General features: G+C 41.8%; 8 protein-coding genes across 10 annotated transcripts; 3 read left to right on the top strand and 5 right to left on the bottom strand.

The window, feature by feature from the left end:
- Positions 1-55,785: 55,785 nt before the first annotated feature.
- WTIP (WT1 interacting protein) lies at positions 55,786-135,194 on the bottom strand (the record flags this gene model as incomplete). The annotated part of the gene is made up of 8 exons (XM_084269884.1): positions 133,365-135,194; positions 103,382-103,483; positions 75,930-75,997; positions 63,933-63,995; positions 61,448-61,578; positions 60,330-60,381; positions 58,452-58,520; positions 55,786-55,938 (listed from the first exon to the last, which is right to left on the bottom strand). Exons 1-8 carry the CDS (start codon positions 134,848-134,850, stop codon positions 55,786-55,788), a joined length of 2,124 nt encoding a protein of 707 aa, XP_084126010.1. The 5' UTR covers positions 134,851-135,194.
- Positions 135,195-143,978: 8,784 nt separating this feature from the next.
- On the bottom strand, positions 143,979-161,051 carry UBA2 (ubiquitin like modifier activating enzyme 2; the record flags this gene model as incomplete). Its single annotated transcript, XM_084269949.1, has 17 exons — positions 143,979-145,051; positions 146,431-146,570; positions 147,298-147,403; positions 148,016-148,112; positions 149,083-149,238; positions 149,688-149,800; positions 149,898-149,991; positions 151,074-151,234; positions 151,734-151,833; positions 152,709-152,830; positions 154,082-154,149; positions 154,762-154,883; positions 155,040-155,140; positions 155,608-155,672; positions 156,804-156,874; positions 157,132-157,215; positions 160,908-161,051. The coding sequence occupies 17 exons, from the start codon at positions 161,049-161,051 to the stop codon at positions 144,870-144,872; spliced, it is 1,926 nt and encodes a 641-aa protein (XP_084126075.1). The 3' UTR covers positions 143,979-144,869.
- Positions 161,052-162,340: 1,289 nt separating this feature from the next.
- PDCD2L (programmed cell death 2 like) lies at positions 162,341-168,073 on the bottom strand. Of its 2 annotated transcripts, XM_084269958.1 has the most exons (8): positions 167,951-168,073; positions 167,660-167,823; positions 167,483-167,552; positions 166,304-166,423; positions 166,020-166,147; positions 164,779-164,892; positions 163,004-163,152; positions 162,341-162,482 (listed from the first exon to the last, which is right to left on the bottom strand). In XM_084269958.1, exons 1-8 carry the CDS (start codon positions 168,062-168,064, stop codon positions 162,352-162,354), a joined length of 990 nt encoding a protein of 329 aa, XP_084126084.1. In that variant the 5' UTR covers positions 168,065-168,073; the 3' UTR covers positions 162,341-162,351. The 2 variants fall into 2 exon arrangements, with proteins under 2 accessions (XP_084126084.1, XP_084126083.1); XM_084269957.1 differs by having other exon boundaries at positions 166,020-166,423.
- A 3,931-nt stretch (positions 168,074-172,004) lies between these two features.
- Positions 172,005-180,994, bottom strand: LOC311196662 (fatty acyl-CoA hydrolase precursor, medium chain-like; the record flags this gene model as incomplete). 2 transcript variants are annotated; one of them, XM_084270263.1, is made up of 14 exons in its annotated part: positions 172,005-172,744; positions 173,156-173,228; positions 173,532-173,663; positions 173,869-174,016; positions 174,997-175,083; positions 175,168-175,308; positions 175,824-175,874; positions 175,998-176,102; positions 176,981-177,082; positions 177,960-178,113; positions 178,444-178,577; positions 178,994-179,135; positions 179,968-180,172; positions 180,922-180,994. In XM_084270263.1, the coding sequence occupies 14 exons, from the start codon at positions 180,992-180,994 to the stop codon at positions 172,570-172,572; spliced, it is 1,722 nt and encodes a 573-aa protein (XP_084126389.1). In that variant the 3' UTR covers positions 172,005-172,569. The 2 variants fall into 2 exon arrangements, with proteins under 2 accessions (XP_084126389.1, XP_084126390.1); XM_084270264.1 differs by having other exon boundaries at positions 173,869-173,980.
- Positions 180,995-183,955: 2,961 nt separating this feature from the next.
- CES2 (carboxylesterase 2) lies at positions 183,956-194,666 on the bottom strand (the record flags this gene model as incomplete). Its single annotated transcript, XM_084270266.1, has 13 exons — positions 183,956-184,484; positions 184,623-184,695; positions 186,310-186,459; positions 187,079-187,226; positions 188,527-188,607; positions 189,443-189,583; positions 190,102-190,200; positions 191,302-191,403; positions 191,657-191,810; positions 192,843-192,976; positions 193,231-193,369; positions 193,792-193,996; positions 194,591-194,666. 13 exons carry the CDS (start codon positions 194,664-194,666, stop codon positions 184,295-184,297), a joined length of 1,692 nt encoding a protein of 563 aa, XP_084126392.1. The 3' UTR covers positions 183,956-184,294.
- Positions 194,667-196,792: 2,126 nt separating this feature from the next.
- Positions 196,793-198,878, top strand: CIAO2B (cytosolic iron-sulfur assembly component 2B). The gene is made up of 5 exons (XM_084269881.1): positions 196,793-196,986; positions 197,097-197,174; positions 197,588-197,713; positions 198,089-198,134; positions 198,670-198,878. The coding sequence occupies exons 1-5, from the start codon at positions 196,843-196,845 to the stop codon at positions 198,765-198,767; spliced, it is 492 nt and encodes a 163-aa protein (XP_084126007.1). The 5' UTR covers positions 196,793-196,842; the 3' UTR covers positions 198,768-198,878.
- A 16,587-nt stretch (positions 198,879-215,465) lies between these two features.
- On the top strand, positions 215,466-218,444 carry RRAD (RRAD, Ras related glycolysis inhibitor and calcium channel regulator; the record flags this gene model as incomplete). Its single annotated transcript, XM_084270283.1, has 4 exons — positions 215,466-215,820; positions 216,052-216,125; positions 216,669-216,873; positions 218,167-218,444. The coding sequence occupies 4 exons, from the start codon at positions 215,466-215,468 to the stop codon at positions 218,442-218,444; spliced, it is 912 nt and encodes a 303-aa protein (XP_084126409.1).
- Positions 218,445-218,463: 19 nt separating this feature from the next.
- On the top strand, positions 218,464-251,430 carry CDH16 (cadherin 16; the record flags this gene model as incomplete). Its single annotated transcript, XM_084270044.1, is given in 8 exon segments — positions 218,464-218,576; positions 242,274-242,322; positions 242,326-242,386; positions 242,389-242,412; positions 245,833-246,002; positions 249,860-249,970; positions 249,976-250,018; positions 251,288-251,430. Coding segments are annotated over 8 exon segments (714 nt in total).
- Between the last annotated feature and the right edge of the window lie 17,239 nt (positions 251,431-268,669).

Genomic DNA, 268,669 nt, shown 5'->3' with positions numbered 1-268,669 from the left:
AGTCAGCAGTTCCTGCAAGAACAAAAACTGATTTTGTCATAAGTAGCACTCCACTAATGAAAAGGTCCATCCTAGTTAGTTCTAATGAGGAAAGTGTAATGGGCATGGATGAGCTCCCTGATGAAATTATATTGTTGTGCTACAAGAGCGAAAGAAAGGTAGCCATGTGCCTAAAGTAAGCAGAAACTTGTTGGGATCCATGAGCTGGAACAACATACCTGATCCTCAGCCCAGTGGTTAGCCACAAAACATCCATTTCTCTTGAAGACCTCAGGAAATACGGTGTGGGGATGCTTCTTTCAGTGTAAGTAGTTAAATTGGTAATATATGTATATAAAATACCATCTTTACGCTTCCAATGCTAATTTGACTAGTCATACTTTTTCAAAGTCAGAAATCGTTTAATGTATTTTAAGAGTCCCTGAGACAGTAACTATTCAAGGGAAAATTTAATATTTTTTAAGAAAATTGTGTTTAATTCATATTGTATTCCCACTAGATATGCACTTAATATAGACTGTGGGTGTGATACTAGAGGAGGAGTATGTTTGTGCTGTAATTGTTAAAAAAGACTGGCTCTCAAAACAATGATTATGGTGAAGACATCTTTGCATTCTGTTGTTTAAAGTGAATTTGGCAGGAAGAGATCCCCTTTGGCCCAGTTCACAGTGATCTGATCTTTTGGGGTTGTTCTAATTTCCAAACTATCCAGGACTAAATGCAGAGTTCCTCCAGCCTCAATTATAACATTTTGAGCTTAGACTGCTTGAATGAGGATAAAATTAATAAAATTCCTAAGCATACGAAGAGCTTCAGTTGAACATGCTGCTGTTCCGGAGGAGCAAGAGCACTTACAGATCTGCAGCATCAGTGCTGAAGCAGCCAGGCCATGAGTCTGGATAGATTGGTCAAGTAAAAAGAAGATATTTTTGTCTCATTCATTCATTTTTTATCTTTACATTCTTTCAGGCAAAGTACTGATACTTATAAGCTCTTAAATATTCTGCTTTGGCAATTTCTGCTGTTATTTTTTGTTAAAAGAAAATGGATTTGGGGGAGTTAGGTAGATAAGTTCAGCGTATGATAGAGATAGTGTGGAGTGTTGAAGTTTTGCACAAATCTGGTTTTGTGGAGATTCATTAGGATGTTGACAGGGTGTGCGCCTTGTCAACTTTTAGGTAGATAAAAGTGAACTAACTTACAGGCTATGTTAACAGCACTATTTTAGGGGCTACAGAGTGTGACAAATAAAAAGCAGTTTGGCTTCTAGAGTTAAGCATTAAGCAACTTGGATTATTAATAAAAATTAGGTGAGAAGAGTGTGCTTTTAACTGCTGTCTCACTCAAACTTGAATGCTAGTAACTGTATTGCTCTGCCCTCTTTCACAGAGGCCTTTCAAGTTTTTGTTAGTTTTGTGGCATATGGGGCTTGTCAAAATAGATCAGATAAAAAGTAGTCCCAGAGCTAAACATTTCCAGGGGGCTGGTAACATCCAGATAACTTCATTGTGCCCCCAAGTTTTCTTCCCTGTGTTCTTTCTCATTTTGAGCTTTCTGACAGAAGAAAATTAGGAAACTCTGAAGTTCTCATGCAACAAAACAAAACAAGATTCCCAAACCTGCTGAATATATTTGGAATTTCAAAAAGTGCACTGTCAAAAATTTTGTAGTCAGGTTGTTAAGAGTCATGGTATCTGGTTTCACAAGTAGACACATTGCTCAGTATTTCTCCAAACTCTGTATTTTTTAAGTTTATACAGTGCTTCCTCCAAGGAAATACTCTGAGCCCAGGCTTGTGGACCAATGAGTCCCATGTGGAGAAGACACCCAGTGTGGCTGTCTGTACAATTGGGGCTGAATGAGGGCTGTATCAGACTGTGAGAAATGAAAGTAGCTGGGGAATGGGCGATCTTTGCAGTCTTGCATGGTGGATTCAGCCAAAGTAAGAGCTAGATGTCAAGAAACTCGCTAAGAAGTTGGCTTGGAACCATGCATCTGGAGCACTTTCAAGTATGTGGCAATTCCTAGGAAGGCTGAGCTCTGCCTTTTATCATTAACAGCAGCCACAGGGGACAATATCTGGTAAAAAGATCCCTCACACACAGGATAAAAGCATAGCATATCATTCATTGCTGGATAGATTTTGAGTGCTAGTAAACTAAAAAAAAATTATGTCTAATCAGTTAATGAGTTTGACAAGCCTAAACCTTGAATATGAGTTTTCCTAAAGATTTCCATTTACAGTTCTATTTATTATAATTTTTGCAAGAACTCCTAGTTTAACTAAAGGAATTTGGATTTTACTGAAAAGACTTGTCTCTCAGTTCATAACTAGGATTTCATAGACCAGTGAAAATGTCTCACTGACTTCAATAGGCATTAGTCTGGGCCTTGCATTATTAACTGCAGTCATGAAGTGCTTCTGGTGACCTGTATTGTTTAGCAAAGATATTTTTTACTATTTCAGCCTGGCTACAGGTACACTCCTCCACGGAGTGAGAGTTAAAAACAAGCCTCCCCACTAAAAGGTAGATTCCTCTGCCAAGTAACTTAGAGAGTATTTCTAATCTAGTTTCATAACTCTTTGCAGAGGTGAGCAGTATGCAACAATAAAAAGCACCAATTTTATGTGGAACATGTACCTTAGGGTCTAAATTAAAGTTATAAAGGAGGAATGATGCTGACTAATTGACATGGTGGAAGAGGTCCTAGAGCAATGCTCTTCCTAGCTAAAAACATCTTGCTGTTGAGTAAGTGTAAGATGGAACAAAAGTAACATGGTGATGTCCTTCAAATTGATGGTACCTTTAATAAGAAAATATATATATGTATATATAAATATAGGGTTTGAAATATACATATGGGTTTTGCATATATAAAAACACATTAAACTTGTTTTCCACTTTAAAGCCTCAGAGATCTTCATCCTGGGAGATACTGACATTCCCTTCATATTGGGTGGATTTACCACAAGGAAAGCTAGAGGAAACTTAAAAGTGTCCGGTTTTATTTAAAACCTTGGTGGTCTTTAACGGCTGCCCCACAGTTCCAGCCTGGTACAAACTTAAACAGAGCTCTTTGTTGCTCTTGAATGTGACATAATCCTTTCATCTGGCATGCTGAATGAAGTATGCACATGGCTTTTTTGCTACCCCTGCTGGGCTGCCTTGTTACACCTTCAGAGCAAACCACCCCCCAGTAAAAAAGCTTGGACTCTGTCACCCACCCTAATGCCAATAAACAACAGATAACTATGGCATCTTTTGGCTTTAAAATGCTGCCCCTCGTTAAACTTGTGTGTTGAGGAAGGAAATGGCTCCCCACATCATTGTTTCTTGCCGATACTGATACAGAGTACATTTTTTTGTTGTTTGCATGTTTGCTAATTTGAAGCTCTTTGAAGAATCCTACAGGGAGATCAAAGACAAAAGATTAGAACGTTTTTAATAAAGTGAAGAAGGATCAGGTTAGATCAAAGGGACAAGCTGACAGGAAATAAGTAGGTGCCGTTGTTGGCTGACACTTGCATGCTGTAGGGTGATTTCTGTGTTAATGTGAGGTCAGAAGGAGGATTGCTTTACATCTTATTGTCTCCAGACTTTGCTGACTGGGTGTGTCTTTGTACTTCGCTTTAATCTCAAAAATTAAAACCCATAAAGTCACAGTTTGGCTCAGCCATATGATTTTTCTAGTTATTTAGCTTTGATTTTTGAAATAAAATTTGTAATGCACCAGCAGGGCGTGGAGGTAATTAATTGGCCTGCAAGGGGATTCGGCTACAGGAATATTCATTATCAGAGGCACTGGGCCTCAATCACCCCCAGTGCAATTTTGCTGACTTTAAGGGAATTATATTTTACCCCACTGTCTCAAGAGGAAATGTGTTTTCTTTATATATACTGAAGCTTGTGTGCTTACAAGTTGTACCACTGTAATTAAAACACTACAATGAAATTAATATATCCTCTTCACTTTGGATGCAGTTTTATTGGTACGGAGCTGCTAATTGGATAGTTTATTTCTCTGAGAGATTAGAGTGACCACACTAACTGAAACAGGCTCACTGTTTTCCTTGCAGTCTTTGGCACATAGATTGTGGTGGATGCATGTAGTCTTTGGCATCCTGGCATACATCTATCAGAAGTAAGGTGCTTTTTTCTCAAAAAAAAGAAGTTAAATTGAGAGCAATCACAGGAAAACCAGCCAATTTCTTTGACAGGTGATTTTTGTAGGTGCACAGTTCTTGATCTCCCTGTGTATCTTCACAGGTGAAGAAAACAAACAAATGCTCAAGAGATTTATGTGACTTTGTCTCAATTAGCAGGAAACCTCCTTGGCCTGAAAGGAATTTTCAGGCAAAGATACAGGATTGAGCCCAAAGAAACAATACTTGTTCTGTTCCACAAACAAAAGGCTAGTAGCATTAGGTTTCTGCTCTACACAAGTATGCATGCAGTTCCTCCTTCAGCGCTGGGGGTAATGCAGAATGGCGCTCCGATGGTTAGGTAAGTTATTTGACACGGTGCAAGGGACAACTGCCTCTATCCAGTCACATTAAACCAAATTAGCAGGTTTTGGTATGGCCTTAACGGAAAGAGCTATGCTCAGACTCTTCCTTATTACTACACCAGAGGTAATAATCATACTTAGATAAATGTGGTTTTATCCTATTTTGTTATTTTTGTCTTGCAGTTATTTAAATGAGTGATGACTCCACAAAACCAAAGGAAGGTATTGAGTAAAGTCAAATTACCTAAATCTAGTGGGGAGAGTAAAACAAATGGGAAGAGGAAAGTTCCTGAGATCAGCAGGGTGTTAGAAACAGCACTGGGTTTGACTAACATGCACCAGTGGGAAAAAGCATTTCTTCTCACTGCCTGTGCTGTGGCTGACCAAAGTTGCTCGCTCAGTGCACGGGCTCTAAGCCAAAACTTCACATACTGTACTGCTGTTTGCTGCTAGTACACATGCCTTATCTAGGGTTCCTGATAAAAGCCGCATGGCAGATTGTATGAAGGGCCGCTGTTCTGGATGCAGTCAGGGTCACTTCATGATGCGGTGAGGATTCAGTTTCAGGAGAGCTGACCCTGGGGGTGCAGTGCTGTTAAACCAACAGCTGAGAACAGCATATGGGAAGGAGACAACCTGATTTGATTTTGAACATTGACTCATTTTCTGTATTTGGTCACATTCCATTGAGCCTCCTGGGCTGCCGGTCTGTTACTTTTCATGATTGGTAGGCTCTAATTAAAATTCCTTCTGAGTCAGAAAAATGCATAATTCAGAAAAAAGACTGAAGGCTCCTCAAATACTCCAAGTGTTTCTATGTGACCACTGTGACAGCACATCTAGAGATCTACCTCTGCAATCGCTTGGTCACTGTTGACACCCTTGCTAGATTTGACTTCACTTGGCAAATATGCCCTGATAATGCTTCTCTAAGCTTTCAGATGTAGAAGTGACAGGTCATTCTTCCTGAGATTTATCTGTCTAGTTAAAACACTTGAATTTTTGTCTAAATTTTAGACATGGCATGGAACTGTTCTACAATAAATATAGTCACTGCAGAAAGGCATACGCTGTTTGGAAAACTGAGTAGCAGAAGAACAGGGAGTTGGGGTATTTCAATGGCAGACGGAACTGTCTGAGTCCTTCTGAAGTTGGGAGGATACTAATGACTCTAGTTGGACAGAGGTTCCTGTGATAGAGAAGTGCAGGAAAAATAGGCCACATCCAAAACAGGAAAATCTGAAGTTGTAAATTGATTTAAATTTTTCTCATTTTCCAATATATATAATACAAACTGTGGGCATTGTGGGAGTTGTAATAGGACTAGAGTGTAACAGCAATTCAAGGTACTGAAAGCAGTCAAACAGTATGAAACAGAATGAAAGAAAAAGAGAATCCTTTAATGGGCTTTGCAGAATGAAGATTAACAATTCGGGTGAGGTGTAAAGGGGGGAATGGAGGCTGTTGACAAAGTGTTATGGTAACAGAAAGTTCAGTGATGAAACACAGAATTCTCTGAGGGATTCATAAATCAGCTTTAGTCTACAAGATATGCTGGTTCCTAAATCAGCAGGAATCTGGTACCTAAATAGCTTTGCAGTCTAGTCCCAGATGCTTTACTTTGGACTTTCTGCTTCCCTCTAGGCTTCACATCATTTTAAATTTAACATGGCACTTGTTTCCTTTTAGTGTATTTAATATATTTATAAAACAAAGACTCTTAAAGGATAGCTTGGGATTTTTCAGAGTTCTGAAATTCTAAGTGTTTTACTATAAAGTAGAAAGCATTAAGAAAAGGTTGAAAAATGATAGCGTCAAGCAGAGACCAGGTAACTTTGGGAGGTTTGATTTATCCTATGCTTGAAGCTTGAATAGGTCTTTTCATCACTCATTAAGTGTGGGGCTCCAGTGGTAGCGTACTAAGAACAAATAATTATGATCCAACCACAGATAGAGCCCTTTCCTCATTGCTTGGTACATCAGAAGGACAACGCTGGCAGTCCTGTGCAGACAGAGACCAGACAGACACTGGCAGGGTGGGTGCAGCAGGAGCTAGGTGGAAACCTGTCCCTGCATAGCTGGGCCACCCCCACTCCCCACTGCTGGAAGGAAATTTTGAACGCTAATTAACGAGAAACATCAGATCTGAGAATCTACAAGGTTTTCAAGGAAAAAGCGGACTTGGTAAAACTTAAGGTTTTACATGTAGCTTGTGATAGTGCTCCAAAGCCTTGTACCAATGAGCCCCAGCCAATAGTACGTGTATATAATGTCTATAATGTCTCTATAATGTCAGAGCTTTCAGACTGTACAATAACCATATTAAGCACTTGTTATATCTAATTATTTTAAAAACCTTCATCATAGATTCAAATTATAACATTTGGTCCAAATGACATACGAAACTGAAGGAATCACTGGATGACAAAATGTGCTTATTGGCTTCCATTTGATGGTTAATTTGTCCCCCAAGATAGTTTGTGGGGAAATAGCTGAGAAGCATTTAAAATCAGTGAAGTACAGCAAGCAGCATGATGTAGCCTTTGTTTAACAGTGTATCATGGTGTCTAGGACTGAAACTGCTGTACTAGAAAGTAACCTGAACTGAAAAATGAATTTAGGGAAGAAAGAATATTATTATTTGATGTAGAATTTTTGAGAGAATGATTTGAGGAGAATTTCATTGAATTTCCTTACTCCAGTGATCAGCTACAATTCTGTATCTTTTCAAGAAGATACAGCTTCCAGAAGCAAAAAAATAACTTTCATAGCCCCAAAATCAAACATTGGGTCTTTCAGGACTGACCATTAATCCTTCCTGCAAAATCTTGGGATGCTCAAATGAAAAAAAAAAAATCAGGTTTCAGCTCACAAATATTAAACGTCAGTGTTGTATTCGAGTCATCTGGTCCTTGGTTTGCTCAGGGGGTTCAGGACTGTTCTCTGTGTTAATCTGTAGTATTAATCTGAGATAGACAGAAGTATCTTACTTCCAAACATCAGCAACCTTTACTGGTGTTAGTGAGGAGGCAACTTCTACACCCAACTTTGGGAAAGCACGGATGGGCATGGCAGGCATGGACAGCCCTGCCTTGCAGTAGGTATCCTGGTGCTTTCAAGCTGTGGGAGGACACAGTGTTGCTGTAGAAGGGAGTGCAGCTGTGCCAGGTCCTGTCTGCAGGTGCCATGTCTCTTGTAATGCAGCCATGGTAATCATTAGCTGTGAAGCAGCCAAATAATCTTATGTCACACCAAAATGAAGGTTATAATAAGGCTATAGAGGTTGACAGAATTCCAGGTAATGACCAAAATTGTAAGCCAGAGGGAGGGAGGCCACTGCATTAAGACATTTGAGGGGCACTGGCTGTATTTTATTTTTTCCCTGTGGTTTGAACTCAGACTGGCGTCATGCTGTGCGGTTGCTGCTTTTATCATCTTGCCCTTTCTCTCTCAATCAGGTGTTTATCTTCAAGTGTCAATATAGTTCAAAGTATATTTAAGCCCCAGTATTAACTCTAGACTCAAAATAGTGCAGTAATGTCACTGGTATAAATGAAGGCTTTACAAAGACAAGAGATATTACTGGTTTAGTGCTGGCAGTTCCCTGTTCTGAATCAGATTTTGTATTTCTGCAGAAGCAAACTATTAAATGCATGCAATTTCTGTCCTTCCCAATTACATTTCTTGTCAAGCTGTGCTATGTAACTTAATCTAATTTTACTAAGCTTGTCATGTTAGCAAGAACACTAACGTTAACAACACTAACTGCTTGATTTTCACGTTCTTGATCCTGCAATCTCACCTCTTGATCCTGCAGTCTCTACCAAAAAGATTTTGGGTTGGCATAGAGCCCACTAGTTTAAATGCATTTCTTTGTGTGCAGAAGTAGAAGTTGCCCAATCAATAGTTTGATTGGGCAAATCAGTTCCATGGTCACAGGCTGTATTTGCTAGGACTGGAATAGGAAGCATGTCTGTTCAAATCTGTCAGATCTTTAACAAACCTTGCCTTGCCCGCTAGCCAGCCGACTGCATTTTGACTCTAATAAAAATACACTCCATCTCTCCATGGGAGATTTTTTCTCTAAAAAAAAGGTTTTTTAAATCTCTGTTATACAATTTTTTCCTTATCTGTATTTACATAAGTCCTTTATTAGCTGTATTTGATGTCATTGTCATTTTCTAATTTAAAATTATCTGTAATAGCTTTGTGGGACTGGGAGGGACGACAATTCCCTTAGCAAATCAAGAGTTATTCTTTGGCATTCTTACACTTCTCCCTCAAAAGTAAAACATTAACAGCAGGTGAAATGAGGCATGTTGCCTAATATGTTAATTTATAGAGACAGATAATCATTAACTTTAAAGCTCTTGAGAATGATTCAGGATTATAGAAAACAAATTATTTTATCTTTTTGGCATATTTCTCTATTTTAACAAGTATGTAAGTGAATTTTGGATGGGATTTGAAAAATAGATGCACCAATCTCAATATTGTAAAAGTGTATAGGGATCTAACAAAATGCAAGATTTCACTCTTTAGGATATGCTTGCAGAAATATTCAAACCATTTTCTCCAGAAATCTTTTATGTAAAACCTTAGTATTTTCAATTTGGGAAAAAAAAATGGAGTTTGTCCCACTATTTGGTGTTTTTAAAACTATACAATTCTTACCTAACATATTTTTAAGACTTTGAATTTTTTATCTGTCACTTATACCAGAAAATACATCGAAGAATATTTGAAACACAGTAAAATCCCAAAGTTTTAGTGGGTCTCCTCAAGGAGACTAGAAATACTGGAATAAATAGTGCATAGCCTACAAAGGAGTAGGATGTTTCTCCTTGTTGTACACCTGATATTAGCATTAAATGCATTTGGATAGATGAAACTGCCACAAACCCTCTGAGGAGAAGTGAGGGGCACAAAGCCGAGCAGCTCTGAATTTGGCCTCTGACAGGGAAACTTGCCCCTCCATGACCGGTGTCAGTGGTGAAGACCAGACAGGGCATGATGAGTACATGGCAGTGTCCACAAGGTCCTGCTGACTTGGTGACATATAGACACTGTCCCAAGCTGGCCATGGTCCTATGTAGGAAACATTTTCTGTGGGACAGTGAAAACGGAGAAGCACAAAGTTGGAGAAATGGTTGGGTTTTAGCAGGCATTTCTTCAGCACACCCTATTTTTTGCTTTTCCTAAGTTTTGAATCTAACCGATCAGAGAAGCTGTAGCCAATGAAGAGCAGGATCTCCAAAATCACCAGCAATCTTTGACAGGTCTCACCTTGAGGAAAGGGAGTAGTTCCAAAGGATGGTGTTGTGCAAGGTTTTTTTTGGGGTGGGAGGAGGAGCGAGAAGGAACTTGTTTATAGCCTAGCTACAGGCTTAACTTTCTCTTCCTAAAGTTCACAGAAAACTCACAAGTATTTTCAGTTTAGAGCTTTGTCTTCACATTGAGGGAAAAGAAGCAATTTTGGGAAGGCACCAAAGGGTTTTGCAAAATCAAACAAGGCAACACAAGCCCAGAGCTCTCCAGCTTCTGCCAGCATGCTGATACTTGTGTCTGCCGTTGCCTACAGCTTGGTATTTCAGAGAAAATCTGATTTTTGCAGGGATAGCTGCTGATCTTCTCAGGCTTAACAGCATCATATGGAAGATGCTGATATATGTTCCTCTAATTATGCATCTTCCTCTTCAGCTTTGCTTTCAGGGATTAAGGTGGTAAGCACATGATATTTGGTTAAAGGAGTGTAGGCTGATGCTTATTTTGGCAGAATGAATGTGACAATGATGCTATATGGACTTAAAACAGAATCAAAGCTTTCCTTAAATCAAAATGGACAAAAAAATCAGAAAATCATATGCAAATGTGAGATCCAAAATAACATTTTGAGGTGAAGCCTAAGCTGTAGGGTTTGCATATCTGGAATTTGGAGTACCTGCTGAAATATAGGAAACATCCTATATTTGTGCACTCAATATGCTCTTCTTTTTACATGGAAATTAGTGGGTTTTCCTATGTCTGAAGCCTGCAGGTGTAATTATCTCTGGTTTCCAAGAGAAAACCTATCCTTACAGCTGGAGAGTCTTGTATCTTGTTCATACATTCTGAAAGGATAAAGTAACATTTATGGTTTTTACAAGGAAAGGTACGGCTGTCTCTGTATACTGTGGAACAAAGGATTTGTTGCTTTTTTGCCTCTAATAAGTTTATAGACAATTCACATAATTACTTGTACTCTGCCTTTCCTGTCTTTTTGTAAAATATCACTTTTTGCAGATATGTGTAACATTTGTTCAGTGTGCAGAAGGCAGATCAGAGAGAGGAAAACTGACCATGAGACACTGAATGTTTTAGTTGCTCTCTGTAGCTGGGTTACTACGAAAGGAGAGATTATCTTGACATGTGCTGGTTTTTAAATAGTAGTAGGTGTTTCTTAAAAGGCAATGGGCATATGATGTTAAATTGGAATTGGACTAAAGCAAACACAGGCTTTCTCCTTTGACAAGCCTACAGTCTCATTAGGGCAAATTACCCTGTACTGAGCTCCCTGTTTCTATGATTAGATGGTTATTTGGATCCAACCTAATTAGTTTAAAGCTGGCTTGGGTATCTCTACACAACACTGTTATTTCTGTACTGCTCTGGAGACATAGTCTAAAGTCTTCATTTGAAATCTATTAAAGTCAAAGCAGCTCTTTCTGTTGGCTGAATGGGCTTTGCATCAGGCTGAAAACACGTCAAGAGTACAGTACAGAAAACAGAGAGAGCCCAGCAACACGGTCCAGGCCTGGCATGTCTATTGGGCTATAGTGCTGCTGGGAGGGTGCTGGGAATGCAGACATGGGGTAGCTGAGAGGCCAGGGCAGGGAGCTGGTGAAGGGGGCTGTGTAATGGAAGAGCACAATGAGGAGAGGGGGAGAATTCAGAGGCTCACAGATTTTGTATGGAGGAGGGTAGAAGGGCAGTTTGGCACAGGCGAAGCAGAACCAGGTTGAAAAGCACTCAGCCATCATTTCCAGGACAGGCGGGCAAGCAAAGGCAGGGGTGACAGCATATTGTAAATGGCGCTACAGAGAGCAGACAAGGTAGAAGCCTGGTGGGGGAGTATACAGTTCATCCCATCTGGTGGTAAATATGAAAGTCTTCCCTTTCCCAGTGCATGAAATGATTTCTGCAGCCAACATGCTCTTTAAAGAAATCCAACCTGACAGGAGTAGGGGAGCAGCAGGTGAGCCTCGGGGGCTGGAACAGACAGTTGCTCTTCAGACTGGTGGAGACATGAACATGCTAAGGGGTGATACACTTTAAAAAAAAATCTGAAAAAGCATAGCAAGCATATTTTAGGGCAAGGTGGAATGTTTGCTCAATTAACTAGTCAAAACAGGATTTCTTTGTATTTCTCACAGTGCTGCAAGGGGAACTCCCTTCATGAGAATCTAATTCTTGCCTGTATGTTCATTACTCAACATATGCCATCTTCAGGAGCTTTACTGGCATTAGCTGATCGCACTTTCTGTTGCAGAGTAAAGGAGCTCTATTTTCTCCTGACTTGACTGGATGTAGAAACTATAGGGGCAAAATTAGACAGTCTGCTCAAAGCTTTCAAAGGACTTGCTATCACAGTGAACATCACAGTTCTGTTCTGCTGAGGTAGGTAGAACCACAAGATTAGAAAAAATCACCTTTTAATCAAGCCTTGCATGCTGTCACCATGTCATAGTTATGTCTGGAAGCCCAGAATGGTCTTCACAACACCCACTCTGCATGCTTCTACAAACCGCAGGTTGCAAAACACACCCTATAGCAAACATGAAACTATTAATCTCATGTAAAAGATCAAAAGCTTCAAACTGCCATGTTACACTGGAAGAGATCTGGAGCAAGTAAGAGCTTCATTCTGCTTTTAGATCCTCACATTAACATAGAACTTGTTAAGTGACATTCCCAGATTATCTGGAAAGCAAACTATGCACTACAGTACACAAGAAGACAAAACAATTATTGTCATGTTCTTTAACAATCTGATCTGAATTGAAAGTTTTCCTGGTTTTCCCTAACCCTGTACATCAAAAATGTTTAATAACATAAAGAGGAAAAAAGCATAAATTTTCCTTCTTACACCAAAAGTCCTTCAAAGTCAAATATATGTCAAAGGAAGAAATATATATAGTTTCCTAGCCTATTTTAGTCGTACAGGACAAATATGATGCAACAAGCACAATGTCTATAAGATTAAAACAGTATTTTCAAATGAGAATGAGAACAAACTAATCAAACAAATGGACTGGCCTCCCTCAGCCTCTCACTTGGTTTCTTGGATTGGCACTTGACATTGTCTCATAAATATTTTCTAAATCTTCTCCCCTTTTCTGTTTCCTTCTTGAATTAAGGATATCAGAATCATGGCATGTTTTTCAGAGTTTATACCAACTGAGTATGCAGCAGGATCATCTAATCTCTGCTTTTATCCCACTTAGCAACCTGGGGATTGGGTAAATTCTTTTGGCTATAGTGTTTCCTGGGGGACTAAGGTTGATTCCTGTTTCCTCTGCAGTTTTCAGGCTAAATGCAAACTTACCTCTGACTATTTGCAGTGCACACAGTTTATCAAGCAATTGCTTTGTCTGATATTTTTGCCCTGCTCTTATTACCATTTACAATTCTCAAACAGTTGTGTCACCTGTGGATTTAATATCCAAGCAGTTAATATTTTTTTTTCTAGTTTAGGTAAAGAAGCTCAGTGTCAAGAACCAACACTGTGTGGCACTATTAAAAATACAGTCATTTAAATGAGTCTCCATTTACAATTGTATTTGTGAAGTGGCTAAGAGGACTGAAGTCCAGGAAGGTTAGTGGCAGTGGCTGTACTGCTGCAGTCACACCATTGCTGGCTGCCAGTTTGTCTCTTTGCTGCTCACCCATGTAAACATCGTCCTGCTTGTTACCAGCTGCATTACCAAATGTGTTGCTTTGTGTGGTAAGGGCTTAGGCTTTATCCTCCATCCAACAGTGGGATGAGAACAAAGACCTACTCTCTGTGAGGCTGACCCATCTCCATGGCCTCTCACATGAGATAAGGCCAAGATAACCAGCCTAGTGCAAGTGCACTTTTGCTCAGTGCTTGGGATAGCTTGAATCACCTGTTTCACTGCTGATTCCCCAGCACTGGTAATGGACTGCTGCAGGCTGTTTGCAGGGTCCTTAAAAGGCAGGTGCAGTGACCTTCCCCAGCCAGGTCACTCAGCCTGTCTTGTCAGTGTATAAATAGCACATTGCTGAAGACACAAGTCTCCTCAGTGCCCAGAGAGTAACTGATGAATGCAGTACATATGTTTTGCTTATCACCTTAAACATGCAATACACCTCAAGAGGAGAAATACTGGTTTCCTCCAGAGGTCCATGCCACATAATGCAGATCTGGGCTGCACAGCTGAAGGGATTTATTCTGGACTATTCACTGACTCACTGTAGAGAAGAGTATCTCTTGCATTAGGTGCAGGGTCAAGACCAGGAAAGCCTAGATACCCCAGACTTTAGGGAGGGGCCTGTTGTGTGACCAGATTAGATTATTATTCTGCTGCAGTCTCTGATAATCCATTTAAACCTTTTATACCGTGTTTACCCTTGTGTTTCCATATGCTGTAGAGTTAAAAGTAGACAGAAAAAATAATGCAATACTGCTACAATGAGACCAGTATCTAAAAATGGACATGTTACCTTGTTCTGTTGAAGCCTGTACTCTTCAGAACTGAGGCTATAGCTACATTCCTGCTGTACTACAATGAACAAGATGCCTACAGGGTAGAAGACTAAGCTAGTGTGGATGTTGAGACTGAAGGCTGACCTGTACAGTTACATACTCATCATAGTCCTCAGATCTGAGGCCATATATTTTTTATATGGTTGTATTTTATGTGTAGACCTGACACATCTCTAAAACAACTTAAGCTACTGCTGACTAGACTCAAATCCAGATTGTTATTGATGCCATATGAAGCTGAGGCTGAATGGTGGATGCTGACTGACAAGGTGATAGCATTGTCACTGCAGTGACTACATGTTAGTAAAGAAACAGAAATGTTTTTGGTGTCATTTTTGTCTGCAGAAAGCCCAAACTGCCCAGTATAACTCAGTAGCTGGCCTGGGATGTGCAGAACCCCTTGCTTGTCTTGTTTTTTGGTGTGGTTTACTTTTCCAACCATGCAGTTTTTGACTTTGTATTAATGCAAGCGTGGGTGCTTTTGCCACCAGCAAGTGAATAAAATGGAGTATGATAACAGAGAGCCTGGAGCAGGCTGACAGGTAAGTGTTCTCCTTCCCTTGTACAGCAGAAAACAAAATGTGTTTCTGCAGCCAAAGTCTGATTTTGAGTGCTTGCAGAGTGCATGAATAGAAAGGTGGATGTTATGGTATGAGTTGAAGTCAAGCTAGGGGATTGCTGGAGAATTTCTCTGGGAGTGGTGGAAAGAATATAGGGGTCAGGGATTAGCAAACTACAGCTGGGTGGGTGGGTGTGCACAGCATGGGAAGAGAAGGTAGGGGATACAGAAAGTGGTTCTGGGCAGAAGCAGAGAAAGAGAGGATTTCTTGAGGCACAGGCCTGACCAAAAAGATGAACTTGGAAATGTGTAAGGTAAGTGTCTGTAGATATGTATGTCAGAGGACCAAGTTTTAGACATGTTTCCTTTAAATAAGGATAGTGGCACCACAGAAATATCTGATCTCCATTTTCAGCCTCTTACTCTTGAATGGTGCAGCCTGGTACTGAGTGGTTAAAGACAGACCAGGAAAAAATTTTTGTAGATCAAAATTTCTTTAGGCAGCACAGACATCTTAGAAAGTAAATAACTGAGCAAATGAGGTTTGGGGTTTTTTTGTTGGTTTGTAGGAGTATTTTTCTTGGGGTTTTTGTTGTTGTTTGAGGGGGGGGTGGTGAGAAAAACTTCTGGAAGTGGCAATGATTTTGGTTTTTCTAATCTCACGAATAAGCGTTGTTTGTCCTCTCTACTCCACCTAAACACACCTCATGCATGCAGGTATGTAATCTGTTTTAGCTTTCATTCATTCATTCAGAAGTGAGAGAAGTTCCCAAAGTCCATTATCTATAACATAGGAAATGGGTAAGCCTTTCTTATGCACTTGTTCTTTCATTGTTAAAGCCACCTTTCTAGTAAGGCTGTCTGAAGACATAAACCCCCTTATTTATGGTCTTTGTTTTGGCTGCACTCGAGTATTCCAATGTTTAGATATAATTTCACTAAGGGAACCAGCAGCTTATAGTTATGGCCACTTGACATTTTCTCTTTGTGCTGCCCAAGAAATATGAACTAATGGACTAACCTGAGCTTGAAGATTTTTTTACTTGTTTTAATATATTTCTGTTTCTTTCTGACTCACATTCCTTTTGACGCTGCCCTGGCTACCTTTATAAACATCTGAACTGTTGCTCTGTTTTCAGATACAAAGAACAATAGCACCTCAAGCACAGTGAAAATACCAAATATTGATCTGTCCCTTGAATGCCAGAAAAGCTCAGCAGGAGGTACACAAAATATTTCTGAAAAATGATAGCTTATCACCTGCAGACCTGGCAATTGCTGTCTATTATTACAAAGACTTGCTGGGGGGTTCCAGTGACCTCCAGCCTTCAGCTATTTGTGTTTCTTCCAAGGCAAGGGAAAAAATCTCAACCCTCTCCACAATGTTTGCATACACCTCATTTCCTGTGTGTTTCACCTAAGTTTATGGAGGTGCAGTGAAATATATCAGCTGCAGTGATGCAGCAACAGCATCAAATTTTCACAGGAGCAATGGAATCTGATGCATGAGCTGCTTTCAGATTAAAGATTTGGCTGGTTTGTATACATCTTGCAAATACTCCTTATAACTTAATCAAGTGGGGTGGGTTTTGGAGAGGTGACTTGCTATATAATGTTGCTGGATTCCTGTTTAAAACCAAGCTGCACCTGAATGCTAATTTGCACAGTGTGCTCTGATGTGCTAATTATTTCCCTGTTAAAAACATGCTTGCATTACCCTGGGGATACCAGAAATGTTAATGCTGCTTTTCCAGTCAAATCTTGCTCCACAGGGGGCAATGTGGGTTTCTGTTTCCTCTCCCTGGCTTGTAGTGTGGCAGTGATGATGCACTTCTGAGAAAGGCACTGGCAGGTTCTCAGGCCACCACAGGAAGCTCAAGGAGCTGGAAGAGTCACTGTAAGCTCCAGAATCATCCTTTTTTGAGAAATAGAGACTTCTATTTGGGCTTTTGCTTTTTCTCTTGGACGGTTCATGTGTGATGCTGGGATCCCATTTCCCCAGTTCTTGGGGCTCTGACCCCGGTGTCTCCCAGAGTGAGCATGGATATGGGCTAATGCTCCCTAATCTGACAATTAACAGTATAGATTTTAAATGACTAATGATCATTTGAACACAGAGGTTTTAGTGGAAGTTGAGTGCAAAAAGTGATCTATGAATGGTGAATCTGCCATGTAATGAAGTGTACTTGGGAATGCCCGTGCCAGGCAGCCCTCTAGGACCGTTCTCGCAGGACCCAAATCTGAAATGAAGTGTCCCTCTGTGTTGTGGAAACGGGTGGTACAACACTGAGGTGGCAGTGCTGCTCCGTGGCATCACATGGGTTTTCTATCATGCCTTTGTTTTTTTGTTGTGCCCATGAGGTAATAGTGAATAGTAGTATCTCTCAGTTCCTCTTTTTACCTTCATAAAGCTGGGTGATAACTGTGGTAACAGCTTGCCAGACATTAAATTAATCTGGAATAGCTAACCTGAAGTTTTGTATGAGTACGTGGTGCCTTTAATACAGAATTAGGTATCTTGTGTTCCTTGTAAAATGTCACATGAGTTACTATTACAGCTCAAGTTTTGTCATGTTGTTCTAGTTTGGGTTACTTAGTCCACTTCAGTATACTTAAAACTCATGTCTTGTGTTCTCAGGACTTTGCTAACATTTCACTCAAATCATTAGTCCAAATCAGCAACCTCCATCAAACATGGGGTTGCATTCATCCCTACTGCGCTCCACAAAAAAATGGATGCTATACCAAAGCTGAGCTTATCCCAATATGGTCAGAGTCTGCCACTGAGAAAAGGGGTTTGTGGGGGTTTTTGAAAATTGGGGCATAGAGTGTAGTTTGAACAGCTGCTGAAGTGCCTCTGACTTTCCCTACTGCCATTTTCTAAACTTAAAATTAAAAACCAAACAAACTGATGCCTGGAGCTTCAGATCTCTCTCTCTTTCTTTTTTTTCTTTTTCTCAGCACAAAAATTACGTTTTCCATTGTGGTTACTAACCCCTGAAATAATTTCTTCCTTTTAGATTTATTATAACTTCTTTTCCTCTGCTATGGAAAGATGACCAGTCCTCGGGTAAATTGCTGTGAAAATTAAAATTTAATTTTTCTTTTTTACAATAGAGGGAGCTCTAAAGAAACTTATCTTTCCACAGAAAGAGTAAACATACTGCATCTTCAAGGTGCCTGAGGAAACAGCAACATGTCCCTTATGATGGGTATATGTGTATGCTTATTCCTGTTTCTAAGTGGAGCCAGGCCAGCCCTGAGTTCTCTACCACAGGCAAGTTGTTGTCAATCGCTGTGTGGAGGCTAATCAGTAGTTTTTGCTGGATGGGAATTGCTCTGGAAAATGAGTTTTACAGTACTTCTCTGAGAGTGCCTGGGAGCTCTGCTCCTGGCATTGCTGTACCAGGGAGCTAGGTGCTCCTCAGTAAAGAGTGGCTGTCAGGATGGGTGCTTTCTATGAGTGAGTGCTGGACCTGCAACTGTAACAGAAAGATTGGTTCACATTGAATGATTAGAAATCATGCCCTGTGAGGCTGGTATTGATGAGTGGACTAGTCAGCAATGCTGAGGTGCTGTGGAAAAGCAGATGAGTAGGGTGGTTATGATGCCAGCTGGAACATGGGATCACTATCCCTGTGGCTTTGAGTGTCTTACTTAGCCATCCTCTTTCCTGTGTACAAAATGGCTATCAAAGGGCTTTCATACTTTAAAGGTAAAAATGTATTAGAAAAAATAACATTTCTTAAAATATTTGTTTTACTGTTACAATGCAAATATGCATTTGGCTACATTGTTAATGCTTTTCCCAATAAGTTATTTCCCCAAACACACAGGGAAATAGATTTGAGAAAAATTACACAAGCCATCCAGCCTTGCTTACAGCATCAACTTATAGAAGCGGGGTGTTGTTTATAGACTTGTTATACCTTGTTTTTGTAAGATCATTTTTGCTGTATCCCTTGAGCCAGGGCTTTTTATTAGCAATCACATATTTGTTATCTTTCAGAGGCTCTTGTACTAAAATGAAATTACTTTTTCTAAATTAAAAAAAAAAAAACAAACCCTGCAACTCCTGCCCCAATTTGAAGTACTCTTTAAAGCATTTAAAGTATAACATGGTGTAGCAATCTGTACATCCTGCTGACTTGTTCATACTAGAAATCTTTTTTAGAAGTTAAAAGGCAAACAAAGACTATACATTAAATTTTTGTTCTTCTAAGTCTTCAGCTTTAGGTTAGTGTGATGCTTATTTTCTGGTGTGGGGGTTTTTTCCCAGTCTGCCAGCTCTTGGCTCAGCAGATATTGATGGTAAATGTTTGTCAGCTGGAAGGTGAAGGTGATCATACATCAACATAAAGAATTTCAGGTGTAACCATTTTAATTTTCTAGTTTGAGCCTGTGCAGTTCTGCAGCATTTTAAAATATGGTCTGCTTTGATTACTGAACCACATGATTAAAGAATGCAAACTTCTACACAGTTCAACTGAGTTTGTTTTCTCCCCCCCAATGGTGATTATAGAAGGCCTTTATTGTTTTCTTCAAGTCAGGCTCTATGCAAGCAAAGTTCAGACTTCAGACATAACCATATTAACAAAAACACTTGCTAGTAGAGATTGTTTTTTTCTGGAAAACCAATACAAACTAGGTTGATTCAAAGACAAACAGTGGAGTTTTTTTACTCAGGATAAACTGCATGTATTCCTAGACATTTTGTCCATTGTATCTGTACATGCAAAGAGCAGGAATGGGTCTTGTTTTGGGAAGAGATATTTCCTGAGCGCTTGCTTCGAAGTTTTGTGAGTGTGATGTACAGTGGCAGCTCCAGAGCCGACACTTCACAGGGCAGAAACAGTAGGAAAGCCTTCTCTCTGATCTTTATCTGGCTAGCTGTAATTATAAAAGCTTAGTTTGAGAGAAAGCTTGTATCACCACTACTTGAAGTCTGTTTGAATTGTCTTAGGTAATTCAATGCATTTTGTCCTTAAAGTCTTAGAGGGCTCTTTAGTTCTCAGGCCCAATCAGAAACATCAAAACTTTTACTGAAGAGAGGATGTAGTTAAACAACATAAAATAAGCACTGTAAGTGGGACAATTGGGAAAAGAGCAAACCCTCACCTTGGTACAGTCATCCAGGCAGGAGGAGGAGAAACGTGAATCTGTGTGGTGGGTTCAGGGGAGAAGGGCTGGCACAGCCTCTGTGCTGATCTCTCCATCCCCTGCACCGCTTGCAGGAAAGCTCTAACAGCAAGATGTAGCAATGGGGTAATTTCAGACTCCCCAGTTTATCCTGAGGAGAGGCTTAGCCAGGAGAGGTTTTTGACTGTCAGCTAATAAGCTGTTGTGACTGTGACACATGACAGCCACTACATATTTTAGATTCACTACTTTATTGTGCTCATTTTAATAACTCAGAGCAGTTAAGGGAGCAGCAGTATAAAAGTTTTCATGAAAGGATAACTTGAAATGGGTCTACAGACCATCTGTCTGACTGTGCAACACTGATGTCTGTCCTGGAGCAGTGCGCTCTGTATGCATTCCTTTGTATCATTTATAGTAACTTCAGTTCTCACAGCCACAGACCTATTAGCAAGCTTGCAGATAATATTTAAAAAAACACATAATAATAAATCCCAGTTGGCAAGGAATCTCTTCTCTTAACCTTTTAAACTATTTCTCTTCAAGACCACAACAATGTACAGCTTTGCAGAAATGTCAGGTTTGAACAAAGTCTGTGTTCTTTGAAGAAAAACCCTCCTTCAATACTAGAAAATAGGAGTAGGCAGAAATCTCTTCCAGGTAGCGTGTTTCAAACTTTAATTTGCTGCCAAGGGCAAACGGAGTCACCAGGTCAGTGCTCATTTTGGCTGGTTGGCATCACCTGAGCATCCTCTTGCTTTCTCACAGCTGTGCTCAGCCAGGGCCTGCCTGGGGGCTATGCTGGAGGAGGTGTTCTGCTCACTTAGCCTCACTCAAGAAGAAAACCTGGTTTGTTCTCCATGTTGCTTTTATTCTAGTAGATATTTGAGAATTTGGTTGTGTTTTTCATAAAAGCCAAGCAGGTAACTGCAGGCTTTCTCAGGTACCGCAATGTATTTGCGAAGCATAGGCCCTTGCAAGTAGTTGTTATACAGGAGAATACAATTAAATTTTGCACATGTGAACTAGGTGTTTTGGTTTGGTTTTTTTTTTTTAAATCAGGCTGATATTAAGAATATGCCTGTCATATTTAAATATGGCTGCTGTCTTTATTTTTTAAATGTGAGTAGTTAATCCTATTTATGTTTGCCCATGGTACCCATGAACGTCAGTTGTCCAATTCTTGCTTTGACGAATTTTCCATTAACATGAACATATGCCTAATTTAATGTGTACAGATAAGAATCCTTCAGTGTAAATGACAAACTCACATTTGTATGTTGCACCACTCACACTGTTTTCAAACAATCATCCAGTAGATAGGCAATACAAGCAAAACCTATCCTGCTTAATACATTTTCATACTGAAAGTCTATGCAACACAGAAGGAAGTTGTTTGAGAAGTACAGTTGTAATGATTATGGGACCAGGTGAGAAGGATAAGAGGGCTCTGCAACACTAGGCTTGCTTCTCTGCTCCAGGAGGTGGCTGTTAAAAATTAGGCATGACAGAGGGTCTGTAATCTCTTCCCTGACTATGGGCAAGGCCACCTTTGATAGGGGACAGCTGTGTAACTTTGGATCAGATTGATGTGAAAAAAAGCTGTGAGAAGGCTTGTTGGGGGCTTTCTTCCTTTGTTCAAGAGTCACATTTAAGCTTGATTCCCTGGGTGAGCTACACTGTGCCTGTACTTGGCCATGTGCCTTCCTGACCCTGATCTTGCTTTGGCTTCCTGGTTTGACCTTGCCTTATCACTGTAACCTTGCTGGTTACAAGAGCTAATGGCACCTAAATGGTTTTTATTCCTCTGTGTGAAGTGCAGGACTGTGGCTGACACTGGTTAATGCCACCGGACCTGCTCTGTTTGCTCATAGCCTGAGAGACTGCATGGCTTGCTTAGCCCCTGGCTCACAGCTTGCCTCCTTGGGCAGGGGTCTTACGGCTTCCAGGTATGTTTGTTTTTGGCTTGGGTTTTTTTTTGGGGGGCAGGGGGGGCTGCTTGGTTGCTTTGGTTTTTCTTCTCTGTTGAGAATAAATTGCTGCCCTGTTGGTTTTGAATGTCTGTGAGAATGGATGAGTTTGCTTGGGAGGGTGGGTTGTATATATCTATGAAGAGAAGTTATTCTGTTGGAACATTAATTTGATCATTAAAAAAATTAATTGTACTGTTCTTGTTCATGGATAGTGCTTTATGTGAAGATGGTAACTGTTGTGTGTTTTAGTGATGTTAAAAAAATAAAAACAAGGTGTCTGTAACTGATGATTACACTAAATTCTTCAGACAGGAGTCTGGATCTGTCTGGATCTAAGAAAGGGAGACTACATCGTATATTATCACTTCTGGTGACTTAGTGGCTTGAAAATCAGAGCTGAAAAAGGAGAAATAGGCACTAGTAAATATTTCTACTGCAGGTTTCCGAACAGAAATTTTGCACTTAGTAGATGGCTTTCTATCATGCCTAGAGCACATCATCTTCAGCTGTGCAAGTCACGGGAGGCCTTCACCAGGTTCATGTCTGCAAAGTACCTGATTGCATAAAGCATGGTAAAATATTAAGATTATGGTTGATTCCTCTGCTTTTTCCCTGGCAGCTTAGGGAATTTGGATCTGGGGTCTTGAACTAACCTTCTGGAGGACTTTGAGAGCTTCTTGAGTGCTGCTGTGCCACACTCATGGCTGTGGACATCAGTCCAGCCTGGGTGCAGCCGTCTCCTGCACCAGGCTGTACCTTGCCTGTAGAAACACTCCTGTTATGTGGATGCAAAGCAGCTAGCACAATGGGGACAGTCACAGGACCGAAGGAAATAACTACAGTGTGCATAATAACTACTAGTAATAGATTCACTGTATTGGAGGCTGCTCTTAATTTTCAGCTTTAACAGGTCATTATTAAAGGACCAGACATGTTTTAGAAAGGGTGAGTGTAAACATTACTTCATCTCTTTGCTATGAGTACTCTGTGGAGCTCAGCTCCCCCTTCTCTTTATTTTTTCCTTTTCCTTAAGAGAAGAGGAATGTTTTCTTTTTGTGAATAGGTGTAAAGTACTAGCTTGTGCCAAGATGCCTGGTATTTGGCCTCCTCACATGCTTGCAGGACATGGGTTGCATGTAAAGCAGAAGTGTGGAGACTTCAGACAATGGATATTGGGGAGTAACTGAAAGATTAAAAAGAAATCTGAGGCATTGCAGGGAGACAAATTATAATGAAACTAAAGGCAAGGGAAGGTATGAGGGCAAAACTTTGTAGCACAAGAGAAGCATTCCTTTTTTTTTTTTTTTTTTTTTCTTCTAGAGACAAACACAACCAGGCAGCTTTTCTTTATTTCTTGGCAAGTTTGTACTCTTTCAGTATAACAGGGGCATTGCAGTGGAGGAGTTTGGTAAGAATTTAGGTGTATAAAAAAATACATCTATATTAGTAATGTACACTGACTTTCTCTCTCCTCTTCATCCGTCTCTTCCCCTTGTTTAATTCTCTGCAGGCAGAATGATTGAGGAAAAGAGCTAATAGCACCTAAATGGTTTTTATTCCTCTGTATGAATCACCTCGCTTGGATTTTTATTTGAAATGCAGAGAAAGTTTTTAAATAGCCTATACCAGTTTGAAATTTCACATTAAGCAAGTGAACAAAATCTCCTCTGTTTTGTGGCTTAATTCAATAAATAGACGTTCCAGTTTGCCCGTTGCCCTGTGATGTACTGCGTTCCTTGATCAGGCTGAACAACTACTGCCTGGCAAGAGTTCAGGTTAGCTGGATCTCGTGCATCACACCCTCCTGGAACAGAAGCAGGAGGCAGGACTTAGGTCAGTGCCCTCGCTGTGGGTTAGAGCAGTTGGAGCCTTGCTCTGGAGAAACAGTAATCCACCCCCCTCGATTCATTTGGTGGAAGGGTGCCTGGTTGCTGAAGGACTTGAGGCAACTGGACCTGATACTGGCCCCACTGCAGAAAATGAGGTGGTTTTAATTGCATCATTGCACACAGCCACGTAGGCTAAGGCTGGACTTTTGTGAAGTAGAACAGGATGATGTATTCTGTGCTGAATGGCTGTCATGAAGTAATGTATAGCCCTAACATGGTCTCCTAATAATGCAGAATGGGGAAGGCTTACCCAGTGGCTTAAAAGCTCTCAAAAATAATCAGAACTTGAAAGATAATTGAAGGTCCATATTCATCTATGCACAGATGAAATATTTGCCTGTCTCTGACACTACAAATTTACTTCAAGATTTATCTGACTTGCCAATTCCTAAATAGAAAAAGAGTTTCAGAAATCTTGAAATCTGTAATAATTCCTTAATAAAATTTTCCCCCCACAAATTACCCTTTAGCAGACCTTTCCAGGAAAATAAAAAAGCTTTTCCTTAAGAAGAACCTAACTTTAGGAACACTTAATGATTGCTTAAAATACCTCAATTTAAAAGGTCTTTTTTTTTTTATTGAACCTACTTTTACACCATTTCTTAGGAAGAATGCATAGTGACATGTCATATCAGATTCCATTGTATTGGGAATATTTTAAATAAAATAGTACAAATGTAAACATATAAAAATGGCTAACATGAGTTAATGTTTACAATTTTTTTGTATAGAAATTATTAAACTTCTAAAACCCCAGGAGAATTTGACAAAATAACAATATCCCTAACCTCAATACCTTAAAAAAAATTATCTAAACTACTGTAATGTAATAACATGTTATACTATACTAGTGACACTTTGTGTTACAAGAAAAACCTAACGCAGCACAGAAATCCCAAATTTTCACTCAGAAATTTTCATTGAAAGTTTGAAAATTTATTTCTGTTTACTACTGTGAACAACTGTCAAGATTTTATTTTAAATTAGAAGTAATACCTGCCTTATGAGAAGGTTTAGAGAAGAGTCTGGGAAGACCTTATTGCAGCCTTTCAGTACTTACAGGGGACAGGTTTTAGTAGGGCCAGTAGTGTTAAGACAAGTGGTAATAGCTTTAAACTAAAAGAGAGTAGATTCAGACTAGATATAAGTCAGAAATTTCTTATGATGAGCATGGTGAAACACTGGAACAGGTTGCCCAGGGAGGTGGTAGGTGCCCCAACTCTGGATAGGGGCTTTGAGCAACCTTATCTAGTTGAAGATGTCCCTACTCATTGCAGGGGCATTGGACTAGATAACTTCTAAAGGTCCCTTCCAACCCAAACCGTTCTATGATAACAGCAATTATTTTTGGAAGCTGGAATGAGTCTTCCAAAAGATCCACAACCCTTATTTTGGATTTGTCTTTTACATATCAATGTCTTTTGAGAGAGAAAATGGGGACTGGCTGGTGTCCAGGTGTCACTGAGATATGTTGGTTTTGATTTGGTTTCTTGTGGGTTTTTTAATATGCAGTCAGTAATGACAGGCAGACCAGAACATACTTCTAAGCTCATGAAGATTTATTAGGTTGCTGCTGTTTCTCATTCATTTCATTAACCCTGCTGGGCAGATGATCCAGGTCACGTGAGGCAGGGGGTGAGCTTCCTCCCTCGTGGTATTTGGGCAATATCTACCCCGGCCAAAAGGAGAGGAACAAGTTATCTTCAGGAAGTGCTTTGCCAAGGTGCTTCACTTTGGAAAAGCTGCCTGTGGCCTCATGTGCCAATGCCCCGTCTTCATCCTAACTATGCAAGGAAGCATCTGTGTGTATCAGCCTGCTGAGATTGACATCTGCTGGTGGGAGTGTCCTAGAAATCATTTCTTCAGAGATCATGTGGAAGGCTACTCAGCAAAAAACAGCTTGATTATAGTGGGCTGACACAGTGTCAGGAAGTGGAGGTCACAGCTCACTGCCTTGATGGAGTTCTGTGAAGATACTGCTGCTCAGGAGATATGAGGACAAGCTATAAAGATGGTGTCTAATGCTTGCTAAAGTGGGTCTGAAAATGATGTTGTGCTTAATCTGTGTTTCAAGACTCTGCTTTTTTAAATGCCTCTTTGTAAACCTGTATTTGCTACTTTGTAAATACCAAGTACAGCAAAAGCCAGTGTTCTGAGCATCACTGATGAGATCTTATTTCAAGTCATTTGTATGGTGTGCCATGAGCAAATTTTGCCAGATTATTAATGACAAATACTACTGGGAAATTAGGCCTGATAACAGTGTGAAGATACAACAGGACTTTATTTGAAAGCTCCACACACTAGAACTCATTTAAATTAATTTTCATATTTGTATTGACAATAAGGAAATTCAAGTATAAGAATGAGATATTAAAATTGTACTTGGTAGAATGGATGGTATGTCTGAACAAACAGATCAGCTTCAGGTTCTTTTCTGAAAGACTTGGAATTGGAGAAGCTATAACTTCTGTAATATCACCCCTTCCTCTCCTGTGGAGTCCTTCAGCAGCTGCTCTGTGGGGCTTCACATTCTGCAAAGGAAAATGTGATCAGATCATGAGGGCAACATTTGTGTGCCAAAACTGACATTTAGATATGCTGTCCTTGCAAGTGTCATGCAAACATAAGTAATGTTACATGTTAGGTTTAGGTGATTCTTTTTCATATCAAGTTCCATCGTTAATATCACTGAATGCTGAAGGATGACCCATTTAGTCCAGGAGGAGAATGGAATACTCGCCATCTGTTTCCCAGAAAACTTCTTTCCAGTTCCTCATCTCCACACATCTGGAGAATCTGGACTGACTTTCAGTGCCTGGTGCACAATAGGCCCTTAGGTGTTTACAAGGGAAGAGATGTCACCCTCAGTAGTGATGTGTGCTAACGCTGATATCTTTGTGAATATTCACTGTTAAGATTCTGCAGTTTCAGTCAGATGGCAAATTTGGGGAATACCATTATGTAGAATAACTTGTGGCTGTAAGATGTCATTGTGTCTTTGATGGGATGAAGTATGGGAAACCAGATGAGGGTGTACAACCTCCAGAACTCTAAAAGTAGCAATAGGAACTGCTTAGCAGTTGGACCAACTGAAATGTTGATGACTATAGGCTGTGATGACAAGGACAGGGGAAGGGAGAAAGAGTGAAATTAATAAAACTGTATTGTCAGTACATCTCCAAAGAAACATTGAAAAGTTGGGGAAAAAAAGGATAGAGATCTGTATTTCAGGTTTCCACCTACGTCCAGGAACTGAAAGTAGCCTGACACATAGTAGAGCTCTTCAAATGCCTGTTTGAATGCAGGCTTCTTGTGAGATATGTAGCAATATCAAAGCTGTGGAGTGGTGTATGGCATTCATTTCAATGGCTGGCAAGCTGAATGATGGTAAAGAAATGTGTACTGTTCAACCTTTGTACTTAGGAAGCAATGTAAAGGCTGTGTCAAAGCTGAGAGCTAAAACCATAGGTGGGAAGCACAGAATTCAATTTGGACTGGCGCTCTGTGCTTCCATGTTCCTTTTAGTGCATAATCTGCTGGTTCAATACGTACAAACTGGACACTTCTTCTATAGCTGTGGGTTTGACAAGATCTAGCACAGGTATTGGTTTGGGTTGGTTGGTTGGTTTTTTTAGACTTCCATGGCATTATTAAGCATTTTGTTAAATAAATCATGCCAGAAACAGACATTACTTTGTCAGTCCCCCTGTAGCTTCTGAATTTTGGGTCAACTTCTAACCAAATTTGGTGGTTCTTAAAGCGATGTGAAAATAGTTGGGGAGAAAGTTGAAAGGAACTTTGAGGATTTCTGAGGGGAAAATGTGTGTGTATCAGAGAATTCTCCAAGGACTTCAAACTTGAGACGCAAGATCCATCAGAAATAATACTTGATTTTGCTGCTTAAAGAACTATTTGTCTTAACATCTTAACAAAATCTTTAAAATGTTGCAATTAAATAGAATTGTCTCTATAAGATTGAGGCTATTAGTTCTTTGTGCTGCCAATGTTTATGTGCAAAGCTAGTCTTGGCCGATCACTAGGCTCATTAATTTCTTCAAAGCTATTCCCTATTAAGCCTGTGCATAAGAGATTGCAAGATCAGGCCTTTGCTGAAACTACATAAATACTGGAAAGAGCTCTTTAAATTCTGGAAAGAGCAACTGGAATGAAATGTCTTTGGCAATGGTGTATCATGTCCTCCAGGATTATTTTTTTTTAATGAAAAGGGGAAAATTGTAACATTCGGCTTGCTCATGATATAGAAAACTGAGTGGAGGTTCTTTTCACGTGGACTTACTTACCCTTTGCTCCAGCATAGTATAGTTGCAAAAACCAAACTTTGGACAAATTAGATAAAGAAATTTTATTTCATGAATCATGGTGGTAGGAAAATGCCTGCAAAGTGCAACTCTGTTTACACAGTTTTTGAAAAAAATTATAAATATTCTAAGGCTATTTACACAAGGGAATGGGAGCTGAATCCAGTGTTGGTGTCGTGGGTTTTTTTAAAGCAACACAGTTGATTATATAAAAATATATGAAAAAGTACCCCATTGATGTCAGTGGTACTATTTCTTCAGACTTAAAATTAGCATTGAACAGTCTGTTCTGGGAGCCCACGGGTTTAGTACAACTCTTTCCCCCCTCCCTTTCCCCCCCACTGCAGTCAGCCCTGGATTGACTAGCATTGCTCTCCTTGCTTCAAGTACTGTAGCTGTTCAGTCAGGAATGTAGAACTGAAATGAACACAGCGAGGAGGAATTATTCGGGTTGTTTACAAATTTAGATTTGCATGAGGGAGCGGAGATGTTGACAGTTATACTTTAAGAATCAAGCTACCGCAGCTGGATAAACATTTATGGGATATCTCAAAGCCTCTCTCTCTTCCCCTCCCCCACGGCAGAGAATGAACCAAATGCAAGTCCAAGCTAATCTGAAAAATAATAGAACAGCTTTCAACAAAACCTATTTATCTATGAGGTCAAAAAGCCCCAGCCTAGTTACACTCCTAGACAGGCTCTTCTTGACAACATCGTCATACTATCTAGGAGGCCAGGAGTTGTAGTGTTACAGACCACCCAGAATTATTGCTCCCACAAGGCAATGATAATGGTGGTATGATTTCACTGCCTACAGACTTAAACTAACCTTTTAATAGCTTGAGTAGCCATGGGAAACGTACTGCATTGTTGCGTTTTATGGATCGCTTTTCCTAGATGCCTTTTAGTCACCAATAAAACCATGTTGGTTGATTGAAGAACTAAAGAAAAATTGTAAGAAAAAAAAAAAGTTGGTATCCATGTGAAGTGCTTAACCAAAGCTAGCTGTGATTAATAAATAGGTTTTATCTTTTGGGGCTTTAGTATGTTTGACATATCAGAATTCTGTCAAACTCCTTATAGAGGCAGAATATCTGATGCTTCTTGCAGTAACAAGATAACAGCCTGTCCTCTGGAATGAGAATGTGAATGCGCCCCAAATGCAAAGGACTCTGAATTTTCAGAATCTGTAGACAAGACTTCTAGGGCCTTTGGGTGCATCAGGAATATAAGTGAGCACAGTCTACAGGAAATAACTGCTTGTGAAAGCTTTACTGTTGTGTTGGAAAATGATTGTAGAAATAACTTCCCATAAATCCATTCGAATTGCTGAATGATCTTCAAGTTGATGGACAATCCCATAGGCAGGTCTGTTTAAAGGAAAAAAAGAAAACCCAAAAAACACAAATCCCAAACAGCCTTGAGGCTGGTTTTGCAGAGGTTGGATTTCTATTCTTGCTTTATCTCAAGTCAAAAGATACTGTGCTGTAGGTTTGAACATGAGCAGATTTGGCTTAAGAAATGAGCAGCTCTCGTGGGGAAATGTTTGTACACATGGAGTTATAGTTGTATGAATGCTGATTTACATGTTCAAGTACCTGTTTGCATAAGAAAGCATATTTGGGTCCAGCTGTTCATAAATACCGCAAGGTGCATGTAAATCTCCTTTTCTTCATTACTGTTTGAAGTAGAATGCTACCCTCTGACTATAGCTGAAACATAATATGACATAGCTGAAACATAATATGACACTACCTAAGCTCCCCCACCCCCCCAAATCCAACAAGATAACTATGAATTATGGAAAATATCATGTTGCTTTTCTGATGTTCTCAAAGGTCTTTTGCAACCTATATTATTCTACAGTTCTATGATATCTAAAAATAGCTTGTAGATAAAGTTGTCTTTTTATTACAATTGTGCAGATGTGAATTGTGCTACATGGTAGGTTGACATAAATCTTTTTATATCATGTTCCACCATGGATAATTAATAGCAAATACTTTAATCAATGTGCTTTCTCTTTTTCTGGATGGTTGTGGTGTTTGTGTTTCTCAGGGGTTGTTTTAAAGATGGTTATGGTTGATGTTTGGGGTTTTTTTTTTTTTTAGTGTATTAGGATGTAGTGACTAATGTCTGTATGTTTTGGGTGGGTTTTAAATGAGCATTTTTGTTGTTTTATTGGACATATTTTAAATTCTGAAGTCACATCTAGTACCAAATAGGAATGGTGCCATCATTGTCTTCTCAAGAAGTTCCCAAACTCGCGACTATCTCTTTGATCTGTAATTTAGCATAAGCACAAATATTAGCAAAAATATCAGATTAAACTCAATTTCTGTAAGGCTTCAATAGGTTCTCCATGGCCACAGCTGGTATTGTGATTGTTAGTGTATGAACTCTTGCCTTAAAATCTGTTTCCCAGTGATTATTAGCTCTGGTGTCTCAAAAAGCACATGTAGAGCAGGAGGCAGGGAGTGCTCTGATATTTGCCTCTCAGCTCCTTCAAGTGACTGATACCAAGAAATCTCAGATTTCAAAACCATTCATCACCTTCAGTGGTTATAAAGGTGAATATCAGGTATATAATTTTCGGGTTGAGCTAACCTCTTGAAGATAGAGAGGAAGAAAAATGTTAGCTGTGTATTCTCAATAATGCTTCTATATAGCTAGAAACAGGTTTCATTTATACTAGAATACTGTAAACTAAAGCTGTCTCTGCAGTCAGTGTGATCCACTTTGAAAGCACCAGCTCTTCTTGCTTACCATCTTTCTATATATAAACATTGTAAAGGAAACAGATGTTTGTGTGACTCTTTTAGCTATATCATATTAGTCATAGATTTCTGAGGAGATTTTTTCTGTTTGTTTTGTAAACCACAGAGAAATATTCCCACTCCTTTTGTTGTTGATTCCATGTGCAGCATGCCAGGAGAATGAGGTGTCACAGAAGTGTCTCTTCACATCTGAGTAGATGCATTTCACAGCCAGAAGAGCATGGGGTGTGTGGTGTGCCATTCTCAGCAGCCTGAGTCATGTAGCCCACAAACAGGGCTCCTCTGCTCCATTGATTTAGTAGCATGTGGCCCTTGTAATGTCTATAAAGTCATGGTGTTTCTCCAAAGAAGGATAGTTTGAGCTGTGATGCACTTTCTGGTCTGATCTTTAGAGAGAACTGTAAATTGTTCCCTTTTCTTTTTCTGGATGAAGAGGGCCTTTTGTTGAAGAAAGGACCACTTGCTTGGTTTTGTTTGAAAACTGACCCAGGTGCTTATTGTTGAGAGAGGGCAGGCTGTGATACTTTGCCACTTATGTCCACAGTGGTGTGATTCCCCAGGATCAGTTGGGTCACCACCACTGGAGGCATTTGAAAGATGTGCAGACGTGGTGCTTAGGGACGTGATTTAGTGGCGGACTTCACAGTGCTGGGTTAATGGTTGGACTTGATCTTAAAGGTCTTTTCCAACTGAAATGATTCTGTGATCATACAGGGCATCATCTCCAGTCTCTTTTCTTTTTGACCTTCCTCATCTTGTCCAAGTTTTGAGCAAATTGTCCCACTTTGCTCACCTTGGCACAGCCACTGGGTGAAGGCACCTGGAACATCACCTATTTCCTATGAAGTCTTAGACCTATCCTCACCAACTTTCACAATCCAGTTGATTATCCATGTGCAATTTGGGCATATCCAGTACAGCTGAATCCAACAAACAATCTGAGTTATTCCTCTGTGTTGTATTATCTACTGTGATGTGTCTCTGGGAAGCCTTAAGAAGTGTGTTTCTTTTCCAGGTACCAGTGGCATTGTTCTAGATGTGGGTATTCTCTTCCAAGGGAAGAGACTGAGTTGCCCATTCCCCAGAACACCAAGTAAATGTCATTGTCTGAGGTCTAGTAATTTGAATGCAGTTATTGCTTAGAGTGTGCAATGGTGTGTCTTGAGATATGAAACAAAACCCTTTAAGGCCTGTACTAGAAAGGCTAGTAGAAATATTCAAGGACATGAGAGGAGTAATTACTGGGATATCCCCCCCTTTTGTTTTCTCTGGATCCGCTTAGGGTTTATCACCTTTTTCCCATAAGGTTAGAATGGGGCATAACTAGTAGAAAAAACAGTTGTTCCAAAGGAAGTTTCAGTTCTAAACTTGCAAAAAGATGTTTATCTGCAATCCTAGGAATATCTTTGATAAATTCAGTCAATTTTTCTTTTTTTTTTTTTAAATTACTGTATTCCCATTGCACTGACCAAGAAATATAATCCATGTTTTTGAGGTCTATGTAATGCTTTGCTGAAAACCCTTTTTTTTTACGTAGGAGTTACTCAGGTGGGAATTTGTGATTAAAGCCCACAATGGAGAGGGGAATCCTGCCTTTTGTCTTGAATACCAACTAGGAAGTAGCTATTGCTTTGCCTCTTGCACATGATGGTTCCCACCCCTGCAAGAGCAGCTTATTTCTCATACCTCGTGGTCATACAAACACGATGTGTCTAAGTGGATTTTGGGTTGGTCAGTTTGTTTGTTTCTAATGGGGATGATAGAACCCTTTGTTACAGTTACCTGCTGCTGTTGCTTTCTCATTTTTCAAACCAGCCTGCAGCCAGTAGCCTACCTACCTTGGAGACAAATCTCATCTCTGAGGTCGCAGGAGCTTCTAAGGACCAGAGTGGGCTTCTCTCTGCAGTTGTCATAAATAATGTCAAGAAACATGCTGATGTGTGAGACCACATGATACTGCAGTATACATGTGGTGTTCTTTTTGTGAAGCAAAAGCAATATATCCCCAAGGAAGGGAATGTGGTGCACAGCTGCAGGTATTCAAGGATAGGATAGAATAGAATCTTCAAGGTTTCATCATCTTGTCCAAGACAGTAAAGTCCAAACCACAGGTTCATAGAACATACAGTTGATATTACCAGACACTTGAATATTCAAGTCCAATTCATGTGAACCATAAGATCTCTATATTTTAGAAGTGAGATCTTGGACATTAAACCACTGTGCGAATGTAACTCTATGAAGGATTTATTTCTTTAAAAGAAAAAGGTACATCTAGTGTTGTGAACTATTTTAGCACTTCTCCCTTTGTGCAAACCTGGTTTTGTCTTGGAAAGGAGAGCTGTTTTTATCTCCAGAAATCTGCAATTTATCTTGTAACTGTAAGAGATGCAAGCACAGATCTCACTGACTTTAAAGTCAGATGAAAGTGTCCAAAATACTTGCAATGTAATGTTCTCCTAGGAAACAGCTTTCAAAATTTCACCTAATGATGGAAAACAATCTCTCTTGCCAACAGGCTCCCTACATATTTAACAGGATTTTAGTTTAAAAAGTGTATTTCCTACTTAATAGCAGAACAGCTGCATTTTGAATACAAGGTGATTTCATGTTTTGCTATTTGGAAAAAATGTATTCAAACACTCCTGCAGTAAATGTAACCATTTGTTATGTTTCTCTGTTTGCCAAATGTAATATTATTTCATTACTAAGATTTGTGTTGTGGTGATTTTAACAGTTTGTCTCAGTTGTATCAATACCTGAGGAATGGCCAAGTAAATGAGAAATTTGCATAAGAGACTGTTAAAGGATCATCTAGTTGGAAGGTGCAAGTTAATATAATCTTAAGAAGTGTATTTTAGGAAAAATATGGAGACAGTGTATTATTTTTTAAAAAACACAATATATTTTAATTAATTAATACAATATTCATTGTACTAAATGCACAGTGGGTCTGTGTTAGGCAGTGTCCTTTGTGTGAGGAATACATTTAATGCACTGATCCAAAGGTTACTGCTAGCTCATTTTGGGATCCATAGTAAAAGGCTCTTTCTAACCATAAAACTAAGATTTTTGTCTCAGTTTTGCTTGTGCATGTGGATTTTTATCTAGTGACTCGCCATGTTCAGCAACACGCAAATTTGCTGGTCTCCTAAGTATTATAAATATTCTGCTCTGTGCTTTTGTATCCAAGACAATCACTTTCACACAGGACAATTCAAAGTGATGTGACTACAGGGAATAAGGAGAGAAGATAAATGCTAAGATTAGAGATTGTCAGACTATTTCGGGCTGAATGAAATGGAATCAAAATGTACCACTACTGGAACATCTCTGGGACAAGTGTGGGGGGGGTGTAAGCACTGGGAAAAGAAAGGTTGCACTTGGGACAAGCGTCTGCTATATCTGAGACAGGATAGAGGCTTTGACTTCAAGTCGCTAGTCTGGCAAGTTGAGTCTTGAACAAGGGGATCCCATGTCCCATTGAAGTCCCCAGCATCTACTGTTGTGTGTGTTTTGATGGCCATTCCTGTTTGTTGAGAGGAATTGTGCTAAAATATTTATGCTTTGTAAGACTTCTGTTCCTTATGATGTGTGGCATTAGGGAGAAAGAAAAAAGGAGTACAAGATACAGATCTTTACAGTTGCTACAGAAAAGCCTTGTCCTTATCTGTTCTCATTATGATTGAGTCAAGCTACTCACTACATCTGGAGCTGGCTATATTCTTTGAGCATGATCTCTGGGAGTGAACAGTGCTTAGCTGCTCTTTCAGAGCTTCTGGTTGGAGTGATCTTGGTCATCCCTCTCTCTGTACAAGTGCATTTTGGACCTGCAAGCCTTGTGCTCCTTCCAGTCTGTGCCACTGGAAATGTCAAGGCAGAGAGTCTGTTCTGCGTTGTTGTCGTTTTGAGGAAATGAATGAGATCGGGATTACTTGAGCAGACTGGTTTCCAAAAGAGTGAACCTAAATAACAATAGCAACAAATTTTGTGCTGTAGAAAACCTTGTGATTTGTCTCAACTGTGCCTTGCAGGACTTTGTCAGCTGTCCATAACTGAGGTACAGGAACAATAACAAGAAAGTACTAATGACTAACTGAAACTCACAACTGCTGAAGATAAGCGGCTCAGAAGTTCTTGCCGCAGGCACTCTTTTATTATTTGCTTATATTTTTCATTCACTGAGATGAATGACTTGTAATGCTTTTAAATTGTACCTCCCTTGCAAGGCAGAGTAAATGTGCATTACCCAACCAAATATTGACTATGGTTTTAAGTGAGGTAATACTATGTTTTGCAGGTTATTGTGGTGTCATTTGGCTGCAGTGAGGCACTACTCTCTAAATCCTAGCACTGAGGAACGGAGCAGCAGGAATATGCTGGTGTCCAAGGCCAGCAGTTCTGTGAAAAGCTAGGTCAAGGCTTTGTCACGTACAGAAACTTGTTTTGAGTCACACTTAGAAAATTTGCTGATAATATTCTAGCTTTATTGATTTATACCAGAAATCCCTCCTCCTTAAGTATCAGCTGTGTGATTCTCGCACATGGTATGTGAGAGTCTTCGCTAATGGGGAAGATCTTGACCTTGGTTTATCTCCACACAAAGTTTGCTTGCTGAAGTACAATCCTTACATCAACTTGATTGGCTGTCTTCTTTTAACCTCATCTATGTTCTTAGGAGAGAAGAAATGTCCAGTGCAAAACATCCACCCGGTTATCTCACAAGCATTGCTGGGAATTCTATCATGGAAATTATAGTCCTTGTGTTTGAATTTTGTGAGGAAAAATCACATAGACCTTGTGTTGTAGTTAATTCATTCAGAAACCATCCTTTAGTTATGTTTACTAAGTAGAAGTTCTCTGTTAGACAGAGTTGGATTTATATAAGTACTAAATATTATATGTTTACACATTCACAAGTTTTTTTCCTCCCTCACCACAGACATCTGTTTCTAAATCTTTCTCTGGTGTCCATCACCACAGAGTCAAAACAGCTTACAGACGTCAACAAATTATTCCTTGTGATACCACTGGGAGATAGCTATAGCTGTTTCAGCCCTGTGGATGGGTTACTGAGGGTTACTGAGGATTAAGCAGCTTGTTCCAAGACAGACAGTGAGAGAAGGCAGGAGCAGAAGTGTTAAGTGTTGTCCTTGCACCCACTCTTCAGTGTTGCATGAATGTGCTATCCCTTCAGCTGACAGGAACCTACTTTTGTGTATGACACTGCCTCCCTTCAAAACTTTAAACTGTGTTGGCAGGCCAGACATCCGTGGTATCCGCAAAAAAGCTTGGAAACAAATGTCTCTGCACTTTGAGCCTTACTCATTTTGGAAATCTCAACTTTGGCAACTTGTTCTGTACAGAATTAGAGAGAAGTTCAAGTTTCAAAATGCGGTTCTCATCTTTTTTTGTCATTTTGTTGACTCTTGAGCTCTGAGGTTTGTATGTAGCCATAATAAGATTGCAGAGAAGTCTTTTCAGTAAGTGTGCAGGCCTTGGCAAGATGTCCTGCAACATTATGTGAGGTTTTTCCGTAAGACAAAGAGCTGTTACTGCTCTTCAGATAATACTTAGCTTCGTCCTAAGAATTGCTCTTATTTTGTCTGTTCAATTTCTTGCAGAATATCAATTTTATATGCTTACTTGTCAAGCTGCAGTGTTTTTTGGGTTCTGTGAGAAAAAAATTGCCATGCATTCTTTTTTCCAGTGTAACTAACGGTGTAGGCTGTTCATCTACTCAGTTTCTTAGATGAATTACAAATGATGCTGTATCTGAGATGATCAGTTCTTTCCTGATGATAGCACTAAGTTACCTGTGTTTTGCTTTGTAAGAAGTATGTGTTTAATGTTCCCTGGATAACTCTATAGACAAAAGAGTTTTATTGTTGCCTGCATTCCAGCAGATCTTTGCTTTTACAGTGGGAAATATAAGGGCTTAGCTTCTCCAAGTTGAAATTAGCAGCTCTGCTTCTGCTCAAAAATTATTTATCCCTTTGCAAATGCTTGCTAAGTGATGCTTTGATGTGTGGACAGGGTGTCTTTGTGACTTCTCTTCTCTTCTTCTTTCTAGACTCTTCCCTCTTACATTTTGTTATTGCTGTTGTTGTTTTGGTTTTTAACTTCATAAAGCCATCTGCACTTGTTTAAATTTGTAGAGTGATGCTTCAAAAGGTCAAGCACGAAGAAACAATAAAAAAGAACATGTGGGGTGAAAGTGTAGTTTGAAATTACTGATTGTACCTTTCCACTTTGTCTCTGGGCTTTCCCACTCACTCATGGAGTATTGAGTTATATTTTGATACACACCAACATTACTTCACAGAGAAATCTGATGAGTACATACAGCCTGTACCTGCACCCTTAGAGACAGCCAGGTGTGAGATGTAGGAGATTCTTCCAGGATGTAACCAGAGTGTTTGGCTGTACTACCAGGAATGTCCCATTTCCAAAATGTCATAGTAGAGAATGTAAGCTGGTTTAGTGGTATTATTGTATTGCTGTTCCTCAAGCAAAGCAAGAACAAAGTGAATACATAGTTCAGGTCAGCAGAGGTTTGCATTTGGATAGACGCAATGTTCATCGTTACTGACTTGGCTGATGAGGCGAGCTGTGGTGCTCACTGGTTACCTACAGGAGGGACAACATGCAAATATCTGAAGGGAAAAGAAGAACTGGGGTTTGGAGAAGCATCCCTGTAAAAGATCAGATGATGACAGTTGTTAGGAGGAAGCCTCAGGAAAAGCCAGGTGTACAAGCAGCACTGGTGCAGGCTGGTCTGGCTGTCAGAATTTGTCACCGGTGTGACACGTTATTGCCACAGACATGGTTACAGGTCTGAGCCCCTCCTGAGGATAGTCAAACGTGCTAGGAGAGGTGCAAGCAGGCTTCCTTCGTAGCAGTCATCTGACACATCTCAGTGCATCTCTTGCAGAAATGTATCTGTGGCTAGCTCAAGGCTGTTTGATGTGACTCAAGTGTGTATATGGCAAAGTGGTAGCAAACAAAATATCTAGACATAAAATAGGCAGGCACCTGAGCACAAATTCTTAAAAGTCATAAAATCTCATCTGGAGTTTAACTTAGCAACTGAAGTCTTTTTATATGCAACTGGCTTCTTAAGCATAGTCAGTATTCTTACGGGTTACATTTTCAAGCATTTATAGATCTCTATACATTTGAATTCCTTTTCCCTCCCTTGTATCATTTCAGAGCTTGAGGCTATAGCAAAAGATAAATGTGGAGGGGGTAGCATTTGAGCCTAAGCTTTATTTACTTTGTTTACTTCACAAGCCTTATGAAGCATTCACAAGTATGAAAAGACTTTGTCAATAATTGGCAGGAGGGGCATGGGAAAACAGGCCTTCTGATGTATTTCAGTCCTCCAGTATTGCAAAAAATACCCTCAAAAGTAATCTGGAGGTACGAGGTTTACTGTTTCCCCTTTGCATGCCACCACTGCTGCTCTGGAGACTTTTAAAAGCCCTGAGTGGCATTCAAGGTAGATGTGACATTGTGCAGGGAGTCTTGGATGGTAGGCTCTCACAGGCCCATGTAAGTAAACTTTCTGGGGGCAGCTGTTCTGTGTCACAGCTGCCACATAGTTGTTTAACTGGAGGCAGCAGTAAGGGGAGGGAGATAGTGCTGAACAGAGGTGCTCACTGATGGTCCTGTGGAGAGTTTCACCCTTGTTCAGTGAGTAAGGAGAGCTTGACAAATACAAAGGGAATAGTGATCACAGTACTCATTCATTAATTCAGGACTCTGCTTGTTTTGCATCACTGTACTTTGCTGTGGCACTTTCTTTTAGGTATAAATGGCAAACTCCAGTGTTGGCTGTTTCTGAACACCATTGCCTTGCCAACCCCTGCCGTGTGGAGGATGACTGTCAGGCTTTGGCGCTCAGAAATCGTGGTGGTTCTGGTTGCTCATGGCATGATTCATAAGCCTTAAGCTGATACTTTAGGCCTCATACCCTTTTTTGGAGAAAGCAGCTTTTGGAGGAAACACAAAATCCTCTGCTGCATCAGCTTCACTGTCAATATCAGTGATAAGGTGCCATTTAAGAAATCTCTGATAACGTAGTTCTCTGTTTCATGGAGATCATACATAAGCAAAGAACAAGAAAGCATACAAGTATTTTTACTGGTAAATTTGACTGAAGTTTAACAGATTTGTTGGAAAAAATTTTCTTCCTTCAAAGCATAAAAATGGGGTTGCTGCTGTGCTGTGGTCATACTGAGGGGCTTTGCTGGCATTACATGTATAAACGAAGGTTTGGGATGAATTTTACTCTTTGGGGTTGGCATTGCTGTTTCTTATTTTTCAGTACACTGTGTAGACTAAATAATGACACAGAATAGGTAATAGACTGTCTGTCTCTTTATTACAAGTGAACAGCAGAGTTGTAGGAGCTTTTTTGGTTTTGGCCAAAAGGAACATTTGTCTTTAATGTTGAGCATGAAAAATTACACTTCAGCAAATCCTTTAATATTTACTAGTTTGAGAAACCAGGCAAACTGAAACACCCCTCCACACACACCATCCCAAAGAAGTCAACTGGCCATGAATTGAATTTGTATTTGGTTGTCACTAATACAAATCTGGTGCTTTACATGGTGCAGGAGAACTAACCTTCCAAAAGCCATTCTAAGAATGTCTCCCATTCGAGGCAGACCTGAATTGCTTGTGGGTTTACTTTTTATGTAACCTTATCCAAGAAATTGACATTTGGGGTTTCCCCCCTGAAATAACTGTTCAAAATACACTGGAAAATGCTGCAGTTGCCCTGGGAGAGCACTTGTGAGTGTCACTCCCTGCTAACCAGGGAGAGCACCGGTGCCAGCGCTTTCATTTAAACACCATAGCATTTAATATTTCTCTGATGTCCTTCTGATCCTGTCTCTTGAGAAACTGAATGAAGCAAAACGATTGCTGTAAGCACAGAAGACGTTCAGTGATGTTCTGAAGTGCACGTTTCTGGCAGCAGGAAGCTTTCTCTGGTTAGCTGTCTGGGAACTCTACAAATCGGTCCCATCTGAATCCATTTTGTGAACTTTACTTGAGTCTGCACCTACCTCCTGGAGACAGTCAGAAAGAGAGAAGCTATAGATATGTTATCCATTTGCTAATGCTTCCTTAGAGCTGAAAGGAAACAGCAGCATTTTAAAGGTCTGATTACAACACCTTGGGTGGCAAAACATTGTGTTACTTGCTGGAAGAGAGCAGTCAGTGAGTCAGTTGTGCTTTTTGTTGTGTTTTTCCACTCCCCAGACTACAGGGATATGTTTCTTCTGAACGAAGCATAATTTTCTCCAGGTTATTTTTGCTGAGAAGAGAGCACAAATACTCTAATGATGGAGACTGACTCACCAAGGCAGATTCCTGGCACCGCTGTACTTGTTATGCACCGAAGCCGATACTGGAATAAAGAGGGCAGCAGCGAGTCACGATCGTGTAGGAAACGGCTGGAGGAAACTCGGTGGGCAGGTAACGCAGCAGAAAGCGCTTTGGAAAGACTCGAGTTTTGAAATGTGCTAAAAACACCCTGCCAGTGATCAGAAAGTACGTGTTTGCTGGTGAAATGTAGGCCACAGCAACAATTCTTGCAAAATTATCAAAATGTTTGTCCATAAAAGATTAAGGCTTCTTTAGTACTAGTGGTACTACAGTACTAGAGGTGGTCCTGTTAGATTCAGCTAGATTCAGGGTAGATGCAGGACAGGTTCACTGCTGACCATGGCAGCCCACACTTGCTGTATTATTTGACTGTTACAGGAAGATTGCAGGTTGTTTGGTTTTTAGGTTTCTCTAGTCCCAGGTACAACTTGTTTCATGTCAGCGGCCACTTACTGCAGGAACTGAATGCTCTGTAATGATGAGAACAGATTGAAAGGCTTGTTTATTTCTTGGTGACAGCTTTCAGTCAGCCAAAACAACCCAGAAAACCAAAAACCAGGCGGAGTGAATCTGGGTTTTGGTCTTTGGATGCAGATGGTAGTTCTGCTGGCTTCAGTCCGAGTAAGTACAGAGGTGTAAACCTGTGAGAAATCAGGAACTTGTGTTCTTCTCATATCCAGCATTTTGGGAGACATCTCCTGACCCACTGTGTCCTATGGACTTTATTAAAACATACATGCACATAGGTAATTATACATATAAACACATGCACTTTCTCTAAAACATGAATGCTTTCTCTCTGATTCTTTTTGAAGTCATCATTTCAAGTCTGGCAGTGACATGAAGGTAGAACATCTGGGGTTTTTTTATGAAATCTATCATCTGCTTTTTAATACCTGTTGCTAGTGGGAATATCTTAAAATCTTTCTGTGTTGTTCTAAGTCATGAGCATTTCCAAATGCAATTCATGCATTTTCTCAAACACGAGTGATGCCTTTGAGAGGCCAGTGTTACTTTGCAAATGCAGAGGGCATCTGTGCACCAGCAAGGCATTTTTTACTAACAAAGAATTATTTATTTGCAAATAAGGTGTTGGATTTTATCATCTACTTTTTTCTTTTTTTTTTTATGGCACGAACGTTTTGCTAAAAAGGTTTGAGGGAGCCTGATGTTTTACAAGAAGTAAGGGTGACAGTCTGTACAGTGCCACCCATCTTCACAGCATTTTACAACAGTACCTTTTGTTCCTTCCCCTGCTCGCTCCTGGTTAAGTCCCCTGATAAAAGCCTGGTTTTATCTGGGAAGGTACCAATACCTATAGCATCTCTTTCACACCTCAGCTAGAGTTGTTCACATGGCAGCTTTAAAAGCCTCTGGGTTTATCAGTGGAAAAAAATGCTTGGAAAGGAGAGATTTAGTACTTAAATTAGTTCTATCAGCACTGGGGATTTTTTTTGGTATTTTTTTGGCTGGGGCTCGTTCTCACAGAACTTCAAGCTGGATTATTTGTCTTAAACTTCCTGACTGAATTCCAAACAAGTCATCTTTCCCCACAACACTGACCTTTAGTACAAGGCCAGAATAATTTTAATTTGCTTCAAGTTTCCCTTATAAGCAAGAGAACAAGAAACCATATCCCTCTAAGACCTGGTTAGCTAGCTGCATGGCAAAATATTTTTGAATTCCAAGGGGAAAAAACTGAATAAAGTTGGATATTCCAAACTGAAATCCAAAGGGCATGGTTTCTGAGCAGGGTTAGCTCAGTCATCTTCCAGACAACCAGTCTAAAATCTACGGAAAAATAATGACTTTGAAGAAAGGTATTAAGTAACTAACCTGGTTTTAATCAGGGTTATGCCCTAATGAAGGCATTGCAAGGCATGTTCCAGACTCCTGTTGGCTGTTTCTGGGTATGGTGGGAGCAGAGCTGATGACTTGGGCAGCTGTGGTTCCCCGAATATGTCAGACCACCACCTTGTCTCCCACCAGTTCAAAAATCTGTTTGCTGTGCAGTGAATGGGAACCAGGCAATTGATCTTGCTGAATGCAAACCTTTTTTGGGTTGTTTTTTTTTTTCTTTCTTGGCTGGATTATTTTTCACCCAGTTTGGTTCCCTGGTCTGCTCCACTGCACAGCTGCATAACTGCCTGTGGCACCACACAAGAGGAGGTGGTGTGACTGTAGGAGAAAGTGACTTGGAAGACATGTGCTACTTTTTGTATTTTATGGCCATGATAGCAGGAGGACAGGCAGTCCCAGTCCTGCAATGGCAAGGCATTGCTGAGAAATGAGAGACGTTTGACTGAAACAAACCTTGGTAGTTCCTTGTTAGGAAGAGAAGAGAGCAACATGTTTGGCGAGCCTGAGTTGGGAGGGCTGGCAGTCAGGTAGGCAGCTCTGGTACCTCAAAAGTAACTGCCAGGACAGTCAGTCACCGAGGTGGAGAAGTGGTTGATTTTTTTGTTGTGTTCCAGCACTAGGTGGCTGTATGGAGTTCTGCACACAAGTATTTGAAGCGCTGGGGAACGGGCAAAATTTGCAGATGGGAGAGTCTCTGCCTTTTCACACCTCTTCCTCGGTATCACTTTCTTTTCTTTTTTTTTTAATGGTAGAAAATGAAATAATAAAGGCATTTTATTTTTATAACCTTGTCACTGACTGCAGGCACCTTTATCTCTGTGGAGCCCACCACAGACTGGACTGTGATTGCTGCAGTTGGCTGGTGTTACTACTGCTTCTTTTTGCTTAGGGGCTTAGATTTAAGCCTTAAAGGAAGAGTGTGCTTCAGATATCAGTTTGGAACATCCAACTTTATTGTTATTTTTTTCCCCTTAGAATTAAAAAAAAAAAAAGTTTTGCCATGCAGCCAGCTAACCAGGGCTTAGAGGGATATGGCTTCTTGTGTTCTCTCTCTCTCTTTCTCTCTCTTGTTATATCTCTCTCTTGTTATACCTCTTTCTCACCCTCTCCCCCTGCCCGCCCTCATTTCCCCCCCCCCCCCCCCCCCCCCCGCCCCACTTTCTGTGTAAGAGAGTGTGGCGTGATCTTTCCAAATTCTTGTGCTGCTTGGAGCCCATTTGGTGTTTGCTCCATGTGGGGCATGAGGACAGTTAGGCAGTTGGTAGGTCCCTGACTTGTGGTGATACTCAAGTGCCCTGATGGGGTGTAGAGCTGTGCTAAGCTTTGCTAAAGAACTTGCAGACTGACCAGGCTTAGAGAGGATTAAGTTATCCTAAGACCTTACTGTGCCTCCCCATGGGCTGAGTGGCTTTGCCACAGCCAACAAACCACCTCAGGGGCCGTGCTCAGCTGTTGTCTTTTCATGAAGCCCAGCCCTTTTAAGCAATTTGTCTCCAACTGAAAGAAAAGTGATAGTTTTCATCCCCCCCTTGCAGTACTGTCTTCGTTTCTTGCTGTTCTCAGCCATGATCTAGTCTATGCATTTCCCTGCTCAGGACACCCTTCACATAAGCAAAGAACAAGACCAAAAACTAGGATTCTTCTTAAAAGGGAATAGAACATCCCAGTGTAGTGGCTTGTTCAGTCCTATGTGCATAAAGCCTGGTGCAGCCAGGCAGTGGTGATACTTGGTAGCTCTGATTATTTCTTTGGTGTTAAAGCAGTAAAGGAACTGCTCATAACCAGGATCCTTTTTTTGTTTGAGCTTTATCTTCTGAATATTTTATAATGATCAGAGCTACTATAATTTTCTTCTTTTCCAGAGCTCACTGGACTGTAATTCATGCAACTCCACACTCAAAAATGCGATGACATAAAACATTTATTTTGCATTCTTGTGGCAGCACATCCAGTCTGAAGATGATATGTATTTTTCAGGGAAGAGGCCTAGCTGAGGATTAAAGAGCTTGAGGTGCCCAAAGCTGCTGTGAATGCAAAAGGTGGGACATCTAATGAATTAGCTGATTTGCTAAAATGAAAAAGTTCATTAAACCATGAAGTCTAGGGACTGGGCAATACATTAGGTCTGCATTGTGCTGGGTACTGTACTTTGATAGTAAAGGTTGTTTCAGGCCCCCAAAAGTGGTTTTGCTTTAAACTCTGCTTCTTGTAAGTTTAAAGATGTCACTTTGCAGCCGTGTTTCGTGCCTGCTTCCTCTGAATGCTCTTGAATGAAGATCCCCAGGACAGAAGAGTAATGTGCAGGGATATTTGTGCCCAAGTTTTTGCACACATGATCAGACATGAAAAGGAGACACTGCAGTGACTTATCTGACCTTGTGGACCCAAGGCTGAGTGCCGACAGCTAAGGTCCCTGTCACAAGAATGCAGAGTGTTTCAGAAGCTTTCGTCAACAACTCTAGATAGCAGCCAGCAATTTTCTCACACATGCCAGCTGTAGTGGACAGGGAAAGCAAAAGACTAATTGTGTAAATTACTGTGAACTGTTTAGGAAATATCTTAAACTTATATTTAGCAATGTAAAACCACTGCAGGAATGCTGCTGATAAGGATGGCTGTGATAAATTTTCTTTTCTTTTTTGAATTTATTTTTTAAATAAGGCCATCTTTCAGTGCTGGACATAGAAATACTTCCTACAGCAGGACTGCCATTACATTAGGCCAAGAAGATTTTGGCAATACTGAAGATCTGTTGGTGTTCAGTGTAAATTTGGAGTGTAAAGTTGCAAGAATGACTTCATTTTAATTAAAATAGAGCTTTTTTGTCCCCAGAAACTTATAATCAATGGATTAGATGGGTATAGGTGGTAGTCATAGCATGTTACTAGCTCTAGTTGGCAAAGTTCATTTAGATATCACAGCAGATGAGGATATTAGGGAGGGATTTAGAGGAAGATAATGAGGTATATAATTTTAAAGTATCTTATAAATGCCAGTCCTGTATAACCTCGTAGGCAAAAGCACGTGAGAGCAAGCAGGCGATGGCAGAGGGTGTCCTGGCAGCTGGCAGCGTGGTGTGAGCTGTATTGCAAGTGCTTACAAGTGACTGGAGTGTGATGCAAGCTTCCAGAGCTTCCAGCTCTGGCCAGGAACATATCAAAGGGTCCTGACAGCAGGAGGGCAGTGACCATGGATGCTGGCTTATACAATCCAAGCTGCTCGTGTACAGCTAAATTTCTGCCTTGGAATAGGTTTAACGGAGGAGTAGTTGGGCATGAGTTTGGGTTGGGTTTTTTGGGCTGGTTTGTTTCAGTGTCTAATTTTATATTGAAAGCAAACTTTCTTGTTTGCCCTCTGAAGGCAGCAGCTGAGCGTGATGGGTCCCTGGGGGGGCAGCAGCGCGGGCCGGAAGCGGCCTGCCAGGCCTGCTCTGGGATTTGTTTTCTTTTGATTATGGGAAAAATACCCCGAGATATTTCTGAGCATACAGAGCATTCTTAATGACTGAAAAATCTGTTGTCAACTAGGGACAAGGGGGGAGTGCCATTTTGAAAGATGACACAAATGTGTTTGGATTAGGTTTACAAACCCAAACAAACTTATTTTTAGTGACTTCCAGAAGCTTCCACTAGAAAAAAAAAAAACCCTCAGCACTGAGATAATTGCACAGCTAAACCTGGACTTGCTGGGGTGGTTCACAGCAGCAGGCATGAGAAGGAGGCTCTGCTCCACGGCCTCCCAGATAATGATTTCTGATCTTCAGGCAAGAAATGTGGCAGAGGTGTTGTCAGGCATCTTGGGGTTACTTATACAACGTGGAGGGGTTTGATGAGGCCTTGTGCCAGCCTTGGCTCCAAACAGCCATTTTGGAAGAGGACATGAGGCATCAGTGGTGGTACTCTTGCTTTTCTGATGCTTGCTTGGTAGCTGGCTCTGCTGTGCCCTCTGGGAGGATGGACTATGCTCCTCAGGGGCATCTGTTCTGAAATAACTGATTTTTCCACTGGAAAAAGTCTTCTGGTGATATTCCCATGTTCTTCAGAGTTGGTGCACTTGCCACCATGCAGTAGGTGGAGCAGTAGCCATCTGCTCCTCAGACTGAGTCATGAACTAGAATCCTCACTGGCTGGGTCACCTCTGGCTCTTCCACCTTTGGGCCTTCTTTACTTTTGTTCAACATGCTGCAAAATTCTTTTCATCTGACATGGAAACATGACAAGACCCAGGAGGGTGCCTCTGAAGAGCTGTGCTCGCAAGCTGCTGCTTTGTTGCAGCAGGGTAGTATCTACAAACAGGCACCCAAGGCAGCACAGGAGTTTAAGCCCCATCTTGCCCATAGCCAAGCTCTAGCCCGTGCCTGGCCACAGGTGCAGCAGGCAGAGCTGTGGGTCCTGTTCCTGCCACCCTTGCTGCCTGTCCTTGAGTGCATATCTGCAACTTGGACAGACAAAATTTCCTCCCTAGTAAAATAGGATATTTGGTAAATGCCAGCTGGAAAGGGAGTAAAGAATAATGCACACTGCCAGATAGTGCAAGGATATGTGTTTATGTGCAAATGTTATCCCTTGCCTCCAGAGAATGGTATTAGAATAGGTTTAAAATACTCTGTAACTCTTTGCCAGTGACTCTCATGTGATCTGGTTACCTCTAAAATGTCATCTTTGCACAAAACAGCCCTTCAGCCCATTTACACCTTTATGCATAGGTTCATATGTATTGTGCATAGTATAGACAGTAACTTCACATATATGTGAGTTTGGGTTTTTTGAGGAGGGAGGTGCTATTAGGACCAATAAAACATTTGCTGCTTCCATGAGCAGCAAAGGATACAAAGGACTACGTGCTGTGACAGCACTTCCAAGATTTTGGAGGAAGCTTTGGGAGACTGCTGTTGCACCACAGCAAAAGCCAGGGTTGCTGTTCCTTTGCAAACAGCTGGCAGCTGGTGTGTTACATACATCCCTGCTCACCTCTCTGCTCCTGTCTAATAGGGAAGCATTGGTGAGTCTCAGCAGCATCTGCTCTGCTGTGCCGCTGTCTTTTGGGCTGCACGTGTATATACACGGCTGGAATTGAAGATCAGGCTCATAGAAAACAGCAGTCTTTGGTACCTCCTACTTTGCCCTCCTTGACTGTGCCTGCTAAGCCTGCAAGTGAATTCCTGCTGCTGGAGATCCTTAGGCCTGGGTGCAACTATTAAGGCAATGACATTTTTGGAAGAGGCGATGTGGAAATTACCGACTGCAGTGCAGTCAGTGCCTAGCTTCATATTATCTTTTGGCTCATCAAAAAGGAAAAGGTTTGAGCTTTGAAGATACTATGATTAATGAAAAAAAAAGTCAAGTTGAAGTTAAATTGTACCATTAAATCCTAACTGACATTATCTATTTTTTATTTAAATAGGGTTTCTTTCTGGCTTTAAAAAGAAGAAGATTTTTAAGCTAGAGCTTGGGAAATGTGCTGTAAGAGAGCAGCTAGCAGCTGATTGCAAGCAAAGTAAGTTATTGACAAAAATAAAATAATTGTGAAGATTTTTTTAAAAGATAGAATTAAATAATGCTATAGCCAACTAAAGGCAGATCTTCCTACAGGTGAACATCTGTCACTTGCCATTTAGTGTGGTATATTGGGGTGATAAAAGAACAATGAGCCAAATAAACTGTAGGTATAGCTTTTATGGGTTGGGAATGTAGATAGTAAACAATCTATTTCAAATGATAAGATATTGCTAAAAGCAATAGGATGTGTTGAAAGTGTCCATAGCAATTGTTGTATCAATACTTGGCATTTTGATAAAAGGGATTCAGTGTGACAGAGCAACCACTGGCAAGCAGCCTGTGCCAAGATGCCACAGCCTTGTGCCCAACTGGCTGCTGCCTTCCTCTTGTCCCTTGCTGGGAGATGCCCTGATAAGGAACAGAAAAGTGAATGATGAAGAAAGCTCTGAACCTTTATTTTCTCTTCTTTTCTTTTCTTTTTCTGATATAGAAAGGAGGAGTGAGAACAAGGACCAAGTCTCAGGTGAGCCCTGGCACCTGCAAGTGTGGAGGAGTGCCACCACCACCCCTTTGGAAGACAGTCAGCAGTTCCTTCTGCAGGACACTGGTGCTCTGGGGGTTTTTTTCACCACTTTAAAGGTGCTGTGGAAAAAAATTTCCGGCAGCCATGTCCACTAGCAGAGGTAAGTGCAGTTAAACTCATGGCTTGCAGGTATCTTGCTGCCCTCTCCCTGGCACTGCACCCTGCCACACGTTATTTTCCTTTTCTGCTCTACTCTGTTGCTCCTTACAGGCAGTGTGTGACCCTTGCAAACTTCAGGTAAAGGCACTTAGGTGAGACTGATGTCTGACAATAATTGTCCTTCACAGAGCAGAATTTATTGCTGCTTTATTTACCCCCTGGTAAACTTGTTGCTTTTGACTCACGAAGTGCTCAGCTGCAGGATTTGGGTTAAAGATACAGCTTGATAGAGTGATTCTTTCTTTCCTGTCCTAACGCCCTGTCTCAGAGGGCATGAGGCTTGGTATGAACCAGCACAGCTTCCTTGGCTTAGCAGTGCAAGACCCATTTACACCGGCTGGGAACCGTGCATGTCACGTTTCCTTACTGTGCCTGGAAGCACCAAGGGGTGCCTCTGGCTTTAATTTGCCTCGCCAGAGCAGCCAGTAATTAACCAATCAGTTGACTTTAACATTCCTGCAATAGTTTAAATGTGCCAAATTTTTAACGAACAGGGGTTTTTTGATAGTCTGTTTAACCACTTGAATTTCTGTAACTAACCAACACAGTGCTTGTTCTTCAAGGTGATGACTTCCCAGACATGTACATGCAAACATGGGGTTTTGTGGGGTGGTTTATTTTCAGCCGTGATGCAAACCTTTAAGAATTTATTCTTCAACGTGTTGCTGGATAGATACTCATTTTATCACTTCTGGCAACAGAGCTCTCCACATGGTTTCTTACTTTTTGTGCAGTTTTCAGTTTATACTTCTGCTCTGCTGTGTGTGTGAGCACAGTTATTTATGCTGTGTAACGTAATGTATTCTGTTCTGATGGGACAGGAACCTACAGCATGGGGAAAATGCAGGTACAGGAGAAACACACTAGTTATGTGCTCTTAATAAACAACATGCCAACTTATTTTTGCTGTCTCAGTGTTAAGTGATGGTAAGAACCGCATTGAGCTCTAGGATGGGATCTTAACTGAATTTTGAACAGGAAGAAAATATTTTGGGGCTTCTGGAGTTTTACCAAAAATTGTGGTTAACTCCATAGCTTTTAAAATACGTAATTCAGCTGCTGAGGAGCCCAGCAGTGGTGACTGAGGGATGATCTGCAATTTATTGCAGAAACCAATGTTCTCTGCTTAATACATGACACTTTCATATCCAGCCATGAAGACTCCTGCGTCCTGTTCAACATCCAGCTTCCACTCACTATCTCCAGACCTTGCTTGGTAAGTAGTTCCTCTTTCAAAGTTTCTTATCTGTAAGTGAACCCCATGTATGAGGTTGTAGCACCAACAGGGATCATAGTCCAGCACTTTTTAAGGCTGCCATGAACTCATAGATGTGCAAGTAGGGCAGCAAGCAGGAAGACACCTGCGGGTTGCTGCTGCCCTAAACTGCTTTTGGAGTAAAAAAGTCTGAGTTCTTGGATGGGAGAGTGGCTGTAATTGCAGACTACTGTCCTTTGCATTAAATAGAGTTCATAAGTAAAGGCATCTGTTGCTATGCTTAATGTAAATAAATCAGTGATTGAAATGAGGATGTTTTAGCAAAAATTAACCCCCAAATTTTTGCCAAAAAATCCCCAGTGCTAGCCCAAAATGCTTGCAAACTGCAGTGCTTGTACTTGCTCTGTTTGCATTGTTCCAGCAAATGTGCAGGGCCCTGGTACTTTGCCTTTCTACATCTGCCAGCCTCTGACACTTTTTTTTCTCCTGTGGTGTGAAGTTTTAAGGCACGGGCAGCAGTGAGCCAGTCAGCTGGTGTCTTGCACAGCGACCTGCCAAGGCCAGATGTGACCACTGAGCAGCTTTGTTACTCCTGTCAGACGGGGCCCATGCTGTAGCAGCAGGCTGTAATTCCAGCTTCCCCAACCGCACAGCCCAGGGGCTATTCAAGGTATTGCAGGTATGCGGTGTGTACACCCCCTCTCTCTCTGGATGCATCCATGTTTGGAGAGTGGGTGTTGGTACTGAGAGTATTGTGCTGATGCCCTCCTGAAGCCTTGTCTAACCAGACTTATGTATAAGTCTATGAGTAAGGGGCACCAAAAGCTGAATAAGATGCAAGCTGAAGGCAGCCTCTAGGCAGCCTTAGTTCATGTATTCCTAATGGGCCCCAGCCATAGCCAAGTGTTTCTGTCCATGTTTGTGTCACCCACGTGGTGAGGCACTGTTAAACCACTTTGAGCTGGCCAGTCTTTGTGTGGGTTATTGTTGGGGTTGTTTTTTTTTTCTTCAAGGAGGCATAAATTGCTCATTTTGAATGAATTTTTAAATATGAGAATGAGAAAAATAGCATGTATGTGAAGGCCTTAGAAGTGTGGTACATCTGTTCCAAAGCACAGAACTGCAGACTGTGTTCCTAAAACAATTGTGGCATTCCAGTTGTGGCTCTTTCCATTCTGACCCTGCAAAAGAAAAATTTGCCAAAACAGCCTTTGTGGGAAAACCACCAGTACGTTCCTTTTCCAAATGGGAAGTCATTTGTACTTGGCAAAGCCAGGGCAGCCAAGCTGCAGAGCAGAGTAGGCCTTTTTGGAGGAGGGGGTGGCATTGCACTGAAGTAGCAGCTTGCCAGTATTTGGCTTCTCTGCATCATTGGATGAAAGAGCATCCGCAAGGATGGAGACTGACCAGATTCATGGAAAGGAAACCCACTGAGTATGAGGTAACCTGGAGGAAACTGGTTCCTGTGCTCTTTGCCCCCAGGCATTCACTTTTGGCCACAGTTGGAGCCAAGATACCAGTGCTGATGAACCTCTTGCCTGACAGACGGCTGCTCTTGCAGGACCACTGTGTGTGGAAGGCAAATGTGACCCAGGTCCCACCTGTGCCATGAAGCTGGAGACAAGAAAGTGGGAAAGAGCTTCAGAAAGGTAAAATATGTAAAACATACCATTTTGTTCCTGTCAATCAGATTCCTGGCTGCTATTCCTGACTTGCTGCAAGAAAATGGAGAAAATCCCCCAAACCAAGGTCCAAATGCTTAAAGCTATACAAATTCATAGCTTAGGCAAGTACTTCTCTTCCAGAACACTCCAAAAAATAATGGGGAAGTCTTGAAAAGGAAGTGTTGCTCAGTACGACTGTCCTACATGTGAACTAGCCAGGCTGGTTAAAGTGTAATTAAAAATTGCCAGAGTGGCTAAATTCTTTTCAAAGTGCAGCTGCAAAACGTTAGCTGTGGGCATATTTTAGACCTTAATTAGTAACACTTGCACTGGAGGGCCAAAATCTTTCATGAGTGCAGCTGCAATCAATTAATGTTAGGCATTTCTGTAGGTAAGACAAGGGTCTCCTGAAAATTGTTTTAGTGCCCACAAAAAACCCCCAAACACACACTAACATGCAACAAACTACACAATCAAGGAAAACTACAAAAATCTTTATTGAAAAAAGCAGATTATAGCATCTAAGGTTAAATGAAACTTCTGACTTCAATATTAAATAACTTAGGATGATAGCAAGTAGCTTCTTTAGATAAATAAATCTACATTTCCCCATTTTTTTCTTCAACAATCAAGGGAATCAAACACTGGAACACAAAACCACAAGTAATTCTAAAGACTAAAAGACAGAAGCACATTGAAAGGTTTTACAAGGATATATATATATATATATATATACAAAAATAGTTAAACTAATGTATATTTTCAGCATGTAAACTAGTTACATGATATACAAACTGGGAATTTATATATTTCCTACAAAATAAAAATCAACGTTGGTCCAAGTTCTTGGAAGAAAACTATATTCTTTTAAAGAAAATGAAAATATTTCTCAAATGAAAACTTAATTTAAGTCAAATTATATACTCTAGTTACGGCATTAGTTACAGGATGAATCACAAACTTTTACACTCTTCTTGAAACACAAGAAAGCAGCTTTTGTCTCCTTTAGAGCTTTGGTTTACTTAACTACTCTGGAATTTCTGGTCTTAAAGAGCTCCTCTAACCATGTTTTCCTTTTGAAGCTCCACCTTACAAAACATATACAGACACACACGTGCACACAAGTGAAAGGGAAAGAAACCCAAACAAACCCTCTTTGAAAGCTCAATTATCTGCGTGCGTGCTTTTGTTTTCAGATGATTATTGAGGTCCTTTCTTTGGAACACATTCTCCAGTGCAGGAGGGACTCTAATCTGCCTACCACAGCTTTGTGCTGTGGGGACTGTGTCCTATTCCTTACAGAAACAGAAAGGTGTAGTTCTGATGCAAATGAGAACTGTTGGTATTGTTTTAGCTTTATGGAAATGGTCTAAAATTGAAGCAAAGGCTTCTGAAGAACAACCACAACATAAAATGAACTTGAGAAAGTTTACATCTGTGTTGAACTGATTTAATGTAAGAACACTCCTTAACTCATTAAAAGAAGCTTTCTCGTGTAATTCCCTAGACAAGAGGTAACACATGCAGAACCTGTCACTAGCACTACAGAGTGCTGCACATCAGTATTTTACATTTGCTTTTATTTTTCCCTTTGATTTGTAAAAAATAAACAAACTGGAAAATAGCACTTGAGTTCCAGATTTTGTACTACATGCTGTTAAAGCAAAGCTTGATTATACAGTAACAGACTGCACCTGGCTGTAGAAAATGCTGGAACAACAACTGCTGCTTTCTGGTTTTAAACAAGTTGCTTATTCTGTGTTGAAATACTACCTTTCTGTATCTTTACTGTGGTGATACACATTGGAACTGAGTAGAACTACAAGAGACTGACAAATGAACATGTGAAATGAGGTATTACTCTGTTTTACAGCACAACTGTTTTCAAACAAGAATAAAAGGTATGGTGTGCACATGTCAGATAGCACGCTGTCCCTTGTTGGAGCGAGAGCTCAAACCTGGCATTGCAGAAGGCAAAGTGCCATGGGAGGTGCTGCCAGAAGACTGGGCTGAATATCAGTCACCTCCATCTCTGGCCACTGTGGTATTGAAAGTTTTGCTACCGTAACTGGTAGAGCAAAGCATTTTTCCAGTAGAGAGTACTGTTAGGGGATGGCTTGCTCATAGGGACAGACAGAACCTTCTCTGTGTATTTTACTGATTATTTTCTTAATTTGGGTTCCTCAATATATTATTGTAAAGACAAGCAAGTAAAAATGCCTCAAAGCTAAACATGGTCCAAAGCAGCTTCCTTAACTGGGACAAGTGCTATATTGCAGCTGATGCTAAAAGTTTATCCTGAAGCTCTGATATAGTCCATGTGTGTAATAACCTTATGGAACTGACCTAGTAGTACAATCTAATTAAAGACAATTTTCCTTCTTTCTTCTAGCATCTGCTATTTGAGCAGAGGCATGTGTGCTGCCACTTGCTTTGGAGACTGGGCTGATGATTGTGGACACAGAGGTAATGTTTGCAAATGCAGAAAACCCTGTGCCCTTGCTGTGGCAGGCCAGGCCTTTTAGGTCACGCTGCAGAAATGGGACATTAGTTGCACTAGAATTCCTTCAGATCGTGGCTAGCACATTAAATGTTAAGTATGAACTGATATATGTTACTTTAAAATGGCATTTTCTAAGGAGCATCTGACGTGCCCAGGAGTGTTCATTCAGCAGGACAGGTTAATTTAGGTGAGTGGAAGTTTGGGAAAAGTTCAGGAAACACCTTTTGTTCCTTGCTAACAGAAAAAATAGTTCACAGGAATTATTCGTCCCCCTCCCCCCTAAGGAAATTCCAGACTATCAGAAAGTTCTGTTAAGGGAGTGAATTATTCCACTTAGGAGTCAGTGTCCAGTGGATGCTCTTTACACTTTTCAAAAGCACCACACTTGGCTTTCAAAAGATCAACACAGCATAAAAACCTGAACTGCAGTGGTGGTGCCAAATCAGTCATTTCATCAGTCTGCAAGTTGAATTTAACAGGGGATCTTTTCCAAATGGATCGTTCTGGTTCTGGATGTGTTGAGAACTGGCACGGAAATGGCCCAATTTACATGCAGCGTATCTAGTCTGTTATTTCCACTTCCTCTGGAGCAGAATAATTTTATTTTATTGTAATTCTGGATACAGGTAAAGACAGCAGTGATGGATTTATTTAAAATATAAATTCAGGAAGGCTGGATCAATTCTCATGAGAATGCAAGGAATTTTTTAAACATACAGATGTGTGATTTGCATGTAAATCATCAACACATGGTAGAAAACAAACCATAAAAAAAGATTCATCTAACTTCCTATATGGAAGACATATATTTCCCCAGAGCTCTGAGGTTACTGTAAAAGCTTATGCAAAATATGAAAGTGTGTACATTCTATGTACATCTAATACTTGTTATAAAATAGCAATGTTTGAATTGTCTCTCTCAATTATTATTTTTACAAGAGTGTACTTTGTTTTCCAATGAAGACAATCACCATAATCAGTTCAAAAGTACATCTGGAGAAGAACACAAAGCTGAAAAGACAATACAAACCCCACTGTCCTCCTCTTTTTTTCTTAATAAGGTATCAACATTCAATCATAAAGCGGTTGGTAACCAGTGAAGTCTTGTATGAAACAAATATAAATACAAGGGTACCTTTGCATAGAAAGGGGCTGCTAACCCTATTAAACAGAAAACAGGTTTAAAAGATGAATGTTTAGTAAGTGCCAAACCATCAAGTCGATATGACTGCATTTTGAAACCATGGCTACACTTGTACCGGGCACACGACTACAGGGGTCGGTAATTTTCTGCAACAGTTTGGCCCCCCTGTGTGCCAATCTTTTGAATCTATTCCTCTGTAACGTGGTTTTTACTTGAGAAAATTGCCATATTTCTTTAACAAGCTAGTCTTTGGATGACTGTGGAATCTCATAGGAGGGAAAGCTGGCCTGATGCTTCTTTCTTAAATGCCACGATTTAATCCTGCTGAAACCTATCACTCCTAAAAACTTATTTGCTTCTGGGAATCCAAGTTTTAAATAACGTGAGACTGTATTCTCTAAGACCAGAATTCAAGAAAACTAGCGAAAATGCTAGCATTTATCTTATCATGCTTGCTGCAATGTGATAAGGTGCTAACTTTTGGAAATCAATTCTACACTCCTTGCTGGGACAAAACCTCCACTGAGGGAAAGCAAGTAGGGAGTGCAGAACAGCCCTTTGTACCATTGTTTAAGAAATGCTGCCATTTACAGTTACAGTTTAGTGGTGAATTATTTGTTCAAGTAAAACGGTGTCTCAGTGAAAATGTCTAGATAAAAGAATGCATATGTACAAGATCAGAAAAGGACCCCTCACCTCTGATTTAAAAATAAATAGCTGGCTTAGATGGTTATTACTGGAATCGCATCTTTAAAGGAACAGGAAAGTCATTTTTAGATTTCTGTCTTCTCTTTCAAACGGCTTCCTGGTAAGGGCAATGTCTTTTCAGAGTTCTGTGACGTGCATCGGGTAGCTCGGAGGTGGATGTGATGGTAATTTAATATTAAGGCGCCTGATATGACAGCCGTGGCAGAGCAAGTGGCCCTCTAACGGGTAACAGCGGTGGCCTTCCTCGTCATTGAGCTGCAAGCCACAGTCCTAGGAGAGATATATACATCCCAGGTTAGTAAGTCAGGTACATCACCTCACAACAAGGTTCATCTACATTGAATAGCCCTGAAAGCTCCCTCCCATGCCTCCAAAGGCAGCAACCTCCAGAGTTTTTGGTAGGTGGACCCTGACTATCTCATACTGAACAAAATGACATCACTGAAACCTAACAGGAGTCTATCGTAGTACCCAGCATTATCTCTCCCACAGTTTCCCATTCTGGTCTCTTCATCTAATAAATTGATGCAAATCAGACAAAACCAGGCCAAGGATTGACCCTGACACATACAACCTGGAAGGTGTTACAACAGAAAAGGAGCTAATCCACAACAGGCAGCAAGCAGGAGCTGGAGGAGCAGAAGTAGAGAATGAGAGGAGTGGGGGAAGGGGAGATGAGACATGTTTTACTTCCAAAGTAGGGCTACACTTTTTCTGGTTTGGAATTTAAAAAATAATTTAAAATCTCCAAGGCCAATGGTCCATCTGTAATGGAGATTTGTGCCCATCCCAGAGGTACTAATATAGCTACAGGGACGACACGGATGAACAACAGCGCCGGGCACAGCAGTGATTGTGCCTGCTGACTATTAGGTACACTGCAATAGAAACAATCCTTTTTTTCAGTTGTCATTGTTATAATTTTGAGGACATTTGAAAGTCATGGAAGTTTTGTGCTTGGATTTTAAATTTAAAAGCTTTTAACTGGACACAAGTATGATTTTTCAGCTTTTGTTTCTCAAGTTAAAATAATCAAATTTTACAATGTTGAAAAAAGAATGAAAACCAGGTTTTAAAGCAAGCTTTGGAACTAGAGGGTTAGTTTGGGAAAGCTTTAATCAAAGTTTCTGCCAAGGTAGTTTTCTGTGTGTTACAGTCCTTTATGTAAGGTTTAGAATTAAATTTCTCATTAGAATGAAACAATTTGAGATACCCTACAGATGTGCCAAGCATTCATACCTTTTTCCCCTCTGCAAAATGATATTCCTTTTTTGCAATGAGAAAGCCTGCCTTCTCAGTGGATTTCAGTTCCAGGATGGAGGTCTCTTGATCTGTAAACTGCCTCAAACTTTCAGAAGTCAAGTGGTTGCACGAGGAAGAGATGGAATAGAAAACCAGCAAAGTTTTCAAACTGACTGTGGACTTTGCATGGGCACCAGGTGCTGACGACACTCTCGGCATGTCAGAAGTGGTGCCGAAGTTGTCACAGCCTTCGCAAAAGGCTCCACCACAAGATACTGGCACGAAGCTTTCTAGTGGTACTTGGAGGCAGCAGTGACTCAGGCTGAGTGCCCCATTTAGCCCATTAGGCAGTAACTTACCCCCGTTAACACATGGCTAACCCCCTGATTTCTGTACATAAATGCACTCTGCCATTCTGGGCAGATGTGGAGGCAGCTTGATTTGCCTCAAACTGTTCGAAGAATGGGGAAATGAATAATGAAACAGAACTGAAAATAAACCCCCATTGGGACATTCTAATATAAAGTCAATAGCCTGAGAGAGAAGGGGAGGGAGCTGTCATCTTAGGTGAAGCCTGCACAAAGCAATAGATGGGGGGAGCAGGAGGAGGAAAGTACAGCTCTCCAAAATGCTGCCATTTCCTGTGCCAACTTCTCTTTAAAAATTAATAGAGAATGGTGGAGTATCAGGTGTATCTGTTGGAAGGAGAGTGCTGAGTGGATGGGGGTTTCCTTACACTTAGATCTTTCAAGATGCCTTGGAATGTTGTTACTTTCTCCCTTAATCCCAGGTCTCTTTGTAAAACCTTTTTGTGCAAACATGCATGGAACATCTATTGCTATGTGCTTCTCTCTGGTGCTAAGACTGTTAGGTAGCACAGTTAGGAACTGTGTGGATATTTTCATGTCATAGCAGAGTGCCAAACCTACAGCAAAAGGAAAGCTTTGCAAAGCAAGGACTGAACTCAGCTCTCTGAAGCAAGAGCACTAATCCCTCAACTTGATCTGCCCCAATAAACATTTAGATGTTCTGTACAAAAAGAAACTACTCCCCCAAATACGACAAAGTCAGTGGTATCCCAGTCTCTTTTCTAGTAAAAGAATCAATATTCATCCAGTGTGGAATAAACAAAGTTTCCCCAGAAAAGTCTTCCAGTGTAGGGTGAGGGTCCTCTGCACAGGCAATGGGAATTCAAATCTCAGATCACAGCAACACAAGCTGTGTCTGGAGATCAGGAAAACAAGAATCAGCACCCACTCTTTGTTCTCTCCCCATCTGGATGTATTGAGAAAATTCAACCCAACCAACCAAACCCAACTCCTGAAGTTAATGTACTGGGAGGAAAAAAAAGAAACTACTGTGGTACTGGAGATGGCAGCACTGCCTGCAGCCCAGCTGGCACTCACCCCTTCGCCTCCCTCCGCCCAGGCATGCAAGACCCAGCACGCGCACCCTGAGGTGCATCAGGCACCTACCACGAGGCTGCCGGTTACCAGCAGAGCCGCGCGCTGGGGCGGGCTGGCAGAGGCCCAGATGCTTACCTCGCAGTGATAGCACTCCACATGGTAGTCTTTGTCCATGGACACCACCCGAATGGTCTCCTCGGAGCCCTGTTGAGGCAGCAGAGAGAAGGTAAGAGTGGGCTTATAAACAGTTTTCTCAATCTTCTGTCAGTGCCCAACCTACCACTATGCAGAGCTGCTTCCCTTAGGAATCCCCCTCTTCCTTGTGGAGCTTTGACTGCTGAGGGTCTTGGTGCCCCCTGGTTTTGCTGTGTAGCAGCAGCGTGGGTGCCTGGAATATCTAGGCTGTAGAGGTTATTTGGAGAGTGTAGCCAGAATTTCATCCTCAAGGGATGAATTTTCCAAGGGCACCCAGTATGTGAGTCACCAGCTACAAACTATGACCTGCTGACTGGGTAACTTTTCCTTGTGGACATCCTGGCTTGAGTTTTCCAGGACTTGCATTTCCCTCAAGCCATCTGCTGCCCAGCTATTCTGCAAATGCACATGTCGCTCTGTGTACCCCATAGGGATTTACATACCAGTCCAGCAGGTAATTACGTGCACAGGTCAAAACCTCAGTGCGAGGGTGGATGCAATGGAGTTGCATAATGCCTGGCTGGGCCCCAGGCCCTGCAGAGCAGCCCATACCCTTCTTGTAACCTCACAGACTCTCCCTGATCCACTCTGAAGCCTCTGAAGACAGAGCTCATTGAATTTGTTGCTCTGCACTGTTTCCAGGACCAGGTGTGGTTAGAACATCAGATATGACGTAGACTGTCTGAGAGAAGCTGTGGGCAAGTTAGTACCTGTGCTGCTAGACTTGAACTAACCTAAGGAACCTCCATGGGAAAGAACGTGGTGTCTATCCTGCTCATCAGATGAGTCAGCAGTAGGACTGCTTGCTTCCACCTTCTCCCCCCCTGCCCTTTTCTTCCTTTTTTCTAAAGTAATTTTATAAAACACAAATCCAGTGGTATTTATCCAGTGAGGGTTTTCTCCCCACAGCCCACCAGCAGGACAAACAGTTCTGGCTCAGACAAAGGTTTTAGTTATGTGAAATAATGACAACCAGAGAGTGACGTGCAGAGGGATGGAGGTGGGCATGCTGAGAGGCTGTAGCTACAGGCTTTATTGGGGCACAGCAGCTTATAGAATGGAAGCTCTGTCTCTATAAACATGACAAGAGGAAAAGGAGGAAGGCACTGAGGTCCTTGCTTATAAATGAGCTAGTCAGTGACCTCAGCAATAGCAACTCCAAGGGTCTGTCCTGCACCCACCAGAGGAGGAGGAAGCACTGCTCTGGGCTTGCAGAGAAACGGTGTCTTAACGCAGAAGTCTTCTTGTGCTAACTAATCTGTCAGGATGGGCTGAGGTTGCAAGCAGGCCATTCATCTGGCTTCCCTGTTAAGACACCTTTGCTACTGCCTTTTCCACCCCTTTAAGCACTCTCATTACATTGCCACCCCAGGACAACAGACTGCGGCTTTTTCACAGGGTCGGGGTAACCCTTGGCTGTCTTTTCAAGTTTGGGTGTCTTAACAGATCCACATCAGAAATGCAAACGTAGCAGACAAGGAAAATTGCTACTTGAGCTAATGGGAAATTCTAAAAATAAACAGGGCATTACTTCTTGGGTTGTTCTTGGAGCCTCGGTCAGGGCTTTCAATTAAATGAGATTTACAACAGCATAATTAAGACCTGGAAAGCACCCTAAAGATACAAAGTACTATGCTGAGTAACTAGTACAGCTATTACAACCTCTGGAAACATTTGGGAGTGACATTACTGCTGAACTATATTTAATTTAGTATCTAACATGGTACAGATTCTGGAAGAGGGAGGAAAAGTATCTAAGGAGTTTTTAGAAAGTGTTCATATGCCAACAGCTGTTTTCTCTAAAGAGCCAACATGTACCTGTGCTGGTAGGATCGGCTGGTTACAGGAAGCGCATTTTGGTGCAAAAACCCTAGAGTGCAAGAAAAAAGTGTTCAAATCACATTTAAAGCTTCTTCAAAAAGTAGAACAAGGAGCTATTCTACCCATGTCTTGTTTTTAGCAAAACGTAGAGCCACAAGATTTGAAACACCTCTAAATGTTTGATGATACTTAGTAAAAAGAAGATTTGGAAGAGGCTCATCAACCCCAGCTTTATTGCTTAGGTCTTCCTGACCTGTAGACATAGTGTGTCCAGCCCTCTTCCCACATACGCCCTTACCTTACCTTGTTTTACTCAAAGCCATTCACATTCTTCCAGACTTTGGCTGCTTTGACTACAAAGCAGCTCCTCATGTGGGGCCTGACACCACCGAGACATAACTATGCTAAACAGAAGAGGCTGATCATAGGGAGGATGTACTTAAACCAAATACATCAGCTGGTCTTATGCACAGCTGCATTTTACAACAATCCCTGGGCCACCATTCACTCTACCCCGTAACATGGTCAACTTAACTGATAGGGTGGAGTTCAGAATGATTTACTCTTGCTGCACAAGCCAAGTTAACTGGAAGTAAGAGCATTCACATTGCCTTTGAGCAGGAACAGAAAGGAGGCCAACAGCAACCACTTAAACCACAAACCTTTTTGTCAGGTGAGGCTAAAACCATTCTAACCCTAGCTGCTAATTACATGTCTACTGCCCAGTCGACATTAACCTAAACTTACACTCACCAGTGGCATGTACTACCAGAACCTTGAAAGAGCCAGCAGAACCTACTATCACTTGCAGAATTAGCTTGCTCTAATTAATACCCAAAATCCTGAAAGAAGTAGAGAAAGCCACCAGAGAAATACATGCTCTGACACAACTTGACTTTCAACCTCACCTGGCCACTGTTTGTCATACTAGGCCCCCATGAAGCAACTTCTAATGTAACTTTAACATACTTAACAAATGGAACATGTGAGAGCAACACTTAAGGGACATCTCAGCAAAGAAGAACATCCCTTTTTATCTACTGCAAGGCTGACAACTCTACCAGTAATTTAACCACTATGATTTCTGCAAGCATGCAATGGCTCTGTGTACTTACGTATGGTAGTCTTTGACACAGTAAATATTGTTCTCCACATCTACAGTGAAGGGCACTCCATCCAAACACTCATTACACACCACGCAGCGAAAGCAGCCAGGATGGTATGACTTTCCAAGGGCCTGTAAGATCTGAAGAGGAAAACAGCAAAATAAGTGGATGCATGATTACAGGAGATCCCCCCATGTGCTGCTGTGTCTGAATCTTAATAATGACAGTGAGGAAAAGCACTTCAGGATGAAATGACCACTCTGCCTGTCTGTCAGCAAGGGGCCTTTTAAAACACTAGATGTGCTTATTTCAGTGGGTTCCCAACAGAGAGAGAACTCTGAAAATCAGGCTGGTGCCCATCAGCCTTAGCTCTGCAGGGCCAGTACTGCCAACAGAAATGAAAATGGCTTGAGAGACCACTGCCTGGAGAGTCTATTGCAGCCAAATGCAAGTTACTGGGATACAGAGTTAATTCACAAAACTTAACAGGCTCTGACAGGCAGAATCCAAACCAGTCATTACTCAAACTTTAAAATAACAAAGCAAGCCAATAAATAGCTGTTACTTAATAATTAAGGATCCCAGTCCTCCACAGTTACTGACTGGTTACTCAGTCACAGAGGTCCACTGGTTTCTCTGAAAATCCCATCTATATCCATGTGTCCAGGCTTTTCCTGTACTGACCTTCCCTAGTGAATTTTAAAGGTTTCAAGGAAAGGCCTGATGCAGCCTGAGCTATGCTGCTACAGAACAGCTCCCCTCCTTCCTGACATCCTTCTGTGTAATGCTCAGCGTGGCACTGAGACATCAAGGAGAACACACCAAGCCTGTAAACAGGCCTCTGGGAAGAGTGAGACATGGTGTCCCCTCAAGGCAGCGCTCACAGCACCAACTGCATACATCACAGGTCTATGAAATACCTACGACAAGTAATTTTGAAGTATCTGCTAGCAGCAGCACTCAATTTGGAGTGGCTAATTAGTTGGAGATGAAAAGTCTCCACAGGCCAAGCTGTCATGGCCCTGTAGATGATTCTAGATTAAAACAACAGGAAATAAGAAGGGGCAGACAAGAAAAATGCAGAAAGTCAATTTATTTAAACTTTTTTCCCCCTCTAATGAAGCCCTGGAGCTCCTCACACTCAACTTGCAAGCCTGTTCCTAAGCAGGAAAAACCCAGGTGTGCACGTGCTGCTATTGCTGCAGCTGTGTAACACCCCTCGTGCTGCCACCCCTCTGCAGAGAGCAACTCCAAATTCAACTGTGGTTTCCACCCTGAGAGGCTTCAGCTGCACCCAGGACAGCGGGGCTGCGGCTTTCTGCCCCCCAGCTGCACGCGGGCACCGCCGCTGTGCAGACGCTGCTCCCCTGCACTCCCGGGCAGCAACACGAAGGAATTAGCCAAATCAGACTGCTTCATTCCTGGAGCTCCCAGAGCTGTTTCCTTTTGTCAGAGCACACTTGCTGACGGGAGGCAGGCAGACGAGCACCTGCCAAGCTTCCAGCTACTGAGCTTCACCAACGAGATATTATGGACTCTTGCCTGGGATTCTGCAATTAAGGGCTGGTGTAAAGCATGCAAGCAGGGATACCCCTCCCCCTCCCAGCATGACACAGCTCTAGAAATTTGCTCTTGGGCTGAAACGAACAATATCCTTGTCCAACCAGTGGTGCCAGGATCTGAGCCAGAATCCTCATTAGTGGAGTGAAGTCTCCCTTCAGCTCCTGCTGAACCTCTTGTGTTTGCAGCGCAATGGCTACTTGTGTTAGGTGTACCGAGGTTCGTATACACGTTAAAGCAAGAGGAAAATAGCCAATACCACACGGTCTGTGCCTTCTTCCACACGCTAGCCACTTCATTTTGTTTGGGCATTTCTGCTTAGGAAGAACAGACTAAATTCTTCCTGCTTTCACCCCTTGAAAAGATGCCAGCAGTATCTGGCCCAACCCACAGCCCTTTGATACTTTTACTGTAAAAGTAACTCTGGCTGCTGCTCCCTACAAACCCCAGCAGCAGTAACACATTGTAACTGACACAGCCAGTGGCAGAAGGTAAATAAAGCCAGTCACAGAGCAGGAAACAAACTTCAGGACTATTGATAATGTTGTTCTTTTTAGCCCAAATTCCTTCCCTGTGCAGAGCTCTTGCTATTCCACTGTCTTACAGACCACAGCCTCTGTTTTCCTCTGCCATGTTCTCACACAGAGCTGTGCTCTATTTTCCCCCTTTAGTATTAAAATTCTATTTTTTTTTAAACTGGCATGTGGCAGAACAACAGCCTCCCCTAAGAAAAGCAAAGCAGCCCAACTTACTGTACTTGGTAATACAGCATGAAGGTATTTGTGCTTATTTCCTGCCTCAGTTTCAAAACTTACCCTGAAAGCAATGAAGACACAAAAATATCTGACTAGGTAAAGAGCACAATGTCTCACAATGCAGTACCAGAGTACATGAAAAGCAAGCTACCCCACGGTTAGGAATTTAGGTCTCTTACCATTTCCATTATGAGGTGTCCACAAACAAAGCACTTGTCCGCTGTTTGCTGAAAACCTGAATACTGTGCAAATGACAGAAAAGAAAGGATTATTAGTAGCCACTCCTCCAGCTGCAGAAATGCCTTTTAAGTGAGTGCTGTGCCACTTCCCAGACTGTGCTGTGTATGACAGTGAGCTACAAGAAAGGTTTGGGGAACAGCAACTCCAAAGTCTTCACTCTGCTCTTGCAGCATGTATGGATGCCAACTCGGCCTTCTGATCCACTGCAGGGTTTTCATTGAGATGTCCAATGCAACAATATTATTTTAGGTTTGGTTTTTGGTTTTGAAGCCTATTTGGTGAGTTTGGGCAGCTCCAGCCTGCAGTGGGAAATGGGAAGGTGGAACAGGCCTGGCAGCCCTCTCAGGTTTGGTGCCAGGGACACAGCATCAGGGATCACAGCTCTGATCCCTGAGTGCTTTTGACCTTAGCTTTGTACTCGTGTCCCCGAAGCGGATCCTGTTTCAGATGCCAAAGTCTGTCTTTAGCCCTGTGTTTAGAGATACACAAAAAATATCTAGGTTATCAGGCCAGATGACTGACCTACCAAACAACTACCCTACAGGCATGAGGCATTTGCCCGAAGAACTCCAGCCATGTAATTTTGAAACTGGTATTTGCAGTGGCTGAACTTTACTCCCTCCCACTGCAGTCCCATGGAAGAGAAGTGCTGCATGTGCACTCCTTCCTGCCAGAGGGAAGGGATGCCCAGTTATTTGTACAGCATTGCACAGTGATACTTATTTCAGCAATGAGGATTCTAGCAAAACTCACCTGAAATGTACTTTAGCTCCATAAGGTAAAGGACAGGGCATGGGGAGGATGAGTGTAAACCGGACTCTTCTCCCAGAGCATCCTCAAAGCCTCAGCCCAACAGAGCTTCAGGCTTGCTCCACTCCCCCCTTGAGCTAATGGGGATTAACTGTCCCCTTCAAAAGCCAGTGGTTCCCAGCCTCGTGCTGCCATATGTTTTCTTTTTTATTGGTGTGAGGGGGTTACATATCATTTCAGATCAATATGTTGGAGACAAAATTATTGTTGCTATGCAACAAAGTGATTTTGAAGGAAAAGGTGCCACAGACCTTTGATGGGCCCAGAATGTCATTAAACAATGGCATGGCAGCTGTCACAGCTCTGAATCTAGTATGCACCAAGGAACACAACTCATGCAATCTTTAACTTAATACTTCATCAAGAGAGACCAGGATGTTGAAGAACAAATATACAGATGGGCAGTCCTAGCTGGTTATTTCTGCGAGATACTTTTTTCCTTTTTTCTTTTTTCTGATGCAGAAAGAAGGCCAAACTGCTTGGGATGCTTCTTGGCTGCACTGTATCTGAGTAACCATCTGGCTAGACTATTTCCTAAGGTTGTGAACTCAAGGGTTACTGGAAACAGGTGGGTCGGTCCTGGTGGCACAGACAGCAGAGGATTAACAACAGTACAAACCCAGCTAATTCTAAAATCCTGATGGAACGAATTTACCGGTACCATCTGGCTGTCGTTTGATAAGGAATGCAAAGGAGCATTTACCCAGCTATTGATTAAGAGAGAACACTATTCCCCAGGAAGAGAATGGCACAGTGGTCAGATTAATGTCATTTATTGCTAACTAGATTGTCATGAATTACACTGTTTGTCAGAAAGAAAGGTTCTGCTGACACAAAGCACTCTTTATATGACTAACCCTATTAAATTAAACCCATGATTTGTTTTTAACATGAGAATTGTTTTTTGTTAAACACATCCAGAACTGGATTACCCAGTTAAGAAGACTCTGCAAAATGGCAGCAAGTCTAACAGCAGTGATAAAATACTTCATGGGGAGCTGTCCTTCACCACTACACTCTTCTGTGATCACAGTATCGATCCCAGACAAACTGAAGACCTGGTTCAGCGAGATCAGGGTTTCAGATTCAGCTCTGCTTGAGCTTTAAATCTATCAGGAAAGGAATAACAGTCTCAGATCCCAGCAGCACCATTTTCTACATGATAGTAGGACTGTAGACACTGCTGTTTCAAGGTAAACTAAATGATTTCTACTACATTTTTGTAGCTCACATGTCAACTTCAGCTTTGCAGTGTTTGTTCTTAACTTGGAGCTTCCAAGCAGGGCTGTTATGCTAAGTTTCCAATTTTAGAAGCAGAGCTTACAAATCAAAACTTCAAATATCCATTCAATGGCAGCCTCTCTGTCTTTGAAGCACTTGGTTATTATTAATTTTCACAAGTCTCACATGTGCAACAAGAGAGGAACTGTGACTGGCTCCAGACCGCAGACAATGCAGGATGGCATCTTGATTATCACTCAGCACACCTCAAGGATGCGCTCCCAGCATGGCTGGGTGGGAGAAGCTCTGGTGCCTCAGAGCATATGAGCTGGATAACTGCAAGAGAAGAGGAGGTCATGCTCTACTGACTTGTAGCCTCTTTTATTACTGACATAGCTGCAGAGGGGGAAGGAGTGTTTGCACTCAGCAGCCCTCCCTGACAATCTGGAGACCTGAAAGCCAGACTGAGGTGAAACAGTGAAGTAACACAGGCTGATAGGCAAGACCCTAGCAGAGCAGCCAAATCACAGCTATTCATACTGTGCATGTGGTGGTTCATACACACAATTTCATCTGGGATGTAAGCAGTACTTGGGCTCAATTCTAACCTTACTCTAAGAGGGGTTTTACATGCCAGGGTTTTTTTTTTTACTTAATATTTTGTTGGCAGACAAGTGAGATGATGTAAATACAGACCAATCTCAAACTAGACAGAAATGCTACAAAGTCTACAGACAGTCTGTATCCAGGACAAATAAGCCTAACTTTGAACTTTCCCAAATATTCATTATAGATGCTCATTAAGCATATATAAACACATTGAAAGAAGTTGTTATAAAAAGAACAGCTCTGAAATTCAAAGCTGTTACCCTTTACTCTCACTTCTGTGACTTAGAAAGAAGATGTGAGTTACCAGGATGCAAAGAAAACAAGTGCATGTTGAAGAGCTGGTATATTATTTTTCCTGGTTTCTTAGTTTGGTCCCAACTATTTTCTCCCATATTTACCTTGTTCTTGACTTCTCTCCCAGGATAATAAAATCTCACTGTATGTGCATGAATCAAGACTTTGTAATCCAGCTCACCAATACTTACATAAAAATAAGACTCTGGGGAACTAAATAAACCTTGAGAAATATGTTAATTATGTCAGAATAGAAGAGTAAAAATAAAGTACAAAACTTGGCTGGCAGAACTTTTCTTTGTTTGCTGCCCACTATACTTCGATTATCAAACAGGCAAAAAAAATCTCTAATGATTCTGTCCAAGAGTCTTTGTTTCAATGTAAGAAGAAAACAAGTCCCCTTCTGTCCTCAATATTTAGGCCTGTTAATGTCCTTCTGTGATAATCTCAGGGTTTATAACTCTTCTGTCTAATGTGCAATATAGCCAAAGAAATTAACAATGAATTTTGAGCATATAATGAACAATTATGCATGGAGGATAATCCCACCAAGTACTATGAGAAACAATTTCTTCTGTCTGCCCTCAGTCCTGTAACCAATCTTGGGTGTCTAACCGGGGTCTTTTAAAGTCTGATGTTCTCATAATGATTTTCAAAAGTAAAAACACTCAGAAAATAGCATGCCTGAAAAAGGCTTCAGGACCCAAAGTTTCTACCTTAGGCGATGTCAGATCTTTGAAAAGACATGTCACTGCTTCTCCGCTGCATGCCTAACCGTGCCCAAGGAGAGGCTGATGCACTTCCCTGCTGTTATGCACTCAACTAAACAAAACCTTCCTCCTGGAAACAGACCCTGGAATCTCATTCAGACCCATTTTCTTCTTTGATGAGGATGTTCAAAACCTGCTAAAGGTTTGTGCAAGCAGATTCAGTGGGTTACATTTCAGTAGGTGTGGCAGTTGCTGCCCCGGTAATGGTATGAAGCCGTAAAAACTACAATGCACTGTTACAGCATGGCAAAGTCACTGAATGTGACTGCTCAGCCTAGACTTGAGATTCCTGCTCTTTTATGCTTTAAGGGCTTTCTGAGAGGGATGATCAGGAGGTTTTGCCAAACTGCTTCAGGCATTTAATTCTGAAAACTAATTTCTGAATTGGGTGCTAGGCTAATAATGTATTCCAACCCCAGGCTGCCTGTAATCCCTCACAGCCTCTCTTCTCCTTGGTTTCCCATTAGCAGAGCATCTGTCTTCTCACTGCTTTATTGTTTGCTCTCTGCATGGGACCCTTAGTACATGGGACACAACAATGCAAGAAATTCATGGGATCACGTTAAGAGAGGGAGAGAATATCAAATTTGGTTTCATGCAGATGGGGTTTTGTTGTTGTTGGGTTTTTACACACATATTTAAATGCAGCGATTAAACTGAACTGAACAAAATGGGGCCTTCTCAGGCTCAAAGATACGGGAGCCTCATGGCAGGTGGCAGAGATTAAACTAAAGGAAAAGAGTCCAGAACTTTACTCTTCATCTTGCTGAAACCCTTTCATATGCCCTGTTCCGCCACCCTGCCTTGCTGCCAGTGAGGAAACGTTACTGCAGCAGCTTATCTTCTTGATGCTGTGTTTCCACTTCGTTATGTTTGAAGGACATGGGTAGGGCGAGGAGGGACTTCATGTTCTGCACAAAGGTAACACTTTGTTTGGCCGTGCACAAAACTCTGCCAAAACTCAGGAATTCAGCTGATAGCAACCTCTGCCTTAGCAGCCAGGCGTTTTCTAGCCTCTGAAAAGGGAATGGCCATTTCCTTCCTAGGGCACCTACAGATACCCATGTGTGACTGCTCACCAAAGCTACTTTCTGTCTGACTAATTAAGAGCAAATAATGACCTTCTTACCTAGACTTTCCTTAAACAAAGTCCTGTGGAAACTTTTGCAGGGATAACAATCAAGAAAAAAACCTGAAGCAACAACTTTGACTCTGAATCGTATCATACAGCCCAAAATGTATTAACTTGACTCGCGCCGTACATACAGCACTTCATGTTGCACAGCTCTTGCTGTGGGTTATTTATTGTCACTGCTACCATCTATTATGTACACTGCAAAAGCAACTGTCAACATTAAGAACATATCTTCCTGGAAAAAAAAAGATATCTGGATTTTATTCAAAACAGTTGTTGAAAGATTTCAATTCAAAACATAACAGCAACTAATACCAATGTTTACTACAGAAGTGAAAACACACCACTTTCTCAGGGCTTGTTCCTAGCTCTTCCACAGAAAAAAAATTAATGATGTCTGCCTACAAGTGTTTGGCAGGAGTTACACCATAATTAGAAAGAGCTCCAGTTCTTCTAAGTGTGCTTCAGTTATTGCAATTTTCTTTTCAATGTAATATTAAGAAAAATGGGATCACCATCTCAAGAGGAAATAGGGGAGTGACTATCTGGCATGAAACCAACTGGACTTTGTAACACGCTTTTCAAAACGTTCCACCAGCAAATGTAAAATAGGGGATAGCTGCAAAAGCCAGACCACAGCCATGCATCTCAGAACTTCCTAGTCTATATCACCACTGCCCAGAGTGATTCCTGTGAGCCATTTACAAATCCAAACCCAGTTCAGGAAACACTGAGCATCCTTTCAATGATTAGAGGCACAGTGACATTTCATCACACGTTTATCTACAGTATCACCTGGGTCTAGGTACTGCCTGCATATTGCTCTTCAACAAACTTGAGCTTTCTGGGCTCTGGTTGGTCTCCTATTTCAAAACACCAATTTGCTGCAATTAGCAGACCTGCAGCTTGCCATGCCACATGGTGCTTGCAGCCTTCACCCTTAGCTCCTCAGCCTCAGAGCCAGTGACTTCATGTGGGCCCTGGCTGTGATGAAATCCTGGGAGAAAATCCAGAGCCCCCTGAAGTCAATGGGATTTGTGCCACCAGCTTCAATGGGCTTGTAACTTCTCGATACAGGATGCAGCACTCCAGTATTGTGCTGCAAAGAGAGGTAAGTGCCAACTGCCACCTCTACACACTCTTCAGCCCCATTCGCCCTGAAGTCCAAAGTGCAGAGGCCAATCAATACTTGACTGTCCCTAAATGCACTGAAACTTCAATTTTAAGCCAATCTGTAGGTTTGATGCAACACTGCAGAATACCCCAAATAATCATCATTGCTGACAAATTTGTTTATAAAATAAAACCAGGACCACTGCCACACTGCTAACTTCAGAAACACTAAGGAAGGAAAGTATTCAAATTATTTTGGCAGGGAGGGGCTGGTGGGAGACACAAGTAACAACATGAACGTCACTCCCTCAAACACCAATTACAGTAACAAGCTATAATCTGTTTGTGTTTGTTTTCAGTGACAGTATTTGGAAGCACAGCAACACTTGCAATTCATGCTACCTCTGGAACCTGAAATCACCTCCTGTCCCAACCTAGAGCTGCCAGTGCCTTGTAAAGGCTCAGACTTCCTTACACAGTCCTGTACGCAGGAATACTGCAGCAGATCCCCTTCCAAGCTCTGATTCCATCATTCCGTTCAACATCAATGAATACCCACGTCTGTCTGTTCTCTGACTGGAGTGTGCCCTTTAATAGCAAATCTCCCAAACACAATATCCTCACCATTATCTGTAACTCTATTTGCTCTGTGGCTCCCATTCGATAGGAAATGGACACAAGCTGCAACTTGAATCATTCACCTTCTCAACCAAGGCTGTTTTTTCTGAGAGACTCTGGCGTAGCAGCAACGGGCTCTCTGAGTAATGCACTAGTCCCAGTGCTCAGCTCCCAGGGGGCATCTCTGAACAGTTACACTCGCTGAGATGGAAAATCAAACCGCTGACTCCAGCTGACACCAGCTTCCATTACACTAAACAAAAACTGTCTTCCTAGGGCCCCAGTGAGTGGGACAGGCCATTTCCCACACTGCCAGGCTTGGAAAACAGCACATGCACAAACTGAGAACAGCCTTGTTAGTATTAATAGTTACACTGCAGCCATGCCCAAGAGCCAAATTAGTGTAAGGTTCTTGTGTTTGGTGCTACAGGAGATGAAGGTGCAAGCTCTTGTGAACCGCCCAGCTAACCCTCTGTGGATAGCCTACTCCTTTCCCCCACAAAAGGCTGGTAATTTCCATTTGCCACCTCCCTACCAGTCTTGTACACCCAGGTCCTTTAGATCTTTAAAAATTATTGAGAGTTTTACAAGTGGTGGATATAGGATGAGGCCCTTAAAGTTCTCTGTAGCCAACTTCTGCATTGCAGTGGGCAGCTGCCGAGCAAAGTGGCTACAGCTGCAGCAAGGAGGAACGTGCCTGAGCAGGTACTGGTCACTGGTGTAAGGCAGAGAGGGCCAGGACCACCAGTAGACTGGATGGGGAGAAGCAAGACCTGAGGGGCAGCCTGCAGGGTGGCACAGCACGGCTCTGAGGGAGCTGTGGGCTGCTTGCCCTCCCTCAGGCCACAGCCTTAGCCGGGGCAAGGAGCTGCACCAACCGTGGCAGGTGCTGGCCACCCTCTGGGCTGGGAAGGGCAGGAAGGGGACACCCAGAGCCCTCCTGGGGGCTTGCAAGGAGCTACATCTCTGGCTGGCATGTGCAAAACAAACTTCTTAGAGCCTTTCTTTTAGTCATGTGCAAAGTGACAGATCTTCCTCCAGTCTTACTGAAATGCATGAGCAGCTTATGATGGAACTTTCAATGACTAACGACAGCAAAGTTAGCCAGAGGCAAAAACCTGGCATAAAGAAGTTCAGCCTAAATAATTGAATTTGGCAAAGTTATAAGGCAGCAACTGAGATAATCTTAAAAAGGGAAGTTTTGGATGACCTTAATGCTATGCACTGCAGCTTGTGGTGTCTGTAATAGGTTATTTCCAGAGCATCTGAGCGTATTCCAGTAGTGCATTAAGCAATGTAACTAACATCTGTCATGAGGTTCATTTTCCCTCTCATCTCCTCCCTGGAGGGAAATTCTCTCATTTCTTAACCTCTACTGGACCCCCACTCAATAATGTTCATTACCTCAAGAGAAAAAGGAAAAGCCTATCAGAAAGAAAAAAGAAGAAAAAAGAGAGATATCATAGATCTAAGATTCAGGCTGCTTTGGTGACATTTTAGAAGTCTTTTTTGCCAAGAAAAACAGCAATTTCTTTTAAATTTCTTTACGTGATATTTAAGCATTGAAAAGGCAAGACAAATTAAAATTATTGAGCTATTTTCCCTTCACCCATGATTATGCAGCAATTTATCAACAAAATGGAACAAGAACATCTGACTGGGATTATTTATGATACAGCAAGGCATTTCTTTTTTTGTTCACCAGGAACAGCGTCCCTGTTATGGCTAGTTACCCGTCTGTGTCCTAGGAGCTTTTAGGGAAGGATTAAACTGTCATTTGGTTTATTTCCTTTCATGAAATAACTATCCTAACAGGGCTGAGGCAAGACTTGAGTGTTGCTGGACTTGTTACCTTAAGGTGGCATGAAAAAGAGTAACTGGATCTTCCCTAGAGTTAAAGCACAGTGATGAGAAGTTTGGGGTTTTGATCATTTTACACTTAACTAAGTACCAATATTAGATGTTACACGTAGTAACGGGCAGTATCAGTACTTAAGTATTCCTCCTGGTACCTGCACAGATTAGGCAATCTCTGTGCCATGTGTTTAGGCAGAATTGGAATTATCTGTGGATTATTTTTTTCTTAAAATTGGATTTATTCACTATGCTTGGCCAATACGGGTTGAGGTTAAGCACGGAGAGAATTTGCAGCTAAATCAGGGCCGGAAGCAGGAGGCTGACAACAACAAAAAGGCAACGCCACGTCCTCAAGGTGGTAAGGGTTTCCCAGCCCCCACACATCGACTTGCAACCCCACAGACAGAAGGTGGGCACTGCTCCCACAAGGATGACTGTGGCATGTGGCAACCCTTCCCCATCTAGAAAAATCCACAATTAGGTCTAAACTTCCAGGGCTTCTTCCCTGGAAAGAACGAGCGAAATAAAGCACCCGATTCAGAGAAAGATAATCCGTGCCCTGGGTAAGAGCAAACATGTGGGAAAACTATTTGCTAGAAGAATGTACCTTGTGGCTACTGCCAAAGGTTTTGATGGGTGTATCTGTGCTTCAGATAGCTTTATGGCTGCGCGGTGGAAATTGCTCATAATAAACGATAACATCTACATCTCTCTCACCTTTCGCACAGGAATCAGAAGCACTTGTCAAAGAAAGGGCCGGTGCTGGAATGCTTGGCACTAGCAGCTCCTCCTTCTACAGACTAATTTTTTTGGAAACAACTTGGTAGCCAAAGCTCTCTGGCACTCAGTGTGTGTTGAGTGACAAATGAGCTCACTTAAACAACATGGCCCATGCAGCATCTCGCCAGGACTGCCTCTGGGGTGGAAGAGACACACCCTGCAGCGGCTGGCACCAGCGCTGCGCTGAACCTCGAAAGGGACAGTTTAGCCAAGGAGGGTGAGCCCTGCTCTTACAACAGGTGCCAAACATTTAGAAGGATCAGATAATGGCTTTTCTCATGGCCTTGGCTTCACGGATGATATATAACACTGCAGTGAATTCCATGTATCACCTTTGATAGAGAGTGCCAGGGAAAAGCAAGGACACCATGTTGGGGTTTTCCTAGCAGGAATACCATTATAATGCAGGCAGACTGTCTCCATTTACCTCCCCAAATCAAAACAAGCTTTCCTTGTGCTCTTACCCAAGAATGAGACCAGAATGTGCTCCTCTCTGCTTCTGATTGCATTCACTGGCCAGAAAGAGGCTGCAATGAGCTGGGCAGTAAGTCTCCCAGTGCAAGACTGGTCTAAGGCAGGAGTGTGTACTCACATGGCTGCTCTAGGGCTTGCAGGGAAGGAGGATGCACATCTCTGTGGAAGACCTGAGGATTCAGGGCTACGGGACAATTGCACAGACTGTGACAATGCACAGCAGCTCCTCACTCTGCTGGTGCTCTCTTCTTGGCCTGCAAAGCTTGCACAGTAGTGATCGGAAGACAGATTTGGCTATCTGCTTTGGACTGAAACCACCTCTTTTTAGAGAGGATTGGAGTTTCCAAGTGGTTAGGAGCAAGATCTGGGAATATTAAGCAGTTAATATAATTTCCTTTTGAATTGCAGCTTTGCAGCTTTTTCCTCAGAGTCTGAGAAAAGCTTTGCACTTTCTCTGTCCACAGAACTCGAAAATAGGCAAAGTTGGTTTATTTTATTAGGGAAATAAGACAATTCCTAGTATTCTTGCAATGACATCTGCTATGGGGAAGCTGAGAGATGAAATTACTTTCTGAAAAGCAGCTGGCATGGCCAGGGACAACACCAGAATTTTATTTCTTTTGCTGACTGACACAGCAGTGAGTCCCTTGGTCGGCTTCTCTCCCATCCCCCTGAGCTACTGGCAATCTGCTAAGCCATGCCTGTAGGAGGTTTGGGCTTTTAAATCTGGGCCTTAACCCTCAACTCCTTTAACTTATTTCTATCAGGTCTTTCTCCTCAGTTTTACCAGGGAAAAAAATTACTGCAAGTATCTTCCTTCCTTCAAAAGTCTGCTACAGAACATGCTACAGAGCCGCCACGCCTCCCCCTCCCCAGCTGAATGTTCTCCAAAAGACTGAGATTTTTAGATTTTAAATTCTCATGTTTTGACTGAAATTACAAGCTAATAACAACAATCATGTCATTAAGTCAGATGAAAGGTTTTAATCATGGGGAAAGTACATTCCAACACAGATCCAAATAGAATTCTCAAAGGTTTGAGCCCCTCCATCTCCCATTCCACCTCTTCTCCCTCTCCCTGCCTTTCCTGTGTTTCTGCAGAAACAAAGAGCTGGAAAAAGCAAGGGAGAAAAATAATTTTCTCTCTAAAATGCAGACCAATAACACATTCCAATTATAACAAGAAACTTACTTTATGCACAAAATACAATTTGCTCCTTTCAACTGGCTCCAGCTGTAGTAGGCTGAGAGTGAAGGTGTAACACATAAAGGCAAGTATGGCTTGTATTTTAGAGATTTCCATCACTTACATGGATTGCATCGATGAGAAATGCATTCCTGCACTCTGAACCGCCAGCAACATTTCTGTTGTGGGATATACTTTGCATAATTCCTTTGCGAAACGCAGGGCCATATATTCATTAGAAATGGAAAGTCATTCTGGAAGACCCAAGCTTCTAAATTAATGGTATTTCAATAGTGATATAAATTCAATGTACTGACTCCCCAATTCATCATCCTCTAAGCTAAGATATACCATTCTGCCGCAATTGCAATTCCCAGCCATGTCATCCTCTTAGTCTTAATTATAAATGGTCTGCCACTTATCAAATTATTCTCCATGTACTGCACAATCCTCATCCTTAATTGCACAAATATTTTATTTTTGGAACAACACAGCTCAGCAACAAGCTTCATTTTTCTTTTCAGGACTCAGTCTCTATTAAAGTGGGGCGTTTATAAAAGCTCCGGGCACACGGAGAGAAAATGAGTTGCTCCTCCATGGCTAACAGTTCTGAGCTGATCACAATGCAGCTCCACATCGCTCTGAGCAGAGCAGTGATTAAAACTGTGCCTGCAACAAAGCAACATTGTACACAGCCATGACGTGCTCCAGTCAAAAACGTCTCCCCTCTTGTTATGATTGGTATTCCCCAGATGTTTGACTTTGAGCTCTAGCTTGGCAGGCAAGGCTTTGTGGCTGCAATTCAAGTCGCAAGCTTGAGCAGCTCCAGTGTTTATTCTCATAATTTACACTTTGTGATGGCTTATGGACAGTTATGTACTTGGTTTCATAGCCACCACTTCAAACCCAGGGCCTGATCCTGCCTTTATGGAGTTAGTGGTAAATGCTTCCCAATTCCAGCATTGGCAGGAGGCCCCAGATGACTAAACCATCTCTCAAAGCAAACAAGCCAATACAAAAGAACAATTTGGTTTAAAAAACAATAAAAAATGCCTGAAATCTTACTTACTAGGAAGTCTTCTTCACAATACACCTTGCCATTGACATTGTAGAACGCTTTTCCTCGTAGTCTTCTCCCTGTTAAAATATGGTACCATCAGAATTGTTTCACCTTGTCCCCCAGCCCAGTGGTTCAGGGTGCAGTGGAAAGCACACCCTGCTGTGCCTGTTCCCAGCCTCTCTCCTCCCCAGAGAGCTGATCAGAGACATGGGTGAGGGTTTGGCTCTCAGCTCCATCCTGCCTTAACAAATTCCTTATCTACTAAACGTTACTACTAAGAGCAGGTTATGGAATACAGTTGATACCAGTTCCTGGAAAATTTGGTTATTCTGGGGGTAAATTCAGACAATTTTCTTAGCAGGTGAAAGCATAGCAGGCATACACCCACTGCAATCGGCATCAGGGAAGTGTTTGTCTCCAAAGGACCAAACCAGGAATAGTGCATGTGGATGTTCCTGTCGCCTTTAAAAATATTAGCACATTAATCAGTGTTCCAGCCACTACACCCACAGCTGAAGAGCAGGAAAATCACTCTGAAAACAAGACATTTCATTTTCAAGTTTGAACATTTGCCGTTTCATTAGCACTTGTGGAACTATATTGACCAAAGCCTGTGATCATTAAGTGAACAGCTAAGACTCCAGAGAACTCCAACAAAAAGAATTCAGAAACTACCCAGCCCACCCAGTTTTCAGATACAGCAGATCAGATCTGTCTAACGCCAGAGCTGCTCCATTGCAAGCAACAGCATTTCAGCAGTGTAAAACCAAGAGATGGAGAAGGGAAACTGCACTCATCCTGACCCACCTTATTTCCACTCTGTGCCAGGGTCTCACTGGCCAAAGCTCCCCAATATTGGATGGTCTCACCAGCCACCTGCAGCCTTGGCAAGCTGATACCACAGTACCTACTATGGGCTTAACAGCAATACAGAGCAAGGAGGGCAGACAGCTCAATGTTTCTATGTCAACAGATGACCCCTCCCAGATCACCACCAAAGCTTTTACTCCACAGAGTAAGCCTGGACATCTACTGAGGCAGAGTGGTAGCTCCACCATAAACACCATGGATCTTTGCGGAGGGTGGGTGAGCTGAGCCAGCTGGCCAGGCACAGAGGGGCAGGAGTGCTCTCCATGGTTTCCATAAACAATGTTAAGGAAAATATTATTAATTTTCAGTGCTTCAAAGTGCCTCTTACACGTTGCCACTGTGATCCGATCCTGGGAAACAGTGTGTGGCACAAAGAAGTTGGGATCTGGGCTGATGCTTTTGGGAAATCACATGCTGCATGTGGTTGTCTGGCGGTTTTACTGCCGTGGCGGAGGGAAATGCTTCTTTTGTGTGCACATTCTTGGGCTGTCGATCTCACAGGCTGCTGTCTCCATACTGCTGGTAGGTGGAGTCAGCTCTTGTTTGTCTTTCTAACTGCTTGGTAGTTCTGGTGGGGACCAGGAGCCTGATGGCTTGGGCAATGCACTAAGACTGTCACATCTCCGAGACTCTCAGGTAAAACTGGTCCATCCTGCATGTCACTGAGACTAGACACAGGGCTGGGACAGCAATCAGGTGGCCACGGGGCCTCTCTCCACTGATGCAGGAGCACCTCTGGATCTTCCCTTCTGCTTATCCAAGCTATTTTTAAACCTCTCCAGTGAAAGGTAAATGGACAGAAGGTAAGAAAAGGGACGTGGACAGACAGAATAGCTTTCTAAAGGACATGTTGGCTCTGCCAGACCAAGCCTTAAAACACGACTCATCTTTAAATGCTGGAAATGGAGTGGCTGTACCAGAACAGGGACTTGCCTCAGACATGCTGATGCAGCACTTCCACACTGCTCACGTGCACTGCTGGTGCAGAGCCTGGGCATTTGTTTCAGGTGGGCCAGCACTGGCCATCACCCTCATCACACCCCCGTTATCGTTAGAAGCAGCAGAGATAATCAGGGACAAATGTTTAACTCTGTTGCTAGAAGAATCTCTGCAAAAAAGGAATGCCCTGATCTGGGGAGGCACCCACATCTCCTGAGGCACTGCAGAAGGTGCACAAAGTCCCATATATCCAATTTTGTATCCCAGTGTGCAGAGCCTGGCAGTCCCAAATTCTGCTCCGGTTGCTTCCTTAGCACAGCATCACTGGCAGAAGCCAGTGGGGTCAGAGCTTTCCCAGACTGGGAAAGACTGGGAAGCCTACAATGCAAACCTGATCTTTGGACTGTTGCTTGAAGACATTTGTTACTAGATGTTGGGGGTTGCTTGCCTTGTGACATGAGGCAACCTCACCTCACCCCAGCATGGCAATGCTGTGTGTGCCTCCCCACACAATTTGTGAGCCCCTGCACACACCCTGCTTTGCCAAACACAGACACCAGCCTTTCCTTCCATATAGCTGATGTGGGAAAAACATCTGGTTTACACAGCAAGAAGCAGCACCTTTCAAAACTCAGAAAAATACAATTTTCCCCATTTTACAGAAAAAAAAACCCAAGACATTTATTAGGGAACCAACTTGCCTAAACTCATAAGGCAGGCAAGCAGCTTGCTCACATGATAATTACCATTATTAGCAATAATTAATAAGATAGGCAGGCCTTTTACCTTAGAGGAATTTCATTCAGGGATCATACAACAATTATCTCATAAACAAGAAACAGCAAGTTATCACACAAACAGCTGCAGCTGCACTGTATTGGCTTCTACATACTGCGTTTTAGGAATAAGGGCAAAACCATACATCCATGCCATCTGCTCTCCAGAGCAGTTTGCTAAACGATGGCATTGGCACAGTCAAACACCAAACTCGGTGAATACCTGGGCATCCCGGAAAACTGCAGTCAAGAGGGAAGTGCTGGCAGCTGCAGCCAGGGAGACACAAAGCCCCAGGAGATGCAGTCGGTACCTCCCAGCCCCAGGGCAGCTGTGCAGGCACAGTGAGGTTAGGGTACTTGCCCAGAGCTCAGTGTACTGGGCAAGGCAGGTTTACCTCTCAAGGTCTTGGAGTTACTCCAGCCCTGCACAGCACCAGCCTGTCCCGTGCAGCCATATACCACTGCCCGTCAGGCAGAGGTTACATGTTACAAGCCCTCATGCCGCATCAGCTAGCTGGGTCAAATGCCTGGCCAGTCAGACAGGGGGTACACAGAGCCTGGGCTGTCGTGGAATGCCTGAGCATCGCCAAGCCCAGGGTAGTATTTGCTTTCATAATATTAGAACAAAAACCCAAGAGTTCCTGACAAAACTTGATGCAACTTGTTGATAGCTCATTACAATAATAATGAGTGGCTAGAATGAACAGCCTAGCGTCGAGTTCACAAGCACGGGGTTTCACAAGCATCCTGCTGCTGGATACCCACCTTGGCACGTCTGCCCCGTCAGACCAGTTTTCGGCAGGAGCCAGGAAAAGGCTCTGTTTCACACCCAACCAGAAGAGCAGCAGGTCAGCCAGGAATGGGGGGTACACCATGGGACAGGCAGAAGCTGCCCAGCCTGCAGCCTGCATGTAACACTAGCTTTTATAGGGAAGCTCCTTCTTCCCCCAGTGCTCTGTGGAGCTTTGTTTTACTGTAGAAAACCAGGACTCACAGTGACAACAAATGCTTGTTGCAAACAACTTCGACGTTTCTTGACTGACACCCACACATAGAGGGATAGCAAGTTCTAGGATAAGGGGGTTCCCACCACCACAGATGGGAGGCAGAGAAACCTCACAAATGATCCAGCATAGAGTGCAAAGTTTCATTTAGACAATCTAATATAATGTTAATATAATGCAAGTTAGAAGTGACTCTGTCCCAAGGAATGACCACAACTGCTGTTTGCAACCAACACGACAAGCATCCAAAAGAAAGCAGGCTTTTGGAACTTCTAAAAAACATATAAAACCAGAATCAGCTCTAGGTTTTTAACATCAGTGTCCACACTTAACCAGCTGACCAGTCTTTGGTATTTACATGTGCCTACCAGTTACTTCCTGGACAATTTTTCTCCTGTGTGTTGCTAACTAAAAGGAAGGAACAGGAGAGCTGCTGCTTTACCAAAAGACACAACTCAGAGATTCAACATGCAAAAGGGAAAATGACCCACAGCTGACACAGACTGTCCACAACTGTTCTCTCCAGCCTCCACAACATTCACTGGGTGGGGAAAACGCACCAGCCAGGAAGCCAAGATGGGGTAAGATTTTTCCCAACACGGTTTCAAAAGCTGCTCTGGGCCCTCATGGAACAAAATGTGAATCAGACTGGGTTTTATGGAGGTGCTCCAAAAGAGCACTGAAAATATCCTGTCCCTCCCCACCAGCCTGGAAAGCATCTTCAAAGCCTTCCCTGCCGCTGCTGGCAGTGGGGTATTTGCCTATAGGGAGGCAAGTTTATCAAGTAGCAGCCTTCAGTGGTAGATCTCCAGTCTCACACGAGATGATGCAACCGCATCAGGGGCTAACACCCCCCCTTGCCTTTGAAAGACAAGAGATAGCAATGTCTCACTGTCACAGCATGGCTATTAGACCTAATTACTGTTTGCAGTGTGCTTTGAAGTTGAAAAGTACCAAGCATTATTACAATATTTTAAGTACTTTGATGATTAAAACCAAGCAACCGTTGGGTAATAATCATGATTTACTAGTACTGTAGTGTAAGCAAGTTCATGTGAGAAGCCTGCATTGTCTCAGTGCCTGATGCTACTTAAAAACACACAGCTCTCCTCTGACATAATGGGAATGCCACAGCCCCAGCCTTGCCTCCTAGATAATGCCTCGTGCGTCCTGAGACTACCAGTGTGCTGCAGAAAATAACACCAGTGTATCTCTGTGCCATAACCATCTCTCTCATGATATTTCAGATAAATGTGCCTCTTCTCGTAACTTCATGCAGCAAAGATCAGTGTCAGAGGAAACCAAGTGTGAGATGATTAATAACGTCTCTGTTATTTCTACCATTACAGCTGCATGGAACAACAGGCCTATATTTTAGTCAGAAAATGTAATTAAAACCTCTCAGCTGTAGGTATTCTGCTAAAGATAAGGAGTTTCTTAAAGCAGAGCTAATTAAAAGCCTGAACAGCCCAAGCTATAGCCATGGAATATCATTCAAGTACCTGTCATTCCTGTTGGCTGGGGACATGCCTGGGTAGGTCTGACCACACACGAGCACAGACCCCAGCTCTGCCACCGCTTCTCCCATGGGAGCACAGCCCCCCCAGAAGCTGCCATGCAGGCAGTAAGCAAGGTGCAGGCTGCAGCAGTACCAGGCAGGATGGCTGTGGCTGCCCTGCCATGACATCTGGGGCTCGCTCAAGCCCCTGGCACGGCCTCACACCGCTCCTGCTGGGAAAGGAGCACCCATGAGCTCCTGGCTTGTCTCACAGCAGCAACACAAATACACAGCATCCTTCTATAACAGCTCTTTCTAGAGGAAAAGGCATATTATGCTGCTCCTGTCATTGGGATTTCTTCCCCTTGCTTCTTATTTTAGGAATTGTCCATCCTAAGGCTGAATGAAGCCCTCAGCGAGAATCTCTGAGCTGTGGAAGCTTTAGTCCATGACTTGCACAGCTTTCTGAGCACAACAGCCCCTGGCTCTTCATGCCTGACTGACAACTGTGCATATCTGGTTCAGCCAGCAGTGTTAAACATGGACCTAATAGCCTGCTAACTGCTTCAGACACCATCTCTGCAGTGACTGATGTGACACCAGCATCACAGCTAGTCTCATGTTAGCATCTTAAACGACAGTCTTTCCAAGCATTCAGCCTAAAGCACACACACAGGGTGAATATGCAACACTGGCTCAAATATTCCCCAGCTACAGTGCTAGGGAAGGAAAATCCCCATGTACTGCCCCAGAGCCCTGTACAACAGAAGTCAAGGAGGCTTGGGGTGAGCAAACCTCTCTGCATGCCTGCTGCCCACCTGTGGCCGCTGCCTCCATCCTGCTCAGTGGAAACACAAACTACCAGGCTGAACCTGGTAATTCTTTTCTGTGGAAGTCCCTGGGACTGCTGTGATTCAGAACCAGTGTGAGGTGCCTATCCATGGGCTGCCCATACTCCCAGATACAGCAGCCAAACACAATTCTACACCCCACATGTCACTCATGGGCTGCAATGGAGTCTATCACCAGGTCCACACAGTGGCAGCTGATGCCCAAACGATGTTCCCTGTGGCTTGTGGACATCATCGTGACACCACAGGGTGCCACAGTGGGAACCACCATATGTACCATTAAACTATACTGGCATGGATGCTGCAGCTTTTCTTGCCATGCAAGGTGTCATGTGCACTCTGAAGCACAGGTGAAATGAGAAACCAGGACCAAAATAACTCAAAAGCTGAAGGACAAATGAAACATCCAGAATACAATCTGCTCCAAGCAAGCCCACAAGCTGGAGAAGTACTATGGCTGAAAAGCAGTAGCTATACTTTAAGTCACCAGATAATTCTGGAAGCTGAAACTTCAAGTGAAATACCAAATTTTATGAGCACAGAATAAATAATTGAAAAAGTAGCAACACCCCACCTCTGCCACCTCCTCTACCCAGTCATGTCCAGATAAAACTGATATAGAGTTTTCACCCAGCAAATCTGTTTTCTTTTCTTAGGTAGAGGAGACTCACATGCCAAGGAATTTCAGATGTGCCAAAAGCAAACAAAAGCTTCCAACACTTTTCCTTATTTGCTATGACTTTTCCTTTACTCATAGGTGAGGCTGGGCCTGCCAGCTCTCCATCCCTCCCTCTGGCTCATGGCTGTCTATCTGCACAGAGATTTTCTTTGCATCAGGCTTCTGTCATCCCTCCCACTTGAAAACTGGGAGCACAGGGGCTGCTTTAGCCCCTGAATAACTGTTAATTAAATTCTTCTCCTCGTCTCCTACAGGGGACTTGAACAAAGCCACCAAGCAACGTGAGCACAACCTCTTCGGGATGAGGTCCTGCGTTTGAGCCGCTGCCTCCATCGCACCACAGGGTCTTCCCAGCAGCAAGGGGCTCTGAGGAGGACTGCGTGTCAGCCCCAGGGTTTGGAGAAGCTTCCATCCCCCACCGCCGCTGCCCCATCCCCTCCTCACAATGCTCAATTGCTCAGGCTTTGTGAAAGGAGGGGTGCATTTTAGGGCTTTCAGGGTTTTTAAGATTAAAAAAAAAAAATCAATGCCAAATTCCTTTGAATAGAAGATACTGCGTGTTGGCAGAAGCCAGTTTTCACAGACTGCAGCCGTTTGAAATCTGAAACACTAAAAAGTGGCTACTGTGGATGTGCTGTATTCTTCTTTTCAAAGCAATCTGGCACACAATTTTGCTCCCCTGTTTCAGGACCCAATCCTGCATTCCTTTCACGCTCAGACTCCCATTGACTTTAAGGAATGCAGGATTGGATCCTAAATGTGTGCTTTACTCACACAATAGCTCCTCATGGTTACGATCTATTGAGAAAGGCACACTTTAAAAACCATTTGGAATTGCAGGCTCATCCACCGGGCCAGAATGCCTGCAAAGACCGTCCCTTATTTCAGGAAAAACGCTCGGTGTGTGAATTACACACTCTCTCGCCTGGTTTCGAGCTGCAGACATAGCTGAGCTTGAGATGTATCAAAATATTTTGAGCACTGGTGCGATAGCTCATAGAGAAACCACGTGTGATTTTAGGTTTGTTTTTCTTTTAAAAACAACACAAAACAAACAAAAAAAGAAACCACCAAACAAACCAAAACAAAACTCCGGGGAAAAAGAGCCACCGAAGCAAACGTGGAAGCCCCGGAATCTTTCGGGGAGTTCTCTCTTCAGAGAACTCCTATAAAAGCCGCTGAAAGACCCGCACCGGCTAAGACAAAACAGAGCCCGCACTGCTGTTTCTGAGGATGCTGTATACTGAGTTACGAGGCTATTACGATGCAAATCTCAAATGTACAAGCTTTTTACTTGGCCATAAACACAAAACAGTATACATTGTCCTTTCAGAAGAAAAGGTTTGCTGCTAAAATAGCAGAAGCCCTACGTAAATAACCAACATTCTTTCTGCCTGAGGTCACTGACTTGGCCTATTCAATTCCGGGCTAGTCTGGGATTTGACAATCTAAGCAGGGGAGAGGCCCTTTCCTTTTTTTTCAAAAGAATGCTGGGATTTTATTTGAAATTTAAACTCTTGCAAACAAAAGGTGGCATCGTATGCTAGAGGCCTATGAAGGTGGAGTACAGGATGTGTATTGTTTTCTCCCTTTACATAGATTCTTTCAGGAAGGAGCATTCAGAGTCTGTGAACTAATTCTAATCAAATATTATTATCAGGTAGGCAGACATGGCAAGATATGAACGGACACTTTTAAGAGATCAGGCGATTTGCTTTTTTAAAATCCCGATGCAGGGAAGGCATCACTTTTTATCATTAAAAATACATTTCTTAAATCTTAATTGAAGAGCCCTCCACAGTTTAGAGTCCCTACACCGACTTGTACGTGCGCACTAGAAAGGAGCTTTTCAGCGCAAATTAACTGTGGCTACAAAGTCAGTATTCATTCTCAGTCTCTATCTTGAGTTGATCTGTCCTGGAGAGGCAGATGGCAGTTATTTTTCCTCCTGATTACCACTGCCCAGCTCTTACTTGGAGTCTCACAGAAGTACTCCCTTGTATAATACAATTATCATTTCCATTTCTGGGCTCTTATCCAGGCTCTGCACTGCTCTGTGCCACCTCTCCAGCACAGGAGAGCATGCCAGCTCCTGCCACATCGACGTGCTAGGACCGCACACCTCCCGCCACAGACAGCTATGCTGAGCTGAATTTGCAGCTGGTGTAAATCATGACAGCATCAGTGAATTCATCACAATTTACACAAGCTGTAGACCTGCCCCAAGGTACTATCTTCGCCAGAAAAAGTCTGTCTTTGCTATGCACTCACAAACGTGTGGTAAAATCCAGATGAAAACAAGACAGTTTATCATTTTGACATGTTTGTAGCCCAGAGTAAACTCTAGACTCGCCTCTGCCGTTTACCTTAACCTGCCATGATGTCAAAATGAAAAAAACTTCATCATCTTCTGTCCCGGTTTCTGCTGGGATAGATTTAACTTTCTTCCCAGTAGCAGGCTTAGTACCGTGGTTTGAATTTAAGATGAGAATAATGTTGATAACACACTGATATTTTGATTGTTGCTAGGCAATGATTACTTCAAGTCAAGGACTTTGCAGCTTCTCATGCTGCCTTGCCAGCAAGGAGGCGGCTGGTGGTGCACAAGGACTTGTGAGGGGACACAGCCAGGACAGCTGACCCAAACTGGCCACAAGGATGGGTATTCCACACCATATGATATCATGCTCGGTATATATAACTTGGGGGAAGCTGGCCAGGGGGTTATACTGCAGCTTGGGAACTAGCTTGGCATTGGTGGTCTGCAGGTGGTGAGCAACTGTGCTGTGCATCACTTGTTTTGAATATTCTATTATGATTGTAATACCTTATTATCTGCTGTCCTAATCTGTTTTTATCTAAATCCACAAGTTTTACCTCCCCTCTGGCCACCAGATTCTCTCCCCCATCCCACTGGGGGGAAGTGAGCAAATGGTTACAGGATAGTTTTAGCTGCCTGCTGGGTTAAACCACAACATCTTCCTCAGGATTTTGCCTTGTGTCAGCTATTGCACTGAAAGAAACACCTTTCTGTCCAAAAAGCATGCTTTTGCTGCCAAAAATCCTCTGCATTTCTGCACTGAGGCTGATAATATATCGTGTTCTGACCATTTGCCACCACCAAATCCAGCAAGCCCAAGACTGGGGGGAAAGGATGCAGAGACTACATTTCTGTCCCAACATAGCTGCATGATTTAAACTGTCAGTCTCCAGCAGGATTATGTAGATAGATAGCTAATGTCTTTTGTTACCTTGCTGGAAAACCCCACCTTTCTTGGCAGGGTATTCATAATCTCTGTGCCATGTTTACTCTAGTGTGGAATTCTCTCTTCCTTTCTCTCTCCTCCTACTCTTCGGTCAAGTTATTTAACCAAAAGGTTACTTAATGCTGCAGGGACAAGAAGATCTCTGACCTCTGGTACTCGGGCAAAGTGTTCCTTCTCAGACCATATTATAAACTTAGCTGATACTTTCAAGCTTCCATATAATTCGCAAAAGTTAAAATTAGCAGATGTTTCCTCTCTCTCCCACTTATATATTTATTCTATCCCATACCAGCCATCAATTCCAGGGTTAAGGCATAAATTATTTCCATGGAGCTCCAACAAAAGAACTTATGTTGGGAAGGAGTTTTAAAAAACTCAAGTAAGCATATATTTAAAAACAGTAATACAACAGCCTGCATTGATCTACTAGTTATTTTGGGCCTATAAATTAACATATATCTTAAAATATATTTCTTAATAAGCTACCAAGCAGACACACTAACAACTAAATGTAAAACACCCCTCCAAATGTACTTCAAGATGTTTTTTTCATGGCTGGATTTAAAAATGCCAAAAAAAAAAAGAAGAGTGTAACAAGGGTAAAGTGACACAGACCTCTGGGTAAAAACCATGAGACGCCTCCCCACCACTCAGCAAGCTGGGAGGGAAGGGGTACAGTTTTTTCCCCCCAAGGTAGCTTCCACTGTGGGAAACATTCATGGTTTGTTCCACCACAGACCCTGCTTGTTATCAGCAAAGACTTCAACTTTTCTGCTGTTTCCAAGCCAGGACAGCCTATTCCAGCCTGACTCTGCACAATCCATCCTTCCAAGCAGTCTTGCTGACTGCCTCCCATGCAATGTGGTGGGTGGTTTTCCTTAAGCTCCAGAAAGAACCATCACAGTGGCAGAAATAAGGATCCATCTAGCACAGTATCCTGTCTACACCTCTGGTCAAGAGTGGAAGCTCAATGGCATTAGAAACAGGGCTAGCACAGGGTGATGTGTTCCCGAGAATAACCTCTCAGCTTCCAGTCGCCAGCACTTAGGGCCTTCCTGCACTGCAGGCTGCATCGTGACTGTTCTGTTTACAGCCTCGCTGGACCAATCTTTCCTTAATTTGTCTAATTCCTCCATGAGATCATTTATACTTTTGGCCTCCATGCAGTGAGTTGGCCTCTATGGCAGTGAGTTCCACAATTTCATTATGCATTGTATCAAGTGTTCATTTTTGTTTGTTTTAAACCTCTGCTGATCTCAAGCTTCTGCTGCATCCTACAGAACAAAGCAGCCTCTACAGTCACCACAGCCAGACTAGAGAAGAGTTTCTAAGTCAAAGCCTAAAACTTGAGTCTTCAACTGCATCTGGAAATGAATGGCTTGCAGATCACAGACACAACTGGTATTTTCATCCAGCATCTTTTTAAGATGTCAGGTCCTCTTTATACATGTCCACTTCTGTGTTGTACAAGTGGAACTGACCCAAAAGCAGATATGACCAAGCCACTGAGTTCTGCACTGCCTGAAGTTTATGAGCAGCCTTCATGAGGAATAAACTATTATATTATACACAGGAGAGAATTTATACAGAAATACATTAAAAAGCAGCTGCCACCGTGTTCCAGTAAGATTAAAGGAAGGAAAAAAAAAAGGAAAGGGGGAAGAGGTGAAAAAAGTAACATAAGCAAGAAGGAAAAATTAAAACATGTATCCTCCCTACTGCCATCTGGACATTCAGAACAGGGCAAGAACCCACCAGAGACTCCACCAGACAAACTTAACTGCAAAGGCAGATAAACTTATTGAAGGGAGAGCACTGCAGACCCCTCAGCATTGCTACCAGGTTCTTTTTTTTGCAAGTCATAGAATGGTTTGGTTTGGAAGGGGCCTCAAAGATCATCTAGTTCCAACACCCCTGCCGTGGGCAGGGACACAGTCATCATTCTCTTCATTCAAGTGCAGCCTCAACTAAAAAGCACAGGTTAGCCTGGCCCTGAAGCAGATCAGGAATCTGATCGGCAGTCAGACTGCTGAATGCCATCTCTTCACTGAGTAAGCTGCAGCACCACCTTGTCCCCTAATACTTTATACATAAAACTATGTTGAAGAAAAGCAGTGGACCCAGCCCAATCCTGTGGCAACATGCAAGACAGCCTCAAGGTAGATGAGCAATTTCCTTAAACTCTCTTCTGCATTGCCTCAGAAAAACAAGAATGGATTTGCACAGCAACAATTTCTTTCCTCCTCCCAGTAGCATCATATGCGTCAGCACCTCAGTGCCAGCAGCATCAAAGGCACTGCTGCTGAACCTGAGCACACTTGATTTGAGTCACCTCCAGAAAGCGTTCAGCAGCCAACACCAGTGGCACCCATGTGCTTGTGCAGTCAAACTCAGTGCCCAATGCTGACACACAGGCCTAGAGAGGGCATCTTGAGCAACAGCAATTACTTTTTTCTTCATGTGATGATGGAAGAATGTATCAGGAATGGTCCTCAGGACCAGAGGTATTAAGAAAACAGAAAGGTTAGTACACAGGAGAAACAAAAAAATCCTTAATATTCTCAGAATGGCAAAGCATTAGAACATTCTGCCAGTTTTGAAGCACATTCTTTGGGTTTATTTAGTAGAAAATTTTAAATTACTGCACAGGGAGACAACTCTTCATTTGCTCACACAGGTGAACAATTATACTGACCTTAATAACGTTACTTCAGATTTATCCCATGTAACTTTGAACAAAACCTTGCTAGAACCTTGGATATGTGCTTTAGACAATATTCCAGTATACTTTGCTGTAAGTGAAATAAAACTGAAAATTATAGTTGTAATGAATTACTGAACTGAACTGGACTTTCCTCAGCCAATTAAAAATACAATCAGGAATCAGCCCCCTAAAATGGCCTGTCCTTGATGTTGTGTGGTGGGCTGACCACAGCTTCCTGGACCAGGTCACATTAGAACTAAAACCATAAGCAGCTTCCAAAGACAGCGAGCTGAACAGGTAGGACTCCTGATAGCACATTCTCTTCTTTTGGCACTCAGGTACAATAAGCATATTGTTCCTTTAATGCTTAGCTTTCCTTTTAAGAAGTATGTCAGATTTCAGCCAATTCTCCCCAACGATTAGTTCAGGATGAATGTACTTAACTCAGGATTCAGCTGGAAAGAGCCCAAGTAGATGCAATCAATTTTCCACTAAATCCACTTCCTTCCTCTCTTCCCTACCCAGTATGAGACATCAGCTCACCACTGCAGCCAGTGGTGACTAAGACAATGAAAACCTCTGCCTTCAGCCATGCTCCTATCAAACTTGCTTATTCCTTCTTGATTTCCCCCAGTTTGTTTTTGCATGCTCTGTTCACTAACCCCACATTTGGGCTAGGTGAAAAACCAGGTATACAGCAAACCACAAATGCTAAATGCATTGGTTGCTGTAAACCCCGAAGTGAATAATTCAAAACTGTACAGAATCAGCTGCAGAACTTATCTGATAAAAGGCAATTTTCCCCTTCACACATATTTAACTGCAACCTCCCTGAGGTTTTGATGTGTAGGTACCATGTGCCTGCATCTGCCAGCATCCATGTTGTGCCATCTCAGTGTAACAGCAAATTATCTTCACCATCATCACCTAAACACCACGGTACTGAGATATTAGCCACTGAACACTACTCAAACCATCCTCAAGAAACACTGCCTGAAAAAGAACAGGTGGAGCAACAGGGATGATTTGCTACTAGAATTTAACCAGGGTAGTAAAAAATAACATCTGTTCAAAAACAAGGCTTAGAAAACATGATCTCTGGCTCTCACCTACATGCCTGCTTAAGATTCTAAGTAGATGATTTCCACCTGCATTTCCCCAAGTGTATACATTTCTCCTTTGTCAAATAACTTGTGGAAACAGCAAAACAAGCCCTAGTAGCTCTTTATTCTTTAGGCTTTCTGAGGAACAGGAAAATTCAGGATTTTTTTTTTTACAGTGGAGTCTAAACATTGTTGATCATTCATGTGTCTTTGTGCATGCAACCCTAATACATGTATATTTATTTATAAATTCTATACACCTACTAGTGAAGTATTTTCTTCCTATATCCCAATGGATCGTCTTCAGCACTCTCTGGGATGCATGCACTCCACTTTGGAGATGGCTGGATAGTTCGTACTGATTCAGCAAACTCCTGCCACAGGTCTGAATTTACCCTGCTGTGGTTCCTAAGGTTGGTAACCCACTGACTCACTCAAGTTATCTGCAGTATTTCCAGGAAAAAAGTTGCAGGGAATGCAGTTGGTAGAGTGACAATACAGAGCACCCAGGCAGAGTTAAATGACTGAGGTTCTGTAACTATACCCATTTTAGTGCTGGGACATACCACACTTGAGTTTGAAAACACACTGACAGACACACATTGAGACACAGCAGGCAGTAATAAAAACCCAAATCTATCCCTGCCTTTAAATATGCATTAAATCAGATGCCTTTCACTCTGCACAGACACAATTAGCAGTGGCAGGTATCAGCGGGCATGTTCTGCGTGTGTCAGCACTGAGACTCAGCTACGCCTCCCGCGCCAGCAGAACCCAGCAGCCACTGCTGATCTTACTTCTTACAGAAAATACTTGAAAATTTTCTCTCCTCCACTTTTTTTGCCTATTTCTTGCCTAGCTCATCATTCACTTTTATTACTACTATTCTAAACACAGTGCAAGCTCACAGGAGCCTGGCAAACAAAGTGTCAAGGCTTGATGGCTTTAGGCAAGAAAAATCAGCTTGGGGGCTGGGGGAGAGAAGGAAGCAAGCCTAAGGAGGCATCCAGAGCAGGAAGCACTGCTGGAAGCGCAGTGTCTGACACTGGAAGGTAGGGAAGCTGGGCAGACAGGAGGTGGGAGCCCCTTCCCAAACACAGGGAGGCTGCCTGGCCAAGCCAAGGCTGGGCTGCAGGAGGAGGACAGAAGGAGCAGGCAAGGAAAGGCAGTGCTAGGGACTGACCAACTGAGTCATAGGGGGAGAAGGAGTTACATGAGGATGAGGCTACACAAGGCCCTGAACAGGAAGGAATACTCCGAGGTTTTGCATCTATAAAGGAAGTTTGTGAAGACAGAAAGGAGTGGGACAGTGTACAAAACAGTGAGGGAACCCGTCACCAAGCACCCCATGCCTCTGTGCCACCTACCCTCCATGGGGTGAGCCAACAGAGGAAAGGGAGGGTACCTGAGAGACCTGAAACCTGTTTTTGCAAGCCTGTCCCCACAGCACAAGGCAACAAGCACTCACAGGGGACTTTGGGAATGACTTTGCAAGGCTCCAGTTAACCTCACGAACAACTGAGTTTACGATGGAGTTTGTTTGAACTCCATCTCGGAGGCCACAACTCTGACAACAGCCTCCCCTACACCTTCCTGTCCCAAAGCACTCCTCCCATACTGCATGAGGTGACAGGGCTGCTTGCAAAACCACTTGGCAGAAGATGCTTTCAGAATGTAAGCCGCACTTGCTGCCTCCAGTAGGCAGCCACATCGCTCTAGTCCTATCACACACAAACACGCTGAGCTATATCTCCACGTGTCACTCTGCTTTGTGGAACATGGCACAAGCTCTCTGCCATTTCAGCTTGCAGGATGATCATTTCATCATGCAGGAACAACTATGTTACGGGTGAAATGCTGAAGCACCTGAGCCCCCACTACCCCAAAGCAATGTCAGGAGGTTATTCTGGCTTAGGACCATAGTACACTGACCTGTTCCTTAGATATGAAACATCCATGAGAAGAGGAGCAAGAGGACCAAGTGTCCAGCAAACACTCAGCACTGTTGCCCAAGAAACCACTCCTCAGTCTTTGCACACCATGGCCATGGGGCAGCCAAGGAACACAGAACTACACCTAAAGTTATTACACTTTGCTTTCTCTGCCACTTTAAGAAAGTGATTCACACTAATTCATTTGAATGTTACACCAGGAGAGCTGGGGAGCTCTCATGAGAGGGTGAATCATCAAGCGAAGGCAACTATTTAAGGGACAGCACAGAGCATCTGGGTATCAGGTACCAGCCTGTCTGCTTTCATCCTCTGCAGCCCAGCAAGGATTTCTAGACACACACCGGCGCTGCAGCGTATCGCATTATCTCTGCTGGCTGCCAAAGCGTGCTGCCTGCGCTCAATCAGATACTCGGCCTGCGAGCTGCCAAATGGAGTCAATAATCCTATAAATGGGGGAGTACTGAGCACAGACTGGATGTTGGCCATCAGGGAGGCCATGGCAGGGTTTTGCTTCAGGTTTGTTTTTAGAAAGTATTTACTGTACCTAATTCAAGACTGTGGCATCAAGTTTGCGAGCGTGAAGATTTCCTATTTTTATTACATCAGTTCAATGCAGGGCACCCACATACGGGTTCCACACTGGTAAAATACCAGGAGTTTCTCAGTAAAATCATAAAATAATTCCTTACTATTTCTGGCAGGGTGTTCATAGTCAAAGCTGTATTGCAAAATTACCTGCTTTTTATACAAGTACAGGGAACAGGCTCACCTAGAGCAAACCACACCATTAATGTCAGTGTGATGGGCTCATGCCGCTCTCCATGAAGTCAAGAATAATTTGACAGTAACTGAAACAGGATTTGGCCATGAGTGATGATAAATCTAAAAAGTCCCAGTAGAAGTTGAAGGCAGGATTTTCAGGAAATGAGGTATTTATTGGATAGGGAAAAAAATGCTTTCTGGCTAAGATCCTGTGCTGTGTTTTGAGGGAAAGAGGCAGAGAAAAGTGGTTGCAAACAGCAGTTCTTCCCTACCTGGGTTAAAACCAAGCTAAAGTTTCCTTTGAAGCCCAAGGATAGGAGAAAACATCCACTGCTGGTAAATAATTCTGTAAAGTGACTTGTAGAAGTCAATTCACTAGAACCAAGCTGGTCCTTCTATAACAATTAAGTTTATAAGCAAGCAAAACATTCAGCTCACGCCAAATACCAGGGGTCACCAAAGCACTTTCCTTGGTGCCCAAGGACAGCCCACTGCAGCTATAATTGACCAATCTTCCTGAGTCCTGTCATTTAAATGAGAAGAAATTTATGGTTGTTTATGTAGGCCTCGCGCCAAGCCTGTTTCTCCGATAAGCTTCTCTGGTGCATTTGTGTCTCACATCCGATTTAGAGTCCTCTGAATACTGGAGACAGCATTCCTTGGATACTTAAAATAAATTAAAAACACAGCATTGGGCTTGGACAGAGGAATGGGAACATTATTCACGTGGTCCAGGCACTAGGGGCTCTGGGGACCGGTGCTGGGAAAGGAATCTTTTAAAAATCTTGCATTAGTCTCTGTATTTACTGATATATAATACTCAAAATGGTCCTCCATAAACTGTAAGTACACATTATTTGAGCAAGTAATTATTTTCAGTAGCACGCTTCTGCAGCTGTATGGCTTGGCTACCAGACATTGCAAGTGTTTCCTTCAGCAAATGCATCTATTTGTGATATAGCAATTATTTAATAATTTACAGAACTTCTCGCTCCTCCTGTACTTTGACTTCAGCATCTTAAAATAATTTCCAAGTATTAATGCAATCAGCACAGTATCACCTATATGAGGTAGGTGAGAAGAATTATCTCCATGTGGGTAAAGCCAGACATGCTTAACAATCTGTCCAAGATCTCAAGGAAGCCCGTAGCACACAGAGTAAAATCCTGTCCTCTGACTTGCTGGGCCAATTTATCCCTTTGTGACCATCAACCTACCAACCCTCTGATTTTTCTATCTGTCATTTGCCAAAACCCTCTGGCAGAAGAAAACCTGAAAGACAGAATGCTGAAGTTTGCTAGTTTGATGCCACCGCTTACTTTATACACGTGAAGACAAACTTTGCATTAAAAAACCCCCCTTATTTAGTTTTATACATGTTAAGATTCTTACAGGAAACAGTTTTTCTAGAGTCACAAGAAATAAAAACATCCTTAAGGTGAAGAGTGGCACTAGAAACCTTTGATCTGTAAAATTATTTTGCAAGATAAAACCCAGGCTGCTTTCTGGTGTGGAACATCAGTGTGTTTTCAGGCCATACAGACACCTCTGCCTTGAAATAAGCAGTAAACAAGAGTTATTACTAAAGATGAGTCAGTAACCTAGCCTGGATAGGAGGCATGGATGAGGAGGAAAGCAAGAGAGTCCTTTTGTTAGACAGCCCATGAGGATGAAGGTAGCAGAACACAGCAGGAGAGCAGGAGTAAGAACAGAAAGAAGTGAATCAGTACATGTGGAAGTACACGGGAAGTTTGGTAAAGGAGCTTTGCTGGTGAGGAAGGACAGAGTGAAGTTTCCATGACTGCAAACCAGTATAATCTTGCCTGCTTGGTAAGGGGATGATGAACTCTCAGCAGTCCGGAGTCTTTAGACCCTGGGAACTTGGGGATCCAGGAAAAGCCCAAGATACACATAATGAGTGAAAACAGGAAATGACCAGGGTACAGTAAAATTTCAAACAGTGCCAAGGGCAAGGGTGCAAGTTCACTATTTTTCTGGAGAAAAAGGTACTGACATGCAGTTAAGATCTTAACTAAATTAACTGTGTTCATTTGAAAGTAGCAACAAGAGATGCCCACACAGAAACAACAATGAAATCTGAATTCTTCAGTAGTAGAGCAGGCACATGTCAAAGTAAGCACAGGAAAACAGAAGGAAGAAGAAAAATTCAAGGGACAACAAAGGTTGGCCTTCCCCTCTTCACAGAAGGTGCATGAGAGACAAAAACATTGACGTTCAATCCTCCCAATGCACCAGGAAACCAATGAGGTAATGGCAGCCCACAAACCATACTTCAGGCCAGTCTAGAGCACCAATGGTAAGATCCACACATCCAAAGGGTAGGACAACCGAAAGAGGGCGATTCAGACAAATGATAGGAGAGTATCCAGGTGATACGTATTTAGAGGGAAGGCTAAACACATGAGCATGGACATGTTTGTGTACACAAACAGGTTTGTGTGTGAGAACCAGATTTCCTGAGACAAGCACCAGAACAGAAATGATTGGTCAGTTGTAGGTGGAAAAAAACTGATTTACTGAGTGCTGAAGTGATGAAAGACAGAACTGATTAGCTGGCACACATGAAGAGAGAGTTGATCTCTGTCAAGAAGTGAAGATGATCTATATTACATTAGAAAGTATCTCAGAGATGTATGGCAGTGTGGGGTCTAGTTTTCAGATGAGTAAAGGATCAAGGGCATAGCTAAATCACTGACTAGGCATTTTGCAAAATATGTAGGGACATCATATAACAGAAACTTAGATCATTAAAATTACAGGAAGCCAACTGTGTGTATCTCCTTTCATTCATTTTCTTCACTTCTTTCCTTCCACCTGTTTTTCCCTTTGTTTTTATGTAATACTTTAACATTACAGAACCTGGAAATAGGAAACAGAAACATCTGTTGATAATGTCAGTGACTTGCCTGTGCTCTGTTCTGGATTATCTGGATTTCTTCCCCTTTGAGAGATGAACTCAACAGCAGCCCAAGGGAATCTTTTCTTTTGGAGAAACTGAGTTGTGTTCCAACAAAACATTTTCAACGGGTGGAGGGGAAGGCAAGAAAATGGAAAGGGGGGGTAGAAGGGAAAGAGCCATACTAGAGATGGAGGTTTGAGAGTAACATAATTGACACCTGCAGATAATAGGCACTGATAAGAACAAGGAAATTTTAGCAAATCTTGTTACACTAAACAATAGGTGGCATTCCAAACACACAAACTTATGCAGGGAAGTGATTACGTTCTTCCTGGGTTCTACAGAGAAATAAAAAACAGAGGCAGAAACCATGTTAATTACAGGGGTTGGGTGTTGGGGTTTGGGTTTTTTTTTTTTTGTACTTTATGTGTTTTCCAACCCCTGAAAAGATCACAAGTGCTGCCAGTGATTGGTTCCACATTATGAATACAAAAATATTGTGGGAGCATGGTCAGTCAATCAACACAGAGAAAAGTTTCCATCATTAGTTGCCAGGCAACCACCACCAATTAAAATAACCATCAAAAGCCATGTATTTCATGCTGGAATAATTAATAGCAGACTGCAGTCACTACCTCTCAAGGAAAGGAGGAGACAGAGACAAACCACCAGCCAACTATTCACCTCATACCCTCTGACAATCAGAAAGAGGTAATGGAAGCGTCTTCTGTTTCTCTGTCAGCTAGCTACCTACACCACCACCTTTCCCTGGGGGTCACCCTCCAGACCTACCAATGCTAGCTGCTAAAGCAGTCCTCAACACAGGGTATCACTCCTCTCTAAGACCAATCAAAAAACCCCCCAGTTTTTATGCACACACATCTTCCAGCATCTGAGATGTCCCTATGGAGGGTCAATCAATCAGATGAGCCACCCTTAAGAAACTGTTTCTCTCCTAGAGTTGAACTAACTTAAAGCAGTCACAGAACTGAAGACCTTTCATGACGTAACATCTGGTAGTACTGTCTGTAAAAGGGACTGGTCTATATGTCTGAAGTCAAGCACACAGGTCTGTACCCTGCTGGGGCAGAGTTAGCTGGGACAGCAGAGAGCACTGCAGAGAAACTACTAGATACCTCCTATTAAAACACAGTTAAACACATTCTAAATAAAGGGTAGTTTCCTGTGTTAGTCCCATGCCAAACATTTCTGATTATACGTTTCCTATCCCATCCTTTTTTGCTTTTCTAAAGCCTGGGATATTATCAGTCTAACCACGGATCAAGATAAAGGAAACATTTTTCTATCAATCGGTACCTGAAGGTACTTGGGCTTTTAGACGGGCTGGTAGCCAAGTTTGACTTTTAATTACCAGAAGACAAGATTACATTCCTTTGCTGAGACTCATTCATGGTTCAGTCTTGCACAAGGTGAACCCGAACAGTCTGAAGCCGGCTGTCATCTCCACCATCAGACGGACTCTTTTTAAAGCAAGCACCTCCCTTTCCGTGCGTTTGGCATTAATGGGTTTGTCTGGGACTGCAGTTGCAGACATACCTGAAATAGCTTCTAACTATCTGTCTTGATAGGTGTTAAAATGGAAAGCACGGGGCTAAGCACAGGCTGTAACTTATCCCAAAGAGGCAGGATGACTCAGGCAGAGCCCTGCGCTGCTGCGGCAACACTACCAGTTACCTCAATTACGCGTCTACACAAACCACAGTCTCAGCAGCTCACACAGCAAATCCTTCACCCCTTCCTCCTGACTGAACTCACACCTCTGCAGAGCGCTGAGCTATTCCTGTGAATCACACCCCAGGGTAACTGCTCCAACGCAGTGCATCAGGACCTGCCGCCGGCTCCAGTCACGGCCCAGAAACCACCAAAAATTCAGGTGGTGGTGAATTCAACGTGAACGCGGGGTCTGAGCCGGTGATGAGTAACAGTCGCAGTTGTGCAAGTTGAGGGCACCCAGCTCTCATGCTCCAGGCCACGGGGGTCGAGGAGGAATGTTCCCACATGCACAGCACTGAATCACCCGCCGCCTTGTCTTCCCCTGAGCACCAGGTATTAGCCAATGGCTCTGGCAGGATTACAGACCAAAAATCCCAAAATTCCAGTCTGCTCCAGTCCAACAGTATGTGGTTAGAAAGCAGCAGGGAAAAGCGTGCAAGGACATTTGTTACCCAGCAGACTTTCACTGCAAGCAATGTACCCCTTGCAGCAATACTCATGAGCTCTGCTCCCACAAGTGCTCTTGCTGTGTTCCCTTGGTGCTCACAATGGCTGCATGAAGTGATGGTAGTGAGATGAACAGATACTGAACCTGCAACTGCATCACCAAAAAGTCAGCCATGAGACACTCACACACACACACCCCTATTTGTACTATCGATTACCAGCTCTAACATAGGTGGAAACATAGTGTAGAGCTCAGATTTTACACTGAATTTTGTTTTATTCTATGTGAAAATTACATTCACAGTGAATTTAATTTAAGTCTACAAAGTAAGTACCAGCAATGTGCAACTTGGATGCAGTGACTCATGCCAAACTTATAAATATGTTGTGGGGACAGAACAAATATGAATTGAAAATGAACCTTCCACTGGGAATTTGGGTATTTTAAAAACTCACCAACTGCTGATAAATATACACTGAAGGAACACAGCTCCCTTAAGATGTTCTGTGCCTTACTACCACCAAGAGCAAACAAAGGTTCAACCCAGGGCAGCAAATACGCAAAAGACCATTTCCAGTGTCGCAAGGAACTTCTCTCTGCAAGCCAGGATATGAGGAACCTCCTATTAATAGACATACACATACAGTAGTGTGACTGAGTGGCCTCAGTCAGAAGGGAACATTGTCTCTAAGACATAATATGAGCGAAAAGGCAGATTGCCTCCACAATCATGAACCAATTCCCCTTTCACATCAGTTAGAGCACATGGGCTAATTCAGAAATGCTCTTTATACCTTCAGGCTAACAATACCTACTGCTGCAGCTGTCCCACTCCAGCCTTTTAAAATGGCAGTGCTGTCAGCTCTTCCTGTGATCCTTCTCTTAGAGGTTAGTAGCAATGAGCTTGTGAAGTCTGGACAAAGGCTGGTGCTGAGGCAGCAGCAACAGTGCCAGTAATCAACTGAACTGTGATACCTTTACAAGCTGCCCCTTAAAATTAAACTACTGTATGAAACCCCTGTGAGTGCTCCAGTCTGATCAATAGCTACGAGCTAAGAAACGAGCTGCATACCTTTGGGATTATACAGTTTGCTTTAGGCTTCTGATTGATCTTGTGGTGATTTCCTCTGCCTTAAAACCAGTGGCAAAAGTGCAAATTAGAGGTGAATGGCATGCTCAAACATTTGCCTTCATGTAAGTGAGCAGAACATGTTCCTGGTTTTTACAGTGAAATATGTCTCAGCTTTGAGAGCACAGAGACTTCAAACCTTCAGCTCTGCAAAGCTCATTCCCTGCCCGTATCCTACACTCTCAGAGTAAACACATAATAAACCAATATTCCTCATTGTAAAGATCTATCTTACTGCAGCTTCTACATTCATTGTCACGGTATTAGAATTTTCAGCCTGAAAAGATGCTGTGGATGGCATTATGATCTGCGAACTGGAGACACCTGGTAAGTTATCTTCTGTAGTAAGTATCAAATAGAGCCCATTTATTCCTTCAACAGATCAACTGCACTTAGCACACACAAGCTATCTGGTGTTATTGCAATTATTCTTGAAGAAACCTTGTCATGCTCTGAAATCCTACCATGAGGAATTAGATGATGAGCTTTTCAGACAGGCATTTTTCAGCTCTTGTCTTCCATAAGCAAATTCTGCAACTGAACTCCTGCCAAAACTAAAATTTTACACTTAACAGAAGGGACAGTGTATGCTGTTGCCTGAATTCATCTCTGTTATTTAAGATTCAGCAAAGCATGCTTACACGAGTAACATAACATATTTAAGCACATGTCTAAGCATTTTGCTGAATCAAGGCCTAACAGAGGTTTCACTGATGTTAGGACTGAGAGTCTCTACATTTAAAAACAACCCTAACAAGATTCAGTTGTTTCCTCTAAGAGATTTTGGATAAAGATCTACATTGAACTACTTGATCCCAGGAAAATGACATTGCTTTGGCTTTTACATTACCTGAAGAGAATTACCTGACCTCTCAGAAAAAGCTATTTGAGGAACACGGCTTTTTACAGAAGGCAAAAGGTGTTTGCCTTGAGACGTAACAAAAATTAACTGACAAGAGCAAAGTTCTGAAGTGCTGAACTTACTCAGTTTTGGGAGCAGGGCTCAACTATTCAAAGACTACTGAACACATTAGAGAGGCAGAAGTGCAACACAAAACGTGCTTGCTAGGTCATTTACTTTTCTATTCTGACCTCAGCTCACTGGTGAGATTTCCTTTTTTTTTTAATTTAAAAAAGATCCTGTACACCTATGAATCCAAATAGTACTGAGTTTTACCCCAAATTTGCCATAACCTAGAAAGACAATGAAGAGATTTACCATCCGAACATTTCACTAAAAAGTGAAGTGTCCTGTTTATTTACTGTATCTCTGAAATAGTTCCTCATCTTTCTGCACTCATGTCCTCAAGAGATACCCATCACTGCAGAAGCCGGCTGAGAATCCATCCTTGCACCTTCACACTTCTATACGAGCAGGTCCTCACAGAGGCACCCACATCTGAGAGCATATTTTAGGTTTTCCCCCTAATTACAAGCAACACAACTCTTCCAGCCATGGTGCAATATATAGTGGTGGGAGACAAGTAGGACAGCACAGGGCCATTCTGCCACACGCTGCCCTTTTCACCCTGAACAGATGGCACCCAGCACGGAGACCAACGTTAGATTCAAGGAGGTGCCTAAGAAAGGCCTCTGACTCAGGCAGAATTTCCTGCTGAGGGTGTCTCCCCATTTCTCTGCATAACTTGTCTCTGCTGAGCTGAAAATACTGCCAAGTGCTGAAACAAGGCCCTTGGAGGTTCCATCGCTTGTTATCACGTTTCAGCCTAAGTGGTCTCAAAACCACAACTTTTCCAATGGTTTTATTTTTTTATTTTTTTAATTGTAGTTGGTTAAACATTGGGCCCTCATCGAAATCAATGTCTTCAGGTACAGGATTTTTCTTCTTCAGTTACTGCCTTTTAACTTTTTAGATACCATGAAAATAAGACTGATAACTGCTGGAGTAGCATTTGGATTATTCTTGTTATTTAAGATAAAAAGAGATAAAAGGAAAGGCAAGTTTGTGCTACTACTCTAAGTATACACAGGAACTAGCACAAAGGAACTGTTTTAGGCAGTGTACTAACATACTTCTCTACTCTCCTGACAAAGGCTCAGAAGAAGCATTAGTCTGTGTGCTGTGGCCTCTTGCCTAACAAAGGTCATTAATGATCACCCAGTTACCTATGTATTGAATCTAAAAGCTTGGCTCAGCTTAAAACACTTTCCAAAGGGACATTTGGTCTTAATTTGAAAACAAAGAAGAATAGAGAATCTGCCACTTCTTTTGCTATTTTGTTCCAGCAGTTAATCATCCTCATTGTATAAAAACTGTCTTTGATTTCCTATTTGAATTGTGTAATTTCAGCCTCCAGAAAAGATCTCTCCCGTGTTTGTCTCTAGTACATGAGACCACTTTCTACTGTTGTTCTATGGTAAAAGTATGAGCTCCAGCCACATGTCCCTCCCATCATTTCTGATAGCCAAAATATACTGGCCTCTCATGATTAGCTTTTATCCAGCCTTTAACTGACTATAACTCCTTTCAGACCCTTTTCTTAAATGTGGGCACCAAAACTAAAGTGCAGAATGCTCATCTGATTCCCACTAATGTCACGCTGAAGGTAAAATGAACTCCTTGTTCATAAACTGCAGCACTATGAGAAGTTTGCATTTTGTTTCTTGGACAAGATCTCCTGTAAAGGCTTGTCAGCAGCACACTCTTGGATGCAGTTTCCATAGATGAGACCTGCCTCCCTCATTCCCAAGGTCTGAATCTACTGGCACTGTCTTGAATCACTCTGGTTTTCCCAAGGGCCACACAGACACAAATAAAGTGGAAAACCAAGAGCTGGAACACCCCCTGTTCCAGCTGTGCTCATTTTGATGTCGCGGATCTGAGTTTAAAAGAAAAGCTCTGCTTTTGACCTACAGTTCCGTGTAGATGAACATGAGCTTTGATCAAGAATTTTACCTGCCCTCAGGCACTACATGCACACTGGCAGCACATCCACTTTGTCAGTACCTATCAAAGTCCCCACACGTTCCCCTTTTGATGGGATTGTATCAGATATTGCCGACGGAAGAAAATCCAAGCCCTTCTTGCTGGCAGAGGGTAGCTGGGCCCTCCGACCCACAAGCAGCACAGCAAGAAGCTCTGAAGACAACCTGGAGCAGAGTTTCCTCGTGCATGTGCGTGACTCACAGACAGCTGTGTGAATCACTGAATTCCACCAGCACGGTGGGGTGGGGCAAAAACTGTGCTCCCAACAGACATGTCTCAAGTCGCCCTGTGGTAACGTACACTGGCCCCACACACCTCTCCAGGACAGTGAGAAAAGCTTGTTGTGCTTTTGAGTAATTAAGGTTGGTTTGTATTTTGATGGTCAAATACATTCCTCGGCCCTTATACATTCTTCTGAGGAACAGAATGACCTGTGTACAGACCCCTGTGGTAACAAACACACATCCTGACTACTTAAAAAACCCACATCTGCCCCAGAGAGGAAGCTGGAATTCACCCCTGCAATTAGGTTAATGTTGGCGATGAGTGCACAGATATTATCCGATATTGAATTTTGTAATCCTCTGCTAAGCAGGATGCTGTTCACTTTGGGAGCCAACAAAATAGCTCCTCATTCACTGTCAGACTTGAGCAGAGTCAAGAGTGATCCCTGAAGGTTTGAGACGAGTTTATTCTAGAACCTGGTAATGGTCCAGAGTCATTTATAAAGGTCACTAAATTCTACATTCGGGTCATAGTTTTCTTTAAACCAGTATTCATCTGTACAAATCTCAGGATAAAATGCAACACTTTTCCTTTCACAAGTAAACTTCACAACGGTCTTTTCATTATCCACTACTTTGGTTCTATGCCAATAATCTTTTATTCTAATCTTTTATTAATCCTTTTTATAAACAATTTATGCTCAGCAGACTCTGTTCAGAGTAAATCCTTTTCTGTATACATGTATCACAACAAGATCTTCAGCATCCAGGCAAATACTGTCATGTATTAGGAACAAAAATAGATGTGTGGGTGTATCAAGAAACATTACCTGACTCCTGAAAATTGAGCTCTCATGCTTCCCTTGAACTTGGTGGGAATTTGTGAGCTCTCAGCAGTTACAGACAAGGCAGTGAGAAAGTTTCCAATTTAAGTTCACAGTGCTTGGCTTAAGGCAAACACTTCTGAAAGTGTGGCCCTGAATTTTCCAAGTCCTGTTTACCCTGGCAAAGCCACGACATCCCCAAATCACACACAGAATGCATCACGTTCAGGTGAGTTCAGATTAAAAAAGAAACCTAAAATGGACAGCAAGGAGGAGGTAGTGATTTATCTGCAAGTTTTCCTCTGCAAAATAAAACACTGTAATAGCTTAAGGCGTTTCAGTATGTGATTTCTATTTGTTCTTATCACATTCAAACATAGGAGAAATTTTTTTAACATTATGTATATACAGAAATGACCAACACACATGCTTGACTAGAGTTACGTTTGCTAACAGAAAGGGAGAGAAAATATGGGTTTGGCTGCACAGCTTTTATAGTTTTTCTGTAAAAATTATGAATGCACATTACAGTTCCATAAACTCAAGTGATTTAAAGTATGTAGTACTTACAACAGCCACGTTGAAGCTGTTTTGTAAATGCAGTCCTTAAAACAACCAAACACTACTTTTCTGGGCTGCTGCTTAAGAAAACACCATTGAACACTTACAGATGGCAAATAAAAAACAACTTTTGAAGCTGAAGTCTTGCATGGGAATTTTGCCTCAGGAAGCAGGCAAGATTAGGTTTCACTTTGTACACTGGTACACTGATAAAGGAATGTATATTATAAAAGGAAGCCACTTAATAAGGCTATGGTAGATCTGACTTACCACAAGAGCAGCACGTGAAGCAGTTGGTATGATAGAGGTTGCCCATTGCTTGGCAAGCCTGGCTTGCTCCATACACACCTTTTCCACATTTTATACAAATACCTGCAAAACAGAAATAGCAAGAAACTTAGAATCCTCCACACCTCCTAAAAACAGCTCCAGGCAATTGATTCATGACACTGACTATGTCCCCATCAGGCCCCAAATCAGTGAGCTCCTTAGTCTGAGTAGATTCAAGAAAACAAGACAGCAACAGGTGACTTGAAACAAATGCATTGAAAAGAACCCAAAATAAAGTTGGGGGGAAAAGCCTCTGCTGGTGTTTCAATGCATAGATGCTGAGGCTGGCTAAAGACAGAAATCGAAAGCAGACAGATGCAGCAAGGGAGGACAGAAAGTCTCCACACTCCCTGGAAATAACTGTTTGCCCAATAAATTCACCTTCATAATTAGGTGTTCCACCACATTACATTCAGTAATCACTAATAACAATTCCGTCCAAAACCAAAAGACTTCTCTTTGTCCCTGTCCAGCAATGCAACTTCAACAGTACTGGTCCACGATGGAAACCATGCAGTACCAGGAAAAGGGGTCTGTCAATCACATTTAGTAATTCTTTAACTTTCCATGAACAGTAGTATGTAACCTCATAAACATAACCTGACACCTTAAAAAAACCCAGAAAAGCAAGGTTCCTTATGGTCTAAGGGCAAAAATTCTGGCTGGCAGTTTTGCTCAGTGGGGTCAGAAATTGACCTTTGCTGCCTGAGCCTGTTCTCAGTGATGCTGGGGATGGCTACCAAGAAGTCTGCATGAGACTGAAGTACAAAAACCCAGCAAAGCGTCAGCAAAGTCAGTGTTAGCTCCACACACAGCAAACTCACAGGTAAGGTCATGATTTCAGTAAGCTCTACTAAGAGGGGGTTTTGGGATGGGTTTTGTTTTGTTTTGCTTTTAAAAAGCTTTTTTCTTGTAGTTGTAGCTTTAAAAGGTTTTTTGCCTATGCATTTATTTCTTTCTATACACAACTTCTCTAAATTCAAACCAAGGCAGGGAGATAATTCAAGAATCACTTTGTTTCTATATCCTCTCAAAGAGGAAATAAATGCTGAAGACTCCATGTCCTTCTGTCACATACTCAGAGGATCACCGATTTTAAGTTTCTCCGAGATGTCCAGTGGTCTCTATTCAATTGTAGCAGGAGTGGACATCTCAATACAAGGCTGTGTGATTCTGAAAACACTACAGCAGAAAATAAAAATGGAGATTTTTGCCTCATACAACTCTATAATGAAATTGCTGTGGTCCATGTGCTGTTTGAGGCCCTATTTCTACAAATGTATACACAAGCTTAACGTTAATCATTAGCATGAACAAAACTGTTAATACACTTAAGATTCTAGGAACTCAGTAACTACAAAATTGGGGTTTAATCATCCAGAATTCTCCCCTGCTGAGAAACACACAGAAAATATAAATGCAAGCCACTCATGGGAACATTAGCATACTAAGAACTGCTAGAAACTTTAATGGCAGAAAGAACACAAGTTCAGCTACCAGAGCATTTGGTGTCTCGGTTCAGTTTTCATAGGTTTCGTTCTTATTCACTCCCAGCACATGAACTGGCCTAAGCTGCCACACCAGAGACAGAAATACCATCTGAGCAGTAGCCAGTAACACAGCCAGGAAAGAGTCACAGACAACATGATGCCCATGGATATCTGTGCCTGCCTCGCAGCTACTCAAGACACATTTTAAACACCATTTCTGAAATCAACCTGTTTCCTTTCGGTGCAGCATTAACACACATCCTGTATGTGCTGTGGCATGGGAATGGTTTAAATGGGATACTGTGTTACAGAAAGTTGTATTTGAAGAAAAGAATATTCCTATGCTATGAATTCAAATACTGAAATGGAAAGACTTTTCATTAAATCATGGGTTTCTTGGAGTTTATACCTTTAACTCCCACATTTCAAAACATGAAGAGAGTAGCCTTTTGTTCAACTTGCTCAGCATCTTGGCACAATGTTCCTGTTCTGGACTACCCGCACATTTGTTAAATGAAACAGTAATTTTTAAAAAATCCAATAAATCTATTAATAATATTTTAAAATTAAAATCTTAAATCTGATTTCAGTGTTTCAGTGAAGCAGGAACTAAAACTAATATTATTAGACACCAATGTCCCAAGCTAAACCTGTAATACAAGATCCATCAGCTTGTGGAAAAGCGTTAACAAAATGCTGGTCAGTTCCAATATAGAAAATGGGAATTTCGGAATATTGGTTGCCTTATCCAAGACTGTAACATCCATTTATTTATTTGTAACCAAAGGTTATGAAAAAGGTCTGCTATTTGCCATGAGTTAATGGTTAACTGCTGATGAAAGATGGTTATTGATTACTGTCAACAGTGTGATCCGAAAAGGCATCCCATCAGGCAGCAGCTGCAGGAATTACTCCCAGCAGCAGCACAACATTCACAAACCTGCTCTCTGTCTCATCACATACCACGACCTCTGCAATAACCCTGGTCCCTCCAGGCCCTGGGGCTGGAGAGGCTGCACGCACAGCAGAGAATACGGGGCTAACAAAGAAACGAGCAATCCGTTACTTCAGCGTCAGCTCTTGGTGTGACGTTTCAGTTTGCTCTTGGCAGCAGAGCCAGCAGAGAGCCCTTTCGGAGCTCCCCAGCTACCTGCACCCTTCTTGTCCACCTTTTCCTGCTAACCATGTACCTGGGACTGGCAGCTATGCATACACTGAAGGATCTACATTTTCCCATTTACACACAGTATTACTCAAAGAGCAGCAGCAATCTGGTAATTCTCTGGCATTTCTGCCTGTGAGCTCTCATGCACAAACCTACTACAGCCACAAACTGCTTTGATAAATGAAGCTATTGCCTTATTTCTTTGCCATTGCTCCACTGAGCCATCAGAAGCAAAATAAGGATTTATTGTGGATGTTAAAACTTACATTTGCCTCTCCAGCAAGTGATTTGTTGTGAGCAGCTGTCAGTTTAACTTGTTTTCTCTGAGAGACTAGTCATTAAATCCAGGAATGAATGACCACAGAGACGATCAGCATACTAAAAAAGTGCATGTATAATTCCAAAAGTGTATTTTGGAAAATATACATGCAGCTGTGTGCAAGTATAGTGTGAGCTCATAAGTGCCTAGGAAAAGCACTGATTACATGGCTGTTTTCCACCAGTCACAGCCCAGACTTTACACTGCAAACTTGTGAAAGCCTTGACAGAACAGCTACATCACTTTTTTTTCCAGATTTAATTCCAAAGCTTGTTAAACCACCTATGAAGAATGTTCTGTTAGAGAGCAAGTATGCCTCATTTCTGACACTTCACTTGACATGACTTAAGATCAACTGCTTCAGCCTTTATACCAGTCCTTGCCCCTCCTAATGCCTCTATTCTAAACAGCCAACTGTGCTTCCAGTTCTCTAACACATCAACTGTTGCATTTCCACCCAGGCCATCAGCTCTCCTACAGATCTGGTGTCTCTCTTTAGCAATAAAAAGATGTTATAAGATGTTGCATATAGCCAAAGTTTGCATAAAAGTTGGCTGAGTGGAAGCACAACATTCCTTTGCTGTGGTGATGAGATGTTCATATCCTAACAACATTTAACCAAACATAAGAGTAGAGACTGAAGAAACACACTCTGTGGACCACAGCAAAAGACCAACAAAAATGATACTAGAAAGAAAAGGAGCTCCCAGACTCCCTGCTGCAGTTCATTACAGCACATTGCCAGCGCTCCCCACACCTTTAACCAGCTCACTTCACTGAGCTTGACCCTGGCAGTCAGAAGAACATCTTTGGATGCAGCCAGGCAAGCTTCCCACACTGTACAGCAACACAGCCATCAGAAGCGTGATGCTCTCTGGGTAACTCATGCATTGGCAAAAGGCAGGTATCATCAACAGGAGAAAAGGATACAGGGATTTTCTGGTGTAGTCAACTGTTTTGCTCCAGATTGAAGAGAACAAATGCAATACATTATAACAAGAAAAGGTATCAGCAACGACCTAAAGGACATACTAAAGCTATAGGATTTTTGTTCAGTCCGCTAGAATTTACTTGTAAGAGTTCCCTGTCACAGCTTACCCGTTAGAAGTAGTTCAGTTTGGGACTGTACATCAGATCCTGGGACACTCTTGTGACAATGCCAGAACAGGCTGGGACTTCATACAGACTACACCAGGTACCCAGAACTGGGAAAAAGGCAGCAGGCAAACGTTAAATGGAGTACATATCATGGCAGATATATAACCACCTTTTGGCCAAGCTTTCTCCTCAGATACGTGTGGAAGTCTGCCTGTGCCTGATGCCATTCTCACTTAACCTGAAGTCAAGGGTTTAGCACAAATGCAAGAAAAATAGTACCATATGGCCTCTAACTTCAGCACACAGCAGCTGTGTGCGCTAGAGAATCTGGCTATCACGCTCCTTGACAGCGCGCCACGGCTCAGGGATGAGCTGCAGCTTTACTGTCTTACAGCCACACCGTATCTCCACGATAACCGCTACATGCTGCCTACAGTAGGAAACAACCAAGCCCTGTCGTCAAGAGTTATGGTAAAGCTAAAATTAACAACTAACACATGGCACAGATGACTCCCTCCCGGCCTCTGCAGTTCTGTTCAGGCTGCAGTGCTAGGAAAAAGGCGGGTGAACATCACACTGAGCTACTGCAAAATCCCTTCTTCTTCTCTCAGACAGGAAAATACCACCTCTGCCTAAGTCCCCAACAAGCTTTTCCACACCTGTGGCCAAGCCAAGGTGCAGGGGCAGGGAAATGAAAACCTACAGCCATGAAGCAGGAAGAACAAAGGCAGGGGAAGCCTCAACTCAACTCAAGAAATGGAATTGCAGCAATAGGGGCCAGCTGCAGGAGGGCTGTGGAGGGGCTGTGCCAGACACCCGCAGGTGTCACTGGCTGCAGGAGGTGTTCCCACACAGGCTGCCCTGCCTGCAATCAGCGAGCTCACGCCCGGGCAGGTTTTACTCAACGTGTTGCTACTATCTTTAGAAAAATATTCTGCTAAGAAGGTGGGTAAACAATGAAACACCAGAACTGCCCCAAGCCTGGGCAGCTGTGCCCGAGCTGACCGCAGCTACCGTGCATAAGTCCTGGGCTGTGGCAGCTCAGATGAGAGGTGACTTCAGGCAAGAAAAATGCTCCCTTTCCTTCCAACAAACACAGGAGGAGGGATCTTCAACACACGTCATCTCCCAGTCAGAGGCAGGCAGAAGAAACAAGGCACCTGCACAGGGGCTGAGCGTCTTCCCAGCAACCAGGCAGGAGCGAGGGAGGCAGCCTGGAAAACCCTCCCAACCCCTGCCACCAAAGATCGCTCTTGCTGGAGGACTTCATCACCTGGCAGATGCCTGGCAATTGCACCAAGGCTTCAATAGCTAATATAAAATAAAGTCTGGTATGAACAAGTTATAAATAAATACGTATTTACACCCTGGATGTGCTCACCAGCAACACAACGATTGCATAAAGACCTGGCCTAAGTTAACTTGTGGTAGGAACGATGAAGGAATTGCTCAGGTAAGCTACCAGCACTGCCCTTTCCCCCAGGGGAAGAGCAGAAGACAACACAGCCTGAATAAAGGTTAAAAATGACAGACTAGTGAAAGTGGGAAACACTCGGTAAAGCTTTTAAGTTCCCCTCTACAACACATCCCCACCTGACACCACAACATCCTGCAGCTGGGAGGGACCTGATGCAATCCAGTAACACAATTCTGGCTTGCAAGAACCCATCCACTCCCAGCAGTGACCCTGCTGGAGGCTGTAGCAGGTTAAACTGCAGGAAGACGTGCCACTACTCCTAACACAAACCACAACTTAAGCAAAGCAAGACAAGAAGCAGGCTGTGGACCCAGAAATCTTTTGCTGTCACTGTTAAACCTTATTGATACTGCCCCCAACCTCACTTTCCTCCTCAAGTTAAGAAAAAAGGGTGCAACTAACAAACTCCTTAGGCCACTGAGATATATACCTGCTGCCTTTAGAAGATCCCCATCACTTCAGCATCTGCCTCCTACAGGACTGAAGCAGGAGGGATGGATGTGCAGAATTTGCTCAGAAAAATCAAAGTTCGAGATTAATTCATGTTTGGTTACAAACACAGTGAAATTCATGTTCACTCAAAGTTCTGTCGAAGCAAGTTCTGGGTTGTAACCCCAGCTCCTGGGATAGCTGTCATTACCTCCACTCTGCCTACTGTTTAATGAAGATGTGGCTCGTGTAGGACAAAGTTACTGGGAGAGGTCATGGCCACAGAGGGAGGCACTGGGACCAGTTCCAGGAATGACAGTGCTGATCAGGACACAGGAGCTGAGCTTTACCTGCCTGAGGGATCAGCCCCCGCCAGCAGGTCAGCAGGGCTCAGTCTCAGCCTATCCCTACTCGCATCAGTAAATACATGGGCTGTTCTGTTTTGTCAGACACTTTCCAGAGTTTAAAATGTAGGATGAGGTGATGGGTGAGAGTTTGGGAAGGCTGTGGACTCAACTCTCAAACATCATCCTTCTCAACTTTGTATTTTAGCAGCTATGAGCCCAGAGCATGTCTGTGTTGGTGATTGAAATCACAGCAGTTCTAGGTCATCACTGCAGAGTGGGAGATGTCATGGGAGCTGGTATCAGCACTGATTAGCAGCTGTTGGAAACTGGAAAGCTTTTGTTACTGTTAAAGTAGATCCATCCAGTCACACAGTGAAAGCCTGAAGCTAGTGCAGCAAATGCTTAGTGCTTCATACAGTATGTGAAATTACTGCTCTGAACCATGAAATTACTGACACTATCTGCACAGAGTTCATCTGCCTTGGCCACAGCCGGCGTGCCTCTGCACAGCTTCCCTTTGTGTGGATCTCCAGCTCCGCCGCGCAGCCTCCCGATGGCACAAGGCATATCACAGGCCTATTGTTCTGCACGGTGTTTTAGTTACACTGACACTTGGTTTACAAATATTCATTCATTTCTCTGCTTCTTGATTTAGTGCATGGCAGCTCCAGGATGATTTATATTTCTCACTTGGCATTTAAAGAAAGATCTTTTGCTACTGAGGCAATGAACTGGAAGACCGAGTAGTTCTCGTGGCTGCTCTATCGCCTGTGCTGCTTTAGGTTGCTTTGTCCATGATTCAGAGCTCAGCTGACTGTTCAAGCTTCATGCTCAAGTTCACAACCACAGCACAAGGGGACCTGCAAATAACTTTAGCCACTGAATTATTGACCAAAAAAAACCCCAGAAGAAAATCTTGCTTCTAAAAGTGCCTTGTGATTACTGGGATTAGCAAAGCAAGGAGACACACAGAGCTGGGGGGAGGTAGAGGAGAGCACCACTGGGGATGACTGACTTGGGAGGAAAAAAGCATGCCTGTAAAGCCCCATTCCTGTCCTACTGCCCCTCCACTGCTGAACATCTGAATGTCTCGCTGCAGACATGCAGCCCAAGGGCTTTTCACCTCAAACCACGCTTATTTTCATAGAATCATAGAATGTGCTAGGTTGGAAGGACCTTTAAAGGTCATCTAGTCCACCCCCACCCTGCAGTAAGTGGGGACACCTGCTTATTTTGCCTGGAACATAATGAGTGTGATCACACATATAATCCAGCTTACTTGAAGAGCATAAAATTTCTATCACAGTGGCTGTAGCAATCAGGTGAAGACAAGCTAGGGCCAGCAAAAAACCCTGAGCTTGTACAACTGCTGGCAGAGGAGGCCACATCACTACATCCAGAGCAGCCAGGCAAGCCCAACAGACACGCACACAGGTCACCCAGATAGAAGTGAGCAATACTCCTCCAGGACCTAATTTTCAGCACAGAAAGATCCAATGCCAACTCACAAAGCTCCTAGATCATTCAGCCCAGCTGTGTACCCACACTGAATTACGAGGAGGGCAGTCCTTCACACTGCACACCCCAATATAACAGGCAACAGAAGAAATGGCAATTCACAGATGGTAACAGAGGGAATTTCTCAAAAATAATATTCATGTTGCAAATGCACTCACACATATACGTTTGGACTTCAGTTGACCTGGATACAGCAATTTCTACCACTGCTTCTGCAAGTTCATTTAGCTGGTTGCACCAGCTGGAGATCATCTGAGCTCTGGGATGAGATGCTTGACCACAACATTGCTTTAGATTTACTCTGGGACAACACAGGTCAGAATGTCAACCTGCTACATTGTATTTAAGCTGTTTGCAGTGGCAGGTTTACAGACATTGAGGCAGTTTCATTACAGTAAATAAATAAGCAAAATACTTAAAGCTTGTATCTTCATCACCTTTCCTTTGTGCTTACTGGTACCACACTTGAATAATAGTTTATCTATCTACACATTGCAGTTTTTTCTACACAAATGACATGTGATCACAGTACAGAACCAGCCAGGAACTCTACTGTACCAATCCCCTTTTCCAATTTTTACTTTCTCAGTTGTCTTTAGCAAATCATTTAGCTTCTTTGTGTCTTGGCTCTTTTCTGTATAAAATGGGAGCCACTGACAACTGTGTGGTCTTCAGAGAAAAGACAGTTAAACCTTCTGAGATGACACAGAAAAGACAAAATCCATTTAAATCCTTCAGCTTAGAAAAATCTATGCCATGAGGTAATAATAGTGATACTGAAAGCACCAACAATGCAGACCAGATATCCTGAACTCCACAGCACGTTAGACCTGAAAACATCAGCTGCACAGACGTCAAGGTGGAGAGACTTTTCATTATATTCTCCTCATACTGCACATATGATTCATCGCTAATATATGGCAGAAAAAGGTCATATATTACAGCTGCCTTCCTTGGCATATTTAAAACAGTTTCATGATTAAACAAGGAGACTTGTCTAAAAGTTTCCAGGTGTGCTTTTCTATTTTCTTAGATAATGGTCTATTTCCAGAACGAGCATGACATTCTGGAAAAGGCACGGAATTACATAACCACATTTGGTTATAAATTCAGCAACTCCTTCTACCAGCAGTACCCAAGGCCCACATTTCCACCACTCATACCACAGAGGTACCACCAACAGTGCCTTGCTGGCTCTCACCTGTCACACAAAGGTAATAATTTCCAGAAATATAAATAGGCATGCTTAAACTAAAGTATGCAAAGTCATTTTCCATCAGTTTCTCCCGCCTTGGGCTCATGAAAGATTTCAGTTCTGAAGTGCCAATCCTGGCAGACCTCACTTTCCCTGCCTTGGCTACAGTGAAAAGCCCAGTCTCCTCCGTGGAGGTAAGGCCCAATCCAGGGAGGTCCTCAGTGCTAGTGCAAACAGCCACTGTCCTCTACTCTAGCAGGACAGGAAGATTATCAGAACATAAGAAAAGCCTATCCTGATGTAGCAAGCTAAAACCCCTTAGGACAGCTGGTCAAACACAGCACTAAAGACACGTAAACAGGATACTCTAATTTTGCCTCCTCCGTGTCCAGGAAACAGCATCACTACATGCTATATATATAGGATTGTTTCCTTCCTATGGATCCAACCTGAGGGGAAAAAATAAAAATCAGAAAAATGACACTCTGCCAGGTTCCACAGCACGATGAGGAATCCACAGACCTGGGCAGTGCCATGTGTTCGTTCGGCTGCTCTCCAGTGCAGACCTAGAGCAGACAAGTGGAGGTTCTTCCAGGCTTTAGACAGATTCCTGTCCACAGTGATTCTTACAGGAGCATAACATAACTGAGCTTCGCAGAACCATGAAAAGACACGAGCTCCATTTTCACCTTCAGTGACTTACACTCCAAGGCAGCTGTAGCCAGCTAGCACCCCTCAGACCTGTAGCAGGCAGATCTCACTTTGCTCAGCAGCGATCCTTCTGCTGAGATGGGCAGCAGCACTGCAGTAGAAAAGGTCATGTTCCAATGACTGAATAAATCCAGCTTTACAACTCTTAGTATTACGTGAAAAGATGCTACATATTGTAAAGTACTGATGGTTAACTTTGCATTGGCAGGATTTTTGCTAGGTCAGGCATCACCTGCGTGTACTGCTTTGCCCTTTTGCTGTATCAGGTATTGTCAGTTCTGGATCAGGTAACAGTCTGTTCTCAAGCAGCTGGTGTGAACTCTTCAGCAGCTAGTGAGAATGCTGGGGTACGTGGTCTGTCTGGCAAGCTCAATAGAAATGTGAACATACACTTGATCCACATCCAATGATTTTAGCAAATGATCCTAAAATGCACATATAGCACACTCAGAACCATCCTTCTCCCCCACTTTGTCCCAGTCTCACAGATTTTGACACAAAGTAATAACAAAACAAATATAAATGGCCAGAAAATCAGGAAGGAAAACCAAAAAAAGTGCTCAGATAAAACCAGGCACAGCCACAGCATTCAACTATGAAATCCACATTGAGTTCACTTATGCACTTAGTTAGGCACTGTTTCCTAGCTACCAATAAACCATCATCCCAAGCTAGCAAACAGCATATCTAGAGACACACTTGTTTTTTTGTCACAAACCTCTTATATTCTCATGGACAGACCAACAGCAGAAATGCTGGGTACAGGGAAAATAAACATGCAAAACAGCGATCAGCAAGTTATCTCAGAAAGGACCTTGCAAAAAAGGCAAACCCCTGCTATAATGGGGCTTTGGCATCATCTGCTCTTTTCACCACCTGCCTGCTGCACCTGCAGCCAAACCCTTGGCTGATAACCTCTACAGAGAGACCTGCAACCACTTAACCGAAGTGCTAAGCCACTCCTATTAAAGAACACATGTCCTGCGATAGCATTTGGCACTGAGATCCAAACAAGGAAATATACTTTGGCCTCAACAGCTAATGTCAATGGCTATTTGCTTGGGGGGGGGAAAGACTTCTCTTTTGAAATGAACACTATGGCACTAGCACTCTTGTCTTCACAAAACTCATGCTGGCAGCTGCCCACCAGCCCTCGCTGCTCTGGGACCCAGCCACCCACCGAGGCAGGTCTGTTTGCAGAACTAGCACTGGGTGCATTTTCCACACCCACCCTGCTCACTGTCTCTGTGCCAAGACAGCAAGGCATCCTCTTTTTAAGCTAAATTTTGGAAGATGGACTCTGTTTCTTGCGCAGCTGGATGTCAGGGTCATGTCAAAGCAATGAACAAGAGGCAAAATGCTCTTCTCTCCCACTCGTGACACCCAGATACCAATCACTTAGTGGGAACCTGATCAGTTCCACCACCCACAGTAATCAGACAGAAAAGGAGTTGTGGCTAAATTTTTAGCAACACTTTAAAAATATACAAATGAAGCACAGTTGTGACTCAAACACCTACAGGATGATTATTCATTAAAAATATTTCTAGAGGCAGCAAAAAGAAAATTCAGGGTCTGTAAAACCAGGGAAAGAGTGAGCAGATAGAAAATACTGATGGGTTAGGCAGGTAATTTTCCACTGTTAGTTACATTACCCGTACCCAAATAAATGTGATCTTACACAATTTATCAGCCAAACCTCCATTCTCCATTTTGAAAGGTTACATGAAGTGGTGAAACATTAGTTAATTTATGTCTTAGAGGACCAGCTAAAAAATAACAGAAACATGTAATCTTCTTATAATTATAAAGTCAACACTTAACTGATATGAGAAGCCTCTATTCATAGCAGCTAAAAGGAGCATTCATTCCTCTTTACATCATCCCTCTAGTGTTATGTCTTGACGCAATTTTCAACAGCAGGTGAAATCACTAAAATTTGGAAACAGCATGAAAAATTTTCCTCTATCTGGTTTTAATTAAAACACTCAGCAAAACACAGAGGTGCAATAAAGACAGACAACCCTTTCCTCCATTGTGCTGTCTGTTTCTCCATCATTGCAGAGGCTGGTGGAAAGCCCATGTGCAATGTCAGCGGTAGATATTTTCCCTACTACTAAAGCAGTGGTTCAGATTAGGATCATGACATAAGCAATGAAAGACAATTCTCATCTGATCATGATCTCTATGCAGTAGTGTTTTGTACTTTGGAAGGTCAGCCTGAGAAGTGACCACCAGAGGTATTACTATTCAGCCTAGAGAAAAGACAATTAAGGGGGGACCTTACTAATGTTTATAAATATCTTAAGTATGGGATGCAGGGGGAAACGGCTGGTCCCTTTTCAGTGCTCTGTGGAGACAGGACAAGGGGCAATGGCTGCAAGTTGGAGCACAGGAAGTTCTGCACCAACATGCGGAAGAACTTTTACCCAGTGAGGGTGACAGAGCCCTGGGACAGGCTGCCCAGGGGGTTGTGCAGTCTCCATCTCTGGAGATATTCCAGACCTGCCTGGATGCCTGAGTGATATGTCCTAGGGAGCTGCTTTGGCAGGGGGGTTGGACCCGATAATCTCTCGAGGTCCCTTCCAACCCCTGTGATTCTATGACTCGATTAAGACAACTGGATGAGACCTGAGCTGCCCCACATCATGGCAGTGGGACCTTCCATCTAGGTACTGGGTGGGAGCTAGCACCTCTCCCACCCAAGACCTACCCACACCAAAAGCTGATACAATCTACTCCCACCCTCCAGGCCACTAGGTCCCCTGTTTAGATACAGCTCTTGTGGGTGAATTACCCAGACACTGGGCATCAGCAGTGCATGGACAAAGCGTGCAGGCTCCCACGCAGATGTCCAGGGCATCCACTCAGCTTTGGTATTGCCATGATCCAAAACAGTCAGGTCTGAGTATCAGCTCAAGGTACTGTTGGCTTGCTTTGCCACAAGGGCACACTTCTGGCTTAAGTCCAGTAGGATCCAGAGGGCCTTTCTGCAGATCTGCTTTCCAGCCAGTGGACCCCTAGCTCAACCCATTATACAAGGTTGTTGCTCCCCAGGTGCAGAACTTTGCATTTCCCTCTGTTGAACTTCCTGTCAGACTACTTTTCCAGCCTCCTAAGGTCCATGTTGTACGACAACACATCCACCTAGTCTGTCAAGCATTCTTCCTAGTGCAATAGAGTCTGCAAACTTACTAGGAAGTGCACCCTGACCCATCATCTGGTTCATTCATGAAAATGTTAAACAGCACTGACACCACTGAGAGGAGGTGCAGCACTAGTGACCAGTCTCCAACTTGACCCCATCCTGCTGGTCATAACTCCTTGAATTCAGCAACTCAACCTGTCTATAGTCCACTTATTATGTACTTCATCAGTTTATCTAGAAGGATGTTATGAGCAACAGTCTTACAAGCTTCGCTAAAGCCCAGATCATCACCATCCACTGCTTTTCCTTTATTGACCAAGCTTCCCATCACAGGCAGCCACACCAGGACCCTTGCTACTCCCCAATTTTCCTAGTGTTTCTTTTGTTCATACAGGTGCAGCAGCACATCTTGACCCTCACATACTTCACCACATTCAGCTCCAGAAGAGGCCTGGCTCTCTTAACCCCAACTCCACATACTCAGATAGCTGTTTTATATTCCTCCCAGGCCACCTGACCCTGCTTCCACCTCTTATACATTCCTTTCTCATTTCTTTCTTAGGGGCATCTTGCTCATCCCTGTAGGCCTCCTGCATGTGCACTATGGACCATTCCCTGAACTGAAAGACACTAATACTTGAAAACTAACCCCCTTTCATGTCTCCCTAACTGTAACTCCTTTAAGTCAGTAAGGTACAGAATTTATATATGCAATACCCTAACTGAGGGCAATGGACAGCAATGCTCTCCCCTATTGTAGGTACTGGTAGAGACCAGACTTCAGCTTTCAAGTAGAGTTTTCCCTAACTAGATTCACAACAAAATGACGTGGCTATGTAAAGAGCTACCTGTGAATATTTACACATTCAAATCTTTAAGTAGGAGTTACCTCCCCAGTGGATTCTCTTTAGACTTCCAAGTAAGCACAAATGCATTTCTGAGTCTGACCTTTAATTAAAACATTCAGGATCAGTGTGTTTAAGTCATGCACTTGGGATTTTCTTTCTCATGTGCTAAATCACTGCAGCACAACCTAATGCAACTATTTCTCTAATTGCAGCAAAGCTCTCTGGGAATCTTTCCTTTCACTGTATCCACTAAGAAATAAGTTTAAGTGTTCCCTTTAAAAAAAAAAAGCAACACTAACAAACAACTGAAACAACAAAACTCACTCCCCAAAAAACCCCACAAAACCTCTTTTGAAAACTGGCTGAAAGAATTAGTACATGGGGGAAAGTGTGCATATTATTTATTTTGATTACTAGAGCCTTTGTTTCCAGATGAATCTAGCTTCTTCTGTAATTAAATCCATGGAAATAAGGGTGGCTTTTATTAAATAAATAAAAAAATATCTCTGCTGTGTTGTCTTTGTATGATTAAGAGTACAGAGTTGGTACTAAGCTGGTACCTAAACCTCCTTTGCTTCTCTCACTGGTGCCTTTGAGAGATGAACAGTTTTATCATTCCTGGAAAAGAGCTGTTTGTCCATTTCAGAGAAGGAATCATTGTTTATCCACAGTTAAACCAGATTCTGTTTCAATCATGTACCAGTCACAAAACGTCTTCTCTGGTTCTCTTCGACCATGCCCAGAGAGAGGGAGCACGAGATGTCTCTTCAAGCAAAGCAAAAGCCAAACAATCAGTATCCCCATTGGTTTTCATGTGACAGGAGCTACAGCTTTTATCTTGCAGTGGTGTTGGTGACTCAGGTTGACAGGAATGGCTTGTGCAAGCCTCTGGCAGGGAGAACACAGGACAAACATGTATCCTTTTCCTTATTTTTCCTTGAGCCACCAGACACGCTGTGAAGAACTGCGATACCAGGTAAGAGTTAGCCAAGCAGCTTACCCAGAAAAAACCCACGTGTTCCTCTACAGCACTACGTCTAAATTCTGGTAGGTCCATCAGTCCTTTACCTGATGGAATTATCTAAGCACCTGTTGGCATTGCCACATCCTTCAGCTCAGACCTGAAATACTGGGTGCCCCCCATCCTCTTCTTTCCCTGTGCAGTATGGCCCAGTGCACCACTTGTTACTATCTCACAGACCTGACCCCAGAGCTCTGTAACAGAAGATAACTTAAATATTTAACTTGTATTTAAGATCAAGCATACGGACCATTTGCTGTTCAGATCTACACTCCAGCCTGCACAGAACCACCTTATCTCACCTTTTCCTATCCCAGGTTTAAAAGTCACCCTGGCCCTGACCTGCATGACAAAAACAAATATGCAACTATTTGTTACAGAACTGTCACACTTGACATTGGAGTCAGTCTTACTCTAATTTAGACCCCAAGAAACCACTTAAAACATCTCTTAAGCCAACTGATCAGTGAGAAAATCCAAGCTGCATAGTCAAAACACAAATAATCAAACAAGGATTTGTTTGCAGGTTTACTGAATACTTTTTCTTACTGGAACTAGATTTTTCAGAATAGTGGTGTTACAGGAGAAAGTGATGTGTGCAGAACTGAGCCTACACCAGTAGCATACCCAGGCCCCTGCTGATCTTCCTTCAAAACAGAACATCTGCTATTCAGAGAGGTATTTTTACATATGATTGCCACCTGGGTGTGTAGTTCTTGTCCTTTGAGGAGGGAAGACTCCCATCGACCTCACTGCAGTTTGTTTGCAGTTCTAATCCAATTTAAAACATATTAAGCAAATATAAAACTTACAACCTAACATTCCCCCCATATCACCCTTTACTTTGGTTCTGTGCTCAACAGGAAACCAGCTCAAAATAAAAACAAAGTGATTTTATTGCCACTTTCAGCTCAGCCCTGGTGCTGGTAGCTCTGGACCAATGCACAATGTCTTGGTGTGACAAAAGCCTTTGAAACAGTGGAAGGAAATGCACTGGAGTAAGCTTCATAATCACAGATTAGTTTGGGCTGGAAAGGACCTTAAATATCATTTAGTTCTAACCCCCTGCCATGGACAGGAACACCTACCAGATCAGGCTGTTCAAAGCCCCATAATAATAAAGGCAAAATAACCTATTTCTCAAATTTTAACAAATATTACCATATATTCACCAGAGCTCTCAGCAGCCCCCTCTCTTTTTCTGATTTTAAGTTCTCTTGCATTTTTCATTGGTTAGGAACATGATTTTAAAGCTCCCCAGATGCTGTTGAGCCACCCAGTCGCAGTGGGAACTCCCAGAATGACTCAGCCTCTGAAGAGCCATTCACCCCACCCCACCACTGCATGCCTCTTCCTCTCTGCTTTTAAGTATCACAGCAAAATTCACAGCAACCTTGAGGGACCAGAGGAGCTATCTCCTTGCAGAAGCCATGGTCTTTGTATAAGCCCTCATAGCCCTTGTGTTTGGGTGCTGAGAGGAGAGAAGTTAAGGCAGGGACAACCCCCACCCAAAAGATCACAAGACAGGAGGAGAGGAACTGTGACTATTGGGATCAGCAGGCACATACATCACCCTCACCTATCCACACAGGCTCAAAGTAATTGGAGGAAGAAACACTTGGATTTGGTAAAAGGGAAAGAGGGAAAATTTCTTATCACTCTTTACTTGACATCTGTGACTAAGTTGAGGTAACGTTTGTACATGACTGTGTGGTCTCAGCAGCAGCCAGAGCCTACCCTCACCCCAGTAACACTGCTGCCACTGACCCCTAGTTCCCACAGGTGGGATTCAGCTCCATGCTGAAAGTCCCCATCACACACAGCAGACATACTGCTGGTGGACAGGGCGGAGAGCCATGAGTGTCCTGCTCTGCCCCAGCTCAGGCACAATGACCTCTGGCAGCCCCTCAGCTCATTGTCCCACCTACAGAGCAGGGTTCACTGTTCCAGTTGACCTATTTGGAAATTAAAAAGCTTTAAGCTAATACTCACTATTCATGGGGTACTTTGTCAGAAAAATGAAATAAAGTACTTTTGCAATGCACCCTGTTCTCTGACTTTGCAATAATCTAACACTGGGTTTCTCAATTCTACCATTCTTTAACCAAGCAAAACACCCAGTAATTTCAAAGGAGTCCAAGATTTGGCCTTAATCTTGGGAGCCAGGGTGTTTTGTGGTTTGGTGTCTTACTTTCATGAGCTACAGAAATGTATTAGATGGACACAAGCAAGATGGGATGCCCAGCCATAGCCAGGTCACCACAGTGGCCAGAGGGATCTGAGCTGCTCCCTGCTCCCACCCATCGTCACTCCCACCAGTCCCACCTAGAAGCCAGGCAAATCCCCTGTAAAGTAGGGATCAGAGCCAAGGCAGCAGCAGGGAAAGGCAGAGAGCTTCACACCTTCGGCACACAAGGAAACTGATTTGCAAGTCTGCACTTGGAGCATCTTCAAAGTCTTTTCTTTGTGAATAAATGCAAATGAGCCTCTGCAGATGACATCTTTCTGGGCTGGTGCTTTACCATCCCGAATTCCTCCCAGGTGTGGAACAGGACCTGAGAAAGGCTTTTGCCAGCACAGTAATGCTGGCTCGCTCTTCCACAGCATACAGTCTAGCCCAAGCTATCCTCTTTTCCTAATACATGAGGAAGCTTTTTTCATTTTGTTTAAAACAGTGTGGTCTGGCACTCCTGAGTCCTACCTCATGGCACAAGGGTTCCCTGAAGCTCTAGGGCAATGTGAGATTTGACAAGTGAATTGCCACACCTCAGCTCTGCCAGAAACTACAGCAAAGGACAAATCCCACCTTGTGCCTGCCTTGTGCTGCATTCAAAGCTCCAAGCCCAAACCTGCCATGGATTTGATTTTTTCCTCTCTGAATTAGGCAGTAATCTGATTTGCAGGCATTGTGTGTGGGACTGCCAGGAAGCCCTGCACCACTCTCTAAGACCAGGCAACACCTCCCAGCACAGGAACGTCTCTCCCTCAAAGCCAGGATACAGAAACAAGACCAGGGGGTTCTGCTTTCAGGCCAAGCAAAGGCAAGGCAGCTTTTTTCTAACTGTTTGTAAAACAGCAACAGACACAACACCTAACAGCCACTGAAGTTTCAGAAAAATGCCATTAAGTAGCAATAAGCAGGACCTATTATTTCGCAGAAAAAGAGACAGACAAAAGAAGAAAGCACCAACAGAACCCACAGCCCCCAGCACTTCATTCACAGCACACACAGCATCAGGGTGCTCTATAACCACCTGCAGATAAGAGGCAGCAGGTGTCACAGGCATCACCCATGTCCATACCTGTTCCTCTGCTCTCTACATCCTCTCCAGGTTTAGGTCTTGATACCTTTAAGAGACTTATGTTCTGGGGAGAAGAAAATGAGAGGAAAAGCAGAGGATCCAGAACTCCACTTCTGGACACCATCTCTACCTCAACTTGCTGAAACCACATTCACAGGGAAGTCACAGTCAGCCTCTGGGTCTAGTCTCTTCACACTGACACTTTGGTGCCCTGAGACAGCAGGATCCCAGCTTCTGCAGCCAGGACCTTTCTTAGGATTCACACACATCTTCCACAAAATCATCTCCTGTGAGCAAGCAGAGCAACTCAGGAACTCTGTGCCAATAGCTAGCTGGCTTTGCACAAGCTGGAAGAGGTCAGCAGGACCTACCAGAGCATTCTATCCCTCTGTTACACAATTAATCCCACCACCTGCTCTTTGTTACATACCTAATAATTTGCAGAAAGTGTCTATCTGTCAAGATAAAGTTCTCAGGCAAACTGCACACCACTTTTGCAGCCAGAGCACAAAGCACCCATATACCCAACAGCTCCATGGTGGATACGTCCTGAGAAGTACAGATGTGGTTGGGCAGACCAGGCAGAGAAACACAGCAAGGGTAAAACACAGACATGCATTTACTTATTCCCTGATCTCTGGGGTGTGAAAAAAAAAAACAAAAACACACAACCACCCAAAAACCATACAACAAAAAAACCCAGCCAACAAACAAAAAACCCAACTAGAGATGATTCCAAGCTGTCAGAAACAAGTCAAACATGCCCCCATGACCAAAACAGGACTGTCATGAATAAGAGATGTCTCAATTTATCAGATAAGCATTCTATTTCCTAAATAAAATTATAATTAGTTAATACCTTACATGGATTTTAGTTTGAGATGTCTTGAGGGGTTTTTTTCCTGAGTCAAGCCACTAAGGTCTGCATCTGAGCCACAGGGGTTTTCCACCAGAGCAAGTACATTGCTTGTTGTGAACCCCTGACATTTGACAGGACTGCACCACAAAGGCTCAGCCCTGCTCCAGCCAGGAACAGGTACAAGAAGCCAACACACTTTCTAAGAAGACCAGCTACTGACCTACACTTTAGAAAATTACATGCTTATTTTTTTAAACCAAGTAAAAAACTGGACCCTAATACACTTGATTGTTGTGCAGCTCTGTTTTCTGTTGAGTGTTTAGATCTGGGAAACATGGCTTTGATTAAAAATGGGCAACCCACCAATTGCAGAGAATTTTCACATAACTGCTTGGCAAAAAAAAAACCCAAAACAAACAAAAACACAACTGCAACAGTTATTAGCTATTCATCAAAACTTCTGTGTTGTCTCCTGAGGAATTACCTGTTTCCCCCATATACACCTGATAATTGTGATGGTCAAGGTTAACAGCATAGCAACTGCCACAACAGAGCTAAACATTGACAGATCCAGCATTTCGCCAATTACAGCTCTTCCCACTCCCTGGTATAAACATTTTTTGGCTCAGCTGATGCTGGCTCCAGTGTTTTTTGCCACCTCTACCTTTAAAAAAAAAAAAAAAAGAAACCAAAGCTACATCAAAAAAATCAACATTCACTTTGAACTTAGTTATGGAGAGAAGAGTGACAGATGAACCAGCCCACTGAGACCTGTGGCATCTCATGTTCATGACAGGCACAGACAGGGCACCAGACTGCACCACCTGGCCAGGTTCGCACACTTTTTTTGAGCTCAGAAAACCACGGATAAATGACAAAGTCTATTCACCCCTCTCCCTTGCTTAGAACCATTTCCCCCAGTTATTAGTTTCCAATCATTCAACATCTGGCCCAAACAAATTGATTTAGTAGGAATTTCACACCAGGAACAAAGACAGAACACAAAACCAAGTTCCTACTCTAACACTACTGAAGGCAACAACATACATGCTAGGCCTGGAAAATGGAATCAAGCCACAGCAGCAGAGACCTCAGCTGTCTCAATCCAGTCAGGCCAGCACTTGATTTATTACAAATCAAACACCTAGTCATACTTCTCCCTACCCTAGAAATCCCCTTCTAACTAAAGTTTCCAGTCAACTCCTGCCTGCACACACGCTGCAGTTTCGCACACAAAGCCCGTGCACAAAAAGGAACCTCAAATTACATTTAAATTTGGGACATCCACAAACACTTGCCTGGCCCTGTGTGTTCAAGTCCAACACCACACTACAATGACCCAACCAGTGACCCATGGTTCAGGACTGGCCTTACCTGACGCTCCCCAAAACCCTGCAGACAGGGACTGCCTGTGAAGAGGTTCCATTTAAGGAGACAGATGAAGTGCAGCAAACTACCCAGCTTCCAGCCCAGGAGCTCTACTCATGGGATCCCACTTCCTGGCACTGCACGTGCTTGGACAAGCTTGCACCACAGAAGAAGGGTTTATGCAGCGACCACCAGAACTAAAGGGTATTTCCCATGCCTGGGAGAGGCCACAGGGTCCCCACAGACCACAGAAAGTATGATTTAAGTGTGCTGGACCATCTAAACATGCACAAGAGAGAAATACATGAAAACCCATTCCTAAACGCAGTTTCACAAACTTTGAAACTTTCTATTTTGTTTTCATGTGGCCACATTAAAAGGGAGAAAACATCTTGTTTTCACTTTCCAGAAGTTCTGCGGTGTGACAAGTGAAACAGTTCACCAATTGATTAAATGTTTGGATGGCCAGGAAAGCATCTGAGAGTTCCCAGCAGCTCTGCCCCAAGAGCTAGCTACTTCTCACAGAAAACTCTGAACATTCTCTGAACTGAAATTAGTCTTGCTCAGCCAAATTCTTGAGTAATGGTATACAGTAGACATGACCTTTTCTAAATGCCTCTTCATTGTCCATTTGATGCACTCCCTGGCTGTTTCATGCCAGCGTGGTATTAATACTCTTTACATTTGCACGCTGCCTTCCTTGCACTTCTCCCAGTATTCACAAATACACATATTAAAGCTCCCAGCAAGCTAAATGCATTTCACTGCTGCGGCCTACAATTAGAGGCTTTCAAATTAACTCTCTCCCCTAAATCTAGCCTGAAGTACTTTCATTGTTATCCCAACTCAATCATGTCCCTCTTCAAAGTCCTTTGACTCCTCATCCCAGGCACATGGAAGAACTCAATTCTGTTAGGCACCTCAGCAACCAAGAACTCACAGGGGAAACTCTAAGCATGCCCACAGTGCACAGGCAGTGTGTGGCACCCATTGGCAGACCTCACACCAGCCCAACCCTGATGAGTAGCCCCAACCAAACCAACCCAATATACCTCTTCTACCAAGCAGTAGCTACCACTGTTGCCCCCTTCTCTCAGCAGCTGGGAGGGTCAGGGCTCAGACACACTGGGCAAAATGACAGCTGAGCTGCACTTGTCAGCACATGTGCAACACCACAACCCCAGCAACACAGATGTTTCAACCCAACTGCCTACAGGTTTTCGTGCAAAACCTGCTGAGAGGAAGTTTTCCAGCATCACCAGTTTGGAAATAGGTGTCACTTGTAATAAATCCTTACCCCCAGCTGAGTCCCCCTGTGTAAGCTCTTTTGTATGTTAGATGCACAGTAGTTCTCAGCTGAGCATTAAATGAGTGTTCGTGCTCTGGGGTGCTGGGGTTTTTTTCCTTAATGAGTCATAGGCCTTTTCTTAAAAGTTTGCTGGAACAAAATGTGACATTAGAGATTTACTAAAACTACTCCAAAACCCAAGGAATGAAGTTTCAGACAGCATGAAATACTCCAGCTGGAAGAGATATACAACTCGCTTGGCGTTTTCTTGTGCTGCTCTGTTTCACAGCACAGTAACAAACAGGGCTGACAGGGAGTTAATACAATGCAGTGAGGTTAATAGAAAGAGATAACATAACACACAACAGAAATAGCTGCTCCAAAATCCACTTCAGGGACAACATCCACACAGGCACAGTGAAAAATCACATAAAAATCCACCCAAATACTAACATTTACTGCTTGATCATTAGCACTTCTACTAATTTTGTTAAAAGCTTAAGGCTGGTCTTGCTCCCAAATAAGCCAACAGGAATCCTACTGCCAGCCTCAGGAGCCGTCACACCCCTGGAGCACCTCCAGACAACACCACATCACAGCACCAGGTACCTCCATCCTGTTAGGACTTGAACTTTTCAGGCAGTCGAACACAGCCCTCCAAAATGAGCCTCTTTAAGCTTGTAATAAAGCTTAGAGACACCATGCACGTTCCTGCATTTCTTCCCTTTCGCTGCTTTGACTGTGCTTTATATCATACCTTCCAAGACCTGTCCAAGGGGAGGCATTTTGTCCAGGATGGGCATTCAAAAAGATAACCAAACATCACTTTAGAGACACCTAATTTCTCCAGCCACAGAATTAAATTACTTTGGACCCAATAATGCCAGCAGCAGAACTGCTCCCCTTGGGCAGGCTGCAAGACAAGGCACAGACTTTAAGACACCAAAGGAATGGCTGTATCTCCTCTATGACCACCAAGGCAGGGGGGATCTCTGTCAAGATGCTGTGAAGTGATAGTTTTTGGGACATATGATGTAGGTAGGAGGCCAAGGTCAGAGCTTACTAAATTTCTGCGCTTTGTTTTAGTAAACTGTTTGGCTTATTGCTGGTTTATTTTCTTTCCATTGATGAACAATCCTTTTAAACATCTGAAAATTCCTTTGCTAGATTTTTTTCTAGTTATTTTTAAATAATCATTTTAGTATTTGGCAAAACCTCTTGCTTTGAGAAGGCTTTCTAAACATCCAATATCCACATTACTGCAACAGACACATTTATATCCTAATTTATTAGCCATAGATTAAGGATTTCAGCATAGGCTCATTACCTTTGCTGCTGCCATCAAGCTATCAGCAAGAGCAATGAAACTGTATCATTACATTTTGAATGTAAAAATTATACAGCTTCAGGGAAATTTTCCACTAAGGAGCATCAACCTCATTCACTCTGTAACTACAGCTACTTTGACAGTTACCTGTTCCTTCACAACAGGTTCACGCTTCTACTCTGTGAAACAGAGGCCACAGAACACATTAAACTATTTACTCCCAATTCACATAGCACTGTGTATGCATTTCCAGTGCCCATTTAACATCAGACTGGGACACTGGCACACATAAACCTTTGTGGAGGACCAGCCACAGAAGCTAGGTAAAGAGCTGCCAGTACAACTTGAGTTCCACCAGAGAACAGTTTTTCACTGTGAATCTTGCTTAGGATGTCTCCCTGACCCTAAGAGGGCATACCTGATGGGGGTTTTTGGGAGGAGTGGACACAAGGGGAAGGCTGTGTTTAATAGTCTGCTGTTACTTCTGGGAATTTGAGAGCCTTTTACTTGGGAAATGCAACACAGAACTGTCTTGGAGCTGGTGACAGAGCCCTAAAATCCAGCTGATGTAACCAACTGCTCAGCATTTCACACAGTGGCTCCATGGCTTTGCAATCAGGGGCACAGCACAATCCAAACCAAACTGCAGCGTGGGCTCCACTCAACCCTTGCAAACCAACATCCTTCCCACAAAGACACAGACTCTTTGAAACAAGCAAAACCAAACTTCCTTCTCCAAACGCGTTCTGCATGTAAATGATCCCTTTTACTTCAGACCCATAGAGCCAGATGGCTCACCCCTTCCTCCCCCTTGGCACACTGCTCCATCACCCTGTGGCTCAAAAGCACACAGGTAAGGAAAACATTCACAGGGATACCCACACGGATACATTTCCCAAAGATCAGGGAAAGGTAGCAATTAAATCAGGTGTTACTAAACCACAGCAGTGCCTCTGCCAACTCTACTATACATCCAAACCTCCGTATCAGAAATCTCACCTGTGGTACCCCTAATAAAACAAGCAGCAGTTCTTTGGACATCACCACACCTGTCTGCATTAACACTGCAGAGAGCCCAAGAATAAAAGCACAAGCAACAAAATGAAGCAAGAAATACTTGCAATCAAATACCACCCCCATTTCCAGTCAAGTTTCCTGCAACTGAATGCGTGAAAAGCAGCTGTTGTCATAACACACACCAGTGTACAAGTTAGTTGCCCAAATTTCAAATTAATGGTAACTGCACATGTTACATGCATCTAGTACTTCATAACATATAAACGCACCTACATTCCACATCTCTCACCTCTCATTACAGATGACGTGGTCTATCACCTTCCAACTTCAGGGACTCACAAGCATGTGCATGGCTAGCACGAACTGCAAGCAGCCACCTGGGATCACTCCCACACCCTTCAAAGAACATTTCATACCAGAGACAAAAAAGACTTTTCCCTAGCTCTGTTAACTTCTTACTTACACTTACTTTTGGGTCTCCTTCATTGTCTTGGAATTCTTTCTACAATTCTTTCTTCCCCCATCTTCCTAATCCTTTCTCCCTTTCAGAAAACCCTCCAGTTCCAGGCTTTTCCTGTCACTATTTGCCATTATTTTCTCCACTTGTTCAGCCCATCATTCTCTCCCCTCTCCTCTCCAGCAGCCAGGCACAGGCAGCAGCACTGCTCCCTCTCCCCTTCGAGCACACGCAGCCTGCGCTGCTGTTGTGTCAGTGGAGGATCAGTGACAGGGGCAGGCTCCTGGTAGCTGTGAGCCATGAGGATGCCGCTAATTCACACGTACCCCTGCATCTCCCACTGCATCTCTTCTTGCACCTTCCCCCCCAGTGAACAAAGACCTCCCTTGCCTGACTCCCTTTTGAGGGAGCATTTCAGCTACAAGAGCCTGACCGCTCAAATCAGGTTCAGCAATATGTTTTCTAGCTGTAATTGGGAGATAGCAAAACCAAACTCTGATGTAGATGACCTGTTTGAACACTTCAGGAGACCATTCCATTAAGCCTGTTTCTATTTAGAGGTTTGCCTATTAAAGGCCCAGACCTGGCAGAAAAGAAACCTTTTCACAGAACAGCCTCAACTGTAAAAGCTGAAGGATCTCAGCTGCTTATCACCACTGAGTGGATTTCTACACCCAGATAAAGAGAAATACAATGTAACTCCCAGACAATAAACTTTTGTTTATTTCCAAAACAACATGATGTATTACTTCTGTTTTAATAGAAATGGAAAAATCTGATTTCATAAAGAAAGCATCAGGAAACCATTAGACAAAAAGCAACACTTCAGTGAATATCTCAAGTGTTGTGGTCACCTAAATTTCATTCCTATTTTCCAAATTTTATCTTTAAGCAATGCAGCTTCTAGGGATTTACCACTGTCATCTGCCTTAGTTTTTATTTCACTTGCATATACACCCTTCCATCACGTCAAATGAAACATGAACACAGAACTCTGAAGTCACAAGTACACTGTATGGCCTGAAATCAGCAACAGCAACACCGGCAGGGTTTCTCAATGCCAAGTAACAGATTCACATGGATGATTATGTTCCTAAAGGAAGACAGGGTCTAGATGGGTCCAGGGATCTATTTCCTCCCTTCACCTACCTACCAGGCCAAAGGCTTTTCAACAGGATGTTATCAGCAGCATTTCTTGGTGGTGTTCCAAAACACAAGTAGCAGTACTACTGGGTTGCTCTCTGTAAAGACCAAAATGCTTGCAGAAGTCAAGCATACTTACTGAGGGAAGAATAGGGTTTGCTAAGCAGTTAACTACGGCAATTAACAGTACCTACACTTTGTGTCTCATTCAAAGGCATCAACTGACCCCTGCTTCATCCCTACAGAGCACGGAGAAAGGGACTGTTTCCCTTAGGATGGGGAAAATTCAGGCAAAAGTGTCTGTGGAAGACAAAAAAGATAACAGTCCTGGTTGTTCCTCACTGAGGAGTACCGCACTGGTACAGGCTTGCTGTTTCTGCATACCAGATGCAAGGGGTACAGGGATAAGGTAGCAGCAAGACAGTGCACAGAAAGGAGGAAAAGCACTTTCACAAATCACACAGGGGTGTCAAAGGACACCAGCAAGATTGCAAACTTGTCTTTGTAGACTGCATGGGCAGGAAACAATCCACACTCCCCCTGCCTCCCTAGTCCCATGGTGCCTTTTCCATCTCCTTTGTAGTTCAACGTGGTGAGACAATTAAGTCATTTCTTGCACTGGCTCCCACCACCCTGACCAAGATGAGCAGACAGCTCTCGTTGGGTGACAGCTGCAGCACAGCAGGGGCTGCCAGGGACACACAACGGCTGCCTGAGCCCCTCCATCGACTCTCCTTCCACTTCTGACAACGCACCAGCAGAGCCACAGGACATACAGAGAGATCCTGTTCAAAATCGACAGCCAAATCTGCATGACTGTTCAACACAATGACACCACCCTGCCCAGCAGATGACAATCCTCAGCCTCACAGTCAGTCCCACAAGGATTGCTTTGACTTAGACGAGCGTGCCAAAACCCAATTTTTGCCTTAAACTGTCTTGTCCAACACTGAGACATCAGAGCGAAGAATTTCACAAAGTAAATAGAATTTACACCAGTGCCTGAGGCAATGACTTGCTAACACCCACAAATGCCCTCCTGACACCTTCGGATGCACAAACATCCCTGAAACACAACTTTGACAATTCACCTCATCAGATACGAATGCTGAGCTGAGAACAGTTATGACAATGTGATAATGTACTTTTGTATTACCTCTCAGCATCAGCCACTAAACTGAGCACGTTTACTAAACCATCAGTACCTTGACAGGGGGTCTGAGAGGGTTTAGAACAAAGCAGTTTGGGCAGGGGTTGCACAGGAAGCGGCTACAAGGGAATCAAGTCTCACAGCTTTACCAAATCTGACTGCAGTCTTGGCTCTCAGAGCCCTCTGTCTGCACCATTACCCTAGGGTCAGCTCCAGTCACCTCATCAACAGAGATGAACTGGAGCAGCTCACCAACCCAGCCCAGAACAACACTGCCTCTCCCCTTCTGTCTCTCCAGACTTGGTTTTCTGTAAGATCAGTGAGTGCACGTGGCTGCAATATGCTGATGGAGCACTTGGTAGTGGCAGGGTGCTACCTCTCAGCTGTTTAACAGGGTAAGGCAGATGCAGAGCACTCCTTTTGTGGCATCACATTTTCAGTCAGATTAGACCAACTGCGGAAGGGCGTCTTCCTTCTCTCTGCAGATGCATGAAGCCTACCGGAAGAAAGCAGAGGGCATGGAGAGGAGGCAGCAATAGAGCAAAGCTCCCAGCACAGCGCTGCTCAGGGCTGTTCATATCAGCATGGACAGAGAGCGCTGTCAGTCCCTTGGACCTGCCAGATTGCGCATGGCTTGGCTCCCCAGAGCCCCTCCAGTGCTCAGCCCCTGTACATGTCAACCATTATATATTTACCTGTCCCAAACTACACCTGGGTTCCACCTGAAGTGGAGCAGCAAGCTGTGGAAGAGCAGCCAAGCTGCCAGCACAAGCGTGGTTAGGGGAACACTCAGACCTACTCAGCCACAAACAGAATGAAGGCAGGGTAGAGCTCTTCACCCTCCCAACAGGGCTAGTTAGCCACCTGATCTGTTTCAAAATTACACTGCTCAATTTTCTGGGCAGGTTTTTTTTTTTTGGAAGGAGGGCAGGGGGAGGGGCAGAGGAAGTGGTGGGCAGCAGCAGCACACAGAACACAGCAGAATTACCTGCATCATCATATAAACTCACTAGACAACTGAGCTCATCTAATTAGGGAACATTAAACCATCCCCTCTGTTCCTGTTACCTTGTTAAGCCTATTGGCTCAATATTTCTCTTCTCCATGGGCATCACAAAACACACCACTCCTGCCTCCAGGACACACCAGACATCAGCACTCAGGGGCTGAATGCACAAGCAAAGACTTCAACTGTAGTATGCAAAAGCTGCTACACAAATCAATGAGTTTCTCCTTGCTCCCCTTTATTAAGATGCTCTCAGGTATGTCAAACTAAATAGCGGACTTCTCCCCAGTCTGTTCTCCCTCTCCTTGTCTGACCAACCCCTGATGTGCTTGTTCAGTCAAGCTCAGCATTCACCTCCATGGGGGATCCCAATCAGAAACATACGATTGATGCCACCAGGATTTATCAAAACCTCAACAACTCAGAGAAATCAACTTTCTATTTAAAAGCAACCCAGTTTTTTCAGCTTCATCTGCTTCCCTGGTGCAAGTCATAGCAGCACTTCTTTGTACTGCTACAATTAATACCTACAAAGCTGCTGCTACGTACACTCTCTAGGCATACAGGCACAAGCTTACTGCTGATCCTAGGTAGGTTGCATCCCGTTAGGTTTAGGACATGCTGCAACACACTGCTCCAGAATATACCCCCAAGTAGTGACACTCACAAATATCATAGAAATTCTGAAGGCAACGTTTTCCACAGTTACTGTGTTAACAAGCCCTCCCAGCCAGCTTCTGCAGAAGTAAATCGTTATTGTCCCCAGCTGGAGTCACTCAGCTGTGAGAAGTGCCACACCAGGTGCCAGGCCCTGCAAAGATGCAGTGGATGGGCATCACATTTCTTAGCAGACCAGCACAGGATGAACAGAAGCAGCAAGTACTGTGTTTGGCTTCCTTTGTGCACAAGAGCTTGTAGCAACTATGCTACTGCTGTTCACAAAGATTTTCCTTGTACAAGTACTGCTTGCTTTGCTACCTCTGCTGACTGCAAGAGTCTGTAAGATGCTCACAGTGAGACAGACTTGGGCAGAGGAGCCCTGTAACTCCTGCCTTCCATGCAGAACACACTAACACTGTGCCAAAGCAGTCTGAATCCTTGCGTTTAAGTCAGTGACCGAGGTAACCTATGTCTCCATCCTCATGCAAGGCTCGAGGCAGTCCGAAATCACACACTGCCTGGGAGATTCATCCACACGCAGCACACAAAGGCACAGAGATAACTGTCCCCCTCAAAGGCCATGGACAGGGGCTGGCTCTTCCACAGCCCCTTATCTTAGGAGGGGCTGTGGGAGAAAGGAAAGGAGGCCTCTTCCTCCCTCCTCAGCCAGGAGAGCTCCTACACAAGAGCCCTCACTCCTCAATTCAAGCAGGGAACAAACTGCCCAGGTCTAGCAGTCACCTGGCTCACCCACAGTCCCCACTGAAACAGGGTAGTACTGGCACACTCCAGGATCATCTTTCAAAGACATTTTAGCCTTTTCTACCAAGTACAAAGTAGGAAAGACAGGGGAGCTTAAACTTAACTAGTGTGATTACAAAATGTGTTTGTGTATTGCAGTAAATTACTTTTGTCCTACAAGTCAACAAGCAAATTTAGGTTCAGCAAAGACAGTGGGCTCTCCTCACCCCCTAAATTCCCCTCCCAGGGATGACACCAACCCCTGCCACAGCCTTGCATACTAAGCCAGCCCTTCGAGGCCTGGCAGGGCAGAAACAATGCCGAGCTCCCACAGGCACTCTGAGCTAGCACGAAGATCTCATTGAATGAGGCACTAAAAAGTTGCTTCACTAACTATGCTTGTCATCTACAAGAGTTAGAGACAGCATAAGAGCACAATCACAGATGCCACAGACTCAGAGATGTTGGACGTTTATCAGTGAAGCTTCGGCAGCCCAAGAGAGAGACAGATGAGAGTCACAGTAAGCCCCAACAGCACAAGCACCTTCTACACCTCAGGGAAGCCTCCCGTTCACGTGTGGAGGGGGAGTAAGTACCACACATACCAGCGAACCGGGTAAAGAACAGACGGATGATCAGGTACGAGCTCTCGTGCAAGCACTTCTGACACCAGAGACCATTTGCGGTGATAGGGGACTTCCACGAGTACCTGGTCCAGAGCTGCTCTGGACATCACATAGACACCTTCTCCACAGCCAAACTCACCCGGCTCCAGGCAGGCCCCACACACCACCACCCTTCCGTCCCCTCCAAACAGTCCACCCCGGCGGCTCACTCACCGAAGTACTCCTTCTTCATGTGCAACTCCAGCTCTTTCTCCAGCTCAAGCGTCAGCGCTTCCAGCCGCCTCTCCGCCTGGCTGGGGCCGGTCTCCCGGCACGGCGTCACCTGGTAGGGGAGCTTGAATTTGGGAGCCGAAGCGGAGCCTTTGGTCGGGCTGTAGGCGTAGGGGGGTGCCCCCTCGGGGGCGGCGGCCGGGTGCTGCTGGTCGTGCCGCGGCGGGGACTGGGCATGGATCTTGTGGTAGACGTCCCCCAGCTCGGGCACGGCGCCGTCCTCCTGCAGGCCGGGCCCCAGCAGGGAGGAGCGGGGTGAGGGCAGCTGCAGCTCGGGGTAGGCGCTCATGGAGCCGCGGGAGCTCCGCGAGCTTTGGCTGGAGATGCTGGAGCGGGGGCTGACTACGGCGGCGCCCGCCGCGCCACGGCCCTCGGGGCCGCAGAGGCTGGAGCGGGGGCTGGCCAGAGCAAGCCCGGCACCGCCCGCTCCCTCCGGCTCGGCGCTGCCCGGTGGGCCGTACCTGGAGTCCGAGTAGCTGGAGCGGGGGCTAGTGGTGCAGGAGTACTGGCTGGCGGTGCTGGAGCGGGGACTGGCGTGGCGCTGGTCGTAGCCCATGCTGATGCCGCTGGTGCGGTTGCTGCTGGGTTTGCTGCCGCCGCCGTCGTAGCTGGTGAGGCTGGCGCGGGGGCTGGAGTGCTTGCTCGTGTCGCTGGCCGTGCTGGCGTAGCTGGAGCGGGGGCTGAGGGCGGCGCCGTCGTACTGCACCAGGCTGGCGCGGGGGCTGCCGTACTTGTCCTGGCCGGGCACCACCAGGCTGGAGCGGGGGCTGGAGAACTTCTCGTAGGGCAGCGCGGCCGCGCCGCCCAGGCTGGAGCCCAGGCTGGAACGCGGGCTGGAGAACTTGCCGTGCTCGGCGACGGGGCCCGGGGAAGAGGCGGCCAGGCTGGCCCGCGGGCTGGCGGCGCCGTACTTGCCGTCCGGGCCGCCGGGCGCCCGCCCGCCGCCCTTAGCCACGTAGCCGCCCTCGTAGGCGCTGCCCGCGGCGTAGCGGTAGCCCTCGGCCGAGTAGCGCTTGCCCTTGTCGGCGAAGCCGCTGTAGCAGGGCAGCGCCACCTCGGAGCGGGTACACAGCCCCTCCTCGCAGCACGGCAGCCCCGCGGCCGGCGGCTGCTCGGCGGCGGCGCGGCCGTTGGCGGCGCGGAGCGGGGCGGCCGGCGCCGCGGGCGGGTAGGCTTTGCCGCAGGGGGCGGCGGCAGGGAAGGCTTCGGCGGGCGGCGGCGGCGCGGCGGTACCGTTCATCTTCCGGCCCCGCTGCTCCGCCGTCATGTGGGCGGCGATGACCCGCTTGGTCTCCTCCAGGTCGGGGTGCAGCGCCAGGTCCCGGCGGCCGCCCCGGCTGTACGGACCCTCCGGGCAGGAGTCATAAAGAGACAGATCCTCCATGAACTTGGTGGCCTTCAGTGCCATGTCCTCCTCGTACTTCTCCATGCTCGGCCGGAGCCCCGCGGGACGGGGGAGGGATTGAGAACTCTCTGTGCAGCCCAGAGCAGAGAAAGTAAAAAAAAAAAAAAAAACCAAAATAAAAATTTAAAAAAAGAAAAAAAAAACACCCTTAAAGAAAGCCCCTTCCCGCGGTCCTGGCGGGGCAGCGGCGGGACGCAGCTCCTTCTCCGGCGGGCGGCGAGGCGGCAACCCAGCGAGACGGCAGTCACCCCGGCGGCATCCCCGTGCCGCAGCACTCGGTTCGGTGCGGCCGGGCTGCCGGGCGGTGCGCGGCGAGCAAGAGACGAGGAGCACCAGTGTCACTTTCCAGCCTTAAATAAGTTGCTCGGTCCAGTCAATGGCGCGCTGCGCGGAGGAATTTGCGCTCGGCGGCTCCCTGCCCCCGCCGCCCCCGGCCGGCCGCCCCGCGGCGGGGCCGCGGCCCGTCCCGCACGCCCGGGCGGGGGGCTAAGGCGGCGGCCGGCCCAGAGGGGCTTTGCGGCGCGGCGAGCGGAGCGCGGGGCGCGGCGAGGCAGGGACTCCTTTGTGTGGGGCAGGAATGCGAGGAAGGAGACTGGGCGCTGCGTCCCGCTGGAATGTAGTTAATGCCGGAGCCAAACAATGATTTTCACCGAGTCAGTCAGGGAGAGGGCGGCCGCGGTGCTGCTCGGTGGCGGGGCCGGCAGCTCCCTTCCGCTCTTCTCCTCGCCTGGCGCTCACCGAGTTCTGCCTGAGGCCGGCGGGCGGTGCCGCCGCTCACCGCGGACCGGGAGGCGGCGGGGCTGTCACCGCGCCCCAGGCCGCCACCGAGCGGGAAGGTGGGGGCTGACGGGGAAAGCCCTCCGCCCGGGGGCTCGGCAGACCGCCCTGAGGCGAGTGCTCGCCGGGGCGGGGGGGGGGGAGAGGGGCGTCTGTCAGGGAGGTGCTCAGCCACCGCGCGGGGTTCCCGCCTTCCGGGGGGCTGCGGCGCGCGCCCCACTTCCCTCTCAGCCGCTCTCGCTCCCGACTGGAACTTTCCGGCGGGACCCGCGGCCTCGCCCCGCCGCGGGAAGGGCAGCGCCGACTAAAGGAACCGGCGCCTCGGAGGGGTCCGCAGCGGGGTACGGGGTCGGCCCCGCTGCCGCCGATGACTCCCACCTGTGCGCAACCCCCGGAACCGGCCAGGTGAAGGCCGTGTGCCTCAGCGCGGCGGCTGATGCCTGCTCGCAGTTATTTACGTAGCCTCTCAAAAAACGGCGGTGCTAAGGCGCACGACAAACAAACTGTGGCCTAAAGCGATCTGTGCATTGACGCGAGTTTAAGACAGCGTGCTACTGGTACTGTAACTTCGCAAGAGCTTCATCTGTTGATTCAGTCACGAACACCAACGCTGCTTGCCACTGACATCTGCATAAGCACCAAAAAAGCGGTCAGGAAACTTCCAACTCCGAAATGGCTACTGCCCTGAGGTCTCCAGTGCACACCCGTAGCCTATAGTTAATGTTTTTGTGACTAAACTGGAGATCCCCGAACAGTACGTTGATGGCAGCAATGCTAATGGAGCCCTAATAGGTACCTGAGCCGTGTCCTTAACGCTGCTGGGTGCTGAGCACCCTGTCAGGAGAGAAGCGCGCTGCACGTTTGAGATGCAGGCGCTCTGCCCCGCCAAGAACATTTCATCCTGTTATCCTACCTAATTAAACATTAAAAGCAACTGTGTACTCAAAAGTGGCCCCAGCTGTGGAGGGCAATTGATTGGCAATCTGTTTGTGTGTGTGTGCAGAGGTGGCAACAAAATAAATAAATCCAACAAACCTTGTAAATTTGCAGAGCAAGCAAATGTATTAGATGTGGGAGAGGCAGTCCACTATCAACGTGAATATATGTGTGCAAATACAACCAGTCTTGGGAGTAAGTGTTCTTTTGTGAGTTCACATCTCTCATTACGCTTTTTGCCGGTCTCCTAAGCAAGCCATCACCGTGTGTTCCTGCAGCTCACTACTTGTGGACCCGTAGTGTCCAGAACAAGCGTATCTGTGCAAAGCTCCTTCTCTTGGGGCCTGTACTAGGATTATCTATCCTCTCACTGACTTTGAATGACTTACTGCCAGTTTTACAAGGTTGTCTTCCTGAGAAACTAGGAGAGGCTTGTGGACAACTTGCAAATTTGGTCCATCGGGGCACACGTAAAGAGAAAATGATTTTTTTTTTAACCTTTACAACATGAGGTAACTTCACTAGCAATCTAACAGTAGGACATATTTGGGGGCCCTGCCTGTGTCCTCATGCAAGGAAGCATTTTGAGCAGCTATCTTTAGCAGGGACTTCAGAGCTGGTGCTGTGTGAAATCAGAAGCTAGAGCAAGAGCTTGTTCTGAACCTCAAATCTGCTCCTGTTCCACCTTTTGAGGCAGCACAGTTCTATGCTGCTTCTGCTGTCAGCAGCTACCAAGTTTCTACAGTATGGAAGTTGTTGAAGCACATACGTTGTGGAATATGAACTCACATGAAAAACATACTGGGGACTGAGAGAATCTGGTGAATTTAAGGAAACAGCCCTTTTTTTGTAAGCAGCGTGGATCAAATGATAAAAATCACTTTCTTTCACTGCTGAAGGCTTATGCTTAATAAATAAAACCTCAAAGACAGCCCAGCTGAGGTTGCTGCTGCCCTGGGCCGGAATGTCCCTTCTCAGTGTTCCCATCTCAGCCCTGCAGCAGGGGCAATACTACAGACCTGCTCTTCACCAGTAAATGGTACTTCTGTCATACACATAATGAACATAACATTTACCCACACTGCAGCCACAGATGCAGCCCACATGGGTGAAATAAATACGTTTGCAGTGGTACATAGCACACTGCGCACTGCTGCGTCTCTCATAGGGGACCACATGTGCCGAGCTGTGTGCACAATTAGCGTAGAGTTAAAGCTGCTGTTGGTGTAGTAAGTACCCCCATCCTTCCCCTACTGTTAAATACAAGGAAACCCAAAGCACCGGGCACTTACAGCTTGACAATCCTGACATGTTTTCCTCCCCACCTTATTTTCAATATGTTTGCTCAATTTTAACAACCAGCTATAAAAGATATATATTGCAAAAAGCCTCACACTTGCACAACTAAGGGCACAAGTGCTTGTCAGAGTATTATAAAAGCTGAACTTCATTCCTTAATTTGGTGTGGTAATCATTACACCTGATTTTAAATTGTATCAGTAAATCAGATATTAAGAAAAGCCAGCTGTTTCTGTTAAATAAACTCCTTTGTCTAAGACTTAAAGGGAGCAAAAAAAGCCAGGTGGAGTTATTGATCTGTGAATATCAGCTGGCTGGGCCTCACAGGCAGTGCACTCCTGTTTCTTTTAATTGCTAGTGCCTTCAAGGAAAGGCTGCCCCAGCTAACAGGCAGGGAGACCTGATGGTTTGCTGGGGTTTTTGTCTCCCTGAGTTGTAAACAGTTTATTACCCACAAAGCAGGGAATCTGTAAATGTAAGGGTTCACCGATGGAACTTTAGTCCTGTGGAAGACAATGGCAAAAATACCGCTGACTTGTGCTGCGGTGCACGTTGTATCAGACGTGGGTTTACTGGCACAATGCAGGAGGGAGTTCTTTGTCTCATTTCATCGATTGAACAATTTGAAGCTGCTCCACAGATTTGCTTGTTGAATGGAATGCTATCTGACTTTTTACAGTTTCCCTCCTTGTCTCCAATGTTAAGAAAACATTAAAATTATACGTTGATGTCTGCAAGGTAAATAGTACTTACTATTACCCAGGGATTTATTGTTCTCCTTTTGTTTTAAAATTGATCCGTTTCTTGGTGAGGAATGTAATTATTATTCTTTTTCCTTGCTCTGATTTGTTTTAAGCCTGATAAAAACAAACAAACAAAAAAAACCCCTTGTGAAAATCACACAAAAATTATGCTGAGGAATGTTTCTTATTTTGTGTTTTATATTCCTTTGTTTTCTTGTTTGGGCCTCGTATGTTAACTTGTATTGTGATAGCTTTTAGTATCAGCAGGCTTTTTGGAATATGAAGTTTGGAAATTAGTATGTACTTGGACTTGTGTGATTTGTTTGCAAATCACCTTGCTCTGACATGTTTTTCAATACTTATTTGCGGTTGATCACAGCTTTTAAAATGTGAAATTACTGAGTGTGTTTTAGGGCACCATCTTCTGGTAGACAGAACACATTGTATTTGGCTACCTTTGCTAAGCACAACTATTTAAAGTATTTTTGACTAACACTACTCTCTGCAGGCTTACAGGTAATTTCTCGTTCTAAATCTGCAATAAAACACTATTTAACATTTTTTACATTCTTCTGCCTCGTTGCAAATGCAGCTATTCACCATGCTGCACAAATAAAACTTGGGACTGACCCTGTAAAATTCCAGTCACAACAGGTACTTTGTGAACATGCAATGTTTAGACAGACAACATATGTCCAAGCACTTACAATTAATACACCATTTATGTATCTTATTTTATAGTTTCATCTTCCACCTCTCTTGTATATTTCAGATGATAACACTTCTGGACAAAGCAGTTTATTGGCTCATACTTTAGAGAATGCACATGGCCTTAATCCTGCTTCCTTGCAATCACAGGACATAGTCACTGTATAGTTGAACACAGCTTTATAGCAGCCACCACATTTGTACAAATAAATCATTTAGTTGGCCAGCTCAGCTAGCAGTGCACCTACCTGGTACTTTTAAGGAGATCTTAGGTTATATAACTTCTTATTTTGGAGACCTGGAAATCTAAAAACAAGCTAGGGACTCTACAGAGCTAAACTTTATCTTGATGTCATAAAAAGAAAGTCCTGATTACAACCCTGCAAGCCATCATCTGGCAAAGAAATCAGACAGCATTAGTGCATTTAATGAAAACTAGAAACGCTGAGTGCAGGCCAGACTGCTATACACACAGCCCCCCGTTCTGTGCAGGTGAAAAGTACCACGCTAACTGTATGCACCTCTTCATGCCTGCTCAATAAATGAGACAGACTATGAGCTCTGGACCTCCTGACCTGACAATACAATGCTCTTTGGCTGCAATGAGAAGGATCATTTCAGAAGAGAGAGGACACTGGTTTGTTGAGAACACCACCTCTATTTCGTATCACAGTATTTCCCATATAGAATGGTGTTACAGAGATAACACTTGTTAGCTGAAAAGCACAAATTACAAACATATTTGCAAGAAGAGCTGTTCCAGAAGCAATGGCACTAAGAAGGCCAGTCTCCTACAGATCCATATTCTGCACATTGTGTGTTCTCCAGCTTGTAGCCTCCTCTCCAAATCCCCACTAATGCAGCAGTCTTGTCACTCCCTTTCTCCTACAGAGCTCTCGCACTGCTAGAGGACTTACCCCACTTCTTGGCCAGAGAACACTGTACCTCCAGATTCCTTCCACCATCTTCACCTTCAACCCTCAACAGACTGGTCAGTGCTCTTCTACCTCTTCTACATCTTTAATTCTCTCCCAGCTCCACCTACATACCTGCCTGCTCTCTGTCCCCTTTGTAATATCTGCAGCTCCTGGTAGTTTCCTAAGCTTTTAATTAGGTACCTTAGCCACCTTCTTTTCCCCAGTACGCTCCTGCTACCTCCAGTTATCACTGGTTAGATATGCAACATGCAGCAAACTCCCAGTGGGACTTGCATAGAAACCCACTAGCAGGTAGGTGTGCAAGTACCACATAAAAAGGCTAAGTGCTACCGCAGAAGCACCTCTGTGGTCCTGTCTCTCCTTATCTACAGCCACTTACTTGTAGAACTGCAATAGCTTAATGTTTGCAAGTGGCTTCACATTTTCTGGAGATGACTGGCAGATACTGAACATTTCACTTTTTCTGATGTGAGTGAAGAAGTATGCTGATGAGAAAGGCAAAGATAATGACATGCATCTGAACAGCAATTCTCTTAATTTAAACAGAGATCAAGCTATATCTAGGAATACATTTATTTACTTCACCCTATTCCGCCCTTAAAGAAGAATCAAGGCCTCCAAATCAAAGCATTAAATAGTCTTCCCCTCCTATTCCTCTGTATGTTCTGTGTAATCATTCTGCTTAGACAGTAGCCCAGAAATCACCGCTGGTAAGCAAAACAACAGATGACTGACTTGCGTGAGATCGACCCCAGTTTCTACTTTCTTGTACATTCAGTATTTCAGATGCACAAAGTCATCTTGTCCTTACAGCTGGAAAGAGAATAAGGTATCTCTACCTGTAGGCACAGAAACACAACAGAGTAGGGAAAAATCCATTTCTTTTCCTTAATTTAGTGTTTATTTAGTTTTCTAATCCAAATGAGAAATTTTGGTGCAATAGAGATAAGGGTTGAAGCAGATATCAATGGTATACACGAACTGAACACAAGCCTATTTTATCTTCTGGGATCTAATAAATGATTAGCCAAAGGTCTTTGTTGTAAAGGTCAGAACTTGAAATGGCACATCAACCTGCTTGCCAGCTGTCAAGAGTCAACAGGCCAGGGAAGCATGTATCTCTCTCTGGTTCAACAATGAACTGGTTTCATGAAATAAAATTAAAATGTCACAGAAAACTACTACAAACATCAAATGTTTACCTACAGGTTGAAGCTGTTCTTTAGGAAACAGGCTGGTACATTGCTGGCTGTTTTTATGGCCCCAAAAGTTCTTTCTCCTGAATGTTTACCAGCTACCCTTTAAGGACAATTCTCCAGATGCTCTCAAAACCCGCTTTTTTTTTTTTTCCCCACCCCAGTAAGATTGTGGGAAATTCATTATAAATTTCTTCACTGTTCAGTCAGAGCAGCATAAAGAATCTCTAATCAATGACGGCAACATTCCTTTGATGCTCCACTGCAAAAATAGCATACAAAGACAGGTACTAGACAGGCTCTCAGCTGCATTCAGCTACACTAAAATACTCCCCTTATTTTTCTTGTCCTTTTCGTACATGGCACTCAAATTCACTAAATAAATAAAAATACAAGCATCAAGAATAAATCATTACTGTGAAAAGCAGCTAGAAAAGCTTATCTGCGTTACAGAAATTGCATCAGTATAGGCAAACAACTAGAGAAGCTGTGTGACAGAAGAGGCGAGTTGTATCCCTGCAAATAGCAGTTTGTAGACTGATTTCATGAGCCTGGCTCAAAACTTGTTAATGAGACAGAGCCTGCATCAGGTTTACCAAGCTAAAGCACTGGGAGTAATTTCTCTTCCATTTTAATGTTTTAAATCTTGTGTCTTCTAACTATACTTCAGTCTATCTCAGTATTATTGCTATTAGGAGTTGAACTAATTGTCAGCTGAGAAGTGGCTTTTTAATTACTTGAAAGCTTAATAAAGTGTTTTATAATGCTTTATAATTTGCTCTCTAGAGCAAGAGAAAGTTTAAGTTAATACTTAAGTTTAAATTAATACAATGTTGGTGACTAGCAACCAATTAAGGACATTCATGCTCCATCAGTTCTGAAAAGCAGTTTTTAATTTAGCAGTTTGCATTTTTAGTGATTCATTCAATATTGCCAAACTTAGGATGCAGCAAATAGAACAGCTGATACTGTACCAACAGCCTGTTGTATGTTCTGCAGAAGCAGCCTAGGTAAACACATTAAAAATCATTCACTTTAAACTATTTTGAATCTATATGCATTTTTTTTACCTAGTTGCTACCCAGACAAACCCAGCAGAATTACATCTTCTAAATACATCCAGATGTAATTGCTTATGTAGTTAAATTCTAGGTTACCTTTCACACTGCAAACCAATGATACATGATTAAAGTGACTTAATGCTTCTCTGAAACTTAACCTAACCAGTGTCCTGCAGTGGTCCCCTCATCTAAGATACAATGTCAGATGAATTCTGAATGTTCTTGCAGTCTGGCCTTATTGAGAGTTGTCTATTATTGTCTCTTCTTGGGCAGCAGCATCCCAAATACTTTAAGAAACCATGGGAGTACTGTCATCTTCTACTGTTAAAAATAACTTCAGAGGAAGCCAGTAAGAGACACTCAACCCCAAATCTGTTGGTGTTGCATGTTACTTCAATTCAGTTTCTGTACCATTCAACTTCCAAGTCATGAACATTCTCAACCTTAGTAAAACTGATGCAATAAATTGATCAGAATTGTACCTTCTACTGTTAAAATAAGTTAGTTAGAAAGCTAAATTCCCACATTCCAACCACTAGTCAGGGAAATTTCTCAGGTAGCAATTTAGGATCACACTATCTTAAATGAGAAGCAGATCTTATTACACAGATGATAACCTATTTTGACAACTTAGTACATCAATTATTTGTTTTTTCTAGCAAAACTCAAAAAGGAAAATCTGGGTCTTAATTTTTGGAAGATGTAATCAGACATTAAATTGTAGTGCTTCAACTGTTCGTGGCAAGAACTATAAAAGGCTCCCACTGTAGCACTGAAAACCCTTTCAGTAACACCTCTTATTTACCTCTAACTCTCGGTCTTCACTCACGCTGGCCAAGAAGCAACTACCTTACAAGGGCTTTATTTCACAGCAGATTATTACACCTCCAAAGAAGCCGTTGCATCTCACTATCACTGCCTAAAAGAAGAGATCAAACATTAATGTCATGGTAGAATCATGATTTTGCACTGAATTGGCAGTTTAACATTGATGATGCTGGCCTCTGTACCAGACAGAACCAGATGTGGGAACCAAAATCTAAAAAGGTGCTAGCTAACTTTGGTATTTTTACATCCTCCTCCTATACAGTTAGCAACTTGTTTAAAATTCAGTCAGTTTGTAAAGTATAACCAAACAGATCTCGCCTGCTCAATTTCTGTGCTCTGCAAGGCTAACTGCATGCTCAGCTGTGAATAAAACCAGTTTTGGTTCACTAACACAAAGTTGGAGAGCAATTTCAGTACAGTGACAGCAATGGTCTATTGGCACATTCTAGGAATCAACAGTCTTGAGAGCTACCGGAAGTGAAACTAACACAGTAGGATTAAAGAAACTCATTCTAAACATTGCATTTTTGTGCTATGCACTAAGTCTAACGTACAGAAGACCAGTGCTTTCTTCTTTCTGAAGGCACAAGGTAGTGAGAGCATGTGTGTGGTGGTGCAAGTGCTCCAACTGAGGAGGCCAATAATTGATTGTCCAAGGAAAACAAACACATTCACAAAATTTTTATTAAAAAAATTCCCCTTTCACCTCAAACAAGTGAAGCTTAAGTTCTGTACTACTAGGTTATGTTTAGAAAAATGAAAATAATACAGTAATTTTTGAAGGCTATACATTGTAAAATCCCATAAGTCAGCATAAACTTGGACTGTGCAAGCAAATATAGCAAGTATTTCAGATGTCATTTATTTGGTCCATCAGATGTACAGTATAGTAGTAGTATCTGAGTTTACAAAACATCAAATATAAATAACCTGAAACTGTAACAATACACAAAATTTGCTTCTTACACTGACATACCAGGCAGTACGAGCTGAAAAACTTGAGTAAATTAACAGTTTTACAGTAATGTACATAGTGCCAGTTGAAGTTTAAGAACACTGTTGAAACATGGCACTAATTTGCTTTATTAATCTTTTTTCTTTACTTGTTCAGGGTGTGAAAAATGTTTAGGACTAGACTAAAAATATTTTTCTTCAAGCAAAGAATAAAAACATAGTTACTTAAAATCCTGGCATCAGATGATGACCCTTTACTAAACAAGAGTAGGTTTCTTGCGTCCTACTGAATTATACCTAAAAGGTATTTACACAAATATAACATGCTTTTTTCCTGTTTAAGCAAATACTTATCTGTAAGTATTCATAAACTATGTTTCTACTACATTTAATATATGGAATTAATATGGAAAAACTTCTGAGTCTATTGAGATGAGAGCTTTATCATCAAGAGCAACAGACACAAATTATTCAAGCCAGTGGTTTGGTATTCACATGGAACAAAGGCCTTAAAATTAATCTAGTTCTGGACATTTTTCACATCCCAACATAACATGATGTAACTGTAATACATTATCTGAATCATTCTGTCAAGGAGCATGTTCAGTCTAATGCTATAATTTCATCTTGCTCTTCTGTCTGCTCGGTACGCACTCTCTTTGTGCTGACACACTCATTATCTTCTAGTTTTCTCTTGCGGCTTTTGTTTTCCATATCATCATCAACATTGCTTGAAGTACCTTCATCTTCAGAATCAATAATCAATAGATCATCTTGATCTGGAGCTGCAAAATATGGGGTTTTTTAAATTCAAATGGATACTGTAAAGTTAAGTCTACTATCAACCCAAATTTCATACATAAAAATAATAAAGTTCCTAATACAACAACTACATCTTGGAGCATTCTTTATCCACATTCTTTGTCGGTCAGATGCAAGAGTATTCTGTGTGATTCTCTGAAATCACTGCAAAATAGGCATGGAAAAATATTGCAATAACCCCAAAATACAGGAAAAGCCTTCGTTAGCATGATCGTTTTTGCATGTACAAAATAGAAGAACTATCTGCAGCAGCCTTGAGAACAGAACTGTTGTTACGGACACCGAGCTGGAGTCCAGGCTCTCCTTTCACTAGTGCATTCACCAAACTCCCACTAGAAGCCATACTCCTTGAACGAGTGAGAGGGAACATGCAAAGACACAGAGGAGTGGAAGGGTAAGCAGACTTAAAAAGCTAAAGGATAGAATAAAGAACAGAAAACAGAACCAAATGAGAACTTTCAAGACATCTAGCGGATTGTTTTGAAGCACAAATTCACTGTAAAAACTAATTTTATGCTACATTTTTCTATATAATTTGAAATAAATTGTAGCAATACTCAACATTTAATCTCCCCTGAAACAAGAGGCAAGTGGAAGTGACCACATACTTGTGTGTGTATGTTAAGTAGGACCATCTGACAGGCAAAGAAACACGATCCAGAAGTGTAAGGCAGAACTAGAGATATCTAACTTACATCTGTCACAAGTACTCAGATTCATACACCATCCCTATAAAACAGCACAACTTTTCCAGTACATTAGCTTTCAGTGCTTAACCATCCCATGTTGATTTAAGTTAAACTATTGTGAGTATGGTGAAAGAAACACTACTTGAGGAGGGTGATGGTACTTCTTCCTCCCTACAAACACTACTTTCTTGCCATGCTTTGCTTGACAGTTGAAAGATTATTTTGTAAGTGGATAATAAAGACTTTGTCTTCAACTAACAAAATGAAACATGGTGAAAGACAGCCACAATTTTTAATCTGTAGGGAGAAAGTGACGAATTTGGTTCTTTGTTTGTCAAGCAACACTGTGATTATCAGATAGGATGGGTCTAACCTTATTTAAATCACTGTGCAGATGATGCTGACACCCTATCAAGCCCTTCTGAGTTAAATAATTGAATTTCAAGCTGTATTCACTGTAAACCTTTGTAACAATCTTAAATATGTATTTTTTAACAATTATAAAAGTGCATTTTGCTATGTAATATTCTATTTATGAGGCACCTTAAATGCTTTTTATTTCATGTTGGCAGAGTCTTAAGTCTGAAGACAATGATTTTAATTGGACTGCACTACTGAAAGATTATTTTATTTAATAATGATGACTTATTTACCTGTTGATGTTGAGGGCTGTGCTCCATCATCACTACCATTGGTAATGTTCTTGGATGCTGGCTCTGATGATGGTTTTGGACCAACTTTTTCAGGGGTATCACCAACAACTTCAAATTCTACATCTTTTTCTAGGTCTTCACTGCATTAAAATATACACGTTTTTAAACAACCAAGTGAAAATAAAACCCTATCTTTTTTCACAAGGACGTCATTCAGGTATCAGAGCACCCTGCCACTATTACAAAATGAGAAAAGCATAATAAAAGAAGAAAAAAAAATCTGTTCAGTTTTCCTTTATAATTTATGCTTTGTCTATTCATACTTAGGAATAAGAAAAATCATTACCTGAGCTTACCTTGCTTTCTCAATGCCCCATTCTTATACTCACTGAAAGTGCAGTATATTAATTTACTGTATATAGTATGTATATTATTTATCTAGGATTAAATATATACACCAATTATTTCAAACTGACTTCTATTTGCATTGCTGTATCTGAACACAGGTAGAGAAGCAGAGGATCTACTACCCCAGCACGCTGCTCTTCTGTTTTTTGAAACAGCTCTTTCCCACCTGCTGGCTGCCCCAACAGTAATTTTAGTTTTGTACTGTATTTTTATGTTGTGTATTAATAGATTATTCAAATAAAGTTTTTTTTCCAATTACTGTTGTAAAAAAACAAACACACACCCCAACAACAAAAAACATCCCTAAACTCTATAAATTAATTAAAAAAATTACCTCTGGGCTTTGTTTCTGCAGCTTAATCTCTGAGCTTTATTTATTAATTGAAAATTCTGAGTAGGAAATTACCTGTGGAACCATTCTACATATACACACAAAACTAATTATTTCAGAATCCTTACCTATGAAGCACATTGATCAACAGTGTATAGTCCTGGAGGAAATCATCTGCTTGTAGTCGAGTGCCATTTCGAATTCCAAAGTCTGATAATTTCCTGTGGTTATTTGCTACAAAAATAGCAAACAACTGCAATGTCTACAGCTATTTATGTAAAGATCCTTTACAGCTGAGTAAGTATGAGGAAATGAGTACTCCAGAAGTTTTATGTAGAAACATAAGATCAACGTTTATTAGCTATATTTCAAGTAAAAGATGACATTTAAGCCTATCAGGAGTTAAAACTACTTACGCTGGACTTAGTTACCACGCCTAATGAACCATGTTCAAGCACTCCACCATTATTACATTTTGGAGATAATGTTTTTAACACAATAGTGCCTACAAGCATCACAAGAAAAGGCCACAATCTAAGAAGAAGAACAGAACTTGCAAAAGAGGAAAACATCTGGTGCACACTTACAGCTGGATAACTCTTCTTGAGAAGAATCCTGACACTTCAGGCAGAAAGTACTTTATATAGGAAAGCTGAACTGGACATAGAGGCTGGTAGACAATACCACTAGCTATTCTCAAGCCACTCAAACACTTGCAAATCCAGTTCTCCTCAAATATTAGTCTACAGGATGAATATTAGAATATTTGTTATACTTCCATTCCACGTATCTTGCTTTCCTTCTAGTTTTTATCTCCTCTTACCTAAAAAACTTCAGTATGCCTACCTTCTGTTTCTCCTTCTTCCGAAGAGATAAGAATAGTTCCTTTTCCATCATCTATTTGTACATCTGGTGCTACCATTGCAAATTTTTCTTTCACTATCTGAAAAGATGAACGAGATTATTTAATCAATATCTTTTAGAAGTGTTTGAAGTCAGAAAGAGCCTTGAATTACGTTGATTTTCTTAGCCTGGGTTATTCTGTCTCTTGTTAGTTTAACTTTTTGGAAAACTTTAGGTTTAATTTTAAAAGAAAAAATGTATGTATCTGTTCATGGGTGTGATATGCATGTATATATAAAAAGAAACAAACACACAGACATATGCAGACATGCATAAATGTGTATGCTACCAGAGAGCAAAAACCTGCTAATTAAATGGAAACTCTTTCATTTCCTGAAGGCCGGTTTTAGTGTAGTGATAGGACAAGAAGGAATGGCTTCAAACTGAAAGAGGGTAGGTTTAGATTAGACATTAGGAAGAAATTCTTTACTATGAGGGTGGGGAGGCCCTGGCACAGGCTGCCCACAGAAGCTGTAGCTGCTCCCTCCCTAGCAGGGTTCAAGGCCAGGTCGGATGCAGCATTGGGTAACCTGGGCTGACGGAGGGTGTCCCTGCCCATGGTAGGGGGGTTGGAACTTCATTTTTGTGTTCCCTTCCAACTCAAATCACTCTGATTTTCAGGCATTTATTTTATTTTATTTTTTACTTCCACCAATTAAATAATTATATTTTTGATGCCTGAAACCTTCAGGTTTAGATACACTGAAAAATATTTAGACTACTTCAGAAAATGACAGAATTACCATCAGTTGTGACTACACAACTGCTATGTGGCTACTGAACTATCCAAATGAAATATAAATTTAGTTACAAAATAAAAACATTCTTTCACAAGATATACAAGCACACATGAGCAAGCACACTGCCTCATCTAGGTCTTGTAGCCGAGAGAAATGCAAACTGTGGAGCAAGTATAAACAGCTGATGTTCAGGCAAATAGACTGGAGAAAAAAATATTAGTAATTTACAGTATTAGAACCAAAATGAAAGCTGCAGCTGTCAAGATTTACCTTATCCTGGAGTGTTAGCACAGTAACTTTGTGTACATTAAGCTTCACAGTCACTTCTGGCTTACTTGCACATACATAACAGTTAGGATTTGGTGGATCCAAAGCACAAGGAACCAACAGCTTCTTTCTGGGATTTGGCTGCTTGTTCAGAAAAATCTTGAGGACAGACAGGAATAAATCAAGTTATTCAAGAAAATAACAGCACTCATAAAACCTGTTTCCCTACAGACTTACTCTCTTAGTCTCACAGGTTGCCCTGTTCCCTAATCCTCTCTGAATGGGGGAAAGTGCATATTACATCCTCTCCACGATGACACCTGTGCTGACTGACCAGCTATTGCCAGATACATCTGTAACACGACACAACCACATTTCAAGTCATGTCACTCCGGTTCTCTCTCCTATCCAGCAGCCTATCCTCATAAAATCAGAAGAATTTAACAATCCTTGAGACTGCCACTTCTCTTTTCATTGTGGCTGAAAGTACCCAGCACACTCAGAATCCACTGAAGCAACAAGTGAGAGACAGTAAAAACACACAATAGTCATCAAACAGGTTAAATGTGACTTTTAAATGAATAATAAAGTATCTTATTCACACTTACCGTTCTACACTGATCTATTTTTCCTGATAAAATCTTCAAGCCCTCCAGCACTATCAGACCAGCTATTACTGCATTAGTAGTTGCTATGGCTGGGATAATATTTCCTGCCATCGCTGCAAAACAAGCAAGAGTACACAGATTTTTAACAGTACATGAAAATGAGAAGTTTAATTATTTTCTAAATAAAGAAATGTTATATTTTATCCTTACATTTAATATCAAATCTGCTTTTCATATTCATACTGAAAACATGCATCCTGAGGTTCGCAGCAGAAGTGACAAAATCCATTGCAGAAGGGTCATCCTAAAACGAAGTGAATAGGTATTTAAAAATCAGATTATTCATTGGGAAACGTTTACAACACATGGTTCCTAAACCTTTAAACCAGAAAGATGTTCAAATGTCTGTACAATGTCTGAATATTGACTGTAGAAGTCAATATTCCTCTTCTTTCAGATGATATGGCTAGACACAGCAGTAATATTTTAAACGTGTGCTTAGAAATCTTACTTAGTATTTTTATTTTAATTTAATAAATTAAAGCACTGGCTGCCCAGAGAGGTCGTAGAGTCTCCTCTGGAGATATTCAAAACCTGCCTGGATGCTGTCCTGTGCAGCCTCCTCAAGGTGATCCTGCTTTAGCAGGGGGTTGGACTAGGTGATCTTTAGAGGTCCCTTCCAACCCTTACCACTCTGTGATTTAGTATATTAATAACACATGCCCAAATTAATGCCTGAACTCTAAATCATAATGTATGTCTAAAATAACATCTATATCCAAAATCTTACACTATTTTGTACTCAGTTTCTAAACCTGGTGTTTCAGAAAGGAGTATTTTTACTAACTCTTGTAATACTTCTTTACTATTTTGTCCACCCTATATTTACAAATTACATTTCTTCTTATGAGAAAGGACAACTGACTAGAGAAGGATTACACTGTATATCTGGTGCTAAAAGAGAAAATAATTCTCTTGTTTTTCTTCAGCAACACCCATATCACATACCTATCAGAGCTAATTACTATGTACCAGCCTGCAAAACTCTAGCTACAAACCAGTGTAAGAGCACATTTCAGAGAAAGCTAAAAAGGAAAAAAAATGAAGCTGCACTAATAAAATACTTGAAAAATCAAAACCTGACAAACATTTCTGAATTTGTGCTCTTTAAAGTTGGTCAATTATGTTATGTTACATCATAATAGTTAATTCTTTACATGCAATGAGTTACAAAACACAGTGTTTACAGCAGGTTTACGTATGGGAAGTGCTTCAGTGAGGTGCCAGGCATTTTGTTCAAGTACTATTATTATTATTATGGAATGAAACTGAGTGAATCCAATTAATATTTGCAGCAGATACATAGACTACAGCTGGCAAGCTGACCTTATCCCATATAAGCTCTGCTCCATCCCCCTTCTCAGCCAAGTGGAGTCTCAGGGTTTCGACACTCTTTGAAAATAAGTGTGCGTAGCTCTTGACATCGAGAACCTGCTGATCCTTCAAGAGTGCAGAGGATTCATTTTGTTGTTCAGATGTGTTTTTCTCTTTGGGAAAAAGAAAAGATTAACATCAGGAATACTTATAAAAACGCACTGAGGCATTCTCAAAGAGCTCTGGATTTTCCAGTTTCTGGAAAAAGAGGTTATTTTCTAAATTGAAGAATATTTTACAACAGATCTGCATTTAAAAGTGCAACTGTGGCACTACTTACAGGCACAAAGTGTGCAAATGTAAATTTTCAGCAGAATTCAGTTTTAAAGACATCTATCAGTGCTTATGGTGTCTGCTAAAATAAGCTGAGATGTAATTTTTTGGAATGTGTATTTTCTATAGCCAATAGTGAGTATTTAAAATAAGAACTGCAAAACAGTTTTAGAAAAAACATTTTCTAAAAAAGAAAAGCTTTAAATCTCTGAGAATTGCAAAGAATTAATTTGTTCACTGGCAGCACTCAACTGTGGCAGTGAGAAAATCTATCACATAGGTGCATTAACAAACAGCAGGGATGACTTACAAACATACAATGGGAGGAGGGACAATTACCTTGATTTTGTACCTCAGCCCAGTCCAGTGGCACTGGAGGCTTTCTTTTCCTCCACAGCTTATCCATTGTCAGCAGATATCTAATGTCATCTTTGAAAAGCTAGGAAGCATTAAAAAAGAAAAAAAAAAAAAACCAAAACATTAAAATGGAAGGAGGAAAAGACAACATACTTTATTTTTACATCTGCTGTGAAATTTAAAAAACAGCATTAGATTTGTAAGGTTTTGCTTTTCTCCTTGAAAGTATTTATATCAAATTCTGAAGGAAATAAAAGCCAAACAGATTTGAAAAACTTCTTATTCTCCATTCTCTAACACTTACTGCATAAAGCAGACACAGGTCCGATTAATTGGGGGGATGGGGAGGAAGTAAAGTCAAATTCAAGAAAGAATAGTCCAAACAGTGGGGTCATGTGCCTGCTGAAGCCATTGCTACAGCACTCTCTATATTCTCTGTGTACTTGTAATTCTCCCTGATTCTTACCAACCCTGAATTTCCAGTTATTATTACCTACCAACATTATATTCTATACTTATTTCCACTATTTACCCACTTTCAGCAACTGTTTAGAAGGCAAATTCCTAAACCAATTTGTATTTTCCTATGCTAGAACCTGATTAAACAGAGAAGATTAAACAGGCTGACAGTTTTTAGGTCCTTAAGTTGGTTCTGATTATACCCAGGGAAATGCCTACAGAATTCAAGTTTACCTTTTTCATATTAAAAGTAATTCAGATAAAGGTTTTTTCCCTGCAGAGTACGGACAAGTGCTGAAGCCATCTGGACAGAAACAGATGGAATGCCATAAAACAAGAAGTGCTGTAGAAGATCAACACTACAGCAAAACCAGTGGAAGTCATAACATGATTGCATAATTGATGGCTAGCTTTAAGTGTCCAAACTGAGTTTTGATTTAACTTTAAAGCACCTCATACACTTCACATACAGACATTTATTTGGGTTAAAGAAGATACCTTAGTAAAAAGTTTAACTGGATCGTATCCAGTTGATTTAGCCCACTCCTTAGTTGAAACACGTTTAATCTCACCATCTTCATTGGATGCTCGTGCTCTGGCTTCTGCTTCTGCTGGCTCCCCTATTAATAATGTGTGTTAGCAAATTAAAAAGAAAAAAAAAAATCAACTCAAATTATTTCCCCTAGAGTTAATAACCAAAATCACACAGGGACCATCAAATGGCTTTACTGCTCCCAACAAAAGCTGAATTAGACACAGAGCTACTACTCCTGTTTTGCTTCTGCACAGCAATTCACAAATTTAACTTGATGTTCCCCAGTTGGTGGCAGAAACAGTGAAAATTGTTTCCCATTAGTTTTCTCCACATAATGTTATAATTTCATAAATCCCTGACCATCCCCTTTCAGCAGCTCTTTTCATGGTTGAAGCGTCTTCTACTTCAACACAAACCGCCTCCCCCCAGCCCCCGGCATCTCCCTACCCCTGCCTATTCCTGTATTAAAAAAATAACCCATGCATACAGATGCTATTCATTTTGTGTTTCTTTATCAGTCCCAACTAGCAATTGCTATCATGATTCCTAGTAAGTAGCAGGCTGATGTTTCCATTGATCTATTAACATCTTAATTGAAAGAAATCAATTCCGAGACGATCACTTTATGCAGAAGTTTGTGAATGTTTCTCTGCTTTCATGGAGAAATAATTTCATATTTATCTGCACCAAGTTTACTTATCATAGCCCAGTCATTCTGCACTGTGAAGCTTTTGACTGCTTTTTGCAGTTAGTCCTCATCTTTGTAATTCTTAGTGACTGTACTTCATCATATATGCTGAACAGCACTGGTCCCATCCCCAACCTGACACACTCCACTAATCACCAGTTATCTCTATCATTGAGGTAGTTTATCCACCTCTGGATCTTCATTCTTTTGTCTCCCCATGGCTGCTTAACTCCTTCAGGTTTCTCAACAAAAAAAAAGTCTGAGTGCCCCCTGCAGATTCAAGCCTGCATAAGCCAGATGCTTGCCCACAGGTCTGCAGATTCCTTCCAAGGGCCTGCAGAACCAAGCAAGGAACCACTTCCCTTCACAAAGGTTGCACTGACCCTTCCTGACACACCACATCTGCCCACCGATTCTAAACAGCATCACTGCCACGGAGGGTTGGCTCACTAAGACACAGGGCTACAGCTCAGGCCTTCCTGTAATTGTCCTGGTATCACTGCTTAAGTAAGGGGCCTCCAAATATTCCAGCTGCCAGGAAGAAAAAGGAGCTGAACAATTGAACCTTAAGAAATCTCCAGAAACAAGTCATAGCCTCTGAAATAGAACATTTCAGTGCAGGGTAAGATGCCAGTTTATATTACTCACAGGCAGCTTCAGGATCAGCTCTGTCAGGAGAGACTTCTTGATCGGCATCTTCTTCTCCAAACAACTGGCTATATAATAATTAAGAACAACAACACAACACTACAATTTCATTGCATCTGGTTAAAGACTGGAACATCTGCTAACATATATATACACTTTAGAACATGTCTAAGTGCCACTTCATACATTGCTTTTTAAGTTGCTGGGATTCATCACACAGAGACTTAACACTGAAACACAAAATGTCCAATACAAAAATGAATTCAGCAAAACAGTTCTGTGTAACTCGATAGCTCAGCCAGCCTTATATTTACACTGCAGTATGGAATGCATTGCTCACAACCCTCCAAGATCTCAGCAAACCTTACATCTGTTGATAGATGCATTACACTGAAAAACACGTTAACTTCTGCTGGGCCAGACTACTTTGCTAGATTTTCTGTGATGTCAGAGCATGGCCTAAGTACTAACCAAACTTCCATTCTTATGTTGAAAGAATTAAAAGCCAAGCCCAAGACCCAGGTCAAAGAATTGGAGGTTTTTGCTGTAATCCATGTTCATTAAAAATACCAACCGAACACCACAAAACCAAAAGTGTCCCCCAATTTTTCCTCTGTCTGCAGGTTTAGAAACCAGAAGAGTGAACCTCAGTAACTGTTTCTGAAAGTAAAATCACTTACTTGAACAAATACTTAGCCCACACAATGCAGTGGATAGGTTCGGATGGAGTATTCCGGATTGTGCAGCCTGGGAAAGTCTTCTGAGTTGGTTTAGGATGACATTCATAACATTCTGTCACTCCCTGGTCAAAAGTGAAATATTTACTTGTCACACTGTGAAGGCTACTGATAGTACATGCCATTACCAGATGACCTGTAACTGTATCTCAAAACACCCAACTCCCTGTTGTCTAAAATAGCTAATGATTTAAAGCCACAAGAATAATATACAACCTAACCTTTTTAATAACTGTTACTTGTCCAAGGTAGCCTGCAGTTCCACTCTCTATAAGAGGAACATCAGCAGCCAGGCACATCCTGTTCACATGGTTACGAGCAGCTGCAAATGAAGTTTTTAAAGAAAGATTTAAATAATTAGAATGTTTTATTTCACCAAATTTAAGCTAATCTCCTATGCAAACATTTATCCTTAGCCTGTGGTATTTCATTATAGAGCACTACATCTTTTTCGTGAAGTCAATTTTCCAATTAACACAAAATACATTGACACTATGAAATATAAACTCAACTGAATCGTTCCATACATACACACAAAACTCATCAGTTCCCACAAAGCAGCAACACAGCAGTTAACATTGACTTTCAAAACACCCCTAAAAGCACTAACTACCCCTTCAATTTTCTAGTGGAGCACACAATCATCAGTCAAGCTACAGATGGGTTAAGAGGATACTTATTATTTAACTGAAATTGCTCAAGTACTAAGAGTAGAACATATTCAAGTTCTGTTTCTATGAGCAAGCAACTATTTTCATCTCCAATATGAAATCATAGTGAAAACTTCACCTCTGTTGTCCAGAGCATTCATAACCAAGGTAAACTGGCGGAAGAACTCTACGTTATAGTCAGGGCTACAGGAGAGAAAAACAATACTCAAAATGGCATCAAACTTCAAAGTTGTTGGTTATTATGCCACAGCAGAAACTATGCACATGCAAAGTGTGAACTAATGTTTGTGTGATAAACTACAGATATTATAAGTTTACTGCTAGACTGTAACTGCCCCATTTGTCTTCTGCCCATTTTAAAGCTGGGCGAAAGCATGAATTTTATGCTGCTGGAAGGAAGCTATTGCAATTAGTACTAATTTGACCAACGAAACAAGCAGACAACAAAAAAGTGATTATAGTGCTCTGACCTAATGAGTAAATTGGCTGAGCTGTGGTAACTGACCTTAAAAACCATCAGCTGAGACTGAAACATGCACACTGTAATTACCACAGCTCATCAGGCTGTTGAGAATTCGTTATACTGTGATAGCTCAATTGGTTTTGATTGTGCCTCCACCCCCTTAGGAGCCAAGACAAGAGATTTTCAAATACTGACACTTTAGTATCTTTACAATGCATTTTTCTGATTTATAAAAGAAGGTGGCAAAGAAGAGAGAGTAGAGAGGAAACAATGAGTAACAGCTTTACAGTTTCAGGAGAAGGATGCAGCAAGTCAGTGTTTCAGTGGCTAACAACATCAGTGTTCAAACAATTACAGAACATACCTTTTTAAGAAACTGGACAAATATAAATTAAAACATGGGAAACAGCCAATGAAAATCTACATAACCTTGTACTGACTAGTTATGGATCATAAAGATTATGTTTTAACAGTTTGGGGCATATATGAATGATACTCAGTTATACACATACACACAAAGGACTTTGTTTCTTTAATCATGGACCCAACATTCACACTTATTTTAAGCTACATATTGCTCAAGACATCAGAGCATCCTTACAGTGTGGAAAATTATATAGTAAATGTTGCCAATAAGATATAAGCAAATGACTACAGATTACTACCAGAGTGTAAGAAAACTCATGCAAAATCCACACTCCCCACTCAGGTGCATGGCAATCTTAGATTTACAGTTATTTCTTCTTACTTCACTAGGTTTGTAAAATATCTCAAAGCACACCACTGTAGCATTTAAATAACACAGTACTTGCAAATCAAAACATGTAATTAGAGCTTAAAAACAAACATACTTCATGATGCTATCATGGTAAGCTATAATATTAGCTTCTGGATAAAACTGTAACACGCTTTCCTTGGCAACCTAGAAATAAAAAAAAACAAGAACAAAAAAAGCCACTTATTATTTCTTCTGTCCTTCTAAAGATAGACTCGATACTAGTTGAGTATTGAGCAAGTTGATCACCTTAAGAGATTTAATTACTTCTATAATGAAATGTTGTGGATAGTCAAGATCAACTAACACTTACCTCTTCACCATAGAAACAAAGTTGTGGCATGTTTCTGGCACTGTCCATAAAATAATACTGAATAAGACTTGAGCTTTGACTTTTATCTCACCTGTGATTTTGATCTTCCAACATGCTTCTTTTGAAACAAAAACTGCCTGTTGAGATTGCTGACATCAATAGTATCCAAATCAATCTACAAACACACAGGAGACAGACATTTCACTTTTACAGAAATAAATGGAACAGAATCATTCAGTGTTTGACACAAATGTGCTTGGCCAAAATGCACAAACCTCACAGAGCCCTTTTCAGACCTGCATACAGGTGGTACATCTGCACTACAGCAATGGCAGAGGCACAGGTGAGCACATAATCACCTCTGGAGTCCACACACGGTAAATAATTACTAACAGCAGAACCCTATGTCAAAGATTAAGGGCTACATGGCAACAAACTTTCTGCAGAAAGAGTCCCTACTGAAAAGCCACAGGAATTTCAACACACGAATACACTGCAGGTAGTAGGAAGTCAGTAACCAATTGTCTGATTTACTGTAGGATAAATATTTTACTGAGACTTCAGCACACAAACTCAGAGAAGGTACTGCAGACATCTGCCCACACAGGCCTCACCAGACCCTGCCCAGGCCTGGCCACGCTGAACGCTGGCTCTGGCCCAGCCTTCCCCAGAGCCCAAGAAAGGCGACTCAGGAAACTAATTAGTACTTCTACTCTGTATTTGAGCATGGCTTTGAGCATGGCTTTTGGAATCAGTAAACCGAGGGCTGCTTTGTCCTCCAATTCTCACGCTGCAGGGCAAAGGTTTCTGCTGCTGGTCACCAGGACCAGCTGCCTAGATGTGTGTTTAAAAATTATGAAGTTTACTTAAAAAAAAAAAGTAAGATCAAATCGTGCAGTCAAAGTGTTTAAAATACATACCACAGAATACCTGTGATGTACAACCTCAAAGGATGCCATGGCTGTAATGCCTCTAACAGACATGTTTCTATTTATTAATATATGCAGATGAACAGCAGAATTTCAAACATCTTTAACCCTCACCACAAGAATTAAGTAGATTTAATTACAACTCTGAGAAAACTTATCTCTACCTTTGTTGCCACTACTTTTCCTTTACACAAACAGTTTCTCTGATTAACTGCTTTTTCTACAAATCCTTCTCTGTCCCTAACATTTTTAACCAGGAGGGAAAGGACATAATTCTTGTAAGCCTCAGAGATATTTCTCCCAAATTCCTATAGATATTGTTGACATACTCAACATAGTAATGCTTTTAGCTATAGGGAAAGTACTACCAGGACCGACTGTGCAGCGTGTTGTTTAAACATGACCTACCAAGGGTGTTCTCATATGCTTTTAATTTTATTAACCTAACATGGAATAACAAAAAACATATGCCCCACACTTCCCACTGAGGATCCTTTGCATGCAAGATCCATGCTCCATGATTAAACTTTTTTTTTTCCCCAGAAAGACATATTTTTAATTTATGGATTAATTTTTAATATGCAAAGAACTCCAACAGCTAAAGAGTTCTATTAAAACACTAAATAAATTACTGTGGATGCAATCAGAAAATATACAATGTTTTAGAATTGTATTGCAGAGTATCATCTATTAATCTTTATTACCCACAGTATCCTAGCAACTACTCGTGGTCTTGTACCTTGTCAGGAAAATGGTATTTGCAGGGAAACACGTCTCTACCTCCTTTCCTCTCTAGTAAGACACACTCAGAAAGCTTTGGTGGAAAGACAAAAGCCCAAGAACCTCAAATGAAAATGATTAAGTGCCTAATTCTGTTAAAACTTCCACTACCCAGAAGGCTTCTAATATTCTGCCTCGAGATAAGTGACATAAGCTACAACTGAAAACAGTGCCACAAGAACTTTGTTTCCAAAGAGAACACTTGAAACCATTAGACCTCAACAGAAGCTTCAATCTAGCTAAGAAAGACCAGAATTTAACAGTTAACCTAACTTTTATACTGCTCCTGTTTTTGCAAGTCAGAAGCCCTCGGAGCCTCCTAAGAATATATATTCATGTTCTTAATTCAGAGTTGGATTTTGAGTAATTTGCTTTTGTTCTTCATAAGCAAGAACAGTGGCACCACAGCATCCTCAATGAAATCACACACTTGTGACTTGCATTCAAAACGACTAGACTTTTCAGCATTAGTATTTTGTTTTAAAATACATTTCACAACTCACAGAAACAGAAAGCACTTTCAGGTGTTCAAGCTTGTTATTATTTAATAATCAAGGGAAACCTTCAACAAATTCACCAACGCTGACACAAGCAATTTATTCTAACAGCAAACTTCCTCCTTGTGTGAAACTCTCCACTCTCTTGCCCACCCACACTGTATGCTATCTGAACGTTACTGTCTTGCATAAAACACTGCCAACGATATTTTTATATGAAGATGGCCCCGATCCAACATGCACTTAAGTTAATGGAGTCCAACCAAGTTGGCCTTGAAGACAAAAAAACCCCAAACCAAAACAAAAAACTCCCTATAACAAGCACATCCCGATGAGATTTATGCCTATCTGGAAAATTGGGAGATATTAAATCTTTTCTATTATAATGTGCTGCAGGAGTACACAAATGACACACTAAGGCAGGGATAAAAACCAAGGGGAAACATGCAGGAAAGGCAGGCTTCCACTCTTCTGCAGGTTTCCTTCACGGGACTGGCTCTCAGTGGCAGACACAAATCAAAGGGACAATCAGGAATGGCAATTAAGCAATCCTACAAGCTTTTAAAAGTACTTCAGCAGGAAGGCCCGAGTTGTGTGAACAACGAGGTAAACCAGCACCCATAATCTTCTACTAGCTGGTACGATAAAAGCTGTTTCTAATATGCTTTGCTCAACAAGTCTGACTGTAGAACAAGCTTCTTAGAGAAGTTGTCACACACAACTCTCCGGCGTGACTCCAGGCCAGGCAGAGGGTAATGAAGGAAACAGAGCTGTGCGCTGGCTGGGTCTGCACTCCTGGGGGTTCTTAAAACCAGAACTGTGCACAACTACAGTAACAAACTGTGAGAAACAAGCGTCGGGAAACCGGGTGACCAGGGTTTTGCTGACAGTTCTGCTCCTCCTATACACACTCAAGAGACCAGACTCAGGAAGCAAAAGCGAAAGTCAGACCCCGCGGGGAGCTATCGCGGGAAGCTATCGCGACCAGACTTCCCGGGCTGACAGCTTTACAACTCGGCATCTAAAAATACAATTCGTGTCCCCTGTATTCTGCTTTTCGCTGCAGCCCGTCACCGGACCATCACCCCCAGTGCCAGGCACAACCAGGGGCTTCAGCCCGCAGCGGCCGGGCACGGACCCGGCCCACGGCTATTTCCCAGGAGATTTCACCTCGGGGCTCCGAGAAAGGCGCAGCCGCTCTTCCGCCCAGCGCCGCTCGGGCCGGAGCCGCTGCTGCCCCGGGAAGACCGCCCTCTCCCTCCCTCCCCCCCGCCCCGGCGGGGAGCCCGGGCAGAGCGGCACGGCCGCTCGGGGCGGCCCGCGGAAGAAAGCGCCGTCGGAGGCGGCGGCGGCGCGGATGGCGCCTACAGGCCGCGGCCCCTTTGTGGCGGAGCCCGTCCCGCGGCGGCAGGGGCGGCGCGGCAGCCTGGCCCGGCCGCTTTGGCGGGCCGGGAGCAGTTTGAAAACACGCAGACAATGCGGCTGGCGGGAGGGGCCGCGCCGCGCCGCCACAGCGCCCCCGCCGCCCCGGCCCCGCACAGGCCCCCGCCCCGCTCCCCGCCGCTCCCCCACCTCCCCCGCGCCCCAGCCTCGGTTTGGCCGCCGCCCGCCGGCCCCTCATCCGCCCCGGCCCCCGCCCCAGCCGCGGCCCCGGCCCGCACCACGTCGATGTTGCTGAAGCCGGTGAGCACCAGGTCCTTGAGGAGCTCGCAGCCGATGCCGCCGGCTCCCACCACCAAGAGCCGCGCCTGGGCCACGGCCTCCGCCAGCTCGCTGCGCAAGGGGCCCGACACCGGCACGGACATGACGGCAGGAGAACAACAGCGGCGGGCAGAGGCAGCGACTCCGCGCGGCTCCCCTCAGCCGGGCCGCACTCCGGACAGCGAGCCCGAGCGAGACCAGAGCGGCAGCCGCCCGTCTCTCCCACCGCGCCCCCTACCGGTGGGGAGGCCCCCAGCCCTCTCCCCCGCACCGCCCAGGAAGGCTGCGGAAGGGCCGGCGCCCGGGCGGGACAGGGAGGAGGGAGCCGCGGGTTCGAGCCCCGCTCCCGCCGCCCGGGCCCGCGCTGTCCCGCCTCTCTGCTACCGCCGCCAGGGCTCGTCCCACGGGCAGCGCGCTCACCGACCACAGCTGGGGAACCGAGGAGGGCGAGCGCCCGTGGGGAGCACGGCCTGTATTCACGGTGCCACCTCAGCTCTTTTTGTGCATCAGCTGCAGGCCCCAGACCCACCTCTGGCAGGGAACAAGGTTCCCTTCGATTCTTCCTTAAAAAAACTAGTTCTGCAAACACATGCCATCTTTCCAGCTCCCCTCCCCCCCTTTTTTCTTCTTTAAACCCACAAGTTCCCTGCGTTAAACCTGTACAAAGAGCTTTAAGGACACTTACTTAGATTACTCCTCCATTAAGTCAATCAAAACACTGCAATTTAACCTAAACCAACAGGGAACTCTGCAGAAGAATCCAAACTAAAACAGCACCAGCAGCCTGCGAGCACCAGACTGCGGTAGCAAGGCAGGTGCTGTACCCACCCCCACTGGGTACCTGCAAGAACAAAAGCACTAAGGAAAACCTCCACCTTGTCCCCATCCAAAGCAGCGTCACTGTCAGAGCTCATATAGCCACGCAAACCTGAGTCCTCCTTGGAACAACACACACAAAAGATAAGGCTGCAGTGACAGCCAGGTCCTTTCAGACGCTGCCCACTGAATTTCCCATCTGCAGTCAGGACAAAGCAGATTTGTTTTTTAAAACCAAGCATACATTAAGCTCTTGGCTGCTACCTGTTTCTACAAGCTGGATCAATTTGGCTGGTGAATGCTAACAGTGTAAGTAACGGCAGCAAGACAGTCTCCTCTACTTTCCCCCCCACGTTAAATGTGACCAGAGTCACAAGACAATCCCTACACTTACATTTCCACACACAACCAAACTACTTGAGACATGCTGGTATATACTTCAGCCAGTTATTCCTGGAAATAAGCACCATGTTATCAAGTGAATTTCCTTTTTCACCACATCTGAGGAAAAATCTGTTGTGTAATTACACGCTTTGACCCGCAGTACAAAACCCCAACATACTTTCCATTTGTGGGGAGAAATGCAATTTATTTAAATAATCTCTGATCTGGGTCTTCTTGTACAAAAACAAATTCTTCAAGAGGGGTCTGATGATCTGCTGGCCAACAGCTTCTCTCACAGGTGTAAACTATAACAGTTCCAAATTCCACTTGCAGATCTAGAAACAAAGCAATAAAGGGATGTAATGTAAAAGCAGTGAAGGCACATGATGCAAAGGTTTGAAAAATGACATAATCAGGGACTATTGCTCATTGCTATACTTCATTCTTTTGCCAGTTCAGGGAGCGTTTTTCATCTTCAGTCTCCTACATACATAACATTTTCTAATTTAAAGATTTTAAAGCAAGCTAACTCACAATTTTCAGAGTGTCTGAAATATTACCTGACAATATTGATTATTTTCCAAGGTCTCATTTAAGAGGCAATAAGAGGTCATGGAATTAATCTATGTTATTGTTATTAAAGCTCACTAATGAGCAAATGCAGTTGCAATCATAGTCCCTCTGCTGTATCTTTTGCTTAGTGAAATCCATAATGGAAACAGAGTGGATTCTACCTAAAATGATCAGTGTAGTTATGCCTGTCAGTGCACATGGTTAGCAAGTAACAATACACATCCCAGCTCACTAAACTTTACCACGAAGGCAACTGTATCTAGTACTCATTGGTCCAGGTCACCTGAATCACTCTGGAGCATGCTGACCAGTGCTGGCATGAGCTGAAATTCAAATATTCTGTTGCTTCCACAGTTAGCACAGGCTGGAATGCCTTTGTTAATGTTGGCTGGAGGACATGTTATGAATAAAGGCTGGCCACCCCACGAGTATCTAAGAGAAAAAAAAGAAAAAAAAAAGAAGTTATTTTGGTTTTTAAAATTTCCTATGAAAACTTACATGTTGGCAAGTGTTCAGGGTTCTCTGAAACCTCTGGACTTGCTTGAAGTAAAAAACATTCTTAGGAGCCAAAATCCTTGCCTAAGCCTCAGACAAATAATTAAACAAAGAATAAAGATGAGGAGGGGGAAATACTTGGAAGGTCAGTGCTTACAAAGTCAAACAGAAAGAGCTGGATTTAAAGGAGACAAAATGCTTTGAATTGACACCTCCAAACAATGCTGTACCTGACTCATCTTAGTAAGCAAACTACATCTGCCTGAAAAACAGAATCCTAACCAGTGGCAGCTGAAGATGTTCAAGAAGTCTCAAAACCTATGGAGTTACACTCCACAGAACTGACGTGGCATCTACAAGAGCTATCATAGCTCCACAACTAACAGGAAGCCAAGGCTGAAGATGGTTTTCCACTGGATGCCAAGCAGGGGATTCTGTGCTTTGCAGAGAGCTCAACGGAGATCTGGCAGCCCAGGAGAAACGGACATCTGACAGGCACATTCTCAGTACCATGAAGGGGAACGGGAGGGCAATGCAGTGACAGTCATAGGGATGGCCAGAAAGTGATGTTGTAGAAGAATGGAAAATTCAAAGAGCATAGTACTGCAAAGTGACAGGCACAGTGGGAAAAAGTTGTCTGAAAACTCTACTACTCTGCATTAGTTCATTTTCTGAACAGTCTGATAATCACGGAAAGTTTCTCATCTTTTTTTCTGTGTGACCAGCCCCATAGACTTTACCACCTCTACAAAAAGGTACCAGTTAGTTCCACCTGCTTCTGGAAACTCGATAAACAAAGATCCCCCATCACTACCACACTGAGACAGCTTGACTGTATAGACTGCACTAGGTTCTCTGGACCAACACTTGGTACGACCCATGAAAACTATCTGTATTACCTGGTACTACAAATAGTTTATGTTTTGAACTCTCTGTTGCAAAAGAGGAGGTAATTCTGAATGAAAGTAGCTGCTCTGAGGTGAAATCTGCTTTTGTTTTGGGAAAAACAATCGATCTACAAGAACTGAAGACCACGGACTCACAATAAGCTGCACAAGAACTCAGGCTTTAAAATGAGCAATTTCTTACTTCAGTAACGTCTCAAGGACTGAGCCATAAGCAATTACAATAAGGTTATAAAATTTCAGAGGAGCAGACAGCCTTGGAAATCTATCACAATGACATACCACTGTGTATTGTACTTGCACCTCAAAACTGCCTCTTGAAGACCTCTATCCTTGGGTTTCACAGAGTCTTCAAAGATAGTTTGTACCTGTTCTCATCAGGTTTTATGCTGAAGAAAGTCTCCCAGAGCAAGATCTGGGGGTTCTGATCCTGCTTTGCTCCTCATCTACTTACACTTTGTATAAGAAAGTCCAACCAAGGACTTAAGTCTGACCACACAGACATAGTAACAGCCCTCTGAGCAACTGGGTTGGGTGTTTTTTTCATTAAGAAACAAAAATATACACATCAATTTCAATTGAAAGTGTTTGTTTTTATCTACTAGCAATCCACATGTATGGTCTGCATCTCCCTGTTACCACCAGATGCTCAACATACCTTAGAATTTGTTCATTACACACAGATATTCTTTTCATAAATTTATGGAAGGTGTGGTCCCCACTTTTGACTTCACTCTTCTCATATTTTTCGTTATCACCTTCACCTGCAACACTGTAAGAAAAGAAGAAAAAGTTTCCAATAGGGTTTCCAGTACAGTGTGCATGCTTTAAATATGGAGGAGTTACTACACATTCACATTACAGTAAGTACACTGAACACAACCTGTACACACTGAAATAAGAGGCAGTTCCTGTGAGAGGGTGCAGGTGAACATTTTGCTTCTAGTTCTTTGGCTTCTGGTGACTTACAATTCTAACAGTGTTTCAAACTACCACATGAGATTCAAATCCATCAGATACCTGCTCATTCCTTTAAAAAATGATCCCTTTACTAACTTCTTCAAAGCTTTCCTAGCTTTTGTATAATGACCTTGTCTTTTTTAATTTTGAATGAAGTGCAATTAAAATTCTACAATTCTATAAAGGCCAACCAAACTCAACAGAACACTACTACTAAGAAAGCATTCCATGCTGGTTCTGCAATTGGCAGTAGCTTTAGTTATCAAAAAATTTAGTGCTGTCCACAATTTGGGAAAAGTCACTGCACATGTTAATATAATCAACAGCGAAACAGGCTGGATGTAACTGCCCACCTGGATTATCCAAGTTAATCCTGAAAATATTTTCAGTAACTACATTCCAAATTTGTCCTTCAGATAGCCTTTACAAATCATATGAGTCTTGCCACCACCCCAGTCTCTAGTCAAAACCCCTAAGTTCTTAAACACTTAAAAATCCAACTGGAATATAAGAAAAGCTATAGCCTTGTAAAGCAAGCAAAAACCCCAACAACAACCCATCCAAAAAAACCCCAACCAAAAGATAAAATATCACAATATAAATTCGTGCCATTTAAACAATATTTTACACTAAACCACACTGGTTTGGTTTCAGACACTGACAGTCCACTGCAGTATCTGGAGCCCAAGGACATTTCAGTGGCTCCACCACTCAGAATAACTCAGGATGCATCTCTGAATAACTCAAAATTTGACAGAACTGTGTGTATTGTTACACTCTTGTAGCAAAGTACTACATACACACCAAGGGTTCCTGAAGGACCCAGTTACGAGCAAAAACCACTCAGGTTTAGCGAGAGGCAGATTTAGATTTTCAAACAGCACAGAGGAAACTACACAGTCCCTTCGGTTTCAGCATGAAATCCAGACTTGTTCTCACCTTCCTGACATCAGCTGTTCCAAGCTGACACCCTCTCTCTGCTGATATTCCTTGAACAGCTTATCTGCATGATCCACATCAAGGAAGCCCATGTAGTCTTCCTCATCCACAACACTGATGTAGAAGGGCTGGAAGACAGGAGCTGAACTAGACGTTGCCGTGTCCACACCCTCGCTGGCCGGAGGATGCATATTCAGGGAGCTGGACCCATTCGCAGCCTCAGACAAGCGAAGCTGTTGGAACTGGGATGCACACTCCATCTCTCCGGACAAGGAGCTGCTCACCGCTTCATTGAAGCCAAGCAGCTGAAGGGAGGCACATGCAGGAGGCTCTGCTCCATCACAGACTCCCCAGTCATCCGCGTCATCACACCAATCCTTTGCAGCAAGGCTCGATTCCTGGTTCTGAGAGGAAAAAAGAACAAGAAAGAACACTGTGAAGAGCAGCCACCCTCACATACTTCAAATACAGTTTTGTAACAGATAAGAAAACTAAAACCTGAACCTAATGCCTGGTGTTATTTTGCCTATTTTCCTCCCAGTGGTAGTCACCAGCATGCCCACATTTACTGTTCACAGCAGCAGTTATGGGAATAAACAAATATCACACTGGCAAAGCAGAGCAAGAATTCACTGACTTTCTGAATGGCCTTTGTACACCCTGTTGCCATACCTCGGCTGCTGGCATGACCACTGACAGATAGTCTGGGTGCCTTCACCTGAAGCACAGTTAATGTACCACAGGCAAGCTCAAAGGACAGAATATGGAGGAAAATACCAGAACAAATGAAAACACCATCATTTTATCACAGTGTAAGGTCATTTACCACAGCTCAAAATTCCATATTGCAAATACACCCGCTGAATAAACACTTTCTGCCTGCTCTCAATAGTTTGTAGCCATCCTCCTCTTACAATCTTCTTAGACCAAGACACAGGTTTTCTTCACAAGTAAAAATACCAGAAGTATATTAACAATAACTGAGACAGATTAAGTAATTATAAAAATAAAAAGTATGTACTAGAAAATAAAGAAAACATCTTAAAGATCAAAACCTAAGCAGTCTAGCCTGATCATTTAAAGTTGATGTGTAGGTGGCACACAGAATTAGAGTGTTAAGTATCCCTTTTGATCATACAGCTGGCCTGCAATTTCCACTCTACAGCAAGCCTGACATGGATCACAAACACACAACTGGTCTCCTAGTACGTAACGTGTGGTACTTCACGGTGTCACAAACTCCACAGTCACGACTCCTCCACACAGCACACGACTCAAACCAGCACACACACACCACAGCTCCTTGGGGGCCCGTGGTTACTTCAACAAGTCCACGCAAATGCGAAACTCATCCCACTGAGCCGCGTGTCTCCTGTCACAGCCCCTCAGGGCCGCACCTCACGCCGCGGGGCAGAGCCCGAGGCGCGTCCCCAGTCACACCGCGGCCCGTCGGTCGGTCGTACCTGGCTCACGCTGCACTCGCGCGTCTCCTTCCCTTGCGCCGGCAGCCACTGGGAGCGCAGCACCTTCCAGCTTCACCGTCCGCGCAGGCGCAGCCAAAGGCAAAGAGACACACGCGTAAGGAGCGCGGGGAGCGGCGCCCCGCGGCCCCAGGCGCGTCCCCACCGCGGGGCCCTCACCTGCGGGGCGCGCCCCAGCAGCCCCTCCCGCCACAGGCGAAGACGTGGGCGACGCGGTGGGCGGGGGACCCCTGCAGCGGGCAGTACACCTGCACCAGGTGCGCCAGCGCCTCCCCGCACAGCCCGCAGCAGGGCGAGCTCGGGCGCACGGGGGGCGCCCAGTCCTGAAAGGCGAACAGCACGGGCGCTAGTGGAGGGCGCTGCGAGGGGCGCCGGCCGGCCGCCGAGCCCCGTCAGGCCGGCGCCCCGCCGCCGCCGTGCTCCCCGCGCCCCACCCAGTCCCGGCCCTACCGGGGAGCCGCCCAGCTTGTTGGTGGCCCAGGCGGGGGCTTGCCCGCCTCCGCGGCACGGCCCCGCCATGGCGGCGTCGCGGAGACCCAGCAGCACGGGCGGATGAGCCGCCATGGCAGCAGCGCCGCCCCGGCCTGTCTCGCCCTCCCCGCTGCGCTACGGCAGCCGCCAGCGGCCACACGCCGCCGGATCGCTCGCCCCTGCCGCCGGCCGTGACACCCGGCATCGCCCGCTGGCGGGGATGCGCTTGTGCGCATGCTCGGGACGTCAGGCGGTGCTGGGCGCGGGGGGCACTCGGCCTGGCGCGGGGGGAACTCGGCATGGCGCGGGGCCTGTGGCGAGTGGTGCGTGTGGCCCTGCCCCGGGATCTCAGAGAAGGAGCGGGCTGAGGGCGCTGCGCGGCCTGCAGACCGGCGCAGGGAGGCATTCCTGGGTTTTCACAGCATTATCTCAGGCTCATGGCCCCATTCCCTCCTGGGATTGGTTGTTCTCAGACACATACAGTGTCTCCTGGAGCTTGGGAACCAGCCTTGGGTACCCTGAGCAGATGGAGCCTCTGCAGCGCCTGAACTACAACCTAATGCCCTCCCGAATCAGGGACTAGTGCAGGTCTGGGGTCCCAGCCCTCACTAGGTAAAAGTCAATTAAATAAAAGTGCCTCTTACTGTGAAGGACTGTGCTCCTTAACGCTTGAATGCTACAGTTCTGTCCAATCCTTTAGCAAAAGAGGGTATTTCTGCACCTGTGGAGTGAAAAGACGTGTTCTGTGAGCTCCTGCACTACTGAATAGTCAATGAGCATATACATAAAAGGCATTATATGCATTTTAGACTTGGAACCAGAAGTTAATATTCATGGGGTTTTTCTCCTGTTACCTACAGGACTGCATTGATTTTTTCAGCTAGTAGCAGTGATGAGTTTTTAGGGAAAAATACACCGTTCAGAGAGGATGCTGGAGAAAAATGTGCCTCTCTCTGTTTTGCTTGGAAAGATTCAGCTTTATTAGAATTAAGCTAAAAAAACCCACCCGAGTGACCCATTTTTAGTCGCAATATATAACGTCAGAAGTAAGTTTCAGGCCTTGTTCTGAGTTTCTCTTCTGTAACTTGTGCACTACACAAGAATTTAATTCCGAATGCTCAAGACAGGGAGTGACTTGTTAACCAGTTTCTAGCTCCAGCTTCAAAATAAGCTTATGTGGTTAACAGGGTTAAAATAAGCCCATGTGGTTAAGACTGCAGAAGAAGTGATGAGCCAGCACAGTGATAGAGAAAAACTGGTTATTGCAACAGATAAAACAGCTCCTAACAAAAGGTCAGGTCTGCAGAAAGAAGAGCTTTCTCAGTGATGACTGTGCTTCCTAGAAAGCTTGCTGCAGTACTTCTGTCAGTGTGCAGTCCTTCCTTCTTGCACGCTGTATTAAAAATCAACCAGCTGCTAGGAAGTGCCCTGCTGATGACACAAGGAACTCTGCAAAGCTGGCCAGTTCCATTTTTGCAATTCTAACTCTCCTGTCTGGTATTTGGATCCTCTCTGGTTCACAGCCATTCCCGGGGAGGGTTGGGGGGAAGCCCTATGTGTTTACATTGCTGGGATGAATGCATTTCTACCCTGAAAGGCGTAAGAACAGGCTGCAAGGAGGGCAGGGAATGTTCCCCTGCAGATCCCTCAGGTTCAGTGTCACTGTTCAAGTGCACTGTTGTGGAATTCTGCAAAAGCCAAGCAGGTGTCATACAGTGGTTTTGTTTCAGGTTATCTCAGTCTTAGAGAAGGACTTCCTCTGTCTTACAAAATAACATGCAACACTAGCTACCATTTAAAGTTATATTTACAATCTCTTTTGCTGTTTTTTTTCTCTTAAGCACTGAACCACTGCAGCTGAACCAGGTTTTTCACAGCCAGCCTAGCTGTAGTTCTCTGCAGTCAGTGTAACAAAAGACTGTTATTTTTCTTCCATTAACTATGCTACTTACACCTCCCTGGGCAGAACTTTCTTCAGCAACTGAGTCATGGGGAGCAGCCATCAACTACGCTGTGCTGGGAATGCTGACTAATTTTGTAGAACCCCAATTCCTTCCATCACTGCTGAAGACTGGAGTCATGTTTCATGTAAAAGCTGTGGCATAAATAGGTTACAACAGCATGTACAACACTGAGTATTTGCAAGTTTGAACAAAGCAGTATCATAGATGGGTGTGCCAGTAGATTTTTTTTTTCACAAGAAGCATCAATGTGTAGAAAGCTATACTATTATAAGGTCAGTAATGATATTAAAATACTGAAATAGTGAGCAATATACCTTTTAAAATTACATACTTGCTTTTCAGGATGGTCAGAGTTCTATCTACAACTCCACTCTGAGATAGCCCTATGGAACAAACCCTTTTCCAGAGGAGAGATGACCTGAGAAGCAGGAATGGCACACAACAAACATACATGGTCACTGACTTAGAAAGGCAATTATAGAAATTATGCATAATTAATAAGGTTTTTTTTTAAATACTGTGTTCTATTGATAGAATGCAAAACCCAGAACAACAGCAGCAGTTGTTCTGAATATTATCAACTAAATATACCACTAATAACTCCTTCAAATATAGATGTGAGTACATACATTTGTGTTAATGTGTGTGTACTGTTACTGATATGTAGTAATAGTGGATAGATTGATATAGATGTAATTTAAAAGTCAATTAATTAATATAGCTTTAATATAAGGAGAATTTGCATGTTTTGGATTTTAGTGGAGTATGGCTATAGCCCTTTGAGCTGTTTTGTTAGAGTAGCTACAAAATTTAACCATAACAGTGGAACAGCCTTGAAGATAAAGAAAGTGAAGATAGGGAAGTAATAAATAACAAGACCAACAACCAATTAAGAGACAGAGTATATATTGTTTTCAGCTAAAAGGGGTTCCTAACTAGTTAGTGCAGGAATGTGTCTTTGAGAGCAGGAATGTGTTTTTCAGCCCATATAGAGCATGTGCTGAAGGTAGAAAGTTCAGAGAGAGGAAGACGTCCAGCCTTCATCCCTCAAGACCACCAGAAGACTCCCTGAGTGTCACTGAGCATGCTCTGCCTGGGAGGAGTTAATGTAAATGACTTACTGGAAATAATTTGCATAACCCTGCCTTTTCTTAGAAATGATGCTGACTTTGTATAGTTAATCTGTATAAATATGAGACATTCTGCACACCAGGAGGAGCGATCCCCTGTGTGCCCAGCGCTGCAACACAGGATACCTGCTAATAGTAGCCCAGGCTAGTGAGTTTTGATTCTGGCTTTTTGAGGCTTCCTTACCTTGGGCTGAACTGGGCATCTGTACCATGGGACCAGCCTCCAAACAAGTTTTATTCTGTATATTTAATATTCATGGTCACTATTCCAGTATTTCAGCATTATGTGACAGCCCTCCCAGGAAGAGAAGCCATAGACTGTGGGACACTCAGCACCAATTAAAGGGGTAGTTAGAGCTAATTTACTGCAGTTTGTTTATATTGAGATGAGGGAAGTTCTTCTAGATTCTTGGATGCTTACATTGTATGTTCCTTTGTGCCTGGCAAGAGTATCTTGTTATTTAACTGCAAAAAAGCCACTCTGCTGCTTGTGTGCCCTGATGCATTCCAGATACTCCAAAAATGTGGTCACAGCTGCTAATGCCCTTGAAAGGAAGAAGACTGGGGGGGGAGCATGCTTTTCACAGAAGTGCATTTCCCCTTTGTGGGCCCACGGACAACGCTGAGCTAACAACAGGCAGTGAACAACTTTATGCTCTGCTCTCCCCTCTGTCTCAGTGGGTGTCTGTCCTGCCAGCAATGCTTCCTCCCTCCAGGCAGTGAACTGTGAACTCATGGCCAAGAAGGCTTGAACAGCTAACTCCACCACAGAACAGCCTGTGTAAAATCTAGTGTCTTGAAGCTAAGATCCTGCAAAGAGAGGTGGAAAATTCATTTCTGAAGCCCCTGGAGTTGAAGAAAGAAACTGAGCACATTTCTGGCTTGTTGGGTGTGATTTAGCCCCTTGGAATGAGCCTGCAGCAGTGAAAGAAAAGGAAGTTCCAAAAAAATCAAAAGCAACATTTATTTATAACAGTTTACAAAACAAGAAAACAAGTAGAGATTTTTCTGTCCTCATTTGTGAGATGTCAAACCCATCTTGTAGAGGTTTTTTGATGGACACTCTGCTCCCTACAAACTGTTTCCAATTAAAGTAAGTGGAAAGAGGCTGTAAGAATGACAACTGACCATCCTCTTCTGAAAGAAGAGAATAAATGTGTAACATCTGCTGACATATGATGAATTCTGTATAGATAACTTCTTACAGATTTCAATATATCATCCAATTTCTGCCTCATTCCCCCTTCTCACAGCAGCATTATTCAGTTTTGGTATCCACTGAGTAGATGCCATGGTCTGAAAGAATGTGGGGTTTTTCTGCTTGTTTCATTTAATAATGATTTTTAGCCACACAAACATTCCAAACTTCCCTTGATTATCTCCTTTCACTGTGATCATTACAACAGATTACATAGTAGTGAGTTAGAAGGTGAGCATTAAACTCTGCATCCTGACTAATTTTGCTTGAGTTCAGGTTTTAAAAGCAAAGTATACCCTCCACAACTCATAGATCTGTGTGTTCTCTCCTTTCATTCGTCATTTGTTTCGTGAGCTGTGTCCAAAACTCCATTTTATGTTCTTTCAATTTCTCTGATGCCTTTTGCATCAGGTTTATCTCCAGGTATTTTTCATCCAGATCATACTGAGGCCAATGGACCAAGCCTTCTCCATTGGGATCTCTGGAAATAATATAATGAAAAGTTAGCTCTCTGTTTGCCTATCGATTGTTCTCTGACTGCTCAGGCTGAGAGCATTTCAGAAAACTAACATAAGCTCAGAGTGTGTAATTCTAGTATCTGAATAGTTGGATGTTTTTTCCAAAATGCTCATGGGTAGTTTAGCAAACATTTGATAATTGCCATTACTTTTGGATGTCAAACTCTATTGCTCTTGGATTATTTTTTTTTTCTTTTTTTGGTCTGCAAGTTTCCTTAAAAGGTTTTACTTGCAATCATTAAGAATATAAATAATTTGCTTCAATATTTATCTTAAATTCTGCCAAATTTGTAGGAACTATCCTTTAAGTATTGTGATTATGTTTCCAGCAGTGCACCCAAAACCTGACCTGCAATTAACATAAAAATTCTCACCCATTCCTAGCAAAGTTGGTCCAGTATCTCATAACAGTTCTGCTAAGTTTATTTTCTTCTTCTGTAGCATGCCCTGCAAAGTGAGAGATGAAATGGCAACCTTAAATAATCAAGAAAGCAGCAGCTGTATCATTTCCAATAGACCGTAATCAGTTCTACTTGTTACTCTGAGCTGGGAGTTTTACCTGAGCAGAGCTCTAGGAGGGAACTGCAAATGAATGATTTAGTGGAAAGTAGCTATTACTGAAGACAGAAAACGCTTATGTTGATCTCAGTATCTCTAAGAGAGAATGTCTATTCTAAAAGCCCTCCAGTAAGTAAAATTATTAATAATGATGTTTTAAAAGGAATATGTTAGTAAACATGGATACATCACCGGCTAAGAATGGCTTTCCAAAGACAAAGGCAATCTCATCTGTATGATCTGCTTTCACAAACTCTGGCACAACACCTGTTGCTTGGCTTGGTCGATGTTGAAATTCATAGAAGTATACTGGGTTGCCAGCATCTAGTAGAAAATATACAGAACAGTGTTAGTTTGAGAGCTGAAAGTACCTGCCACCAAAGAGGATGAACTTGCATTGCAAGCTATTTTGATAAAATGAAAACACTACCCATTTTTTGTATGATGAAGGGCAAAGCAAACTGTCCAAAAACACACCCCAGGATGGAAGTCTACATTTCTTCTAATAAATGCTAAATTGGAGGCTCACCTCTATGGTATCTGGCCACTTCAATGGCTGAAAGAACAAACAAAGGGTCAGCTATTGCATCAAGAAGGCCATCTCGCACCTCAGCACGGCTTTTTGCATTCCCTATGTATTCCTTGTATATTTTGTCAAGAAGTTCAGAAGTAAGACCCTGAAATGACACACAAAAATACTTCTTAGAATGATGATGAATATTATAAAGAGTAACAGCACTGAATGTGCCATCTGCACATCCCTGGCTAAATCCCAGCCATTACCTTCTCTCAGATAAAATTCTCAACTCTGCCAGAGTGCAGCCCAGAGCTCAGAATTGGGAGTTACACAGCTACCAGGTACAGGCGTTCTCAGGGAAGAGAGATTTGCAAGGACTAAAGATCACACAGTGATGCTGACAAATAGGTATGGTAGTCTGTTTTCCTTTCTGTGGAAATAACTCTTGTAACAGAAAAGAAATCCTGTTGGATTTCATAAAATTCATTTATTGTTGTTGATATTCCTTTCAGAACAAGCCTGGGCTCTGCCTTTCCAGGTTCATGATGTATGTCTATGACATGGTATTTGATCCATTGCAAGTACTGGCCATGTTTACAAAGTCCTTAATTCTTACATAGAAATCTGCATTTTTCTAAATTTAGTACTTTCAGGAGAGCACAAAGGAAACAGAAGGCTAAGAGGTTTGTAAATAACAGGGAAACAAAACCCAAAGATAACTAAACATAGGTCCCCCAGTGCCATTTTAAACATCTCAGGTTATTCTCTCTAATATCCAGCTACTACTTCAGAACAGCGTGTTCTGTAGGTGGTGTGTCCCACCTGCTGGTACCATGCATGTCTTGGATAACCTAGCTTATTGAAAGTGTCACAACAGACTTAGTTTAAGTACCTGAATCACTCCTGGATTTCCACAGAACTCCTTTTTTAAGAGAGGCATTTAGGTTAGAAATTTAAAGTGTATTTGCAATTGCTGCTGGCAACAGGAATACGTCATGTCTACCGCCCATTACTGCCCCGTGTTAGGAAGCTGTTAAACACAATGAAGTTTGCCTTTAAAGTATACCCATCCAGGAGTACAAATACAGAAGGAGAGCAGTGGAGAAGCAGCACTGGCTTAGCCTGAAAATGATCTCTTACCTTAAGTGATAATGGTAAGGAGGCCTGTAATATTTGACGTGCAACATCTGCATCCAGCCCCTCTGCGTAAGGAGGAAATTTCATTGTCTGCATGAGACAGAGAATCATACTTATTAGAAAATCATATATTAACAAAATTATATACAAGTAACAAAATTATAGATCTCTTACCACAGGAAGTACCCATCCAAATTCACAGTTATTTACTCCTATTATATATGGAACTGCATTAATCATTTTTTCAGATAGTAATTGCCTGGGACTCTTTGGAAAAAATACACCATCTGCAGATGCACTGGCGAACATGGAAGGCTGGAGGAAGAAAAATAAAAAGGAAGGAAAGAAAGTTTCATTCACACACAAATTTCACTTCTAGAAAAAAAATTCAGAATTTCACTGTAGTTCCAAAGAAAAACAAATAAAGTGCTAAGTGAAAATACAAGAAGCAACAGTATTCAAGCCATCTCTAGATTTTCTCTGACAGATTTTCTGCACTAGGCAGAAGATTCTGTGAAGATTAGCATTGTATTTTTAATGTTTGTGAAACATAAGGGATGTTGTCAAATTTACATCTCTTAGTTTAGTCCTGTTATGGGATGTGTGGAGCAGTAGTGGAAAAATTAAGTTCTGTGTGGAACCCACAAAACAATATGGAAGGCAGCACTGTGATGAAAAATTCTAAGGAGGACATAATGTATTATATTAATTAATTTTCAGTTTCTCCAGGAGAAACTGTGACATTTCATACACTCTTTTCCTTCCCCTAGTAAAGCATGACAGCAAAACACAAGTAGCTTAAAGTCCATGCAGAATGAAAGGGAAGTAACCTGTTCACATGTTTCAGGTGAGGTATAGCATAGCTGCAGTGTTGTCACATCCTGAAAAAGTCAAGAAAGTCAGATGATACATTCATGTGAAGGTCTCCTAATATTACAACACACAAATAGCATACTCTGTTACTTGAAATGCCATTTAGATGCAAGGAGTATAATTTCACCCACCATTTTTAGTGCTATCTCTAATAGCTCTTCTTCTGTTTTTTCTCTTAAGCATTCAACTGTTGCAGCTGAACTGGATTTTTCACAGCCAGAGGCTCTAGCGATTCTCTGTAATCAAGGAAAACAAACACTACGTTTTCATGCACTTCCCACAGAAGGCTGCGTGTGCCCCCAAGCCTGAGAGCTCAGCAGGGGGGGCCTAAACTGCAAAAGGATCATTGAAGCCAGACAAGTTCCTGCTGCCAGGAAAGAGAATGGGAAGCCCTTCACACTGTGGGCTGAGCAGAAGGACAAAACATACTTCTCCAAGACATTTTGATACACAAATAGACCAAGACAGTAATTCTGGTAAATAACATGCTGGGCTGAGAAGGCAGGATGACATAAAGGAGTTAGAGCCATGCACAGTCAGAATACGATCATGTCGATGGTATCGAAGAGCCCATTATACCATTCTTGATGATGTCTTTTTGGGTGGAGTAACAGCTGTCATTAGAGAGACAGAGTTTATTGTCTCTTTTATATCCCAGATTAACAAATGTAGGTTCCTGGAAGTTGTTTCTTGTAGTTGGGGAAAAAAACAAGAAGAGTTGAAGGCAGCTCTTCTTTTCAAATATTTGTTTCTTTGCACACAGCAGACTTCAAACAGGAGGGGAAAACCTATTCAGAATCTGGTGCCACTTTCCAGCCAAAAATTATAGCAGTACCTGTTACAGTATTCCTTTGCATTTCATACTTCTTTTCTTCCCTGCCTTCTCTTTTTGCTTCCTTATCTTTTGCTTTCACTCAGACATATGTGGATATTTGGGGATTTGCAAAGCAAGGCATCATTAAGCATGCATTATTTGCACACAGAAATACTGTCTTTAATGACTCTGGTTGTGGTTTCACAAGAAAAAGAAATCTGTTTCTACATTTTGGAACAGATAGTTTCAGATATGCAAAACTATCTAGAGAAATAATTAAAATTACCACAAAATACCCACTTGTCCTTCCTCCTTTGGCTGCTCAGTGAACAAAACCCTGATTGCAGTACCACTCTCTGAAATGGCTTTATGGAACAAGCCCTTTGCCAGGGGAGATAAGACCTGGAAAAAAGCAAGAAGAAGCATGACAAGCACGACAAGCATTATGTTTTGACCACTGACTTTGAATTCCAATATCAGGAATTGCCATTTAAAACATTTTGCAAACAAATGTCATAAGACTGTCATAGTTCAGCTATGCAAAGGGCTTTGGCAGCACTGTCAGGGGTAAGGAGTTCACGCCTGCCTTGTCCCCTCCCATAGCACCTCGCTTCCGAGACCCCACAGAGCTACACTGCAAGCCGGGTACGGATCGGATGTCTCTGTGCTGAAGATGCTCTGCCTGTGCTGCAGAGGAGGAATAAGGAACCACTGGCCAGAAGGCAGGAGATGAGAAAACAGGGATTTTAACCACACACATATATCACTGAACCCTGGTTCCACTGTGTGATCTGTACCAATTTGTGAGAGAGTGGCAAAGAAGAACTTCTTGGCCAGTGTGCTCAGTGTTGATGTGAAAATGTTACATCATCACTGGGTCACAAAAAGCATTGTCTAGCTCAGCCATCATGGCTACTTTGCACAAGTGGCTGTCAGAGCAAAGAGGAAATGTCAAATACATCATTTTAGAAGACTTTTCTCACAAGGATACATTTTTGGGGTGTGGGCACTGAAAAATTCCACACACACCCCAGTTAAATTCAGTAGATGAGGACGAAATTTTGGGTCTGAACTACAAGGTTTGGGTATGAAAATAGCATTTTCATCAAACAGAAAGCTGTATTAATATCACATTGCTTTATAGGCCAAGGGGATGTGTCATCTATAACAACATCCCTTTTGTATCACTTACTTTTTGTGCAGGTACTGAAAATGAATGTGGATGGTGGGGTGTTTTTCCCCCCACAGTCATTAAAATACAATATTACTATGAACTCACAAGAGCAGAAACGCTGACTCCTCCTGCAGATTCTCCAGCAATAGTGACAGATCCTGGATCTCCTCCAAAATGTATGATATTTTCCTGAATCCACTGAAGAGCTGCGACTTGATCCAAATATCCCCAGTTACCTGGGGCATGCTTATCACCAGTGCTGCAGAGAAAGAATACATTTGTTTAAGTGCTCAGTGCAAGAAAAAAAGGCAGAGAAAAAGACCATCTCTGGTATAAGAAATCAGCTGCCATTCTCTACGCTGGGCTTCTCTACACAACTGAAAAGTGTCTTAGAAAGTGTTGAGATAAGAGTATAAATCAAACATGAACAGATTTGAAAGCTGTCTTGGGACTTGTAAATTGTTCCCAACTATGGTATATGTAATTAAGAAGCTATACAGTTTCTTTACATGAACAAGTATGTCTCTTCATAGACGTTTTACCCACATAATTTTTGAAAAACTTGGCAAAAACTGGTATAATATCTTACCTAAAATATCCAACAATACCTAATCTGTACTGAATTGTAACAACCACCACATTGTCAAAGGCTGCTAATGCTGAACCATCATATGATGAAGCTGCTCCAAAAACTAAGCCACCTCCATGGATCCATACGAAGACCTGAAAAGACAAAACCAGAAATAACCCAGCATAGATAAAAGCTCCCAGTGAAAAATACGAACTGTAACCCAGAATATAATATTTTTTACTCTTTCACTCCTGACTTTCAGATTACATTTCACAAATGTGAAGCCTTCAGTCATACAAAATGGCATTGATTTTACTAACTACTAACATTGAACCAGTGCACCATGATTTTCACATATTATTTAGAGGAAACCAAACATTACCTAGCTAAAATGTCAACAAAATTATTTGCAAAATAGGATTTGTGTATATTTCAAACCTCAGCAAATATTTACTGGGGCAAAGCATGTAACTTTTTTATCATCACAAAACTGCAGGTTTGCATGTAGTACAGTTGTAGGTTTGCTGTAAAATAATTTTGCTACAGGTTTTATAATGATTTTGCTTACAGGCAACTTCTGTTTTTCTGTAGAAACAGGTGAATACACATTTAGGTATAAGCAATCTTCAGAAACTCGGAGAGGAACTTTTTCTTTTCTATTTGTAATAAGGTCTGAAAAACTCTGTCCTTGTACTTTATCCTGCAGACACCTGGATAAATGAAAAAATAACAAGCAACAGAAATAACTAAAATCTCAGAGCTGTGAAGTGTAACTTTTATGTATTTCCACAATAAAGTGCAAACCAGAAACCAGTCTCTAGCACATTTCTAGATTCTTGGTGTCAGAAACCCTTTTTTGGTCACTTTACATATATTCTCTCCCTTTGACCTGACATTAAGGAGATCTGTAAAAAGGAGCCACAGGCTACAGCAGTAGGCAGTGACATGCAGATACAGTTCTGCATGTTTCAAAACATAGCAGAAATACAGCTGCAAATACATATAGCTATAAATGACTTCAATGACAACGCAAATAAATTATTTTACATTTTCAATAGCTTTCATATTGTAATGGTAGGCATTTGGCTTCAAGCACTGAACACAGGCAGTAGGATAGAGTGAAATGTTACAACACAGACTGGAATTAGCATTTCTTCTGTGTCCTATAAAGCATGTGATTCAGCATTTTTTTTTCTTCTAACATTTTATTCCAACATTTCCTCAGCTTCTTTTTGTTTCTGTTCCAAAGCTATGCAGTTTATAAACATTGCTAAGTAATGGACAAATGCTCCCCAAACACAACATTATTGGTAAAGTGCAGGTCAATATTAGTTCATCACTGATGCCCATTAAATAAGAGTTTTTAATAAAAAGAGCAGCTTACAAAGGTGCCTTTAGAAATGCATTTATTGTAACAGTGACAGGTGGTAGCAAGATGGCACCAAGGAATTTATCTTTGTGGCTTTTGATTGCCCTGTAGATCAGTGCCCCAAAGCTGCATATAATATGAAATTACTAAAAAGGTTGATGACTTTGTCTTACATTGGTGGGTAGGAAGTGGCATCTCTGACACCTTTCCATGGCTTAGGTGGCTGGGGTTCAGAAAATCTCAGCGGTCCAACCGGTGGTGTAGCAAAAGGAAGACCCAAAAAGACATTTACACTCCTCTCAGCTGCATCTACTTTGAATTGGTACCCTCGGACTGTCCCATATTTGGTTACTACTTCTGGTTGCTCTGCTTTTTGTCCTGAGAGATTTAAGCACAAAATCACATAATTAGCCTGTTTGTAGGTAATTGCCTCATAGTTCTAAGAGCTTTAGCTACTTAAACATACACTTTTTTCCACTTAATTAATTTTCATAAATAAGGCTCCAATAAACTTGCATTACTATAGCTGACATTATTTCAGCCTTCATTCTGATTGGTTTGTATGTATAATCTCCCTCAAGTATATTATGATATGTATTTTCTTACTATCCACACACATTAGTAATTGCATACAGATCTTAATCCTTTTTGATCCAAGCTGTTAGTTAAAAGTCCAAAAGATTGCACTCATTAAGAGAAGGCATTTCCTCTTTAAGAAGAGACCTGTGAAAACACAAACTATATTCCAGACCCTTGATGGTAGATACAGCCAAACGAAAAAGCTTATAACATAAGCCTGGCATACACAAATACAGTTAACATTTAGGCAATTTTAAGATCTGTGTTCTCAATGGCAAATTACAGATGTGGTGCAGTGGTCTGCTCTGCCTCAGCAGAGGGACAGGAATTTGATTTCTCTATTTGCAAAAAGGAAAAACAAGACAAGTGACTGAAAACAGATCACAACAAGAAATTAGGAACTACTTGCTGTTCAGACTTAATTTCCATGCAGCAAGGTTTGGTGCCCAGCTCCTCTGATGAAGCTGGGGTTCCCCTAGGTAAGCGAGCTGCACGTGCGCTCTGTTTCCATAGGGAAGGCAACAGGTAAAAACCCTTCTGAAGCTTACCAGTAGCTACAAGCGCTGTAACGCCGATGGTGAGAATCAGGGACAGCAGAGCTGTGTCCTTTCCACTTGCCATTTTGCAGGCTAGTCACATATTTACCTCCACAGTGTGTTGCCTTATATAGTCTGTTAAGAGTAACTGTTACGCAATGCTAACACTGATTAGGAAAAGCAATACTCGGGCTGTGAGGCAACCTAGCCATGAGCAGCCAGAGCAGCTGTCCTGCCTGTAAGCCAGTCCTCTGAGGGGAGAGGAGTGCGGGCCAGCTCAGTGGTGTGTGGGAGCAGAGACCTCCTGCCCTGCAGAGTGGCCCCACAAGTTTCATATTGGCTCCCCACTGCTCCTTATAAATCTTATTTACAAAACCTCAGGCATCAACTATGTGCTTTAAAACGCTTTCAAACCCGTCTACTATTGCACTGTGTTTGTCCTGCTGCTCTAACACTACCAGCTTTCAGAGTGAAGTTAAGATTTCCTCACACCATGCAGTGAAGAGTCTGGGAAAGCAACTGCACTTCTACTTTATTTCATCTGTTTACTTCATTTTGGTATTAGTATCTCAGCGTAAGAGACACACAATATAGCCACAAAGAGCAAAATACAAAGCAATCCTCCTGCTGAAGTAAAAATTGAGGGATTTTTATTCTCACAAATGTTTTTTACAAAAACAACACCAGAAAAATCTTAGCTTTTCCTGCAGGGTGGATACTCCACCTGTCACTCAGTCCTGAGTGTTCAGGGGTGTCTGTTTGCTATCTAACAGTCTTTCACAACACTAAAGAGATCCTTTCTCTTATGTAGTATGAGAACTCTACACAGGATTTGGGTGGTAACTACACACTGAATGCCTTTGAACAATCAGGAGGGTTTATGGACTTCTGTGTGAACTCAAATCTATCACTGGAGCATGACATGAAAAAGAGGGAAGACAGATGACTAGAAATAAAAGAGATTTTCTGCCTATGTTAGAAGGCACCTAAGAGTTTGTGTTAGTTTTATGCAAGCTTTGGGCTCTGTTATTTTTTGTTTCTTGGCAAGGCTCACTACTTCTTGCTCCAGAAAGGCTGCTTTGCATTTTTGTATCACTGAGAATACTCAGTTGTCAGAGACAGAATTTCTATAGATTAATTTACTGCTTTGTTTTCAGCTAAGTGGGCTGTACTGACCCACAGTCATTAAATTAGTTTGCGTATCTTATGCACCTAGCAGTCCTGTGTACTATGGCTGTGCTTGTGTACTTTACTCCGAATCTTAAGCTTGTCTGCACAGGTGTGATTTACAGCCCTTGGGGGTGAAAACCGGGTCAGCTTTGAACTGGGTTGCTTAGAGAGCAAAGGCTGGGCGGGTAGCTCCAGGCACACGGATACTCTGCGCATGCTGAGTGCCTGCAGCATTCGCTCTGTTACTCGGCTGAGTCCCAGTTCTACTCTGGGCTATGCGCTGCAGCAGCTCCACGGCAAACAGTGCCAGCGCTGCGGCAGCCTGCACGGTGGCTGTTTCTGGGTCTCTGGTAGTGCACAGGATACACTGGCAAATGGGATAACACTGAGGATTTGAGCTTCAAAGGAAACAATATGGGCAGTAACTTCAATGCAGAATTTTTGTAGCTTTACTGAGGGACTTTTTTCAGAGACAAATATCACACTTATTCGGCCTATAATTGCATGAGAGTTCACAATTACTTCTTGCCTCAAGTATGTATGGCAGAAAAGTTTAGAAGTTTACATTTAAAATAGGGTCAGTTTGCTTTTTTACTTAGCCCTAGTGAGTATTCAGAGAAGCTGGAGCTAGCCTATGCAGCTGGTGCTTTGACAGTTTTAACACTCCATCTCTTCAGCATGTGGTAATCTTGCATCAGAATGTCTCTGGGATAGGACCAAGCATCAGAGCACTTACCCCTAAGTAGGTAGGAGTAAAATCCTTTCACATTTTCCACTGTGATTTATTCTTAGCACTGTGCCTGCATGCATCAGTTCCATTGCATTTCTCTGCTTACCCTTACAACAATAGTATGTATTCTGTGCATGTACATACACTGCTCCCTGTTTATTTCCATTCAAAAGGGGTGGTACAGGACCTCAGGGGAATTGGATGTGTAATGAAAATCTATCAAGACTATTTTGAGATTATATTCACAAAACATTAGGTAAAACAAAGGAGAAGGGATGGATTCTCAGTAGGAATTCCCACTTACCAAAACAGCAGTTGTTCTAACAGTCTAACTCTGTCTTCCGAGTTCTGACTGGCAACAGAATTTGGGCAGAAAGAGGTAGGAAATCCCACTCTATTTCTTCCAATAAAGCCATAAAGATAGAAGGGATGGCCAGTTAGTTGCTGTAGGACATTATTAGCAATGAACGTTCTTAAATTCTTCCAGAGACAAAGAAGGGAGATGAAAGAAGGGGCAATCAGATGCCTAGTGCCCCATCGGGGCATGATGGAGCAGTAAGGTCAGGAATATGGCTGGGAGAGCTGGAGCTACCTAGGAGCCAGATATAGGAAACAAACAAGACACAGCAGAGAAAAAAGTTCTTGATAACACTGAAATGAGATGTTGAAGACGTGTTCTTGGCAGTCCAAGTGCACATCAGCTGGTAAGGGCACTGGAATAATTCTAGTAAACTGATCCCTCTCCAGTGCTGGTAATGAAGGCCCATGACCCTGTGCAGAGAACCTGGAGCTGACTGATGGCACAGAGAACAGTCTGGAACACAGTCTAAAGCACCATGGAAAAGACAGGAATTGTGGAACTAATGTGATGAATGTTGATCCTTCTAAGGGAATTATTGCTAAATTTAAAAGAAAAATGTGTGAATTGTATAGACTGTTTCTCCCTTTTCTAACACTTGACAGAAGTCTTAATTCCAGCACTACTGTTACAACAGTCAGAAACACAGGATCTCTGTCGTAACACTGACTTACAAAGTAGAACATGTTTTAGTTCATTTTTTCTTTCACAGAGAACATTTCTGTGTCTAAATCAGACCAAAACTCTGTACCATTACTGATACACTCGACATCAAAGAACAGTTTTACTTGTAGATCAAGTCTTTATTGATTTCACATTATTAAACCCATGTTGCTGTGATATTTTAGCTTCAGTCATGGGGAAGTAACAGAAAATCTGAGCAGTGGGGAATCTGGTACCTATAATTCATAAGTGAGGCTTCTGCCCTAGACATGAATCCAGGAATAAGTAAAGGAACACACAAGGGAAACAGATCAGTTGGAATTATTACAGACAATAATTGCAACTATGGCAACTGTGAAGAAAAGGTGTAAATAAGGGAAACAATTTTATCTTCAAAATTATTTTAAGTAACTTATTTTACTATCCTAATAGTTTGCCTATTATGTGCATGCTTAGATCATAAACTATAACTCTGAATTAACCTTCTTGTTTTCTGTTGTTTTGCTATTTGTCATTTCAAACATCATCTTTCTCCATACATCTACCTTCTTTCCTTTCAACTTTCTGGCTTTCTTTTGTTTTAGATTTATCTGTAAGTATTCTTCATTTAGGTTATAAGACGGCCAGTCAACCAAGCCTTCCCCATTAGGATTTCTGTAAACAAGAAGAAAGCAAGCAGTTAAGACTGAATCAACAAAACAGATACATTTTCTCTATTTTTTTCTTTAATTTTCTGTCACTTTGGGGACAGTACAAACCAGCAATATATGTAATGAATCTTATGATTCTTACCCATTTCGAGCAAAGTTAGCCCAGTACTTCATTAGAGTTCTACTAAGGTTCTTTTCTTCCTCTGTAGCTTCACCTGAGACACAATACAAAACAATTCTTTTAAGTGGAACTCAAAACATTGCTACTACAGAAGCAGCAGTTCAGATTGTGAATACTTTTAACAATGTATCTGCAATACGTTAGTAATACAGCGGTCAGCAAGACAAGATTTCAGCACTTTTTATGAAGGAGATTAGCATAATAATCCTTATCATACAAATCAGGGAATTGGGGTACAAGGAAATAAGGTAATATGCCTGTAGCTTTTTTTGAAGACCAGAAGCAGAACCAAAAAAGAACCCATGTCTCCTGAGTCCCATTACAACTCAATGAATGGGCCACGTGTTTTAGTTTCCTAAGTCTCATTCTAGCTTTGTGGGACTGAAATTCTCCCTATTATTCAGAGCATGACTAAGCAAAATTGTCTTCATTCTGATAAAAGACAATGTCATTTTATGTCTCAACACCTCCAGAATATTAGTTTAAATATAGTTACACATATGCCACTATATCAGGTAGGTGAAAATAGTTACAGTGTGTTATTAATTACAAATGCATCTCAATACAGCAAGAAAAATAGTTGCAGGAAATAGAAAAAGTGTTTTCCAGTGTTTTCTAGTGTAGGATAACACAAGTAAGTAAAATATAAATATTAGCAAAATCAAAAGGCTCTAGTAACAGATTAACAAATGCTTTTACAACATAGCCAGATTGCTCCAAAGTTCAATGGAATAAAAGGAAATACTTTCATTAATGCAGACTTTTAAACAGACTATAAACTACTGGGCACATGACCGCCCCTCCCCCCAAAAAAGCATAAGAATGGTGAATTCACTTAAAATAAGTAGAATTTCTGTGTTTCTTTGTCAAAATTGTGAAATGATCCTAATTTTTTCTCATGTGAAAGAAAATATTCCATCCTGTATGTTATTATTTTAGGCATAAGCAATTAAAGAAAATTTATGGATTCATAATATTGTTGAGGATGTGGCATCTCGTATCTGACTGTTCAACAACTGGCACGTTTATTTGGACATGGGATTCTGCTGAAGCAAATAGTCTTTAACCTAACCATTAGATCTTCATGCAGAAAATGAAACACTGGAGTTCAGAGTCTTGCTCTAATCAACCCAACTGGAATATTATCTGCAAAAGAGGCCATGTTCCCCCTCTTCTGGAGCTTGACAGCCCATGAGGTTTCCTGGCAAGGAGACATTAACTTAAATTCCTCAGGAAAAGAATAGAGCCCAAATTTCCTGCTTCCCAAGTACCCTGCTAATCCCCTGCAAGTTTAATTGACCTTTCCTTCAATTTCTTTTTCAGCCACAGTTATCAAGAACACTGCTGGTATAATGACAGTGATGTTTTCTAGCAAATGTCCTATTTGCTAAACTGTTGACATGTGTAACTTACTGCACTTCAGAAACAGCAATCTGTACATGATAAAGAATGGAGAATTAGTGTTAAACAAATGAATTAGTCAATTAGTGTTAAACAAATTCTAACAGGAGAAAGGGTTATATTTCAGTCTAACTGATAATATATATGCCCTTTAGTCTGATTAAAATGGAAGTAGTACTACTGAATAGAATAATACCAGTGTTGTGAGAGTAATTTATAAGTGAATATTGATTGTTCTGTTCCTTACTGCATAGCTGAATATCACCAGCCAGATATGGTCCTCCAAAGACAAAGCCAACTTCATCTCCATGATCAGCTTTCACATACTCAGGTTTACTATCCCAGTAGGCAGAGGGCCGATGTTGATATTCAAAGAAATAGGTAGGAGCTCCAGACTCTAGAAGACATGACATTTAGAGAGTTAAAGGAGATATACATAAATTATGGCTCACATCAGCTGTTTAAAATCTTACTTTAAATAAGCCCAAAGTTATACTGGGTATATTTTTAATGTCATGTTACACTGAAACATGTATTTTTATTCAAAATTAAGAGACCACAGAACTTGCACAAAAACTTGAAAGATTCATGCCAGGAAAACTTAGAGAAAAGAAAGTAACATAAAATAATTTTCCAGTTCTGAGTATTTTGGCATGGCTTGTCTACACTTCAGCACCGGAAAATCTCCAAACTACAGAGCTGCCATCTTCCCAAGTAGCAGTGGGCCAAAGGACAAAATCCAGGTTGCTTTAATATGGTTTAATTTTTAATCCTTTATACTTCACTTGGAAAACATTTACCTGTGTTATCATGCTCTACTCTCAATATATTTTGACTATGAGCACAAGTGCAAGACGCTGGCACAAAGGTAACAGAGTAACTTGCTTCACACAGCCCTGCAGACCTATATCACACTGCATTCCCATTAAGTTCCCGGTGGGAATCTCAAGGAGAGTATGACTTGATCTAGCATGTAGTAAGAGGTTTGAATATCCTACTGGCGTTCATTAGCTCACCCTTGTGGTAATCCAATGCTCTTATGGATGGCATGACAATTCCTACATCACCTAGGAAGTCCAGAAATTGGTCCCGTAGCTCAGCAGGATCATCTGTGTTTCCTAGATATTCATCCACTATCACAGGCAGAAACTCTGATGGTACATACTAGGAGAAAAAGGGGAAACAAGAAACAAGCAGAAAAACTCTCTCTCTGAATTAGCAACAAAAATATCTTTTAAACTTCAGAGATTCCTCAAAGGTTCAGGGTAGCACCCATGCTGATGGGAAACCTTGATGGCAAATAAAACTTATTCAGACTTTTTGTAGGGTGTGCTGGTCTTGGCTGAGGTAGAGTTAATTTTCTTCTTAGCAGCTGGTATAGTGCTGTGTTTTAGATATCATATGAGAATAATGTTGATAACACACTGATGTTTTCAGTTGTTGCTAGGCAGTAGTAGTGTCTACACTAAGTCAAGGACTTTTCAGTTTCTTATGCCCTGCCAGGTGCACAAGAAGGCAGGAGAGCAGCCAGGACAGCTGACCCAGTCTGGCCACGGGGATATTCCCCGCCATATAACATCATGCTCCAGATATAACTGGGGAAGCTGGCCAGGAGGGAGATTTTCTGCTTGGAAACAGATTGGGCATTGGGTTGTTGGGTTTTTTTCCCTTCTGTTATGGTGATCAATTGCACTTGTGCATATTTCATTGTATTATGATGATGATGATGATTGTTGTTGTTACTATGATTATTCTTCTCGTCCTTTGTTATCCTATTAAATCATCCTCTTCTCAACCCATGAGTTGTTTTTTTCCCCATTCTCCTCCCCATCCCCAGCTGCATAGTGCTTAGCTGCCAGTTGAGGCAAAACCATGATAATGAAGGAAGAAAACCCCAGCAGTAAAAACAAACACCAAACAAACCACCTCTGGTCAAATTTGCAAAGATTTATACGGGTTAAAGCTCTACAGAAATCAACAAATATCCAGCAATGTCTCCTGATAATACCTTTGTTTTATGTTTTCTTCAGGAGAAAAGAGATGATAATAACAAAAGTAAATTCTCTGAGCCCTTGAAAGATTTACTATTAGACTATGGGAAAACACCAATGGGATCTCCAAACACAGCTTTCATTTTTAGTGTTAGAATTTGCTACTTGAAAGATAAATTTCAAAACTAGGGGTGCAAAGGAACTACTTTAAAAGTTAAATAAAAATATTAGTTCAGAGGTCTGGAAGGAAAAAGGTATTTCCCCAAACCCCAGGCCTCACTCAAGCCTATTTCTGTGTAACTCTGTAACAGTAACCTGTCAGCACTGCAGGGACTCTCCCCAAAGCATAACGTGACTTCAAGCCTTAGTAACATTCAGACTTGAGCAGGAAATTAGAGAACATCAAACTTCACAAATCTGTCCTACAGAAAGAAATTTCACTTTTTGAATTAGATTAGTGCAAGGGTTCTTACCATCATTGGCAGTAAAAACTCTAAGGTTGAAATGATTGATTTTTTATCTCCTATTTCCTTCAAACCTGGTATTTTTGATGTCTGCACAGAAAAAAAAAAAGGAATGTTATTAGCACCATTCAAATTCTCCAATAATTTTAATTTGAACTACATTATTCCACTCTACTCTTAGTACTGGTGTTTATTTTGGAAGCATCATACCACATGCAAAAAAATGCAGCATGGTGCAGGAGCTGTCTTGAAAAACTTGTATTTACTGCAGTAAGTGTTTCCTTGGTGAAGGTTTCTACATAAACCACTCATACTAAGTAGTTTATCCTTAAATCAACACACATTGATGAGAAACTTATAAGACTAGGAAGCATTAGGGCAGAATTGAAGTCAAAATCTTTCCTCTCAAAAGCTTATTTTCCCTCTGGTAGGGGAGATCTTAAAAGTTGCTGTTAGCCTCTCTGTGTCTAGTCCAGCTGCTCGAACTCTTCGAAGTAAAGATAAGGCAAATCTTCTCCTTTTTTAGAGCATTACAAGAAGTGACACTCCTGTCTGCAAAATGAATTTGAACAGATTTCACTTCTCATTTTTCCTCTCGGACTTAGGACCATCACACTCACAGAGACCCACAGTTCCTACACAGATTCAGAACAAATACTTTGTCCTACATATATTGAATGTAAGTGCCTAGGAAATAAAGAAATGAGGACAAGGAAGAGAGAGAACACAAATCCACCTCCTGCAGTTTTGTGCACTGTGTAGCAACTACTCACTTTTTGGAATTACCCATGGAATTTCCCACAGTGCAAAGCCTTTTGGCCATACTTAAAAGGTGTCCTACCAGCAAATAACTCCTCAGAGTTGCCTTTCAGTTAACACAAATATTAAAAAATAAAAAAAACCAACACAAAACCCATTAAATTACAGATCTAATGTTCCAGCCAAATTCATTGTTGGTGACTCCTATCATAAACGGGACTGCATTAAATTCTTTTCCAGCCAATATGTCTTCAGGTGACTTATTAAGGAACACTCCATCCAAAACTAAGGGTAGAAATGGGATTTCCTGAAGGAAGAGAAAAAAAAAAAAAGATCAAATTACTTGTTAGTCATTTCCTCACTTTCCTTTTTAAATTTCAAGTCAAACAATAAAATGTCCACACTTAATGTTCCGGGGGGGGGGGTGTGGGGGGGTGGGGGGTGGGGGGGGGGGGGGGTGATGGGAACCTTTACAAAATCCAAGCATCTACAGCCACTGTAAGATAAAGAATTGTGCACAAGAGTATAAAATATTAGCCTGGTTGGGTCATGGTATGGAGTAATGTAATGGTTTCTTGATCCTGTGCTGCTTCTAAGGGATAATATCACATATATACACCTGAGTCTCGCTCACACTGTTAGAAGTGCTGTGACACTTCACTGAAAATTCTGAAGAGAACTTACATGAAATTATTTAAGCATTTAGGGGATATTTTGACAAAAAAATAGGGAAAAATGTTGGAAAAGGCCAACAATGAATTCCAGTAAGAGGCTGAGCTCAAGCAACCATTAAAAAAATCTGTTACCAGGAAAAGTTTCACCTACCGTACTGTTAAAGACGATATCATCTGCTTTCTGGTTCCTTAAGCAGTTAACCAGAGAGGGTGAACTGCTTGTCTCACACTTAAATATACTTGCAATTTTCTGAAAATTGTTAACAAAGACAGGAACTGTTAGCTATGAGGTGGTCTGTAAGGAATTCATAAACAGAAAATTGTTATACACAGTACTCTTTATAGTTTTATTTAAGGGCTAATTTAGGTGGACTCAGTAGGTTTTCAAGTATTTAATTTTACTAGAAATACTACAGTGAGAGATCAGAAAGTGAAATCATTCTGGTATACTTCTCTTTCTTCCTGTATTTCCATTCACTGTTCTACAACAAACCTTGCTGTAGAGATAATATGAGGTTGTAACACAAATCAAGTAAGGCAAGAAAATTCAGAAAATCAGCTTATGAGAGATTTGTATTATTACTACCTGCTGTTTCAGGAGGAGAAACTAAAGGGTACTTATAGAGAAGAATTTCATTAGAATTTAATTAGAATTTAAAAGTTTAGGTTTGTTGGGTTTTTTAAAATGAATTTACTTCAAATCAAGGCCCTCCATACAAGACCTGGTCCTGGTTTTTGCAGGGATAGAATTAATTTCCTACCCAGCAGCTGGTATAGTGCTGTGTTTGGGATTTAGGATGAAACTGATGCTCATAACACACCGATAACTGTCTTAATCTCAGCCCATGAGTTTTACTCTTTTTTTTTTTTTTAACTTTTTCAATTCTTTCCCCCATCCCATGGGGAGGGCAGACATTGAGCTGCCAGCCAGGTTGAACCCTGACACTGTTAAACTGAACGCCTCTCCTGGCTTCTAGTTAAACTTTCCATAATAAATTTCACAGTTACTGTATAAGTTACAGTGTGCATGGAAATGGACATATGCCCAGCTTAGCATGTGTGTAACTAAAAATACCTAACTCTACCCACAGATGCTATAGTCACGCAACTGTACAATTTCTAACAGCAAATGAGCATGATAAGACTCCAAATAAATAGTATATTTAAATGGAAATTTACTAATGCTAATCTATATATTTATAGATATTCTGTAACTTTGCTGCATAGTATGCAATCAGATTTTCCCCTTTTCTCTTTTAGAAATTATCAGATATAAGAAATATCCTGTTTTAAGTTATAAAGACTTTAAAATTAAAACCAAACTAAAACAAACAAAAATATGAGAGCCTACCTTCAGATCTGTTGAAAGAAGTAAATCTTTCACAGGGGGGATTAGAATTCCGCTCTCTGATATTGCTTTGTGAAAGAGACCCTTAGACAAAGGAGATAAAACCTGCCAAGAAGGGAAGAACAGAAAGCATTTATTCTACATTAAGGTCCTTATCCCATAACTTTATGCTTGACTGGACTGCTGGATTCAGTGTAGAATTACACATTTTTATGTGCTTACAGGGGAAGTGTCCGGACTTAGCACAACAAGCTATTAATCTTACTTTGAAAAATCAGATTAAACATGAATTTTTACACTAATTGAGTTTTTGAAGATTTTAAGTCTTGACTTTTTAGTATATCTATGTCATGCCTACATGTGCAAACACAGAGCAAGATCCTGCAGATACACCAAAGAGTGTGACAGATCCTGGATCTCCACCAAAGTGTTCAATATTTTCTTGGATCCACTGAAGAGCTGCTACTTGATCCAAAAACGCCCAGTTCCCACGAGCGTGTTCATCACCAGTACTGAAAGAAAAGCAGTATAAGCCAACTTCCCAGAATTTAATAAACCTCACCAACTTACAGTTTGTGCAAAATGTCATGTCATACTTGTCTAAGGAAAGCTCTGTACAGCCTACTGACCCAAAGCCTGCCACAGTCAGACCTAAGTCCCACTGACTTACTTGCCTCTGCTGTTTGCTCACCCATACACAGATGGATTTCTGGCTTTTACACTAGATGATTTGATAGCCAGCTACAATCAAATGACAATGCAAATGTGTCCTGGTTTCAGTCAGGATGGAGTTAACTTCATTTGTAGCAGTGGATGGAATGCTGTGTTTGAGAGTTAAAATGAACGCAGTGCTGGTAACACCCTGATGTTTCTAGTTGCTGTCAGACAGTCAAGGACTTTTCTCAGCTCTTCATATTTCTCTATTCATGAGAAAGGAGGGGCAAAGCCAGGACAGGTGATTCAAACTGGCCAAAGAGAGTATTCCATGCCAATTCCGTCCTGCTGTTCAGTACAACGGATGGGAGGAAGAGCAGGGGCGGCTCCGGGACGCGCGGTTCTTGGGGGACAGTCGGGTTCCAGGACGGCTCTGGGTGGCACGGCCTGAGCTGTGGGTTCGGTGAGAAACTGCATTGTGTACCAACAGCTTCATATATTTTTGCTCTAAAGTCCTGTTAGCATTGTTATATTGTATCTTTCTGTTATCTTAGTAAACTATCCTTATCCCAACCCACGGGCGTTTTAGTTTCTTGGTTTTGGGGTTGTTATTTGCCCCTTCCTTCCCCCCACCCCTTCCCTCTTCCCCTGCTCTTTTCCTTTAAGGAGCAGGCAGCTGCGTGGATCTCGGCTCTCAGCCGGGGTAAAACCACGACAAAATGGAATTACATTCTTAATGTTCTTGAGTCCTGATATCAGTGAACTATGTATTCAAACCATTTTAACAGTGGCAAACTGGTATAGATGTTCATCTGATTTGGAAAATAAAACTACCTATATTTTAAACATAATAGGAAGTGCTTTGTAAAAAGTGAAATAGGTCATCTTACTTGAGGAATCCAAGGAGCCCAAGTCTGTACTGAATTATCACTACCACAACGTTCTCGTAGGCTGACAGTGCAGAACCATCATACCTAGAAGCACCACCGAATATGAAATTGCCTCCATGGATCCACACCATTACCTTTGAGAAAAAGGGTGAGACACTTTTATACGTTGCTTGGCAGATTTCACTGCAAAAAAGAAGACACCAGAGAATTAGAAACTCCAAATCACCAAAGCTTAATGGGAGCTGGATTTTAGGTTGGTGGACTTTGGATTTTACATAATTATTTCTGCTAATGCAGCATCACACTTTCAAAAGCAATTAAGTGACTTCGGAGCTATTGTTAGGTACAAATGTTGTACAAGATAGGTTTGTACAATGGGTTTACATACAGGTAACTTGTCCTTCTTGTGTGAACCAGCGGGGCTATAAACATTTAGATACAAACAGTCCTCAGAAGTTCGGAATGGAAGGTGTTTTTCTTTAAAGTTTTTTTCAGCTATTTTCAACAGGGACAGGTCTTGCGGACACCTTCACAAAAGAAAGGAAGTAACTATTAGCAATAAAAGTGCAATAGCAACAATGTAACAATGATAGAGAAACACACTTTCTTTTGCCCCAGGGACTGAATTCCCACAGGGTGCTCCAATTTTGTGTTACTTATACACAGTTACAGATGCAACCCCAGAAGCACAGTCTACAGCTGTCCTTGAAAAGCTGAATTACTTCAGCGTGGTATGAGAAAACATGATTTCCAAAGACAGGGAATTCCCAGAAATGCTGTGTGGTTCCTAGTCCCACAGTTGTTATGAAATACTTCAGTACCAGCAGTGTATCTACGCCCAGTCCATACAAGCTCCTTAGCAAAAATCAGATCTCTGGACCCTAATTAACACAACAGCACCGACAAACATATGCAGGTCCTATATACAAAGGAACTGAACGGCTCTCACAGTGGTGGGTAAGAAGTTGCATCTCTCACATCATTCCAGGGTTCGGGGGGTTCAGGTGGGGAAAACCTCAAGGATCCAACAGGTGCTTTTGCAAAAGGAATCCCAAGGAAGACATTTACAAGCCTGTCTGTCCCTTTCACATTCGTTTGTCTCCCTTTGAGCCGTCCAAGCGCGATAGTCACTTCTGGCTCAGCACCAGACTGTCCTAGGTAACACATAAAGTAAAAGTAAATGAATAAACTGCATCTTCATGACTATCAGACTGACTTGTCAATTAAGCCTTTTTTTTTTACTGAGTGCTTAATTTAGAAGACTTCAGGTTGTTCCTTTCAATTTTGCTCAGTTTTCATTTCACTTTTGTACAATGACAGACACCCCCCTGCCAAACTCTCCCCCAGCTGTCTCTGCCAGTGACAACTGGAACTAGGCAAGACAAAGTTTACTCACTCCACAAGAACATGAAGCATAAAAACAAATTTCAAAGCAAACAGTAACTGCCAAAATCATCAACATTTTCTAAATTTATCATCCAACAAGATCTTAAAAATATTTTGTTTAGAAAATTTGGAAATGTTTTTGCTTTCTGCCTTTAAAGAAATTCAGGAACTTTTACATTCATAAAATCATCCCAGAGATGCTTTAATCTCACAAACTCAGTAATTTTTACATAAAGCTTGTTAGGATACATTTCCAGATTGCTAACACAAGTATAAGAGATGCACTGCCTTTGAAAATCACTGCACTGCAACTTGTTAGTGCAGTTCCTTCCCCACCAGCAATAATAAATGTTGTATCTCACCTTCAGCTCTGCAAATGATGAATGCTATACTACAAAGCAAGATACAAAGCAAAGCCATTTGGCTTTGAGGAGCCATTTTTCACCCCCGTTTGGACTCTAGGCTATTTTCTGGTCTTACGCGGAAAAGGATGGTACAAAGTCCTGGCTGAGGGCACAGAGCAGGAAGTGTGGCTCAATTCCCTTTTGAACATGTGCTGCATTAAGCACTTTCAGAGCTCTACTTGATACAGAGCGTAAATACAATCCCCTAGTGTAACACACCTTATCACTACCTGGTCCCCAGAATGCACCATGATCTGAAAATGACTGAACACCATCTGAGAACGACAAAAGGTCTAATTATAGTTAATCCGCTGTTAATCCTACAAGCAGAGAAAACAGCAAGGCTCTAAAAAGGTTCCAGAGCTGTCAACAATTATATTGTTGTAAACAAACCCCAACCCATAACAACAAAAACTTCACCAAAAACCAGGATTGTAGACTACACATTACTAGAAAGTAATGATAGAAATTAAAATAAAATAAAACAAAATATTTAATTCTTGCAGAAGTTTTAATGAAGGCTATCACACCTGTACCATAATCGACACTTTCAAGCTGGAAGTAGCCTCCAAACCAGTTATTTATCCCTTTTTAAACATAAATAAGCTTCCTGCATTTTTCAAAATTAAAAGAGAGATCAAAGTTAAGAGCCATATTATAGCTTCTTCTCTACAAGCAACCTCAGTGGAGGTCAGCAAGCAAGGTCTACTTACCAACAGCTTATGGGGTATCTATTTCCCTCTCAAAAGTGAGACCTCACCTTCTTTATAAAATAGCTTCCTATGGTGGAAATAGGCAGACAATCCAACCGACAGGTTTTGCCTGCTGCCTGAAAAAGTCCTAGAAATTATCTGTAGTTTGTAGAAGCATAACATCCCTTAGCATGCATGGCTGGCCCTAAGCGGATAAACCTCAAGGCCTACAAGCCCAGCCTGGTCCACCAATGCCCAATCTTCAACTGGCAAAGTACCCTCTACATAACATGTCTTCTTTGCCTTCTCACCTTTGATTTGTTTCACTTCTCCTGGATGAATGGTGTCACAGCACACTGCTTCAGGCCCCTCTGCACTGCTGTTACTTAATTTTCCTCCAGCATGGACACCCAAAAAGCCTCTGAAACCAAGTTCTCCACCACAGATCACACAGAATGTAAGTTCATTCTGCTTGGCATGCAGAGGTTTTTCAGAATAGGTTTGTTCATCTTTAAGAAAAAGGCAGTTTGCTCATTTTATTTAAAGTATCAGCAGATGTGTAAACATGTCAGTAACCTTCACAAAAGCTCCTGCTAGTGCAAACCCAACCTGGCCTAACTCCCTGCAGTCAAAAGCACGCCTGAGGTACCCCCTGTATCTGGAAGGCAGTGCTGAGCAGCAGAACCAAGAGAAGATACATCTTCTCTTCCAGCTGCAACATCTTTTGAAGCAGCAAATCTCAGCTCCTTCCAAATCCTCTTTTCTTTCTGTTGGTGCCTCAGAAACTGGTGCTCTCTGCCTGGGGAGCACTCACATCTTCCTACCATGACTTGACACAGCAGGCATTGGAAAACCCAAACTCTATACAGAAAAGAGAAATCAAGCACATGGCAAGGAAGCTAAACCAGTAATATGCGGGATGTTTACACAGGACTAAATGATTTAACCCTATTGTAAAGGGGGATGTGGAGCCAAAATATGTCACTCCAGTTTCTCTCTTTGCAGGTTTGTTGGGGCTTGGGTTGGTTGGTTTGTGTTTATACAAATATATATATACACACACACGGTTTGGCTTTTCAAATTAAACTAGGAAAACATAACTTTAATCAGTAGTATTTTGTATTGAAGATGCTATTTAATTTACCCGTCCTCGACAGCACTAAGTTCACTTCAGAGGTGCCTCACAGCGCAGCAGGGCTGTGAGGTGACTCCAGCGACAGCACCCGTTTGTCACCCTCAGACAGTTTAAAGCTACTCAAAGGCTCGACCCACCGAACGCTTCCTCCCGACTGTCCTTGGCGCTGCTACACCGGAGCCCGCTCCCCACAGGCCGCGCCAGTTCGCTGCTTGCCCACAGGAGAGCACTCCCGCCACAGGCAACAGCCGTCCCCCCGCCGCCGCCGAGCGCCCGCCTCCCCGCCCGGTGCAGCGGTTAATGGCGTCCGTGCGCCTTCCGGCCCGCCGGCAGCGCCGCCACAGCGCCCGCCCGGCCCCTAAGGAAGGGCCTGAGCGGCGGCCATGGTGGGTCCAGGCCCGGGTAGCGGGGCGCCGCTGGAGAACGCCAACCCTCTCATCTACCGCCGCTCAGGGGAGCGGCCGGTAACGGCACGGGAGGAGGACGATGAGCTGCCCGACTCCATTGACGACCGGGAGATCTTTGATATCCTGCCGGGAGGGGAAGGCCGGCCCGGGGACACTGGGGCGGCGGGGCTGGGCTGGGCAGGGCAGGGCAGGGCAGGGCGGGCAGCTCCGTTTTCCTTAACCCGGTACATCTCATCCGCTCCATTAACGACCCCGAGCACCCCCTCACCCTGGAGGAGCTGAATGTGGTGGAGCAAGTGCGAGTGAAAGTGAGATCCCGCGAAGATGCGCGGCTTTTCGCCCGCTTGCGCTGCGCTCCCGCGCAGCCGCCCCGGCGCTGGCGGGCGGTGAAGGCGCGTTGCGGGGCCGCGGCCGGCGCTGCCGGGCGGTGAGGGCGCGTTGCGGGGCCGCTGGCGGGCGGTGAAGGCACGTTGTGGGGCCGCTGGCGGGCGGTGAATGCGCGTTGCGGGGCACTGCTGCCTGATTTATTTAATTATCTTTTTCTAAGATGGACCATGGCTGGTTACAGTAGTTACCGCAGCTAACCACAGTACTTAAACATGGCAGTGAGGAGAACTAAGGGGAAAGTAGAGCCTCGAGTTGCGTTTCACACAAAATGCCCGTGGCTGGCGTGGGGCAGAGGCAGCCAGTTGGGAACAGGGGCAGTGTTTGGTTTCAACAGGTGAATGATGCAGAAAGCACAGTGGCCGTGGAGTTCACTCCCACCATCCCTCACTGCAGCATGGCGACCTTAATCGGCCTCTCCATAAAGGTCAAACTGATCAGATCTCTGCCTGAGAGGTTCAAGGTGAGTAATCAGATTGCTCTGGAATGCCAAAGAGGGGGATTGTGTTTGAGAGGAAAGAGAAAATAAAAAGGTGTGGGAGAAGCTAACTTGCAGTGAAAAATAACTGGAGGATTTTCATGCTGTGGTGGGGGAAATGCTGCAGGAACCAGGGAGGGCAGTGGACTGCAACAGCCAAGCAAATCATGGTTCCATGAGGGTCACGTCAAGGGCCAGTGGGGTTATGGAGGGGAGTTAAATAGTCTGTCATCTGAGGCTTTACTTTATTTTGCTATATATTAACTAGTAGTGGCCAGAAGACATGTTCTTTTCCTTTTTGTTACTGCCTTCTAATGTTTTGTTGACTTGTCCCCTTTTTCTTTTACGATGCTTTTTAAGCTGGATGTTCATATAACACCAGGAACTCATGCCTCTGAGCATGCAGGTAAGGTGTTCAATACTCTTGCGTGGTTGTCTTTTTTTTTTTTTTAATTTTGAAAATTAGAGAGGTTAAAGACTCCTACACCTGCAGAGCAGCTGTGTAATATCTGGGTCTTTACGTGTTTCACTTCTGGGGGATGTTCCAGAACAGGAATGTGTAATAATGACACTTAGATACACTCTGTACTGCTCTTTAAACATCGCAGGCAGCCTGTGCTCTCAACTAGTCATTGATTTACCTGGGTTATGGAGAACTCAGAATATGGGAGAGGCTGGAAGGAAAATTTCTTGTGTTACACCTACACGTGCAGCTCCCTGCTGCTGAATCATTAGCAGCTTGCTGGTTTAACTTGTGGTAACATGGTAGCTTTGACTTTAGACTGTAACTCTGCAGCGTGCTTTGCATCTGCAGAATTAGTAGTCTGCCTGAGTACCACGGCAACAGTGTGATTATGTGTCTTGATGTAAAATGTTTTAACAAAGATGCTGTATACCAATGTTTTGACCGATTTCTTGTGGGTTTTTTTTTTCCTGCACAGTTAATAAACAGCTTGCTGATAAAGAACGTGTAGCAGCTGCTTTGGAAAACTCTCACTTACTGGAAGTGGTGAATCAGTGTTTGTCTGCTCGATCATAATTGCCCAATGAGGAAATTGTTGGTGTTCTGCTGTGTTAACCTAATTTTGTATATAAGTTGTGATGCTAATGTTAAACTATGAGCAAAATAAAATCACTTTGATTTTCTTAAGGAAATGTTTCATTACTCCCTCAAAAAACAGTATTTGGGAAGTTGGCTTACAGGCAGCCTCAATAATATAATGAAAATTGACTTTTAAATTTCGTTAGTCAATGCATAGGTAGGAGTTTTCTTTTAAAATACATGTATCAATCTGGTTTTAACTAGTTTCTCACTGTCAAAAGATTAGTTCTAAACTGCATTTTAGAAGTGGATTTTGCACACTAGACTTTAAAAATACACCAAGCTAATTGGCAGTTAAAATATTGATATTTATATGACTACTTTTGACTGCTAATATATATTTTTAGCTTCAGACATCAAAAATTGTATAAGTTAATGTGCACAAAATTATTTAGCTATGTGTAAATGCTTCTAAATAATTTGTCTGGTCTTTATTACATTAATTTCGATTAGCCAAATAGGGAGGACTCTTTAGACCTGAATAAATGGGATTTATTTTTAATTACTCATTCCTTGTAGTAGAAAATACAGTATCTTTTGAGGTACTTTTTTTTTCATGTACCTACCACAACATAGGAGAGAGTCATTCATAGTTTTCAGTATGAACAGCCCAGGTACCCTCTGCTGAAGGGGCTTATGACAGCTAAATGAGTTTTGCTTTAAACATATTGAGACTTAATACCTGGCCTATGCCTCTGGTTTGGGAAATGTAGTGTTTACTAAACTATTGTCCTTATCAGAAATCGACAGTAGAAAAATTTATTAAGGCAGAATTCTGGAATTATTTAGAACTTTTGTAAAAGATGTTTCTAGTCAAAGGACCACATGGAAAGTTAAAGAAATTCTGTCAGGTACTTTGGTGTCTGCACAGAGGCACTGTTAACTTCATTGTCATCAGTCATCTAAGAGATGTCCAGGGCTGGGATAGAGGTAATTTTCTTCCTAGTAGCAGGTATGGTGCTGTGGTTTGGACTTAGGATGAAAATAATGTTGATAAAGCTCGTAATACTTTAGTTGTTCCCAAGCAGTTTGGGCCTTTTTTGGCTTCTCACATTGCCCTACCAGCGAGGAGGCCGGGGGGGCACAGGGAGTTGGGAGGGGACACAGCCAGAACAGCTGACCCCAACTGACCCAAGGGTATTCCATACCATGTGAAGGTATGGAATATAATTAAAATCAGCATATGAGGCTGGGGAAAGAAGGGGGCAGGGGAATAGTTGGGGTGATGGCATTTGACTTCCCAATTAACCATTACACATGATGGAGGCCTGCTTCCCTGGAGATGGCTGAACTCCTGCCTGCCCGTGGGAAATGGGGAATAAATTCCATCTTACACTTTGTGTGCATGGCTTTTTCTTTACCTATTAAACTGTCTGTATGTGTACTCACAAGTTTTCTCACTTTTACTCTTCTGATTCTTCTCCCCCACCCAACCGGAGAGAGTGAGAGAGCAGCTGTGTGGTGCTTACCTGCCAGCGGGGGTAAAACCATGACAAGAGAGTAATACACACATTTCAAGTGGGTTGTTGTCACCTGTTTGATGGTAATGCTTTGTATTTCAGTAGTATTTTCTCTTGGAGGGCTTCAGATGCTATTTTTAAAACTGAAGCTTATGAACTCTGTATAAACCACAGCCTCTTAGTCCAGTCTAGTCTGTGCTGAGCAGCTGAGGAAACTGAGGTAGTGGTGGTCTACCTGTGACATCTAAAGTCACAGCAAAATAGAACAGAAACCAAAGCTTCCTGTCTCAGAAATGTGGCAGCCAGTTTGCACAGGGCGTCCACAGAAAGCCAACTCTGCAGCAGCCTTAATCTGTTTATTTGGTTTAGCATCCTTTGAATGATCAGCACTTGCTTGAATGTATGAATGAAACTGTAAATAAAGGCAGTATTATTAACACTAGGAAAGGAGCAGAATGACCCAGCTGTTAATACTATCTTTCCTCTCTGCTGCTCTTGCTGAATAACTGAACTGATTAGTTCTGACATCACCAATGTTTGTACCACAGCTGAAACTTCAACCATGGCAATGCATGCAGGCAGCTCACAGGCACCACGCTTGGTTGGGCTGATTTTGTTTTCTGGGTTGTTGTGGGTTTTTTTTTAGAAAATGAACTTTGCTCTCCCAGATTTTAGGGAAGAAAGAAATGCAAATATATGCCAGGGGAAAACTGAAGGATGACTAAGCTGCCAACAGATTGCTTCAACCTGCACTCCAAATAGAGAAGGAATCAGTAAATTATGCATTGAATCTCTCTGCTTGGCTTTCAGCGCTATGTAATAGCATTAAATAATTTACTGGGATGTTGGCACTTGCCTCATGAGACATACACAGTAACCCTGGGGCTGCACTTTGCACTATTTACCTTTTCAGAGTAGCAAGAGTATATGGTTAGATTGTTTATAGCATAGAGTTGGAGGATGACTTCACAGTAAAGGGACTATTGTGGACATATTATAGAAAAAGCCTGGATTCTGCTACCTAAGGATGGAGAATTCTATCACTGTAGATCTGGCATGTTTCTTTCAAGTGATGTGGCTGTTATATTTACGAGGTCATAGAAACAATGGTAAGGACAAACCACAGTTACTTTGCTGAAGATCACAGGTCCTCCTGGCCAGGCTCCCTCAGCTTGGATACTTGCTGAATACTGCCAGTTCTAACAAAAATCTTCCATTCCCTGGTTTTAATGACTGTTGGCTGGCTCCTGCTGTATGGAGATAAAGTGGGAGAAGAAAACATTAATTTGTTACAAGTATTTCTTTTCAGACTTATTTCAAAAAAGTTATCCCTAAATTTAGCCCCTGCACAGGACAGATCCCATCAGAAAGTATGACCCTCTGAAGCAGCTGTGGTGAATACAAATAGCCTCATTCAGGAATAATGCCAGGAACGGACATCTGTTTCACACAGCTCTGGGCAGAGCCTTCCAGGGGTGGCTGAATGGCATTCACTACTCCCAATCTGCAAACACTGTAACAGGAGCTCCCCAGAGCAGCTGGCTGCCTTGTGCACTGGACTAACCTGCCATGTGTTTTGAGCCTGTAGACAAACCAGTTCACCACACTGCATACTTGGGCCTGCCCACAGCCCTGCTCCCTGGGAGGAAGCAGACTTCTTCCCAGCTGCTCCCATATCATCATCACTGTCTAATACCAGCAATCTGAAACTTCTGAGACTGTTCATCCCTCAGTTTCATGAGTGGCAAGGAAGCAGCTCACCAGCTTTGTATCCAAACAACCGACCTGTCCATGGAAGGAATTCACACCTCAGTGCCCATGTTTCTTGTGCTCCTTGGGCAGAGCAATGTGTACCACACACTGGGAACTGTTAGTCAAGTTATTTCAGTCTTCTGGCCATGCTTAAGATTGATGTGTTTACATCAATAAAGTGCTTTGATAAAGATCTCCCTCTAGAGCTCTGATTTATAAACTACATGCTTTACAATTATTTTTTTTTATAGCTGTTAAAACATTTCCCTTTAGCCTGTCAAGCAGACAACTACACCACTTTTTCCCTTCCTTTACAAAATGCACTGCTTGGCATAAATACAGACTGGACAAATGGCAGTCAACTTTTTTCTATAAATAAAAGCTTATAGCAAAATCTTTCAAATGTCACTGTGGAAAGGTAAGTATCAGCAAAGAGTAGAAATCCAGGAGAAGCTGAGGCTGTTACTTTTGTGTTTAAGTCTGCTGGTATGTCTCATAACCATTTGCTGGCAGCATTTAATAGAAAGCACATAAAATTTTTCATTCCACAAAATGCTTTTCAGCATGTTGGTGCAGTACCTGCAAGCTTCAGATGCCAAGGTTCTTTGGTACAGAAGTTAAATCAGTCTTTGGTTTCTGCCATTAACTCAGCACGCAGTCCAGAGCTGGAGAGAAAGACCACGGCAGAAGTTAGTTTCCAGCAAGTCTGTGGACCAATAGTAACATGGAAATGTGGATCAACTGCTGCCTGGGAGCTTTGGGAAGGCACTGGAAGAGAGAAGGAAATGGCAAGGGTGTACAACACCTCTTTGTGCAGCCACTAGCTGGGGAATGTCTCCAGCCTTGGTCTGGACCAACATGGAGAACAGGTATCTTCTACAGAGCTGTAGAGTTTATCCTCCAAATTGCAGGGGAAGTAAAGGAGCTCCCATTACTGTAGGCTGGACATCTCCCATGCCTCTGGTTCCTTTGTTCCCTGCAAGCTGTCTGCCTGAAGGGAAGATTCTCAAGTGTGACCTGTAGCTAAGCCATCCCCCTGCCTGCTCTCCCATTACTGCCTTTGTGCTGCTGCAGGTAACAAGAAACCCCTTGCAATCCCACTGCAGGGAAGAGACAAACAGCAGGAGGATGGGGAGGACAAGTATCTAGGTAAAACTAATGCTTTCAGTTGACAAAAGGAGATGCACACCTTGCCAGACTGCAAAGAGTGTGGGCAGCAGCTGTGTCCACACTGAGCAAAGCAGGACGACTCAAGCAACTGGTAAGTCATCGCTGCCAAACTCTCTCTGCTGGATGTGATCCTCCCCATTATTTTGGTGTAACTTTGAGATGATGGTTTATCATAGCAGTTTTTTTCCTAATCTACCCAAATTAGTATCATCTGGGTTCCCATCAGATGTGTCACACATGGCTTTGACCAAAATAACCCCAGTAGTTTGTCAGGCGCTTGCTTAACCCCAGGATGCCTGGCAGTTTGATTTCTCTACACTTTTGCTAATGGAAGAGCTGGCACATGCTCTGTCTAAGGATTATGAAGGTATCTAAGCAGCAATACTTTTTATTTCCCTGCAAACTGACAAATAAACCATCCATGGAATCTGAAATGAATGCAGAGAGAAACAATAAATGTTAATAGATTCATTTTTCCCCCCTAACAATTTTAATAGAACAAAACTAGTTTTATTACTGCAAATCAGAAAATAGTTTCATTAACACTGCAGCCAACTTTTTAAAAAAACGAAGTTACTTTTGAGGTAGACAGAAAATAATCATGAGGGATGAGTCACATAAATTGTTTCTCTTCAAGCTGGTACTGACTTATTTTCACAACAATGCATTTTCGACATTGTTGTTTGAAACATAAGTCAATAATGTAAAGAGCCTGTTAAAATCTACTTTCCTTAATGATTCTTACTAATGACAAAATTGACTAGGAGCTTGAAAAAGGAGCTGTTATTTAAACAGTTTTTTCCCTTTCAAACTCATCATTCTAGATGGGATCTTGCAAACTTAGAGCTTTATACTGAAGTTATACTCTGGATTATATTTTTAGCATAGAAATGATGAAGTCCTGTCACATTTATTTTTGTTGGTACAAAGAATATTGGGTCATTCCTAGTAAAACAATTGAAAGTTAGTTGATGTTTTGAAACAAAAAGTAAACATTATATCCACTTAGTGTAGTCTAAGCACTTGACTCCACAGGAGATGTACTCATGCAGGTACCAAGTCATACAATTAGTAGTTTTCAGCATTTTATGGCTGAATAAATAAACACTATCTCTTAGATGCCAGTTGTATACACATAGATTGATGTATCACACTAGTTTAGGTCTTGCAACATATTCTACTAATCCTGAAAACTGCAGGAGTTTTGCTATGGATGTTATGAAAACAGTGTACTGACATTTTACTCTTATCCGGGTCTTCCTCTTAGAAGTCACTTGAGTCTTTCACTGACTACAAAGAAATGTTGTCTTTTTTTGGGCTTGCATGCCTATCTGGGCAATTTCTGCTTTGCCACAAAGAATGACAAGATGAAAAAGACAATGTGGTATGAATTGTGCCTTGGTCCAGCTGGGAAGAATGGAAGCCATCCCACAGAACAGGCTCTGGAATACACAAATAAAATAACATGCCAAGGAGAGGAAACACATACATGAAAGCTGCCAAGACTGTGATGTAACGTCTCTGTTTAGCTACATTCAGGTCTGTACCAGAAAAAAATACTCTCCACAGAAAATGCAAAGCACGTGTGCTCTCACAAACACAGAGAACTTCAGGAGGACTGCCTTACTCCAGGACAGATTCTTTTCCTGACGCCCACAGGTCTCCTGCCAGTGCCAGGCACAGCCTGTCTCCTGCCAGTGCCAGGCACAGCCTGTCCTCAGCACCCAGGTTGCCCTGCTGCACCCAGGCTGGGAAACGACATTTGGAACCCCTGCAAGTCAAATACTCTTTTGCATGTACAGTCAGAATGTCAAATAAGCACAATAGAGAAAAGGTGATATAGGAGAAATGGTGAACAGGGGACAGCTGAAATTGTGAGCTGAGATGGTGACTCCTGGTACAGCTCAGGGTCTGATATTGGCACCCTGGCAGATGGTGCTGCAAATCCACACGGGTCAGCAGCTGTCCCGACACCTGGCCAGCACAAACCTGGATGAGAAACCCGGAGCTCCTACTGCCTGCCAAGGCTGGAAAGAGTCCCCCACACCCCAGAAGCTGGGCTGGCATCTCTGTCATCCTCTGTTCGTTCACTGGCCTCATCTAGGGCATCAAGGCATTGATGCCTATGCTGTACCTGCTAGATCACATCATTTTTTTGGCTTGAACTTAACCAAATCCCTTCACACTCATAAAATCAGTGTTCACCACTCACAACAGCTCTGTCCCTAAACATAGTGATGGACTGACTGCATATACAACAGGATCTCTTTTCCACTCATAAAATCTTTTTAAAAGCTGACACAGTTTCAGCTGCACTGAAATACAATTTATTTCAACTGACTTGGTAATTATTGAAGCATTCCATTTTAATTTGGATGATGGTTAAAGAAATCTGTCATAAAATTTTTTGTGGGTTGTAGTCTTTGTAAAAAACTGTTACAAACATGTAATAGATATAGATAAATAAATAGGAACAGTATACAATGGATTGTTATTTTCTTTCACACCTAATCAAGGGAAGCCTATATACTGATATGACTTGACGGTGAGAGGATGACAGACTCATTTCTCCAATGAACCATTTTCTTCTTATAAGGCAAAAAAAAAAAAAAAAGCACTGCATCTGTATGAGATCATCTAGAAAAGTCCTCCTCCCTGAAAAATACTATATTCTTTTTTGTTGCCTAGCTACACGCTGTTGTTACCTTAGAAGGCTGCAGATTCATCTGAATGATTGTGGTGTTACTGATGTGTTTGAGCAGAGGAGTAATGCAAATATATAACCCTTTCTTTGGTAAAGATTATGAAAGTGGTGAGTGTGAAAAGACAGAACCTTTGCAGAAAAAGCAATTTACTGTACTCATCATATGCATTTGACATTAATTGTTGAATAAAAAACATTTACCCCCTACAGCCCATGAGCAGGCAGTGAAATCACAGACTTGATGCTTTTGACGTGAGAGTCTGATGCTAAGGAAGCATTTGCCTAGTTCATGCTAATTACTCCTCTGAGTAAGTGTAGAGAGGGAAAAGACTGTCAAGGCCTCATTCTGATCTCATTTCCAAATCTGTAAGCAGAGAGAAATACCAATTTGCTGAATTTCATCACCACCAGAGAATGGAATCATCATTGAGTCCTTATCTGAATGTAAGTAACCTTGATGGTTTGGAAAATTAAGAAAGTCTACTTAAAATGCCAAAGGAACAGAGATTTACATTGAAATGTGCCTGTCAAAGAAACCTCTGACAGGGAACTCTGCCCTCAAGCATGAGACATGCAGAGATTGAGAGCTGAGCAATAATTCCCTGCCGGTACCCCAATGTGATCAGCAGCTCAGCAGGCCAAAGACTTCAGTATGCTGGTATTCACTAGATGTGAGGAAATTTCTTGCCAGAGGAATAAGATGATTGGGGAAATAAGGTTATTTCTTACCCTTTTCACTGTAACAGGTTTGGGTGTAGAATGACTTTTATATGTCAGGATTTTGCAGTTCTATCTTCAGGACTGAGAAACTTCTAGCACTGGAGTTTTGATCCAGCTTTTTCTAGTTAGGAGGGCTGGCTGTGAAAGTAAGATCTGCATTTGCTTTCATAAAATATTTTTCAAGTCTACTGTCTCTAAGCCCCTTTATATAAGGTACACGCTTCATGCCATTCAGTACCTCAGTCTGTGCTTGTGCTTGCTCTCTCTATTTTATCATGAGCCTTGATCCTAATAATTTGATGGGTTTTTTTAAGAAAAGCTGGTAGATAAAAAAGCATAGTATTATTATTATTATAATGGTTAGTACATTCTTACTGAAGAATAAAATCAGAAAGAACTTTGACAGTTTGAAGTGAAAGTAAGGAAGTTTATTTGATTCCCATATAGTTGTACAGTAAGAATTCTGGAGGTTGTCATCTGCGTGCCTTGTATAGCAGCAGGGGCAAAGCAGGAAATGAGACATTTAAAAGAAGCAGAGATGCCTGTTACTGCTGTGATGCAAATGTGGAATTTGCCAAACTCAGCACATTCCAACTGGACAAATTCTGAGTTTCTCCTGGAACAGATGATATCATCTCTCACATCCAAATTCCTACACGCTTTACATGAATGATTCCGTGACACCTCTCACCACAGCAAGACACCATAAATTCTTCATTGAGTTATAAAGAAGGGTAAAGCTTTTCTAATTCAAATTCATAAGTCTCCCATGTGACTGAGTTTTTGTCCTTGCTTCAAGCTTTCATTTGTTGAAATGAAAGGGAAAAGGAGTTTTCCCCACAAGGGAAACAAGATCAGACTTTCTCACCTAAAGCAAAAAGGTACCATCAGTGTGGCAATTCTAAGCCTTATAAATGCACACCTGCACACAAATTTTGTGTTCTTTGTTTAAGAAAAGACAGACTGAAGAAATCCTTGGTTTTTTCCTATCAAGTACACAGAAGAGGGCAGCACAGTTAAAGTTTCACTTTATATTGCCACAAACATAAATTGTGTTTCTTTCATGTGTCCTTCCCTCAGTGATGTATCTATGCAGCTCTGTGACTGGAAACGCGTTGGTCATTTCCTCAGGACCACAGGTCTTCTCCTACTTATGGAGACTTTTCTTTATTCACCTGTCATATTAATGGAAACATCTGCAATATGATGACTTTTCCCAGATTTTCAGACCCCCAGGTCTTCTTTGCTTTGATATCTCTGTAATGTGTTGAAATACAAGAAATGCTTTGTCACTGGTGCAATCTGTCATACTCCTGGCACCCTCACTTGTAGTGTCTTGCTACAGGGAAGCTTTCTCTCACAACTACACTTTCTTTCTTCAGTACTGTGTGGAAGATGTCCACTAACAGATGACTTTTGAAGATATTGTCCTGGAGGCATATGGAAAAAATGGGCTCTGTGGTTTACCAAGGGCAGCTTTAAGCTATTTTCTACCCAATTTCCTGCCTATTCATCCCTTAGTTCTTCAATAAAAGACAGTTACAGTACATCCATGAAAATATTACTCAATGCCCAGCTGACAGCGTGAACAGATGCTAGGAATTCTCAGCATTAACAAAGAAAACAGAAGATATCACTGTTCACTGTGGAAGTCCAAGGGCACACGCAGTTTGAATAACCTGTGTTTCTAATCTGTGCGCCTCTTGTCCCCATGTAATAGAAAAAATACAGAGAAGGGCAAGTAAGGATCATATTTACACAAGAAATGACTGAATACTCTAGGTTCCCCAGCCAAGAGAGGTAATTACTGAACAAAGCTATAAAATCATTATGTGCATGAAGAAGACATGAGGGAAATCTTATTCTCAGCTTCGCAGTACAGTAAATGGGGGTACTGCAGGATACTGAAAATCTACACAGGTTAAAAAGCAATTATAAAAATATGCAGAAAAAAACACATTAAGGGCCTCTGAACAAAAGGAATTCCTCTGGTCTGGTGGCTGTACAGGGGGAGTTTTAACTGTGTTTATCATGGTTTTATTGTCCATTCTTTTTTAGATATCTGCCACTGACAGCTGCTGGAAACTGGCTGTAAATTGAGTCTGACCCAGTACAGCTTCTTTCATTTGTTATTGTAAATAGATTCATTCCTCTTGCCAAGAGCTATTGCTGGTAAACAATACATCTTACATTTGCAATTTGCCTTCTTACCACTACGCACTTCTTAGTGAGACAGGCAGCCATTTCCTTTGCCCACTCCTTAAACCAAGTGTCTGTTGCAATCTGTAAATTCAGAAGCCTTTTCATGGTATCAGACTTCGAGATATTTCTTGTGAAGGGCCTCTGAAATCCACACTAAGGAGTATACATCCCACTGGAATTGTAACAGGATATTTAGCATTCCACTCGTGGACGGATGATGTATGTCATGCACATTGGTCATGACAAGCCTGTCAGGCTGAATACTGACAGGCTTAATACTGAAAAAGAGGAATTAGGGGTGATAAAAGAAAATAATTATGGAAATATCTTAGGTCATGTTCTGATTTTACTCCAAACTTGAAACTCAATAGGAGCAAACAGCTGATCACATACAGTACGTGCTAATGAGTCGGTTCCTCAGGGACTGAGGAAACGAAGGGGGTATCCAGACTCTGACTCTCGTAGCACGATATAGTTACCATGTCGCCAAGATCAGTGTAAACCTGAAGTTAGACTGAGACAAAATGCTTTCCCCAAGTCTATTCTAACAGGATATTTTAATAATAGTGTGGTGCACTCTGAAAAAAGAAGTAGGGGAACGGCACAGGCTAAAATGAAATTAGATATGCCACTTGTGCAACTTCTTTTTTTCAGAGCAGTGATTCACCTGGTTCAGTTGTTCATGGGGTTATCCAGAAGTTTATGAGCTTACTCAAACCAGTGAGAAATTCAGATCAACATGAAGATGAACCACATTTCCAGTTATTCTTATCCCAAGCTATTTTTTGCACTCCCTTGCAAGAGTTTCAGAAAGACAGGGGGGTTGCTTTGTATTACAAGCAATGGACTTAAAATTTATCTATTTTATCATTTGCTACCTGAAAAACACAAACAGCAATGCATTCTTTTGTGTGACTACCAGTGACCTTTAGAATTTCTGTTCTGGAGCTGAGAGTAGGCACAGTAGCTGTGAGAGAAACCAACTTCTGATTATTTTGTAGATACAATAATGGATTTAGTTCGGTTTCTGCTTGCATTTCCCCCTTGGCACTCTATGTGAGCTTTCTGTGTATATTTCTATTGAATCCAAAGCTCATATTTCTCATATTTTATTGTTGCAGCCCCCATTCATGGCTACCACTATTCAATCAAAAATATTACCTGTCACTAAACGCAAGAGTAATTATGAGAGAACGCATGGCCCCCTGGACAAAGGGGTGTGCTGTCCTCCCTTGGGAACAGCCAAATGCAGGTTCAGCACAGATGGAACATTTATCAAGCTTTCTGACAAAGGAATTAGTGCTAAGGCTGAAAGCTCTGCCACTGCTAGTTATTTATACTTTTACATCCCTGTTTATTTACATCCCTATATTAACTGCAAGATAATGCAATATACCATATGCTACGCATTAAAAGGTCTAATAAATGTTTGCATACAACCCAGAAACTGAGCCAGTTAGCCTGTATCTGTTCAGCACACAGTAATCTGTGATTTTCAGGGTGATGGTGAGTAAAACTTGACACCACATTTGCACTATATCTTACTTTTTGCAAGATCAGGAAAAAAAAACTTGTTGGTTGGTTGTTTTTTGTTTGTTGTGGGGTTTTGGAGGGTTTTGTTTTGGGTTTGGTTTGTTTTCCCTATACCACCATCTATCTATCTTGCTTAGGCTAAAAAAAAACCCAACACATTTCCTACTACTGCCTCTGTCTCTTCTCCCACTGGACTGAGTCTATCAGTTCTGTAATTAAAATAATAATAATAAATGCTGGTATTTCTTTTTTAGCTCAGGTATTTGGGAGGTAGCCAGACTCAGGCTTCTGCGGGGCTAATGCTTCATGTAACTTGGCAAGGATAGACCTTTGTGGATCTCTCTGCAGTTTGTATAGAAATAACTTCACCCACATAACGGCTGATTAATTAGACTTGAGGCAGTGCAGATAAGTTGAAAAGTAAGGAGAGGAGAAACCCACAGCTTCCAGTATAGAGCCATACTGAGAACAATACTTTCTCCCAAAGCTCACTGCTGCTAATCCAGTCTTTGGGCTGTTCAAAATACTTCTGTTATTCCTAATCAACTGTAAACCAATTCCAATGTAAGACAGCAGCAAAAGCAAAAGCTGGAATTCAGTGATAATATTAATTTGATGTAAAAAGTATAAATGCTATTTAAAATAAGGCATTTGACCTTGAACAAATACTGATGAGGTAGGATACTTCTCAATACTTGGTAGGGTACTTCACTGATGAGGTGAAATTTATCAAATGATGGAGGAAAACTGAAAGTGCATAAAAGGAGAGGGAAAATAAGAAGGGAATGAGATTATAGGAAAAAGCCCCAAACACAAACCTGGATACACTACAACAGTAAAATACAAAGAAGGGCACCTTAAATGAAAAAGATATAAACAAGGAAAATTAAAATCACATAAAGATGAAACTGAAAAAAAATAAACCCTATTTTAGAGTGCTTTGTCCTCAATTCTACACAATATAGGACATTGGTGTTGCTTTCCTTTTAAGTCTCAGCTCAAATTCTTCCATGTGAACCACAGGACATACACTTCAGAAGCTGGGCAGCCAAGCAAAAGTGAAGCTTTTGGACTGATTCTGAAATTCTGTGATTTCTGTGATTTCTGATTCACCAATGTGAGGTTACAGTGGCTCCTCCAGGATCCCAGAATAGCCTGATCATTAGGATTTAGTTGACCGGGGTCCCTGAGACCAAAAATGATCCCGTGTCTCTGATCTCAGCAGAATTTGCTTGTTACTTTTGTTAAGCCCTATCTGCTCATGCAGCAAGGATGTAGGTTAGACAGCAGCCCCTGGACTGCAGCTCTTGACACAGCCACTGCAGGGGACAGGCACCTCAACTGCCCAGGAGTCACCTGTGACTGAGGAACCACAGATGGCACCATGGCTAATTTGATAACCCGGAGTCAGTGCACTTACAACTTGCCACGCAAGCCGGAGTGGACTTCTACCTTCAACACTGACAGACTCCAGGTCTGGCTCTACATCAAATCCAACAAAATTATAAAATTTCCCGTTTCCAATTCAATATGCAAAGAATGGGTCATTAGGCTTACTAAAAATATCAAGTCTACAGTACGTCTCTGAAGCAGTCATTTCATTGAAATCTTGGACCAGTAGAACCTTAAACAATAGAAAATAAGAGAAGGCAAGAGATGAAAATCTCTGTCCTGGTTTCAGCTGAGATAGAGTTAATTTTCTTCCTAGTAGCAGGTATAGTGCTGTGGTTTGGATTTAGGATGAGAATAATGTTGATAACACACTGGTTGTTGCTAGGCAACATTTACACCAAGTCAAGGAATTTTCAGCTTCTCATACTGCCTGGCTGTATGAGAGGGCTGGGAGTGCACAAGGAGTTGGGAGGCGTCACAGCCAGGACAGCTGACCCAAACTGGCCAGAGGGATATCCCACACCATATAATTTGGGGGAAGCTGCCCAGGGTGGCCAATCTTCCTTTTCTGTTCTATTAAACTGTCTTATCTCAACCCCTGAGTTTTACTATTTTTTGCCCTGACTCTCTCCCCCACTGGGGCAGGGGAGTGAGTGAATGGCTGCGTGGTTGTTTTAGCTGCCAGCTGGATTAAACCACAACACTTTTTAAACAGAAACAAATTACAGTTAATGTATCTGTTAGAATCACAGTCACACAGAAGTGGAAATGGAAGGCAGGTGAGAAAAGAGATGGTCTGAAAATCCTTCAAAGAAACTCAGTGATCAGCATTTAAATCCTGTGGTCTTGTATGCACCGAACTGAAATCAGCAGGTGCCACTGCACGTGAATATATAGTAATAATTAACAGCAAATAGAATGGCATGCTTGTGTCTCAAGTGATTAATGGGAAATATCTGTTAATTTCTTCACAAAATAGCTGGACCTATTAATATCAAAGGAGATAAACCAGCTACATGACTCCTGTAATCTGCTCCTCTCTCTGGTTCCAGGCAAAAATCCTGCAGCGGATGGGAACAGACTTAACTGCCTTGGCACGGTGCTCCTCTCTGCAACTTGTACTCATCCCTCCAGGAACCAGCGAAGCCCCAGGGACATCTCACCTTCCGTTAAAGGACAACTCACAGAACCCAGTGCCAGATCCTGTAACCATGGTGCTATTCTATAACCATTAATTCATTAGCTGTACCTGGGTGCTGGCACAAGTATGTGACAGAGGCCTGAATGTTTTGTATCGTTTCTATTAGGTATTATTTTCTTTTCAGTCACTTTTCTTGCTGAAACAATGTTCTCTCCAAGTTTTTATTTAGTACTTTTATATACGCCTTTCCTGTTATTTTTTTGGCTACCAAGGGGTTTATCTTGCATTTGTGTACTGAAAATATTCCTAATTCTCATGAACAAAAGGGCTGGAATAAAACATGTCTTCTTTGAGTCCTGTCAGTGAAACTCCCATTTTTAGTTTGGTTCCAGTCAGTAGCGCTATATCTGGCACAAAAGTGGCACTGTTATCTTTGGTTCTGATGCTTCTCAGATTTCCCTTCTTTCACACAGAAAAGAATTAAAAATACCCCCACTCTATATGTCAACTTCTAAAGTTTGATCCTGACACACAGTTAAGGCATGCAGGGAGGACTGCTCCAAAAGACTTACAAACCCACTCAGAATATATTCAGGTGGGAATTTTAAGCAGAAAAATTCAAATTTGTAAAAAGTTAACTGAAGACAAGCCATTGCTGGAAGGGTATTTATATAATTAACTGTATATAAATACAGATTAATCAAGATGGTTTGGCAGATTCCAGTTTATTCAAGTTAAGCAACCACGGTGTACTTCATATGCTAACCAGAATTTATTTAAGTATGATTTAAAATGCTAAGCAGAGGTTTAGAATTCAGTTCAGTTAACTGAAGCACTCACTTCGTTTCACCACCAAACCCCGAGTATTTAAACTGACAAGGCTATTTTGGTTGCTATTTTGTGAGACAGGCAGAGAACTTGCTGCAAGCACTTGGTGATCTTTAACCGCCACATTAACACTTCAAACTGCAGCTATCAGGGTGAAGGGGCCAAAACCACCCCAAAAACGGAGTGGAGAATTATAATTGGGTCCTGAAAATAACAGAATATTCACTCACTTACTTGCATAGGAAAAAATATCCATTCCCTGTGGCCAGTCCCTTCAAAGTATTTTTCATGTTTATCTTTGTCACAGTTAAGTAGCTTGAGAAGTTTAACATGCTGTGAGAAAAAAAGATGTTCCTGAGCTGGTATGCTGTACTTTATTGGCTGTGCAACCCCATAACCTAATTCCACAGATTCTTCTCTTTCCCTTACTTTATTCCCTGCATCTGTAACTTCATTTCCATCACCTCCCTATCTCTTGCCTTCTTCAGTCTTGTTTCGGCAGCTGATTTGCGAATCACGAATTTGATGGCAACAGAGTCACAGGGATTTTCCCGTACCGATGAGGCTGTAACCATTTGGGAGCAGGAGCCAGGGTTATTCTGGCTGTAAAATGTAACGTTTCGGTTGCTAGGTAAACAATAAACTGTATACACGATGCTTGGGTGAGCCATTCAGAACACAAGTATAGTTATCTGGTTAGTCGTTTCTTCACTCGGTCACACGGTGATGACTGCGCCACTTATGAGATAAGACTGTCACTGTCTCACTTTGCCGCTCAGGTGAAATCAAGAGAATTTGACCTTTATGTTCTATATTGGCCTCTTAAACCGTTAACACTGGCAAGTTTACCGTGTAAGCACAACACCTCGCACAGGTGCTTTTCTCAGAGCCCGCTCCCGAGCATTAGGTAAAGCCAGAATGAAGTAGCGCAAAGACGGCAAGTCCGCAAATGGTTGTTGGTAACGCTGCTGCAGGCACAGGACTCTCCCTGCCGCCCTGCACGGTGACACACCGTCTAACGAGCCGGGGAGACCTCTCTGTGTACAACACGCGCTCTCCCACGCAGGGCTGCGAGCGGAAAGAAGAGACAAACACAGCGCGCACTGCCTTGCGTCCCACCCGGGGGAGCCTCGGGGAAGAACCGTAACCCGGCGGGGCGGGAGCCGGGCCGCGGGGCAGAGCCCGCCAGCCTGACGGCACAGGCTTTCACCCGCCACACGTGACGGGATCTCCCGCGACACGTTCCGCGTCCGTCCCTCGCCTCCTCCCCAGGGCGCTCGCCCTGCGCGGCCGCGCCGACGGGAGGGAAGCCCCGCGGCCGGCGGGAGGAGGATCCCCGCGCCTCCCCGCGGCGGAGCTCCCCGCCACGGGCTCCCCGCCCCCGCCGCGGGGAGCGGTGCTGCCGTGGGCGGACGGCGCTGCCCACGGCCGCGCTGGCAGGGCGCCGCGCGGCGCGCGTCACGGCGGGGAGGGCCGGGCTGGCGGAGCCATAAATAGGGGCGAGGAGCGAGGTAGCGGCAGCACTCGCTGAGGGAGTTCCTCCGGCGGCACGGGCGAGTAACGGCGGGGAAACCCTCACCGCTTCCCTCCCTCCGCGGAGCGCCCCGAGGTAAGCGAGCGCTGATCTGCGGGCGGCACAGCGGGGCTCACCCGCGCTGTGGCAGCAGGGGCACTGCAGGGGCGGCGGGTGCTGACAGCTGTTCTCTCCCCTCCGACCGCAGCCCGGCACCCCCATGACTCTGAACCGCGGCGACAAGTTGCGGTACCTGGACAAGCGGCGCGGCAGCATGCCCTTCTCCGCGCACCAGCACCTGCACCGGCGCAGCATGCCGGTAGACGAGCGGGACCTGCGGGCCGCCTTACCCCAGGGCGAGCTCTCCGGCCTGGTGCGCTGCACCTCGTACAGCCCCGGCGAGGAGCACCGGGAGAGCTGGGCCTCCGACTCCTCCGACTCCGTCATCTCCTCGGGCAGCGACTCCGACAGCAACCTCTACAAGGTGATCCTGCTGGGCGAGCACGGCGTCGGCAAGACCAGCCTGGCCCGCATCTTCGGCGGCGTGGAGGACTGCGCGGACGCGGAAGAAGCCGGTGAGGGCGAGGGGCGGCGTAGAGCACCCCAGGCAGCGCCCCGGCGGGGGGTGGGGGGGACGGCGGCGGACCGCGGTCCCCCGGGGACCCGCCGCTCGGAGCAGCGCAGCCGCTGCCGGAGCGCCCGCGCCTCCCCGGGCATCCCGCTGCAGGCACCTCCTCCCAGGCAGCCGGCGGGGATGGAGAGGAACTTTTTGGTCTGAACTCTTTTTTTGTTTTCTTTCCCCGTAGGAAATACATACGACAGATCAATTATAGTTGATGGCGAAGAAGCATCTCTCGTGGTGTTTGATATATGGGAGCAGGTACGTACAGATTTAAGATCATTTTTTCTATCTAGCTTGGTCAGTGGTTCAGTCTTAAAAAGAAAAAAAAAGGGGGGGGGAGTGAAACTACTATGTCTTACAGTTTCTTCGATCAGATCAGTAATGTTAAAGTGACGTGAAGATTAAAGTTCGTAGTACCTTCGTTTTCTCCTGCAATTAATTTCTTGTAGCTAGGCAGGCAATTAAAAGATCTGAATAGGGCTGTAATGTGAATGCCTTAATGCTTTGAATAAACAGCAGCTTACATGTGCAGCCCAGGAAATTACTGTAAAGTTAAGAGATTAATGATCTGATCGGTACAGACCTGATATTATTTCTGCAAACAAGATAATTTTGGTTTGTAAATATATTTTCGATAAAATATTTTTTTTAAAAAGTGGGAGGTTAGCTTACTGTAACTGACTTGTATTTTAAAAGCTAAGAAAAATACCTTTAAGGTGCTTACAGCAACTAAATCATTAATCAGGCAGCGCTGAATAGACTTTTCAGTGCAATAAATCTATTTCTTGCCTTTTGTTTTAGGATGACAGCCAATGGCTTCAGAACCACTGCATGAAAATGGGAGATGCCTATATTATTGTATATTCAGTGACAGACAAAGTTAGTTTTGAAAAGGCCTCTGAGCTAAGAATCCAGCTAAGAAGAGCAAGGCAAACAGAAGACATTCCTATTATTCTTGTGGGCAATAAAAGCGACCTGGTCAGGTCCCGGGAAGTCTCAGTTGATGGTAAGAGACACTATTCATTTATACAGTCATGTCCAAATTACTAGCAAAGCCCAGGGAGGATCATGGCCAATAGAAATGCTCTGATGGAAATTCTTCACACATAGAAAAATGTCTGATTTGAAGCATGGAGAGGAGTGCCATGGCATAGAACTGAGGCAGCCTTTGGAAAGGGCGATCCCATACAGCTCGTACAGTCTTCTTTCTTAATGGAAGTGATTCCCTCACATCTGAGTTGAGCTGGGGGGACTAGGCTCACGCAGCTTGAGGTTGTGTTGTGTACATTCTCCAGGTGGGCTCAGTGAGAACCTTCTCAGGTAGTTACAACTAGCATTTCAGTAACTAGAACACAGTAACCACTGCCAACAACAGACTACGAATTTAGTTTGCTTAAACATTTTGTGATTTGGGATTTTGTTGCATTTTTGTTGTTTGTTCTTCCCCCTGCAACTGGGGTGAATGCTCTGAAATATTGAAGCAGTGGTGCCTTGATGATGAAATGTCTCCTGCTGTCTAGTTTTGCCATGTTCCCTGTGTTAATGCCTGCACAGGGAATTGACTGGAGTTTCATCAAGTTCATCAGGAGACTCCAAGCTGGTGGCAATGTGTGATTGACCTGTCCTAGTCACAACATCAGTGCTTTGGTCAGGTTTACAACTTTGCCACTATATATTATAAGTTGAATGTGGAAATTTTCACTGCAGTAATGTTCCAGAATTAAGTGTTTACATCTGGAACATTGAGCATCTTGCATTTTGAATGCAGTCCCAGTCAAATCCAGCGGTGTGCAGCTTCATGACCTCTAGGTATCTGTTGACCTTGTGGACTGCATCAGCTCCATTTGTAGCTAGCATGGAAAACTCTCACTTGTTACAGCAAGACAGAGGTATATCATTCCTCAAAAACTTCCAGAAGAAATGAAAGTAATTTCTTTCTGTATCTCAGACTGTTTTGTATTGAACAGCAAGCATGCATCCAAGCATGTCTCCTATATCAGTTTTAGCTCTTAAACAATACTGGGATGGTCTGCCTAGAGGACTGTTGTTGCCTTATATTCAGGGCCATTGGTCAATTAAGATTTCTGACCACATCACAACAAAACCAAGAAGAGTAAGGGGACAAACCCATGAACAGACATTTTTCACATTACTACCATGTAGTAAAAGCCCTTTCATGGCACTGGAGGCAATTCTCTTATTTAGAGTCAATTTTTGTTTTGGTTTGTTGTTTTTTCTAGCAGTATATAAATGAAAAAAATGTCCTTCTCCACTCATCTCTCTCTTTCTTTCCACCCAGAGGGACGGGCCTGTGCTGTTGTGTTTGACTGTAAATTCATTGAGACCTCAGCTGCTCTTCATCACAACGTGAAGGACCTGTTCGAAGGAATTGTTCGGCAAATCAGACTTCGCAAAGACAGCAAAGAAGACAATGCCAGGAGAATGGCCAACACCAAACGAAGAGAAAGCATAGGCAAAAAGGCAAAGCGATTCCTCGGCAGAATTGTGGCAAAGAACAATAAGAAGATGGCTTTCAAAGCAAAATCTAAGTCTTGTCATGACTTATCTGTGCTTTAGAAGCTTTTGGCAAGGCCAGATGTTGCGTGTGGGTAATGAACAAGCGGTCAACTCTTACAGAAACTGTATGGATGATCTTCGTGGTGACAAGAAGAATGACTTGCCAACTGAGACTTTTGTTAATGCCTTAAGGTGCACAAGCAAGTCAAGAAGTTACACTGTCAGCTTCATTGACAAGTGGCTCAAGTTTCAATGTGTGGAAGTAAATGAACTATATGTGGCTTGACACGCCCACACTTTCATGTGTACATATGTTATATATCCTCTTGTCCAGTGGATATCAGAGAAGCAATGAGAAGAAAGGATGGTTATAAGTATCACCATAGACTTGTCTCGTTTGCAGAGCAAAACTTCAACTTGTACGCAGGCTCGTACACTCTTTTTAGTATAAAGTAAACAGTGATGAATCTTTTTAAAGCTAACTGTGGGGAGGGGCAATAGAAACCACATTAGAATGGGGAAAAATATATATACTTAAATACAGAACAGATACCATTTTATGAAGTTAATTTGCACTTCCATTAACAGTTATTCAATTAATTTCTTACTTGTTTACATGCAAATTTTATAATAAAGTATTATTTCCTGTTATAATAAACCATAGTTTTCTCATAATATGGACCTAGTGAAAGAGCAGTATTTTTATACTGACCTTTTTTCGTGCTACAAAATGTTACATGCAGACTATGCAGATTTACATGTGTTAAAAGTTCTGGAACAAGATCAATCAAAATAGTCTTTAATAGACAGTTTCTTTAACTAGTAAGCCCTGCTTCTATGAACACTATACTTCAACAGCTCATACTGGGAAGGTGTGCCTTGACCTTATTATTGCTTATCTTGAACCTAGTTCTCTTGTCAGCCCTGAAAGAACAAGCTTCAAGATAATGCCTTCAGTTAGGTACATGTCCTGTGTCTATACTGATAAATTGAAGCCTGCAGTGTTCTACTTTATGTCCTCTCGGGCTTTGGAGGTCTTGTGTTCTGGCAAAAAAATTGGTTTGTGTGTTTTGTTTACTGGGAGCAGTATAATTTTCTAATCTTACCAGTCTACATCCACCTTCCACTCACTTCAAGAAATTCAAAGCAGGCTGGCAAGGCTGATTGAAAGAATTACAGGCTTCAGTTGTGGTGTAGGGTAGCCTTCAGTGCTGTTAAAGTTTCCATGTTCATTTTACTGTGTTACAATTAATGTGTTTCTATGACTTTTCCCTATTTGCTGTTCATTAAGTTAAAAAGCAATCACATCTCCGTGGAAAAACTTGGACTTGCTACATTTGGTTTATAAATTCCTCTTCATAGGATAGGTTCTCTTTTACTTCATCCATAACTCACTTCTAAAACACAGCAAAGCATACACAGCTCTGTCTCTTTCTACTTTCCCTCCCCGAGTCCAGTTCTTTAGAGGGACTGTTCCAGCTGCCTGTGAGTGCTGTTTGTCCATGATTTTAGAGGGGCTGACCCTTCCCATACAGCAGGTAAATCACATCAGCTGTTAAGCCTTACACTGAGCTTCCCTGAACTCAGACGAGCAGCTCTCCCTTGGGTTAGCCCAGTGCTTGGGCACTCAAGTCAGTACTGGGAAAAATGGCCTCTGATTTGCATAGGTAATGCTCTACAGAATTAGCATCTCCTGCTGTGCTGCTAGTGGACCTAAATGGTTAGCATATGCTGCTGGTAACAGGTGACATTTCTTATGGAGAGAGGTCTTTATGTCCACAGTGAAGTCTGAAGTGAGTAATTCTGTCCTGATGCCAACACCTGATGAAACATTTTAATTGGATTTGGCTTTTTTCCCCTAACCTTGTTTCCTGGCAAACTGTTATCACTGGAACATCAACCACTGTCAGGCACAAGGTGTCTATTTACACAGAAGCTTTTAAAAGTCAACACCAAAGCAAGCGGTCTAGTCTTAAAAGCTCTACAGCAAGAGTGTCCAAATTCACGTGCGTAAATTTGGCACATGCCCACCTATTCACACACGTGTGTTACATCACTAGCAAAACTACATGGTGTTCCCCAGACATTTGCATATCTTCTGTCTTCTGGTTTCCCTGTGCTTTCAGAATGACCAAGACAGGACTGAAATGTTTGACTTGTGATATTTAGTTCTCTCCATAATAATTACAAGGAAAGGGATGCAAACCCATTCACAAAGCACAAAATGTTCCAAAGAGGTGTCACTCTTAATGCTGCACCACAACTGCAGCTGCAAAGCCTCCTCAAGGTCATGGATAACAGCTGTGCTTTTTGCACACTCTGACCTACAAATGAGATATTTTATTGTGTTCATGAATTCAAAGGTTAGGTTTGGAAAACTCTTCAACCAAAAATATTTCTGAGGTACTCTAGTGCATTGCTAGAGGCTCATTTAAACCGTGGAAAATAGTTCATATTTTGAAAGTATGTCATATAGGACACTGTGAGACAATAAACAGTCTAACCTACCATGTATTCTAACAGTTAATATTGTAAAATAAAGTACTGAAATCCTCATTATACTATTTTTTCATTCATTTATTTGTATAGGGTTTAGCGTAATTCAGCCATGGCTCATGAAAAGTGGGAGGGTTTGTTGTTATTGCAGCCTTTGCACCTGCTTTAGACTTTTATGCTACAGAAGTATTACCATGAATACTGTTTTGCAGACATTTTGTAGCTCCAGGAAGATTTTCTACCCAGAAAAAAAATTAATTTCTTGGATGTCATTGAGTGGAATTTTCAAGCAGACTTTCTGGAAGTACATGTGCAACACCGGCTAGAAATCAGTAACAGGCACCTGACAAATGCCTCTAAAAAACCAACCTTCTTAAAAAGGCTACTTGTGTCCTCAAGCATTTGAAAGTCATCTATATGTTTTTGTAGTTTGAGATGTTCTAGAGATGTGGATACTCAGATTCTTGTCATTAAGGGGGCAAATCTATTCCCTCTGAAAAATACTACGTCCCAAACAGCAGCATTCTCTCTAATTATTACCAGAGTAGAACTGAGTGTAGGGGGTAACGGTGGTGTGAGTTTTCTTACTTTTTTGCCAATGTACATCAGTTTTAACTTGGAGGGACAGTTCACACAGTCATTTAATCTTTACTGCCTTGCCTGCTGCTGCTGCCAGATGAAGTTCCTATTACTGCTAATTGTGGTGGTGGATTTTGTGTTGGCACAAATCCATTTGGAACAGCTAGTTATTAACAACTACAGTGGAAGGACATTGCCTTTTATATGTGACACATATGTTAGGTAAACAAAGTCTCCTCTGCTTGCTATTGCTAAAATAGCTCCTCTAAATTCTTCACCATATGAAAAATGTGAAGAAAATCATTCCTCCATCTGCCAAAACCACAAAGCGTAAAGTCATGTCACATAAATATAGACAAAATGTTAACTGCTGGGGGAAGACTTAGCATCACCAAAAATGTAGTTCTACTCAGATGTAATTTCTGAAAATAGGACTAGAGAAAACAGGGTATGATCTACATAGTAGCATTGCATAACTGCTATTCTTTACTGAAAAGGAAAGTATAGTGAGCTGGCAGTGATTAAGAATCCAGTGTATGACAAAAGATTGCTAAGACCTAATCTAAAAAAAGTGAGGTAAGATTTATATGTATTATGCTGAAATTTGCTTTAGTACTCTTAATTTTATTCAGACTCAATGTATGGATTTAATTGCATGTACATCACAGAGACCTCACTGAATCTGCAGTTGCAGTCAAAGGTGATTTTTGTGTATCCCAGGACCAACATCTAATTTATAATTTACCTCATAAACTCGAGCATTCTAATAGACAGTTTGATTCCCTCTTTGCACAAGGGAACATCTGAACTCCAATACTCCTGAAGTTATTAATTTCTAAAATAAAAAATAATAAATTGTATTAATTGTCCATGTGCAACATGACATGGATGCTGACCAGAGAAGTAAAAGATGAAAAGAAAACAAATGCTTATCTCCAAATCAGAATTCTCTAAGTCACTATTCAGAATCCAAGGCAAACAGCATTGTTTAACTTCATGTACTAAGCATTCTAGCACCAGAAGGTAGGAAGCAGGCTAAGAAATTTACTTCAACACTGAGTTCTTCACCAGCAAAATAATGTTAATTCTGTACCACAAAAATGTTCTGGCAACTGGGTAAAACAGGCATAACGACATAGAACATACATTCCCCTCTCCTGTTCCCCCTCTCCCCCCCCATTTTTCCTATTTATAAATGTGCTGTCTGAATGAATCATTGGAAACCAACTCAGGTCCTACAGATTTTTTTCTGATACTTCCCATATTTAGCACAGCAGCCAAAGAAAATATTAATCTGAACTAAAATTTAGCAGATTGAAAGACTGAGATAAATAGAATACATTTGAAAAGGTATTTTTCTCACCCTCATAGAAGAGCTCCTCTAAGGTCTGAAACAAGGGTGGAGAAAGGACAGGGTTCAGAGAGCAAGTGCTCCTGGTCAGAATAGTTTAGTCAGACCCATAAAAATCTCCTCAGCTTGTTTCTGGCAGTAAGTCCCTCTTTCAGCAGCCTCATTACACCAGCATAAATAATTACACTATTGTAAGGCTTGCAGTCCCACTGAAGGCTGTGACCCTTACTTTGGGAATGACAGTTTTCAGTTTAGTAGATGCCTTGGCAGAAGAACAGTAATTTTTGTCACATCTAAATTGGATTACTGTAATGCATTATCCTCAATCAAGAGCTCTCAGGAGCTCCAGGTAGCAAGAAACATGGCCATGTTAATTAAGCTGGCTAGGTCAAAATGAGCACGTAACTTCTGTGCTCAGGCTTGGCTTCCCATAGAGTTTCAGCTGAAGTGATGATCTAGAAAACCTGTAAATAGCATTGGACATGACCAACGTTGAAAATGCTTTATTTTATTGCGTGTTTCTAGGCTGGCTACAAAGCTTGTTGAACTCAGTGTAAAGCCTGCAGCATTGCTTGGCTTTGGGCTGCTCAACAAGAAGGATCTTTTATGTTTCTAATTGCAGGTATTCACACCACAACAGTTTAGGGCAATTCACACTGCAGTTCTAACTGAAAGAGATCACGCTCTATTACTCTTGCAGATCAAGGATGCAAAAAGCATAAAGCACCAGAAATACATCTTCACTGAGCTAAAACATATGGTGAATTTTAGAACCGTGCCAACTTGCATCAGCTGCACTTCATTACAGGCCTGTCACTGGAACTTGCTGAGGAGTGTTCACCAACCTTCTACAATGGAAAGAATAATGTAACTCTCTTTGGGTATCAACCAGGTGCTGAACAACTTTCTCACGGATTTTTTAGCTATGGGTATCTCAGTAGTAGGGCTTCTTTGTCACACACTTCTCATGTCAGCTTCAATTTTATCTTTCCAGCCTCCATGGTTACACATTGTCACCCTTGCAGCAGTGGCTCAGCTGTATGCTGGGAAGGGGAAAGCAGCACCCCTCTGCTGCAGTGTGCCTTACTGGAAAACACTAGCTGTCAACAGTTGAAACATGAACCTGGTCCCCCAGCTCATTGCTTTACATAATATAGTCTAGATAAAAATGTCAGACTTAGCTGCACATAAGTCCCTGATTAAAACAGCATAGCAAATTAAATTATTCTCTCCTTGAATGTCAGGGGTACTGCTGCAAAAAAAGAAGGGAAGATTTTTAACTAATCTGCACATGGAGAAAAGAAAAACCACGATCTGACAGTCACCTCCCATTTCCCCCCTACAATAGTATTTTTAATGGAAATCTTTTTTGTCTATGGAGCATTGTTGCACATACTGTTTTGCCCTCTGAGTTCTTGGATCTCTATCCCTCTTAGAAGTCATGAACATGAGATCTCAAGTGCAACAAGTTAGGTGAAAGATATGAGCAATGGAAAAGTTTCCATGATTTTGAAAAAAATTAATGAAAGCATTTTATTTTATAAGTTAACATTTCCATGCAGGGTTTATAACGTACAGTCTGCAGCCCTGTGGCAGTCCATTAAATTCAAAAAGGAAAAACTGGTTAGAGAAACAAAGAAAACACAGAACTTAATAGTTTTTATCCATAACAAGTGTTTCCTGTGTTTATCTTGATAGTCTGCAGCAGATCTAAAGTCACTGTCTGTAACAAACTGCAAAGAAATAAGCAAAGTAGGATGTATAAGGCTAGGCTGTTCCACACTATTATCATCACTGATAAGAAGCTTTCACTTGTGCAAGTGAAGACAATTCACATGTATGAAAAATAAACAATGACCCTGTCTGTATGCAGCCATTACCCACAGGACTGGGTTTCTTTCTTTATCCTGTGGAGGAATCCAGAAGATAGCACTAAAAATCTAAGTTGTGGAACAGAAGTGAAATAAGCACAAAAAAACCCCCAACCCAGTAGACAGCACCAAGTAAGCAAACAAATGCCTCCTGCAGACTGCCTCCCATTCACCTTGTACTTTTTCAAGACACTGGAGAACTGCAGTATCCACGCATGTCTGCACGGCATGTATGCAAAAGCTGAGCTATCAGAGGGTGAGAGCAAGACTCTTCAAAGCCAAGTCCTCATGAACAAAGATTTAGAATGCAAATATGCCCAATGTACCCTCTATCTTCCCAAAGATTTCATTAGCAGAACATCTAACTCTTTTTCGATCTGCTTCAAGGGTTCTAGGAAACAGCATGTTAGGTTCTAAAAACGTATTCAAACCCAAAAAAGTGTTAGGAGTTTTTTAAAGAACAATTTTATGCTCAGCCTCCAGAAAATGGGCTGTAAATGAAATTCTTAGTTAAATTCTACAGATTGTGGCTTGATTAGTAATTGGTTCATTTTTAATTACACAGTAAATAATTAACTAACACATTTTTATTATTTCACTCCCAAAGTGACATTCTGCCCTTCAAGAGTAAGATGGATTAAGGAGCATTTTCATGTTAACCATAGAAACTGGGAGTTGGTTAACTCTCTTCTGCTGGCTTGGACTGTGACCCCTTTAAACTCACGCTGCTCTCAGCTGTCCCTCCCACCAAGGTGAAAAAGGAAATCTCCAGCCTTTGAAGTGACCCTGCAATCATAAGCATTTTGCATGTTTTTCTGCTTTTACATTTCTTTTTGAATGAGTCTGCTTAAATATGTGCTAATACAGTATTCATTTGGGGAGTATGATGTAGAGCAGATGTCAAGCCCAAAAGAACAAACCATAGACAAATTTTGACAGGAGCTTGGATGTTGTGAACATTGCAAAGGCAAATTAGTATTCCTGGTGTCAACTCCAGGTCTTTCTTGGATGGGCAAAGATTTTTCATATCCTCCTCATTAATAAGTGTCAGTCAGCATTTTGTAAGTTTGTTTTTGAAGCATTCAGGCACTCAAAAATTTCAGGTTTCTGCAGGATGGGGTATGTTTGGTAACAACTGTCAAATATAAAATTATGTTTATAAAATGGCATTTTTTTTTACATTGACTTTTCTAGGATTTTTTACTTTAGGTATCACAGGAAGACTGACTTTATGTTGGCACCCAAGAAGTTACATAAAATACTGAGCAAAAAAGAAAGCATTAAAATGAAATCTATATGTAACTTGGTATTTCCATTCAAGGGAAAAGCTGGAGTGCTTATGAAGCAAACTACCTCTGACTTCACTGCTGAAACTGCAGATGGGAGAGAGTGGATAAAGAGGCCAGAGAAGACCTGGAAGTCCGGGTGCAGTGTGTACATTCTGATCACCTCCTGCTGCCAGCTGTACCCTTCTCAAACTCTACAGCCAAATGCAGGTGTTCTCAGGCTGCAGCAGAAAGAAGGAGGGCAATCAGAGGAGGAATAAAAACATAATTCCTACTAACTTGTCTCTGAGCTGCTTCTATAAGTAACTGTGGCATGGGGATTGCCGACTTCAACAGGGAGTTGTGCCTGAGGAAGACCCAGGGAAAAGTCTCTAAACTGCTCAAGAAGAAGGTTTGTTTTTTTCATGCTGGGTTTGGTGGGAAACTTCCTGCATCTCAAAGCATCACCTCCTCCCTTCCTCCTCCTCCACCACCACCACCACACCACCCCCCCCCACCTCACACCCCCCAACCCCCCCCGGCCAAGAAAGGGCTATTTTTAATTCACTGATTGGAAAGCTTTCTTTCTAACAGCAGGATAAAGGTTTAATTAAAACTCCACCTGGTACTACCATAATCCAGCAAAATCCCATCTATTTCAGGGAATAAATCTTTGCTGAGGTTAGTTAACCAAAGCAATACAGTTCAGCCAGTTTTCTGTACTCTTCCTTCAATTTAACTGTATTTCTGAGAGAAAAAATGACAAAATACATGGCATTGAAAATGGCTTATTAAGGTCACTTGGTGAATAATGGATGAAGAACACTAACTGCATTTTAATATCTGTGCTTCACTTTCCTTTTTAATTTCCATAAAGATGAACAGAAAAAAGAAATTTAGCTGAGATTCCTAACACTCCTTTCTTCCACCCCTGTCTGTATGGCAGAGAAGACACAGCACTTTCATTGCTAACTGTACACCCAACTTCATAATTCCTTTTTCAACTGAGTACTATTTACACAAATAATGTTATTAGGATCACAGGGCAAATCCTGCACCAATCCTGCTCTTCTCCACAGAGTCAGCAGATTTAGGCCCCGGTGTTGGAAACCAGCACGTGCTGAACGTGTAAAACTGAACGGACAGTGAAAAGGCTGATGGTGGGGAATTGGGTTCTTACTATACTATGAGGGAAACAAAAATAGAATGTGGCACTGCAAGAGTCTCTATGTCATCTCATGAAAATGTATGGTATGTTTGCAGGATCAGGACTACATTTTGAAAACAAAATAATAGCAGAGCACTTTCTGCAAGACACCATCACACTGAGGCAAAAACATGAACAAGAATATTCTATGATAGTTCTGCAAACTCATAAAAACCAAAGCTACACAATTCCTCCACTGCCAATTTATTTTAATTAATTTTGGGAGCCATAAAAATAAGACAGATCAAGTATCTAAGAGAGTAAGAAAGAGGAATTATATTAATAATACATTCGGCCCCAGTTTGGAATTTCTTCAGCACTTACAATTCATTGGTTAAAAATCATTAAAATAATAAACTTAATGTCACATATATATAGAACTTTCACAGAGCAGGATTGAGTTAAGATTTAGATTTCAAAAGAAGGGATATAATACTAATGGATCATTCTAATTCATCTATCAAAGTAATAGCTGAAATTTTGCTTAACTATTTTTGCTCTCAGATTACACCTTTAGGAGAGGAATGATTATGTTGGAGTCTCACTTCTATTAGAAATCAAGGATCTAGCTATGGAGCTACAGGGAAAATTTGAAAAGATAAACTATAAGGAACACAAAGGCTCAAATAAAAGATATTTCTTAAATTTCACGTAATTTTGAACCCCAGCTTGGGAATTTGTGATTGAATTTAAGACTGTCGGTATCAGAGATCTGTCATGTGTGGAAAGCATCCATTTGCAAGTTAAAGAACCAGTATGAAAGTGCTTCCAAACCTTGTCTTCCAAGTTAAAGCAGAACAAATGAGAAATAATAGCACTGATTTTTGGATGAGAACTAGATTTAGGGATTTGTTTGGGATTTTTTTTAAGCAATTCTCTATTTCGTCTTTGGTAAAAATGCTTTATGACATTTAATTTCACATCAATCTACTGGCTTTTACGTGGAAAAACAACTTGGTTTATACCTAAGTTTAACTGTGTGACACTTAATACTCTCACCAGAGGTGTGATTATTTTATTTAAAAATGAAAAGATTCTATACATCTGCAGCACAGCACACACTTTCCCTAAGTCAAGCTCTGCCTACAGTACTTACCATGATTTTTTTAAAGCTTTGTCATCTTTGATGCAGAACTCATAAAAGCTGAATAGGCAGATTCATGGTGTAATGCAATCCCACCTTATCTGGAGCTTCTTTGTCTTCTCTATGTCCCCATATGCTGTTTGGTTTTGTGCTGCAACACCAGGTGCCATTCCTATACCTTTGCAGCACAGGAGAAGAGACCTAAGTACACCTCAGGAATTTTTAAGCTCCAAAAGCAATTCATCCTAAAATGCTTGCTGCTTGGATGGCTGGAGCACTGAACTTAAAGATGAGAGTCATGAGGTTTCGCTTATCCTCCCTAATTCAGACCCCTTCCAATTTAGTTGAACAAGTGTGTCTTGGAATACGGACGGATCTGGGCCCAGTTGCTCTAAGTTCCAGAGCCACTGCTTGATGACATTCCTTTTCATTCCCCCTCCACTTCTCTAACATGAAGTTTCTTCAGGGTTTGTCCTGAGGCTGGGAATAATAAAAACCAAATGCCTCCCAGAATCATGTGGTAGGAAAATGGTTTCCTCTCCAGCCCTGCTGGCAAATACAGTGAGTTAACTGCTAACGCTGATGGAGCCACTAAGTTTGCCTTTAGACCTGGCTAGCCAAGAGCTGCATTTTTTCTGTCATTAAAGATATAGTAACTTGAAAAAGCACAAAAAGGAAAATCAGTTCTATTTTAAAATGGATTTTGTACAAATTAGCAAGCTATGCACAGAAAAATTCCAAACCTGTACCTCATGTTACATGTTTTACACAAGAATATTTTGACAGATGGATTCATTCAGACAGAAAATGAAGAAAATGAACCCAGTAAAGGTTTCCTGATTATTTTTGTTTCCAGCATCTCAAATATTTCAATGACTAAATGCAAAACTATGTTTCTATGTCTGGGATGCAATTAGCAACAACAAAACTGCAGAAAAGTCTTTCATTTTATTTGATTAAAAATAGATCAGAGGTCAGTGTCCTACAAAGGCATATGCTCCTGCCACACTTTATGCTGCAGAAGAGCTTTACTGAGTTCAAAGGAACAATTTTAATTTCAGAAATTAAATGTAAGCAGGGGGACTTGGACCACTCAATCTCCAACCCACCAAAGATAAGGCAAAGATAACACCTAGATACTCCTCACCTGAGATGCCATCTGTATTTGAGAACAACAGTTTAAAGATCCACAGCAGAATTTATCAAAGCTCTTTTATCACAGGTCTCAGTGACTGGAACCCTCCTGTACAAGCTGATGCATATTAAAGACTGAATCAGTTGGAACTAAATCTGATAGACTGCTTTAATAAAGGCAGCTTCAATATTGCCCTTCCCTGATATGCTGACATTTAGACATTTGCTTGATGCCATTTGAATAAAAATCATAGTAACATGTGCACATGCATTTGCAGAGCTACTGCTCTAATGACCAGCTGTGGTATCAGGACATCCATTTCAGTATTACTATTCTTTGTGTAAACCAGTATTTTTTTTCTTCAGAACAATTCATTTAAAAGACATGAGGATAATACCGATGGTTTAAAATAGTGTACAGTACTGATATGAAACAGGAGAAATCAAACCCATCATTCACTGATGGGTTTTGTTGCCTTTTATCATAGGAATGATAATTTTAATTAATTATTAAATTTAGTAAATTGTTTTAGTTTTAATTTAGTTTATACCAGGGATCAAATTAAGCCAATTTTCTGGCACTGGACATGCAGTAGGCATAGTTGGCTTAAAAATTTTTTTCCACATATCATTCCGTCACCATTCACCTTTCAATAGACATATGGATTTTTATACAGCTCTAATAATAATCTTTATATTAAAAAAAAAAAGTTACAGTAATCTTCCTTTTTTTAATGCTCTGGTTTGATAAGTTACTACTTCCAGCTTTCTAGTTTATAGCTGAAGCATTATGATGACTATTGACTACAGCACCAACTACATTAGCAAGATCATTCTCCTATTTAAAGAATAAGCGTTAACTGAGATTACTTAAAAATGCTTATCCCCTTTCAGATATCTCTGTTTAAGGCTACTGAAGGCTTGGCTGTTTTAAAACATGAATGTGACTTCTTTAGTTAACAGTCTGTGTCTTAAAAAGAAACAACATTTATTTGAAAGTGCAAATAAGATCTTAAAAAAAATCAGATTCCACAGTAGATTTGAGTTGGGCCTTCCAGTTTGTGGGGGTTTTTCCTTTTCTCTTTCTTTTGACTGTAAGGTCCAAGAGTACATTTGTGTGACCATACTTATCACTTGAGACATGTGAAGCTTGTACAAGGCAATGTTTCCCTGAAATAGATTAGGCTAGCATAATAGGATACCTATTACCAGCTGAGAAAAAACAGTATATGGTAGTATTATGTGATATTTTTTCCTGGAGTGTTGGGAATGATCAGGATTCCTTTAAATTCTTCTGCTACATGACTTCTAATAAAGCTGAAAGAATTCTTTACTGGTACTAGGGGAATAAGAATGAATCCTCCCCATTTCTTGTTTAGGTGCTGTATACTCCTAGTTAAAAAAAAAATTCATATAGGTAATCATAATATGTTAAAATATTAAAGTACATATGTCTTACTCCAATAATACATTTTCAAGAAATTTTTTTTGGTCTTTATTTCTAAGCAAACCAGAAAATTAAATTTGGGTCTAGTTAAGATATGTTGTTGCTTTCATTGCATTTCAGGATATCTAAAATAACATTTACTGTCTGGCTACTGATCATTCCCTTTTCCATGCCTGAAAATAGAATCAGATTGCTTCCATTTTCTGTGGTACATATGTTAGGACTCCATAAACTACTGTAGGACTCTGTATGCAGTATAAAGTCAAACAATAATAGTCCCTCTTAAGAGAAATAGTATTGTAATAGACAGGGTATCTGGTCACTGTGAAAGACTGAAACAGCATTAAATTTCCAAATATTTATAATATCAGCATCAAAAGAAGGAAAACTGCTTAGTTTTAAGTACAAGTTAATGATCCCAGCTACTCTCCATTCTAAATATGGACTATCCCAATTAAAAAAAAGAAGAAATTCTTCTTTTATTTGGCATAGAAATATTTGCACTAACATAATTTTTTGGCTATGATCTCTGTCCAGGATGTTGAAACATCCAGTTAAGCTCAGTTTGTAAAGGCATGCTTGACATATAGAGACATCATCCTCCTATGAGAAGCTGCCTTATTCATGTGCTTAAAACTGGATGGCTACGTAAGAAAGCAGATGAATCGTGGCCTAAATCAAGAGTTATTCTGTTTATTGAACTTACACTGCTGTGAGATCAGAGTGAAATACAGAAGGCCTCATTCTCATTTCCTTTTAAAATTTCTATGCAAACTGAGTCTCAGTGTGGAGTCCAGAGTACTCAAATGAGGTGTCTGCTGCATATAGATAACAAGGTGCACTGCAAAGGTGTATTCTACATCAACTTCAGGCAATCTCTCTTGAAAATCCTATTTGTGCAGGTTACATAACTCTTCTCACCCCATTTCCAACTATGCTAGCAAATGGCAAAGCTGCAGCTTATCAGTACTGCCATGTATGTGACTGAACTACATAAATGACCTTGGTGTGATTGGGTACACCGCAGGGCTATGCTTTAATTCCAGTTTCTGAGCAAGCTAAGGTCTCAGCAAAGGCCAACTGAATCATAGAGTTCTCTTTGTTCAAAGGGACCCTTTAGATCATCAAGTCCAACCATCACCCTAACCTGCCAACTACTTCTAAACCATGTACCTGAGCACCACATCTAAATAATTTAAATACCTCCTGGGATAGTCTACTACTTCCCTGGGCAGCCCATTCCAATGCCTAAAAACCCTCTCTGTGAAGACATTTTTCCTAACATTCAATCCAAATATTCAGAAATTTTGGGTGGACAGACCCCAATTCACAGAAATGTATCATAGTGTGATACTTGGATTGTAACATTGCAACATGACTAAGAGTAACAGTGGACCAAAAAAGTCCTTTGTACCACAAATACTCATAAAAAGGTTGATTTTGTTTTGCTCCTAAAGCACACTATGAACCTGTAGTAGGAGTTCACACCATGAACAGAAATCTGACTAAGGTTCTGGAAGAGCTGAGTCCCATAGCCTAATAACACCTCTATCCACAGTCAGCTTATTGTTGCATGTGTTCCATAAGTAGACATGTAAGGTGTGACAGAGACAATGACCCGGTAAAGCAGAAAAGTATGAAAACAAGATAATAACACTGCAGGAGGTTAATGACAGACTTACAAAGGTTCAGATAAATCTCTTGCACATGCAGCTGCACACTGACAGAATATTGAACCATACATATTCTCCCTATTTTGTAGGAATGAGCTAGTGCTTAGTCACCTTGTCTCGATCAGATACTACACTTTCTGATAGTGAAGTTCTTTGTAATAAATATTCCACTGACATCAGTACCAAAGAAGCAAGCTTCCACTTCTTTGCTCTTCAGACCTTCTGAATACTACAGACTTACAAGAATCTTGTGAGGTATTTTCACACTTATGAAGAGTTATAGGATCAGCCCATAATTATGTTCTTTTACAGCAAATATGGTTACATACATATATACATGAAAGTTTTCCTTCTGATCAGTGAATCCCCTGTACTGTTTTGAACAGACTAATTTTTCATTAGACTGGCATCATACAAAAAGGTACCATGTGGAGTCTTATGCAAGATTTGGTTAAATCCATGTTTCTCTGCATTAGGAGGAGTGGTAATGTCCCATGCTTTTCTTTCATTGGTTACTATGCACAGAATTGCTAAACTCTAGTTATTGAGCAAAAGGAGATAACTTGTAATTACAATGTATGTGGGATGCCCTATCTTCTCTGTGGGTCATTTTAGTATAAAGCACATACAGGGACGACACCTTTGAGAAATATATTTTATGTTGGCATACTACTATACCTGAACTAAAAAGTAATGTTGAGCTTACCAAGCAATCCTCATCACAATGTATTATTAAATGGGCTAAAATGTATTTGTGACATCATTCCCAGTTTCCTCTCTGCTTTTTGCCTAAAACATAATCTGTTGTAAACATCAACAATCAAATGATGGAAATGTGACACCTATTTGTCTATCAGTTCCAGTGTTTGTTGCTTCACCATGTCATCTGACGGTCAGTGATGTTACAAACAAGTGTTTTCTGCAGGGATGAGGCTAAGATTAATTTTTTCCACATGACCTTTATAACTGCAGTAATCCTGTCACCTGAGCAGCTGCCTGTGCAACACGCCTGTCTATTTAATAACCCTGAGAATTTATTTAGACCTGATTCAAGGTTGATGGGGGTCGTTCAGATGAGCACAAACCATAAACTTATCCTGAGGAAAAAAATTTTCAGAAGTGCAGGGGTACATTGGTGAAGTTTTATTCTAGTAATTTTAAAACTATAACAACTCCACAGCTTGAGTTCATTAAAAAACAAGAAACCTGACTGCACATGGTTCCAGTACCAAGTACTAAGGTCAGCTGAGCGGCTTTGACAATAACCCAGATGCAGAATTAGAAATTGGTTCAGTACTCATTCCTTAGCATTAAAACCAATTCCAGATTGGGGAGATGAGTTCAGATAATCATGATTAGAAACGTGACACAAAACTGTTCTGCATTCCAGAGGATTCAGTGGAAACAGTCAGTGTTCAGCACTATTCAGGATTAAATACTCTACATTAGGGCTTCTCCTATCTGCTGCTAGCAACAGTCTGAACATTCCTGTGAAGCACAGCCAGGTTTCCAGCCACTGATGTCACATATAAAGGGAAGATTAAACATAGAATGGTATATTTAAGTTGCTAACCTATGCAAATATTTTTGCTATGTGTTTCACAGAAATATAGAACTTAGAGGAATATATTTAGGGACACTGTACAAATAAACAAGCAATTATTCTTAGAGAAGAAGGGAAGACTAAAGTCTACTCTAATGCATATTGATCAGAATAACAGGACTTTCAGAGGATCATGCCACTGCACGCGACAGGTACTGGCACCATTGCTGCAAAGAGGCCATCCTAGTATTGCCAGGGGGAAAACAAAGTGTTTGGCTTTGTCTGAATTAAGAGGTTAATTTATCATTCAGGGGTTTATACTGTTATCAACAACATCTCATTAGCAGAAAAGAGTATGAAGAGGTACCTGAAGAGTATGGTGGCTCATACCTACAGTATTCCTTATGCTACTATAAAAAACCCACTCAGGACTTCACAGATATTCTTCTCCCCACATTTTCACTGTTTAGTAGCCCCAGACTAACACCACTCACCTGCACTACCATAGTCGTCTGTTGCTGCTTACAAGGAACCTTTGCAGCAAATAAAACTAACTTTTAATCTTAAACTTGGTTTGTGCTTTTTAATTCCTTTTGTTCTTCCAGGTCCCTACTGCTGCTATCCAGGAAATACAAGAAAAAGCCAAATATATTGATTTTAATATGTCTGGCTTCAGCAGCCTCCTTTCTGCCTTATATCCAGACAAACTTTTATATTAATAGCACTTTTGAAGCAGACTGAGACTAGGAGTTCAGTGTGAAAAGTCGAGTAGAAAAGCTTTGTCTGGTCTTTATTTACTCAAAAAAATAATCTCAATGCTTAGAAGTATCTGGAATGTGTTTTCCCTCCATTAAAAAAGTCAACAGAAACAAATAAGCATAAAAAAAAATTCCAAAGACCATTTCACAGAAAGTTTCTATTCTGCATAAACTGGGGTCTGTAACAGGGACACACGCTCCCATAAAGCACCAAAGTGTTGCACTTCTTGCATGTCTTAGGAGCTCCTGATCATTGTGTACTCTAATAGGATAATAGGAAGGTTAGCTCACAGAGAAGAGCTATCAGAGATCCAGAGAATACTTCTGAGAAGTCTGAGTCTCCAAATATATTCCTTACTACTTCATGGCATAATTTCCCAGGTTTTAGTTAGCATCTTCATTTTAAATTAAGAACTAGATACACCTAACCTACCTTCAGTTCTACAATTACTATACTATATAATTGTTGCACAATGAATTATGAAAACCAAACACAATACCCTAAATTTAGAAGTATTAACTCTGTTGACTGGTGCCCCTCAATTAGAATACATACAGAAAACAATTTATATTGTGTACTACTTTATCTTGGGATCTCATAAGGCACAGAGAGGTTTTGGAGAAGGCATCATCATTATTAAAGAAAGCAAAGCCAAAGTGCTTTCAACATAAATATTATGCTCCTGCTCAATCTTATCACGGATCCTGCAACCAAAACAAATGTCATTGATACTAAGTTTGTCTTTTAATTCCTAACAACCGGTTTGACTTAAGTAACTGCCCTCTGCTCGAATAACAAATGGTCATTCTTCCCAGTCATAAGCACCATCTGCCATTTAATAGGTGCTTCAGTGAGTCATTAGTCTGTACTTCAACTGACTTTGAACAGAACACTGCCGTTTTATTGCTGCTCTGCTTCGCACCACCAGCTGGGACCCTTAAAGTCCATACCGATAACGTCGATTTCTTTGAAAACAGTTCGCAGGCTTGTGTAACTGGTGCTGGAACTTGATTTCAGTCTTAGGATTGTTTTCTTCACCTGCCACTTGCCGAATTCATGAGCACCCAACATGGTCCAAATAGCACTGTACTATTTTTCAGAGTTACATTACAACACATTTTCAAAAGGGATTTTAAAAAGTTCTGCTAAAGCTAAACGTGTGTTTGGAGTAACAACTGCCCAGCTGGGTATGCAGCCAAGTTTTGTGCACTGAAATAGATATTAAATGATTGCAAAACCGTATTTGTGTATATATTTTTGATATTGTTCGATAAACTATTCAAAATATTACTGGAACCTCTTTAAGCAACAAATTAAATTGCATTTTTATGCCAGTTTCCCTTCTCCTCAAAGTTACTTCCAGATGAATCTATTTCTGTAAATATTCTAGGTATTGAATATAGACTAAATCCTTCAAGTCAGATTGGCTGGAAGGGCTGAGGTTTTTAGCAATGTACACTTCACCCAAGTCTACACAAAATGGGTATTTAAACATCCCTTTTCTTTTGTCATTGTAATGTGCTTGCTTGCCATGTCAGATCTCAAGCACTGTGCTCAGAGATCACCAAACTGGAAAAACTAAGTAGCCTTGGTCTTACAGAGACTACTTGACCAGCTGTTGGCTTGTGAATGTCTGCATAGAAAATAAATTAGTAAATAACAGTAATTAAAGGAACAAACATTAAAGAATTATTAATTGAAAATGAAGCCCACAATATCAGCTGATATCACCCTACTAAGTAAGAATTTGCAAATTAAAGAACATGGATTACTCTTATACCATTTTATCTTACATCTTTTAACCTCCAAATAAAGGAGATGTTGGCTAGTGAGAGCAAAAACTTTGAAGGAAAACCATGTGGGCTTCCCTATCTCATGGCAACAACTTCATAGACACCTCTTATTTCCTTAACCCTTTTCACAACAGAACCACAGCATACAGACTATTCCCCAGCTAGACTGCACTTCCATGGGTACTTATCCTGAGTGACCTGTCTTCACTGAGACTAATTCAGACCACACGTAGCAACAATGTTGCTTTCAAACCCAGTGAGCTTCAATCTGAGGTCAATAAAAAAAAATCTATAGCTGAAGTATTTGGCTATAATAAGGGGTATGCTCTGCAACCTCCAAATTAGGAGAGGTTTCTCTGAAGACAGAAAATGTGCATGGATCTGGTTACATTAATGTATACTGATGACAAGCTGAGATGAAGCGACAGACTCAAACATCCAAAAACCCAACCCTGCTCTGGTGGCAATACTAATAAAGCACTATCCAATCACTCAGGCTCTGCATATTGTTTCTTTCTGCAAATTGCACTGTGTTCATGCCAAGATAACTAAAAGAATGAAAAAAAATCATCACTGCCTTGTTACTTGTAGGCAAACTAACCCTGTACTTCACCTGAGAAGTTACTGGCAGTAGTGGTAAGACCTGGAGATCTCAAGAGGTGTCTGTCTTTTGCTTCCCCAATACTTTTTTCTGTGGAGGATAAGGGACAAAAATTCAGATAGGAGAACCAGGGGAAGCTTATCTCTGCACCTCAGTTTGTTTTTCCCCTGTATTTTAAATATCTTTGATTTTTTAAAATAGATTTTCAATCTAAACATCACATGCCTTTTATTAGGGCAACTAACAGATTTTCCTATACATCTAGTAGCATGATACATATTATAAGATTTGGCATTTGGAAAAGATGAAGGTGAGCATTCAGAATTGAATTCCACAACCCCAGCAGTGAAAGATGAAAAAGGCAATATACCAGTATTGGCTGAAGACATCTCTGCAGTTATCAAACATAGCAAGGTAACCTCAACATCCCTTGCTAAAAAGGCCCGTTCCTCCTACATTCAAAGCCAAAAGTTTTTACAGATCACATGTTAATCTTAGCAAATTTAAATTTTTTTAATCAAACATTTTATTAAAATAAGCTGATTTACAGAAGTTATATAGTGTTTATGCTAAAAAGTTCAGACATCATTTGCTCACCCAGAGCGAAGCCTAGAACTGAATATCAAAAAAAGAAGTATAAAATGCCTTCTCTCCCCAAAGATAATCACAACCATCCATGTGGGAAGGAAAAATAACATGACTTACTCTTTGGGATTAGGGCATTCTTTTAATTTGCCATTTGGCATTATGAATACAGTAAACAGAGAGAGAAAATATAGAAACCATGTGACTGCTTGTTCCATAGCCTTTTGCACACTGCTGCTGTAGACTTGCTTTCAGATGTCAGTACAAAGCTGCCTCCTCACTGATGCTCAATAAGAAATGTCAGGGAAGAGATAAGCAGGTTAAAAGGAGACTATTTTAGAAACATGGACTGTTCTATCATTAGTTCTATAGATAAACTTCCCAACATATTTTTGAACAGCAAATGTCATTGCTTAGCCAAACGTAAAGTCAGGAGGAGACAGTATTTTAATGTGAAAGTAAGGGTGAATTCAAGACCTTCATACAGGGTGAGACAGTTTAGTCTTTAGTTAGACTGTTGGTTTAAGCTGCTAGTGTATTTAAGTCTTGATGTTAAAATGATTCTGCCTGACAGAAAAATGGGAATAATATAAGTGTAAATCTTCAGGATGTAAATCAGAAATAAAAATTAAATTACCTATTTTCATGTGAGCATTAAGATGTTTTGGAATGGTAATTAAGGGCCAAATTCTTGATAATTCCCAGTTTCACAAGAGAAAGAATTCATAAAATCACACAACAGTTTGGGTTGGAAGGGACTTTTAAAGGTCACCTAGTCCAATGCCTCCCTGCAGTGAGCAGGGACATCTTCAGCTACATCAGGTTGCTCAGAGGCCCATCCAGCCTGACCTTGAATGTTTCCAGGAATGGGGCATCTACCACCTACCTCTCCAGGTAACCTCTTCCAGTTATATCACCCTCATCGTAAAAATATTTCTCCCCTCTATCTAGTTTGAGTCTACTCTCTTTTACCCCTTGTTCTATTGCTATAGGCCCTACTAAAATGTCTGTACCCATCTTTCTCATAAGCCCTGAAAGTATTGAAAGGCCACAATAAGGTTCTCCCAGACCTTTCACTTCTACAGACTGAAAAACCCCAACTCATTCCCTCAGCCTTTCATCATAGGAGAGATATTCCATCCCTCAGATCATTTTTGTGGCCTCTTCTGGACCCACTCCGACAGCTCCTCGTCTTTCTTGTGCTGAGGATTCCAGAGCCGGACACAGTACTCCAGGTGGGGTTTCACAGAGGAGTAGAGAGGCAGAACCATCTCCCTCGACCTGCTGGTCACACATTTTTAATGCAGCCCAGTCTACAGTTGCCTGTCTGGGCTGCAAGCACACGTTGCCAGCTCATGTCCAGCTTTCTATCCACAAGTACTTCTCCTCAGGGTTACTCTCAATCCCTTCATCCCCCAACCTGTATTGATACCAGGGGGGTGTCCCAAGTTAAGTGCAGGACCTTGAATGTGGTTAACATGCACGCTTCTTGAGCAGTTCACAGGCAAGCTTCTTGAGCTTGTCTGGTGTTCTGAAACACCTTGCAACTGGGATTTGTGGTATCTGATGAGACACTTTGTGATCACAGTTTCAGCATGAGATCTAATGCTTTGAACAAGTAAGCAAAGGGCATGTCACTCATCTTTGGGAAACATCCCAGAAAGTAAACTGAAGGGAACTGCCCAACTTTCCAGCAAAAGGTCTAATTAAATCAGCTCTTTACCTGCTTCTGGCAAAATCAGTCACATCATATTTTACTTGTCAATGGGGTTTACAGTGCAGAAGAATGTGCAGACCACAGGGGAAAAGACATCGTTTTAGACCACCATAGATAACATCATCGACAAAGGCTGGACTGGTGACAGACAAGATAATCCCCGTATCTTCCCAAGGTGATCCTGTAAAGGCACACTCAATCCACAGACCACCTTTACCTGCAAACGTATATTGAAGTGTTCTTTTTTCACAATATACTTTTAAGGCATGTTAGTGTATTTTTAGAAGTGTTCTTAGTCATATCTAAAAGCATCCTAAAGGGATTTAATTTAGACTGCGATTAATTTTCCTCTCCCTTACACAGCAAGTACAAATGGTATAAAAAGCTCCTACATGAAACAGGAAGTGTTTCAGAGCCAGCACAGATGTCAGGCAGTCATGATGCGAGGCAAAAACTAGCAGAGAATACGACCTATTTGGTACTATATTCCTCTCACATTATTATAAATCGGCAGCAACTCCATTGAACCTTGGCTTATTATACTGATAAAAGTGAGGTGTAAACCAGAGAACAAGATCCTTGATTAATCACAAGAAGTTTTTGTCTGAAATATTTAGTTGTCTTCAGCAGGGTGGTTTCATCAGTGTATTCTTTTGGCTTGCATAGGTCATGCTGTTTTGCGTCATGTCTCTCAAAGCGGCTTTTAACAGCAGCATTCATTGTATTGTAGATGTTATAAAAGGTTTGCTGTGCATTTCTGTATGTTTGTAAGAGAGGTAAAAGCTACCTTCACGCCACAGCAGCAGAAGGATTCAGAGTGTGAAGGCTAAATGAGTTTTAATATGTACTTGTCATTTGCTCCAATCGGTATCAAAACCTCTTGAGAACAAAGAAAAAAAAATAGGTGGAGAAACAGTCCTACAACCCATAGTGCTACTTTTCTGACATTTAATGTGAGTGCTGCTTTCCTAGTGCTATTTTCTTAATATTACTACTGTTCCAAATATTAACCCTTACATGCCTGGTCTCCACTTTCATATGAATGGTAATTCATTGCAGTTAGATGCTTTATGAAGGCTTACTCCTCAGTACAACCCTATAAAACACTGTTGGATCTCTACTGTCCCTCCTAAGAAGAGATACATATTTTTGACCAGGCAATTAGCAGGTCCTTTGGGATTCCCCATGTGTGTCAGACCATATGATCTACACAAAACCATTCAATTTGCATTTAGCAAATGGTAGCTGATTGTATAAGCTATGAATACATGAAAACTCTCCACTGTGTCTAAAATCCCACTCACATTGGCATATAAACAAAGGTAGATCTTAGTTATGTTTTGACCAAGAAGACAGGTACATCTCATATGGAATGCAAAAGCTACTTAAGCAGCTGTTTAATGCAAACACAAATGTAAAAACTGGACCATTTACTTCAAAGTATGTTTCATTCTGAAAAATTAAATAACACCATATTAAAATATAGAGGAAAAGAATGGACATTGTTCACGTTGGGGAAACTCACCAAGTTAGACCAACAAGGCCCCAGCCCCTCTAAGCAATATGTCCATTATATCAACTTCACACTTTTGCTACAGACACACAATAGAATTGTGTTTCACTCACACCAGATGTTAGAAGAAGAATGTTCTAGAAATATTGCCACCTCCATAGTGAGATGCCTTAACTCATGTTTCATCTGTTGCTGTCCTTGTTGGGTCATAATTGATGTCAATGCAAAGCAAAAGCCACCATCAATCCAGAAGGAAGTACTCCACCCCATTTGGGGTGGCAGAGATGACACGGTGCACCAATATCTGGGCCCTACATTTCTGTATAAAACATAGTAATTTATTTCAGTTTTGTAGCTTTGGGAAGCCTGCCAGCATATTCAGTTAAAACACCGAGAAACACACAGGTACCTGAAGACCTCTCACTTAGCATACGTTCTTACTGTTCGCTTCCCTCCACACATCACACATACAAACATAACACACTCTAGTGAGTTCTTTGACCCAAAATTCTCTGGTTAAGCTTTTTTTCCCTGACAGTTTAAGAACAAAACCAGCAAGGAACTCTGTGCCTTCCCCACACGTTTCCAAAGCAGAGACCTAACACAAGATACATCCAGCCTGTAAAACATATAAAACATCTCCAGCTTTTGAGCTGAAGGGTTTAAATAGCAACAAGTGGAAAGAACCACCTGTGCCTAAAGCCTCAGGCCACACTTTCAAGGTTTTCTGTGCAATCAAAAAAAAAAGTGTTGTTCCACTACTAGCCTAATCAAAACTGCTAGCAGATGGGTTAGCAAGAAAGACAATACATATCATGAGACCTGGCAGCTGTGAGCCTACAAACCAGGGCTGATAAGAAATACCGTAAGGCCCTTGAGTGCCTCTGAGAAAAGGTGCTACAAATTTGTTCTTACAGTATATCTTAGTAACAGCAAGTATCTGAGGCAGCCCTAAGATTAAGAAAGTAATAGCACAACAATCTTTAGAAATACTGTTACACAGGCAGTGAATGCAGAATCAGCCTGAACGCAGTAACGATGGGAAGATGCATACTGCTCCATCTTTTCCACTTCAAAAACACCAGACTTATAGATACTTTGTACAAGTACTATGCATTTAATGTTTTCAGGATAGGCAAATGCTCACCAGGAAAACAAACGTGTCTCTAAAAAGCATTTGTCATGTTGACCCCCCACTGTGTTTTAGATAAATTACTGTGCCACCAAATCTAATTTGCAGCCTTTAAACCTGGAGTATCCTTTGTGCCCAGCTGTGCTGCTGACTTGGATGACCCTTCCACACCAGATGCTGAGTTACAGTAAAAAATCCTGACACAGACTCCAAGCCAACCTTCAGAGCGTATGTTCCAGAGGGATTCAAGGACATGGGCTATTCTTTATCTGCCGAAGGTAAGATAGAGCTGGGTAGTTCTCCCTTGTTTTGTACTGAAGTGTTTGAACAACTATAGACCTTAAGCCGTAGCAAACAGAAGTCAGTTGTCTATTTTGAGACCGTGTAGAACACAGACAAGCATGTGAACTAAACAATGGAATGTTTTAGAGGCTCAAGGATGTACTGTCTCTTTTAGAGTTAGGAATAAGCTCTAGGTTTGGAGACTTGCTTAGGTGCTGTTACCACAGAGAAAAAACGTCTTGAACTCCCCACACCACACTAGTGATAAAATTCTGAACCATAAAATCAACGCATAGAGAAGCAAGAGCACACAACACAGCAGCTGTTATGTCAGAGAACTCCTTGAATTTATATTAAAAATTGTCCCATTAGCAATATCTGATTTTCCTGATTTTCCACCAGTTTTTTGGTTCTGATTTTAAGTCCCGTTAGCAGGAGAAATGTCATACTTAGGCATTACTCACTGAGTAGCACTTTATAATGATCTCAGCAATGATGAGACTTTCTGTGACACCAGGCAGAAAGTCTCCTACCAGATTGTATCCCAATGCATGTACCACCAGATGCTGCTGCCCCTGATGACTCCTATCCTCACTACCTTTGAGAATAAAATCCAATATGCAAAGTTTTATTTTATAGCATTTATTTTTCTGAATCCTTAGATTATAAAGTACAGCTGAGAAGGAGCAAATTGTTATCCTTGAAAAACACTGCCTGACGCTTTGTGTACTCCCACACGATGCATCACCAATAATGACAGGCTGGATTAGGGTTTTTTGTAGTGCAGTGAAAGGTCTTTTTGAAGTTCATTTAGTGTGCCTGCAGTCATTGTATGCTGTATGAAAGCTTCTATAAAGACTAAGTCCATACTAACGTAACAGCCATAGAAAATTTTGGAAAGTGCAGCTAAAAGAAGTCAATACATATGGGTAGGAGATTAAATAAATCTATAAAGATTTTTTTAAACCCGTAACTTGGAATTGTGTCAACATATTGTCCTTGTTTTTATGAATCAGCAGGAAAGAAAAGAGGAAAGGGAGCAAAAATACCTAGGGAAAATTTACTCCCCTTTTAAAAAAAACTACAAAAAAATTAAGTAGCATCAAATGTTGTAAAAGAGAACTACAACAAAAGTCTATGTCTGCTCTTCCAAAGCAGATTATCCAGCCTGAATATTCTTCAGTGGGCTGGCTCTGTAGCAGTTTCCCACCTTAGACATTTTATACAGAGAACAATGTCCAAGAAATACAACATGACAATTCAAAAGCAATCATAGAATGAATTGGAAAGGACGTGCTCTCATCTTTTAAGAAGCTAACACAGGTTACAAAGCTCTGTTTAAATGTACATCACTGCACTGATTTACAGCAGCACAGATGTGCCTTCCTGGTCATCTCTCCATATTCCTTACCCAGTACCATGGGAAGCACCTTTTATTTATGAAATATAGAAAAGGCTGTAAACTCCATTGTAACATATTTTTCACTTACTTTTGCATTTCTAATTGCTATGTAAGACTGACCACCATAACGGAAAGGGCACTTTAAAACAAACCCAAGACTGAGACAGTAATTTTAACTGCATTTGTGAAACTGAGAAAAGTCCTTTTTCGGCTGGAGAAAACCCCGTGGTCAGCTGGTGGCTATCACTTAAGAAGAAAATTGTTTATGTTTTAGATAAAGGCTAAGGTCAGAATAACAGTCAGGAACTATCACAAATCTGGACAGCTGGTTTCTTAGATTGTATGAAAGCTGTTTCAACTAGACTATCACTGAAAACCTGTGTCAATTAAACAACAAACTCCCAAGGTTCAGATGGAATAGTTTTTTTTTTTTTTTCCCAAAACCAGCCTTCAAGTCTAATACTGCTCCTCTAATGTCTAAAATACAGCTGTCATTCAGTTGATTTCATTTGTTCCAGGAACAATTTAACAGTGAAACACATCATCCCTATACCTCTGTTTTGGGTAAACAGGTTGAAAAACACCAGGCTTTCCTAACTTCTCCCTCTTAGCTGCTATTATTTCTGTGCTGACACAGTAACCTGATACAAATCTCATCCTCTGATACAAAAACAAAAGCATCCTCTGCCTCCCTCATGATAACAGAAGAGCACATCTTCCCTCATTCAGGAGTTCAAAGGAATTTTTATGGCTTTCAGTTCTTAGTCACTACAGAGTCATTCCCGAAGCTGCATCACCAGCTCAACAGAAATGTAGGAGGAAGTACATTTAAAGATAAATCTACATTACCCTGCCAGGCTCCTTTCATATAAACTTAAACCCTACATCCTCTCCCACTCCTGACATTCCCGACTCCAGTCAATGAGATTACGTGCACAGAGGAAGCAGGAAGGTAATCCAGCAAAGTTTGGGAACTAAAGGGAAGGTCCACACAGAGTGCCTGGGGAAAAGCTACCTTCTTCTCCCAGAAGAGGAGCAAAAGGTGGGAGGAGGTCTGCAATTCAGTGACAAATTGCTGGAGTTCTCAGGGGTCTGAGACTGTTCTCACTGAGGAAACACTGTCATCATGAGTCAGTTTGACATCATCTCTGCCCAGGCTCAGACAGTAACACCCATCACATTGGCATGCCAGGCAGATCAGGATGCTTGGTTCCCAAGGGTTTAGGAGCTGGTGTACCTACATTAATTTTTCTAGATGGGCCCCTCTATTGGGAATCAGAAGGGAAAGTTTCCTAAATCCAACTTCTGAAAGCTTTTCCCTGCAATAGCCAAGGAATGTCCAGTGCTGTGTACTGCACAGTCATATTAGCATGAAAACAAATGTCACCTCAGATAAGTGATAGTGAACAGAGGTCACAGCACTGCCTAGAACAAGATCAGTATAGCCACCTAGAGATTCTCTCCCATTTGCCTACATACTCTCTCACCTGTCCCTCAGCCAAGTGTCTCTCTCTTCAGAGCCCAGAAGCTATGCTTCTCTCTCCTGGCACCTCATTCAGGGCTGCCTGAAAACCTTTTCAGCAACACTTCATTTCCCTTCCAGCAGCAGGTGCTTCAGTCACCTTAAAGTGAAGGTTGAGCAGCCAGTAACCCAGGATTATCAGCAGGAATGTTCAGTGCAATCATTACAAACTTCTGACACAGAGGTATCATGGAAAATATGATACAGAACTGTCCCAGCAGCACTGCAAATTCTTCCATTCTAGCAGGCTCAACAGAGGTGTCATGTCTCCTACCTTGCAGCACTGACAGTAACAAATCCAAATTGAACCATCAGTAAATAAATATAGAAAAACAGACAAAATCAAGAATACAGAAATATCCCCATAGCAAAGTAGCAGCTCTAATTAGTTAGCAGCACTTAACAAGGGAGCTTATCTCATATTCCAAGGCCAGCTGTCATGCTTTTGCAAAAGCATTACAAATATCTTTGATAAATTTCTCTTATTTGTAGACAGCTCTGTGCTAGACACATCCCAGGTCAGCAATTATCATCTAATTGTGCAAGTCAAAGATTCAGAGGCTCGGTATCTAGGATATCATGCCTTAGCAACAGCGGAAATTGCAGTTGTGGAAAGCACCTGGGTATCTCCAGGTGCCATTTCTCTTCCAGAACTCATGAATGTGAGTTAACTTCAGATCATTTCTAAGATAAGTCGGGAGATCCCAATATTCAAAAACCTTCAACTCAGATCCCATGAAATTCTCTTCAATCTTAAGCCTACTCTGGGTAATTCCCTTGGCTTTGATGTTGCAAACACGTGATTAATTTGGGCAGGTGAATAATCTCATTAAATTCACCTTTCTCTTGTGCATTTGCAGAAAGGCTGCCATATGCACAGGTTGATTATGAAATGCAGAGTCGTTGTGTTGCACATCAGAAAACAAAAGGGAACTACATATGGCAACAGGGCAATTGTAGTTAGATCAGTAAATGGATCAATGGCATATGATCTTCAAGTGTCAGCTGAGGAATGTATGTTTCATTTACATCAAAAGGTGTTTAAAATCATTTACATGTCTGTGACTAAGTGTCTTGCTTTTCTCCCTGAAAAGCTTTTACATTCTTACTCCTACATCCTTGGAAATAGCTAAAATCGGAGCTTCACTTTCCCAGTTTCTTAATCCAACCCTAAGTGCCTGTTCAGCTCACATTGTTAGAGTAGTGACACAGCACAGAGTAAAGCCTGCTGTTGTTCTGTTCATTGCAACCCCAAAGGGAATCCCTCAGGCATGCAAAGATGCAAGAGGGGTAGGAAAAGGCCGCTTAGAATAACAATCTTATTTTAAACATGGATTGGAGATTGGACTGTCTTTCCTCACAGCAAAGCAAGTAATGCAGTGAGGGAGCAGAATCACATGAGTGCATCCACATACTTTAGGAATACAATCATATGGGTTAAGAGGCACAAAATCTAAACAAAAATCACCCAAGAAACACATTAATGCTATCATAAACAAATGGATGTTTAAATTAGAATGAGGCCTCCATAATGGCTTAGCCTTGTTATTTTAAGGACCAATAAGGCACTGCATACATCCCATTTATAAGTCACCTTCTCCTTTCTCCTTGTTAGGAGCTGTTCTGCATCCATGGAGTCGAAAGGGTTTATGTCTTATAAAAACAACTGACAAGCTGTGTTTCATGAGGACTGTACAGTCTAAACACAAGTATTTGTAGCTATGTTTCCATGGTAACAGCAAAAAAATTGGTTAGAATTTTCTGAGTTTGCTGTCCATTCTTCCTTAGGCTATCTGGCAGAAATGTGTTTATTGCTTTGCACTAGTGCAGCACTGCAGAAATATTTTTAGCTCTAGTAATTCAATTTCATATTTAAATCAATCTGAAAATGAGTTAACTTTCAGTCTGCCAAAGGATGTCAGGCAAAGATTTCACTGATTTGATTTTGCTTTGCCTTATGACGATGGGAAGATTACACCATGTAACAACAAGGACATGTGGCCCAAAGTTCTAGAAAAATTTAATTATTTCATTTCCATTTCATTATTACCCTTTTGAATTTGATATAAAAAGCTGTTGTCTGTGGAAGCTTGCACTATCTCAGAAGTCTGAATAACAACATAATTGTATATTCAGAAGATCTCAAAACAGATTGAGAAAATTACATATTTAAGTCCTGCAGTATTGCAGGAGGCAGGCATCAACCAATACATTTTACAATAACTGGGGCAGAGATTAGTGATAGCTGGGTATTTAGACATTCATTCATAAATCTAGTTAAAGTCACTAGAAACTGGTTAACTTCAGAGACATAAATAGCCTGTCTACCACTAGACCATACCTTAACATTTTTTGATAATATAAATTATTTAAGCAGTCTATTATGGAGAGAACATCGGCACAGTCTGCAAACACAGATATTGCACTGCAGCTAGATGCAAGAGCAATGTTGTCTCCAGTTTCATCCTGAGGATGGCTGTTTCTCTGAAGAGACCAAATGATTAAAATGGTTAAGCTATTTTAATAAGAACAAATTCAGGGCTGCTAACAGACACAAGCTTCTTGATTCATACTCAGAATAGGTAAAGAGATTGAACGATAGCACAAGAACTTCCTAATGTCCACCTGAAGTGCCTCAGCAGTGCCCTGAGTAGATGATTTCTACAGCGCATTTTCATTTCTAAGCCTACTTATTCCTAATAGTAATCTTCTGTGCTAGACAGCAAAATTTCAGTGGTGTTTGTTAGGGAGTCTTTGTCCTTTAGACTGAACCATTCTAGTGTTATTATTATTTTTTTAAAATTTGGAATATTTTCATTTACATTCATGTTTTACTCATGATACCACCCATGTTCAACAGCAAAGTAGAGAAGTCCATTACTATTTGAAGGAGAACTTCCCTGACAGCTATTTTTTTTCCTTCAATTGTTCCAGCCAGAAACATTCATGCAATACTAGAGCTTGACAAAGTCAGGCAGAGGTAAGTATAAACGTAAGGAACACCGAGTCTGAAGGTTGATGTGGTTTCACCCCGCAGGCAGCTAAAACAACCACACAGTTATTTGCTCACTGCCTCCCCCAGTGGAATGGGGGACAGAATCGAAAAGAAAAAAGGTAAAACTCATGGGTTGAGATAAAGACAGTTTGATAGGACAGAAGAGAATGGAAATAATATACAAACCAGGTGAGGCACAGCACAACTGCTCACCAACTGAAGCAAATGCCCAGCCGGTCCAGAGCTGCGCCACCTCCTGGCCAACCCCCCCGGTTATATACTGAGCATGACATCAGAATGAAACCCCCAGCCTTTGGTCTGATGGGGACAGAAACAGGTTATGGGCTAAAATGTTGCACAGAGCCCTCTGAACAAACAGTGAGCTCAGAAAGAAGTTTGGGCACTCCTGTCGCATGATGGGACTGGCATCAGCACGGTTAATAAGCACATATGTGCTCTAAGTGCCATTTCCTGTTCTCCTAATCCTGATCCCAGGCTCCAGCAGCACAGAGCCAGCACTATCAAGACAGAATATGGAGCCAAGTGTTGAGTTTGGTAGACAGACAGGTCTTAGTGACTACAGTATCTTGCCTTGAACTTTTTATTTTATTTTTTACAATGCTCTATCCCTTTGGAAAATTGGGACAGTAACAGAGAAGAGTTTACTGATGTTTGAACATATGGTCCTAGATATTTATAGAAAGAGCCCTGGGACTTCCATGCATTAGGAAAGCCTACAAGCTGCCATATGGGATCCTGAAGTCTATTTTCTGTCAGTGACAACACATTTTACCTTTACATTTTTCTCTGGAATATATAAAACTGAGACTGGAGCATGCAATGATGTACTGTTTGAAGAGCTCTATGGGCAAATATTATCAATACTCAGACACATTTATAAACAGAAAGTAGATCTTGCTCTTTGTAGTCCAGCTCATGGCAGAAATTCTCAGTTTCTGGACAAGACTACTTAGCTTGTTTTGGTGATGCATCACTTCCAAAGTAGATAGGCTAGCAGTGCCAAAGTTCAGAGTATCTACTGCAATGGTCCACATGCAGCATGGAGTAAAATAAGAGCTATTTTTTATGTCTCACTCAATCTGAAGATAGAGTTCACAGAGAGGTAAAATGAGGAAGTCAGGCTTTTCTCCCCCTCCTTCTCCCAGTTTTCCATTATTGTATTCTCCTGTCCTCCTGTTGTTTCTGTTAGTTCTGGTAATATAACACTAGGGTTTTTATAATCTATATAAAAACTTTACTGAAAAGTTTTATATAAAATACAAGTTACAAGTAGGCTGTGCATCTCAACTCTGAACTTTAAAAATCTTAACCCTTTCAGTCCTACACATCCTTAACATTTTTCCAGATTTTTGGTTTTTAGGATTAAAAGCGAGTCAAATGTTACATCTATACTGCAGATCACAGCAGAATTTTTACACAAATGAAATTATCCATGACAAATTCTACTAAAATTAATAAAGAATATTTTAGTCTTTTTTTTTTTCCCCCCCTCATCCCTTTGAGCTGTATCAGCATGAGATGCAGGTTCTTGCTGGGAACAACAACAGGCTGCTGTACAGTGAGCCACTTACACTGTTGATAACAGTGATGGATGAGAGTGACAACTTGCCTGTATTCAGCAGGAGTTTTATCAGGTAGCACTCAAGGAGAATACAGCCAAACGTGAGAACAGTTCTTACACAGCAAACACAGGCTGTAAAAGTCCACACAGCTCTGAGAAAGTAATAATTTACTTACAATTCAGTTACACAATCTTTACTTCAATGAGAACTTAACTTTAGTAGCTGCTAAATGATAGAAAACTTTTTTTTGCACAGAACTTGCAAAAGCACCTGAAATATTAATAGATTTATCTAGAAGAGGCATGAGCATTCATGAAGTAACAAAAAACCCATGAGGTATCAGCAGTGGAAAAATACTAAAAATCTAATTAGAGATAAATCTATATCTGAATATTCACTATTTCACATGCCCTTCTGTTTTAACATCTTGTTTTATTTGTATTTTTGCAGAGAAACTCATTATCACATCATTTATTTAATGTACATTGCATAAAGATTATATGAAACCACTGAAATGAAAGCCAATTTAACATTATTCCAACTTTTTTCTGAGTAGTGATCAGAGCATATATGTGATTGAAACAACCTTTTTAATTGCTTCATTTATGGGGTCTTTAATTCACTCACCTCGGTATTTTTGCCATTAGCAAGAAGTGAGATAACCAGAGTAAAAGCAGAGAACATTAATGACCCAAAGATCAGTAATTCTAACATACCTAATAAAGTACTGACCCAGGAGCCTCAAGTATCAAATGGCTTTTCATTTTCTATTGGGAAATAAATGCAAATGATAAGCAAAGAAACTGGAATGATAACCTTGCAGGATTACAATTTAAACACCAGCTGGGGAAGCATTACTGGCCTCCTTACTCAAGCAGCCCTTTTGAGGGGCTCTGAGTACAGCAAGTTTTCCACAAGAAAGAGTAACTGGTAACTTCAGGGTATTACACAGGCCATTGCCACAATTCAAGGATGATGCAGCAAGTCCCCCAGTAACACTGACTGGGAAGCACTCTCTAGTTGCAAAGTCTTTCCCAGAAGCATCACCCACTAAGTGATTACCATTGCAGCCATACTCTTTTCCCCTGTCCTGCACACAAAGGAAGCCTAAAGGCATAGTTGAACACTCACACTTGGAAAAGCAGACACACAAATTAATAATGTATTTATCAGCAATGACTAAGAAGCAAACACTTTAATGAGTAGATTAGTACCTACCTCTCTTGGCCAATGCATGGGTAATCATCATCTGTATCCAATTGTACAGAGGCACAGTTTGTATCTATGCATGACTGAACACATACTTCTACATCTACTTTTGTATCTCTAAGCATGTATTGGAATAAATGTCCTTTTTATTTTCCTGCAGTACATATATTTGCACAGGCCTATATTCCACGGTCAAGAACCTATTTGTCTATGTTGTTCACCAAGTCACTGAGTTACAGAATGGCTGACCATCTCAACATGCCAAATCAGAATGAAGGCTCTCAGATCATGAAATTATTCTAAATACAAATTGCACAGGGAAGAAGACACACACACACACCCCATGGCAAGGAGTTGAAACTAGATGATCTTGAAGGTCATTTCCAACCCAAACCATTCTGTGAAGGGAAGAATTGCATTTTGCTTTTAAAGATTCTTCATTTCAATGAAGTTGCATCTCTACCCTGTCTCCAGGAGCTAAAGATATAATTAAAGTACCAGTTCTCAGAAGTTTCATAATGAGAGCATGAGCATACTAACTTGAATGCCTACACACCTGTAACAGCTCTTTAAAATACCAAGGGCCTCTCAAACCTTTTACAGTAGGTCAGAGTTTTGACCTACTCTTCCAGGTTTGACAAGGTCTCTTCCTTGGTACAACATTGTTTTTTTAAGGACATGGCTTGTTTAGGTCAGAAAAATGCTCTGATGAACTGACACCAACTGCAGTAAGATTGACAGCTTTTTCTTGCAATCTTAATATTTATCTGTTGTTTTTAGAATAGCATGTGAGGTCTTACAGCCAAGATAAACACAGCACAAAACACAAGAGTGATTCCAAGCATCCTTGATAATTATCTGGCCTGTTAAGATGTTGTCATTCTTATTATAGAAGGTGCAACGTTTGATCTCAGAGGGGACAGATTAACACACCAGACTTGGAAACTTTGCTCTAATAGCCAGCTGTGGAAGGAGTGCTGACATCTTAGAGAATTGCACTCTGGAGTATTGAATAATGTGCAGTTACTCAGCAGCTTAATCACTTCCATATGTAGACAGCTATGACAAAGGTTAAGAGCAGACCTAGCTTTGCTCCCCCTAAAGTCACTGATAACATTTTCAATATTTTCACTAGGAGAGGAATCAGGGTAACCCAGTCACAAAGACTGGTGCATTGTTGTGAAATCTAATTACACTTGCATAAACAGTTCTGGAAGGGGAAAATGGTTGTATTGCATGGTATGTTTATTAATCTCAGATATACAGCATTAGCTTTTATATGCAAAAAGATACCTTTGTCACCTCTTTTCCTTCCTATTCTGCTTTTCTTCACTCCTTAATTCACACAGTCAGTTTACCCTAAACTGTGATTCTAGGATTACTTAGACATGGATAACAGCACACATTGATAAAGCTCAGAGCACACTGACTACTTGAGCTCCTAGATGTTGTAACAACACTGCAAAAAGAATATGATACCGAGTTAACTAATTCTGAATTAGAGCACAGGGAAAAAATGTCTATTAGTCACTTTATATAAGTGACTACAATGATAACCACCCATTCTGTCAATCTCTTTCTTGCAACTATAGCTAAGAGTACCATACTTCAAGATAATAACAGAAGCAGGTAACAGCTACTATTTTTATAATCTTTTTTAAATTTGAAGAAGACTACTCTTTCATTAAGCAGACATACTGATAACATCTATGACCACAACAAACAAAGCCATGATACTCAAGTTCACTAACTTTTCTGAAGATGTAAGCTTCAAAAGTTTAAGTGACCCACTGACTGGCACTGCAGGCATCTGGTCTGCAAAGGTATCACAGAATCCTACCTGGGGAAGAAATAATTTGAAGCTTGTGAACCAAGGGGTTAAACTTGGCTCAAGTTAAGAGGCTATGACACATTAAAATCACAACTTTAATTCAGCCAGCAGCTGTTTACATGTTTTGCAATACATAAAGGGTTCAAAGTTACACTAATGTTGCAAAGTCTGTGTTTCTACCTAGGATAAATCCACACGTCAAAACATCTAGCAGATGAGATTTACCAGTTTAAGCTAACTTCTACATTTAAACCTCTGGGCTAGATAGTAAGTTCCATTAAAAAGCAATCCAGACTAACCATGCATTTTGTAGAGTAATTCTTGATTTCTTTTGGCACTCAAACCAGAATCTCATTATTTGTGTTTTGACCTGAGACATTAGACTAGTTCAGCTAACAAGCACTAGGATACTGCTAGTTCCTAATATAAACTGTAGAGCTAGAAATGTTATTTATAACAGCACACACATGGAAAAGTAACAGGAACATCTGCATTATTTTTTTTTAATTTCATTTTTATTTTGCCAGCTCTGTCCACAGTTTGCTTTGCTGTGATGCCACATGACAAGGTTAGTGTTATTAATACTGAATTGCCTGAATACGATTACAAATATGACAGAATCTGACAAACTAAATTATATTCCTAGATATTTACCAGTCTGTGGACTAATCTCATATTACAAAAAACCCTAAGAGTGCTATACAAGACCTAACAAGCATTATTCAGCAGCAGTCCAGTCTGACCTAGAAATCTGTAGGTCATTTCTGAACATTTAAGGTAATCAGGGCTTGTGAAAATAATTTAATGACTATTCTTGAGCTGTGCTTTCACTGCTCTAAGTGGTTTTTTCCACTGACTGTAGGCAAGTACACAAGCCCTTCTGAGGTAAAAAAAGAAAACAAAACAAATTAAAACTATGGAGAAAAGGCACTTCAGTCTTACTGCAAAGTGTATTAAAACAGCCAGCACGTAGTGTTTTAAGTTTATGTCTCTGTAGAGCTAACCTTTAATATTTTCCACCTGCTATTTATCTCACATGTAATTACCCTATAAGAAAAGCCACAAATTTATAGGTATCAAAGCAAAGTCCTAGAGATTTTTTGTACTGTTGTGTGTTTTTAAAAACAATGTTTGCCCTGTGTCATGACGAATATCTGAGACAAATTCTAAAAAGTGTTATTACTTTGTTTTCCTACTGTTTTCTGCCTAAAATGATCTACAGAAAAAAAAAAAAATCAAAGCAAATGCACAGTATACTATTGCAAAAACACCCCCACAACATACTCAAACTTTCCCTATCAACTCTTCTGCCGTTATTTATTGAAGTATTTCCCCCCTCTTCCTATTGCAGTGCTACCAGTTTCACCAGTTATTTGTAACATAGTAGCACCTAGCAATCTACTTAGGCAGAACATTATTATATTAATACTCTGCATTGAATGGAACAAAAGCTCCCTGTTTCATACAAGCTCCCTGTTTAATACAGCTTACCATACCAGTAATTCTGCTTTAGTAGTGTAAACCAGGTACCACAATTGAATAGTTTTTTACAGCACAGAGATCAGAACTACATGAAGCTCCAGGCTGGACCTCTGCATTTCCTAACCACGTTTAACAATGTGCCTACTTATCACTAAGTGTCTACTGGAGTCACAGAGAACAATTCTCACTTTCCATGGAGCTGAAACGGTATTGAAGTGAAATAAAACCTCAGTTTCTTGTAATATATTTTCCAGTTAACTCCACTTTTCCATGAAAAAAAGACATTTCCCTCTTGTCCTGTCTGGAAAAATCTCAGCACAGTGTGATATAAAGCTACAGAATTAAAAAGGAGATAAAAACATTTTTTTTTTTAAATTAGAAGTAAATTATATCCTTCCTAAAAATAGCCTTAAGCTCCTGGAAATTAGTGTTTAGTTTTTCCTTGGCTTTAACCAAGCAATTTGGCAGCAATTGAAGTGGCATGTGACACTATAGAATAAGTAAACAATTAAGTCATTGCACTTGTAAAAATAACATTAATTATTTCTAGAGTCATCTCCATTAGTAGAAGATGGGGCTGTCAAGATCTGGTCTTACAATCTTTACGCTAACCTTTTCCCAACTCCAGTGGGAATCCTGCTTGGGAAGGGTTGTGAAGTGAGCTATATGGGTCCATTTTTGTTCATGTTTAAGAGGCAACAATAAAGTCATTAAAACACAGTGTGGATTTTGTCCTGAGACAGAGTCACTGATATATAAAGCGAACGAAAAAAATATTATCTTTTAGTAATTGTATAATGCAGTACATCCTTATTGGTTTGCTGCTGTGTAAACTAGTCTTACCCTTCTACTGACGTCAACGAAAGGGTAAAACCTGGGCTCTTTAGTGTCACCAATGTAAGTACTAATACTCCTAAGCAGATAGCCAGGTAAGTGATAATATCCTTTCAGTGAAGTCAGCTAGAACAATTTTTTAGTCACTGCATGTCACTTAAAAGGAAGTTTAATTTCTGACAGAAGTGGCATAAGGTAAAACAGAATGTTAAAAACTAGGTACCCAGCAAGTTCTCAGTCAATAAGGTAATACATGCAGACTTGGACAAGGCTGGCCATTATCAGCAAACTTCAATTAGAGTACAAACTCTGCCCAAATGGAAATGGATGATGTTAATTCAAAATTATTTGTTTAAATGTGGAAAGTTCAAATAGTGTTTTATTCAATATTCAGATTACCAAAAAAAGGAGCTTGGTATTGCCATCTCAAAAGACATTTTGTCCTTAACACATAATACAACCTATTGTATTCCAGCAGACTTGAGAAAATAAGTGAAACAAGAGGAACATGACGTTTTATCTGAGGGACATGTTGAACTCCTCTTCTGGGGAAAAAAAATGTAAATCTGTTTTTATCTGCTGGGTCTCCTTCCACAGGAGCCATTATTCTTCAAAGTCCTTAGAAATGGAGCTTACCTGTACTTCCCAGGGCTCTGAAGGCTTTATTGTCCCAGTTCAGCTTGAGCACAGACACTGCTCCTGGCTGCCACCCACCCTTGGGGCTCTCTCCCTTTCACAAGATGATCCATGATCGTGCCTGGGAGCAGCAAGCAACACCACTCAGTTCCACTCCATACAAGAGCAGCTAGGGAAAACAATGGGGGAGAGAGCACACTAGCAGATTGTATTTTCCTGAATTTCAAGCCTAGACATATTGAATCTGAAGGGGTTTAACATACTGTTGGTGGGAGATGTGTGGCCAGAATCTGAAAACTTGGAAACAAAGGGAAAAGACTAAGCATTTTTAAAAAACCACAACAGCAAAACACTTATAAATAATATAAAAGTGATCAAGAAAAGGCTGGGTTTTGAATTAGGCAAATTCCTGAATGCAATTTAGATAGTTCCTGAAGTCTGAGGATCAAATCCATATCCCTCTCCCAAACAAAATTAATTTGGTCTTACTCTACAGAGTGCTTGAGCCTTCTGATTTCATGATCTTGGCTCTGTAGAATTCAAAGGGTAAACACTTAACTCGCTCAAAAAGATACAGCTTCCCCTCTCTGATAAATAGATCAGTCACATTTCTTGAATAAACCACCACAGGGAAAGAGTGTTTAGCTCATCCTACCACTGAAAGCTACAAAAATGAATTCCTGTGGTTGAGAGTTGCAAGCAGGCAAACAAGGATGACTCAAGTCCTCACACTATCTGTAACAAGAATCCCCCAGCACCACATTGCCTGTTCTTCCAAAATCTCTGTACTCATCTTATTTTGCAAGACTGCTGGGATTAGTTTAAAACAAAGAGGCACATAAAAACTCAAGTGCTCATGTTATAGCTATTAAAACTATGGCTTAGATAACTAGAGAGTAAACAAGTAATTCTTTTCTTCATAAATCTATTTTTCAGAGACACACAAAACTAGAAGTGATTACAAGTAATCACAAATATAACCATTCCAGGAAAGACCAGAGACAGGGCAGTATAGGATACTGCTTCAGAACATGGATGTGTTTATTTGATTTGTGTTTATAGAGTAGCCCTTAAAGAGTGATGATGATTACATTATTATAATCTCATTTTAAATCTTTGAGATAAATACTGACTTTGGTTTAGTGTTTGGTAGGCCAAAGTTACCAATAATTCTACCCTGTCTTTACAATTTACTGTAGTTTGTGTATTGTCTTGATGCAAGCCAGGGATTCCTGGAAGTAAATCACCACATCCAAGACAGCTGGAAATTTAAATGTCCACCAAATTATTATAGTATTCAGAGAAATCATCCCTACTACTTCTGATCTGTTCCCTCTTTTGTAGGTGAAGTTTTTCTCAGGTGGGAAATACTAATCTAATTGCTGCTTCTTGTTCAGAGGACTGTTTTTCTGGGGAAGATGCACATTAGATTAAGGGAATATAAAGTGATTTAACTTAAACTTGAAGGTTTTAATACTTAACTGTGTTATCCAAATTGTGATTATCTGAAAAAACCCCTAAAAACATTGAATTATTAAAAGCCTGAACTATATCCAGAAATGAGAGAAAGGGTTCAAGCAAAAAAAAAAAAAGGAAACAAAGGGACTATAGCCTTGGTTCTTCTCTGTAACTGCATCTTGCTTCAGCTGAATTGGGAATTAAGGACAACTCTATCTACTGAACTCACCTAGTCTCAGTTATTTTTCTCTGCAATGATTAAAACATTCAATTAGATATCAGTCTTTTTACTTTTTGGAGATATCATGGTGAAAATGCATCTTCCTTTTACCAATTTTATCATACCTTCATTACTAGAGGCCACATGCCAGGCTCCATTTACTATTCCCAGAACAAATTGTGTTCTTATCAGGAGAAAGCAATAGACACTTTGCAGAACTCACTGGGAACTGTGCCTTGATCATATGGGGGAAAAGGAGATTTCCACCCCCAGGGAAATTTTGGATGTGAATCTAAGTTATATCTGCTGCACTTGCTTGCCTGCAATGGGTGTCCCAAACAGTGCTGCTAACAAAGCAACAGGAAATCCTTATTAAGTAGCCTAGTATATCTAACACCTAAAGTACAAGAAACACCAGTGATCCTTGCTACATGCACAGCAGCATGGGCCATGGAAAGATTTATCAATACCAACAGCAGCAAACACCAAGAGGCAAAAGAAAAGAAGGCACCAAGAAATGGGCTGATGTCAGATGGATTTAAGGCAGGATTTGGTTTTGGCCAAGAAAGCAGGAATTTCCCTAGATCTTAGTTCTAAGCTCTATTTCTGAGAAAACTATTGAAAAAAAAATAATTTAATAAGAGAAGAATATTTGTAACTGCTAAATAAAGTCTACAGCAAAAAAAACCACAAACCACCAAACCAACCCAGAGTTTTGGATGTGAAACCTCACATTTTTCCCTTAGAAAACCCAAGTAAACAGCTGTTTTCAGTTTTTGTCCATGTGTATTGACAACCACATCTTGTAACCTGAGTGGGTGCCAGCTGAAATTTGTCAGCTTTGGTTCTTGATCATCAATATTTCTAGTCAAAACTATGTATCTGTTCCATAAACTCCTGGAAAGTTTCAGCATTATATCAAGAGGTAGAGAAGTAAAAGTTACCACCAAACTCAAACCATTCTTCATAAGATTGCTCTGGAAGGAACTGTAATATGAGAATATTATTTCCATATTTTTCTACAAGCTAGGCTCCCAGTAAGCAGCTCCTGTGTTGCACAGTTGTCTTCTCTGATATCAAAGGCAGATGATCATCTGGCAAAGTAAAAAACAAATACCATTCAAAAGCATTTGTTTTGGATGCTCAGTTTTCAACTAAAAGCTGAAAGTAATTTCCAACCAGATCATTTAAGAATGACATAATGATTGAGTTTACAGGAACTCAACCATGAGACAGTTCAGGGGTACACTTTGATCATCTCACCAAGGAACAAAGAAGAGCTGGTAAAGAAAAGCCGGATCTAGCATTCATTAAAGACATGAGTGAGGCTCTGGTGTTTACAGAGAGAAGATGTGTAGGCTTATACTATCAGAAAACCAAGGGACCTAGGCAGTAATAATAAAATTTAAGGATACCAGTCCTGACATACTCCGTGCTACATCAGTAAGGTAAAAAGTCTCCTTCCCTGAACATCATGAAGACATTTTCTCTATTTCAAGATTTAGGTGGGCCTTCTGCTTAGACAACCTCTCCAGGAGGAAAAAGAGAGGGTTGTAATCACCTGGAGGGGACAAATTGTTGTTAAAGGCATTCCTAGACTGAGAGGAAAAAGCCCACTTTTGTGAGTGAAGAGATTCCACATCTGGGCCAAAAGGGTTGGAAAGATCACCTGTTCTTCTTTGCATCACCCCATACTCAGAACACAGAGTATTTATCCAGGGATTATACAGGTGTCTCTAGGCTTGATCCAAATCAGACAAGTCTGACAGACTTGAAAAGGCAAGATGAGGGGGATGTTATGACACAAATGTCTTAGCCTAGCAGCTATGACTAGTATGAAGCAATCAGAGGCAGGTGCCAGGGGAAAGAGAGGGAGCGGAATGATCGGTGGTATGGGGCACTGTACAGGTTCCCCTACAGCTTCTGTAGGATCCATTATTCTGTGGAAAAGATTTTGAGGACCATCACATCTTTTGTTAATGGAACTGGAATAAACATACCCTGCTCAGCAGTTGTTTAAGAAACCCTGAGCTGAAACACAGATTTTTCTGGCCCTCATTCAGTCTTTTCCTACGTTTTTGTATCCAGTATCATGGATGTATTATTTACTTTCCTAAGTATACTCATGCTTCACTGTTGAATAAATATAATAGCCAAAATCTATAAGGAATGCTAATTGAGAGATGATATTGTTCAAAAAGACATGTGGACTTTGTTGCCTTAATGATGCTGGGGAAGTTGTCAAATTAACACCAGAACCTTATATAAAAACATCTGAATGCTACCATTGGAGAAAAGAGTATAAAAGATATGTGGATGCTTTTAAAATGCTTAAATCATCTGTGGGTGATGAAAAACACCCTATAGATTTTTAGATAGTATAGCAGGTCAACATTTCATTTTTTAATCAGAACCTAAAGTGGACATTGCATTGTTTAAGGAACATCTAGGGTAAGAGTGAAAATGTTTCTTCCCATGTCTAGAATTTTGATTGAAATGGAGGCAGTAAATTGGTTATAGATGCTTTGGCACCCTGCCAACAAGCACTAATGAGGTAATGCATAATTTCTTTCAAATTATTTTTATTAGCTTTGATAGTGTGTACCTAAACAACATTAGCCCAAGAGCTTCGATTCTTTTCAAAGCTGATAAGCCACTGGTTAACAGGACTGAATACAAGGGAATACATCACAGAGGGTCTTAAAAAAAGTCTAGATTATTTTCTGCCAAAGTTCACAGTACATCTTTTCATGCAATTTTTTTACCACACTTCTATCTCAAAGTTTGTTAGTATTGATTTTTCTTTTCCTAGGCTGGTTAGTACAGCTCCTTCCTTTTCAAGGCTCCTAATTGAACTTCCTCCCACCTAAGGCACTGATTTACTCTACCATTATCCTGGACATTTAAGTTCCAAGTAAGAGGTGGACAACCCTCCAACACAGCACATCTGCTACAATGGTGCTACTGTAGCTCTTCACAGTCATTTCCCGAGAGCTGTAAAAATTATTTCATTTGAAAACAATTAAATAAGACTGTTTTAAAGCATATACTACACACAACCATCTGGCTTTCAACATCACAATATATGGAGTGAAAAATTATTTCAAAATCTAACACGTTTTAAAACCAAACTAAAACCCAATGGCTAATACATTATTTTGCCTTGATACTAAACTACTCAAGTCCTCTTCCTGCTTTATGTGAAATTCCTCTTAGTTTTGAAGGCAACATAAAGATAGATTTCTGGCCTTAAATACCTGTCCTTAGATTGAATTGCCAAATTGATAGTTTGCTCTTGCCTAATATGAAATACTCCTTCAATAAAGTCCTTAATTTATTACTGGAAATGCAGATTACCTGCACACTTGGACCTGTGGAGAGAATTCTGTGGCACAGAGTGGATACTGCAAGGATTATTAGAAACCCTTGATGCAGTGGTTAATTCTATTGCTGATTACAACAGAGAAAATTTACTGTAACCTATTACAGCAGTCTGATGAAATTTTTTTCCTTTCACACAAGTATTTTGCTGCAATGTTTTCCTTTGTTTTAAAAATAACATTAACTGTTTCATAACCAAATTGAGAAGGTATCCTTTGATGTCACAGCACTTATGGGGCTTAAGGCCTCGATAACAATACATCCCGCTTCTAACGTGTGCACAGCAGCCTTATTGAAACAGCTACATTGAAAAACTGCCTCAGTCTTGTATGTGCCAAGGGGCTGGTAACCCTATAACCCAGTTTACACTGCCACAAACATCAAAACTTCATTGTGACTTTTCTTCCTTAAAAACTATTTTGAAATCAGCAGGCACTGGGAAGCAAACTAATTATGAAAAAAATATCAGCCTATTTCTAATGACCAGAGCTCTTAACTCAAGCACAACAGCATAGAGGCACCAGCCATTTATCACTCTAGAAACAACTCAGCAGTGAGTCACACTTTGATGACATCACCAACCAATTTACCTAAAAAAAACCCTGCAAGTGAGTTGGACACCAATGTTTCTTTTTCAGCCTCTGTCTGAATCACACCTAGCTGTGACAGCAGATGGGGAATCTACTCTTGCCATTGTGAATGAAAGAACCATATGTGAAAGCAAGTGCTGTAATTTAAACATTCATCTGTGTCACACGAGGCTGTAGTGAGCTGGCTGCAGTGGATGAAAGTTGGCACTCAAATCGCCTTGAGCTAGTGACAACTGCTGAACGGTAAATCACTGCATCTATTAAAGAAGGCAAGGTCAACATGATGACATTTCTTATAGACAATTACAGTGAGAAGCAAATGGGATGATTCATTCCTAAATATAAATAGTATCAAGCACTCCACAAGCCCAATCACAAGCAAATTCAAAGTCAGGACTAGAAGGAACTTCGCCTCTCATATGAGAAACTCAATAGCTTCTACTATTAGGCTTTAATATCGTAGGTTCAGGTTCATTGGTATCAGACAGGCTGGATTTCCTCTCCAAGAGCTGACTTACAATTTTGGGTGCTAGGAGAACAATTATGCATATGTTACTTTTACTAATCCTCAACTGTTTGCCTGAAAGACTGATCAGAGTCAGTTTCAAAAGATAAGCAGGACACTACTCCTTCCATCATTTGTTCATGTTGTCAGATGAGAAGAGTCAATTGCTTGGTTTGCATCTTTTTTTCCATTAACTTTGGAAAATACTTCCTAGCAACATAACTTGTATTTGTAATTTGAGAAACACCAGCATGAATTACACTTACTACTTGAATCACTTGGAATTCACATACTCACATGGCTGAGACTATTCTTCTAATCCTCTGATCATACTTTCTCTGCGCTTTTTTCTACTTTTTGATTTAACTGAGGTTTCTTATGAGAGGCTAAAATTATACCTATTTCTTAAGAAGAAACTGAATCAATGCAACACAAAAAGGCATTATATTGCTTCTACTTAAAAAATGTATTTTCCAGACATCACATGGTATCAGCTGAGACATGAATCATATAGACATTGTAAGATTTCTTTTTAGCAATGTTGCAATGAGACAGCAGTCTGTGTTTTCAAATGCTGCTTCTAAATCTATGCTGACAAAATATCAGGCATTTGTGCATACAAGAACGCATTCTTGCAAACCTGGTGCTCTATAAAAGGCTATGGTATATTCTAAGCATACTAAAAGTATTTTCAATGCATGCACATGGTCTACAGGTTTAAATAATTGGACAACAGTTGAAAAATCTCACTCTGATTCTGTACAAGGAAAGGGACTAGGATTTCCGAATACAAAACTTCAAATTCTTAGAGTAACTCAGGTTGGAAGAGTTCTCAGGTGGTTATCTCCTGGTCTGGTCCAACCCCCTACCCCAAAGCAGGGCTTATTTAAAAGTTGAATCCAGTTTCCAAGGGCTGAGTTCCTATTATATTCTGGAATGGAGATGACAAAGTTGCACATATTCTTTATACCAAAGAAAAGGTAGGAAGCAGCGTAACTAGGATTCAGAATGACTTGAATTGTCTTCCAACATTATGTCTTTTTTATGTTGTCTAAAGACTTCACATTAAGTCCACTGGCTTCTAATCCGAAACATTAATGTAGACGTGGTCCAATCTAATTGCTTTCACATCTTTAATTTCTGCCTATTAGTATAAATTATACCACGTTACCACATTAGAGTGAGAAGTAGAGTGTTCTAAATAAACTAGCCTCTAAAGCTGGTGTGGGATTTAAAAAGCTGAGTACTTGCTGATTGCTGAGCTGCTGCTAAAATCCATCAGCTTTTGGAGAGCTTAGCACCTAGCAAACTGTCCCTGTATTAAGTCCACTAAAACATTCCAACGCTTTCAAAACTTTATTTGCATTCTGTATTTCTTCATTTTGCTTTTTAAATGTTCTTATGTTGCTTTGCAGTAGCTTCCTACTCTGTTAAAACCGTATGACTAGACGTTCTTGAAAATGAGGGAAGGGAAATTATAGCCACCTTTAATATACTATTGGTTACAGGTGGCTTTGGAATCAAATCCTGCTGCTTGATTGATTTTAATGGGAGTTATTGATCTGGTTCTTGCCCTTAGTCATGCCAATGGGAGCTTCTGACTTGGCTTCAAGATAGAAAAGCCAAATTTTAAGCAGCACTGTTTTCCTCTTATCTCACCTAGACAACATTTTGGGAAATACAAAATACCATGAAGAGGTAAGATGATAACAAGAAATCACATTTAATTGAGGAGGGAAGAGCATTCAAGAAGAATCTGTAGAAAATACAGTGATGGAGTGAGCATGGCCCAACTAGACCAGTAGTGTCCCCAGGATTCCTGTTATCCACAGTGTGTAGCAAGGGCAAGAAAAAAAAAATTCTTGTTATTCTTCAGTGAGTGTATAAGGATATCACTGTAACTGCAATTACAGCTAGAAATTCTTGGAATCCTTCCACACAAACAATAAATGATGAAGCTTTATTTTTTTCTTCCTAAAAGGTGTAAAAAGAACAGACTGTAAGTTAAATATTTGCCTGTACAATATATAATGCATGTCCATGCGTGGACCACAATATTCACAGGAGATTTTGCTAAATTTGGCAAACTATATTCCATTCTCCTCCCTGATTTATCTGCTACTGTTTGTGATAAAGATTTAGGGCACCATCAGATTGACGCTTAGAATAGTACTTTTTGGCTTTATAATCTATGCACCTATGAAATAAGAGTGTTATTCATAGTGACTAGTTCACTAATTGTCTGATGTGCTGACTCACCCTAAGCTTCTCAACATCCATGTTTCAAAACAAGATTAAAAGAACACGGTTTCTCACTTAACTCCCCAAAAGCTGAGGAATATTTAGGTACATACTTATTTAGTTAAAAAAAAAAAAAAAACCTAAAAAAAAACCCAAACAGCCACATTTTTTTTTCAGAGATTTGCATATGATAACACTGACTTTGTAGCAGCTTTATGTTAAGGTTGCCCTGTGCATTCTCACTGATGCTATTTTTGCTACCTTTCTGTAAACTGTTTTCCATGCCAAAAGACATTTTTTAGGAAAAGCAGTTTATTAATCTGACATGTACATGAGAGCTATATTTTGCCTTGTGCCAAGAACAAAACCCCTCAAGTTTCTATTTTACTGCTGAGAAGTTCTGTCTTACTATATGTAATGCAGGAAATAACTATGAAGAGAATAGAGCTTGACTAAGACTATATTTTTTCCCTTGTACCTCCAACCTGGATTACATGTGTTCCATGTCCCAACAGTACACCATTCTACTTATCTGTTCACATACTGCATTTTAATTGACAAAACTCCACATTTTAATAATGAAAACTGTTTATAGCATTTATCTGCTCAATCACTCCATTAGCAAGCAGCTTCCTAAAACTGTTTTCCATACTTGAGACTCAAGTATAGAGGATGGAAAAGCAAATCCAGTATATTTGGAAGAAACAGTTGGCATAATGTCAAGGGTTCCCAGTAACAATATTCACTTTCAAAGATGGACTGTAGAAAAGTGAGGAGAACTCAAAAGCCTGCTTTCTGTTGCTGGCTAGATTCTTGACACAGGAATAGGAGATGAAATCACAGACCCAAGAATACATACAAGATGTTAAAAACAAGTCTACGTAAAGAGTAAGTCTTGTTTGACAGACTATGTGATATTTATTTAAGAGCTAATGTGGAGGACACAGAAGGATGAACAAGGCAGGAAATAACATAATCCACATTCATGAAAAGATACCTGCTGCCTTGCAGCCCAAGGGGCTATTAAGTGAAGGTACCAACTGTACCAGCACTGAAAAAACAACACTACAACATGAAAAAGGAGTTGGAGGAGTATGGAATGGGTCATCATCTGGACCTACACCACAGTAGCTCCCAGCATTTGTACCATGAGTCTGAGGAAAATAGCCTTCCATTTATTCTGTATACTGATCTTTGCCTCTGGCCTTGAATGGCTACGTTGCTGTACCTACTATTGAAGAAGTCATGGCATCTTAAATTAGAATTAAGAACAGATTGCAAACATACTTTCCCCCCCTGCTCTTGTCAGTGACCTACAAGATCCATTTATAAATATTGCTCACAAGTTTCTTCAGGCCTTTACTCACCAGTGTGGAAAGGCCAAGGACTGTCACTGCTGCAGCACAGCTGAAACCAATTATTTCCACCCAGAGAAGAGAGCAGGGACCTGCTTTGCTCTTACGTTAGCCAACTGGCATCTGAGCAGAGCTTCCTTGATTGTCCTTGATTAAGACCTCAAATCTGCTTCTACTAAAGGTAAAAATAAAGTGTAAAATTAAGAAGAGCTGCCAAATACATTCATTTTACTTTGAAGCTGGGGAACAGGATACTAACTAGCCACAACAGCAGCCCAGGGCAGATTCAGTACTGTCAATAGCATCTAAAACATTATTTCCTTTATTACTGCTATGTTCTCCCTTCCTTATTTCTAGGATATTGCTTCTTGGCACTTTATTCATCCACATCTGAAAGTTCACAGAAACATGCCAGACATCGAGTCTACTGTCCCTCCCTCATGGCCCTCAACATCACTAAGGGCCCACTTCAAAAGTTAGCTCTACTGTGACATTTCTGTGACAGATGCCCTCTACCTATACTCGTGGGATTTAAAATTCCTATTGGAACAAGGCATGGTTTCCCCCTTCAGATAAGGTGTTAAGAGACACTGCTTTTTAGCTGCAGTGAACTAGAACTGCTACCTTTTAGGTTGTATTAAGCTCCCATTTTGGACTAGGCACAGTCTGGTCCCTTTTTTTAGCAAGTATGTAATACACCAAAACCAAAGCTTCTGTTTGATTTCTACTCCCATGCTAGCACTAAATAGAACTGGGTATAATAGAAATAACAGTTTCTCTAGAGTGTCTGAGCTTTCAATGCCTCCTTGAAAGTCAGCCCAGTAATACTAACAGCAAATGTGAGGGGAAGTAAATAAGCATGACCAAATAGTAATGATTCAACCCAGGGTAGCACATACAGTTTGAACTTTAATAATTTCAGGTTCCTTCTTTGATTCACAACTCCCAGCCCCTACAGCTACATGCCTAGAACCATACACCTGAATGCACATCCCGCAATGTGGGCCATTGCATCACACATCAACTGTTTGTTGACAAACCTGCATATGAAAAAGTTATATACTAGTCCTCATCTACCATAGCCATTGAGTGATCTGGCAATATTACTTGTGTATATCAATGGATAAGGACACTAATGTGAATGCAAAACACTGTCAGAAGGCATAGTACTTCCTCAGGGCCTGATCTACAACAAGGATACTGTCACTAAAGCTACGGGATTTCTCACAAAATTTCATTATTTCATGAGATTTCCTCTCCATTAGGGTCCTTACCCTGTTCTTAGATTCTACACAAACTGGAAACATTCAGGTGCACGATGCTCTAACACACAATTTGCCAGCTTAATGAGATGGGATATTTCAATAGCTAATGCACTGCAGTTTGTTTTGGCTCAGTACCTAAGGTGTTTCAAAAGCCCAGTTAGATCTTTTAAGCTCAGTAGGCACTTATTTTTTAGAGCCCATGATTTGGTATATGCTTGGGCCCAATGCTCCCTATAATGTTTTGATGTTTTGTATAAAAACTGCAACAGCTATTAATTTGCGTGTATTTCTCCTTTGTTTAAAGGGGAATCATTTAGACTGGCTATTTTAAGACTTAAATGGAACATCCTGCGAACAGTCTGAAAAGTGTGAATGCTCTGAAGAGATAAATGGAAATGTTTAGTATTTCTGCTATGCTATTTTACTGTGGCTCAGTCACGTAAAACCAGATCACTATCCTACAGCTCATTTAAAAAAAAAAAGCACTAAAAATAAATGTAGCAATAATTGACTAACACAGGTGATGATTTAAAGATAATTCAGACACACAATTCTAGCACACAATGCTGAAGGTCTGATGAAACAGAAGAATACAAAAGACCTCTTCACTCAGGCAACTATGTTACAGTGTGCTTGCTTCAGCCATTGCTGCATCTGAAACGGTTGTGGGTTGCATCAACCTCTTGCTCCTGTTTCCAGTGCATCCTATGTAGTTCATACATTCTGGCAGTGATGCTGGTTTACAGAGTTCCCCTAAGTCGTGCTTCCCCCAGTATTAAGCCTACACAACTGCTTGCTGTCACTGTATAAGCCTAATCAGTGATTCCCACGCTTGCATAAAGGGACAGAGAAATACAGCACATCACCTTGAATGGGCTTTGCTGCAGAAATCAAACTGTTGTCAAAATATCGCCACACAAGACTGCTAGCAAGTTACTGATTTCAGTTCCATGAGTAATAAAGCCATGAATATGCACATTTTACCAAAGCAGAACTGTACTTCATCCAGTACCAACTCAGGAACTGACATGTTCAAGGCATCCATGCACAGTATCATAAAGACTGTGTAACAGCAGCCCTGGGTGATATCCACAGCTTCATTTCAGATGCTATTATCTTTGGTAGAGGCTTCAAGCCTTCAACTGGGAGACTGAACACCCCAATTGAGATGGTCTTAGGGTCAAACACTGTAACTTTAGATAGCTTTCTTGCCTGTATACGGATCTAGTCCCCTCTTGGAATCTAAATTCTCAGTGCTTAAGTTTCACAGATCAGGATCTAGGGGGCAAAATGGTAACAAACTGATCAGCGTATCTGCAAAATTTACAGTAAGCGTTCAGCTTCTGGCATAGCCTGGGTCTCTGAATTCTAAAAGATTCTTAGAGTTGAAGTTAGCATATCAATAATTTCCCTGTAAGACAACTTTTTTTTTCCTGCTACAAAACGTTTGCCAAACATTTTTGATTGACAGTAAGTTTTTATAAGTGCAGATAATACATGAACTAAAACTAATCTTTTTTTTCAAACCATTCACTGCTTCTAATAGTGCCTAGTGGTAGCCCAAGGGTTAAATCTTCTTTCTCAGAACTGAAACTTGGCTGATAAATATAAACTTGAGCCTAATCCAAGCTCTTGCTTCAAAAATGTTAGTTTATACAGCTGACTGTGCTAAGTGGGGATGGAAAGTTGTTATTGCTGAAGAAGTTTCTTACTATTTTAAAGCAACGTTACCAGCTATTTCTTT

The sequence above is a fragment of the Gallinula chloropus genome (assembly GCF_964237585.1).
Source record: "Gallinula chloropus genome assembly, chromosome: 13".
Taxonomy (NCBI): Eukaryota; Metazoa; Chordata; class Aves; order Gruiformes; family Rallidae; genus Gallinula; species Gallinula chloropus.
Note: the sequence above shows the minus strand (reverse complement) of the source record. Positions and strands in the feature narration are given on the sequence as shown.

Excerpts from the sequence above, each read along its gene's own strand:
- PDCD2L (XM_084269957.1), bottom strand. The coding sequence starts at position 168,064 with ATGGCGGCTCATCCGCCCGTGCTGCTGGGTCTCCGCGACGCCGCCATG. Across the intron at positions 167,553-167,659 it reads TGCTGGGGCGCGCCCCGCAG|CTGGAAGGTGCTGCGCTCCC; the intron begins GTGAGGGCCCCG and ends CGGACGGTGAAG. Across the intron at positions 164,893-166,019 it reads GAACAGCTGATGTCAGGAAG|TGTTGCAGGTGAAGGTGATA; the intron begins GTGAGAACAAGT and ends CTTTTCTTACAG.
- CIAO2B (XM_084269881.1), top strand. The coding sequence starts at position 196,843 with ATGGTGGGTCCAGGCCCGGGTAGCGGGGCGCCGCTGGAGAACGCCAAC. Across the intron at positions 196,987-197,096 it reads ACGACCGGGAGATCTTTGAT|CTCATCCGCTCCATTAACGA; the intron begins ATCCTGCCGGGA and ends AACCCGGTACAT. Across the intron at positions 197,714-198,088 it reads CTCTGCCTGAGAGGTTCAAG|CTGGATGTTCATATAACACC; the intron begins GTGAGTAATCAG and ends ATGCTTTTTAAG.